Source organism: Cololabis saira, chromosome 18 (genome assembly GCF_033807715.1).
Source record: "Cololabis saira isolate AMF1-May2022 chromosome 18, fColSai1.1, whole genome shotgun sequence".
NCBI lineage: Eukaryota > Metazoa > Chordata > Actinopteri > Beloniformes > Belonidae > Cololabis > Cololabis saira.
In genome coordinates, this window is record NC_084604.1 from 13,441,113 (window position 1) to 13,683,848 (window position 242,736).

At 40.8% G+C, this 242,736-nt stretch overlaps 2 protein-coding genes across 4 annotated transcripts; both read left to right on the forward strand.

The window, feature by feature from the left end:
• Positions 1 to 21,950: 21,950 nt before the first annotated feature.
• On the forward strand, positions 21,951 to 229,428 carry fam184ab (family with sequence similarity 184 member Ab). 2 transcript variants are annotated; one of them, XM_061746559.1, is made up of 22 exons: positions 21,951 to 22,689; positions 117,949 to 118,068; positions 121,106 to 121,264; positions 123,459 to 123,698; positions 123,915 to 123,998; positions 124,898 to 125,149; positions 133,153 to 133,288; positions 137,150 to 137,331; positions 142,119 to 142,304; positions 157,520 to 157,642; positions 158,703 to 158,864; positions 159,244 to 159,365; positions 169,931 to 170,081; positions 172,344 to 172,556; positions 187,227 to 187,380; positions 189,060 to 189,187; positions 195,997 to 196,181; positions 200,492 to 200,638; positions 209,106 to 209,223; positions 211,259 to 211,363; positions 213,099 to 213,355; positions 228,466 to 229,428. In XM_061746559.1, the coding sequence occupies exons 1-22, from the start codon at positions 22,528 to 22,530 to the stop codon at positions 228,545 to 228,547; spliced, it is 3,468 nt and encodes a 1,155-aa protein (XP_061602543.1). In that variant the 5' UTR covers positions 21,951 to 22,527; the 3' UTR covers positions 228,548 to 229,428. The 2 variants fall into 2 exon arrangements, with proteins under 2 accessions (XP_061602543.1, XP_061602544.1); XM_061746560.1 differs by lacking the exon at positions 213,099 to 213,355.
• A 3,332-nt stretch (positions 229,429 to 232,760) lies between these two features.
• On the forward strand, positions 232,761 to 236,033 carry ptrhd1 (peptidyl-tRNA hydrolase domain containing 1). Of its 2 annotated transcripts, none has more exons than XM_061746622.1 (2): positions 232,761 to 233,010; positions 235,803 to 236,033. In XM_061746622.1, the coding sequence occupies exons 1-2, from the start codon at positions 232,789 to 232,791 to the stop codon at positions 235,971 to 235,973; spliced, it is 393 nt and encodes a 130-aa protein (XP_061602606.1). In that variant the 5' UTR covers positions 232,761 to 232,788; the 3' UTR covers positions 235,974 to 236,033. The 2 variants fall into 2 exon arrangements, with proteins under 2 accessions (XP_061602606.1, XP_061602607.1); XM_061746623.1 differs by having other exon boundaries at positions 232,761 to 232,998.
• The last annotated feature ends 6,703 nt before the right edge of the window (positions 236,034 to 242,736 follow it).

Here is a 242,736-nt window from a genome sequence, read left to right on the forward strand (position 1 = left end):
TTACGTATTTTATGGGCGACAGGCATGGGTCCACAAGAATGGGCTCTATAGCGCCACCTATTTTATGTTTTTCGACGAGCCCCATAATATGGTTTGACTTACAGCAATGTCCTTTATGTGTCTATTATATCAGACAAAGCCCTACAAAAAAGTCTCTTGGACCCATGGTCTAAGTTACACAGGAAGTCCGTCATTTTGAATAGAAAATGTCATTTTTTATGAATTCTGATCATTTCTAGGCCTCGTACTTTAACGAACTCCTCCTAGAGATTTCATCAGATTGGCTCACAACTTGGTTTGTACAATCTAGACACATGGCCGACGCTAAATTGCGAAGCTTTTAAGTTTTTAGCAGAGGGCTTGACCGTAGTGATTCGGCGAAGTTTGAGGTCATTTTTAAGCCTCGCCATCAAACATCAATTGGCTGTAATTCAGCAATACATGATTTGATGTGGTTGAAAACGTATGTGTATGATTGTAGGCTGAGCCTGAAGACTAGATGGTGGAATATTCAGGATCGGTTGTAGCGCCACCTGTTGGCACCAGGAATTGTCATGTCTTCTAGTATGCATCTGTGCTCCAAGCGAGATGAGATTAATGATCTCAAAGTTGGTCAGATAATAGGTAAGACATTGACGATGACTGACAGAGAAAACTGTACGTTCTTATCGAAGGGCGTGGCCGTTAGAGGTGGTCAAATTTCTGTGTCTCGCCATGAACATAAAAGTTGTTGTAACTTAAACATACTTGGTCCAAATTGACCCAAAATCAATACATGTAATCAGGCTTCCATTCTGAACAAGTGGATATGACAATCTTGGATTGAAATCCATAGCGCCACCTTTTGGTCAGGTATACATTTTTCATCAAATTATGTGCTGTCATTGCTGATTCATTCATCCAATCACAATGAAATCGACCCATATTATTGTCATAAGCGTCCTTATTAACTGTGTTGAGTATCGTGGTCATAACTTGAAGGGAACTGCCATTTTACGTCACTCTGAATTTTTTGGTAAAATAATAATTTAAAATCATAGGCTTGGTCTTAAGACAATAAAATGTCAGATTTAGATACATTTCGACATGACTAAAAAATCATACGCTGGTACATATCGCTTTTGAAGAACTTTGTAACTCTCTTTTTCCAAAAATGTATTCATATACAATTAAATCATATTTTTGTCATGCCATGTCCAATTAACTTCGTAAACTTCGTAAAAATATTGTTTACTGTGATGTGAAAATATATTTTTGGCATTAAGGTGCGTAAAACGCACGATTGGTAATGAATATTTATTTAAATCCATTGGATTTAAAGCAAGCTGGCTCTGTGTGCCGGCCAGCTGCAGCTGAGCGGAGGCCGAGGGGGAGGGAGGAGGGGGGGGGCGGGGGAACGTTGCGTGCGCACCGTATTGACGTTCCTCACACGACATGAATCCTCCAGTGTTTTCACACGAGTCCCAACCTAATCTGTAAGTATTTTTTTATTGTGTGCATAATTGTAGAGTCGTCTTAAGACATCTATGGTGAAATATTCCTGTGGAATAGTTTTCACCGATGTATTTCGGCGGCGCATGTCTGTAATGCAGCTCGATTTTTTCATGTCTTTCATGTCTCTGTCTTCTACCGAGACAGAGACCACTTAAATAAAACCACACTGATTTTGAGTCAAACCCGTCTTTTTACATTCAATTTTTATACAGAAAATAATTACAATGCATGTATTACACCTTTATTGCACAGCAGCTTTGCAATTTTATTATATTATTATCGGCTTTCAGCCGAGATCTGGTCGGGACCGCGCAGCGCCGCGGAGGAGGTGCATTCAGGGACCGGTCGGAATTCTAAAAAGCCGATTATCCTCCTGGTGCGTTCAGGGACAACTGGAATTTACTGTATTTGGCGAGAATTGCTTCATTTGCTTAAAAATTATTTAAAGGTGACCTATTATGGCATTTAATGTATATTTTAAACAGGCATTGAATGTCTTAAAAACAAGCTTTTGAATGTTTTTTCTACATAAATGAGAAATTCAGCCTCTGGGCCATGTCTTTATTTTTACCGTTTCTAACCTTCTCTATGAGGGATTCTGAGGGGAGGGGGGGCTATGTTAATTAGGGGTGGGACGATACGGGTAAGTCCCAATTCGATACTTTGGCGATATGTGGCCCAGGATATCGATAATATCACGATATTTTCGATATTCGATATATCGATATATCGATATATCGGTAAGAGCGATATATCACGATATATGGGACTGAAAAAGAAAAAATACCTATAAAAAGGAAAACGTCTGTAGTTATGCATTTATTCAATGCCAAAACTTCATACAATAAAGTGCATTTGTATATTTCCTCACTGCCTCCTAGGCTTGTAAATGTAAACACTGTACAGCTGGACAAATTAAAGTGCATGAACATTAATAACATGTTTTATATAAACCAGGACAGTGCACTGCTTTGTTTCTAATACTGAAAAGTCAGTAAGCAACTTAATTTTGCACAGTACCTCACTGCCTCCTAGGGCTGGGTATCTATTAAAATGTCAAGAATTGATCCGATTCTTAAGATTCAGAATCGATTATCACCATTTGATTCGATTTGATCCGATATTGATGTGGATTAGTGTTATTAAAAAAAATGTTTGCGCTGTTACCTGAATTATATGACTGTAAAATAACTAGTGAAATAATAATTTCACAAATAATTATTGTGAAATAACTAAGAAATAAATAACTCAAATAGGCTTTTCAATATCCCTTCTTTTCCAATATCCTTTTAGCCTGTCTAATTTATTCTGTCACCACACACACATATTGCCATGAAGCATCAGGCATGTTTGGCTTATGTCATGACAAACTGTATCTGATAACAGAAGAAACCAAACAAGCTATAATAAATATAAATAATATGAACTTCATTGAACTAATATAACATTTTGAAATTTAAGCTGAAATATCCAAAGCACTGAACACTGGTTTTGCACGGGTGGGCGTGTGTCTGTGTGTAAAGGCTGAATTATGGTTCCGCGTTACACCAACGCAGATTTACGCCGTAGGGTACGCGGCGATACGCACCGTACTGTACGCGTCGCCGCGTACCCTACGGCGTAGGCTCTGCGTTGGTGTAACGCGGAACCATAAATCAAGCTTAACGTGTCTGGTGATTCAATGATCTGCAAGTTTTCCCAGCACACGGTTGACTGGACACGGAAGGACACGAGCGAGGATCACTTACAGAGTGAAAAGCATGAACGTCATAACACAAAAAGACTGACGATTATTTACTTTAACGGCGTCTGTAATAGGTGGAATAATTTTGTATTACAGTACGACGCGCTCTCCTCACGTGGAGCGCAAGCGGAGCGGGGTCCGTTTACAACGCAGCTGGCTGTCTGTGCGAGCGGAGATTAACGCACATGGCAGTTTAAACACAGGCTGAAACAGCAGGTAATTTCCAGCATTAACAGTGCTGCTCAGCCCGCTGTCTGTACGGAGTAAACTGTGGTTCTGTATTTTCTGAGCTGGTTTCTGAGGCGGCCGTTTGTTTTGTTCACGAGGGCAGCGGGGGCAGGCGGGGCAGAGCTTGAACAATAGTGCAGTGACAACCGCGTAAACCATTATGCGTGTTGTAATAAAATATCGATATTAGCCGACAGTATATCGATTATTTATTGAAACAGAGAGCACAACAATATATTGAAATATCGATTTTTTTTCCCACCCCTAATGTTAATGAGGCTCTGTGCTGATTGGCTGCCTGAATGACGTGTAGCAGGGGAGCTTTAAGCCTGAATCACAGTTGTGTGTCAATAATGTATTAGGCCTTTGAGTTATTTATCTCAAAATTAATAGATTTCCTTAACAAAATTTATATTTTAATAAGTATCAGTAATTAAATTAACTTTTCAAGAAAGATAGACTCATATGTCCTTTACTTTTTGAAAACCATTTTGAAATAAATTTTATCTATAATGGAAGTGTCACCCTCATAAAGCCATTTTGCATACTATACCAATGATTTATATTTATTTTAGATTTATATTATACCAAAACTGATAGACATTAAATTTTGAATTTGGTACAAAATTGCGATTCGTTGGTTACCCCACATGACGGGTGGTCGGCCCAAATGATGAGAAACAGCAGACAGTTTGATTTGAGACAAATTTAAAGACAAATATTAAAGAATCAGCATAACTATGTCATTGTATGTTCCTATGTTTTTCATAATAGGTCTTCTTTAAAGAGGGATAACCTTCATTTATAGTTAGAAGGAGAACCATGAACATTTTCAATATTTTTTGCAAGACGTGGAACCACATTTATAAAGAAATCATGGAATTTATTAGCAATTTGTGTATGCTCTGTTATCTTATGCACCATCCTGAAATGTAGACTGGGCTGGAATAGATGATTTTTTTTTCTTGTTGAGTGATTCTTTCAATATTATCCATAGATCATTTATTTATTTCTAATAAGGTGGTTGTATTTATTCCTATAATTTTTGTATGTAGCACAATTTAAAGGACTAGGACTTTGTAAATGCCTTTTATGAAGCTTGTTTTTCTTTAAAGCAGATTTCCTAAGTTCTATAGTAAACCATGGTTTGTTAAGGTTTTCAGAGCTTCCTTTATCGGTACACACCTGTATCATAGCACAACTTAAAAAAAAGTCTCCTGGCGCCATGGCCGAAACCCAACAGGAAGTCGGCCAGTTTGAATTAATCATGTAATTTTGGCGCAATTTATGCCATCCCTTCAGCCGCTTCTTCGCCCGAACCGTAACGTGCACCCAGGTGTGTTATACATCAAAATGTGCGTCTCCATCCTGCAATAACGTGCATAACTTTTCTCAGTCAAAAGCGTTACAGTGGCGATGATAGACGCCAAAAAGCACGCCCCCACTTCATCTGATTGGTCCATACAGATAAAACTTTGTGCCTCAAGTCCCACAATACGGTTTGACGTACATGCACGAAAATCGGTACACACCTGTATCATGTCGCAACTTAAAGGAAAGTGTATTGGCACCATGGCCGAAACCGAACAGGAAGTCAGCCATTTTGAACATTTTGAATTAATCGTGTAATTTTGGCGCAATTTATGCCATTTCTTCGGTCATTAATACGGCCCGAACCGTAACGTGCACCCAGGTGTGTTATACATCAAAACGTGCGTCTCCATCCTCCGACACCACGCATTACTTTTCTCTTTCAAAAGCATTACCGTGGCGACGCTAGACGGCAAAAAGCGCGCCCACCCTTCATCTGATTGGTTCAGACAGAAAAAACTTTGCGCCTCAAGCCCCATAATACGGTTTGACGTACATGAACAAAAATCGGTACACACCTGTATCATGTCGCAACTTAAAGAAAAGCCAGGCCTGTCGATACATTTGATATTTCATGGTTTGCATTAATGAGCGTGGCCTAACGGCTCAACAGCGCCCACTAGAATACTTTTCTTTGCCATAACTTTTGAAAGGTTTGACATAAAGAGTCGTGGGTGGTGTCATGGGACTCGGTATTGAGTCCTTGACCATAATTGGCGAAGATTAGCCCCGCCCCTTCTTCTGATTGGTTGTCCCTATTTCCTTCTATAACTTTTGAATGTTTTGACATAGAGAGTCGTGGGTGGTGTCATGGGACTCTGTAATGAGTCCTTGAGCTTCTTTGGCCTTAATTAGCCCCGCCCCTTCTTCTGATTGGTTGTCCCTATTTCCTGCTATAACATTTGAATGTTTTGACATAGAGAGTCGTGGGTGGTGTCATCAGATTCTGTATGGAGTCCTTGACCTTCATTGGCCTGAATTAGCCCCGCCCCTTCTTCTGATTGGTTGTCCCTTTTTTCTGCTATAACTTTTGAATGGTTTTACATAGGAAGTCGTGGGTGGTGTCATTTCTGATATGCTTATGGGGGGCGGTGGCCGTGAGTGCGAGGGCCCGTTCATCGCTGCTTGCAGCTTTAATTTGTTGTTGTTTTTTTTAAACATACACCGCAGTCAGAGCAATCTAGTTGTTAAGCAAGAATTGTCTGTATGACCTTAACTTCACCTCTTTGCACTGCGTTAAGAACTGTTAAGAAGACCAAAATTAAATAAATAGAAGACTAATAAACAAAAAACACTAAAATATCTGCTTTTATAGAGGTCTGCACCCCTGCTGATGATCAGTTCATCAAGTATTGGGGATTAAAAGCACCTTGCAGCAACTTATCCTCAATCTATGGATAGATACTTAGTGTTTCCCAAATGATTTGTCCTTAGTGGATAAGTTTTTCTTATGTAAATAACAGTATAGTAGAAAAAGGTTATACTGTATGTTGTTCATCATCTTAGGTATTGAAAGAGGAGGTATTAACGTATGCACATGCCTGTATAAAGGGAGGCGTTGTGCACGTGCAGGTGTGCAGCAATCAGTAAATGTATTATGGTGTGAAACCAGAATAGGGGATACATAACAGATTGAAACTGAAAACAAAAGCCCAAAATGCGCAAATGATGAATCAATTACAAAACATTTCAAATTCTATTAAAACATAAAATTGTGAATTTTATGAAAACAATGAAATAAACCCAATGAAATGATGTTAAAAGTCAAATAAATTCTAAAAGTGTCCATCATACAAGAGATGAAAAAAACAAAAGAGTGGACCTGACTTGCCCAGCAGCACTTAAAGTTTGAATTCAGCCGGGCTTCTCTATATTTGTCCTGCGCGGTTTGACTAACAGGCTGTGACTAACACACGGTTCCTCAGGCTGGAGGCACATATGCAGAATGATTTCAGCCTTTCAGATGACAAAACTAAAAAAGACAGTTTAATAAATCAAAATGTCAATTATCTTCATTTCTGTTGCTTCATCTCCAATCTTTCAGACATTTTAATATTAGAGTAATAAATTAATCTCTTTACTCATGCAGGAGTAAACTGTTATTAAAATTGCTGTTGTTCCCTGAAACATCTTCTAATTCCTTTTCATTTCACAGCAGCACCTGTTTTCTGTGATTACCACAGCAGCTGCAGGGTTCAGGTGAAGACCTCGTTCGTAGCTCAGGGGAAGCGCTAATGTGCTGCATGTTTGCGGTTAAATTATCTCTGGTGAAAAATATTTTACTCAAAAAGAAGGGGGTCTACGGCATCTCTCTGTTTCCACACACACAAAGCATCCAAATGAGCATGAAATTAAATATGTGTCATTGTGTGCATGCAGTAGATGTTGGAGGCTGGAGTGCACCCCAGCTCTCATCTACAGTAGGAAGAGATGGGCTACACCAGGGGTTGGCAACCTGCGGCTCCACCTTTTTTTTTTTTCCTTTTCTTTTTTTCTTTTTTTTCTTTTCCTTTTTTCCTTTTTTTTTCCTTTTTTAATCTCGGCATTTCGACTTTTCTCTCGACATTTCAACTTTTTTCGACATTTCTACTTTTTTCTCGATATTGTACTTCAACATTAATCTCGACATTTCGACTTTTTTCTCGACATTTCGACTTTTGTCTCGAAGTGCATAATGAAAAAAACCTCTTCCCCCAGTTATAACTAATATAGAAACATGCAGCATGTGTTGTCTTCATTCTAAGGCTTATACAAGACACATTTGTTTTTTGTGTTTTTGGTCCAATATGGCTCTTTCAACATTTTGGGTTGCAGACCCCTGCGCTACACTATAGACATCTTATAAGTCCATCACAGGGCTACACGGACAAGAATATGCACAATTTTACTCATAAAAGATAAGAACTCCCTGCTTACCAAATGCACTAAAAGGTGTTTTCATCTTCATCTAAGTCGCAATAATGAACAAACTCATTGAGGTTAAGCTGATCGAGTTTATCGAACACAAACATTGCTGAAGGAATAATAAGTGAACCAATTGATTAATTTCATCAGTGAAAGCTAACTGGAGCCAGCACTTTGCACACATGGACTCAGTTAATGTCTAAGGTAGTGGTTCAGATCCATTTTGATTGACGCACCAACAAACATTTCAAGTTTTCTGTTCCTTAGCAGCTGCTGGGATGAAAGATGCTTTACAAAAAAGGAGATTTCTTAAGAGGAGTTGATCTGCATGCAGATGGAAAGGGATACAAAGTAATCTCTGAATGTTTAGACAGTTATAAGAGCTGTCAATAACTTGAGTACTGTGGAGACCCAGCCAGGTACAACAAAAATCCTTAGAGAGGTTAAAAAAAAAGAGAAGCACTGAGTCACAGCTGAAGGCTTTGAACCATCACAGGACCTGGTAAACATCTGTTCACGAGTCTACAATATGTTTCCCTTTCAACAGGCAAGATGTTTGTGATGGCAGAATACCGTGGAGGAATCTGCTATTCTCAAGAAGAACAAGAAGAAAAACATTGCTGCATGTGTGAGGTTTCCCACATTAGCAACCGGCAACGATGGACAGATGTTGAGTGGGCTCATGAAACCAAAGTTGAATTATTCATGAAGAATAATCGGCACACTACGGTGCAAACATGGCCAGTTTACCAACCCTTAAGCATGGTAGAGGGGGAATTATGTTTTGAAAACAAAAGCGACGTTTCAAGCCATCATCAAGTGTTCAGAATAATGGATCAAGCAGGAGGAAAATCACGCTGGCCAACATGGCGGTTATTTCTGGCTCCACTGCAGCAGCTTCCTGATGTAGTTTAACTGTGTATTGCCGACTGTACTTCTCAACACTATTTTTACAACACTTACACTTACATAAGTACATTATGTAACATACTTATGTTCTAATACTTATCAATAATACAATAATATAATCCCCAAAGGGAAGTTATATGCTGCAGTAATTGTCAGTACGGTATTTAAGTCTCTTTAAAGAGTCAGTGTAGATGGTTATTGCTGAGGGCAGGAGGGATATCCTGCAGCTGTCTGTGTTGTAACAAATCTGAAGAAGCTTGATATCTGCATATTCATGACACACACATAGGGAAAAATAATAATAATTGTGCCCCAGCCAGATCATAATTTCGCTGTGGCCCACTGCTGTGAGACTGGAGTGTACACTCAGATATGATGTCCGCACACTTAATGTTTTGCCTTGCCAACAAGAACCTTCTGAAGACATTGCAATGTGAGCAGCTGCTCATATTGTGCTGACTACTACACATACTGTACACAAGTATTTTTTATTAGCAGCATGCACTGGGGTCATGGATTTATATATATACACTATGCCCTTATATACAGTATCCTTGTATCAGCATTATTGTGTCAGTATTGTTGTTTTCTGCAGTGTTTCACTCTGTGAAGCCATATTCATTCCTACCAATGAATGTGAGTAAACGAAGGCTGGAGGCACATTTATTGAGATTCTTATCTTTGACATCTGATGCAACACTGATATTAACCGGCACATCTTTGTGAGGTACGATATCCCATACTGAAGCACATTTCTGATTTCTAACCTTCACTTCAAGTCATTGTTGTTACTAATCGTAGTAATTTGTTACTCCAACGGTAACTGGACGTGTGAAGAGTATCAGCTGCATATTTTGTAATCAAATAATGTTTTGTTGGATACTTAAGTGGAAAAAATGAAATATAAAATATTCTGCTGTTTCCATTATGTAACATTGTGGCAGTGGATGATTCTGCCTTTTTAATGCATGTGTCCAGATACTGTAATAAGCTTTTATGCCCCAAGGGCGGTTTTAAAAAAATGAAACGACATAAGGTTGATATTATTCTGTTCCTGTCACAACAAAAATGACTGAATCTTGTGAAACAATTGGAAAAAGAGCCAAGGATGCTGCTCCCTCTCAGTGTATGTTAGCTGTATTGATCCACTGATACGAGGAGAGAGGAATAAATGTCCCCTGGCCATCTCAGTGCCAGACACGCAATGTCAAGAAAAGTGAGGAGGGAAAAAAACAAAACAGGTGGCCCTTGGAGTTTCAGGGATCACAGAAAAATTGTCCTTTCTGCGATCCTTCCGGTTAAATGACAAGTCCTCTGGCATTTGTGGGTATAAATAACCAATCAATACATTTGTTCAGATCAGGTGACAAATAATTGATTGCAGAGGGAGTCAAAACTGCATTTCAAAGGGTGACCTTTGTTGTGCATCTTTCAACAGAAAATGTGTCATATTTGAAAAGTTTGCTCTCCCAGCATGCACTATGGGGGCTTTATAAACCTGACTGTCATGCAGGCCAGGGCAAAGCCAAGGGTCCCCAGAAAAATGCCATCTTATTATTTGGGATTGTCAGTAGGTTAAATATGTAACGTGTATAGATCAGATACAGCACCAGAGCAGATAAACACATAATGTAGTCAAGTGTTTGTAATTTAAAGGAATAAGCGTGCTTGCCTTAGAGGTACATGTGCAACTGATCTAACTCACCTTGCCGCCAGTCTTTATATATAAACAAGCTTAAATCTACTTTTTCATCAAACTCTTGATTAGAATGTGAATAAGCACTTTAATCAAACTGTCAGATTAGGCGAAACAAAAGTGAAGCAGGAGTTGCTCATTATGTACATGTTGGAAAGTTATCTTGATCAAAACAAGATTTGTTGGAGGCTGGTAAATTACGAGATGAAAAATATGGCTCACCAAGATATTATATAAATGTTATATTAGCCTGCATGACAGTCCAATTAATGGCAGTTGAAATTCAATCTCCAATGCACTGCAAAAGAAAATGTATGTCCCATGCTCTACTGCATGCTGGGACTGCAGCACCAATGAAATCATGTGCAGTACATAATATCATTGTGAAAATATATATTCTGACCAAAATCAATTTTAAGCTTAACGTTAGAGTGTGTGACAACTGGGAAATATTCCTTCTGACCTCAGTTCAAAAGCACGCCTTGTGAATTGTACAGGACTGTCTCAGAAAAATTGGAATATTGTGATAAAGTCCTTTATTTTCTGTAATGCAAAAATGTCATACATTCTGTATTTATTACAAATCATATGAAATATTGCAAGCCTTTTATTATTTTAACATAACATTGCTGATCATGGCTTACAGTTTAAGAAAACTCAAATATCCTATCTCAAAAAATTAGAATATTCTGGGAATCTTAATCTTAAACTGTAAGCCATAATCAGCAATATTAATATAATAAAAGGCTTGCAATATTTCAGTTGATTTGTAATGAATCCAGAATGTATGACATTTTTTGTTTTTTAATGGCATTACAGAAAATAAAGACCTTTATCACAATCTTCTAATTTTCTGAGACAGTCCTGTCTGGCAGAACACATGAACACATGGTAACTACCGTAGGCTACAGGTGTGATCCAAGCTATGCTCAGTGATGTCACCAACAGGTTTTCTGAAGAGTGCGTTTGAAGCCTCTTTTTACTCTTAAGACGTACAGTACTCACTCTAAACTACGAATGACTATCCTCTGTGTGGTCTTTAGTCTTCTGTGTGATCTTTATTCTGAGTTCAGAAGTCAATACAGTGCAGGGCGATAAGTAGCAAAGGTGAAATGTACTCTACTGGCCACAAAACATTTTTGAAATAGCCTGTAAACATGTTAATTTATGCTGTGAGGCTGGTTATTTTAACATGGGGGTGCAGATTGAACCCCCCAGTGGTCAGGCCATGAACTCCTTTCACTTCAACCAGGAGCTGGGATGTTGGCACTTGTCATCACATTAAATGTTTGGGGTCAATTTTTAAGAAAGAGAATCGTTCCTTTCATTGTTTTGCAATTATATCCAAATATCAAAAACTCAATCAAAACTAGAGGGTATGACTGTCTGCCGGCCTTCATGACCCGTCTGAATCGAAACCCAAGAAAGACATAAATTGTTGTATTTGGGTGTGGAGATCTGGGGCCTGTACTACGAAGCGGGATTTGGGGTTAGCGAGGTAACTTCAGGTTTAACCCTGGGTTTTCAGGACTACGACGGTGGTTCACTTCTTACCGGGGCACATCGCCATGGTAACTTATGCTGAACAGCTAACCTGCTCCGGAGCAGGTTATGTTCGAGATACAGATCGCCGGGTATAAAAGCACCGCCCACGGACCAATCAGCTCTCTTGGAAAATGGCATGCCCTTTCGAAGAGAATCCAGTGGAGCTCGGTGCGCGGATCGTGAGAGGAAAAAAAAAAGAGTGGGCTGACTTTCAACAAAAATTTAATTAGTCAAGAAACTAAGCAATTCCTTTCATACCCAAGTATCAATACTTTATCATTTCTTTTCTCCTGACAGAGAGGTATGCGAGTACGTTTGTCTTTGCTGTAGATACCCTCACTCCGTCTTTCTAAGAAAACTACTTTTGCAAATAAACCTTTATGTACAAACTGTAAATATACTGTAGAAACAAGGTATCCTATGAGTCATTTGAGAGAGGATGAAATGTCAGACCTCGTTTAATTTGAACACAACATGAACTTTTAATTTCAAGTCTAAATATTAAGTTAAATCACAGTGTAATTTATCCTTTGCTCTTCGCTACTGAAATAAGCGGCTCTGACAGCGGACTTCTCCATGCTTGCGATTGGTCATGCACTGAAAACACCACCCCTTTTATGTGCACGCGCTCATATCCAGATTGGAGAAACCTGGGTTGATATACCGAGTTGATAACCACCGTCGTGTGACCGCTTAGCGTGATTGCAATTGTCCGGGTTAGTGAATCTGGATAAGGAAAAGATATCCTGGGTATGTTGAACTTGCTTCGTAGTACAGGCCCCTGGTGGCAGACTATGATGCCACTCTTGGTTCTTTGGGGTTGTTTGTTCATCCGGTTGCTAAAAACATCATGATTTTTGACAGCACATTTACATTTGATAAGAGCAGTTCTTTTGTCAAAACTAACTCTAAAACTAAACTTTTCAAGATATATTTTAAGATTCTATTTTAGTTTTTAATGTTTTGGATGAGCTGATGTTATCATATTTGTGTGAACATCTACATCTTTTGTAGATCCCACGTCCAGACTTAGAAGTATAGGCGATGGGCTTATTCAGTAGCTGGCCCCATTCCCCTGAACCTTACAAATAAGAGCAGCTCAAATGTTTAAAGAGTTTTAGACATTTTGTCATTATACTTTATTTGTTTTGATGTGTATTCTTTTTATTGTTTGTTTGTTTTGCTTTTTATTAGTTCACCTTGGTCAGCCTAAAAAGTTATTAAATGCTCTATGTAAATGATTTGACCTTGACCACAACCTTGATGCAAGATTGTACAAGCTAAGAATGAACTGTTTTCCTCGTGTTTCATCAGAGTGACAAGGTATTAAACCATCTGATCCACAAACTGACGATAAACTCCCTCCTAGAGGGGAGTTTCTTGCCACTGGTTGGGTTCAGGTTTTTCTCCCACTAGGGGACTTTTTACCTGCCAGTGTTTATGTAATAATTGCTTGGGGGTCATGTTCTGGGTCTCTGGAAAAGCGCCTAGAGACAACTTGTGTTGTAATAGACGCTGTATAAATAAAACTGAATTGAATTGAAGCTGTCAAACAGAAATACGGCCACCATGGCATCACTCCCAAGTCCCTTCTGGTCCAAGCGGACACACAGCTGTCACCATTGCAGAAATCTTCTTGTAGCGCCCTGTCTTTCTTTTTTTTTTTTTCTAATTGTGATTATTTTTTGTCTCCTGTACACTCCCACTACAGAAACACACACTGTGTACTGTATGTATGAGGTGAATGCACATAACTACGACTAAAACAAGCAGAAAGTCCGGTTGATTGGCAAAAAGGGCCAAGAATCATCTCCCTTGGCACAGGTACGATCACTGGGTTTTATTTTTATAGTGGCCCCAGCCACCGCAGAAGATAGATGTTTTAAGTATTAATCCTTTTATTATTATTTTCTTTAGTATCAGAATGGGAAAAACAATGTTAACCAGTAAAATTATTGAAAATATTACCTATCCACCTTTAACCAAGTAGTTTTCAACCAGAAGTCTGTTCAGGAAACAAAGTGAAAGGGCGCGTGCCATCTGAAATCCACTGAGCCAGAAACGTTGCATCATGTCTGATCATCATTTACTTCGGGACTGAATCATTTATTCTGTTCATGTGGCGAAGGTTTTATGGCTTTTGGTTTGAAATGAATAGAGGTGAAGGGAATTTAGAGAGCTTATTGATGTCCCCAGACCCTGCCTGAGGTATCTGCGCACAGAATAACAGCTGAGGATGTGTGATAACCGTGGTGCTGTAACGCATCATTTCAGCACCTCCAAGCTTAATCCCTTCATTGATATACCTCAGGGCTAGTTCGTCTTTTGCATGACGCTGAAAACACTCCATCACATTCACTGTATGAAGCTCTAACAACAAAGTTTCACTCTCCTCACAGGTATAGAATTCATAACTTACAAGACAAAGACAAAACCTCACCGGCTTCTAGCTTCCGCAAACACATCTGGTTATAAAATCTGTTTGCGTGGGTATATAAAACTTGATTATTCATTATACTAGGCATCTGAGAAATAAAAGGGAATAGTAGAGTATTATTAGCTTTTATGTTGGGTCATTACAAGGGCTTGTTTTAATATAAACTGGAACTTATTGTTTCCGAAACATAATCTGATTACAAACCTATTTTGCACACCGAACGTAGGCTCTCTTTGCAGAAGATAAAGAGGAAAATTACATAACTCATAACTGACCTTCTGCTAAGCTCCTTTGTGATGCTGCAGCTTTCAGATTCTCTGCAGTGATACGAGAGCAGAAGCTCCGCTCAAAATCTTTAGCAATTCTTGCCACACTGGGTTCTTGTCTTATCTTATCTCCTGACTATGGACCTTGGTGGCTAAAGTGACTTTGCCTTCTAGCAGATTTGTTTTTGCCACAGCTATCTACTGTAATTAAGCTAATGTGAGTCCTTTGAAACACTGCTGGCTCACTTTAAAGTGGGGAACCAGTTGAATATACATGCATCACCATTTAACAGATACTATTATCTTAAGTGACAAGGGCTACTGCATAGTTTAAATATAAGGTAGGTAACGGAGCTGATGGGATTGAAAGCCACTAGATTGTTGCTACTGACTCGTATTCATCAACTAGATTTAGTCTTTTGTTCAGTCTGCCAGTGTTTCCTGTCAAACTTAGCCCATTAATTGATATCAGAGAAGGGATTTTGTCCGATAATCTTTTCCAGTATTACTGTGGTTCCTCCGTCTTGTCCAAATACTGGGTCAGTTACATTTGGTGGCACGGGGTAGCGTGTGACTTTGGCTACGTTCATACCGCAGGCAAAAGCGACCCAAATCTGATTTTTTTTTTTTTTTTTTTTGTCCTTCTGAGCAGCTCAAATTACACAACATCTGTTTTTTCACATGGGATAAATCACATAGATATCTGATGTTTTCCAGTGAAACCTCAGCCTGAACTCTCAGGTCACATTTCATCCATCCTTGACGTCACTTTTGTGTGATTAATGTCACAATTCTGCGCTGGCGGGATTTGTTCTAGATGTAATCTGCGTCAGTGAAGCCGCTCGTGTCACAGTCGCCCCCTCCCAGTTACGATTCCTCATCCACACAGGTCTCTGTACAGATATTGAAGCCATCGCTCCACACATGGCCATTGTAAAAACAGTTTTGCCTTCCTTTTCTCAGGTTTCTTCTCATTATAATTAGTTTATGAATTTGGCCACTTCCAATGCAAAAAAACATAAAATAAAATAATCATACAGGATCTTTGCTGGTGCATCTTTGTTTATATGTGCACACCTGTTGTACTACGTTAACGCCATGTTATCCTGCGCGGGGGAGTCACTTCTTAGCAGAAGCCTTTTCAAAACGAAGTCTGATACAAGACGCATGAAAATAATAATGTGAACAGGCCCAAAAGGAAAAAAAATATCTAATCTTGGATGGAATTGAGGATTAAGATTTGCAGTGTTAACATAGCCTTTGTTGTGCTTCAGCATGGTATTACCAAAAATAAAACACTTTCAAGGTTATTGCACCTTCAGGATGACTGTAAGTGCATCCCGATGTCAATTATAGCACAGCAGAGTCAGTACAAACTACATAAAATCAGTGGTTTTACATACTAAATAAATGTATTTACCCTAATAAAGAAAGGACTTCTACTGAATCATGGCCATGTTTGTTTGAGACGTGAAAGGTGTGAAATTGTGGAATTGCTGTGATGAGGATTTAAGAATGTGTACCTCAATTTATGTTTTCAAAAAAATGTTTAAATATAAAATGATAAACAGTTATAAAGAATTTTTTTAATTATGTTGGTATAGCTTATTATAGATTAACATGAAAATAGCACCACTATATACCCCTTTTTGCATTATTGGTTTTACTATTTCTATATAATATAATGCAATGACAGTTTCTCTTTGTTTTCTTTTTATATATTTCTTTTCTTATTTGTGTATTATCATCCACCGAATGATATACACTGCACAGGATAGGCTATAATAAGCCCTTGGCTTCAGCTTACTCCTTTTTCGGACATTTCTATTTACCTTTTATTTTATTTGTGAAACTAACATGTAAATGTTTCAATGTATTCTGTCCGAAATAAACCATTCATTCATTCATTCATTCATTCATTCATTCATTCATTCATTCATTCATTCATTCATTCATTCAGATGTAATCAAAGTTAAGATGTAAAAGAAAAAAACAAACACCTATAATGTGCTATTGTAAGCTTGAATCCAAAATAAACCCGAACTTGGAGCTCAAGAAGATAATTAGCTCATTCATTTACATAAATTTGTACGCACTCTGACGTATTAGTCTCATTTTTGGAGTCTTTTTGTTTACCGAGATATTCACTTGATGTGCAACAAGAGCAGATGTCTTGTTGCACAAAAAGCGGCATGTATGTGTCATTTATCTATTTTTTTTGGTCTTTGCCTTTATCTAATGCTTGTTCTTGTGTCCCTTAAACATTCCTGCTTTGTCTGGTTGTCTACAAAAATGTGGACATGTGATTTTTGTCTTTTAAATGCTGTGACTCTGCTCTCTTGATGACCTGGTTATTTTCACTCTTTTGTTCTGATGATAAACTTTGATTGTGGACTTTTATAACTACTGTATGTGTCTAGCATCAAGGTCATCACACTTTTCTGCATACAACCGAGAGATGTAGAAAAATTACAAGTGAAAAAAACATAAATGTGAGTGCTAAATACATAAAATAAAGATTAAATATCTCTCAGTTAAATAATAATATGTGTGAAAAATCACAAAAATGTTAACGAGAAAGTGGTCATCAAGGTACTGTTGCTTTGCCTCCGGAGGGACCTCGTAGTCTCTCATCATCTGAATATGTTTAGTAATGTGAACTTCTCCCATTACTCATTTCCTAAATGTTACATTCTTGACTGACCTCCTCCTCCTCCGTGGGCCCTTCCCACCAAAGATGTGAGCCTAGGATGTGAGAAGGAGGGACGGTAAAGTAAGGGAAAAGAAAGAAGAAAATGGACTTGTGAAACAGGAAACTGACTCAGAGCATGAACAGTGTTTGTGATGACGCTTGTGTTCACATATAATTTGATATGATGCTGAGAAAAACATCTGCAACGATTAAATCAGTCTCCTCTCATTTTTCAGTCCCTGGTTCCCTCTACTCCAGGTACGTTTTAAGATTTAAGACTTCCATTAAAAGGTTTGGCAGGAATTGAGTTTTGGATCACAAGCAGGAGGACAGAAGATGAATGTGAGCAAGAAGCTTAAATTGGAGACGTGAGATTAGTTATGTCACGCAATAAAATGAAATCATGATTAACACCTAAGTTTGACATCTACCAACATATATTCTGAGTGAGCCAATCTGCCTTTAAGTTTGCTTATTTTTGTCTTTTTGCTTTTTCCTGAAGATACGCTTATCATTTGAGTCCTAGCTTAACAGATAAATCAGAGTTAATTTTGCGGTTTGTAAAGTAGGCAGCTAGCTAGACAAACACAGCTCTTTTATCAGTGAACCATCATGCTTCATCATCTGGAAAGGTAATTTAAGTCCTGTAGGATGTCTTAAGTTCAGTCACTTAACATTTAGATAGAGGGGGGAAAAGGGTTGTTTTTTTGTTCTATCACTTTTGCCTCCTTTATGCACATTCGTATCTAAATCTAATGACAAATAGAAATGATATAAAATACCAGTGTCCTGTTAGAATCACATCAGTGGATACAGCATCAACAGCTCATTTTGGATCAACAGATATTAAATGATACTGTCAAGCGCAAATGTCATGCACTAACAATATTACAATTAAAGTTGTGACGATGAAACGTGCAGTAAAAATTGTTACAGCTCAGGTTGTACTCAAATTTCTACAACAGTAAAGCGTAGTTTCTTATTTTGAATCATATGTGTGTTAATGTTCAAACACAGGCAGTTTTTATATTCACGGTCCTGCAAAATAAAAGTCTTGAGGACCCATAAATAGGAAGACAAACCATTTGCGTCATTCCTGTGATTATGAATATGTAAGTTGCTGCCCGCAGCTGCCAGTCCAGTCACTTTGAATCTGATTCTATTTTTTCTTCCCTTGTGCTGCAATGGATGAAGTGGCATCATTACTGTTCAACAACTCAACTCTTAGCATTCATGTTCTGGGGAAGATCTAGTACTTCTGATCTCCTTGCCGGAATTAATATTGAAAATTTTCAAAGGGTATTGTAAAAATTTAGCAGCTTGTAGCAGGGTCAGAGGTAATATTCATTTGCAGAACAGATGGTGAGCCTGGTTTTAATCTTTTAAAGAACATACAACTCTACAAAATGAGGTGGATATTATGATAGATAGATAGATAGGTTATTCATCCATCCATCCATCCATCCATCCATCCATCCATCCATCCATCCATCCATCCATCCATCCATCCATCCATCCATCCATAAATGTGTGAGCATTTCATTTCACTATAGTCTCCTCATTATGCCGCAGAATGACACTTTTATCTGATGAAACCAGGATATTTTTTATCCAAGTCACCAACTATAAATCCATGATGGTTCACTACTTTAATAATAATGTTGGTCTGTCCACTATTGTTTAAAAGCAACATGGTGAATTTTAATTAAGTTATATATGTACAAAACCTGGATAAGAAGACGTGGATAAATAAAAGATAATGCTTTTCACAGGGGTTGAGGCCATATCATTATGAACTTTGTGTTACCTGAATTGGATATTGTGTACTAATTGAGAACATTAAAAAAAGTATTTTTTACAGTCAAGATAAATTAAAATACAGTCTGAGCGTTAATTGTGTACACATATAATCCTTTTTAAGTTATACCCTAATGGTGAAGGTAAAGTTGGCCATGGTGACACATCTGTCACTATGCATCTCCTGTTGGCCTCATTTTAAGAAGTGTGCTATTTTGTGGAAAATTAGTTTTGGTGACTCATCTTGCACCCAGGGGTGTATACTGGTTTTCTTACTAAAGGGAGAATTCCTTTTGAATTTTGGTTGTCCAATCAGCACACACTTGACTTTCCAGAGAGGACAAACCAAGCTGAGGTGGGAAGTAACAACATCCACTCACAATACTGTAAGTTACTTTTGCATGCTTGCATTTTCTATAGCTTTAAGTCAGTAGTTTTACTTGAGTAGGTTCTAGCAAAAGTATCTTACTTCACTGCACTTCACTTCACTCATCTCCTGCCCAAGTGATGGGCAGGAGATGATTTTCATCAAGATGATGTGAAAATCCCAAGAAAGAATTGAATGAATGAGGTGGACATTAGTCAAACAGACCAGATGAAAAACTGTTCAGTGGGTCATTTGAACGAAGCTGAAGAAGCTCAACTGATCTCAGATTTTTTGTACTTGTACTTGAGTAGAATGTTTCAGTTAATTTTCCAACTCTGCTTTCTACCTTCTGATGTTACAGCAAGTAGGCTACCAAAAATGCAGAAGCAAATGGCACCCCGCTATTTCATGCATAATTTAGTTCACTCAGCCATAAATATTGGTATCATTTATAATGTAGACATGAAGCAGATGCAATGATAAAACACATACAGAAAACATGCATGTGGCAAGGGAATAACTTTTACTTATATTTTTACACACACACTTGTTAGATTTAAATTCCACTGAGGACGAAAAGTCAATGTTTTATCTAGATTTAAAAATAAAATTTAAGGGGGGGGGCGCACATCACAGCCAGTTGGTGAAAATATAACTTTCTCTGAGCATTTTTTATTTAATTTTTTTCAAAGTCAGGCACTTCTTTAAAGCTATTACAGCATTGTGATAAATCTTTGAGTGCGCTTCTCGTCAACTATAAAATCTAATTTTGAGTTAAATCTTTTTTTATTGACAGGTAAGATACTTTTTTACCTGCCAATTTATGGATATGGATCTAGTTAAGTGCAACGGATTGACCTGAATGACTCTTGTATAGGCTACTCTAATAGGCCAAGCGTAACTACGTTATTTTACCTTAAAGATGCCAGCTTTTTTTTAAATATAAAAATATAAAGGGACAAACAGTTTTATTTGTTGTCTGTCTGATCCAAAATTAAATACGGTGTCAGAACAGGTGTTCTGCCAATCCTTGCTACTTGCCGAGAAATGCTACTTTGTGGTTCTGCGCATGCGCACAGTCAATTTTCAAAGTTTGCATCATTTCTTGCACGATGTGAAATGGATAATATGGGATGTTGAGTATTTGATTCTTCAAAATACACTACCCATGACATGAATTGCATTACAGTTTGTGAACATTATACGATAAAGAGGGAAAAAAACAACAATTATTTCGCTTTATTTGATATTCATTCATTCATTGGCCTTTATTTAACCAGGCAGGTCATTAAGAACATTCTTATTTACAAAGACGGCCTGGCAAGAGACAAGGACCACTTGTACGTGAGTGTATTGTCCCATTCAGAAAAAGTGCTTTTGGGCAGTCAGTGTTTTCATACCGAGCATCTCATACATGGAACACAGTACCAAATATCATGAGACACACCCACCCTCACCTCCTTCATTAAACACCTAAGAACATGGCTTCTAGACAATCAAGTCTGCACTCATATTACATCTTAGTGTATATCATTGTATGTTAGCTCCTCTATCTTAGTGTATTTTATTGTGTTTTCTTCTATTGTGTATTTATTAGTGTATTTTACTGCTGTGTGTCATAATTTCTTGGACTGTATGTAATGTATGTGTGTCTGGAACCTTCTATTACATCAACCTGTCCCAGGGACTAAAGATGCAAATTAGCCACTGGCTATAATCTAGCATATTTACATGAAAATGTTATTAATATGTACTGTCCCTGGTTATTTTCCTTTAAAAATCAAATACAAATACTTGAGGGGAAAGGAAGTGGACTAGGGAGTAAAACACAGTAAAATTGTAGCTCTACAAAGGTAAAAAACCATTAGGGAGCATTTTTTGGCAAAGCAGCAGAAATTGGCAGAACAACGGCTCATATTAAAAACGCCTCATTGGTTTACTTGTGATTCTCCGCCTGCTGCTCGGTCGTCGGCCGGTGTTCTGCCAGTTTCTGCTACCTGCCGAGAAATGCTACTTTGTGGCTCTGCGCATGCGCATAGTCGATTTTCGAAGTTTGATTGCCACGCCAATCCTTTCTTGCACGATGTAAAATTGATAATATGGGATATTGAGTATTTGATCCTTCAAAATACACTACCCATGACATGAATTGCATTACACTTTGTAAACATGATGCGATAAAGAGGGAAAAAAAACAATTCTATCGCTTTATTTGATATTCATTCAGTCATTCGCCTTTATTTAACCAGGCAGGTCATTAAGAACACATTCTTATTTACAATGACGGCCTGGCAAGCGACAAGGACCACTTGGGGGAAAAGGAAGTGGTTTAGGGAGTAAAACACAGTAAAAATGTAGCTCTACAAAGGTAGAAAACCATTAGGGAGCATTTTTTGGCAAAGCAGCAGAAATTGTCAGAACACCGGAGCTCATCGCTCCCAGGCCCCGTGAACGCACCCCCCAGTGTTGAGGTGATCCATGGCAACAGAGCAGCAGCAGCAGCAGCAGCAGCAGCAGCCAGTCCTGCACACTCCTCCTGTCCTCACTCTCCCAGCCTCCGCTCGCTGCCCGGCTATGTGCCCGGGACACGGCAGGAGGAACCACTCTTAACGGGTCCCGCTGACAGACTCGGGCATCAAGGTGACCGACCGGGAGCCCGCCAGCCCTCCATCCAGCCCGCACACGGCTCCAGGTGAGCCGCGCAAGAACGCACCACGGACCGCCGGACACGGACACGCTCGTCCCCGCCGGGGAAGAACATGGTAGTATCTGGCATTGGTGGGGCTGAAAATACCAGAATTCACCATTTGGTGTGTTATTGACCTGACCCGAGCAAAAAAAAAAAAAAAAAAAAATGAAACAATTTTTCAACAGTCTGGTTTCTTTTTTTTGATCAGACTCTGTCCGAGTATTTGTGAAAATCCGAGCCTGTCCCGGTCCCCCTGCAGCAGCTCACTACCAGCATCCTCAGCATCACTACCAGCATCTTCAGCATCCTCCTCATCACTACCAGCATCCTCCTCATACCAGCATCCTCCTCCTCATCACTCTTCAGCATCCGAGGCTTCATCGTGAAGATGGCGACCGGGTCGGGCTGGCAGCAGTACTACTGCCCTGCCGGTCAGGGGAAATTTACTTCATCCTCAACAACCAGCACGTCCTTCCAGACCGGCATCGCCATGGAATATACTCAAGACCTACACCTGAAGATGAGCAAGAAAATCGCCCAGCTAACAAAGGTAAGGAGTGTTTTTGAGAGGCCTGTTCACTCTGTGAGCATCGTTCCTGGGTTAGACCCCGAACACTGTACCGTCTCCTCGCGTGTACAAGCAGCGCGCCGAACTCCATAGGAATAATACCCTTTTTTAGAAAATATCACTTCTTAGTCAATTTACTTAACATGTGTAACAAAACTACGAGTTTGATATGGATTTTAAGAATGTTCTCGTATATTCGGGGTCCATTTAACATAGAAATGTATATCTCTGATAAAATAATGACGTCTAAGATAGTCATTACACACCAGTGTGCCACTGTTGATAGAACTTAGAATGATAGACCAATTTATGATTAATGATTAGGTTTTGAATTGGATTATTGCTGTGTGAATTAATTGTTTTATATCAGCAGCTGCATGTTAAGACTCGTGTATAATCAATTTCACCAATTTAACCAATTTTTAATTAATTTAAACATTCCTCAAAACTTGATCACTCATGGCAGGCATTACTTGACACAGTGAAGTTAAGTGCAGTCAATGGCCTTAATTATAATAATTATTTTCATCATCATTATGCCCTTGAGATAAGAAAAGATGTACCTATTTCTGGCCACATACCTAAGTTAAAACTCTTGACACAGGTCAAAGTATGGTCGTGGCACCACTATATCTTTTTAATTGTCTACCAGAGCCTCAGACACCTTTACCAGGTGACTTTTTGATGATCTAAGCTGGTTAAGAATTTGACACATCAATTCTTTTATAAACTTAAAGGAATTACTGTTAACTTCAGCCATAAAATGTGCACTCTTTTCTGAAGAGAAAAATTAAAAATAGAAAAAAAGAGACCTAATTAAGTAGCTTTGGGGTACTTTTTGTTTTTATTTACCGAGCCTTATTGTGGATTAGAGTGAAATAAAAAGATTTAAAAAATGTGCACCTTGTTAGACAATTTTCCATATCATAATGTAGAGTAAATGCATCTTACACACAGCATATTATCATACATTCTTATAAAAGCAATATTATATGTTTGGTTAATTTCAAAGCAGATAGACCCTGCTTTAATCCGACCACAGTCAGAACTCCCACATCTTATACATTTATAGTGCAGCAGCTGATTTTTCACAGTGGAAGAATACTCAGCAGTATGATGTAGAAAGGAAAACCTCTGTTTTACACGAGGAATCCGAATGTGAAAATACAGTATATAAGCTTGATTAAATTTAATTTACTGGATGTAGACAATATGTAAGACACCAATCGGGTTAAATCTGATACACCAGAAAATCTGAAGACATTTTGGGTGCTTTTATTATAATTATTGTTATGAAGCATTGCTATTGTTCTTAGCCATGTTTTTATCCAGATTTTCAGACATATTTAGGGCAAAAAAGAAAGAAAGAAAACACCTCTAGGGTAAATCTGAGATGACTGTGCATAATGGGGAAAAAATATAACGATAAAGGGAATTGACTCAGCAGCGACATTGAATTATTTTTATTGTTTTAATTTCATTTGTTTACGCAACGAGTACCATCATTGTTCATGGTCTGAACCAGGTGTACTCGTACATTAGTGCTGAGTGTTAAAGAGTTGTGCAGGATGTGGACAACCTTTTTGGGTTTGTACATGTAATTCCTCAAATTAAGCCCAGTTTTGAGGGTATTATTGTAGCTTTGGGATGATAGGGAGATTTGAATCACAGATTACTGCTCGGCACTACAGCGTACACACTTTACAAATGTAACACTTTTCTCCAATGTGTTGCATGTTGTTTACATTTTCTATTAAAGTTGTCTTTTTTAAGTTATCCATCTAATGCAATTAAAATAAACCACTACGATAGTGTGTATAAGATCATCTTTCTGCATAAGGGCATACAATTTAGAAAAACAACAGCATATAATCATAATTTGACTTAACACAGCTTTTTAGAGCTCAGATAAATAATATTTTCTGGTGAGCATGTACAAACTGAAACAACAAAAGTAGTTATTTTCATATGCAGGTCAAATGATGAATGATTCCCACACGTTCCCACAGGCAACACATCTGAGTCTCACATCTCCAGTGCCTTGTTGTATGAAGCTGTGACAAAGCCGGGGAATAAGCTGATCGCAGTTGGGCCATCTGCTCACGCTGACCGCTGTTCTCTGCAAAGTCGGAAATGTGGTCAGGAATAAATATCAAGCTGGAAATCTCTCCGAACAGCTCCCCTGACACATCCCAGGCCGAATGGCTTCCAGCTTTCAGCGTTTTGAGATTGAGTGACTTGAGGAAGCAGAATTTTTAATCTCCTATTCTGACCAGCCTGCTTTAATCCATACTGCTGTCCTGTCTCCTTGATTGCAATTTGTAATTCATCAAGATCTTTTTTTTTTTGTCCAAATGCATTTCTTTTTGTGACTTTTCCTTTTGCCTGTAATGATTTGAAAGTCAGGCAGCTGTCTGGTTGCAGTTTTACATCAGTACAGCAGTGTCATCATTTCTGTGCTCTTTGCTTCACAGGCATTTGCAGGAAATTAATCTGTACTCAGTAAGTTGGTCATTGATTGTACAGTAGCTCTCTGTTGGTGCTGAGTTTTATGATTTGTGATGGAGGACTTGTTGGCTGACACTCTTATTTAAGACTTCTTGCTGTAATTTTTAATCCCACAAAGCTTCTTTTCAGCCATTTGTGTAGTTCAGCCTCTGTAAGGATTTCATTGTTGTGTATTTTTGCGTAGGTTTTGTTTTTCAAAGCTCTATTTCACAATTTAAACCTTCTGATTGGTTCCGTTTTATATTGCTGAACTTGTCTCACCAGAGAGGTTTTGCTGCTATGGTAACAAGTTTTATATAAATTATAATTCTGGCCGATTGCATTTACTATAAGAAATGGGCTGATGCTTTTTCAAAAAGAAAATGCACGATTTTGCTCTCCGTCCTCAGTGAGTTAGGTCTGACTTTCAGCTCTCGTCAGAATTTGGGAAACAGAGATGGCAGTCCGTGGTTTTACTTCATCAGGAGAAGGATTTATTATAACAATGTATTACCTAACCCATCGTGCGTTTGTGTGTCTGTGTGCGTTTGTGTGTATGTTTTCATCAGCAATGTCTGGCTGATTTGAGTCTTGAAGTGAGTGAATCAGAAATAGACCTCTGAGCTTTGCATGTACTTCTAGACAAAGGGATTGAATAAGACAGAGTCAAATAGTGTGATGGTGTGTGTGCGCGCCTGTCTGTGTGTCTTTACGAATCGTATTGTCTCATACTGTAGCAACACAGGATCCTTATAAGTGCTCCAGCATCTGAGCATTTAAGTATACTGTAAATTTGAAAAAGAAATTGTTTTTGCCACTGTTTTATTGTCTGCTGTTTCTAAATAAGTATTTTACCAAAAGACCCAGCAGTATAATGATATTTTGCAGATGACATGAGATATTTTGAACGGGACATGTTTCCCCATATTCATTTTTAAAAGATGTATGTAGAAATTAAATTAGAGCCTTCATTTGTGACACGCTCACAAATATGTTGACCCCAGACAATGGTATCTACCCAAGCGCACATCATACAGACTGAAAACACATCATAGTACAGATATAGATTATGAGTCAATTTAAAGGGGAACTATTATGGCATCTAATACCTATTTTAAACAGGACCTGAATGTCTTAAAAACAAGCTTTCAGCCTCTGAGCCATGTCTTTATCTTCCCATTCTCTAACCTCATTATCTATGCGGGATTCTGAGTGGGCGGGGCTATGATAATGAGACTCTGTGCTTATTGGCTGCCTGAATGACGCGATACCCCGCTACGAAAAAATGGCGGAAGCTCCGGCCGGCGGAGTTAGTTGTGAGCGTGGTTTCACGCAGTGGAGGCCAACCTATGTAAATCGCATTTTGGTTACGTAACGACGGGAGCAGAGTCTGAACGGCTCGTAGATCCACATCACACTGGATGGCTCATCCGGGCGGCTGTACAGACACTGCAGAATTTGGTTGCTTTCCTCCTTCTCTGAGTTGACAGGCTGAGGGGAGACCACTTTATATTAAAGCAAGAAAAAAACTTGTTTTTCATAATAGGTCCCCTTTAAGTTTTATCCTACTATTTTGAATTCATTGATATTATGCTCAAACATGCTTACATACAGTAGTCACTACTTTATCACATTTTCATCTCCATTGTATTGCCAGAGACCTAAAACAAATGAAATTATTCCTAAAAACAATAATCTAACTTGCAATATTCCAACTGTTCCTAAAATGTAAAAATTTCGCAGGAAATAAGTGATCCTCCTTAAGGAAATATTAGGACACCTATTTTATGAAGACTAATGTGAAAGGAATGCTTCATTCCTCTCTTTTGTTTGTGACTGCATTGCTGAAATACAAAAATCCACTGTCATCACTTGGCAGCAACATGTGTTTGTTGATGCCATAATCCAGGGGTGCTAGCGCAGTGGTCCATGTGGCCCGGATGAGTGAGGTTACAGAGCAGATGGTCAGAGCAACACGGCTCCAGACTTACAGCACGGCTGATGGTGATTGGAATGTCTCAGAGTTCTTTGTTACATTATGTTTCATTTTGATATTTTTCATCAGACTGTAATACACAGTATCCATGCCAAAGCTATTTAGCCATAAAAAAAAAAAGTTAAATGTGCATATCTTCAGTTGTGTTACTGGCAGCGTGGCAAATACCGCAGAAACACTAGCATAATCATCAATGTTGCTTTTCTGGTAATATATTTAATGTAATAATTATGGATGCATGAAATCTATGGGGCTGATAAATTATTGGTTGATATGGGAAGAAAATTACATACATTTTAAACCTGATAAAAAGCTCAGATGAATGAAGTTGATAGTACCTTTAAAACAGTCCCTATTGTGATCATTAGGTCCATAGACTAGAAAGAAGTGGACAATGTATCTGTGACATCACCCTGGTTTTCTGTAGAGAGGTTTAGACACCCCTTTTTTCATTGTACTGTGCAACGCCATGTGGCCCGGTAATCTGACTGGACCACACTCCCCGCACCGGAGGAGCTGCAGATCTTTACAGTGGAATATCCCATTTCTGATCTTATTTTGGTGGAATGATTATTGTGTTTTGATGATGCTGGACTAGTATAAACTGCTGGATGCTTCAGTTAGCCAAGCTTAGCATGATTATGACTGATGAGTAGGGCTGGGCGATATGGACCAAAAGTCATATCTCGATATTTTCTAGCTGAATGGCGATACTCGATATATATCTCGATATTTTTTCTGTGCCATAATTGGGGTTTCCCCCAAAGCATTATAGCATAGCATCTCTGTTAGCTTCATTTTTTTCTGAGGCAAACCCTTTAAAAAACAGTCAGTTTTAATACAAAGCCTCGTGCCAAATGTCACACAGGTACCTTTATTAACAGAGGTCTGCACAATATCAAGATGTATAAAACAAATGAAATAAAAATAAACTGCCTGCATATATAGAATAAAAATGCTTCTTGAATAAAATAAAACAAATATCCCTTTCCTGCATAACAATTAAATTAAAATACACTGTGCAATTAATACAATGTAGACAGTAACAGGGAGACTTTTCCACTGAGGTTGACAGTTGTGCAAATAACAAAACATTTGTGCAAATCTCAAATAAAACATTCAAGTCAATTTGTCACAAAATAAGCTATATCAAAATCGTAAAAAAAAAAAAAAAAAAAAAAAATGTTTTTTTTTAATAATCGATATAAACGATATTGTCTCGTACCATATCGCGTTTGAAAATATATCGATATATATTAAAATCTCGATATATCGCCCAGCCCTACTGATGAGGAAGTGATAATCAATGATAAACGTTGCGTGAGCTCATATTAGAAGTAAATTTATTATTTTGTTCAAAATGACTTGAAGTGGTACAAAAGAAATTATCTGGCTTGAAATTTTTTTTTTTGGTCGGACTGTAAATATGTTTATTTCAGCCTTAAAGTTGGACATTTTAACATGGGAGTCAGTGGAGATCGACTTGCTTTTGGAGCCAGTCTACAGTGGGCATTTAAGGAACTGCCCTTTTTGTTACTTCCAGGTTGGCGTCAATATGGAAGTTTGTTGGTTGGTGCTTGATTATGTCATCTATCATGTCACTCCTTACTGGCAGGACCCGAGCTTGTCTCTGTGCCTGCCTGACAGGAAATGCGCAGTAACAGAGCAACACAGAAGCTAATGTGCCACGCTGGTTATTTTTCACCTTGGCAACTTCGCTGCTTTTGGCAAAAGATTTTCGTGTGGAGGAGAGAAGAGTTTTAATGCAACCAGTCTTTTTAAAAGATCATGAAGCAGTGGGTAGAAGCACTAAGGCTAAAGCAATAAGACAGAGCGTTTCCGTTCAGCAAACCTTTAAAACTGTAAAAGCTTCCTAGAGACAGAAAAATGCTGAAGCCATAAATGACAAAGTAATGTACTCATAGCACTTACAGTAGTAACCATTCTGTAAATACATTTTAGGAGAATTATTTTTGTTTTGTCATTTAGTAGTTAAGGTTGAGATACATACATTCATTACACACGTTTAATTGAAACTATACAAACACTGTCTCATCCTCATGCACTTAAAGTTAAATATATGCATTTATTTGTTATTCATAAAATACTACAATATGAATTTGCACATAAAGAAGTCATAAAGAAGATGCACAGGTTCACTGTATGGTATCACTTTAGATTTTTGTATCACATCCCAGGTTTATCCAAAAGTTCTTTACTATTTTACGGAGCCTTACAACACATAAATGAGCAACTATTTGAAGATCTGTCTCTGGTGTTTGCTCTTATACTTTGGCCAGATCCACTAAAATATTGGTTTTTCATCTCATCTTAGATTTTTTTATTCTCCTGGGAACCTGAACAACTTTGAATTTATCGGTTATCTTGTGATTCCCCTGTAGTTGGAACTCACCCTCCAGTTTCTCTTCTTAAAAAGAGGAGAAACCTCAGTCGGCCAATCCAGAGACAATACCCCTCGATGTTCATGCAGAGTTTCAGAGGCATCTAGAAAGCCCCACTACATCCAAAGCCTTAAAGGGGACCTATTATGAAAAACACGTTTTCTCTTGCTTTAACATATAAAGTGGTCTCCCCTCAGCCTGCCAACTCAGAGAAGGAGGAAAGCAACCAAATTCTGCAGTGTCTGTACAGCCGCCCGGATGAGCCGTCCAGTGTGATGTGACTTCTACCAGCCATTCAGATTCTGCTCGCTTTCGTTACGTAACGAAAATGCGGTTTACATCGGTTGGCCTCCGATGCGTGAAACTACGCCCTCAACTAACTCCGCCGGCCGGAGTTTCCGCCATTTTTTCGTAGCGGTGTATTGCGTCATTCAGGCAGCCAATCAGCACAGAGCCTCATTATCATAGCCCCGCCCACTCAGAAACTTAAAAAAGACTTAAAATAGGTATTAGATGCCATAATAGGTCCCCTTTAAAGACCTTAGGGTAGGCTTCATCAGTCATGTTGATGAGATTGAGAAGAAGTGTTCCCTCTTGATGACATCCCCTGTCATCCGCGGTCAAGGTCAACAGCACTCGTACACAGTGTTGATTAGTTTTCCCAATCAGTCTGTACGTGCTATATCGACTTAAAGAAGCCATTTGACTGTGCCCTTCAGGACATTTTGTGGGGGGTTTTATAGGAGCACGGGTCACTGGGTCCATTTAGCTTTGAGACATTAAGTCCCTATAAACGGAGAAAGTTTTGTTTGTATTCCCAGTAAGAAGTTGGATCTACATTCAAAGAGCTAATTATAAATGTTGGGATATCAACTCTCACCAAAAAGGGAATCATAGACATTATCCCACCAAAAGATATGACACGTTGATGGGATCGTTCATTTACTTTGACAGAGGCAGACTGAAAGGACAGTCCTCCTCACAATATCTGAAAAATGTCTTTATGTAAGGCTGGGAACATTGCTTGTCTTGACATTATGTAGTTATTTGCCTTACATGACTGATTATTTGGGCACCAAATAGCAATTAAGCAATGTTGTAGTCTTGTTTAATGTCTTTACAGAAGCAAACAACTCAAAAGTTGTATTTAATATCTTTCAAAAGGGGCCCGGGACATTGCGTGAAGGCGTCATATGTTTTGTTGTCATCTATGTGCTTAGCAACCTGACTTGACTCCACCTCCTTATACCAGTTGCCTGGAACCACATGACAACATTCTAACCTCTGGTTGGTGTATAATCAGGAAATAGGAAAAATTGTTTTTCCTTGACTGGCCACTGGGGGATGGCTCTAAAAGCGAATCTCTAATGTCCCACATGTCCAAAATGTCCAACTTTGAAGCAGAAATAAACATGTTGACAACATGCTCCAACCAGAGGCGGGGCTTCAGGGGGGGCTGGGTAGGGGGGGGCGGTACTCCTCCGGCCCGGGGCCCAATAGGGCCCTGAGGCAGCAGGCCCCGCCCATGAGATTTTTTTTTTTTGTGGCACCACTTGGTTCATATTAGGTATAAAGCATTGTATAATATGTTGTGCTGAGATTTTCACACTCACAGTTAACATTCAAACAAAAATTGCAAGTGAATCTCCAAATGTATTTTGGGTAAAATCGTTGGTCATACGTCATCATCGATCACTTGTCAACAGAGCGCAGTAATCCTACAGCCTAAACATGAGCGGGAGCTAGAAACACAAAAGTGGAGCCATAAAATGCAAAGAAAAAGAAAAAAAGGAGCAAGAAAAAGCCTGATTGCCCAAGCTAGACGCATATTTTGTTCGTCCTAATCCTCCTCCTGTGGGAGATGAACCTGGCGTTGTTAGCAGTGATTCATACCCGGGCCGCCAGAAGCTGCATCGTGGTCGGGGAGCAGGTTTACAGGTAGCTACAGTTAGAACAATCACAGACACACACTGTCAGCAAGAAAATGTGAGTTTGTAGTAAATTGTTGATATAGTAGCCCGACTGCCTAGCTTATTTACTTCTCTGTCTCTCAGCTGTAGCGATGATAATAGGGACTCAACAGCCGCAAACGGCCCGGTCATCTGCCCCCCGGCCCGGCTCTGATATGTTCTGCTACTGGCTCCAACAGATGGTTTTGGTCCATAACTAGATTTTACATCCATGACAACAGTATGCAGGATTTATTTATTTTTGTTCCACATCAGGCAACATTTTTTAAAGAAGTACATTTATGTATAATTATGGGTGTGGACTTCAGAGTGACAACAATAAACAGTGAGTGAATCCTGTTTAGCTACTAGTGGAGCTAACTGGTAAATTTAAATTATACTTTTTCCATAGCCTGTCGGCAAAACAGCAAATACGTCATCCTTCTAAAGGAATGATTTTAGTGCTGTCTTCTTCTCTTTTTTTTTTAAATGCTGAGTCCAAGTCTCTAGCTATCAATGCCAAAGCTTATTCAAAGGAGAGCTGTTCTTTATCTGCAGCCAACTTGTTGTTTACATCCAGATTACAACAATGCAGCTCCGTCATCATTGTGTTAAGCCCGCCAGCAGACTCTCTCTCCAGAACATTTGGGCATAATTAAGGACCTCCAACGGATGGTAACTAGACATAGTGTGTCTGCCAAGCAAATTAAAATTTGCTAGTGGTATGTCTAGATTTCATGTCACATTTACTGAAAATTGGCCAAAAAAAATTGCATCTCCACTGACTCTCAACAGTACATCTCTAGATAAGAATGAATGCAAATGAAAGTTAATTAGCATCCTAGCTAGTAAACTAAGTCAGCCGAGCAAAAATGGCCATGTTCCAGTGGACTATCTAGGCTTGTTCAGTCCACCCATTTGCAACATGGTCTTGTAATTTAATGGGCAAAAAAGCTTCCACAGAAAACTTTCCAGTTCTCCAGTAATCTAGTTCATGCTTGGAACAGAGTAGTAAAGACTTTGCTGAAAAGAAAGTTGTTGCACTATTTCTCTGTGGTACTTTGTCCAAAACATAATGTAGACATTATATGAATACTTAATGATCATGAATTATCAAAAATTCTGCCAATTTAAAAAAAAAAGAGACGCAGAAGAAACCGTCAATCTGTTAAAGTGTTCTTTTTTCCTAAATCATCCAAGATTAACAAGGTCCTGAGTATTTGAAGGTTTCTGTTACGTATCTGCAATAAAATGACTTGGTAAATGATGAAAATCAAGTTTTGTCTTAAAATGCAACCTTTCATAACCCTGCACATTGAGACCAAAGGTCAGGTAGTTGAGTTGAGAGTAAGACTAGGCTTTTTTCCATCAAAGAGATTACACTTATTTATAAACATAGTTTGTGGAATTGTGAAGTGCCAAAATCTTGGTGCTGACAAATTCAGTCGTTCCATGTTCCTCTACATATTTCGGTAGGAAAAGAATGGTGTGTTACATGTGTGTTGAATAAAAGACACTGGGTCAGAGACATGACAAAGCAACCATAGTTAAATGTTATAATCTACATTTTCACATAGAAAAGAGAAGTGTAAAGAGTATTGATGGCACTCTTTTGGTTTCTAGAGTGCTTTCTGGAGGTGACAGACAGGACAATTGCCACTCGCGAGATGATGAAGATACCAGGCACGCTTTTCAGCTCTGTAATCTCGAAATATAATTTCTGGGGAATGAAAACACAGGGGAGAATAATGTGTGTGTGTGTGTGTGTGTGTGTGTGTGTGTGTGTGTGTGTGTGTGTGTGGTGGCCTGCCACTGCTGCTGTGAGAAGTGCAGCTTATTAACCTCTGCAGGATGCTTCTTCACTGATTGTCAAAATTCTCTGTCAGATTTCATTAAGATACACCCTTATAGTCACCAGCACACACTCACACCGACACACACATACGGACAGACAAGGAGAGAAATGGGAAGTGAGAGAGCATGGTCTTGGCCTGAAGCAGTATCCACAACAAATAAACCATTGCTGACATGCCTGTTGATACACGCACACTTACTGTACACACACAGACACACACACATTCACAGTGGCTCATAAAGATGCGAGGTGCATATGTAGGATGATTTGATGAGTCACTCTTAATGTTGACCTTGAAGGTTTCTTCTGCCTCTGGACTGCCAGAGGCCACATTGCAGCTTCTTCTTTATTTGGCTGATGCTGCAGTAATTCACGTCCCAGCAAGAGTCAAGACATGGAGTGACACCGGCACACAATTAGCCGTTATATACGACCGACATGAGACAAATACTAAGCCGGTCAGTGTCTTCCTCCTGGCTGGAGGTGTGTCTGTAAACACAGCCTGTGTGCCTTTTCACGACCGTTATGAGATGTCTGACGTTAGCGCTCACTCCAGCATTGTCTGCTCGGATTGTACTCAGCAGACTTGAAAAGCCGCAATGAAACCTGCCACACCGGTCCACTGAATAACTAATGTGAGTTATGGAATTTATGAGGCTTTATTTTATCTGAATATATTAAATTCTTTACTGGGTTTAATGACAACTTATTCTTAATGACTTTGCATTATTCAAGTTCCATTGAATTAATCATGCCCACAATTAATGTCGAACATGTATTATATTCATTTTGAAGACCTTCCTTTTTACCCCGTCTGTTGCGTGATTATAGCCCCCCATGGCTCTGAACAGGATGAAGCTGATATGGAAAACAGTTATGGATATGTTTTACGGGGATAAGTATGTTTTGCTTCTTTGAGCGTACTTTCCAACTTAATTCAGTCAGAAATGTGGATCTGAACTCTCATTAATTGATGCCCTTTATTATGATGGGCATAAATAAAAAACCAAGCAACTTTTTTGCCATAAATCCTAAAATCCTTCTTTTTTCAGTCAATACTTGTCTTTTTCACTATTCTATGAATACTGCCTGTCTACCTACTTGCTAACGTCAGCGGAAGATTGCTAAAATTAGAGTGTATACGTTTCATGATCTCAAAAACGCTTTGGTGTACAGAGGAGTTCATGTTAAACTCTTGACAACATTCAGGGTCAGTGGCTTTGATGATTTAGTTTAATGTGTTTGTACTGATATGCTCCACTTTGGTCTCTGCAATATTTATGAAATAATATCCTTTGGGTAGAAGTTTCGTCAGATGCAACTTTCAAACCAAAGGGGTACTGCCACATGCTTTTTAGAGTAATGAGGCTTTCTCCTGGCAGCCCTTGAAAGAACTTGGGTATTTTATTCCAAATAGTACTTTCATTTTGCAGAACCATAGCTTTTTTTCTGATAATCTTATCAAAAGACTATCCTGTTTTCAAAATTGCGTCCTGGTGCATCTTCGAACTCAACAATATGACATAGACGTACAAATGCCTCCCTTTTGTTTTATGAATGTATCTGTGTATCGTTTATTTGGTCCAAAACAAATACATACTTTCAGATATTTCACTGATATAACGAGCTATAAAACATAACATGGCAGAGGCTAAATTCGATTCAAAAGTACCTTATTAATCCCAGAAGGGAAAATAATTGTTGCAGTAGTCATGATTTAACTCTCTTTATTCATTGAGGGATATTACTGTGGGCAGGAAGGAGCTCCTGTAGCGATCTGTGGATCTGAAGAAGCCTCTGGCTGAAGACACTTGCTGAATCACTGTGTTGTGCAGAGGAAGATCAGAGTTGGTCATGGTCTTATTCATTGTATGAAATATCCTCCTTCATACAATCAGCTCCAGAGACTCCAGAACAGTCCCCAGAACAGAGCCACCCTTTGATATCAATTGTTTTTCTGTATCTTTCCAGTCCTCCATTACAACTGCCCTGTATATTTTAAGTGTTCATTTGTGTCTACACACCTAATTCAAATGAACGGACCACCTCTTTCGCTTGAGATTAAGGTCTGCATAAGTCTGTGAATGACCTTTTAATTTGAGCCGAGTGTGCTGGATTAGGGAAACACCTTAAACCTACAGGGCAGTGACACTTGAGGGCTGGAACTGAGAAACACTGACCTAAATTATTAGCCCTCTGACAATGAATTATAGTGTATCCTTTGTGACGTAGCATTGACAGGAGTCTTTTATCAGTTCCTACCTCGGCAGATCTATTGAGGGGTCTTAGACCATTCTTTCTTGGCTCAGCTAAATTTCAGAGTTTCTGGACATTAGCTTCAGCTTTGAGCACCCTCCACAGATCTCCATTGGGCTGATGTATGTTTTTGCATCACCGTCTTTTGGAATATCCTACATGTGACCTACAATGTAAACTGGAAGCAGATTTCTTTACATTTCTCAGAAAAGCAACATAATCCTCGTTTCTCATGAGCCCGTGCACCCAAACAAAGTCCCCTGTCCCTGAAGCACCAAAGTAGCCTCAGATTTATGGTCCCACCACCTTGTACCTTGAGGCCCAATACCTTTTTCATTTATGGATGTTTTTTAAGAAGGGCAACCATCAACCAGTATGTTGATATGGATTCATGAATCTCGATAACGTGTGTCATATCATCAAAACTGCTATTTATTTTCAAAACTGAGAGTAAGTGTGGTATGTCTTTTCAAGGTAGTTTCATTTCAGCTTTTATTCACTGCAACAAACAAGGCAAAACACCATTTGGGCAAGTGGTCTGCTACGCTGGTCCTCGGGACCCCCTGTCCTGCAAGTTTTTAGATGTTGCCTTGCATCAAGACTCCTGACTCTAATTGATGGTCATCATCAGCTTGTCATCAAGGTCTGCACAAGTCTGTAAGTCATTTGGATCAGGATGTGCTAAAGCCGGGAAGCGTCTAAAACATGCAGTACAGGGGGTCCTGAGAACCAGGTTGTAAGACCACTGATTTGGGCGTTCGATGTACCAGGTTAATTAAAATGTATTATGTAAATTGGCTCTAAGAGATCTGGGGTAAGAGAAAAAATTGTTGCATATCTTTGAAAAATGTTTGCATTAGGGTTCCTGGAGAGTCCATACAATTTATCTTGAAGCCATTTTAACTTGTTTAGCAACTTACTATGAGGATTCCAGTTCTTTTACAGGCCGTACTCATTTTCTTTCTCATCAAACTTTTGTCTCCTGCGCCCTCCTGTTGCTGTGTATTTTAACTCATCTCCAAATGTGCACACAAGACAAAGAATAGATCAATAACGGTATAATCAAAATAAGAAAAATGGTAAAATATGGAATTTAGCAGTTTTGAAAGAAAGCCAATGTGAAGTCTAGACGTCCTTGCTTTAAACAAGCCCACGCATCTAAATAGAAGAGGGGGCTTTTTGGCAGACATTTGTCAGCACAGAGTAAGAAGGGATTTTAAAGGCTTTTCTTAGTAGTAGTATAGATTCAATACTATACATGACCACCTGGGACCCATTTCTGGTGGTCCCAACCACCAGAAACATCACCTTCAGCAGAGTTTATTGTATAAAGGTTTAACCTTTTATTGTATTAAGTTGATAAGATGATAATAACTGAGTTGGATTTAACTTCTGCTGATCCATCCTCTGTTTTTCTGAGTGTCATCTTCCAGTAGAAGTAATATACATTTATCTTAACATACCAAACTAAAAGGAAGAAACAAGTACCGGTAAGCATCATTACAGCATTTAACAAGTACATTAACTTCAAAATGATCAAGTCTGATTTCCAAAACCGTTGAAATGAGTAAGTATTTTATGAAAATAATTATTATAGATTGGTGGTGAAAATGTAAACATACATTTAACATTTAACAAAACTCACAAATAATGAATTCACAAAGAAATGACATTAATAACAATAGAAAAAAAGGATAAAAGTCTTGGTTGTCAGATTAAAGCCTCTTCCTACTAACCACCTGACCAGTCACCGGGTTGATCATGAAATCCCAATATGCCAATATATTCATATACAAGCCATCTGTCTGTTATCCCTGACATCAAAATCCATCAAAACCTCATCGCTATTGACATTTTTTCGTGGGAACATCTCACCAAGGACATGTGCACAAATTTATGCACGTAAATATCAATGTCTGAAATTACATTTAAAGGGAAGAGTGTATAAAACTTCTCAACCACAATTTGAGGGACTGATAATTTAACATAAAAAATATGAATTAAAAGTATTGCTTCTAAAGGTGGTTGAAGTAAGTGAATCAATCCAGCGTCTCTTAAATCCATAATAACCGTACAATTAATTGTATTGATACATTTTAAAACTCAAATGTATTTTTTATGCTCTGAGCCTCTGAGAAGATGGACTTTCTATTTCAAATGACTATAATTAATGACATTTTGCTGTATGCTGATAAGCACTGATATTATTTATACACTTACAATTACAGTAGATACCAATTAGCAGGGAGACATATAGTTTGGGTAACATGTAGTGACAGTCATCATCTGCAAATTGTGCCACTTTTTTATACATTGTGAACATCACTTGATCCGCAGGAATTATTTACTGCTTTTCACATCAAATCATTTCATAACCTCCCGCAGTACTTAGTGATAAACAGTCATTCATTTTGTTTTGTAAGGCCGTGAGTTTGTGGAAAATATATTTTAAGCGAGAAACTTTTCAAGTATGACACACAAATCCAGATTGCAGGATATATTGTGACTTCTGCTTCATTGTTTACCCTAAACTTTGACTTTGGCTTGAAGAGGGGAAGAAATGATTCAAGTTGACTAATGTGTTAACAAAATCTGGAAAAAAAGGTTTTTAATACTCACTGGGTATAATATATTTTACTCTTGACTGAGAGCTTGACTGATATACAACGCCATGACGCAGCACATCTTCCTCAGTCTATAATGTGAATTGTTGATTATGCCCGATCAATAGTGCCCATTCACCACAAATGCCTACCTTGCTTCTCTTTGCCTGGCAGTACGTTTTCTTTTAATGAACTGTATTTTCCCATCTTGTTTCTTTTATAGTGCAGATTGCAGGATGAGACAGTCTTATCTGGGTACGTGTACCGTCCAGTATAGTATTAAACATGACTTTTGTTAGGGAAAGACAAACAAAACAATGATGCTTGCCTATTTATTAAGAAAGAAAGCAACTTTAGATTGTAACTGAGCAGCCTGAGGAAATAATTTTATGTTTATATCTGATCAATGTAAACCAAAAAGATAGCTGTGTTGGAGGAAAATAGTGGTTAGTGAGCTGTAAAAGAGACATATTGTCTAAATTAAATCCTGTGCCCGAGGCAGCTGAAATGGTCAAAGATGAATCACACAGAGTTGAAATTTCTTCTTCTTCTCTGCTCTCCATGTTCTCAAAATGCTTGAACAACATTTCTTAAGTTATATACTATATACAGCTTTGCCATTGACTTTTGGGGGAAACAATTTTTTGTTCAATTATATGCTATTCAAGTTTCATGTGCAAGAAATTTGTCAAATGGTTAACATCAGTGGTGCAAATCTTACACAGTTTATTCAATACAGACTTGGCAAACAAGTGGAAGCTCACACTTACAGTAGGCTTCTGCCTTATTGATAAAGTTAATGAATGGCAGAATAAGACATCCCATCCTTGTTAGGCTATAAAGAGAAATCAAATATACTTTGTTTGTTTTAGGTTTTACCATAACTGCTCTTTTAAGGAGGATTACATTCATCTTTCTGTATCGACTTTCTCTCTAATACATAGATAACACTGGACTGTCTATATCTAAACCCATCTCCTCATATGTGCATAATGAAGTTCATATTTGTGCCTCCTTACGAAGACTGGAAAGAAAGTCTTCCCATCATGTGTACTATAGAAGCCCTTGATAACCTTAGATTGTATAAAGCTGGGCATACACTGTGCGATATTTTAAATCGTTTGATTCAGCCCCATCTCACACTGCACGACTAGATCCCTGAGTTCAAAAGTTCACAGCCCACGATTTATGGTCTCACACTGTACGACCCGATGCTCTGATGCTCCGTCTGCTCACACTATACGATCATAATCCTCCCGTCGGACTTCTGTGTACTGGAACTCAAGGCCGGTTTTAGGGGGGGGGGGCAGGGGTGGGCTGTGCCCACCCAAACGTGCGTCCTGCCCACCTGATCAAAGGTTATGGGGATCCTTTATTTTTTTATAATTAAATTTTTTTATATATATAAAAAAAATCACAAAATATCTGTACCGTTTCTGAACAATGAGCAATGAACGCATACCACAAAAGTTGTGTCTCGGCGGAGGGACCCGGCGTCCCAGCAAAATGAGCAGAACAGAGAAGTGTTCGAAACAGCACACAGAGCACACACTGAAGCCTGATTTATGGTTCTGCGTTAAATCGACAGCGTAGCCTACGGGGTAGGTTGCGCGGCGACGCGCCCCGTACGGGGCAGGACGCTGCGTACCCTACGCCGTAGGCTCTCCGTTGAATGCAATTTGTGCCATTCTGTATGTATGTATGTATGTATAAATGAAAAAAGATTAGACAACGTTGTGATTGGACAAGGAATTGGCAGTGCAGACGTGGGAAATACAGTCTTTTTTTTCTGCCATTAAAACATGATTTGTAATGTGAATTTGCAACATTTTAAACTACAAATAATAGTTTTTGACGTGACATCAGAGATTGCGCATGCTCTCTGCGAAAGGATGAGGCAAATCAGGTCGTAGCTGCTTCAACTGTGTGATTCCTTCACGAGGAGCGACCAGGATTTCAAACACGCTTGATTTTCTTGCGAGCACACGATTGGTGATCGGGAGCTCGTCGTGAGGTGTTAATCTCTCGTCGTTACCCCACGTATACTGCACGAGGCACGACCAACGATTGGGTCGAAATCCGGCCCGATCCAAAAAATAGGAAAATCGGTTCAAAACGAGCCGATAATCACACAGTGTATGCCCGGTTTAGGGAAACCTTACCAAACAGGCAGAAGAGTAGGAGCCCATTCTGGAGCTGGAGAGATGTGCTCTGAGCAGTGGTGAGAAAGGCAAAGAGTTGCTTTTATGTTGTACTAATTCAGAGAGAAAAGTGGGTCGTTAGAATTTACTACTAAGTCATGGCGTGTTGATGAATGCCTATTAATACATTTCTTTTCAATATTGAGATTATTACAAAAATAAATGGAAAAAAAGCAGGAACTATGCTTAAAATTATGTTATTTATTTCATTTTCCCTTAATCTTTTGTATGTTTTCATTTGTATAGTATTCCGCATAACGGACTTCTGGAAATGTGAGATTGTCTATGGAAAAACTTTGAACAGAAATTAAGCTACAGTAGCAATAAAAAGAAGAAAAAGATAAACGATGCAGCCAATAATTCTGAACTCTGCTTATCTGCAGGAAAGCATACAAAGTTTCCATCTTGGAAGTTAACAACTGTTTTGTTTATAATCCGAAGCTCATCCTGAGAAATGAAATACAAACACTTTCTCTCAGTCTCTAAATTTGAGAGTAATGAATGTTCAATAATGATAAATCCAAAAGCAAAGACAAGTCATCACAGCTTCAGCATTTTAATGTTTCTTTCTGTGATGAAACCATAGCAAGGAATCCTTTATTAAACAGTATTCTTGTGGTATAGTCAGGGGGAAAATTACTTTCGATTGCAAACATGTGCCGCTGTGAAATGGCTGTGAAAAATTGCTTAGGTAAGTTAATGTATTCAGTGGATTGATTGAAGTGTTACATGTCTAGTTGTTTGTATGGCATCAAAAACACAGGTGGGTTGAAAAAGAACCAGTACCTGTGGATGACAAAGCTTACATTTTTTTCTTCTTTGTGCTACATAAAGTGGAAGATTTTAAATATACTGCAGTCTGTCGTTGCCTATTGCCTTGTTTTGAAAACTGTGACCAGAAATGTTTCTTTATATGTCTGTAGAACCTTAACTGTCATAGTTAAAGGATTTAGATTAGTGAGTGTTAGTTTCCTTTTATCATTTTGAAGGCAACCTCTTATGTCTATTGTCATGTTCTGTTTGTGTCGTGTCATGTCGTTTTCTGTCTTTGTGGTTTCCCTGGTTTGTTTACCTGTGTCGCCTGAGTTTGTGAGTGAGTCTGTGTGTGTGTGCGTGCGTGCGTGCGTGCGTGCGTGCGTGCGTGCGTGCGTGCGTGCGTGCGTGCGTGCGTGCGTGCGTGCGTGCGTGCGTGCGTGCGTGCGTGTGAGCCGTAGGTTCCACCAGGCACCTTGGTCTGGCCGTGCGGTGATTGTGCTCCCACCTCATGTCTCACCGGGCTGGAGGTGTTTCACTGGTGGAGTTCTTGCGAGCACTGCTTGCTTGGGTGGATACGTCAGATTACGAGTTTGCCTGAAGGATCCTTTGACAAATGCTCAGACGTTTGCTTCTTTAAAGATGTGAATCTCGCCATATCTTGTTCTTTCTGGAATTATACATACGAAACAGTTGAGTGATGTGTTTTGAGTTCTTAACTGAACTTCCCCATGTATGTGGTTGAAAACTCTTCTAATTCTTCTCTAAAACCATCTGAATTGATTATCCTTAGCAGAGGTGGACAGAGTACTCGACCCCAGTACTTGAGTAAGAGTACAAATACTACTGGTCAAAATTTACTCCGTTACAAGTAAAAGTAGCTCAGTCAAAATATTACTCGAGTAAGAGTAGAAAAGTACTTGCTTTTAAAGGTACTTAAGTATCCAAAAGTAAATGCTTTTAAATTTACTTTAAGTAAAAGTAAGAGTAAGAGTAAATTTCTTATTTTCCACATCATTAAATTACTATATTTTTTCTAAATTAATTTAAGGATCTTTTAACTCTTGTTTCTGAGAATTAACTGTTTGAAACCAGCTGCACTGATGTGCTGCTTTTAGAACCACAATGTTTTATAAAACCTGCAGAAACACCAAAAACAAATCAAATGAATGGGATCATAAGAGGACAGCAGATGATGCAGAGTTTATTAACAATCATGAACTGAAACCAAATGAACCTGCACCATCCAACTAAGTCTGGATCCCCCTCAAAGACCACTGCTTTACAAAAAACTACATCTCTGCTTTCAATAACTCAATGTTGAAGTCACTTAACTTTACAGGAAGGACATGTACCAGTACAATATAGCAATATAGAGCATAACAAACTGTCTCCCAATGTCAGTCTCTGTGCCTGTCTCCCAATATCCGTCTCCTCATGTCTGTCTTATCCGTCTGTGTGCCTGTCTTGACTTGTTGCGGCTCTGTCTTGACAAACGCAGGCTACTTTGGCGGTATGGTTTTGAGGAGGCTTGACGTATTTCCGCTTTAAGTACATCCCAGTGGAGAGCGTGCAATGTGATAGGTCTCCTCCTTTGACAAAAACAGCTTGTGTCCAATAGGATTTTAGGGAAGAAGAAAAAAGAGCAGACCTGAAAGTAACGAGTACTTTTCAGCCTTCCTAGAAATGTACTCGAGTAAAACTAAAAATATTTGTCTTGGAAATGTATTCAAGTAAGAGTAATAAGTACCAAAGAAATCTAATACTCAAGTAAAGTACAAATCCTCTGATATGTACTTAAGTACAGTACTCAAGTAAATTTACTCCGTTACTGTCCACCACTGATCCTTAGCTTCCATAAGTTCATGTAATATTGATGTATGAGTCCACATTTTCCTGATTCTTTATGTCGTTCTCACGTCTGACTTCCTGCCTGAGTGATCTGTTGTGTATAAATTGGGATGGCTTAGTTGCGATCCAGCATCAACATAGGCTCAGCATGTAGTTTTAGCCGAGCAGAGCAAAAACTTAAAACTGTGGCGCCCGTTGGTGGGACCATAGTCATTGACTGGCCGAGGCTGCTGTGGATCAGCTGTTTCATGGCACTTCCACACTTTGTGGCACTGTGATGCTTTTATGCAAAATCTTAGCAGTTCTGGGAACTGCTAAGATCATTGATGTTCCTGTAATCTGCTGGAGCCACTCTTCCAGTTAGGGGCTCAGAGACCTTCACTTACACCAGCAATACTGGCTGTTACTTTTACTTTTACATCTACATCCTCTTTCAGCCCTTGGTATTTTTCAAATTTCTTATGTTCTTTCTTCTTGCCAGGCTGAACCTTTGGCAGTTTCCTGCATCTCAAATGTGGACAGTTTGTTGTATTTTTTAAGAAGTTCTTTCTTTCTTTATGTGTTGCCTTGATCTTTGCTTACAGCCTACTTGTCTGTAGAGTATTTCATTCCTCTTTCCTTTGGTTTTCATCTTCTATCTAACCATATCTTTGATCATTCTTATTGTGGTGTACATCTGCTAAGTGGTTTCTGTGAGGGTCAGTTTCTGAATTTAAGTTGTTGTGATAGCTCAAAGTATCCATTATGGTTATGATCTTTCATCTTAAGTCAACTGCCCTTGCTTTGAAGTTATTGAATCTTTGTAGCCATTCTTTCATGGTCAGAATGGGGAAGTATCTCTGCCGACCTTCCATCCTATCTCCTCCTTGCTGTAGCAGCTTTGTCATAATTCAGCATCCTCTAATTGTTATAGGAGATTTTGAATCGTCAGCTTAGACACTAGATTTAAAGGGCCCCTTTTCTCTGCATACAACCCATCTTGTTTCGGTTTTTTATGTAGTTGTTATAGTAGCGTTCCAGAAGTTTGATGTTCTCAGCTCCAGTCCATAAATGTCTTTTCAATCACCCACATCCCATTAGTGTGTCTTGGAGTGTTAATCAAGGCAGCACCCGAGCTGACATAGCTTCATGTTTGTCTCTCAATCTGTATCCTGGTGGTAGATGGAGGGTTGCCCTGCGCTGTTTGGAACTACTAATGTTTTGTATGAAGAGTGGTAACATTTCTCATTTCCCCTTTGGCTCTTATCAGTTATTCTGTTTTTTTCTGACCTTGTTCTGGTGCTTTCACTTTTGCCTTTTCTTGTCTTTTTGCCCCCCCAACTTACATAGCCTAAGTTGGGTAAGTTCAATTGTTTAACTTTTTTGGACCTAAGTTTTCCTGCATCAGCTACATAGTACTTTATATTTAGTCAAATCTCCTTAAGCTTCTAATAAAATAATTTTAAGTTATTTTCATTCAACCAGTTTTCTTGCAACTTACATCCTACCAATTATTTCACTATTTTAAACAACAGATATTAAAATAAAATAAACATTTTGATTATTTTTTCACTTGTTTCTGTTGAATTAGAGTTCATGATTTAATTGCTAAAAAGAAACCTCCCTGGAGAAATGCTGCACGGGTCAGAGCTGAAAAAACTGTTGAAAAGCTGAACGCAGGTGGCAGAAAAACTAAATTACAGATTCATTATGACATTTATAAAGAGAGATTAAGCATAATACAGAGCTGAGGGATGCAAGGCAATCATATTTTTCTGATATCATTGCCAAAAACAACAATAATGCATGCATTCTGTTCACTACTGTTGACTGCCTAACACACCGTTCTGAGTCAGTGGACCCTGAACTTCTATCCAACCGTGCCTGCACTGAGTTTGCCTCTTGCTTTACTGACAACATTCAGAAAATCAGTCAGTGCTCCTTCCATTCTGTCCATCATAAAATCCTGGATGACATCTTACATCACCTGAATTTCACCACTTTCTGCCTTTATAGTCTGCCAATTCTTTTAAAAGTGTTGCACATTGTGTGTCCTTAGAATTTATAGACATCAGATATCTTTCCTCAGTGGCTAAAAACAGCCGTCATTAAGCCACTTTGTAAAAAAGAACAGTCTAGACAGATCACTTTTGAACAGCTATAAGCCCTATATCAAACCTCCCCTTTCTTAGTAAAATCATAGAAAAAGCTGTTTTTCAACAGCTGCACAACCTCCTAACACTAAATGACTGTCTTGATGTCTTCCAGTCAGGTTTCCGATCACAGCACTGAGAAAGCTCTAGTAAAGGTCCTTCATGACATCCACTCCAATACGGATAGTGGCAACATTTCAGTCTTGGTCTTACTGGATCTAAGTGCTGCATTCGACACACTTGCCCTAACATCTTGATAGACGGGTTAAAGAACTGGGTGGGACTTCCTGGCGCAGCAATTGCCTGGTTGGAGTCTTATCTAAAAGACAGGGACTATTTTGTGGAGTTCCTCAAGGTTCAGTTCTGGGGCATCTTTTGTTTAACATCTATATGCTCCCACTTGCTCAAATTATGAAAAAGAACTAAATGTGTTACCATAACTAAGCAGGTGACACACAAATCTATATAACCATCTCGCCGGGAGATGGATTTTCTTGTAAAGCTAAAAATAAATAGCCAAGCCGGAAATTTGGGAGCCACATTAAAGTTATTCTATGCAACTTCCTAGAGCTAGCAAGAATTTTGAAAGAGGCACCTCTAAGCCCCGCCCATTCGGTCCGAATGATACGGATTGGTCCAGGTCCAGGAAGGGAAAGAACCAATCAGATGTCTTCATTTTAAACCACGCCCCCCCGCCCTGTCCCATGCGCGCACTCGCTTCCAGCCCCCCGTGTCCACTTCCCACGGGTCCTCCTGGGCTCACAGTGTCCCAGTGTAACCCCCCTCCCTCGGAGGGGCCACGGAGCCCAGCAGTTATTTCCAGAGCGGCTCGGTCCCGCTGTGTGAGAGCGGGGAGCAGAGCGTCGGTCCGGGCTGCTGCTGCTGCAGCTCCTGCAGCAGCAGCAGCCCGCGGGGACACGAAGCTGTATGGGGTCCCGAGCTGCCGGGACCCCATACAGCTCGGAAGCTGTATGGGGTCTGTGGGGATGTAGGCGTCTCCATCACGGCGAGAGCGGAGAGCGCCGGTGCATGGCACCGCAGCGGCTGGCGGAGCGCTGCGCCAGCCGGGGACGCGGCGGGAGCACACACACACACACACGTAGCCACAGCGACGCCGTAGGGTACGGCGTAGACGCCGTAGGGTACGGCGTAGACGCCGTAGGGTACGCCGTAGGGTACGCCGTAGGGTACGCCGTAGGGTACGCCGTAGGCTACGGCGTAGCCTTGGCTTTAGAGCCTGCAGCGCACCGCAGCGCTCCGCCACCCGCTCCGCCACCCGCTCCGGCGCTCTCTGGGATGGAGACGCCGGTGGGCAGGATGCACGTTTGGGTGGGCACAGCCCCCCCCCTGCCCCCCCTAAAACCGGCCTCGCCTACAGGTGAATGAGACATGGGGTAGTTTTGCTGTAAATGTGCAGTCCAAAATGTTTAATAATCGTATGCGCGTTCGTCTTTGTGGGGGCGTGGCTTTGGACGGAGCGCTCGTGGGTGGGGGCGGGGGGGGGCGGGGCTTAGAGGAAGCGCCACTTTCAAATCTTGCTAGCTCTAGGAAGTTGCATAGAATAACTTTAACACAGTATTATCAAATTATTATCAAATTAGAAATGTTAGCACTCTTTATACAAAACATCACCTAAAGGACATATCGAGGATGAAAGGACGGATGTCTCAGCAGGACTCAGGAAAATGTGTCCATGCTCTTCAGTAGACTGGACTACTGTAACTTTCTTCTCGCGGGTCTCCGAAAAAAAATCCATCAAACAGCTGCAGTTAGTCCAGAACGCTGCTGCCCGAGTCCTCACTGAGACCAAGAGTTCTTAAATCTTTACACTGGCTTCCTGTCCGTCACAGAATAGGTTTAAAAAACATCCTGTTGGTTTATAAATCTCTGAATGAACAAACTCCCAGAATGCATCAGGGCTGCAGAAACTCTCAGTTCCTTTAAGTCAAGGTTGAAAACATTTTTATTTACTGCTGCATTTAAGTAATCTCCCACAATGCACTGCAATCTTTATTTCTTAAAAAAGAAATTAAAAAAAATAACTGATGTCTGTCTTTTCTCTGAAAGATGTATGTTTCTTCCCTTGTCGTCTCTTGCTCTTAGAGTATCTACTGGAGTGATGGTTTGTATTTGCTCCTGTGAATGACCCCTGCAAGTCAAAGGCTGACAAACTCCATGATCTTTATCTAGAGGGATAGGGGGAATCCAGCGTTTCCTTCGAATTTGACAGCGAGTTTAGTCCAAGTTTCAACCACCATTCTGCCTGTGGCTTTGTGCAGATTTTTCTTGGTCAAACTTTTCAGTAAACACAATATGTGGACAGTTAGTGGTATATTTGCAGTTCATTCCTACTTTTGGATGGTTGCTGTTAACAGCATAATGTTGCTCTCCTTCAGCCCTATGATGATTTTTTTTGTCTGTTTGCTTTGATTTGTTTCTTTATTTCTTGACATCTCTATAGGCTAACATGTTATACACAGACTTGCATAGCATCTTTGTTGTAACACGCTAGCCAAGTGATAAGCACGCATTTCTTTGTGTCATTTTACGTGACAAAAAGATTTTTGGGATATTGTGTAAAATAGGCCATTTTTCTGTAAAGTCTGACACTCCTCTGCACTATTTAAATAAGGTTCATTCAGTCTTTTTTTTGTGCTTGTAAAATACTGCAAATGCCGAGATCCCAGAAATGTGTGCACCCCTACATGCACACACACAAATATACACCAGAAACAGAGAGGCTGCAGGCTACGAGTGCTATACACACTGAAACCACTGCTAATGAAACTCAGCATGCTGTAACTACGTGAGCAAAACAGAGAGCAAGAGAAAAGACATGGAGAGTGAGACAGATCGAGTCAAGTCATTCCCAGAGGAACCCAGGGCTGCATTATTCTTAACACTCTCTCCATAATGATTGCCCCATTCATACATCATGTCTTGTGCTGCTTCATAACAGCTTTTTATAATGAACTCCAAATCCAATATGGAGGATTTCATCCGGCGTATAATAGGACTAATATATTTCAGTTGTTGTCACATGAGGTAGTAGATGGTATGGTTATCCAGAATGACCCTTAGCTCTGTGGCTGTGATCCCAATTGTGGCTCAGGTGAAGGTGATCACTCTTTAAATTATTTTATTGTTCCGGGAGCTGGTCTGATGCTGTCAAAAGACAAGTGTGACACTATAAAAGGAGACAAGACATTGCTGAAGAGACAACCTTGTAAATGTGTTCATTCACACTTTTTCTTTAGATTGATAGATAGATAGGTAGGTAGATAGGTACTTTATTTATCCCGCAAGGAAAATAGTCTTCTTTCAGCAACATATCAATTTACATAGAAACAACTGGAAATTTGGTATATTGAATAATATACATATAGCCTATAGGCAAGTCAGATTTATTTGTATAGCAGAATACAATAAAAAGGTGATTCAAAGTGCTTTACAGAGACATTAAAACATCATAACATAGTAGAAAATAATGAGCATGATTTGAAATTTAAACAAAAAGAAAGAAAGAAAAAAGAACAATAGATAAAAACAATAGTCAAAACATGATCAAATTTAAAAGTGCAGATTTTAAAGTTAGTGGAAATGCAGCTGAAAATACAGTAGGTGTGTCTTCAATCTGGATTTAAATAAACTGAGTATTTCAGGTTATTTGTGGCTTTCTGGGAGTTTGTTCCAGATATGTGGAACATAGAAGCTGAATGCATAATCTTTGTCAATGGGAGCATGAAGATGTTAAACAGAAGAGGTCCCAGGATGGAACCTTGGGGAACTCCACATAATTCTTGTCTTCTCAGATGTAAAGTTTTTATTGACACAAAACACTATATACTATATACTATATACTCTAAGTATATTTTTAACCAGTTAGCAGTTCTCCCGTCAATTGTGGTCAACTGTATCAAATACAGGACTGAGGTCCAGTAAAACTAAAACAGACTTGCAGGATGCCATGACACCACAGTAATTCTGCTGAAACATCCCCTACTACATGTGATGATAACTTTTAAGCCAATATGAACAGAGAGCGAGATAAGGCCAGGATACAGGATACACTGAGGTAGAACAACAGCCAGTCCACATCTCATTGTATTGTGTTTGGAAATGTATTAATATAGTAATAGGATTATAGAATACAAGCTTGCTATGAATGATACCAGCAACACCTTTTTGGGGGACCAAAAGACCTCACTTGTAGAAAGTAAACTTTCTTTAAGAGTTTAGTTTTAACTTTCAGTTGTGATGGTTGAGTTTGAAGCGAGGAGGAAAGCAAAAACATTCAGACAAATAATCTTCACAATAATAGGAGTTCAAGGATGTACATGTTTTTGTGTGTGCCTGCATCTCCTGAGAGGACAGACATCCATTCATCCATTCACGGGTGGCTGACATAGAAGCTGGTGACGCAGTGCAGCTCATCATTCAACAGCTGTGGACACACATCCACACACAGACCAAACACCTCAAAGCAGCCACCTGAGGCGGAGGTCAGATTAGATCAAGCTGCCGTTGCCACCACTGACCACTGTGTGTGTACATGTGTGTGTACATGAATGTGTGTGCACACAGAAGAACGTCTATTAAAAACTGATATGCTGCGTTTAGCCTCCGGGCCAGGTCCGTGCCAGTCAGGGTTAGCCCATGCAGTGAGGGAGACAGCTGGAGAGACATGGTTGACTGGAGAAGCCGGCCACCACCTGGATACACACACAGACAAACACACTTACCTACACACACAGAATAGCGACAAGGAATCACTAAAAATGCCACTGTGTGTCTTGCAGAAGATGATTCTTTTGTTCACCTAGAATTTAAATGTTAATGGTATAGGTTGAAGGGCAGGGGAGTGTATTGTTGCATTCATAGGGAGTGAAGACATTTGCATTAAAAATATATCTTTTTTAATTACATGTTGTTGGATCATTCTGCCTTTCACATGTTACATCGTATGCTAATGTTCAGGCAGCTCAGCAGGATGTGCTGTTTTTGTAGTGAGGTAGAAAATCAGGGTATCTGGGGAAGGTGGAGAGGCATGCACCAACTGTGTAGTTTGTGGAGGACCCTCCCACAAAAGACCTGCAATAAACCTTCAATCTTATTTCCTCTAAAAATGCCATGAAGTAATAAATCATGTCCTTCAACATTTCAAACAACAGTCCATGAATTCGCGATCAAAAAACCAAGCCAGTTAATTTATGTCAGTAACTAGTTGTCTCAGCTCCACTCCCACTCCCCTGCCATTGAACGCCATTGTATTTAGGGAACATTAGAAGAGTCGACACTTGCTGAGCAACATAATCTGGGTTATGTCGGGAGTTATGGCTGTAGATCATTTTTCATTTTGCATGAAAATGGGATCCAGATATAACAAAGACGAACAGCTTTGAAACATTGCTGTGTCAGTGCAGAGCTTTGTTAAAGTCCTGCATCTTCATTTCAGCTGGATTAACATCTGCACTTTGGAAATATGGTAGTTAAGTAGAGATGATTGGCCATCATGCTGAGCAGCCGGCTTGGAGAAAACAAAATATAGTATATTGGCACTCGCAAGTCTTTCGGCTTGTCAAGCACATTGATGGAAATATGATTTGAGCTTTTTTTTCACAGCCACACAACCTGGGAACCTTGCAGTCTTAATTCCACCATGAACTCTATATATCAAATCATTTTAGAGGCAAATTTGAAGCCATTTATCTGACAGCTTAGGCTTCACACAAAAATTGGTCAAACGACAGAACAATTATCACACCAGCAAATCTATGCAGTTAATTGTATTAACAGACTGCCAGAGTGTGCACTTCGTTGGCCTTGAAGGGATTCAGGGAGAGAGCTGCTGAATGGGCTGAGGCAGCAGTCAAATCAGCCTTCTAATGATGTCGACACCCGAAAACCGACTGGCCCGTCGCCGAGCTGATCACTACTACGTCTTTTTACTGTCTTTAATATGCAGATGTTTTAAGTCCAGACCCGTGACAATTGATACCATTGATAATCACAAACAGCTACAGATAATCATGAGGATAACATTAGATTATGAAATATGGCAGTTCCCTCCGTGACAGATTCTATATCAAACAACCCTTTCACTTCTACATTAATGGCACTCTTGTAAAATCTCCATCAGTCAAACACTTCCTGAAACAATTGACAATGCAAAAGACACATTCAGGAAGTGAGACCTTAACCTGCAACAGAAAAGCAAAGCGTATGAGATCACATTTTCACGTCAGGATGAGAGTGGATTAGAGAGCGAGAGTTTGTAGCTGTAGGCCTGTTCTGGTGGTGACTCATCTGACCTGATTCCCAACAACAGGAGCAGCAGCAGAGGCAGCAAAATGGAATGAAACACATTTATCACTTACCTGTCATCACATATAGCACGCTATATAAGCTTTGCATGGTGTACAGTGATGGTAATTAAATACAAAGTTTATTTCTGGCATGTTTTGATTCATACTTGTTTGTTAAATGTCTGTTGTGATGGATTGCCTTCCATGGTGCAACCTGCACGTTAGCTGCCAATATGCACCAGCACCGTATGAGCCTGTCGATAAATGTATGTATTTGGTTTTTGTGAATAGAAAGGTGGAAAAGTGTGGGGTGCTACAACTTTGTGCTTATTCTTATGTAGATCGTTAATTTTGCAAATTATGAAATGCAGAGAGAAATTTCCATGTCCAGCTTGGTAAAGTTTAAGTTGCCAATAACGTACATGGATTGGCAAGAACCCAATTGGAGCAGACCACAAAAGCAGCTGTAATCAAACATAGATCTTTAATAATAAGCAAAAGCAAAATCCAAAAGACAGTTTGGAGATGAATAACACGGAGGATGGATGGAACAGAAGGAGCAGGACTGACAAAAGCGATCGAGCAGACAGTTCAGTTTATAGACACTGACAAACACTCAAGGGGTAATGAAAGATGAGTGTTAATGATTACAGATGAAGTCTCACCGCAGGGAAAGTGCTTTAATATTAAAACAGGAAATAAAGTTGAAAATGAAACAGAGGTCCACGATAGAAATAAAAAAACAAAACAAGAGCACATACGAATATAACACAAGAACACTCAGATAAGCTCATAATCAAATCCAAGACAGCTACATTTAATCTTTGAAGTTACTGAAATCATAAATAATACTGCAACAATTAATTTCCCTTCAGGAATGAATACAGTATTTCTTAATTGAATGTGATACAGTATTTTGGCAGGGGGCTGGTAGCCAAAGCTTTGATTGACATGTTTGGTGGACATGATCCTGTCGGCTTTCCAAGCTACATGTCAGAAGAAAAATGGGGTTCAAAACGGATGTCCAGAAACCAATGGGTCATGCAGCCAATGCTTTGTCCATTGTGTTGTACAGTCTATGCCTGAGATGTGAAAAAAAAAGTATGTGAAGGGGATCTGGTGTGAAATCACCCCTGAAGGAGCGGGGCCACGGGTGGCATGGCTTTATGTTAACAGCACAATAACACACAGAGGAAGCTCAAACCGTCAAAGCACTCACGGTAACAGCGTTTGAATAAATGCTTTTGACGCTGGTGGTGTGTCACCCAGTCGCCCTTATGAACAAACCACCTCTGGATTTTGTATGTAAAAACAGTAAAAACACAAAAAAAAAACGTACTGTCATTACACATTTTCTTTTTTACCCCAGGTGCAAATGACTTTGGGGGCTATTGATACCTAGCTGCTAACAGATTCAATAATGTGATAGTTTTTGCTGCAACATTTTTTTGTCCGTATAAAGTGATGGAAGTATAACACCATTCCCACCAGAAAGAGATATTAAGTTACATGTGTTTGTCTGTGTTTTGTAAATGGAGTTACTGTGTTTCGTTCTTTGATAGTTGGCGAGTAGGAAAGTCTGCTCAGAAGACCGCAGAGACCAACTGCAAGAGTACGGGCATAAGAGCTCAGAGATATATGGGGGTGCCTTACCATTGACAGCTTTAAAAGTTAAAAGAGAATTTAAAAATTGATCCTAAAAATAGAAGTCTTTAAAATCAGAGTAATATGGTCTTTTTTCCTGGAGTTGGTTAAAAGGCGTGAAGCGAAATTTTTAACAGGCTGCAGCTGATTCAGGGAGGTTTTGTTCAGACAGGTAAAAAGAGAATTATAGTAATCCACCCGTGAAGAAATAAAAGCATTAATAATCAATTTCATTTCTACCTTAGAGACCACATGTCTTAACTGAACATAAGAGTCTAAGGACCAAGAACTGCCCAGGGCGACCCTGGAGGGGGGTGGGGGGTGGGGCACAAATTTGATTTAACAATAGAACCAAGCCTCCATTTTTGGCTTGTGCTTGAGCTGTCAGAAGCAAAAACAATCATTTCAGTAGTAAGTATTTAACTCTGAGACTCAAGGGGTCATTCGAGTGGAAAGAGCAGAGACGCTCGATATCATCAGTGTGAAAATAGTAGGAAATATTGTTGAACTTTGTGTCACAACATGAACAAAACTAAACAAGATAGGTCCAACAACAGATCCCTGCTGAGCACCACTAGACAGGAGAGCCTTTTCCAATGACAATATTTGATGGATACATAAAAGCTCCCGTCAGTAAGGTTGGACGTTAACCAGTCATGGGCAGACCACAAACACTCACCATCTTGTGTAGCCTGTCTGACAAGATTCTGTTGTCACCAAAAGCTGTACCGTATTTTCCGCACTATAAGGCGCACCTAAAAGCCTTTAATTTTCTCAAAAACCGGCAGTGTGCCGTATAATGCAGTGCGCCTTATATATGATCATTACGGTAATTTCTGTTACTGTAGTCAGGGGGATTGTGGGTAATGTAGTTGGTGTCGCCGAAGTAATGGCGCTAAAAACGTCAGGAATCGTCACAGATGTTCAAGACAACATCAGCGACGCTGACTCGCATAATGGCGACTTTGACGAGACGGAGCAAAGCTGGTTTTTATTTTGTTAATAAAGTTTGACTTACGGTACTTTTCTTCTTGTTTTTTTTTTTTTTGCATTTGCTGTAGGATTTTGTAGCATTTCCTGTAGCGCAGCTCCATCAGGTAGATACGTAACTCAACCCCAGCCACTATAGTACGGTATTTTACCATATATTTAGTGCGCCTTATAATGCAGTGCGCCTTATATATGGAAAATGTTTTTAAATATGTCATTCATTGGAGGTGCACCTTATAATGCGGTGCGCCTTATAGTGCGGAAAATACAGTACTTAAAACCGGAATCAGCTGCAATTAAAGAATTAGCTTACATCAGTGAAGACATCTGCTTGCTCGTGGTCGTTATTGCACATAGGCTGACTCCTGTCATGCAGTAAAGCAAAGTTGCGGATGTTACTCTACTGGATAAGCTTCGTGTTAAATGCTGTTTTCAGGTTTGGCCCTGTTTGTTTTGAACTGAAAGTCTGCTGCTGCAGTTCAAGGCTTTGTGCTTTTTTGAGGTCACATAATAAGATGAAGTGTGTATGATTGACAAGATAGTTGATGCTTTTGACGCTATTCGCCTCACAGCTAGTAGGTTTCCAGTACAAATTACAGCTGGGGCCTTTTTGTGTGAAGTCAGCATGTCTGTGCTTGCATGGGTACCAGTGGGCATGCTGGTTTCCTTTCACAGTTCTATAGCATGTTAAGCTCATTGCTGGTTCTTAATTGACCAGATTAGGAGTGAATTTTAGTGTGCATTGGTTTCTGTGTTTCCCTGTGATGGACTGTCCGGGGTGTAGCCCACTTCTGGCCCGGTGACAGCTGAGATAAGCTCCATGCCTAAAACGTGACCTTAAGGTTTGACTGCATTTGGTTCACTGAAAACAAAAGATAGGGACAAAAACTGTTACCATCCAGTTTGTATGAATTGAAATTATTTAATGACTTATTGACTTTTATCTTAATTCCTTGACGATAGCTTTCCAACCAAGACAAGCGGAAGTTTGCTAAAAAAATTACATTTAATTATTGGGAGCCTTAATTAGTCATAATCACTTAGAATAGTGTAATCATCATCTGTCTGCAGTGTGTTCCCCTGCTTTAGTTCAGATTGCACCTGCCTGCCTCACTTGCTTAACTCAATCACCGCTTTTAGTACGTGCGTCATCAGTGGAAGGAAAATTACAGGGTTTGAATTGGAAATATTTTCTTCCTCATATCTCTCACTGCCTTTCTTTCCTTTTTTGCCCCTATCATTTGTTCACTCAAGCTCTGCCATCACCTCTTTCAGTCTTCTCTTTTTGTATGGCGGGGACTGTGTCTAGTTACCATGGCAACCCTTCCGATAAGCCTTGCCAAACAGACGTGTACAGTATGTGCGTACGTTTGTGTGTGGAAAAATGTGCGTGAAAAATCCAGTTTTTATGTTTTGCCCTCCCCCTCCTCCCCCCTCTCTCTGTCCTCACCTGTCTGTGGAGTGTGTAATTACCGTCTACCCACCTGTTTCTAAATATAGTTCAACCCCTCAACAGGCACCTATGGAAATCTCTGTGGTCTGAGGACAAAGTTAAATGTTTCAAACTTCACTTTCTTCCAACCCACTCTTGAGACACTTTCTCCACACTGCATGACTAGTTGCTGCAGGGAAGGGTACCTGACTTTTTATGCGGTGAAAAACTGAAAGAAACATTCACAACAACTTTTTTAGCTGCCACAACACACAGCTCCAACTGACATGGTGCTGGAACAAGCTGCTGCCCTACTTTTTTTTGCCTTTTCTTGTGCTCATTTTCTTTTGGCCATCCTTTAAATATTACTGTTCTGACAGGCTGTGAATCGGATGTCAGAACAGATTTAACTTCCACAACTCAATCACTGTAGAATCGCCAGTTAGACTGAAACACAATCACATGTTGTCACTGTCATTAAATGGTAACATGAACATTATAGAACTGATTAGGAATTTGATGTGAGACGTAAAAGTTTTAAATAATGCAATGTGTATAGAGATCCTAAAAGAAATTGTATCCCTTTGTTACATAAGGGCTTAAGGGACTAGAACAACAACGTCTGGCAACTGGCTCAGGCCAGACAGCTATGTCATAAAACCTAAAAAGCGGATTAAGCTGGAATTTACCAGTTTGTCTTCCTGAATTTATCCATGGCTCAATTTCATAAAAACACATGAGTGATGTTTAAGATTTTTTCTGTGCAGCTAGAATGCTGCGCACAGGTTTGACATTCAGGCTTCATTAATGGCATTAATGGCCTTATCTGTTCAGCCTCTCAGCCACTCAGATCACATTTTATTATAATTTTTTTTATTTATTTAATATACTGTATGTGTGTTGCATGATTTTTTTAAAAACAAAACACACATTAAATGAGTTCTTTTTTTTCATTTTTGTGTTTAAATTATTTGTTTACTTGAGTTTTACTGCAACTGTTTTTACTGCAACTGTTACATTGTGTTGTGAAGATTACCGGTACTTATTTTTCAGTGGTGCAGTTAAAATGCAGCTTGCAGGTTTAGTGATATAAAGCAACATGTTCTTAGGGTTTTTGAGAACTAAAAAATGTTTAAAAACAGTCTGACATTTCAGTGTAACATATAAATGTATAGATCCATACAAGAGATTTGTCTCTGAAGAGATCGTAAATGTAAATGTAGACAATTGACGGACTGTGATTACGAGCCTTAGGCTCAAAATCACAAGGTCCTAGTTTCAGGGTCTATCTGAGAGAGACCAGGAAATTCAAAAGATGAGGTGAAAGATTGAAGAGAAATTAATCCATGGCCTGAGGATAACCAGCAGAGAGTTGAGCTTTACATGGGTTGGCAATAGGGCTGAAACGATTCCTCGAATAATTCGAGTAATTCGATTACAAAAAATGATCAAGGAATTTTCTCTGCCTTGAGGAATCGTTTAATTTTGCCAGCTCAAAGCAGGGTATTTCCCCCGGACTACGTTTAATGCGGCAGAACGCACTGACGCCACGCACGTAAAGGAAGAAGAAAGAGGCAGCGGATATGTTTGGTTTTAACTTAAAGAAAAGGCGGAAAATGTCAAAGGTGTGGGAGCATTTCCAGCTGGACACCAAGGCGAACACTGTTGCATGTCTTCACTGTAAGACAGCGCTTGATACCACAACAGTACGTCCTCAATGCTGCAGCATCTCCACCCAACACCGTTTACTCCGAGAGCGGAGGACCGTCACCCGAGACAAGCTAAAATTAAATTAACGTAGCGCTAATTAATGAGATTAACGTTACGGTACCTTGCTAACATAACGTTAGCCCTGTGGAGGGCGAGGTTTCTATTAATTATGACGACTGTCGATGCGTGGCTAACGCATTTAATCTGTAAAAACACAGAGCTGTAGAGTGATGAGGATGAAAAATAAAAACATAATAAAGCTAACTGGGTAGTTTTCAGTTTTAGCTCTGTAGTCATTGATGGATAAAACATCAAGTAGCACTGGTGCCTAATGTGCTCCAATACAGCAGGGCTCAGAATTTTATTTGGAACATTGCCAAAACTCAAAATCTTATCAAGACTTTAAATTAAAACTGAGCTAGAACTTAAAATTTGCTTGACACAAATGAAAGTTCAATTAAAACACGTGGGAAAAACACCTAACCTTTTAAGTGATGTGTGTTATCAGGTGTAATGGCATTTTTAGGTTAGAGATAAGAACATTTCTTGGTAACATCCTTAGTTTTTTGAGTGAAGGCAGTGAATTTGGTCAACTGGTGTAAGTTCAGGGTTTTTAAATGTACAGCCATGAACCTACTGTATTATATAATTTAGTCTTAGTAATGTCAATTAACATCTAACATCTTATGTATATTTATAATTGATCTTTAACTAAACAAAAATATGTTTTATCCGATTACTCAATTAATCGGTGGAATTTTCAGTAGAATACTCGATTACTAAAATATTCGATAGCTGCAGCTCTAGTTGGCAAGTTACTGATGTTAGCTTAAAATTAGTTATGATGTTCCAACAGTAAAGTTTTCCATCACACATTAGACTACCGTTAATGAAAAGTAAAGATGATCATTTAATTCTGAAGTATCAAGCTGATGGGTAAGATTTAATTTATTGGCAAGTCCTGCCCTCCTTCCTTACTTTTGTTAACTCAGGCAAGCTATTGTTTGTAGTTTTACAATGGCAAACTATCTGTGTGACAATTAATGCGTACAGATGTCTTACCTTCAAGGAGTATTCACATGGGACTTAAATATCCCACGGAGGGATGAGTATAAAAAATGTAAGCAGATACAGGTGGTAGTACGTGAACTAAGGCTGTAATCTCCCAGCTGACTGGTCGATTTATTAGTCGATGAGGCCTGACTCAACCAAAATTCTGATTGGGAGGAAAGTACCAAGTTCTAAAGGGGGGGATTTCAGAGCACACTATATTCACAGGTAACGGTTTACAGTATCTTTGGACATCCCCTTGTTATTGCTATTTTGGATTAGCCCTACCCACTGACTAGAGACAGATCCGGTGATTTGTTGAACTCTATCATGTCAAAGACATCTGCAGTGTGGCAGAATCTCATAAAAAAAGAAAAATTGAGCCCCACCAAAATATGGGATAGTCCCACTGTAGTTGAACCAGAAGAACAATATTCGCCGCCACTGTGTACAGTGCAAAATGATAGTGTCGGTCAATTATCAAAACATGACAAAACAATTGTTTTATAGAAATAATAATAGAATAGAATAATATTCCTCCTATTAATTTTGACAGGCTGTAGTGTGTAATTAATTTCTGTGCAAAACGTTGGATCAAAAACGATTTGATATATATCAAATTGAAGACAGCGGTTAATTTTCCCCTTTTTGCTTGTGTACCACTCTGCATTCTGATTACACATCCTACACCCCAGCGCATCAGGTCGAAGCCTCCACACAAGGGCATCATCACAGTCTGTGCACACGTTCTTGACGTCTTACGCAAGATTAAGCTGATCCAAGTCATACACTTTGGGTTGCATTGATCTTATAGGACTGAAGGAATCATACTGCATAAACCCAGCCTTAAAGTACAAAAGACAAATTCTGTTTGACATTGGCTGACTTTTGGTTGTTTGGGTGTTTATCAGCTGAAAAATACTTTGTATTGTGCTTTTGATAGGAAAACTGCAATCCACTCTGAGACTTTTTAGGCTTCAAAGTGACATAGTTAAAAGTGGTCTTCTTCTTTTTAGGATTTTTTATGCATGAAAAATAATGAATTGCCTAATGATGAAGTTAAAAAAAATGTAATTGTCTTTACAGGCCAAGCATACATTTTTTTATCCAAGAATCCCTATTTAAACGGACACAGTCCAGCTATGCCAACATAGCAGATTCAAGTTTAGTAGTTGGCAGCAAACTGTCAAAAACACAGTGCGCTTCTCTTTTTAAAGGCATTGATAATATATGTGTGGCCATGTTTTTGTGTCAAAGTATTGGAAATCTTGCATCGTGCCCTTCTGACTTAATGCACCTGCACACATTTTATCCTTTCCTGCTATGGCTTACAAAGTTTGAAATTATCTCTCCACACAATCCTCAGTGGTTTTAGGAGAATCCGCTCTCTGGGGCGTTTGCTCGGCTGTATCTGTCTGCTCTTATCTAACATCAAATACATTTTCTTGCCTCTTTTACCTTCAAAGTGACAGGTGAAGGATTGGACATCCATAACCTTAGTACAATCCATTTTAACACTGTCCAGTTTACGCACATGCACACTTTTTTTAAGCCATTGAATGCTTTCCACAGCCATGCGGTGATATTTAAAACCTTTTAAAAAATGTCATTAAAAACAAAAATGCAAAGAAAGCACATAGCCTCTCATATCCAGTGCCGTATTTTACAACTATAGTGATAGTGATCTCAATCCAAGCCAGCATGTAATATTTTCCTTCTGTGTCCAAGCTGCAACTTCTCCAAGTTTCCAGAACTTGGCAATTTTGAAAATCATTTTATAATGTTGCCAAAAAATAAACAAACCAACAAACAGAGGGTACTCTTGTGAAACCTCTTGTGAAAATACAGAAATATAACTTATTAACAAGGTAAGTGGAAACTTGTGTTTTGTGCACATTTCCAGACTCCTTAATGCAGAAATGTTGGCTTATTCAGAGTACTTATCTTGCTAATTCAAAGAATTAACTTCAATAAAATCTCTTAAAAGGTAAATATCATCTTATACATTGTGGTTGCATTATTGGGGTGCTATGGGCGGTGGGGTACAATATGGGGAGGGGGCTGTGTTTTGGGCCTTCTGTTGAATATCCTGTGTATTCAGTTACTTGAAAATAACATTCCCAACTGTCAGGACTCAGTGATTTCCAATGAAAGGAAATGTAGTAATTCACTTTAGTCTTCTGGCTGATGTGTTTGTACTACATGCTTTCTGTGCTGTTCCTGAGTTTTTTTTTCTTTTAAATCTCAGTCATTGTCCAACTGTCGTTTCCCCGTGTTCCTCTTCAACCAACTGTGTACTTAAAGAAGTTGAGCTTATCTGTTCACTGCTTAATATAATAGAGACACTACCTTCCTCTTTAGTTTTATCTGGCCTTGGTTTTAGCACCTGTCGTCTGTTTCCAAGAGACATGCTACTTTAATCTGCTAGACTAATGAAAAAATGGAACAAACTGTAAGATTATGTTTGTTCTGAATTGTTAATCATGGTGGTTGGAGATATAGTGGCCTTGTTTCTGTGCACAGACAGTATTTTTTTTCTCATAAAAATGAACCTCCATGAAAGACCAACTCACCAAATGTTTAACTCTGTTGCTAATTGGGCTTTTGCAACTATACTTTTGCTCCTTGTATCTTAAAGGGGGAATTATGTACCACATGAGGTTAAATTCTATAAAAAAAACACCTGTATATATAATTGGGGGTGTGGTCTTTTCATTGGCGGCTAGCAGAGACAATGGCTAGCTCCCATCACTTTTGCCACTTAATGCCTATTGACATCTGAGCAAAGCTTATGAGGTGTGACTAAAGACGTAACAGAACATAGTGATTCATATTTTAAAGAAAATATGTTTAGTTGTGCTGATAATTTTACTAAGAGACTGTTATGAGCAAATGTGGGTTGGTCTGGAAGGTTCTGAGGACGAATCTTAGCTAAGAGCAGACAGATTGTACTACAGTATCTCAATTCAATTTGAATAAAAAAATCTTTAGGAATTCCTAAAGGGGAAAGTAGTTGTGCAGAAGTCATGATTTAAGTGTCTTCAAAGAGTCATTGCCGTGGGCAGGAAGAACCTCCTGTAGCGTCTGTGTTGCAGCAGATCTAAAGAAGCCTCTGACTGAAAACTCTCTGTTGCTGAATCACTGTGTCGTGAAAAGGATGCTCATGGTGTTTCATGATCTTCTTCAGTTTACGTATAAAGTATCGTCCTATGTACAATCATCTCCAGAGGCTCAAGAACTGTCCCCAGAACTGAGTCAGGCTTCTTTATCAGTTTGTTCAGTGTCTTTAAGTCACTGGCTCTAATGCTGCTCCCCCAATAGAGGATTGCAGATGTGATTGCACTCTCCACTTATAACTAGCATCAGTGTTGTATCTCCAGTCCAGAGTTCTGTCCTGGTGAACACACAGGTATTTATACTCCTCCACCACCTCCACTTTTCCTCCCATGATTCAAATGATTTGACTCAATCCTCGCTCTCCTAAATCACATTCAAAACAGTCCCCAGTTCTATGTATTCAGTCTCTTGTCCATCACTGATACACCCCACAACTGCAGAGAGATCTGAGTATTTCTGCAGATGACAGGACTCCAACTTGTACTGAAAGTTTGAGGAATACAGCGTGAAAAGCAATGGTGGGAGTACAGTCCCCTGTGGTGCTCCTCTGTTGCTAACCATCTGGTCAGACACAACATTAACTATTAGGTCTCATAAACGTTGGTCTTGTTTGTCAGGTAACCAGGAATCAAAGTGATTGTGGAGGGATCCACCTGTGTCCTCTGGAGTTTCTTACATAGTAATGCAGGCTGGATGATGTTGAATGCACTGGAGAAACTGAAGAACATCATCCTCACAGTGATGTCTGCTTTGTCCAGACGGCTGGCTTTGTTAAAGCAGGTGTATGATGGCATCTTCAACTCCAACCCTATGACCTTGAGCAGACTGCAGTGGGTTCTGGGAGGTATTTGCTTGTTTTTTCACGTGGGGCAGTAAAAGTTTCTCTAGGACTTTCCTGACGTGAGATGTTAGGGCTACAGGTCTGTGGTCATTAGGAGGAGATGGACTAGATATTTTTGGTACTGGAACAAGGCAGGATGTCTTCCACAGCACTGGAACCTTCTCCTGACTCCTGAGGTGCTGCAGAATCCAACATAGCTGGTCTGAATCAGCTTTCAGGAATCCGGGGCTTAAGGTATCCGGACTGGCAGCCTTGTTCCTGTTGGCAGCTCGTCCTAGATCAGCTGAAGGCTGGGAGCCATGGTGGATAATGTCCGGACCCTTCCAAAGGAAATGTTCGAAAAACCCACAGTCATTCCTCCTACAATGTGTGGCTCGCCCATAGTCTAACCCAACTGAGCCACTGTGGGTCCCAGTTGAGCTCTGGTAGTCCTCGTTTCAGCGCTGGCAGGGCTTGTTTTAAGTAAGTTTACAAGGTGACTAGGGTTGCAACGATTCCTAAATAAATGCACAATTATAAAGGAAACAAATTGGTTGTTTTTATTAAGTGATTTGTCTTGTTTTTTATTGTATATTTATAATTGGGCTTTAATTAAGCAAAAGTAAGTTTTATCAGATTACTCGATTAATCGATGGAATATTCAATAGACTAATTGATAGAGCTGGGTATCATCACTGACCTCCCGATACGATACGATTCCGATACACTAGGTCCCAAGACGATACGATACAATTCGATACGATATCGATATTCTGGTTACAATAAGGGAATAACATGATCCTTCCACGCGCCACGTCCGGCCAGAGAAACCCCACCCTGCCTGGTGAAAAGAAGCAGCCTGCTCACTCCTCAAGTAAGGAGGAGACTTGAGCTCAGTGCAGGGCCTCCCGGGGTTGGTAGATGGAGCAATGCCCAGGACTGACTTAGGTAGGAGCACTGGGTGATAAAATGGGGGAAAAAAATCGGGATAAAAAAGAGAAAAAAAAAAAACCCCTTTTTTTTTTTTTTTTTTTTAATCGATACTTGGATTTATGTATCGATAATCGTTTCTACACATGCATATCGATAAAATATCGATATATCGATATTTTTAACCCACCCCTACTAATTGATTACCAAAATATTTGATAGCTGCAGCCCTAATAGTGACACTTGAAATGAGGATGTTTGGACATGTTTTATTAAAATAAATATAAAGTAACATTAATTTGGATTGTAAGTTAGCATAAGCTAAGTCAGCCAAGCTAAAATAAGACTGACATAATCTTGGTGTGTTCCAGCCGGCTTCCCAAGTGTGGTCATTTTCATCCCTTAAAATAAAATAGGCTTCAAAAGTACTTTTTAGACAACCTATGGGTGACATCAAAGGGGGTTTGTCCAGTTCTTCCTAAACAGTTTATGATCGTAATAATTATCTTAAAAAAGTGAGGTGTGTGGAATTATCTTTTTCTTCCCTATCCTTCATGCAACTTCATATGATACAGCATTAACTGTACAATGAAATCTGGCAGCACAAAGATTTCAAGAAGCACAAAAACACTTTCTCTCACGTAAAAAAAGATCAATTTCATTTAAGGGAATATTTGCTAACTTTTAGGCAGAATCTTATAGGTGTTGCCATCTGATGTCCCTGCTATCAACAAAAACCAGCCAAAGTAACTTTGGACTCCCGTCACGGTGGTCTCTGTGGTCTCCGGTGGTCTCTGTGGTCTCACTTCACGGCACACATGAACAACAATTCAGCTAGCTCACAGAGTTACAGTTCACATTATGGTGGAGGCAATTAAGAGACCCAGGAAAGAGTTCATACTATTGATCATTTAAAAAACAACTTAACCCCTGACATGTCAAGATGTCAAGAAATTGTGTCAGATTTTGAAAGGGGGTCTTAATATGTCTCATTTAAACTACTTTTTTTCACATTTTGCACATTGTTCAGTTGACTCAGCCACTTGAATGAAGTCACATAGTTATTCATTTAACTGAAAGTAGCATTAAAAGACGGCGATAGCTTTCTTCTTGTTACAGAGTGACGTGAAAAACAAAATCAAGTCTCAAGGATACACCGTTGTGTCTCGTTAGCGTCTGTGTGCCATTGTTAAAAGCACTGCCACAACAGCGAGAGAAACCGTTCTGCTGTTCCCTCGTTTCCGTGAACATGGGCTGACTGCTGCGGTTTATTTTGAGTCGACTCAGGCTGCCAAAGAAGCCAGCCAAATGTGATTAAGACGCAGGTACAGTAAATGTAGTTCCTCTTAAAATGTGAGTTTTTCTCTGGTTTTAATCTTTTGCGCACAAAACTACACAACTTTTTTTTTTATTTTTAGCCTCACTTAGGGTCACTTTTAAAGATTGATGCTCTTTGTAAAACAAAAGGGAGAGTGCCTGAGACAAGGCTGAGGTGTCAGAGAGAGTAGGGGGGAGTTTTGTCATGATCACAACACCAGTTGTGTATTTTAAACAACAGGATATGATTATTTATTTTACTACTACAAAATAAAACTAAACTGAAATAAAGAAAGTACAGTTGCTTCTTTTTTTGGCTTTTTAAACTAACCCTAACCCTAAGTGAATAAGTCACATCATTTATTGCAGTTTGGTCTTTATTTTTTTCATGTTTATTCCCTTTTTATTTGTCTGGAGGTGCGTAGGTAGGGTTGCCACCCGTCCTGTAAAATACGGAATTGTCCTTTATTTGAGAAAAAAATGTTGCGTCCCGTATTGAACTAATACGGGACACGATTTGTACCGTATTTTCATTAACTTTTACACCATATTCTAGTTGAATTATTGAAATAAATGAACCTTTACACCATATTCTAGTTGAATTATTGAAATAAATGAACTTTTACACCATATTCTAGTTGAATTATTGAAATAAATTAACTTTTACACCATATTCTAGTTGAATTATTGAAATAAATTAACTTTTACACCATATTCTAGTTGAATTATTGAAATAAATTAACTTTTACACCATATTCTAGTTGAATTATTGAAATAAATTAACTTTTACACCATATTCTTCACCTGTAGGCTATATTATACATCTGGGCTGATGTGGACATACGTAGCATAGGAGGCTATTTCAGTTGCTAGTATGGTTGTCTGTCTGTATAGTCATGCAAGTTCAATGCTATTAAAGCACTTTAAACTTTAAATCAAAGCATTTAGTTTTTTCATATAAAATAAACACATTTTTATTCAGTTTAGAAGTTTTGGGGCTTTTTTTTTGGCTCCTGCGCTGCTGAAATCCGGGCGTCCCTTATTTCTATTTCTGAAAGGTGGCAACCCTATGCGTAGGAAGACATTGAGTAAAAGTTAAAAATCACAATGGTGAGATTGTGTTACCTTATAAATACTTCTGACAATAATGTGTGGGCTTTTTTTCTATTTCCACTTTCAGGACATGCTAAAATGAACTATTTATCATGATGTTTCTTTGTTGTTGAAATCATTTTCTGTCTCCAGTTTGGTTCATAAATCCTGGACAACAACGTCTTCTCCTTACGTCCAGTTGAACAACTTTCTCCACTTCCTTGCCAACTTTGCGCGTCACCTGCAGTCAACATGAAACAAAATGCACGCACTCGTAGAGACTGTTTTTATATTCTCCCGTTCCCACACGTGGCCAGTTGCAGCATGCTGGGACGACTGTGGGGAAAACATAAAAGGCTGACTAGCAGACCAAAGAGATTACAGGCCAACTGTGCATGGGTGTGCGCGTGGGCAGGCCTGCATGACGGGAATAACACAGAGAAGATGGTTGAAACAGAGCCTCATCCCGTTGCTCCCCTGTCAGCTGCTACGTGAACCTCCTGAGAGCAACCCATTTCCTCTACAAAAAGCTAAAAAAGTTCTCTTTTTCCCGCTCTGAGCTGAGATCTGCTGAGACAGGAAGAATGGCAGGATGAGAGTTGAGGAGAAATTACTTTTGAGTTATTCTCAGCTGGCGTTATCTGAAACTCCTCAGGGTAATGAGGTGCTAAAGATCTGTTCTGAAACTTTAAAAACTGTGTGGTCTTCAAAATATATGAGAAAGAGCCTTTTAAAAGCTTTACATTTTAAGGGACCATACTGGCCTCATATTTAAAATACAATGCTCCCGATTAAACAGACATAAGATAAACTCGTAATGGCTCAGAAGGAGATGTTTTTATTTTTTTCTTTCATCTTATTTCTGTGAATCTTCCCATTGCAGCAGTTTTGTTCAACACTTCTCAGCATACTAGTCTTTGACACAAATGACAGTGGAGATGTGAGGATGTTTAGCAAGTGTAATGTTTCATCACTTATCCAGCATAGGAATATTTCATATTTCACTCAAACAGCAAGGTACGCCTAAGATTTATGGTGACGTCGTCACTTTTGCTGGATGCGAGCAGCAAAAGTGGTGGTGGACGACAAATATGTGCATAACGAATTTAATGCCAGCAGCTGCGTTTTAGTCGGAGACATTTTAGGAACCGCTTTAAGGTACTTTAAGCAGTATATGATGTGATGTATAGCAACACCAGCTGCATGTTGCTACACAGAAAATACTTTCTGCCTCAATTTCCCCACACCAATGTACAGGAAATGCTGTGCAGAAATAAAAAACAAAAACACAAAAGGAGCCACTTATGTTGCCCCTGATGGGCTAATATATTGGCATTCCAAAGTAGTAGATGATGGGAGGAACTCTTTTCGAGTGTAGGATGAAGTTTAATCATTGATGTTTTCATGTAACTCTGACAGAACTCTGATTTTGCATGTTTGTCCATCAATGTTATTCATTTAAACGATACAAAAATGTAAACACAGATTAATAAAATATTTCTGTGATGCCAGAAATTGGATGTACGGCTTTACTTTGAGCCATAGATGAAGTAGATCAAGTCTTTTTAAACCCTATTTTATAGAAGCTATAATCAGATTTTATCAGACTTGAATGGAACATTTTAATGTTCTGTTGACGACTGTCATTGCAGTTATTGTTCTACCCATTTGTTCAAAATCAGACCCGGTCTTGATCTTAATAGTCATGATATCATTAAAGATCCCACGATTACCAAAGTGATATCACACCCACCTGAAGCTGATTTTATCTCCCTTAATGGCATAAAAACTGAATCATAGATGTGGCAATCTACCAATTATTATTTTGACAGAGCCATAGAATAAAAAACAGAGTACTACACCTTTACAGCCTTTACAGTGACACAAATAACACAAATAACTATATATTATCAAAAAAAACTCTAAAATTCCCTTTTTTTTAAATGTGTCTTTAGTGCAAAATCTGAAAATGCGAGTCCGTCAAGATTAAATGATCCAGGATAATTCTTTAACTTTGTAGAGATTTCAGAGGTCTGGGTACATAATTGCGACAAAGGAAAGCTGCAAAACTCAGGATATGAGAGATGCTCACTGCATGCACCTATGTGTCAACCGAGCCACCAACACACTGGTACACCAGCTGTTTTTAGGCGATTCAGACACCTGTAACGTCTAACTAGATCTGCAGCCACACAGCGAACCAGCTGTCAACACTGCTCAGCATGAAATGTCTTTTTGTGAAAGGTTTTAAATTGAACAAAAAAAGGAAACATGGCCTTTATACTCGGTGCTTTTTGTTCTCTCCGCCCAACAAGCCCCACATTTCATTTTTTCTCGTGTCAGGACCATTAAACGGAATGATGAATTGCGATGTTTCATTGCGAGACCTTAAGTAGTCTGTGGTGAGCAGCTGGCAGGCAGGCATTGTTGACTTGCTTTAACATTATTTTATATGATATGCCATCTGAAAACAACCCCAAACTGTAATCATTGCAGATCATTTCTAGAAAAATGTCATATTGATCCTGTCTCAGGACAACATTCACATTATGTTGTTTTTCTCCTGCAGCATGGCTCAAATTGTATCAACCTGCGTCATTGGTCTCCAGGGAAGCAGCACGTATCTGAATAGCATAGGAAAAATGCTACGTATAAAACGTTTATGTACAAGGCCTGAATGCGTGAATTATGCCCTTATTTTCCCATTTTCTATGGTTGGTCTTATGCTTTACTTGTTGACGGGTACTTTGAAGAAAATCACAGACAGCCATTTGTCTGTAAGGATGAGCAGTGAGCTTGCTGAACCACGTGGAACAGACTAGGGATGGGCAGTATGGACTAAAAAATGTATCATGATAATTTCTGGCATTTATCCCGATAACGATAAAAATGACGATAAAAAAAATGCCAATTCAACTCCATCTTTGTAACTATAAATCTATCTCGCTCTCAGATCCGCCATGTTTGTAACACAAAAACGTCATCAACGGGAATTTATCTTTCTTTCTTTCTTTCTTTCTTTCTTCCTTCTTCCTGCTCTCTCCTTCTTTCCTCCTTTCCTCGTTTGTCCCTTCCTTCCTTCCTTCCTTCCTTCCTTCCTTCCTTCCTTCCTTCCTTCCTTCCTTCCTTCCTTCCTTCCTTCCTTCCTTCCTTCCTTCCTTCCTTCCTTCCTTCCTTCCTTCCTCCCTCCCTTCCTTCCTTCCTCCTTTCCTTGTTTTCTTCCTTCCTTCCTTCCTTCCTTCCTTCCTTTCTTCCTTCCTTCCTTCCTTCCTTCCTTCCTTCCTTCCTTCCTTCCTTCCTTCCTCCTTTCCTTGTTTTCTCCCTTCCTTCCTTCCTTCCTTCCTTCCTTCCTTCCTTCCTTCCTTCCTTCCTCCCTCCCTTCCTTCCTTCCTCCTTTCCTTGTTTCCTTCCTTCCTTCCTTCCTTCCTTCCTTCCTTCCTTCCTTCCTTCCTTCCTTCCTTCCTCCTTTCCTTGTTTTCTCCCTTCCTCCCTTCCTTCCTTCCTCCTTTCCTCATTTCTCCCTTCCTTCCTTCCTTCCTTCCTTCCTTCCTTCCTTCCTTCCTTCCTTCCTTCCTTGCTCCCTTCCTTCCTTCCTTCCTTCCTTCCTTCCTTCCTTCCTTCCTTCCTTCCTTCCTTCCTTCCTTCCTTCCTCCTTTCCTTGTTTTCTTCCTCCCTCCCTCCAAATTCTTATCGTGAGGAATTTCTTTGACGGTATATCGTGAACGGTAAAATATCGCCCATTCCTAGAACAGACGTGTCCGTCGCTCATCACAGAAACAAAAGAGGAATGTTTGCACTTAGAGGCTTGATGTGAGATAATGATCAAGAAAGTATGCTTTTTTCTTTTTCAGTGTGTAGTTTGGCTTGTGTAGTGTAGGAGGTTGTTTTTGTCAGATTTTGTGTACTTACAGTACTTACATTTTTGATGACTATACTGCACCACATGTGGTCCATTTGCCTTTGTCTTGGCATCACTTGTGTTCTTTAGTACAGTTATTTGCACACAAAACAATCAGCTAGTTTTGTTCCCAAACTTCATACAGGTATACAGGACTGTCTCAGAAAATTAGAATATTGTGATAAAGTTCTTTATTTTCTGTAATGCAATTAAAAAAACAAAAATGTCATACATTCTGGATTCATTACTTTGTCACATGTCTTGGTGCAGTTTTTAGCCGAGACTATTTATGTGACTGGCGGAGAGTTAATTTATTAATCGGCACACGTTCTGGTTCACACATTTCTCCCGCTTGTCATTCCTCACATTTGCAGAAGGCCACTTGATCAGAATTGACACAGCCTGTGAAATGGGGCTACTGCCGTAGCCACATGGTGGCCTGATCTCCCCCTCCTCATTTCATTTTAACGGCATTAGTCAAACCCACACACACTCATCACCAGGGGGCAGCAGTGATGAGGGTGAGGTTTTCTCACACCTACGTTTCCCGCATTCGGCCTTGGGCGGGCGGACCAGGGGAGATACTGATTGCAGGGCCGGGTCTGGGCTCACTGTGTTACCTGGGGGGGTTCTGGGCCAGTGCTGGTGCTGGTTCACAAACAAACCATCTGAGAACCGGTTTGCTTTTTCATAGCTCTGGGTGCTAAAGGGAGCCACGTCATCACGTCACTGCAAACGTCAGTTACGTTGCTGCGTTTGCATTGGCGCGAAAGTTGAAGCTTGGTCCAGGTAGCATCCTCGGTGGACCATATGGCTAAAAGACGGGTTGTCTCCTCCTCAGACCACTGCTGCTTTGCTGCATCCATATTAATTTGTCGCTTATTTGAAAATGTCGCCGTCGCGCAGTCTTGCTATTACCGTTGGTCTTAACTCCGCCCCCCTCCGCTTACGTAAGAGGTTTTTTCCTCTAGCCCAGAAAAGGGTTGGTGCTACCTTGGAACCGGTTTTTCTGGCCCGTGGCCAGTTCTTTGTCAGTAGGAACAGAAAACCCGGTTCCAAACTCAGCACTGGCCCAGAACCAGCCCTGGAACCGGTTTGGTGGAGACGGGGTATGAGAGAATGATTGTCCGTGTCTTTGTCAGTGGGCGTATGTTGGTGTATCTGTGTGAATGGGTGTCCGTTGTCTGACTCTTTGCTGTTGGGCTTGCCTGGGCAGTTCCTTGTTGGGGGGTTTCTCGCGCTCTGTGCCCGTTTCCGCTTCCCCCCGCTGCTCTTACGTCTTTGGCTCTGAGGTTTCCACCTTGGTCGGCTATCGGGGGCGGCCCGTCTCTCTGGGCGGACGGGCCTTTCGCTGGGTGGGGGGTGGGGCCCGGAGGGCGTGGTCCTCTTGGCCCTGCGGTTAACCCGTCCTGGGGGGCTGATGCCCGGCGGGGACCTGGTCCGTCACCATAGGTCCCCTGGCTGCCTCCTTCCGCAGTCACCCTAACCCTAACCCATGAGTGCTTCTCTCTCTGGTTATTGTGGCGTGGTTGTGCCCTCCCTCCTCCACTCTAGTTGCAGTTCAGGTAAAGCCTTGCTTTCACCTTGCACACAAACATACACAGACATACATACCTGCTCACTCACTTACATGCTCACCCCACAGTTTTGGGGACAAATGACTGCAGTGGTCTTGATTCAGTCCATACAAGAGTACATGGATTTCATTGTGAATCCTTGCAGAGAAATCTTGGCAACGTAAAACAAAATTCAGATGTTCAAAACTGTGCATACGCCCAAATGAACGCACGTTTCATTTGAACCTCACAACCAAATGAAATTGAATGTCTCCCTGTCTCCTCCCTCAAGTAGATCAATTTGAATATGATGATGAGGATAAATATCCATGAAAAACTGCTCATCCAAACAAGGAACTGGTACTGTACCTCTGAGTTCAAACAAAAAAATAAAATGGACATAGCCAAGTCAAGTCAAGTTTATGTATCTCTTTTAAAACCAAACTGCTATAAGGAACAAATATTAAACATAATTCATAATAAACTAATATTGAAAGGTAGGAAGATTTAATGTAACAATGCCCCATAAATTAAAATGTTAAAACTCGTAAAATTAATAAAAACTGTTGGCACAAAAATTAAACCTGAGATAAAAACCAAGGAAAATGGATGTGTCTTACTTGTGATTTAAAATGTCTGAACGTGGGGATATAAATCATAAATCCTATCCTATCGCTGAGGGGGTGCTCTCTTTTTTGGGTTTCTCACATTCTTGTCCTTTCAGTGTACTTTGAACATCATTCTGGATTCAGATTGCTCACTCCAATTGCATATATTATTCTTAGAAACCTGTTTAGTGAGGAAAGGTTGACAATTTACAGATTTGTTGTAGACAAGCCTGATGTTTTAAAGACACGATCAGCAGGTGATGCAGGAACTGGCTTTGACATGAAACTAGGCCTTAAGCCATTAATTATTGTCTCCTTAAATGAAACAGCATAGCCGAAGAGAAGAAAGTGGATTTTCCAAAGCTTCTTTGTCACGAAACGTCAAAGCCGATGGTGATGAAAATTGTACTGATTGAAAAGTTGAATTATGCAGTGACAAATTTGAAACCAAAAATAAATGGAAGCATTTTGGTTGGTTTAAAATAGGTGTACACACGTCAGCTTATTATGTCAAATTCAATTAACAGTTTCCTCCTGTTTTTGTATTCCCACTTGGCACAAGGGAAAAATGACTCTTTTTATCTCTTCTAACTCTTTTCTTTACTCTTTTGCTGCTCTGTAAAATAGCAGTAATACTTTGTCATCAATACTGTCATATTAGTCAGCAAGGGAAATAATCAATATTTGATAAATTGCAGCCAGGCTATCTAGTTTTAAACATGTAGAATACAAATATCGTAAAATATAACCTGGCATTAATTTAAATTCTCATATGCATCTGAATAAAGCCTTCAGACTCGTCCCTGAATGGATACCGTTTATTTGGCCTAAATGAATGACAACCGGCAGAGCTGTGGTTTGTGATTAACACTGTCACCTCAAAACGAAGTGTTTTCTGTGTAGTCTACAATCTAAAAACATGCACGTCAGACTGATTGGTGATTCTAAAATTGTGCATAGGAGAGAGTATGCATTGTTGTTTTTTACCTCCTTTAAAAACTCATTTTTAAATGTGTGACAACCACAAACCAAAAGTCAATAGTTAAAAAAAACAATAGTAAAATGTGAATTAAGACCCAGCAATGCAGCCGGTTATAAGTTAACAGCAGAGTAATAATTAACCATAATCTTGAATGCTTCTTTCACTGGCGAATAAGAGTTTCAACATATGTAACCAATTATGAGCACAACGGGGAGTTCAGGTACAATGCAGGGTACATTTGGGCAGGGAAGCCCAAAATCCTCACATTAATTCATGCTATTGATCTTTAGGTTGAATGTGCAAGGCAGCGTGATTACATTTCAGTGTTGTAAGCCCTCTCGTCTGCTTTCAGGCAGCTCATATTATGACAGAAAATCTAGTCAAGGTGCTGTGCAAGCTCTGCTTCTGCTGCGGATCACGAAGGTGAGACACAAGGAGTCACTTCATACTTTTAGTGGATGATTAGTGCAAGATCCTCCGTGTGATGGCAGATGGAGGGCACCAGTGATTCAGATGCAATAAATCAGCCAAAAGTGGCCTTGACTTTCTCATCCTCCACACAAAACCCAATTTTGGATGCCTGAGACGCTCCGCTGTTGACAGAGACTGAAGAGATGGCTTTTACCTCACTTTTCTTGTCTAGATTTATGCGGCTTCCCACTCTTTCAGTGACATTATAGGGTCACTATAGAAACTCGTGTGTTCACTCAAGCTGTACATCAAGGATGGGTTAAACTTACATCCAACCCTTTTGTCTGTGTTTAAAGCACATATATACCGTACAGTATGTGTGGGTAAAGAGAACATCTGAGAACAAAGATGACACAACTGTAGGGGTGGGCAAAAATATCGATATGGCAATATATCGCAATATTTTTCCAGCTGATATCGTTTATTTTTTTTTTTTTTTTAGATATTTTTTATCCCGATTTTTTTCTCATTATATCACCCAGTGCTCGTGGGAGGGCCCTGCACTGAACTCAGGTTTTATTTCACGTTTTATTAGGGCCCGAGCACTTGCAGTGCGAAGGCCCTATTGTATCTGTAGGAATTTTTTTTTTTCTTTCTTTTTTCTTCTGACGAAAGGAGGGCCTTTTTGCCCCCCTAAACGTGCCCAAAAAGTCACCAAATTTTGCATGCAAGTCAGGCCTGGCGAAAAATTTGATATTTAATGGTTTACATTAATGGGCGTGGCAAAATGGCTCAACAGCGCCCCCTTGAAAACTTTGTGCCTCAAGCCCCACGATACGGTTTGACGTACATGCACGAAAATCGGTACACACCTGTATCATGGCACAACTGAAAGAAAAGTCTCTTGGCGTCATGCCCTAAACCGAACAGGAAGTCAGCCATTTTGAATTAGTCGTGTCATTTTGGCGAAATTTATGCCATTCCTTCGAAAGTTAATTCAGCCCGAACCGTAACGTGCCCCCAAGTGTGTTATACATCAAAATGTGCGTCTCCATCCTGCGACAACACGCATTACTTTTCTCTTTCAAAAGTGTTACCGTGGCGACGCTAGACGCCAAAAAGCGCGCCCACCCTTCATCTGGTTGGTTCAGACAGAAAAAACTTTGTGCCTCAAGCCCCATAATACGGTTTGACGTACATGAACGAAAATCGGTACACACCTGTATCATGTCGCAACTAAAAGAAAGGTCTCTTGGCGCCATGGCCGAAACCTAACAGGAAGTCGGCCATTTTGAACATTCTGAATTAATCGCGTAATTTTGGAGCAATATATGCCATTCCTTCGAGAATTAATTCAGCCCGAACCGTATCGTGAACCCAGATGTGTTATACATCAAAATGTGCGTCTCCATCCTGCGACTACACGCATTACTTTTCTCTTTCAAAAGTGTTACCGTGGCGACGCTAGACGCCAACAAGCGCACCCCCCCTTCATCTGATTGGTCCATATTTGATAGATCCCCAAAAGGCACCAAATTTGGCATGCAAGCCAGGCCTGGCGATAAATTTGATATTTCATGGTTTGCATTAATGGGCGTGGCAAAATGGCTCAACAGCGCCCCCCGGAAAACTTTGTGCCTCAAGCCCCACAATACGGTTTGACGTACATGCACGAAAATCGCTACACACGTGTAGCATGGCACAACTTAAAGAAAAGTCTCCTGGAGCCATGGCCGAAACCGAACAGGATGTCGGCCATTTTGAATACATTGTGTCATTTTGGCGAAATTTATGCCATTCCTTCGGCAGTTAATTCAGCCCGAACCGTAACGTGCCCCCAGGTGTGTTATACATCAAAATGTGCGTCTACATCCTGCGACACCACGCATTACTTTTCTCTTTCAAAAGTGTTACCGTGGCGACGCTAGACGCCAAAAGGCGCGCCCCCCCTTCATGTGATTGGTCCATATTTGATAGTTCTCCAAAAGTCACCAAATTTTGCATGCAAGCCAGACTTGGCGATACATTTGATATTTCATGGTTTGCATTAATGGGCGTGGCCTAACGGCTCAACAGCGCCCCCTAGAATACTTTTCTCTGCCATAACTTTTGAATGGTTTGACATAAAGAGTTGTGGGTGGTGTCATGGGATTCTGTAATGAGTCCTTAAGCTTCGTTGGCCTTAATTAGCCCCGCCCCTTCTTCTGATTGGTTGTCCCTTTTTTCTGCTATAACTTTTGAATGGTTTGACATAGGAAGTCATGGGTGGTATCATGGGACTCTGTAATGAGTTCTTAAGCTTCGTTGGCCTTAATTAGCCCCGCCCCTTCTTCTGATTCGTTGCCCCGATTTTCTGCTATAACTTTTGAATGGTTTGACATAGAGAGTCCTGGGTGGTGTCATAAGATTCTGTATGGAGTCCTTGACCTTCATTGGCCTGAATTAGCCCCGCCCCTTCTTCTGATTGGTTGTCCCTTTTTTCTGCTATAACTTTTGAATGGTTTGACATAGGAAGTCGTGGGTGGTGTCATGGGACTCTGTAATGAGTCCTTAAGCTTCGTTGGCCTGAATTAGCCCCGCCCCTTCTTCTGATTCGTTGCCCCGATTTTCTGCTATAACTTTTGAATGGTTTGACATAGAGTCGTGGGTGGTGTCATCAGATTCTGTATGGAGTCCTTGACCTTCATTGGCCTGAATTAGCCCCGCCCATTCTTCTGATTGGTTGTCCCTTTTTTCTGCTATAACTTCTGAATGGTTTGACATAGGAAGTCGTGGTTGGTGTCGTTTCTGATATGCTTAAGGGGGGCGGTGGCTGTGAGTGCGAGGGCCCGTTCATCGCTGCTTGCAGCTTTAATTTCATTTTATAATTTATTTTTTATATAACACAATTGCCTGTCCTTAAAAAATGAAAAATAATGGACAGAGGTTTATTTATTTATGGATTTATATCTATACTGACTGATCACTGTGCATGTCCTTGGTTTTAGTACCCATCTTTCTTGTGTTTATTATCATTTGCCACATAATTAAAGCAACCTCATACTAAATTTAATGTTAATTTCATATGATGTAAATAATATGAAAAACATATACAAATATGTTGTAACTTTAGCTTGTGTAGTTATAATAAAACATTGTTTTGACTCAGTTTGTCCCATGAATTGTCACTATAATCTGATGAACGTGCAACTCGGATTTTAAGATCCATCACTATCATCTGATGTACATATATACAACTTGGATTTTAAGATGTGTAATGCATTTTAAAATTTTTCGGTGAACTATGTAGAATATAATAATCGGGATATCGCATAATCGGGATATCGCAATGTGTATCGTATCGTGGCTCAAGTATCGTAATGCGTATCGTATCGTGAGGTCCTTCCCAATACCCACCCCATCACAACTGATCTCTTAGTCTATGCATATTGTGATGCAGGTTTTGATAGAGACACGTATTGTTGATTATGACTATGCATGTGCTGCTTTTTGAATATCTTTTATTGAATACTGTGCCCTGCCGTTTCTTTTATTCTGACCCTCTGCTTGGACAGTATTGACTGCTGGAGGAAACGGCCTTGGTCACCACCCAAGAGCAATCCTCTATAATTTGTTGCCAAACTTGAGCTGTTCCTTTAACAGCTACGTTGTCCTTTGCAGTATAAAAATCTACACTTTAATACAGTAAAAAAGCCACATTTCAACAGTCTGTCACATTGGCTTTAGGTAGAATTTAAGCCTTCATTACATCCTGTCTTTCCAGCATAGTGTCATGTAGTCTGTATTACACACACACACACACACACACACACACACACACACACACACACACACACACACACACACACACACACACACACACACACACACACACACACACACACACACACACACACACACACACACACACACACCGATATAGCTCTCTGAAATGCACATATTAACAAACATAATCACATGAGTGCTTCTCTCAGAGCATGTTGGTGACAGTGGGAGAGCGGAGTGGATGGGTGGTGGGATAAACGGTAAACTCTTTCCACTTATTTAATCCTCTGTTAGCATTTATCCAACTGGGATTCTTTCTCAGGAACAGGAGCAAAAAAAAGAGGACAGGGACTTGATATAAGCTCTACCTATAGTTAAAACTGTAAATTCTTGAGTGTCAGTGTTTCCATTCATCCCCGTTTGCCCTGCATCTATCAGAGCTGATGGAGCCTGTCAGATACCTGCTGTGTGGGTATCTGCCACAAGTTTATGGTCGTGAGATCTTGCTTTTGTTAGCCATTGTATAGCCTGATTTACATTTCTACTATAATTCATTAATATTAATTTTAATTGTCCCAGACAATGTGTAGACCAGAAGAAAGGGAGGATTAAGCTGTCGCACCAACGACAACGTTTCCCATTTAAGGTTGAACCGAATGACTTCTCATTGACGAGGCGCCAGCAGATCAGACTGAATGGAAAATAACACCCATGCAGACGTCCAAGTCGGAGCCTTTTCTGGCTCTGGGCTATTGGCAGCCGAATTCATCCGTTTGAAGCAGTTTCTGATTGAACAACAGATGCAGAGCTGGGTTGTTTTTTTTTGTCTGTTTGTTTTTTTGCTCATCGTGACAGTTATGTTGATGGTGAGCTTTTTAAAAGCTTTGTTTCCTAACAGTTGAGAGCCTCTAACACTAAAGGTCCATCATGCAGTGAGCATCTACATAAACATGACAACAAGATGAGCTTGTTTCTGGTTCATGGCAACCACATACCACTGGGTTTTCCTCTTGGTCACAAAGAATGATATGTTCATGGAAAGATTAAACTTGTATTTGGCAGCATATCACTTCACACAAAACTTATTTGAATCATGGCATACATTCATTTATTTCCTTTTACTCATTCATTCTGTCTTTTAAGACTAAAAACTGGCAAGCTTGTGTTTAGTCTGTTGGCATCGTCTGTATGCAGAACAAAGCTTTATCTCTGTGGAAAAGAAAAGAGGACAACTGTTCTGTAGCAAAAAAAGAGGCTGTGTACTTCACAATAGGACATACCTTGACACGTTTGATTCTAAACTGCGTAGATACCAAGCAGATGTCTGAGTTTAGTCAACCTGCAGTGTGCAGCAGGTCTGGACAGACGGACAGGAGTCACCTTCTCGGTAGAGTGGCACCAGACGGTCGATGTCACTCATGTAGGCTGAGTCATCTCCATCAGAGATGAGGTCGATGAGGGTGGTGTCATCTGCAAACTTCAGGAGTTTGACAGACGGGTGTCCAGATGTGCAGGTGTTGGTGTACAGGGAGAATAACAGAGGAGAAAGGATGCAGGCTTTGGAGGTTCCAGTGCTGATGGTCCTGGAGTCAGAAGGCATGCTGGCCAGCCTCACCAACTGCTGTCCATTAGGAATGGGCGATATTTTACTGTTCATGATAAACCATCGAAACAATTCCCCACAGTAAGAATTTGTCATCTCGCGGTAAAAACGATAAATTCCTCACACATAGGACACATAGGAAGGTTCTGCGTAAAATCCACGCACAACGTACGTGAAGGAAGGAAGGAAGGAAGGAAGGAAGGAAGGAAGGAAGGAAGGAAGGAAGGAAGGAAGGAAGGAAGGAAGGAAGGAAGGAAGGAAGGAAGGAAGGAAGGAAGGAAGGAAGGAAAGATATGAGCCTGAAGGAAGGAAGGAAGGAAGGAAGGAAGGAAGGAAGGAAGGAAGGAAGGAAGGAAGGAAGGAAGGAAGGAAGGAAGGAAGGAAGGAAGGAAGGAAGGAAGGAAAGAAAGATATGAGCCTGAAAGAAAGGAAGGAAGGAAGGAAGGAAGGAAGGAAGGAAGGAAGGAAGGAAGGAAGGAAGGAAAATAAACACGGGACAACTTCTGCGTGAGTTCCAGTGTACTTCAATGTCCGCTCAACAGCGTAGGATTTTAGATCATCAACACAGCACCTAGTGCTGTATCACTCCGCCCAATCTAAAACATACTAACAACTACAGATTAATTGACTAGTGTTATTATAGTCCCTGATTTACATCAGAATATAAAGAATATATTTATAAAATAATGAACCCTGAATTAACAAACTAGCCTTCTTAACAAAAATAAATCTCCTCTTACACTTATAAGGTGAGCATGAATCAATCTTTTTTATGATCTAAAATTGTATGTATTTATTTACTTTTATTTATTTATTTGATTTTAGTTGTTAAATTTCTGGAAAAGAAAAAAGTCAAATCATACATGAGAGAAACTATTCAGTTTGTGGCTAAATATTTGTACCGGTACTTGTATGAAACTGAAGATGCATAATGCAAACCTGACATTTACTTTTAGTTCAGTTTGTGGAAAATGGTCTGGCTTTCTCTTTAAAACTTAAACAGATAAAGAATTATAAACTGTAACAATAGGGCAAATGCACAGCATTGTTTTGTATTTTGTGTCTTTCAAATAAAAGACAAATTTTTCCAGTCATATGTTCCTCATTCAAGGTTGTTAAAAAAATACTGCTATAATATCGTATCGTTATCGTGACCTCAATATCGTGTATCGTACCGTATCGTGAGATTAGTGTATCGTTACACCCCTAACGTTTAGTAGTATTTAATATTCTTTTAGAGCAGTGTTTTGGGGGCTCCAAAGACTGAATGTGGTGATAGATGTATAGTTAAAAAGGTGGAGTTGAATTGGTATTTTTTTTATCGTCATTTTTATCGTTATCGGGATAAATGCCAGAAATGATCGTGATACATTTTTTAGTCCATACCGCCCATCCCTACTGTCCATCTGTTAGGAAGTCAGTAACCCACCTGCAAAGGTAGTCCGGGACATTCAGCTGGGAGACATTGTCTGCAGAGCTGGGATGATCGTGTTCAGTAAAGACCTTAAGTCCATCCGTATCCTGGCGTCGGATCTAGGGGAGTCCATAATGCTGAAAGATGAAGTGGAGCCGCATGTTTCTTCTTTTAGTGCTTTTCACAGTTGTTATGACGACAAGGAAGTTGGGTGAAGTAAAAAAAATAAATGTACTGTGGATGATAGGTTTGGAGCCACCTTCAACAGAAAAGTTAATCCTTTAAGAGGAAAAAAAAGAAAGGGCTGAGCCACCTCAGTCCTACTTAATCAAACCTTGGACAAAAGGCTGTTGTAGACGTCTGACATTACCAAGACCTGTGGAGAGATGAAAGGAGCAGAGGATAGGCAGCAATCAACTCAGGCTTTCTGCAATGCCACGTATACACACATCAATGGCCACTAACAGTACCCAGCCTTTTTTTTTTTTTTTTTTAATCATCGAGATCTGAAAACCAGAACAGTGTGAAAGGCCCAGAAGCTTCCTTTGTTCTTGTTGTGGCTCAAAGGCTTGCCTTGATGTGCTAACTCCCCTTTCCTGCTGCAGATAAACAAGAATATACTTTCGTACTCTAAACCATTTGACTCCTCTACTGTGAGGTTCACAACCTTTTTTTAGGCTTAATTAATTGGTCCCATTAGCTCACTCACTCTTGGTTTTCTCTGATTTTAATTCTTCTGTTTCTTCTAACGATTTTTCATAGCTTTCAGGTTTTTTCTAAATGTTTTTTCCTGTGTTTTTAAAATTGCGACGACCATTCGCATGTATCTGGATGTGTGCTTGTGTATCCTGTGCACAATGGTGATCTCATTCATATCCCCATCACTTGTAGAGTCTCTGCATCTGTCACAGATAAAACCAGCTTGATGCAAAAATCATCACTTCATCCATCACAGACATGATAGACATCTGTCCTTAAACCCACTGTGTGTATAAGGCTTTATTGGTGTGTATGTACACACATGCTGCATTTACAAGTTAAAATCTTGACGATATTCTGTATTTTGTCCTTTTTTACATTTCAATTTCCAGAATATGGACACATAACTCTCTCTCTGAGTCAACAAGGCTAAAAATGTGCACTCAGGACATACAGGACTATGGCATTCTGATGGTGTTTATTGTTTAGTACATATGCTAGTACTGATTAGGTCATGTCATACTGTAATTTCCACACTATAAGGCGCACTTAAAATCCTTAAATTTTCTCAAAAATCGTCAGTGCACTTTATAATCCAGGGCGCCTCATGTATGAATTTTGTTGTGCTGACTCGAACCAGTTTTATGTGGTACACTGCTCAAAAATCTGACAAAATATTTTAGTGCGACTTTGGTAGCAACAAAGCCGCTCATCGGACCATTCAGCTGACACATTAAAGTCGGTACTCGGTTGGATACTGGTTGCAATGTTAGACAACGTTAGACAACTAATATGTTTGATATGATATGATAATTAGACCTCAAGCCAACGTTAGGTTTTTAGTTTAAACCCAATTTTCAAATCTGCATCATAATTCAATTATAATCAAATGTTGGAATACTGGTTCCAACCTCACACTAACTTCAGGTGTCTGCTATCACTGGCAACAATGAACCAAACAGGATGTAGTACAAGGGTTACTTCCTCCACTTTTTATTGGTGGATTCGTGGGAGACGAATGACTTAAAAATGAGTGTATATTTCTGTATTGGTTACAACTGAACGATATTCTGCGTTATTTTGAATGAGTTGAATAAAGTTAGACTTACCAAACAGTTTTTTTTCCGCTTTATATATGTTTTATCATGCGCTTTATAACGTGGTGCGCCTCGTGTATGAAAATAGACCCGTTCATTGATATTGCGCCTTATAATGCGGTGCGCCTTATGGTCCTCAAAATACAGTACTATAACCACATATATGCACATACACACACTTTAATAAGGAGAGGCCTTGAGGTAACTTCTGTATTGACAGCACTGGCTAAAATAACAGGTTAATTTGCCATTAGTTTGGAGAATTCTGGTTTTCCTTGAAGTAACTTGTGAACTTGAAATACTACTTCTGTGACTTTTTGGATTTGTTTAAAGACCATCTGCTTGTATTCAGTACTTTTTCCTGCATGGGTTTGCTTGTACCTAGACAAGACTTTTCCGTTAAACAGGAACAGATTTCTTTTTGGAAAATGTGTTTTTTGTACTAAAAAGCACTGGCCTGCATTTTATGATCCTTCCTTCATATTAACTCACATCAGCGAGTACTGGAGATGGTAGCCGAACTCTTTCTCCTGTCCAGTGAGGCTGTTTGATGAATAACATACTTTTTTGGGAATAAAACACTTTCTTAGAATGAAATACAGATGCCCTAGTAAATCCAATTTTCTGTGTAATTTAGTGTGCTAATGCATCATACATCACTGCAAATTAAGCTATTAGGAGCAGAATTTGAGTGCTGATGGCATTTATTTAGTTTACTGATGATATCTTTTAAGTCATTCTCCTGCTATTCTTTTCTCTGCTTTTTGCAAAGAGCACAGAGGATGGCCCAGCACACAGCTAGTAGTGATTTGTCATTCATTTAAATTGCACGGTTGAGCTATGACTGAATATGTTGCGTCATTAAAATTTCATCAATACAGTATATTGACAACCGGTATTACAAAATTTGAGAATCCAGAATCAAGGAAGCAAAGCCCAGAACATTGGTGCGGGAATTTGTAGCTCACTGGCTACTTCACGAGTTGATTCTAACATGTGGAATGCAGTTTCCCATCATCATACTAGGGAGTGTATTTGTTACAGTGTACTTTTAAGATTATTGCTCATCACTGGTCATAATATGTCATCTGTTGCTGGCATTGATACTGTTATTTGTTATAAATTGTATTGTTTACTTTTTGCTGCAGACAATTTGATTGTAGACTAGTTAACTGTTTGGCATTAAGGATAAAAAAGGAGCAATTCTATGATTTCGGCATCGCAGATTTGGAGAATTTGTGCCGTCACTCATTGCTGACCTAAGTAGATTGAAGAGAATTGGTAAAAGCACTACAGCATACATAGATATTCACTTCACCCAGAATACAAAGCAAGGCACATTTATTTATAAAGCACATTTCATGTGCAAGACAAGGTACTTTAGATTAAAAAATGCATTAAAAAGTAAGAGTTTAAAAGAAGAAATTAAAGACACACAGACATACAGAATGTTAAAAAGAATTAAACAAATAAGATGCAATAAATAAAAGTTGCAGTGCATTGTGGGAGATTACTGAAATGCAACAGTAAATAAAAAGGTTTTTAACCGTGACTTGAAGCAACTGAGAGTTTCAGTAACCCTGATGCATTCTGGGAGTTTATTCCACAGGTGAGGAGCATCAAAGCTGATGCACCTCACCGTGATTGGTTCTAACTCTGGGTTTAGAAATCAGGCCTGACCTTGACGACCTGAGGGTTCTGGTTGGTTCATAATAAACCAGGTGATCAGAGATGTACAAAGAATTCTAATTCTAAGGTCATATGGTGAAGCACTCAAATATCTGATCCAAACATAAGAGATTCTGCATTAAATAAAGTAAAAACTTACAATTTATTCATGGGCTCAACGCTACAGTGCCACCACTTGTGCTACCACAGATCATCCCATAATTAGTTAGTGGATTAATGCAGAACTTACAGTCTGACAGAGCACAGCCTTGCATTATAATTTACGTAATTAACCTCCCTATCTCCCTCCATGCTGCAATAAATTATAACTCAGGAAACGCGTTATATTAGGGCAGTGGAAATGTGGAAATGAGATGCTGCACTGTCTCCATCTGGGCTTTTTAATCCTACATAGAAATGTAAAAAAAATGGAGTCTGGGCAGCACAGTGGCTTTGTGGTTAGCACTCACATCAAGAAGGTTCCTGGTTCAACTCCCAGCAGAGTGTGCAGACTTTCCTTGCTAGTGTGGGTTTTCTCCAGTTCTAAAACATGCATGTCAGATGAATTGCTTATTCCACATTGGCCATAAGAGAGAATGTGAACATGTGTGATTCTTGGTGTCTGTGTGGCCGTGCGAATGCCTGGCGACCTGTTCAAAAGGCAGGGAAACACATCTCCAGAGATTCAGGGTTCCTGAATTGGAATAAGTGGGTGTAGATGATGGATGGGTGGGAATGGGGCCTAAAAAGAAGCTCTCTCAAACATGTTTTTTCTTTTTTTCCAAAAAAAACACTGGTATTCACTATTCAGTATCTTCGGACTACTTCAAACTTAATATGATAAAAGTGTCATACTGAAATTGTGTTGTAATCAAGAATTCACTAAAAACAAGGCTATTTTACGCAAATGCTCCACGGTAATCATGCCAGTCACTACACTGAAAATGTCACAATGGCCATTATTCAGCCATCAGAGTTAAATGATTAAAAAAAAGAGTGGGTTGGGGGGGGGATCTTTTAAAGCCAAGACATCTCTTGTTCCATCTTTCTCACCTGTCAAGATTTGTTGGTCTTCTTGCCGTCTGAAAGAGTGAGCCAGCGGCTGCATTTTCCATTTAATTATAGAGAAAAGGGCGAAGGAAAAAAAGCAAATGGAATCCACTTTTCAAACTTTTTCAAACTATGTTAATTATATTCACTTCATGTGACGTCGATGTGAAGTAAATCCTTCAAGGTGCACAGGATTGTTGCAGGGTGAGAATAGTGTCATCAATATGGGATCCAACCATAGGCACATATTCAAAATTAGAAATTAAATTTCCTATTAGACAGTGATTAAATTTTAATGAGTAAAAAGAAAATGATAATTACCTACGTTGCAAACGTATGACACTACTGAGCAGGATTTTGCACTCTTGTCCTACACTCATCTTAGTACTATTCCAAGCTGGTGAAGCGAACAGACATTACAGTATGTGCAAAACACCAGCAGGAATTATCCTCTGAATGCCTCTTAGTGAACTAACCATTGATTTAGTTTACCTTTAATTCAAATGAACTTTTATAAACTATGACTCAATTGACAAGTGGTAGTCTCACCTTTGGAATCACCATTTTATTTTCAAGTATGTTCCTGTTTTTTTCCTGGATGGGTGAACAAATCCCTGCGCGCTGTGCACAGGACTGTGGGCCTTTGTGTGAATCTCTTTTTCCAGCTGGATTACTTAGTGGTCACAGTGACATGGTTTGGAAAGAAGGGGGGAAATGAAATTAAAGTCTTCCCTTCAACAGGGCAACAGTTTGGTATGCAGCTCTAATAATGAAGGTAATTGCTTGTTAAACAAGTTTTCCACTAAACTGATTTTGCAACAGCCTCATATTTAAAACAGAGCTCTGCCAGAAAAATGACAAGTTGAAAGTTGTTGCAGCAATTAAATGCTGAATCCCCGTGTGACCTTTTTCTACACAGTTAACAGTTTTATCTTCGAGTATGCAGAAATATGTTTACAGCTATACTCCTATTTAAAGCCTCAAGGCTGTCGAGTAAACCTGAATGAGACAGTTCAACACAAAAACCTTTGTATTTCTCTATTTAAAGTCTCAAAGATTTGCAGCCTGACATGCAGGATTTCAGTCAATTTCTTTTATGTTCAGGTTTACATAACGGATCGGTGTATGTTTTTAAAACAGGCAAAGGCCAATCTAGCCCTAGTGCCTTAATGCCATGCTGTTTGTGATTGCGTGATAGAAATGTATCTCCCTGAATTTAGGCTGCTAACTTAAACTTCAGAAGAGCAATGAATTGTACAAGAAATGACCATGTATGTGAGGAATGAAGTTCAAATATGGTACTGCGGATGTTGGAGAGGCCACCCACCTCTTGATGGGGTAAAGACGAGGTTAACAATTGCACTCGTACTTTTTTGACTGTATTTAATATGCAATGGCTTACTAGAGTAAGGCACACTGTGTGTGAGTGACACAGTATGCTACTTTTTAGAAAAGCTAACGCTACACTGTGGAGATTAGAGAGTTGTCGTGCACCTATGGGCGCTCGATGGATTGGGTTTGACGCCTGGTCATAGAAAGCAGAGCGCAGCCTCATTTTTCACTAAGCAGTTTTACAAACTTGCACCTGTACCAGCTGAGATTAACCTGTGCACTACTGCCACAGCTTATCGTAGCATGATTGACCGATAGCTCAGACTCATCATGGGAAACCATTGTTACTATTAAAAGTTTATGTTATGTAACTGAATAATGTTGTCCACTTAGTCTACAGCTGGAAGATGATCAAAAGTGTTAAATAGCACATTTTTCTCTGTTTTTCTATAGTTTGACAAACTCTAAGGGCCCGATTTATTAAGATCCTAAATAAAGAGTACTAAATTGCGTGTGCACTGAAAAAGTTTGCGCGTGCTGTTGTTGTGTGTTTTGCGGGTGATCAACTAAGATTGCGTGCACAATTGATAACAGGTGCAAACAGCAGTATTTAAATGAGGTGTTGTGTGTCTTACGGTTTGTGGCGCAAACTTTGCGCCATGGAGAGTCTGGATGGAAAGCAGGATATAGTCGCAAGCGCAAAATGAAATTTGACGAGTTGGAGTTAGAGATATTAGTGGAAGAGGCAAATTGTTGTGCCGTATTCAGCACCCCTGCCGTGAAAAGCACCCCCTCGTATATTCAATGATAAGTAGACCAAGAAAAAAAACAACACACTGACACTTCAATATATTTATATATACACACTCACACAAACACATACTTAGGAGTTTATATTATATATATTTACAAATATTATGGAAGACAACACAGTAAGCAGGCTATTAATTAATGACATCAATAACCATTTACCCGATTTTTTATTTGTTTTTACCCGAATCCATGAGCGCATTTAAACATGAATCATTAACACAAAACTGGACGCTAAACAGAACATGACACGGAATGAGAATATCATTTTTGTCAGACGAGGGGGTGCTTTTCACGGCAGGGGTGCTGAATACGGCACAACACCGGGGTATGACAACTGCAGAACAGGTATAGGCGCACAATAAGAAACACTTTTTTCTCCATGAAAACACGTGATTTATTTATTATCACAAATAAAAAAAATGAATGTGCCTCCTGTGGCAACCTTTTGCTGAATAATACTCGATTTAACATTCAAATAAAATATTTCTCCTTTTGCATGTGGAGATTAGCACCTTCCTTTCGAACGTATTAAATACAGACGCAATCACAATCCACACAATAACTTTCAGGCTTGGTAAATCTCATTGCGGGTGGTAAATGGACCAATTTGCATCTTCCCCTCCCAGTATTTAGCGATTTCTGGCAGGTACGCCCCATATTGATTATTCATCAGGGCAAAAGTACTAAATGGATTGCGTGTGCTATTTTGCGCATTTGAGAGGCGCAGTCCTATTTGCACGCTGTTAGTAGATCAGCTGGCACTTTGGTTTACAGGTGCTGTCAAGTTTGCACACGTTTTTACGCACGCAAACCTTTAGTAAATCAGGCCCTAAATGTATAGTTATTTCTGTTAGACGATATAAAAACCCAAATGTATCTATGCTGACCACTTACTTTCTGGATTATCGTAATTCCATCACATGAGGTGTGTGATAGATTTTTTTTTAAAAGGAGGAGGAGCTTAGTATACTCTTCTTCTAGTCAATAAACCAGATTGAGTTTGTTTTGTGCTAAATATTTGCCAAAATGTGAAAGTCATCAAAAAAAATCATCACAAAGGACATTTTTGTCCCTTTTAGATCAGTGGGCTCCTCTTTAGACGTGGAGGTTTAGCTGCTTTTATGATGCCGTCCCTTTTGTTTAGTTTCTTACTTGGTAAATCCCTCTTTCTCTTTTGTCATTACTTTCTTGAGTCTCTTAATCACCTCTGTCGTGATGTCTACGATGGGCCTGTGAGCTGGTTTCATCAATCATGATCTGTGCCATAGTGCCGGGCGTGATGTGCACTTTTCTGAAAGAGACAACCAGGACGGGAGTCCAAAGTTATTCTGGCTGATTATTGCTAATGGCTGGATTGGCAGGCAGTAACAGCTGAATGACCCGCCGTAAAAGTAAGCAAATATTCCCTGAAGTGAAATGAATATCTTCAAAATGAAGAAAATTCCTTTGTGCTTCTTTAACAAAAGGATGTAATCAAGATTATGTGACTTTATGATAAGAAATTAAATATACACAAGACACCAGCATTGTAGTTAACGTTACTTCCCTCAGTCATAAATGAGTTGTTTATAGTGTGCAGTCTTTCCTGTTTTGTGCCCACAACCCTGAACCCACAAGACAAAGCTCTGCTGCCACGAGATAGAAAATGACTGCTGGCTAGCATTAGGATGCTGAGACGGTGGTCATTAGACACCGCCATTATCATCAAAGTCCCTGATTGAAACTCAACATTAAGATGGTGTGTGTGTGTGTGTGTGTGTGTGTGTGTGTGTGTGTGTGTGTGTGTGTGTGTGTGTGTGTGTGTGTGTGTGTGTGTGTGTGTGTGTGTGTGTGTGTGTGTGTGTGTGTGTGTGTGTGTGTGTGTGTCTTTAGAGCTGTGAGCGTAAAGTAAAAAGAGATGACTAGTTCTTTTATTTTCTTGGTCATTAGATTCTCTGCTACATCTTTTTATCTTGTGTGTGTTGAATCTGTTTGAGGCTTTGTAAAGATCATTACACAAGGTGAACACAGATTTTAGACCTACTGTTGTTCTTGCCCTCCTGAAGTTTGGGTTCTCGTCTGCACGTTAACTCTAATTCTGTCAGATCAACTTTAGTAAAAGACTTTATATAAGCAGCTTTCATCCTACTACTTCAAAAATGTGTTAGTAGGTATAAAATGAGCGTGCACAGTTGTTTGTCTATATATGTGGCCCTGTGATAGACTGGCGACCTGTCCAGGGTGAACCCCTGCCTCTCGGATGGATGGATGGATGGATGGATGGATGGATGGATGGATGGATGGATGGATGGATGGATGGATGGATGGATGGATGGATGGATGGATGGATGGATGGATGGATGGATGGATGGATGGATGGATGGATGGATGGTATATAATGCAGGGATAGGTAGGCAGAAAAGATTTGAAAAAAGAAAAAGCAAGTATAACTTAAAAGGAACAGAGATTTTTATAAAACCAAGATGCAGGACTAAATTGATGGAACGTTGTGTTTCTGTGAAAGGAATCAATTTATGGAACAATCTGAACAAAGAAAACGAATCCAAATCAAACATTACATTCAAAAGAACAATTAAAACCTGTATGTTAAGGAAATATAACGAAAAATGTTGAGTTTGATTGACATACCCGTAGGCGGTGGTAATTTTATTTAATGTTATTTTAATTTTATTTTAGTTGTTTTTATTCACTTAGTTTTTTTTTTTTTTTTTTTAATTATTATTAATTTATGTTATTTGTGAAAGGGGCAGATCAGATAAGATTCTTCTTCTTTCTGCTCCCTTTTCATTCATAAGTTAGGAACATTTGTATTTGTGTTTGTATTAAATTGTTTTGTTTTTTGAATGAAATAAAGAATAAAATGAAATGAAAATGAGGTTGATTCAAATTATTATCTAGATTGTATCTGCTTCCCTTTCGGTGATTACAGACAGATCTACTTTGATGTTTCCTGTTGTACCTTTTGGCTGGACTATTCTACAGGAAACACCAATTTAAAGACAAATAGGGATTAAAAACAGATCCAAGAGTCTTTCCGTATATTTTATATACTATATACTGCACCATGGTCCACCTTTTGTGACTGGTTCTGGAAAAGAAGCAACATTATGAGGACCTTGCTTATCTCCTTTTGTTGGCAGTCGGAAAAGCAAAACCATTTAAAAAAATCACTCCCAGAGCAATTTAAAGTAACAGTTTCTGACGCGTGAGAGTGGAGAAGAAGTGGAGATGAAACAGCATATTTGTTTTGATCACCACATTATTATATTTTAAAAAGCATTAAAAAAGTTATGACTTGCGTATTTTCCCTGTCACAATCGTTCATAGTGACATTATCCAAATAAATGATGCTGCTTTTAATTATTTATTTTGGTAACTGTGGTACTGAGTTTTGAAATTACTACGGGAATCTTGATCATGAAATAGTAATTGAGTGACTAAAGTTTACTGAAGTGTCAGTTGACTCAAACTTTTGGGCTGTGAATCATTGTGAACCTTTAGGTATAACACGGTTTGAGTCACGATTTCAAGTCAGTCCAGAAGAGTACTACGGTAATTTTATTTCTTTCGTTGCAGAATGTCAACACATTTTTACTGGTTCACTGTTTTCTTCAGCACCTGTACCGCACGGAATATTTGAGTTAGAGTTTTCAGACATTTACTCAAAGTACCCACATTTATAGCTCCTATTCTTTTATGTCCTAATTGCTCGGGTTTATGTTCTGGGTCTCTGGAAAGTGCCTAGAGACAAATTGTATTGTAATAGACGCTATATAAATAGAATTGAATTGAACTGAGTTGAATTTATTGAGTACAAATTGCACCAATTCAAGCACCTGCAAGAGTATCACAGACATGAGATGATGTCAAATACACGGTGCTCCTTTGTTACAACCTACCTACTCCACTACCAGGGCAGGTTGTAACACTTGCTGGGGGAGTTGTACCAGCAGGTAAAAAAGAAAACATAGAATATTCTTTATTTGCTCAATTGCGATTGCTGAGCTAGATGAAGGATATAATCCAAAAGAAGCTCGGCACTGCGAGCTGCAGCGCTGCACATAGTAAGCCACATGGCCACCTAGTGGTCAGTGATGTAACTACAGAGCGACACAGACGACAACGAACAACTTAGCATAAAAATCAGCAACATCATTCCTATAGGTAGACTTCGTAGTTGTTACGCAGAACCACATATCATGTTTTACTGGTTGCACCTGGATGCATATGATGTTAAAACATCGGTTGTGTTCCTGACATACCCGACTTTAATCGCAAAAACCTTTCACATTAAATTAGTCATGTCAAGCTCCTACTTCCCTGGAACAAAAGCACATCTACACTTTTGTCTTCACAGAGGATTGGACAGACTCTGGTTCCTGCTGAATTACTATCTGCTCCGTATTGATTACCAGCTTTGAAAGATTATTCATCACCATCGCCTTCTGTATATATAGCAACTCTCAAAAATCAAAGGTTTCTTAACAGTCTTTGACCAACTTTACCAGCAACTAACTCACACACAGGAAACATTATTGTGGCATACAACCATTAAAAAAAAAAAAAAAATTAAAGCTGCAAGCAGCGATGAACGGGCCCTCGCACTCACGGCCACCGCCCCCCATAAGCATATCAGAAATGACACCACCCACGACTTCCTATGTCAAACCATTCAAAAGTTATAGCAGAAAAAAGGGACAACCAATCAGAAGAAGGGGCGGGGCTAATTCAGGCCAATGAATCTCAAGGACTCCATACAGAATCTGATGACACCACCCACGACTTCCTATGTCAAACCATTCAAAAGTTATAGCAGAAAAAAGGGACAACCAATCAGAAGAAGGGGCGGGGCTAATTAAGGCCAACGAAGCTTAAGAACTCATTACAGAGTCCCATGACACCACCCACGACTTCCTATGTCAAACCGTTAAAAAGTTATAACAGAAAAAAGGGACAACCAATCAGAAGAAGGGGCGGGGCTAATTAAGGCCAACGAAGCTTAAGGACTCATTACAGAGTCCCATGACACCACCCACGACTTCCTATGTCAAACCATTCAAAAGTTATGGCAGAGAAAAGTATTCTAGGGGGCGCTGTTGAGCCGTTAGGCCACGCCCATTAATGCAAACCATGAAATATCAAATTTATCGCCAAGTCTGTCTTGCATGCAAAATTTGGTGACTTTTGGAGAACTATCAAATATGGACCGATCAGATTTCAAAATGGCCGACTTCCTGTTTCGGCTTCGGCCATGGCTCCAAGAGACTTTTCTTTAAGTTGTGCCATGATACAGGTGTGTAGTGATTTTCGTGCATGTACGTCAAACCGTATTGTGGGGCTTGAGGCACAAAGTATTCTGGGGGGCGCTGTTGAGCCATTTTGCCACGCCCATTAACGCAAACCATGAAATATCACATTTATCGCCAGGCCTGGCTTGCATGCAAAATTTGGTGCCTTTTGGGGAACTATCAAATATGGACCAATCAGATGAAGGGGGGCGCGCTTTTTGCCGTCTAGCGTCGCCACGTTAACACTTTTGAAAGAGAAAAGTAATGCGCGTAGTCGCAGGATGGAGACGCACATTTTGATGTATAACACACCTGGGTGCACGTTACTATCAAATATGGACCAATCACATGAAGGGGGGGCGCGCCTTTTGGCGTCTAACGTCGCCACGGTAACACTTTTGAAAGAGAAAAGTAATGCGTGGTGTCGCAGGATGTAGACGCACATTTTGATGTATAACACACCTGGGTGCACGTTACGGTTCGGGCTGAATTAACTGCCGAAGGAATGGCATAAATTTCGCCAAAATGACACAATTTATTCAAAATGGCCGACATCCTGTTCGGTTTCGGCCATGGCTCCAAGAGACTTTTCTTTAAGTTGTGCCATGATACAGGTGTGTAGTGATTTTCGTGCATGTACGTCAAACCGTATTGTGGGGCTTGAGGCACAAAGTATTCTGGGGGGCGCTGTTGAGCCATTTTGCCACGCCCATTAACGCAAACCATGAAATATCACATTTATCGCCAGGCCTGGCTTGCATGCAAAATTTGGTGCCTTTTGGGGAACTATCAAATATGGACCAATCAGATGAAGGGGGGCGCGCTTTTTGCCGTCTAGCGTCGCCACGTTAACACTTTTGAAAGAGAAAAGTAATGCGCGTAGTCGCAGGATGGAGACGCACATTTTGATGTATAACACACCTGGGTGCACGTTACGGTTCGGGCCGTATTAAGTCTCGAAGGAATGGCTCATATTGCTCCAAAATTATGCGATTAATTCAGAATGTTTAAAATGGCCGACTTCCTGTTCGGTTTCGGCCATGGCGCCAAGAGACTTTTCTTTAAGTTGCGACATGATACAGGTGTGTACCGATTTTCGTTCATGTACGTCACACCGTATTCTGGGGCTTGAGGCGCAAAGTTTTTTCGGTCTGAACCAACCAGATGAAGGGGGGGCGCGCTTTTTGGCGTCTAGCGTCGCCACGGTAACGCTTTTGAAAGAGAAAAGTAATGCGTGTTGTCGCAGGATGGAGACGCACATTTTGATGTATAACACACTTGGGTGCACGTTACGGTTCAGGCCGTATTAACTGCCGAAGGAATGGCATAAATTGCGCCAAAGTGACACGATTAATTCAAAATGGCTGACTTCCTGTTCGGTTTCGGCCATGTCGCCAAGAGACTTTTCTTTAAGTTGTGTACTGATACAGGTGTGTAGCGATTTTCGTGCATGTACGTCAAACCGTATTGTGGGGCTTGAGTCACAAAGTTTTCCAGGGGGCGCTGTTGAGCCATTTTGCCACGCCCATTAATGTAAACCATTAAATATCAAATTTTTCGCCAGGCCTGACTTGCATGCAAAATTTGGTGACTTTTTGGGCACGTTTAGGGGGGCAAAAAGGCCCTCCTTTCGTCAGAAGAAAAAGAAAAAGAAAAATTAAAGCTGCAAGCAGCGATGAACGGGCCCTCGCACTCACGGCCACCGCCCCCCATAAGCATATCAGAAATGACACCACCCACGACTTCCTATGTTAAACCATTCAAAAGTTATAGCAGAAAATAGGGAGAACCAATCAGAAGAAGGGGCGGGGCTAATTAAGGCCAACGAAGCTCAAGGACTCCTTACAGAGTCCCATGACACGACCCACAACTTCCTATGTCAAACCATTCAAAAGTTATGGCAGAGAAAAGTATTCTAGGGGGCGCTGTTGAGCGGTTAGGGTATGCCCATTAATGCAAACCATGAAATATCCAATTTATCGCCAAGTCTGTCTTGCATGCAAAATTTGGTGACTTTTGGAGAACTATCAAATATGGACCAATCAGATTTCAAAATGGCCGACTTCCTGTTCGGTTTCGGCCATGGCTCCAAGAGACTTTTCTTTAAGTTGTGACATGATACAGGTGTGTAGCGATTTTCGTGCATGTACGTCAAACCGTATTGTGGGGCTTGAGGCACAAAGTTTTCCGGGGGGCGCTGCTGAGCCATTTTGCCACGCCCATTAATGCAAACCATGAAATATCCAATTTATCGCCAAGTCTGTCTTGCATGCAAAATTTGGTGCCTTTTGGGGAACTATCAAATATGGACCAATCAGATGAAGGGGGGGTGCGCTTGTTGGCGTCTAGCGTCGCCACGGTAACACTTTTGAAAGAGAAAAGTAATGCGCGTAGTCGCAGGATGGAGACGCACATTTTGATGTATAACACATCTGGGTTCACGATACGGTTCGGGCCGTATTAATTCTCGAAGGAATGGCATATATTGCTCCAAAATTACGTGATTAATTCAGAATGTTCAAAATGGCCGACTTCCTGTTTGGTTTCGGCCATGGCGCCAAGAGACTTTTCTTTAAGTTGCGACATGATACAGGTGTGTACCGATTTTCGTTCATGTACGTCAAACCGTATTGTGGGGCTTGAGGCGCAAAGTTTTTTCTATCTGAACCGATCAGATGAAGGGTGGGCGCACTTTTTGGCATCTAGCGTCGCCACGGTAACGCTTTTGAAAGAGAAAAGTAATGCGCGTAGTCGCAGGATGGAGACGCACATTTTGATGTATAACACACCTGGGTCCACGTTACGGTTCGGGCCGTATTAACTGCCGAAGGAAGGCATCAATTTCGCCAAAATGACGCGATTAATTCAAAATGGCCGACTTCCTGTTCGGTTTCTCGACATGACGCCCAGACACTTTTCTTTAAGTTGTGTACTGATACAGGTGTGTATCGATTTTCGTGCATGTACGACAAACCGTATTGTGGGGCTTGAGGCACAAAGTTTTCAAGGGGGCGCTGTTGAGCCATTTTACCACGCCCATTAATGCAAACCATTAAATATCAAATTTTTCGCCAGACCTGACTTGCATGCAAAATTTGGTGACTTTTTGGGCACGTTTAGGGGGGCAAAAAGGCCTTCCTTTTGTCAGAACAATAAGAAGAATAATTCCTGCAATTACAATAGGGCCTTCGCACTGCAAGTGCTCGGGCCCTAATAATAAAAATTCCTGCAAATACAATAGGGCCTTCGCACTGCAAGTGCTCGGGCCCTAATAATAAAAATTCCTGCAAATACAATAGGGCCTTCGCACTGCAAGTGCTCGGGCCCTAATAATAATAATTAAAGCTGCAAGCAGCGATGAACGGGCCCTCGCACTCACGGCAACCGCCCCCCATAAGCATATCAGAAATGACACCACCCACGACTTCCTATGTCAAACCATTCAAAAGTTATAGCATAAAAAAGGGACAACCAATCAGAAGAAGGGGCGGGGCTAATTCAGGCCAATGAAGCTTAAGAACTCATTACAGAGTCCCATGACACCACCCACGACTTCCTATGTCAAACCATTAAAAAGTTATAGCAGAAAAAAGGGACAACCAATCAGAAGAAGGGGCGGGGCTAATTCAGGCCAATGAAGGTCAAGGACTCCATAAAGAATCTGATGACACCAGACACGACTCTCTATGTCAAACCATTCCAAAGTTATAGCAGAAAATCGGGACAACCAATCAGAAGAAGGGGCGGGGCTAATTATGGCCAACGAAGCTCAAAGACTCCATACAGAGTCCCATGACACCACCCACAACTTCCTATGTCAAACCATTCAAAAGTTATGGCAGAGAAAAGTATTCTAGGGGGCGCTGTTGAGCCGTTAGGCCACGCCCATTAATGCAAACCATGAAATATCAAATTTATCGCCAAGTCTGTCTTGCATGCCAAATTTGGTGACTTTTGGAGAACTATCAAATATGGACCAATCAGATTTCAAAATGGCCGACTTCCTGTTCGGTTTCGGCCATGGCTCCAAGAGACTTTTCTTTAAGTTGTGCCATGATACAGGTGTGTAGCGATTTTCGTGCATGTACGTCAAACCGTATTGTAGGGCTTAAGGCACAAAGTTTTCCGGGGGGCGCTGTTGAGCCATTTCGCCACGCCCATTAATGTAAACCATGAAATATCAAATTTATCGCCAGGCCTGGCTTGCATGCCAATTTTGGTGCCTTTTGGGGAACTATCAAATATGGACCAATCAGATGAAGGGGGGGCACGCTTTTTGGCGTCTAGCGTCGCCACGGTAACACTTTTGAAAGAGAAAAGTAATGCGTGTAGTCGCAGGATGGAGACGCACATTTGTACGTATAACACATCTGGGTTCACGATACGGTTCGGGCCGTATTAATTCTCGAAGGAATGGCATATATTGCTCCAAAATTACGTGATTAATTCAGAATGTTCAAAATGGCCGACTTCCTGTTCGGTTTCGGCCATGGCGCCAAGAGACTTTTCTTTAAGTTGCGACATGATACAGGTGTGTACCGATTTTCGTTCATGTACGTCACACCGTATTCTGGGGCTTGAGGCGCAAAGTTTTTTCGGTCTGAACCAACCAGATGAAGGGTGGGCGCGCTTTTTGGCGTCTAGCGTCGCCACGGTAACGCTTTTGAAAGAGAAAAGTAATGCGTGTTGTCGCAGGATGAAGACGCACATTTTGATGTATAACACACTTGGGGGCACGTTATGGTTCGGGCCGTATTAACTGCCGAAGGAATGGCATAAATTGCGCCAAAGTGACACGATTAATTCAAAATGGCCGACTTCCTGTTCGGTTTCTCGACATGACGCCCAGAGACTTTTCTTTAAGTTGCCCCATGATACAGGTGTGTACCGATTTTCGTGCATGTACGACAAACCACATTGTGGGGCTTGAGGCACAAAGTTTTCAAGGGGGCGCTGTTGAGCCATTTTACCACGCCCATTAATGCAAACCCTTAAATATAAAATTTTTCGCCAGGCCTGACTTGCATGCAAAATTTGGTGACTTTTTGGGCACGTTTAGGGGGGCAAAAAGGCCTTCCTTTTGTCAGAACAATAAGAAGAAGAAGAATAATTCCTGCAATTACAATAGGGCCTTCGCACTGCAAGTGCTCGGGCCCTAATTAAAGCTGCAAGCAGCGATGAACGGGCCCTCGCACTCACGTCCACCGCCCCCCATAAGCATATCAGAAATGATACCACCCACGACTCTCTATGTCAAACCATTCAAAAGTTATAGCAGAAAAAAGGAACAACCAATCAGAAGAAGGGGCGGGGCTAATTCAGGCCAATGAAGGTCAAGGACTTAATACCGAGTCCCATGACACCACCCACGACTCTTTATGTCAAACCATTCAAAAGTTATGGCAGAGAAAAGTATTCTAGGGGGCGCTGTTGAGCCGTTAGGCCACGCCCATTAATGCAAACCATGAAATATTAAATTTATCACCAGGCCTGGCTTGCATGCAAATTTTGGTGACTTTTGGAGAACTATCAAATATGCACCAATCAGATGAAGGGGACGAGCGCTTTTTCGTGTCTAGCGTCGCCACGGTAACACTTTTGAAAGAGAAAAGTAATGTGCGTCCTCGCAGGACAGAGACGAAAATTTTGATGTAAAAAAAAAAATTTCAGCATTTAGCCGGTCTCGAACTCCAGACCTCCGGCACCATAGACTGTAATGCTCTGGTTGAGCTAAGACTCAACTATTACTTTCAGTTTGACTTACTGGCTTAGGAGAGACCCACATAGCGATATAATATCTGGAACTTTTTTTCCTCATTTTTTAAATATTTGTAAGGTATAAATATTAGTAAAACACTACTATTTTATTATTACTTTTTCTGTAACCATTCACCGAGGTTCTAACCGGGCTGAGCACGGGACTATTTCTGATGTCACCATATTACAGGGAGCTGATTGGTCGGGGGGCGGGGCCGTCATCACCCTACTCGCCACTGATTGGTCGGGGGCGGGGCCGTCATCACCCTACTCGCCACTGATTGGTCGGGGGGCGGGGCCGTCATCACCCTACTCGCCACTTATTGGTCGGGGGGCGGGGCCAGCAGACGTTTGAATCAGGAAGCGGGACACTATGTCAAACCATTCCAAAGTTATAGCAGAAAATCGGGACAACCAATCAGAAGAAGGGGCGGGGCTAATTAAGGCCAACTAAGCTTAAGGACTCATTACCGTATCCCATGACACCACCCACGACTTCCTATGTCAAACCATTAAAAAGTTATAACAGAATAAAGGGACAACCAATCAGAAGAAGGGGCGGGGCTAATTCAGGCCAATGAAGGTCAAGGAGTCCATAAATAATCTGATGACACCACCCACGACTCTCTATGTCAAACCATTCCAAAGTTATAGCAGAAAATCTGGACAACCAATCAGAAGAAGGGGCGGGGCTAATTAAGGCCAACGAAGCTTAAAGACTCATTACAGAGTCCCCTGACACCACCCACGACTCTCTATGTCAAACCATTCCAAAGTTATAGCAGAAAATCGGGACAACCAATCAGAAGAAGGGGCGGGGCTAATTAAGGCCAACTAAGCTTAAGGACTCATTACCGTATCCCATGACACCACCCACGACTTCCTATGTCAAACCATTAAAAAGTTATAACAGAATAAAGGGACAACCAATCAGAAGAAGGGGCGGGGCTAATTCAGGCCAATGAAGGTCAAGGAGTCCATAAATAATCTGATGACACCACCCACGACTCTCTATGTCAAACCATTCCAAAGTTATAGCAGAAAATCGGGACAACCAATCAGAAGAAGGGGCGGGGCTAATTAAGGCCAACGAAGCTTAAAGACTCATTACAGAGTCCCCTGACACCACCCACGACTTCCTATGTCAAACCATTCAAAAGTTATGGCAGAGAAAAGTATTCTAGGGGGCGCTGTTGAGCCGTTAGGCCACGCCCATTAATGCAAACCATGAAATATCAAATTTATCGCCAAGTCTGGCTTGCATGCAAAATTTGGTGACTTTTGGAGAACTATCAAATATGGACCAATCAGATGAAGGGGGGGTGCACTTGTTGGCGTCTAGCGTCGCCACGGTAACACTTTCGAAAGAGAAAAGTAATGCGTGTAGTCGCAGGATGGAGACACATATTTTGATGTATAACACATCTGTGTTCACATTACGGTTCGGGCTGAATTAATTCTCGAAGGAATGGCATAAATTTCGCCAAAATGACACAATTTATTCAAAATGGCCGACATCCTGTTTGGTTTCGGCCATGGCTCCAAGAGACTTTTCTTTAAGTTGTGCCATGATACAGGTGTGTACCGATTTTCGTGCATGTACGTCAAACCGTATTGTGGGGCTTGAGGCACAAACTTTTCCGGGGGGCGCTGTTGAGCCATTTTGCCACGCCCATTAATGCAAACCATTAAATATCAAATTTATCGCCAGGCCTGGCTTGCATGCCAAATTTGGTGCCTTTTGGAGAACTATCAAATATAGACCAATCAGATGAAGGGGGGGTGCGCTTGTTGGCGTCTAGCGTCGCCACGGTAACACTTTCGAAAGAGAAAAGTAATGCGTGTAGTCGCAGGATGGAGACGCACATTTGGATGTATAACACATCTGGGTTCACGATACGGTTCGGGCTGAATTAACTCTCGAAGGAATGGCATATATTGCTCCAAAATTACGCAATTAATTCAGAATGTTCAAAATGGCCGACTTCCTGTTCGGTTTCGGCCATGGCGCCAAGAGACTTTTCTTTTAGTTGCGACATGATACAGGTGTGTACCGATTTTCGTTCATGTACGTCAAACCGTATTATGGGGCTTGAGGCACAAAGTTTTTTCTGTCGAACCAATCAGATGAAGGGTGGGCGCGCTTTTTGGCGTCTAGCGCCGCCACGGTAACGCTTTTGAAAGAGAAAAGTAATGCGTGTTGTCGCAGAATGGAGACGCACATTTTGATGTATAACACACTTGGGGGCATGTTACGGTTCGGGCTGAATTAACTTTCGAAGGAATGGCATAAATTTCGCCAAAATGACACGACTAATTCAAAATGGCCGACTTCCTGTTCGGTTTCGGGCATGACCCCAAGAGACTTTTGTTTAAGTTGTCCCATGATACAGGTGTGTACCGATTTTCGTGCATGTACGTCAAACCGTATCGTGGGGCTTGAGGCACAAAGTTTTCAAGGGGGCGCTGTTGAGCCATTTTGCCACGCCCATTAATGCAAACCTTTAAATATCAAATTTTTCGCCAGGCCTGACTAGGGTGCAAAATTTGGTGACTTTTTGGGCATGTTAAGGGGGGCAAAAAGGCCTTCACTTTGTCAGGAAAATAATAATAATAATAATAATAATAATAATAATAAAAATTCCTGCAAATACAATAGGGCCTTCGCTCTGAAGGTGCTCGGGCCCTAATTAAAGCTGCAAGCAGCGATGAACGGGCCCTCGCACTCACGGCCACCGCCCCCATAAGCATATCAGAAATGACACCACCCACGACTCTCTATGTCAAACCATTCAAAAGTTATAGCAGAAAAAAGGAACAACCAATCAGAAGAAGGGGCGGGGCTAATTCAGGCCAATGAAGGTCAAGGACTCCATACAGAGTCTGATGACACCACCCACGACTCTCTATGTCAAACCATTCAAAAGTTATGGCAGAAAATCGGGACAACCAATCAGAAGAAGGGGCGGGGCTAATTCACGCCAATTATGGTCAAGGACTCAATACCGAGTCCCATGACACCACCCACGACTCTTTATGTCAAACCATTCAAAAGTTATGGCAGAGAAAAGTATTCTAGGGGGCGCTGTTGAGCCGTTAGGCCACGCCCATTAATGCAAACCATGACATATCAAATTTATCACCAGGCCTGGCTTGCATGCAAAATTTGGTGACTTTTGGAGAACTATCAAATATGGACCAATCACATGAAGGGGACGAGCGCTTTTTCGTGTCTAGCGTAGCCACGGTAACACTTTTGAAAGAGAAAAGTAATGTCCGTCGTCGCAGGACCGAGACGCATATTTTGATGTAAAAAAACACAAAAATTGCTGACAAAAATTTCTGCTCCATCTGGGCTTGAACTCATGATCTCTTGAACTAAAGTCCACAATGCCCTGGGTGAGCTATAACTCAGCTGTTCCTTATCATTTGACTTACTCCATTATCACAGACCAACATAGCGATGAAATGTACATGGGTCTGGAACTGTTTTTTCCTAATTTTTTAAATATTTGTAAGGTATACATATTAGTAAAACACTACTATTTTATATTATAACCACCACCCACGACTCTGTATGTCAAACCATTCAAAAGTTATAGTCAGAAAATATGGACAACCAATCAGAAGAAGGGGCGGGGCTAATTTTGGCCAATGAAGGTCAAGGACTCCATAAAGAATCTGATGACACCACCCACGACTCTCTGTGTCAAACAATTCCAAAGTTATAGCAGAAAATCGGGACAACCAATCAGAAGAAGGGGCGGGGCTAATTAAGGCCAACGAAGCTTAAGGACTCATTACAGAGTCCCATGACACCACCCACGACTTCCTATGTCAAACCATTCAAAAGTTATGGCAGAGAAAAGTATTCTAGGGGGCGCTGTTGAGTCGTTAGGCCACGCCCATTAATGCAAGCCATTAAATATCAAATTTATCACCAGGCCTGGCTTGCATGCAAAATTTGGTGACCTTTGGAGAACTATCAAATATGGACCAATCAAATGAAGGGGGGGTGCGCCTTTTGGCGTCTAGCGTCGCCACGGTAACACTTTTGAAAGAGAAAAGTAATGCGCGTAGTCGCAGGATGGAGACGCACATTTTGATGTATAACACACTTGGGGACACGTTACGGTTCGGGCTGAATTAACTGCCGAAGGAATGGCATAAATTTCGCCAAAATGACACGATTAATTCAAAATGGCCGACATCCTGTTCGGTTTCAGGCATGACCCCAAGAGACTTTTGTTTAAGTTGCCCCATGATACAGGTGTGTACCGATTTTCGTGCATGTACATCTAACAGTATTGTGGGGCTTGAGGCACAAAGTTTTCAAGGGGGCGCTGTTGAGCCATTTTGCCACGCCCATTAATGCAAACCATTAAATACCAAATTTTTTGCCAGGCCTGGCTTGGGAGCAAAATTTGGTGCCTTTTGGGGAACTATCAAATATGGACCAATCAGATGAAGGGGGGGTGCGCTTGTTGGCGTCTAGCGTCGCCACGGTAACACTTTGGAAAGAGAAAAGTAATGCGTGTAGTCGCAGGATGGAGACGCACATTTTGATGTATAACACATCTGGGTTCACGATACGGTTCGGGCTGAATTAATTCTCGAAGGAATGGCATATATTGCTCCAAAATTACGCGATTAATGCAGAATGTTCAAAATGGCTGACTTCCTGTTCGGTTTCGGCCATGGCGCCAAGAGACTTTTCTTTTAGTTGCGACATGATACAGGTGTGTACCGATTTTCGTTCATGTACGTCAAAGCGTATTATGGGGCTTGAGGCGCAAAGTTTTTTCTGTCTGAACCAATCAGATGAAGGGTGGGCACGCTTTTTGGCGTCTAGCGTCGCCACGGTAACGCTTTCGAAAGAGAAAAGTAATGCGTGGGGTCGGAGGATGGAGACGCACATTTTGATGTATAACACACTTGGGGGAACGTTACGGTTCGGGCTGAATTAACTTTCGAAGGAATGGTATAAATTTCGCCAAAATGACACAACTAATTCAAAATGGCCGACATCCTGTTCGGTTTCGGGCATGACCCCAAGAGACTTTTGTTTAAGTTGTCCCATGATACAGGTGTGTACCGATTTTCGTGCATGTATGTCAAACCGTATCGTGGGGCTTGAGGCACAAAGTTTTCAAGGGGGCGCTGTTGAGCCATTTTGCCACGCCCATTAATGCAAACCTTAAAATATCAAATTTTTCGCCAGGCCTGACTAGGGTGCAAAATTTGGTGACTTTTTGGGCATGTTAAGGGGGGCAAAAAGGCCTTCACTTTGTCAGGAAAATAATAATAATAATAATAATTAAAGCTGCAAGCAGCGATGAACGGGCCCTCGCACTCAAGGCCACCGCCCCCATAAGCATATCAGAAATGACACCACCCACGACTTCCTATGTCAAACCATTCAAAAGTTATAGCAGAAAAAAGGGACAACCAATCAGAAGAAGGGGCGGGGCTAATTCAGGCCAATGAAGGTCAAGGACTCCATACAGAATCTGATGACACCACCCACGACTCTCTATGTCAAACCATTCCAAAGTTATAGCAGAAAATCGGGACAACCAATCAGAAGAAGGGGCGGGGCTAATTAAGGCCAACGAAGCTTAAGAATTCATTACAGAGTCCCATGACACCATCCACGACTTCTTATGTCAAACCATTAAAAAGTTATAACAGAAAAAAGGGACAACCAATCAGAAGAAGGGGCGGGGCTAATTCAGGCCAATGAAGGTCATGGACTCCATAAAGAATCTGATGACACCAGACACGACTCTCTATGTCAAACCATTCCAAAGTTATAGCAGAAAATCGGGACAACCAATCAGAAGAAGGGGCGGGGTTAATTCTGGCCAATGAAGGTCAAGGACTCCATAAAGAATCTGATGACACCACCCACGACTCTCTATGTCAAACCATTCAAAAGTTATAGCAGAAAATCGGGACAACCAATCAGAAGAAGGGGCGGGGCTAATTAAGGCCAACGAAGCTCAAAGACTCCATACAGAGTCCCATGACACCACCCACAACTTCCTATGTCAAACCATTCAAAAGTTATGGCAGAGAAAAGTATTCTAGGGGGCGCTGTTGAGCCGTTAGGCCACGCCCATTAATGCAAACCATGAAATATCAAATTTATCGCCAAGTCTGTCTTGCATGCCAAATTTGGTGACTTTTGGAGAACTATCAAATATGGACCAATCAGATTTCAAAATGGCCGACTTCCTGTTTGGTTTCGGCCATGGCTCCAAGAGACTTTTCTTTAAGTTGTGCCATGATACAGGTGTGTAGCGATTTTCGTGCATGTACGTCAAACCGTATTGTAGGGCTTGAGGCACAAAGTTTTCCGGGGGGCGCTGTTGAGCCATTTTGCCACGCCCATTAATGCAAACCATGAAATATCAAATTTATCGCCAGGCCTGGCTTGCGTGCCAATTTTGGTGCCTTTTGGGAAACTATCAAATATGGACCAATCAGATGAAGGGGAGGCGTGCTTTTTGGCGTCTAGCGTCGCCACGGTAACACTTTTGAAAGAGAAAAGTAATGCGTGTAATCGCAGGATGGAGACGCACATTTTGATGTATAACACATCTGGGTTCACGATACGGTTCGGGCCGTATTAATTCTCGAAGGAATGGCATATATTGCTCCAAAATTACGTGATTAATTCAGAATGTTCAAAATGGCCGACTTCCTGTACGGTTTCGGCCATGGCGCCAAGAGACTTTTCTTTAAGTTGCGACATGATACAGGTGTGTACCGATTTCCGTGCATGTACGTCACACCGTATTCTGGGGCTTGAGGCGCAAAGTTTTTTCGGTCTGAACCAACCAGATGAAGGGTGGGCGCGCTTTTTGGCATCTAGCGTCGCCACGGTAACGCTTTTGAAAGAGAAAAGTAATGCGTGTTGTCGCAGGATGAAGACGCACATTTTGATGTATAACACACTTGGGGGCACGTTATGGTTTGGGCCGTATTAACTGCCGAAGGAATGGCATAAATTGCGCCAAAGTGACACGATTAATTCAAAATGGCCGACTTCCTGTTCGGTTTCTCGACATGACGCCCAGAGACTTTTCTTTAAGTTGTCCCATGATACAGGTGTGTACCGATTTTCGTGCATGTACGACAAACCGCATTGTGGGGCTTGAGGCACAAAGTTTTCAAGGGGGCGCTGTTGAGCCATTTTACCACGCCCATTAATGCAAACCCTTAAATATCAAATTTTTCGCCAGGCCTGACTTGCATGCAAAATTTGGTGACTTTTTGGGCACGTTTAGGGGGGCAAAAAGGCCTTCCTTTTGTCAGAACAATAAGAAGAAGAAGAAGAAGAAGAATTCCTGCAATTACAATAGGGCCTTCGCACTGCAAGTGCTCGGGCCCTAATAATAATAATAATAATAAAAATTCCTGCAAATACAATAGGGCCTTCGCACTGCAAGTGCTCGGGCCCTAAAAATTCCTACAGATACAATAGGGCCTTCGCACTGAAGGTGCTCGGGCCCTAATTAAAGAAAAAAAGGTAGATTAATTTTAAAACGTAGACAGTAATAACCCAGATATTCATACGCAGTCATTATTAACACTGCTGACAGGTTTCATCAACCTGTGAAGTAAAATCAGTAATTTTCAGCAACATTTGCTTAATTCTTGAAATAAATGTAAAAATGAATATCATTACAGTTTTGGGTATTAAAAAAAGTCATTTTGAATTTAACTAAATTGAAAATATCAGACACATAGTTCAACTGAAAAGAAGTCGAAACTTTCTCAAAGAAGCTTCAGAAAACCTTGAAATATGATATAAAAGAAAAATGAAATGTGACAGTGAGGGTTTATTTGGTTAGGTTTTAGTTTCCAGTACGGACGAGGGCTTTTGTCCTTTATTTGTTGGGGCTAGTTTGCTGTTTGCAAAATATTTGTAAATATTAAGATTTGACTGGTGTGTTTGAACATTAGTTTCAATTTGTTTCTTTTGTTCCGTTTCAAAACTTTATTTTGACACACAAATGGCAAGAAAGCTTATCAGAATAATCTATAGATGTTACTTGTCCCACTAGCAAAAACTAAATAACAAATGAAGAAGAAAGTAGTAAAATGTGCAGAAGAGTAGACCAACTTTAGTTTACCTCACTTCAGCATGGTTTTAAAGCTATAGTTAGCTTGTGAAAGAAGAGTAAGCATGGAATCAAGAAAGATGTTAAAAAACTAAGTAATTACAAGAAGTATGATTTCACAAAGTTGGGTTTTCCAGTTTCTGCTTGAGTTACGTTTCATTGAGCAGCAGCTGGCCTGGTGCGAGTGTTTGTCAGTTTCTCAGTTGTGACTGTCGCTCAGTTGACACACAAAATATGTTGTAGTTTTCTCACACTCTATCGATCTGACTGTTATCAAAGCTTTTAAGGCAAAGTGCTGCAAGAACTAGAAACAACTGACTCAGTTTGGAATGGATACGGAGACGGACGGGGTCTTCTGTCTGCATCCAGCATTGATTTCATCAGTCTTCTGGTACGAAGCATCGAAATTGCTTGCTATTCAATTCAATTCAATTTTATTTATATAGCGTCTAATACAACAAAAGTTGTCTCCAGACGCTTTCCAGAGACCCAGAACATGATCCCCGAGCAATTATTACATAAACAATGACAGGTAAAAACTCCCATAGTGGGAGAAAAGCCTTAAGCCAAACAGTGACAAGGAAAAACTCCCCTTTAGGAGGGAAGAAACCTTGAGCAGGACCAGGCTCATAAGGGGGGACCCTCCTGCCGAGGGCCAGACTCGGGGGTCGGGGACGTCAGCAGCAAAGCAGGCAGGTGGAAGCAGCAACGGGATGACCGGGGGTGGGGACCGCAGGCCAGCACGCAGCTCCCGAAGCTCCGGCCCAATCAGCAAGCCCCAGGTTGGGGTGCAGGGTCGGGGAAAGGCTGAGAAGGGGCAGGGCCAGGGCTATTATGGATGAAACCGAGAAATACCACCGGAAGTCATGGGGGCAGCATTAAGCATGTAGGGACATCTGAAAATAGTGATACGTTTCGTCATAAATTTGGGTAAAATTAAGATAAGATAAGACTGAATAAGTGTACTATAAACTGAATAAGTGTACTATAAACATAGTAAGTACAATATAATAAATAGTTGGTTATACTAATATAGTATAAATGAATAGTGTGCAGTTGTTGTTTCTTATTATAAATAGAATAGAGTCCAAGTCAATGGAAGAATTCAACATGTAGGTACTAACTTTGGTTAAGTGGTCTCACACACCACAGCTGTTCACACCCCAGATTTCGTTTCCTCCAACATTGTACAAATAAAACATTGTACATGAAGGAGTTTACTTTTCTCCAACGGCCTTCGCAGTCAACTCATCTCATTATATGGCTATATACTGTAAATATGTTTTACTTGTTCATAGAAAATGTTATGGACCAGGGCTCAGCCCCGGACAAATGCAGGCCCTGTATCGTTTATCAATGTCGTGAACCCAGATAGGTCACTGCACAATATCTTTAGCTAAGGTTGTTGACAGAGTTATTTTAACGTGCTGTTTTAAACTGCACGCGTAAGGAGCAACACTTTCAAACACTTCAGGCAATCATCCCGTCTTTGGCTTGTCTGGTGTTCGACATTTTAGCCACACATTTTTCATACATGGCTCTGATGTTTGGTTGCTTGGATTTTTACTTGTGAAGTAGCAACATTGTCACTGCTTGCTCTGAACACCTGACGTTGCGTGGCATCTTCCATTTGTAAAAACCCATTTAATCCTGAAGTATGGATGTGCTGTTCCTCTACTGGACAGAGTTTCAGCTGATTCAGTTTCAGACTGGTCCATGTAGCCCATCGACTGTATAAAACAGTCTCGCCAGAGCCCATTGCACAACAGAGTAAAGCGCAGCATGAAGAGTTGATGCATTGGAGTGGTTGTGCAGGTGAGCGGCCTTTGGGCAGCTTGTGCGGGGGACAGGGGTATGGGCCTTGGTCCTTGGCTACTAGGTTCTGCCCTGGGAAGCCCCTGGGTGGGGGTGCAGCGTTTGCTGGAGTGGTTGCATGGCTGGCAGTTGCATGCCGGTGGGGGATCCAGGGCAGCCTGGGTGGATGGTGGTGCCATCGGTGATGATGATGATAACTACCCTTTGTTAGTAGTGTCACTACCAATCAAGATACCAGGAATAATGATCCTATGATTGCTGATATTGTATTTGGCTTTATGATTTTTGTTGCTGTAGATGTCTTTATTGCCAGTACTATTATTATTATATTTATCCAGTACACCCCCCACCGCCAACCTCGACATAGACATTCAAAAATACTTACAGACCATAAACACATCACACATACACACACCCTCTTCTCTGTATGTTCTCTTCCTTTTATATCCATTTGTCTTACTATCCTTTTTATTGCAACACAATTCACCACACATTGAGGGTCATACATTACGACACATCATATAAACAGTACAATAATCATCACACCACACACACTGTGCCCATCACTATCTTATTTCTTTATCCATCTTTCCCTTTCATGTTTCATAATGGTGACTTTAGTTCTCACTGTAAGAATCAAGCATTTAATATGTTAGATCAGACTGTCAAAGAGAGACACACACCCACGCACCTTAGGAAAATGAAATATATGTTTTTCTTAATATGATTTTATGTTCCTTTCATTTGCCCAGTGGACTGATGAATGTTTGTCTCATGTGCAACACTATACTCTCAACGGTAGCTCCCATTGTTTGCTGCAGCTTTGTTGTGTTCGGCTTTGTATTCTCATCTTCCGTTGATCCAGCAGTTTCTCCTATAATGATGGCTCCCAAAGTTGAAATATTAAGGGGTTGGCTTGAAACAATAAAAAATTAAAATTAACTTGAGTTAATAAATGCACAACATTTGATAATGGACTTCTTGTCTACCAGATGGGTTGGCTCTGCTATGGCCTCAACATTCACGCATTTTCCTTACCTGTGGCAAGATCATGTCATTCCTTTAAAGGAGTGTGCAGAATTTGCTGATGGCATCAGACAAGACAAGGTTGAATCTTACATCATCCTCTCGATATGGAGGACATCGTCCAGATCTTAGTAATCTTTACGCGGATTACGCACACCAGTTACCATTAAACTTGAAAACTTGCTTGACTAGAGTGGCACAAATATATTATTATTGCACAATATCACACAAAAAAATCCTGCAGTAAATTGTACTGCAGGATTGATATATTTCAGAGTACCATTACTATAATTAGTAGAATTAGTATAGTATATAATGTCACCTCTCTTGGCTTGGAGGAAGGCAGTAACAGCTTCTGTCTATGCCATTTATGTCTTTTTTTTTATACACTTTTTGTACACATACAAAGTTAAGATTCCCTTGATTTTTCTGCAGGGTATCTATTCACACTATCACTTAAGAATTTGCTGCAAGCACACATTCTGTCCTAACTTACAACTGCTTGATTCACACTGCTTTGGTCCCTTAGAAAGCTTACACATACCATCTAATAATGGACCTTAGGTTGTTTTCACTGGAATGCTCCTTTAATATCTGACTCTGCAGTCGCCCTTACAGTAGCTTCAGTGATTTTGTATTGTCAAGCTCATTGTTGCGGTTTATAGCCTGCAACTTTTCTTTTTGGTTTGATAACAGCCCACTGCACACAGCAGTTTGCAGCAAATATTGTGGTGTAGTGGCTAAAAAGAGCCACCTTTACTGTTGTCTGATGTTCTTAACTTAAACACTGACATTTTTTGCGAGAACAATCGCCGCAGATTAAAATGTTCTGTTGTATCCATTACTTTCAGGAAACATCTTTTTCCAAGCTCTTACTTAGGTCATTTGACTGAGTTAGACGGAACCGCATGGAGCACCAGTTAGTAGAGTATTATCTAAGATCATCTCAGCTGTCAGACCCGACCTATTTCTGCTGCTCTAGCTTTGTCTGACCGGCTATAGTCTGACAACCACAGCTCTTTATTTAGATATAAGAAAGAAATGCAGAGTTGAGGAATAAGTTTGGTGTTAGAATAATAAAAAAAAAGCCTTGCAATAAATAATATTGCCTTTTGAAAACATGTATTCATTTATTCAACTATATCAACTAATCTGGATATATATTTATTTAAATTTAATAGCTCTGGATTTCTTTCTTAGTTTCTTAGTCATTATTAATGTTCACTGATTTAATATCTATTTAAATAGCTTTTCAAATGTTTGTCATCCTGTTGATATGGAAATGGGAACCCTGGTTCATGAATTGTCATGTCTCGATTGTGTTGCAGGTTTAAGGTGGAACATTGCTTATTCCCTCAGTTATATAGAGCTGCGTATTATTCAGTTCAATTCCATTCCGAAATAATTTATCAATCCCTGAAAGGAGATTATATTTTTGCTGTAGAAATGTTGTCAGTATAAAAAAAGAAATCCCCATAGTTGTCATAAAGAGTGTAGACAGTTATAACCGGTGGAAGGAGTGTTCTTCTGCACTGATATATATTTTAGGGAATCTGCGGAAGTATCTCTTTTAATCATTATGTTGTGCAGAGGATGTGCATTTTTGTCCATTATGTTTCACAAATAGTGCAACATTGTTTTGTAGACACAGTCTATTCAGTTTCTTTAAGTCACTCCCTCTCATGCTGCTGCTCCAACACATGAATGCAGAGAAAACTCTTCACACCCTTGGGGAAGGTGGGCAGCAGCTTCTTTCACAGACTGAGGTACTTAGCTTCTTCTAGAACTACAGTCTGCTCCGTTGCCCATTTTAGACAGTCCAGTTACTTATCCAACTGAACAGCCAGGTATCTGTGCTCCTCCAACATGTCCATCTGTACTCCTGGAAAAATCCCAGGAATAATTCAGATGGTGTTTGGCTTATTTTTGGTCTTCCTCAAATCGACAAAGATCTTTTTTTTGTCTCGTTCACAGTCAAGATAGAAAGACCACAAGAAACGGAACAGATTGGTCAGCTTTGTTTTTCCTTTTGAGTGTTATGTGGCTTATGATTTATAAAAGGAACTTAGTTTTTTATGTGATTTTCTAAGTCGATGAGGTAATGCAAATGCAGTCGGTTCTTGTACTGCACTGCACAAGTGTTTTGTGTTGCTGCAAGGGTTGAATCTTTAGCTGTACTCTGCAAGCACCTGCAGGGTGACCACACAACACCTCGACAGAGAATTATAGTTCAGCCTTACAGCAGCACTTTCTTTAAAGCTTTGTACTGCCTTAACAAGAACATTGTCTGGGAACAAGCACTAGCTTGGAGGATCACTTCAGGCAAAGAAAGTCCAATAAATTGTGTTCTACACACAGATTCCCACAAGGCAGGATGTGTCCTTAGCAAGTGTTGAGTATTTGTCACGTAACACTCACAACAGCCAAAATGTTGCATTTCACAGAAATCAGAAGATTCATGCACAAACATTTGTAAAAGAACATCAGTCACTGCCCTAATACAGGTTCTTAGTCTTCAATATATGTTGGTGAGCGTGACCTTTAACCTTTAACGTTCACGCTGCGTGTGTAATCATCCTGGAGTCTGTAAAAACACACATACATTCACAGACAATGATCACTGCCTCCTCATCACTGCCTCTGACCAGCTGTCAGGCAAATGACTCACGAGGTTTCAGTGGTTCACGAGGATCTTGATAGTCTGTGCTGGTCGTGCTCGTTGGCATCAACACTCATGAGCGCGTTCTTGTGTGTGAATGGATCAGTGGACACTACATCAATCACATTTGTGCATTTCATCAGCTGAAATGCAGGGCTGACTCTGAGAATGTGATGGAGATTTTATTTCCTAAGCGTCACGTCTGCTTTCTCCACCCCCATCCTAGGCTGATGAGAGACGGAGATGGGTGAATAATTCAGAAGTGATGAGGAAAAGATGTTTCATTTTGGAGCGAGCCAAATTTTCTCCGCTTTATTTGGCTCTTCGCAGTTTGCTCTTGATCTTGGTCATTTCATTGCACATTTTATTGAACACAAAACAGTGAAAGAGACTCAGCATTAAATCCCTAAATTAAAGCACAGAGTGCTTTCTGGGGTGAACTTGTGATTTCTGCCTTTGCGTGCATCATTGACATGAGAAACACGTTCTCAACTGTTAGATGCTTCCAGTTTCTGCAATTCAGAAAGTATGATGTTAATGCAGTAGGTTTGACCTGACCGGTGCTCGGATTGTTATTGTAAAAACCTTGTTACCTGCTTTCTTTGGCATCCACCAGAGTTCCTAATTGGGCCTTTCTCCTCAAGATTCTGTTTATTTTCATAGACCCAATTTTTAATGAAAGTCATTCATAATGTTTTTTAGTCTTTATTCATGAAAATAATCAATCTCTACAGTGTAGTTCAAAATGAAAGCTAAAAGGATGAAAAAATTGGGCAAAATATGGTGTCATGAAACAGTTCTACCCAAATTAATTAGTGTTATATTCTGTTCACAACCACCAGCACCTGCGGTGTCTCGTCATGCACTTACGCTTGGTAATTTGCAACCCCACTACACCATTTCGTTGCATTTTGGGACTACATTTTGAGACAATGCCATTAAAAAAGTACACCAGCACAACTAAATAGGTCTCCCTTTTTTTTAACTGTCATAGTTTAAAACAGCACTAATGGAGAGAAGATTTGGGCTAGTTGTACATGCATGATTTAGAGCATGTGTCATGTGTGAATGAAAGGATTAGCGTTAGACTCACCCTGCATCAGTGCAGTGACTAAAACAGAGCCAAAGGTAAGACATGGGTCATTGCATGTCACTACACACTCCAACATGAATATAAATTAGGAGGATTAATGTGTGCATGTTGTCATAACAAAAATACTTTATTATTGTTTTATTTTGATTGTTATATTTTGTGTCTAATTAAAAAAGAAAAATGTTTTTTTTTTATCATTTTTCCACTTTATTTTTCCTTTTAAAAATGTTAATTTTTGTGAGTTGTTTGTCGCCAGATGTGCAGTGAAAGACAAGAGTGCAAATTACACATTACAATTGAGTGCAGTTGAGCGAGCTAACATACTGTAAAGTGTGAAGCTTTCAATTCAGGTCAACGGTCAATGTCCAGACCCTGCTGTGGTGTTTGAGGTCAGTGTCCAGAGTTTGTGTGTGCAGGGGGCAAGGGGGGGTTTGGGGGGCAGGGGCAGATCATGGCTGGAAGAGTTCAGCTTCCTGGCAGCCTGGTGGATGAGGCTGTTCCTCAGTCTGTTGGTCCCGGCCTGCACACTCTGTAGTCTCCTCCCTGATGGCAGCAGACTGAAGAAGTTGTGTGACAGGTTGGTGGGATCGCCCGCAATGCAGATGGCTTTGTGTGTGAGGCAGCTGCTTTAGATATCCTGGAGGGAGGGGAGAGAGACACTGATGATCTTCTCCGCTGCTCTCACGGTGCACTGGAGGGTCTTGCGACAGGAAGCAGTGCTGGAGCCGGCGATGCAGCTGGAGAGGATGCTCTTGATGGTGCCTCTGTACGAGGTGGACATTATGAGGGCCGAGGCTCTGGCTCCTCTTAGCTTGTGCAGAAAGTAGAGATGCTGTTGTGCTTTCTCGACCAGCGATGAGACCCACCACAGTTGTGTTGTCCGCAAACTCGATGATGAGGTTAAAGCGGTGTGTTGGTGTGCAGCCATGGGTCAGGAGGGTGAAGAGTAGGGAGCTCAGCATGCGTCCTTGGGGAGCCCTCCGGTTCAGAATGATGGTGCTGGATATCTTGCTGCCGATCCGTACTGCCTGTGGCCTCCCTGTCAGGAAGTCTAGTAGCCAGTTGCACAGTGAGGTGTTAAGTCCAAGAGGGTCCAGTTTGTGGACAGGCTACTGGGGATGATGGTGTTAAATGCTGAACTAATGTCTATGAACAGCATCCTAACATAAGAGATGTGTGAGGGCTGAGTAGAGGGCAGTGGAGATTGCATCATCAGTTGAGCGGTTGGTCCTATATGCAAACTGGTATGGGTCCAGGGTGGGTGAGAGGAGGGATTTGATATGGTGCAACACTAGCCGCTCAAAGGATTTCAATAGGATGGGAATAAGTTCAACCAGGTGGTAATTGTTGAAAGAGGATGGAGACTTCTTTGGTACCATAATAATGGTGACAGTTTTGAGGCATGTGGGGACAACAGCCTGCCTCATGGACATGGACATGGACATGTTGAATATGTCTGAAGAAATCCATAAGCTCTCCAGCGCAGTCTCTCAGAACAAGACCGGGTATGTTGGCAGGACCTGGAGCTTTGCGTGCGTCGATCGTACTGAGGACTCTGCACACAGGCCCCCCTGTGTCAGCACCCGGTCGCTAGGAAGAGGTGTTATCTTCTATACATGGGTGCTATTGTTTGCATCAAAGCAGCCAAGAGGTCTGTATCCCCCAACACAGGCTCTGAGTGTCTCTGCTGTTGCTGAAGCGATGAGGTATTCTCCTGGAGTACTGCCTCTTGACCTCTCTGATGCCACTGGACAAGTTGGCACTAGATTTTGTCAGGCCCACCTCATCTCCAGCTCTGAAGGAGCTGTTCTGTACTTTCAAGAGCCTGTAGACCTTTCCTATCAGCCACGTCTTCCATGAGCACAAACAGTGATGGTTTTAGTGTCTGATACATCATCAATGCACTTGGTGATTTATGCAGTGACAGTCTCCTGGAGAGTGTTGTTGTGGGTGGCAGCTCGTTTGAATTCATCCCAGTCTGTGGTGTAAACAGACTTGAAAGTGCCTCTGAAGACCCTTTTGGCCACAATTGTAACTGTTTCCGAACTGGTTTGACGACTTCAAACAGTGGTCTGTACGCTGGAATTGGCAGGACACTGATGTTGTCCGAGGCACCGAGATGTGAGAGGGGAAAGGCCTTGTGTAAATTTAGGTTTCACCTCCATTCACCGCGACAAAGGCTTCACCTAGGTCAAAGGGTGTCCAAAGTTGGTCCTTAAGGGCGGTTGTCCTGCAGGTTTTAGATGTTTCCATGCTTTAACACACCCTGACAGACATGGCTGTGTCATTAACAGAGTTGTGTAGACCTTGATGACAAGCTGATGATGACCGTTAATTAGAATCAAGTCTGTGGAAACAGGGAAACATCTACAACATGCAGGACAGCGGCCCTCGAGGACCGACTTTGAACACCCCTGACCTAGGTTAATGATAGTCCTTGTTTGGGCTGCACTTCTAAAGGTTTTAGTTAGAAGCACCTTGTAGAAAATGATAGTCTGGAGTCCTGCTGTAAAGACTGCTGACTAGAGTGATGAAGAAATCAAGAATATCTTTACAAAGATATTACAAAGACACCAGAGACAATAAGATGCATAATAAGAGCTCTCCATAATTAGCACTCCAGGTGAGAGTTTTAAAGTTGAAATAGTTTTTGTCAAAAATAATTTTAAATTGATGTCTGGATTAGAGTTTTAATAGTTTTGAATTTGTGTTATTTAATTTTTCAGTTTGTTTTGATTATTTCAGTTTAGTTTTAGTTAGTTTAACAAGTGAATCAGTAGTTCCAGTTTAGCCTTAATTAGAAAAATTGTAATGACTTTCAGATATTGACTAAAAAATCAAAAACAATGCTATACCGTACAAAAATCCTTTATTCCTTATTTTGAGTAACTGGAATTATGCAAAAATGAGGCTGCAGACAAAAAAAACAAGGCACGAAATGAAAATAAAATTCTATTTACGTAGTTTCAGTTAGTTTTGGGTGGTTCATTTTAGTTTTTCCTTAGTTCGAGTTTTATGTCAGGTAATTTTTCACTATTTGTTTCAGTTTTAGTCTTGTTAGCTGTTTTTGTTAGCTGTAATAACCCGGGTCTGGATCTTTGAGACTAACCATTTCTCGTACGGACAACGAATAACAAACAGAGTTTGTTTACATGCTGTGCGGAGATCTTTCTTGTTTACCAGAGATTAAGTTGGGCTTCTATAGAAGCGCTTATGTTATCAAAGTAGTTCACAGCATTGTCTTTCTGCAAACATCTGAGATAAGAAATGAACCAGACAGCTGCTGAATTTGTGTTTTGCTTTTAATCAGGAACAGTTTATAGTCAGTAGAAGATAACAGATGTAGCAAGTTCCCACTTTTTCATCTTCATTTACATTCTGTTTCCATTTACATGTTTGTGTTTTTGTTTTGTTAAACATATCTGTATTCACGCCCTTCCTGCTCCTCTGGGTCAGGTTAATGGCTCCTGGGTGGAGGCGTGCACCGCACCGTGTGTGTTGGGTTACCTGAATGAGAGTAGGAGGTGCAGGCATAGTGGGTGGGGGGTGTAGTGCTGGGATAATGGTTTTAAGGTACATTTTTGGAAATAACAAACAAAACAGGGAAACTTATTGGATAGTGTATGTGTTGTAAATGTTCTATTTTGTGTTTCAGTTATATTCTTGTGGGGGTCTGATAATTGGTTCATGTTAATTTAGTTTGTTTGAAATCACTCTTTTGTGTTGGTTTTTACTACGTCGTTTAAGGTCGGCACTATTAAAGCGTGCCTGCACTCCAGTCTGGGGAGACATGAGGAGTTGGCCTGCAGAACCTGTTATTCTGTTTTTGGTTTGCTTTATTTTTTCCATCCCCAGTTTGGTGGAGTTATGGACTGTCTGGTTTGCAATAAAACTACATTTTTTTATGTAAAAACCATCAAACTGCCACTTCCTCCTTCCATCTCGTCTAAACAAACTCCAGGCTGATCACATCCTGAAACAAAGTGACTACTCGGTCGCTCACAAGTATATTAATAATATATATATATTTTTTTATCTAAAATGACACCAGTAATAAGTAGTCTTGCTTGCAGCAAACTATTTTCCTTATGATTTGAGACAAAAACAAATTCTAATGTTGCATTATTGTCCAAATGACAGTGAAAGCAGATAAGAATATGCGCAGCTGTAGAAATCACATTTAGGAGTCGACCAAATCAGATGAGGGACTTAAACTGTTGAAAAGTGACAAAGTTTCTCACTTGAGTAGAGCTCTGCAGGTGTCAGCAAAACTGAGAAATTCTTCACGGAATAAACAAACACTTATTTGATAAACGCCACCATTTGTCAAACTGCATGCTTTTATCTCTTAAGTCATTGCAAAGCATCAGAAGTTAAAGCCATAGCTTCACAGGAATCCCCCTCCCTCCTCCCTCCTCCTGTTCTTTTGGTCCCCCTATTTTAATTCTTTTGTAGCCTGGTCCAGTTCAATGTGTTGAATTATGGACTCAGTTTTTCAGAAATGTGCCACGTATCTTTGTTTCGCACAGCGGGGACAGGAGCTGGGGAAGAGTGTCTCCTGACTTTTCATGTGGAAATGTGAAACCCATTTCTGTCCTCCCTCTCCCTGCCTGTGAGCCGGGGGATCGCCGCGCTGTCAGATTATGGCTCTCTGGATGGCTGGGTGTATTTTTGGGACAGATTTAAAAGGTCAATCTCATGCACAACAGTTTGCTTGTGTTATTTTTATACCCGGCAATGCACAGCATCAACCCATTTCTAATTTATGACTGTGGGGCATCACTGATCTAATACTAGAATTGTCAGGGCCTGGACAGGGAGGGACTCTGCTGCATATACTGTACAGAGCAGAGTTCCTGGGTGCACAGAGCTGTGGCTCATTTTCATGGCATCTCCTCTCATTTATAATGCAGTAGCATTATAGGTCTTGTCCTTGAATTAATCCGTCCATATTCATATGATCTCTCAGATGGTTTGTGGAAGAATTATTAACTGTAACATTATAGTACAGATTATTTTACTTGCACACATGGATCATCTCATCAGAAGACTAGTTTAGCTGTCTGAAAAAAATGTGACTGTGTTCCTATTTGTGTATTTATTGAGAGGTGAAAGGCAACTTTTGGTCCCTTTAGAGAGAGAAAGAGTAGCTGTGAACAGTTTTGATGCTTAACTAGTGCAACATGCTTCAGACTGTAGTTTCGGACTTAACTGAAAGCTTGGAGATTGATTTTAAATCTTAACGCATTGGCAAAAGGTGTTAAAGGAAGTGTTTCTAAAATGAAGTATTTCGTTGACTTGATTTGTAACTTTTGGATATAATTCTTTGCCATTTCAAATATTCATCTAATGTATAGCATTGTGCTTTTCTGCATGTTTTCAAACATTTCGATGCTATAAAGTTATCCATACCTTTAAAAGTTATTGAGTTTTTACTTCAGCGTGAGTCATGCTCTCATCTTGCAGATTTATTATTCTACCCCCATATTTCCTTACTCTACTCTTGTGCAGGGATGTGTTTGCCCCCATTCATTATTTAGCAACTTACAGTTTATCCAACACAGCTCTTGATAGACCCTGACCCCGATCAGCACAGCATTCAATATTCTAAAACTATTAACACCTAAAAGAAGCCTAATAATGATCATGTATAACAACTAATGTAGGTCTTTCCTCCGTGTTGCAGGTTATCTATGCCCTTAACACAAAAAACGATGAACACGAAGCTGCCATCGCCACCCTGAAAGAGGCGCATGAAGAGGAGGTGCAGCAGATTCTTTCCGAGACCAGAGAGAAGATCCTGCAGGTTGTTACAATTAATTTTTTCCACGATTTCTTCAACAATTTCATGGGGCGAAATATTCCTGTTTCTTTAGATTCTATGCTGGAAAAATAGTGATTGATTGGTTGACAGTTGAGATCAGACAGGACTCCATGGACAAAGATGTTTGCAGATGACATCATGATATGTAATGAAAGCAGGAAGCAGGTGGAGATATGTGACAGAAAGACTTTTCTTTTTTGGAGACTATTGATTCTGTCGTAAGGACTCTGGAAATCAGGAGACTCAATAGCAGGATGAGTTAGAGGCCACATTTATTGCTAAAACTGAAAAAAACTAAACAAAAAAGCCAGGATTATAAATGTTCAGGGCAAACTCACCTGAAACGTGGGGCTTGGTGGATTCTGCCGAGGTTCCGGTAGGAGGTTCAACAAGCTGCTGCAGTGGAGAGAGCAGGACCTCACAGTTAAAGTGGATGGGTAGACAATGATGAGGATTAGGGTCAGGTGTGCGCCAGCAGCTTAACTGGACGCTCCACCTACCGACAGTAAAAAAAAAAAAAAAAGGGGGGGAGGGATGAAGTTAATAGAAGAAGAAATTTAAAAAAAATCGGGGGCAATGCAGCGCCGCAACAGTTATGACAAGATTTCTTTTTTTTGAGAGATTTTATATACACATATAACTAAAAATTCTCACCACGGTCAAGTAATATTCAGCGAGGCTTTAATTGTACAGTTGTGTTATACTAAACTACATCTGGAACTCCTCATCCTTGAGACAGACCCACTGAACCGCTCAGACCACAGTCAAACTGACGAAGAAATACTGTCACAATTTAGTGTTAATGTCAGTCTCAACTGCATATTCATTATTGCACATGTCATCAACTGCAATGAGAAAGATTTGCTTCCTTGTAAGTAATGTCAAAGAAAATGAAGCATAAGTTGAAGTTGACACTGAATGAAGATAATAAAGTTGGGGAGGCTGGATAATTGTGATAATTCTGAGCAGGCTGGCGTCGTGTCCATCCCCTACAAATCTTAACGCCTCTCCCACCAACATTAACTAAGCAACTAGGTAAAAGCCTGGCAATGAGATATTTAATCTTAACCAGTGTATCGAGTAGTATTTCTATCCTCATAGAACAATGTTGGAAGAGACATCCTGTAAGAAGGAAAGATGTTAATCTCTTTGTGTAAAATTACTTACCTGCATCAAGCAAACAAAAAATGACTGAGGAACTATCATCTTTAAATATGAAAAACCTGCTGGAAAAAAAGAGAGAAACAGAGATTACTTAAAGCTTGTAAAAATCTGGTCAAAGAAGTTCTGCAATAAAAACAACATAAAAAGATAATGTGGTCTTATTCTAAAATACCATTGCTACAATTCATTGGACTCAAATTGTGATGATTCCAGGGACATGACGTGATTTTTTAAGACATGGATTGTCCACACTTAAACCTCACTGAGAGTACTGGAGAATACTCCGTTCCAGAAAATGCACACCGTAATCTACACCAAAGGTGGTCCAACAAAACAAAGGGTTTTACTCTTTAGCCGAGCAGTCTATATGCTCTTGATCACAGAAAAAATTATTATTACATAATTTTGAGTCCTTTGAACTGAGGAAATTTGAAATTGGATAAAGAACAATGCATGATATGTTGCATTATTTATGAAAATCTAAGCTATGATGCAAGAGTGGACTACATGCTTACTGCTACCGCAGAGAAGGAGAAGGTAAGTAGCAGGTTCTGCAAGTACACTCGTTTAACTGGTCATCAACGAGTGTGAGCACCTCTGTAGAAAATGTATTTTATGCTTTTGGACTGGAGAAGGTGGATATGCATCTGCATTATGGAGACATGCCAAGGAGGAAAGACATCAGCAGTTATTGCTGCCCATTAGTCAGGGAAACAGTTTAAAAGCCATAGAGTGTGAAAGACTATTCGCGTGCGGAAAACATTGCAAATTGTTAAATTTCCCCAGGGAAATAAATAAAAAATAAACCTCTTACCTCTAAATAGAACAAGGAAACACAGCTTACTGTAGCTGTGCAAAGCTGCATCTGAACAAACTACAAGACTACTGGAACAACATCATTTAAGCAGATGAGACCAAACTGGAGTTGCTGAGATCATGTAACTGCAAAACAAGTCCAAATCATCCCTCCTCCAACACAGCTGCTTTTATGTGTGGTCATTGAGTGAACTATGAACTCAGTACACCATAGTACTCTGGAGTCATATATGAGGTCATCTGTGCAAATGCTAAAGTCTAAATTCTTGCAGCTAAGATGTACCTAATGTTTTAGCATGGCTTTTGTATTTAAGCTTAGCTATCTAAAAGAAAAGATGAAGAGAGGGAGTAAAACAGCAGGTGATGGTATCCATATGAGGTTGTTTTTACCTCATTTGAATACCTGGTGGGATCAGATGATTTTTTTTTAAATATGAGTGGGTACATAAATCATTGGAAATGACAAAAGGATGTTTTGGTTTTGTTTTTTCCTCGCAAGTGTGCAGTAATAATGCAGACATTTCCATGTTATGCTTCTCTGCAAAGTCGCTGAAGAAGGAACCTACTGATGTGCTTTGAATGTAGTATGATTAATTTATCTGAGCTGAATGTAGTTATTTAATCTTTTAATTCTCACTTTCAGCTGTTTTCCATAATGAGGAAATTTATGGCCAAATTTACAGTCTGTGCACATCAGCTAATTAACTGAAATGGAGTTTTAATTAAAACTGATATCCACAATGTTTTCATTCTTGATGGAGACAGCACTTTTTTTCTTTTTTTATGTGTATTTTAACATATTTTACCTTGTTTGTGAATATTAAGTCTAAAAAATGAATGTTTATATCATATATCCACCTCAAAGGTGCATTTTTTCTGTGATTGTAAGTGTAACTTGTTGCACATGTAGATATTGTTGTAATACATATTTTAAATATTATCATTGTCATTACAAATAATAGTTCCACATTTGCTGTCATTAAAATAACCAAACCAGAGGACGCAGTTTTCCTAACTGAACCTTGCCTGTTTGTCGCAGTATAAGAGTAAAATCAGTGATGAGCTGGATCTGAAGAGGCGGATCCAGTCTCTGGAGGAGTCCATGGAGCTCCATGAGAGGATGAAGAGGCAAGCGCTTGCTGAGTTTGAAAGCTATCGACAGAGGGTGGAGGACATGCAGCTCTGCACCGAGGCCCAGGTACTCCATATAGAGGAAGTCTGTCTCTCTGTAGGGCCATTTAAACAAGATCTATATGTCCTTTAATGCACTTTTATTTGCATTTAGCCACATACTAGAATATTTTGTGGCGAAATCACATTAATGATTTAAATCCATCTTGATTTCACCTGCATATGTGCATGCTGGCCTCAGAAATGGCAGCATTGTTGGAAAACTGCAGTCTTTTATCAAGATGTCATTTACACTGAAGCGTCCTACCGTGGCCTCGTGCACAGGCAATAAAAAGCATACGACTTTGTGGAAATCCATTTAAGAGGCAATAAATGATAAGTAAGATTACATGATGGAGAGTATTGGTTGATCACTAATGTGTCATAAATGTTAAGATTTTAAGTTGTTTTATATTACATATTACAGGGTTGTAGCATTCAAGGACCATCTAATGACTCATGAGCGCTCCATTTTTTTTATACATTCCCTAAAATGCTTTTCAAATATCAAAGTGGACCTATAAACCAAATATCCAAATGTGGACATCGTTTCAGTCTTATCAGAAGACTAGCACGGGCCGACTCTGGTCATGCAGGGACGGATGGCACTATCCGATCCTGACAGGCATCTGCAGGACGTCTGCAGGTCATATCAGGGTCCTGCAAACTAAGCAAGAGTGACAAAGATGACCAGTGCCCAAGTAGCTATTTGACAACTCCTGAGCTTCCACAAACAGAACAGCTATCTCTTCATGTCCATTCAGATTCAGATTCAGTTCATTAGGTCAGTTCAGAAAACTGTTTTTGGCTTCGGATACACCGGCGGCGGCACGATGGTATTGTGCGCCTGTTTTGTTTTTTTCAGATTTTTTTTCCCCATGCTGATTACAAATCAGATAAAAGTGCTGGCATACATTGGCACAAACTATTGGTTAATGGCATGGACAAGCATGATGCCAAGCAGCACTAGATTGCTAGTTTTCAAAGAGCCACAGGACAGAATCAGCCTGATGAATTTTGAAGTTCACAGAGGTGTAAGGGTGTAATGCCGCTCCTCACAGAGACTTCCACCCTAAAAATGCGGTGGACACATCCCACAAGTGTTTGATAGTGTTAATCAGAATAGTCCACCACTTTGAAGGTAATGTAGTGGAAAACTCTGAAGTGGGTCCATTAGTCACTTAATCTGAAACCAATCAAGTAGATTCTCGTTTGATTAAGAGTATACTTAAAGGTGTAAAACCCCAAAACTTTGAACTAACATCTGCAGTAACGGCCTGGCAAAGAATCAGAAAGGATGGAACTATTCACAGATTCCAGACAGGCTGCCATTCCTGGCAAAAAGTGTAACAACCATGTATAAGTAACAGTAGCAGTTACCTGGGTCTGGAGGACCCGGGTTCAGCCTGCTGGATGGCAACCAAGGTCAACCACTTTGGCAGCCCACTGTTCCTAGTCCGACTAGTGATGGGTTAAAAGCAGAGGACTCATTTCAGTGTGTTTCGTAAGATGTATACTGACAAATAAAAATGATTATTATTTGTTTGACCTCACAAACACAAGAACGCATATGCATTTGTCTATTCCATCCATCCATCCATTATCTATACCCGCTTTATCCTTTGCAGGGTCACGGGGGTCTGCTCAAATCCCAATGACGGAAAATTGAAAATTGAATAAAAATAATGGCATCTGTCTATCAATAGATGGAGTCAACTATCATTATACATTCTTGACAAGATTAACTGCATTCGTGGCTTAAAGGGCACACAGCGTTTTCTTTTTTGACAATCATTGTGGACCAGGCAGCTAGGCAAAGCACACCATGATATGAACATTCAGCTTACTACTGGAAGAAAGTGGGCTGGAATAAAAGAGGCAGGGTTGAGGAGTTTAAATTCTTCAATATTTATAATGATTACCACAACAAAGAACCGCATCAACAGATGATCTCCTTGTTGCAGCGCTCAACTGCTCGGGTGCAACCTCAGCTTTAATGCGTTTCTGCACGTCTGTTGAAGTACAAATTGCGACTCGTTTTTAGTGCAAGCCGTTGATTGTGTAATAATCTGCTGCCTAAGTAAACAAAATGCTAATTTCAGACTGTGCAGCTAAATGAAGTGACAAGCTTGGAAATGTATGTAAATCTAGCCATGGCGGGTATTTATGTGCCTCGTATCTACGATGTGTGCTGAGGCTCTCTTTCCTTTGGTGTCTGGCAGCACACACAGCGCGTGGTGTCCATGTCCAGGGAGGTGGAAGAGATGAGGAGATCCTTCGAGGAGAAGCTGCGTACCTTCAGCCAGGCCCAGGCTCAGTTTGAGCAGGAGAAGAGGGCTGCTCTTGAGGAGCTCAAAGCTCAGCACAGACAAGAGATCCAGGAGCTCCTCCGCAGCCACCAGAGTCAGAACGCAAACTACAGTAAAGACCAAGAGAAGCTCGGCCTGCTCCATAAAGCTGAGGTAGAACATCACCCTGTGCAAATGGCCTCCCTGAAAGCCACACAAACTATACCACAGCAACGGAGACCGCACAAAGAAGCATTGTGTCCCATCATACAGTGCTTCATGCAATGTCCTAAACTATGCAGAGTCTAAGTCACATAGACATTTCAAAACCAGTTTTTGAAGTCTGCCAGGCACGTGTTCTCCTTTACATGTTGAGCTTTTGTGCTGCAGGTGGATTCTCTGACAGAGAGGGTGGAGGAGCTGAAACAAGACAAGAAGAGGCTGGTGGACGAGTACGAGGCCAAACTCAGCAAGGTGAGGCGGACCAGAGAATAGTCCAAACAGTCTTATTTTGTGGATACTTTTATATTTATTTGAACAAAAAGTTACGTGGTGGTACCTGATAAATGAATTAATTTTGCATAGGGGATTAATAAGGTATTTAGGGCCTGAGCACTTACACTGCTCAGTAGGAGTATTGTATCTGTAGGAGTTTTTGTTTTTCTCGTTTTTCTCCCGACGAAAGGAGGGCCTTTTTGCCCCCCTAAACGTGCCCCAAAAGTCACCAAATTTGCACGCAAGCCAGGCCTGGCGAAAAATGTGATATTTCATGGTTTGCATTAATGGGCGTGGCCTAATGGCTCAACAGCGCCCCCTAGAAAACTTTGTGCCTCAAGCCCCACAATACGGTTTGACGTACATGCACGAAAATCGGTACACACCTGTATCATGTCGCAACTTAAAGAAAAGTCTCTTGGCGCCATGGCCGAAACCGAACAGGAAGTCAGCCATTTTGAATTAATCGTGTAATTTTGGCGCAATTTATACCATTTCTTCGGCCACTTCTTCGCCCAAACCGTAATGTGCACCCAAGTGTGCTATACATCAAAATGTGCGTCTCGATCCTGAGACGATGCGCATTACTTTTCTCAGTCAAAAGCGTTACTGTGACGACGATAGACGCCAAAAAGTGCGCCCCCCCCCTTCATCTGATTGGTCCATATTTGATAGTTCCTACTTTCTGCAATAACTTTTGAATGGTTTGACATAAAGAGTCATGGGTGGTGGACCTGGACTTAGTTTTGAGTCCTTGACCTTTATTGGTGAAAATTGCACGCGCGAGGGCCCGTTCATCGCTGATTGCAGCTTTAATTTGAATTTGAATTTGTTATACCACAACCATTCTATCATCACATCTGGTTATTTTTCTGCAGGCTCAAGCCTTTTATGAACGCGAGCTGGAGGCCATGAAAAGAACCCAGCAGCTGACCGCTGACAACTTGCTGGCGTGGAAACGCACCGAGGCCGAACTGCGGCGGGAGTTCCAGACTCAGGAGGCAGCCCTCCAGAAAACCCTGGGAAAACTGAGGACCGAGCTGGCCAGAGTAACAGACGAGGCCCGGGAAAACCGCGAGAAGTCCCACAAGCTGCAGGCGTCGCTTACTGCCGCGGACGGCAACATCAAGGTCAGTGTTCATGTCGATCCAGAAGAATTGAACATCACTTTGTTAACTGTCACATCCATCAGCAATAACTGGACTCAATGGAGCCATTCCAATATGGGCTTTATATAAACCAGCTCGGATGGTCTTATTGGGATTCAGTTTTTATAGAGAGCTACAAACCTTTACCTCTGTGATAGATGGTCAAGTAGATATCAAGTGATATATTATGGCATGAAGTACCATAAAATAAAAGGAGGTTTACGGTGTATGGAATATTTTTATACCAATGTCAACTCAAACTATAAACGTGAAGGCCGCATGCCTTTCCCTAAACGTGTTCAAATCTTCCCTTGGGGAGGATTTTAGCAGCTTTTTGTTTTGGTTTCAAAGCGTTCATGAAGGTGTCCTGGTCCCACTTGCTTTTAACAGTGCTATTTTAAGTTGCGGCAGAGCCGTTTTCTGTGGAAAATAATCCTATGAACTGGCAATTATTGGGACAGATTTAGCAACCAGGTTGCGAGCGTAGTGAAGTGTGTAGCTGCTGCAGTCAGGATCGGTGGAAGCCAAGGAGATTTAAAGTTTTGTATTTGTGTTTTACTTTACAAGTACTACTTTTTGAGTACCCTCAGGTATTTTGCAGTAGCAGACCTTTGATTGTCTTCACTATGGGAAACAAATCTGACACGTTCTCCAGGGGAGCTTGTCAAGAAGGCTTTATGAGTTTTTCTGGAAATTGTGTGAGAGTATCACTGATGGCACCACAGATGGGAAGGTTTATTATTTAGAGTAAAATCAAGGTCATCGGAAGTTGTTGTGTGCCTGCAGATATCAGTTTCATTAGTTATCAGTACAGTTAACTGTCTGTAACCCAGAAAAAGAAGTGATAACAGAGAGCTTGAATTTGACTTCACTTGACAGTATCCGTTTGCAACATTTAAGGTATTCAAATTGATATTATGATGGAAAAACTTGATTCTGGCACTACATGGCTGATATTATGTGTGGTTGCTAGGTTAATGTGCCAATAATCTCATAATAGCTGCCTGAATCTATACAAATATCCCTTAATTCTCCAGCTCCTGCTGTGAGTTCTTTGTGGAAAGATACTGGATTTTAATTTGTGACTGGCAGGCTCACAACAAAGGTTTTAATTGTGACTTGATTTACATGTTAGCACTGTTCACATCTCATAAGTTATCATCATCATCATCATCCCTGTCTATAATTAGTCAAGTAGAGTGACATTTTTTGACTCCCAGCAAAATGCAAAATGAAGAGATTGCACCAACACTGAAATGCTTCTGAGACTCAAGCGGTATAATGACATTACTAGCACACTTTGTGTGCCGTAAAAGTACCATCTGGTATCACCTTAACACCAACTCTAAAGCTCTTGTCCCGATGCTACCGCCTCTTCCTACTGTGTCATCCTTTTTCAGCGTATGATTAAATAGGGTAAGTCGCCAGAAAAGTGAAAGCGAATGATTCCTCGGGGTGACTGAGGCAGACATAATTAATGCCTGATTGTTCACAAGCTTCTGCAAGACTACGCATGCCAAAAATGATAAATGATACCCTGAGTTAAATACTTTTCTGATGCTGTGTCAGTTTGCTGCTGTCATTGTCTTTGGAATAACTATTAGACCAAAGAGTAAAGCTTATATGAAATGGCGGATGGAGGCTTTCAGAGAGCAAAAGGCATTTAATCGGGTCCAGTAGGGATTGTTAACAGATGTGTGGCTGTGTGTTAGAGCATCTATGAAAGAATATGATGAGAGGTGAACCTCTGTAACAGAGACCCAGATTATACAACCACGTTTGCCCTTACGGCAATATCATTCAGAGACACGGGTATGAGCTTAATGCCAGTGCATGTTCAAGATTCTTTGTCATTGAGCCATCGTCCCAGCACAACAAAATTACATTTCAGCACAGCCCGTCCACAAAACGAACAAACAACACAAGACATGGGCAGACAGGTGGCTGAAGCTGCAGCCGTGGGCCAGCGCTGCCCTTTCATTAGGTGAGAAAAGGATGGCACTAGGAAAGAGGAGGGAAAAAGACTCCCAACACTGTGTCCTTTGCAGGACATAGTGGGAGATCTCAATAAACTTACAGAGAAAAAATAAATAAATAAATAAAAAATTGAGAGACTAGCATTTGTGGATGGGGTGATGGATGGGGTGAGGGTGAGGGGAGGGTCCCGGCACAGGCCACCCAAGCTCATCTAATCTAGGCCCCGTACTCGGGGTGAGGCAGCGGAGACGATGAGTTTAAGGGGCGGGTGTGCCTGTTTGTGTGAGTAAGTAAGTCTGTGAACTCCAGATTCTTTTCCTCAGCCATTGTCCTTGATAGTGATGGAGTTCTATAAGCCGGCCTCATGGGGGGGGGTGTATGTGCTGTATAAAAGTTAAGAGGAAAAATGAGCGTAATTGACTTGATAAACAACACTTTAATGCTTCTAAACCTGAAAATGTCCCTCAAAAAATATGATAACTTTATTGCGTTGCATCCTTGTAGCACCCTATAATGTAATAATTTCCTGAAAATGTAATAAAATTTGCACTTAACTCAATCGAAAATGTAATAAAACCCAATAATGTAATAACTTCACCAATAATGTAATAAAATATCCTGACGGATATTGTAATAACATTTTTACCAATAATGTAATACCTTATTACGTTATTGGGAATTTATTACATGGTACTCAAAGTCTGCAATTTAACCCAATAGTCATTCTGGTGTTTCAAATCCAGTGTATATAAGATTCTTAAAACACAAATTGTAGAACTCTGGACTGAAAATGAAGATATATATTACATTATTTGTCAAGTATTACATTATCAGTTTTGGAAAAGAAAAAAAGACCCACCTGAAAATGTAATAAATTCCCAATAATGTAATAAGGTATTATCGGTAAAAATGTTATTACAATATCAGTCAGGATATTTTATTACATTATTGGTGAAGTTATTACATTATTGGGTTTTATTACATTTTTCGATTTAGTTAATTGCAAATTTTATTACATTTTCAGGCGTTATTACATTTTCAGGAAATTATTACATTATAGGGTACTACAATCCTTAACCTCAATTGTTATTAGATATTTAAAAAAAAATTATTTCTGCAAATCGGGATCAGGCCAAAATAAAACCTTTTTTTTCTAATATAAAAGAAAGAGATAGATGAAAAGATTATATGCGGGAGTAAACAAGAAAAGTATTTATTTAAGATAAAAGTTTTTCCATTGTAGGATAACCCACAAATCAGAAACAAATTGGCACAAGGAGAAAGACCTGGAGCACAAGAATAACAAGAGGGAGCACAAGAGAACGGAATAACAATGGACAGGCAAGGAAGAAAGGAAAAGAAGAAAAATATATAGACACAGGGGCTGATGAGACACGGGTGTGAATAATCAAGGCAATCAAGTCAGATCCACCCCAAGGAAAAACACCCTAGACAGGAAGACAGAAGTAATGCAAAGCAGTTAACACACAAGTGAGGAGATTCTGTAAAGATGAAGCTGAACTGAAGAACAGAGCCCGAAGGAGGACAACATAAGAAAAAACAAATACTAACCTTGAAAAACCTGGAGGATGAACAAAATAACCCCCGAAACCACAGCGGCAAAACAACGAAATGCAAAACAGATCAAGAAGAAAAAAGAAAAAAAACATAAACCTTAAATTTAATTTGTTTGTGAAACACATAAAGTCACAAATATGTGTATGTTTCACTGGCTGCAGAGATTCTGCATTTGCATCTGCATTTTATATAGAGGCAGTGACATTGACTTGTTACAACACTAAATAGTCACATAAGATCCCCATGTTTTTTACTTACGCTCTTGCATTTGGAAAACATGGAAATGAATGTGCAACGACTGAATTCATACAGAGTGGGAACATTTTAAATATATAACTTGTTCTCCACGTAATCACATGTTCCAACGGGAAAATAATTATGTGAACTTTTTTCTTAAAACTTGTTATAACATGCAACTTACATACTGTCTGATTCTTCTTCTTCATCTACTAGAGTCTAGTAACTAGACTACGTCATAATATGTACATAACATGTTTTCCACAACAGATCAAATTTACTGCTGGTGATTACATATGGTAAAACGTGAAATGAATGTTTTGTTTTTCTGATTAGACAAATTGAAACAGACTACTTAAAATCTTTTCATTATTAAAATTCAACATTTTCTTTACATCAGTGACAAGGCAATATCTTACCCTTTTACACGAGCGTCTCAAGGGTTTTTGAAATAGATCTTTGTTTTACTTGATATAATATACAACAATTATTCAGTCATCTCATGCAGTGTTGAATAAATATGTTTTGTTCCTGATATCACAACAAGTATCTAATTTGGCATCTAGGCATCTTTAGTCTTTGAGCCTACAGGTGGATGCTGGAGTGATGGCTGTGGCATTTTAGAGCAGCAGCAAACTTGACAGTTGCACGGCATCAGCTGACCAGAGAGAAACGTACACTGCTCTTTTCTCTTTGAATACATCAATGTACTTAGATGGTGTAATTGGAAAAGAAAATGTAGAAGAATGTTAATGAGTGATGCTCTTGTTGACTACCTGAACTAGCTGAAAATATGCAATTACCTCCTCTGTACCATTGTAGATTCGTGTACATATATATATATATATATATATATATATATATATATATATATATATATATATATATATATATATATATATATATATGGTATAGAGGAAATTAGTGTCAAGACTGGCAGCAAGTGGTTTAATTAAACCAGCAGCTGACATCAGCCTCCAACTAAATAAATTACTAAATTAGAACCCTCTTAAGTGTAGCATGACTGAAGAGCATAAAATGTGTGTTGATGTTCCCAAGATTCAGCTACCACGATCTAATACCACAGGATATTTATAGTACAGAGAAATGGGCAACTGAGACAAATCATATGCCAGTGGAGGCTTGTTGCAACCCCATTTCAACACCATGGACAGCCGTTTTTATTCTCCAACCCTGAAAAAGTCTGATGAATAAATGAGTACTGAGCAAGATATTCAGCAATGTATTTCACAATTTAAATTAAGCTCTAAAGTTAACTTTCTGATCTGTTTAAAAGTGAGGACTTTTAGTTCATTAAAAAATATTTCTCACTTTTGAACAGTACATCAAAAGCTTCCAAATGGTCTGAAAGTCAATTTAGTCTACAAATAGACATAACGCACAAAAATACCTTGTTGCAATACATTAGCAGAAATACAAGCTTAACCCTTATCATCACGGTGATAATTTACCAAGACCCCAAAACATATTCCCCAGTGTTAGTCTTGAACAGGCCTATTAGTAAATTAGATTAAAAATACAGAAGAAATGGAGCACCTGGCTACCAAACAGGTGAAGTGCATATGTAGCTTTAATCCAGTCATATCTCTCAACACAGCATCTTAAAAAACAAGAAAACATAAATATTTTGAAGACAGCTCTGTTATATCAAACGTCACAATCAAAGAGTGAAACTACTGTACCTGCCATAGGCTTATTCTGAAAGAAGCTACACTTCCTGTCATGCAGTTTAATGCACTGACACACATCAAATCTAATTGGTGGTTATCTTCATTTTGAGGTTTCATCATCTTAGCTGTAGCTCCAGTAATTAAGTTTGAGGCAGGCTGTTTGGTTGGATTGGAGAATGTGAAATTGCCTCTCATGAGTTCTTACAAAGAGCTAAACCACTGTGCTCTGTTTTGTGTGTGTGTGTGTGTGTGTGTGTGTGTGTGTGTGTGTGTGTGTGTGTGTGTGTGTGTGTGTGTGTGTGTGTGTGTGTGTCCTTATTAACTGAACACCAGACATGATTTAAATCCTTGATCGTCAGTATTAATGATGTGTTACCAATATGGTTAATTCTGTAACTTGACAAACGAGCTGCTGTCGTCTGAACCGTCTGAGAAAACAAATTGTTGGCTTCAAATTTTCGTGCTAGAAATTTTATTTCAAATTAAATTACAAATTGCAAATTTAATAGTAATATAATCATTAATAAACACTTGACTATTTTAAAACATTACCTGGTGTTTTATGACTTATTGTCACAGTTGTGACAATGTGGTGCTGTGCCTCTTTCAATAGCATTGATGCTCGTGTGCCTTCTTCCATTGAAGTTGTCATAAAAAAAAAAGGAAGAAAAAAAGGTCACCAACCTTTGCATTAATAATATCTTCTGAAGAGAGGAGGATTGGAGACAGAGCTGAAGGGCTTAAGAGACAAACTAGAAAATGTTTAACTTTGTACTCCAAATTCTCCTGAAGTAAAGTTTTGCTTTAATGTGTCCTGAAGGCCGATAAATTACACCAATATGAATACGGTGAGACTGGGTACAACCCAGATACAGGAGAGTGAGGAGGCAGGAGTTCCAAAAAATGTGATTTATTTTAAAACAAACAAGACCAAAGTGCCACTAAGCTGGATTTACAAAAAAACAATAGTGTACACTTGGCAAAAATCCCAAAAACCTGACACATGGAGGGTGGAAACAGTACAGACCTGCAGGGAATGACGAGGCAAGATATACACAGAAGGGTTGAAGAGACACAGGTGCAGACAATCAGGGTAGATGGGAACCAGGGAAGTGAAGACATACTGTAACTAAAGCTGGGCATACACTGTGCGATATTTTAAATCGTTTGATTCAGCCCCATCTCAAACTGCACGACTAGATCGCTGAGTTCAAAAGTTGGCAACCCACGAGTCTCACACTGTATGACCCGATGCTCTGATGCGACCCGTCTGCTCACACTTCTGTGTACTGGAACTGCAACGTCAAAAAGAAGTGGAAGAGGAGGAACCCCGAAGTGGGAGACACCAAAGATGCTCAGCAAAAACAAACGTGCTGCCATGGCAATTTGTGCCATTCTGTGTGGCAATAAATGAAAAAAGATTAGACAACGTCGTGATTGGACAAGGAATTGGCTGGGCAGATGTGGGAAATACAGTCTTTTTTTTCTGCTATTAAAACATAATTTGTAATGTGAATTTGCAACACTTTAAACTACAAATAATAGTTTTTGACGTAACATCAGAGATTGCGCATGCTCTCTGCGAAAGGATGAGTCCAATCGGGTCGCAGCTGCTTCAACTGTGCGATTCCTTCACGAGGAGCGACCAGGATTTCAAACACGTTTGATTTTCTTGCGAGCACACGATTTGTGATGGGGAGCTCGTCGTGAGGTGTTAATCTTCGTCGTTACCCCACGTATACTGCACGAGGCACAACCAACGATTGGGTCGAAATCCGGCCCGATCCAAAAAATAGTCGCACGAGTGGAAAATCGGTTCAAAACGAGCCGACAATCGCACAGTGTCTGCCCGGCTTTAAACACAAGGACATGGAGTTTCAAAATAAAACAGGAACCTATAGGCTTATATCAAAACTGTGAAAAGAAAGGGGGAAAAACCGTGACAAAATGGACTTAATACAGGTGTTTCAAATAGCATGACTGGTTTTAGCTTAATTCAGTCCAACATAACCTTGTCACCATACAGAAAAATAACTCGAACCGTTTCTTTGCTAGTTAATCCATGAAAATATGTGCACATGCTAAATGAATTGTCTTCACCTTTAAATTCATGCGTCTTTTCTCTCCACAGAGGATTCTTTTGATCATTTGGATGCAGAGGAATCATTTTATAAACACAACTTCGACATGATATTTGCACAGTAAAGGCTTTGAATTAGCATTATCATCTAGTCAGAAATCATGCGACTTGAGACTGAGAGCAGATTAACCACTTTGTCATTGCACTTAAAAGATGTTTGTAGGTGTTAGCATATTTATGTATTTATTTTATTGGACTAAAAAATGCTAGTAAAGTGAAGATGTATGGTTTGATTGACAGGAAGATATAACACTGGTTAAAGTGCAATAATGAATGTATCTTTTGTTTTCTGTTCATTTGCTCGCTTAAGTTCTCTGTGTCATAGCTTCCCCAGTAACTTTGTTTGTCCGTTTCTTCTCCAGGACCTAACCAAGCAGCTGGATGAGGTGACCCAGAACTCAGAGATTGTAGAGATTCGTCAGAAGGAGGCTGAGTGTGAACTAGAAGCAGCCAGAGACCGAGTTCAGCAGCAAGCAACTGAAATACTCCTCAAAGCCAGTAAGAACCTCTCCCTCATCCACAAAGAGCTTCCTCTGGCCCCTCTGAAGCATATTGTGATGGTATTGTGTATATGGAAGCATCCCTTGTCCCTGCAGGACAATGGTGGATTATGTAAAATGTATATATATATATATATATATATATATATATATATATATATATATATATATATATATATATATATATATATATATATATATATATATATATATATATATATACACACATGCTGGGGCTATCTGCTGAACCCCCCAGGTATGTGTGCACTACAATATGATGCAATAAACTGCAATGTCTTTCCGTCAGTACTTTCTGCAACAACAACATATTAACATTAACAGTCGATACATGTGAGCTTTCAGACCTACTTAGTGCAGAATACCATCTCATTACATCTACAAGCTTTCCACTGGAGCTTTTTCACATATTAGAAATACCAACGTGATCCAGCCAGTGACTGCAGCTATTAGGAACCACACTTATCTTCAGCACAGCATATGGAGCAAGGGTCACTTTGGAATGCAGCCAAACCCGATGATTGATTTGTTTGCCTTTCAAAACAGGCTTCTGTAAAGTATTAAAGTGTAAATAATAACATGGGTTAAAACGTAGGGTTTCAGGTTTTTGTTTTACAAGCTGACAAGGTTATTTGGTTGTTTTTGTAGAAGAAAGCAACAATACAATCCAGTACACTCAGCAAATCAAGTTTTTGCATTTTAAAAATTGATGAATGCTAATAAACATTTGCCTTGTGTTGCTTCTTGTTAAAAGGTATTATGTTAAAAGGTATTATGAATAATAGTAACATCAGCTTGTCAGAAGTATCCCAGTCTGACGCCCATATATAAATAACAAATAACTAAGGATTACTTTGGACCTGGCACAAACTGTGTTTTGGCTTCACATTGTTCCTCTTGGTTACTGAATGTTGAAGCACAGAAGTACAACAGGACAAGGAAACTTGAGTTATATATAATATTATTAAATATCCTCAAGCCTGCGGTGCATCGACTTTGACCATGTCCTTTACATATTCCATTATTTTATACAATTAGAGGTGGACACAAAACCACGATGATACTCTTAAAGGCTTTTGTGTTGAGGTGGAGGCTTCGGGTTCTGTGGGAATCATTGACACTTGAATCATGATTTGGGCTCTTCATCAGCCTTGTGTTGCTTCTGAAATACATAGGAGAGTCTGATGTGTGGGCTACGTTTGGTTGTGATGGTGTTTAATTAGGGCCCGAGCACTTACAGTGTGAAGGTCCTATTGTATCTGTAGGCATTTTTCTTTTTCTTTATTCTTATTCTTTTGACGAAAGGAGGGCCTTTTTGCCCCAAAAGTCACCAAATTTTGCACGCAAGTCAGGCCTGGCGAAAAATGTGATATTTAATGGTTTGCATTAATGGGCGTGGCAAAATGGCTCAACAGCGCCCCCTGGAAAACTTTGTGCCTCAAGCCCCACCATACGGTTTGACGTACATGCACGAAAATCGCTACACACCTGTATCATGTCGCAACTTAAAGAAAAGTCTCTTGGCGCCATGGCCGAAACCGAACAGGAAGTCGGCCATTTTGAATTAATCGTGTAATTTTGGCGCAATTTATGCCATTCCTTCGGCAGTTAATACGGCCCGACAGGTAACGTGCACCCAGGTGTGTTATACATCAAAATATGCGTCTCCATCCTCCGACAACGTTACTTTTCTCTTTCAAAGCGTTACCGTGGTGACACTAAACACCAAAAAGTGCGCCCCCCCTTCATCTGATTGGTCCATATTTGATAGTTCCCCAAAAGTCACCAAATTTTGCATGCAAGCCAGGCCTGGCGATAAATTTGATATTTCATGGTTTGCATTAAAGGTATTGTGACATCATTTTTAACATGCTTTTAACACTATTAAAAGTCTTGGCCAACATCCCTCAAATGTGTCTAAAAGAGTGTAACAAGAAAAACTTCACTCTTAGTACTCTTTTCCTGGCTTTTTATTACAGTGTTTTTTTGCGCCGTGAAAAATGCTTCCTTTCCCCCCTTTCCTGTCAATCATTGCTCCGCTCCTCCTCCAAACCTCCTCCAGCCCAACCATACGCTCACAGCGGCGTCGGAGCGACAGGCGAAGCATGCACGGAAGAGCAGCAGGGAGAACCACAGCAAACAATCATAAAAATAAAGGCATGCAAGCAGCACTGTCCCCTTATCTTAAGTCCAGTCAGTGGCCGCGGGTCTTCTTAGCAGTTTTCCTCCGGTGATTAGAACAAAAGACGCTCTAAACAGCTCCGTGTTAAGCCTCATTTATGGTTCCGCGTTAAATCGACGCAGAGCCTACGCCGTAGGGTTCAGCGTATGGTGCGCGTCGCAGTGTAACCCTACGCCGTAGGTTCTGCGTTGGTGTAACGCGGAACCATAAATCAGCCTTTATGGTGCGCTGGAGAGGAGGCAGGGAGCTGGGTGGAGGGGGCGGTGATTTAGCGGGCCGTTACGTAACGGCCCGCCACCAAACCACATGCGCCGTTTTTGCACAGTTATGCGGAAAATCCCAGAAAGCACACAATACACTGAATGTTAAAAGTTCGTTGTTTTTTGGGTGTAATTGATGTCAAGACACTCAACAAAACACAAAAAATCAAGAAAAATTTGTTTTTCATGTCACAATCCCTTTAATGGGCGTTGCAAAATGGCTCAACAGCGCCCCCTAGAAAACCTTTCTCTGCCATAACTTTTGAACGGGTTGTGATAAAGACATGCGGGTGGTGTCATCGGACTCGGTATTGAGTACTTGACCTTCATTGGCATGAATTAGCCCCGCCCCTTCTTCTAATTGGTCAATATTTGATAGTTTCTATTTTCTGCAATAACTTTTGAATGCTTTGACATAAAGAGTCGTGGGTGGTTCATCGGACTCGGTTTTGAGTCCTTGAACATAATTGCTGCAAATTAGCCCCGCCCCTTCATCTGATTGGTCGATATCTGATAGTTCCTACTTTCTGACAAAACTTTTGAATGGTTTGATATAGAGAGTCGTGGCTGGGTTCAGGCCTGAAGAATCTACATGCAAGTCATACAAGCGTTTCCACTGCAGCCTGAACTAGCACAAGGGTGCGAGGGCCCATTCATCCCTGCTTGCAGCTTTAATTATGTTTGCTCTGGTGTTGCAAAAGAGTTAGATCTGTTTGTTAGCATTGTTAGCATTGTTAATAGCTTTAAAATTGTTCATTGTAGTTATCAGCAATGTCTTTACTTCTGGCTGGATGAATGTTATAACATTATTGAAACAGTCATATTCAACTATGCCAGATGATATACAGTAAACAACCCAGAATGCATTGCATATGTAAGGTGACAACTGTGTGTGATGAACTTTAAGGATTTCTTGTGATTTTAAATATGATATTTTTCTCAAAAGATGGTAATTAGGCCTTATTATTGTGTTGGTTAGATGTAAATTAAACCAAAACATAACAAATTCACAAGTTACAAACAACGTTTGTATGAAAACAATAAATTGTGCCATGTTACCAAGGTACATAACTGTACTTGATCGAGGTGTATCCCAGATCCCAGAAATTTCTAAACATTACATGTTGTAACGTTGCAGGACAAAATCAGTTTTTGCTCCTAAATATGTGACAACCCTTTGCGTTTACTAAAAATAAAGTAGTGACCCATTTGTTCATGTCGGATAAAAACTGCTGATTATCATCTACGCACCCGTGAAGATTGGAAAGGAATTATTTAACATCAGCTGGGTGAAACAATGGCAAGATAGAAACTGAAATGGTTTGAAAATCAGTTGTTATTGTCTAGCAAGTGTGGTGTTTGATTCCAGAGATCATGTGTCTGCTGTGTCCCATCCCAGGTCAGATCAGCAGCCTGCAGGGCACCCAGATGACCCAGGAGGCAGCTATAAGGGACCTGGACAACGAGCGGAGCCGGCTCAAAGACAAGGTGCTGAGGCTGGAGGAGGAGAGCGAGTCTCTGCAAAACCAGAACCAAGCTCTGGATGAAAGACAGAAGCAGCAGATCCAATCCCTGGAGAAGGTGTGTGTCTATTTTATATTCATGCCAAGCTGGAAGTAACTTGTCATGAATAACTAATAAGTTATCAAGATGCTGTGCCTGAGCATTTCTGGAGAATATTAAAGCCTCAATCGATAATATTATGTAATGTAGTTCTCTGCTTACATGCTAGTTTAAAATAAGCAGCACCTGTGTTAGTAAGATTCATTTAAGCTTGAGTGATACATTTGAATGTTGGTCTCGTCCATCTGTCTAATATCTATGAAATTATCTTATGAAATGGAAAAAGTTCTGTGTTGTCCATGTGGAGGTAATAAATCTAGTCTGTATGATTAGTTTGCAACACTGTGATTTTACTGAGACACTAATCCCCTTGTCAGCTCGGTGTTTTGCCCAGTTCCAGCCTTTACAGATGTAAAACTAGTATTTGCTTTGAATTATTAATACAGTTGGAGAGTTCTCTGTAATGAATGCAACATATTTCTTTACAGCTGGCATAATGTCTCTCCATGCGTCCCTGTTCTTCTTTCTGCCAGTGTCTTTAAGTTTTGTGCTCTTTCTTTAAAGAGGTCTTTCATTTTTCATACAGTTTACAAAAAAATTAAAAAATCTGCAGAATATGGAGAAACTTTGAAAAGTGAGAAAATTGCCTTCCCTTTGAAATGGTCAAACCTGTCTATCTCACCACTTACAGACTCTGGGGAGGGGACTAAAAACAAAACAAAAATCGCTGCTCCTCTTTAAAGAAGAAAAAAGCTTAAAAGGTCAGATGATTTGCAGAAAAGTTTAGTCAGCAGACAGTAAATGTCAAATGTTGCTCCTTCATGTGTGTTTTCCCATCCTAATCTCTGACATTTGTGCAGTATAATCTTGTGGGAGCTTTGAGACTTCCTCACTGGCTGAAGCTGCTGTGAATTTCAATGTGTTCTTGAGGATAATAAAGAATCTCAGGTTGCCTAAACTTTACAGCACCGTTCTGTTAAAGCAGTTTCTTGGAGCTCCAATGGCTTTTGTTTTAAACCGTTTGTTCACAGTGATTTGGCTTGTCGTTTCCATGAAATACATTTCTCAAATCTGCTTCTATAAAGAGCTTTTTTTTTACTGTTACATACTGAATTTGAACCTGTCTGTCCTCCCTCTCTGTTGTCATTAATTACCTTATCATGAAGGTTTATATGCCTCAGTAACATTCACAACTGAAGGATATTTATTTTTCTTTTAATCAAATCAAAAGTAAGGGGGGCAGGGTTGGCCCTACTTGGGTATAGATGCATGATCTAGAGTGATCTGTATTCGGGGTTTGTAGAATGGTTTCAGACAATTTGACCTTTTGAAAATCAGGAAAAGTATTGTGAAAGTCATTAACTGGAAGTTTGGTTCTTCGACCATATTTGCTGACACAATTTTGTAAAACGTGGGAATTGGATAATTTACTTTTTATTGCATATTTATTTAAGTGTTAAAATATTTTTTTTCACTCAAACTGCCTTCTAGAAATAAATACATATATAATGTTGCACACACAAAAGAAAAACTGATGAGATAGGGATTTAATAAGCCATGTCAGTTTTTGTTTTCTTTACAAATAAGATATCTTGGAGGTCTGATTCAATTTATTAACACAATAGGAAGCCCCCTGCAGTAAGGGGATACTTGGTTTTTTTCCTTTTTTCCAAACACGATTCGATTTTTATAGTTTACATTTCTTTGATTCTGTGACAATCTGCAAAAGGGCGCGTAAAGCTCCGGAGACGTTCCTGTGCTGCTGTTAACGTCACACTGTGAAGACCTTTTCTTGTGCTTGGTCCTTAGATGATAACAGCAGCCACGCTCGTTTTTGATGTGCCTTACATGCGTTTCCACCACCCGCTGAGCAGTGAAACACGGATGCAATGTTATTTACATCTGACGCTTTCATCCGACCAATTTTGTGAATGTTGTGCAACCATTGTATTTATAAAAAAAAATTAGAAGACAAAGTGCAGACCATTCTGAAAGGTTACAAGTGTAGTACATTTAATAGAAAACATGAAACAAACCTGCTGGTTTTAAATCTAACCTGATTTATAGTCTCATACAAGATACATAGAGAGTTTGTAGCACGCTATATCCTGTCCCTCTTGTCAGCTAAACCAATGCATATCATATTTAATCAATGTCACAAATAATAATATACTTCCCTGACAAATTCTTCAGCCTTCACACTAAGAGGGATCCAGATATTCTTCCACCCAGAAACTTGTTTTCTTGTCTATTTGACTCTCTTTTAGACAGAATTGGTGTTTAGCAACGGCTCAAATAAAGGCTGTACTTATGACACTTAGAAACATATTTAAGCAGAACATTGGGCATAAGACAACATGTGAAAACAATGTTTATTGTTCCCTGAACCAATTTTTTATTTTTTTACAATTTGAGGCTGATGAATCCTGGCATTTCATCTTGAAACATGCCTGTGCCATCAGAGAAGAATAACATCTACCGATAGAAAAACCAGAGTTCTGGTGCATGAAAGTAGAAATCCAGGATGTCTGAGTAAATGGAGCTTAAAATAGCCTTCTGAGTCCATCCTGGCTTAAACTCTTGCATAAACACGGCGCCACATAAAGGTAGAAGTAACTACCGGTAATCCTGGTGCTTGAACATTTACATATTTCTTAAACGTACCCTATGCTTTGCTCAAGAATTACTGATGTAAAAATGTAGACAACATGTGCCTTTTAGGTTTCACCACATGAGCAACAGCTTATAATTGAAATGTCTGAGGTGGTGAAACATCTAATACATAAAACAGACAATAGAGCAGTCATTCATCAGCAGTCTGTCTGGTAGACACCAGCAGACAGATGGACTCTGGAGTAGCCTACAGGCTACATTTAAACAGCTCAGAATATCTTTTTTTTTTTATCTTTGCACATGAAATAACACTTTTTAATATTCCTCGATATATAGAATATGTTAAGGTGATTTTTATGCAGGTGAATTTGCCTTAACTTTATCCTTAGACATACAGCTCTGATGGTTCAGTGAACAGTGCCTTTATTGAGATTTTCTGCATCTCCAACTGAAAACACCAAAGAAACCAACCAAAACAGTTCATCTAAGGTTTGGTTACGATCTATAAAGACTATCATTGTTTCTTCATCTGGAACAAAGCATCTAATATCAGAAACCTTGTGTTGAGAGAAACTGTTTCTTTACCACATTTGTTTTTTTGGGTTCAACATCTTTAATAATAATAACTGGAAATGGTCTTGGTTGCTCTCAAGAACACATCTCATGTTCAATGAAGTATAAGGGAGGTCTCAATTCAAATCATTCATGATTGTTATCTAGTGAAAATGTTGAAAAAGTCTCCTTGACTGACAGATATGTTTTTATTAGTTTGGAGAAATGTTGTCTCAAAAATATGGAAATGCTTTAAATTGATTTTGTTTTTATAATTTGTGGGAAATACTGTATCCACATCCACAGTTCACTATTAGCCTCCTGTAACATTTACATTTTAAAAAGTCTGAAACTTCAGACTCTAAAGCTTCTGAACTTCTAAGTTTTAATGATATTCTTTTATATTCTTGATTAATAATGTAGTTTAATAACAGATACCATCACAGGAGAACCAATACCTTTCATAAAGGTAGTGAGGGGTCCTTCTCCAAACACTGTCCCCCATAGGAAAAAACCCTCTAATGAAAAGTTCATCTAACACATTGTTCAAAACAAGGCATGCCATGACATGAAGAGCACTTATGTGGTCTAGTCTATTCTCCTCATCATTGACCTCATTGAGGTCGCCTTTGCAACCTCAGCCATTTCTGATCTTCTCAGTCTCTGCAGTAACGTTGACAGGAAACATACGCTGGCTATTGATAAAGCATCTGACGGCAAAACAAATATCAACTTAAATAAGTCTGTCGCCTGTCTAGTCATAGCCTACACATACTAAACTTTGCACAAAAAGTGAGGAACTTTGTGTTTGTTAGTAACGATTCTTCTTGGAAATAAACCTTGTACCGATGGAAAGCCTGTTTATTCCCTTTTAAATGCTGCCACATTTGTAAGCAACATGCATTTGCAAAATGAGCAGTATGTGGGTTGCGAACATGACAAACATTTTTCGTCTCCCTTTATGCTGCTGGCCATTTGTAAACGGAATAAAATGCCAGTTCCTGCCATCACGTGGCAAGCAGTGTTAGTTGTATGGTCAACGGTTCTTGTGGACAGTGCTATTGAGAGATGCCAGCTGAGGGAGCTGACTTCTATGTATTTCAGAGGATTTTTCTGACAGATAATGCCTGCATCTCTTAGCATCATCATCTCTAGAGTGTTTAATATGTGTCAGCTGGAAATATCTAATGAACTCTTCAAGAGGCGCTGTTTATAATTTACTGATGGATCTGATAGATGATTATTTCAGATGTTTGTCAGCTGTATTTTTTTTCTTTCTTGATTATCTAAAATGTGCATTGTTTCAAAAATAACTTAAAAGAAAGTGAATAAATCTACAAGCAGTACCAACCTGACGGCGTGCCTCGGTTTCGGGATTAGATTTACACTTATTATTTAATTCATATCTCCATTCCCTACATACGTAGCTCATGTTTTAGGAAAATAAAGCTATGAAGTGAAGAAAGATTAACAAAATCTCTGTGACAGGCTGACAGAATGCTGGGTTTCTTGGCTGGCAGGAAGTAAACACACAATCTGGCTGAATGATCCGGCATATGTGTGGATTTCTCTCTGTTTATCATCTTACGCAGACCTCACCTCTAACCAGCATTAAAATGTGCACTTCCTGTGTTTGTCAGACACTGCATGAGGAGAAGGCATCCCATGAGAAGGATATGAACAATATGCAAGATAGATATGAAGAGGAGGGGAGCCAGATGAAGGAGAGCCAGGCTCGAGCTCTGGAGGAAGTCGCCAAGAAGCACAGAGTGACCCTGGAGACGGCTCTCACCAATGCAGAAAGGGATAAAAACCGCCTGGTGACTGTGAGTACGCACGCACACACACACACACACACACACACACACACACACACACACACACACACACACACACACACACACACACACACACACACACACACACACACACACACACACACAGGTCATTTTAAATGCAGTAAGTCAAGATGCAAGGCTGTGGAACTGTCCATGTTTTCCATCTCTGGTGTGATGGAGAGTCCCTCAGTATCCGCTTCAGTTTGTGATTACACATCGACACCTGACACACATTCATAAAAAACCTTTCTGCCCATTTGAATGAAAATAAAAAGATAAAAGAATGCTTAGTGGAATGAGCTTCAAATCAGCCTCAAGGTTGATTTTCAGATTGCTGCATCTTGAGTAATCAGCGTTCATCACTAATAATCAGAGGAAAATGAGAAGTGTCTGTTCAAGTGATGCTGCAGCACCGAAGTTGGAACTCAAATACAGCCATTAAAGATGCTTTTTTTCTTTGGGAAGCTTGATTTCTGCAACTTCGTAAAGAGACACCAGAGAAGAGCATATCCAGTTCATTTCTAATTACTTTCACATAAACATGTTTTCTTTTTATAAGTTATATGCTTCTACAGAAGTGCAGTGATGCTTTTCAACCAAATACTACTTAAAAAGAAAGGGGGGGAAAAAGATTTCCTCATACCTAGCCTGTCTACATTGCTGCTGAGGTCGAACGTACAACAAAGATGAGGCAAATGAGGACGCTGAAGTGTGAAACCTGCTGCTGTGTGGAGCGTGCAGGGCTGACTGCAGTATGTGCAGTACAGTGATGAGTGAAAGGCAGAGGTGCAGCCCAGCTGCAGTCATTCAAAATATGGGAGTACAGCAGCTTGGGGCATGATGATGCAAAAATGTGGCTATATTTATTTGGAATCCCAACACATTTTAGCATTTATGGTTTAGATTAAATATGAGACCACTGAGCTATAAAGTCCTGAGGTGCAGGAAATACAGTTAAAGATATTTAGCAGCGAAGCTTTACACATTAAATTAGAGGGGGGGGGTTCGGGGAATAGGTCCTCCAAGAGCAGTGGTGGACAGTAACGGAGTAAATTTACTTGAGTTTACTTAAGTACATTTCCAGAGGATTTGTACTTTACTTGAGTATTAGATTTCTTTGGTACTTATTACTCTTACTTGAATACATTTCCAAGACAAATATTTTTACTTTTACTCGAGTACATTTCTAGGAAGTCTGAAAAGTACTCGTTACTTTCAGGTCTGCTCTTTTTTCTTCTTCCCTAAAATCCTATTGGACACAAGCTGTTTTTGTCAAAGGAGGAGACCTATCACAGTGCACGCTCTCCACTGGGATGTACGTAAAGCGGAAATACGTCAAGCCTCCTCCTGAGGGGGATCCAGACTTAGTTGGATGGTGCAGGTTCATTTGGTTTCAGTTCATGATTGTTAATAAACTCTGCATCATCTGCTGTCCTCTTATGATCCCATTCATTTGATTTGTTTTTGGTGTTTCTGCAGGTTTTATATAACATTGTGGTTCTAAAAGCAGCACATCAGTGCAGCTGGTTTCAAAGAGTTAATTCTCAGAAACAAGAGTTAAAAGATACTTAAATTAATTTAGAAAAAATATAGTAATTTACTGATGTGGAAAATAAGAAATTTACTCTTACTCTTACTCTTACTTTTACTTAAAGTAAATTTAAAAGCATTTACTTTTGGATACTTAAGTACCTTTAAAAGCAAGTACTTTTCTACTCTTACTCGAGTAATATTTTGACTGAGCTACTTTTACTTGTAACGGAGTAAATTTTGACCAGTAGTATTTGTACTCTTACTCAAGTACTGGGGTCGAGTACTCTGTCCACCTCTGTCCAAGAGTCCTTAGTCACTGCAAAATGTAAACTTCACAGTAGACATGCAGCAGTAAACATAACCTTTTCCACTCTTCCACCATCCTATTGCTCTTCTTTTATACTTTTCTTTTCACCCTGATGTTTACAAAGCAGGTTGTGTGTTGCATGTTTGTCTGAGATATTTTCAGTGACAATAAACTGGAGCTAAAACTACACAATACCACTGGTTTGTCAATTTTCAGGCCAGACGATGAAATATTGAGCTGAAAGATAAAGCGTAAAGCCAAGGAGGACTGCAGACTGATCATTTTTAGGCTGCACCAAGCATGATTCATATTACACCTAATTCCAATTTCAACCACAGAAATCAACCACGACAACATAAATACCTGCCTAGTGTTGTTTAGCTCCTCTTCAAACCCTGATCAGATGTTTGTAATAGATCCCTTGGCCCTGGCGAATGCATCAGACCTCTTGTTGAACTGATTACCAGGCGGTTTTACGGAGCCAACAGCTGTTTCTTAAGGCTGCGTTGATTTGGGGGGCTAGCTTGATTACAGGTAAATAATAGCTGGTCTTAGTCCCTCATTCTGTTTCAATAATGAAACTCCTTTTTAAACACATCACAAGATGGCCAGACGACATCTGTCATACTTTTCCACACCACATCCCCACGAGCAGATCTTTCAGCCTCTATTCAATAGTCCTGTCAAACCAACTAATAACCCACTTCTGTTCATGCCAGATGTAAAGAAATGCACATTTCTCTAAGACTTGATTAATATGAATAATCTATGGTGACATATGAAATCTTTCATTGTACACTACAGATATACAGTATAGCTTACCTTATCTTGCTTACTTCTGAGAAAAAGCAATACTTTTCTTTGTAACAACAAAGCATATTTTACAGTCTCGCCACACAGCATGCGTTAGCAAGCTGTCATTTAGTCATATTTGAGATATTTCAAACCCCTTTAAAGGATGGCATTACTCTCAGATGCCGACACTTCACATGCCTGCAGCATTACAGTTATCCATTCAAACAGCTCCGATCATCTCAGCCCTGAATATATCTGATGCCAATGTTTGTGTTGTTGAGGGAAAATGGCATTAAATGTTTGAAACTGAATAGACGGGTATCAGAAATGTCTCAGTGAAAATACAAGCTGTCAGCTGACAGCTGCACTCTGGGGTTCCTGCCTGCCAGTAGACGTGGTCCTGTCACATGATTCAGTCTGTTGATGTAACTGCTCACGACTGACTGGTGATGATAAATGATCGCGTTCACAACACTGACCATGGTGTGTTTGTGTGAAGCTATGTGTGCATGCATGTGAGCATATTTACCCACCAATACCACGCTCAGATTTAACAACGTGTGACACATTACAGTGCTTCTGTTTAACAAAAACAAAACCTAAGTGCAGAGGTGGTGTGAGGAAAGTTAAGCACATTGTTACCGCTTCCATGATTCAATTTAAAAGGTAAGAAACAGTCAGGTGCTGCTAATAAAATAAAATGTATTTGATTCATTGATCCTCAGCAAGTGTGGCCATTTCGGTAAAAGCAGAAATAGGAAGACGGTAGTGTGAGCTGGGCTTGCTGTGTGTGCCCACAGCCTGAGTACTGTACGCGCTCTCGTGTGGCGTATAGAGTTCTCCAGTCTTAACGAATGCACTTTGTTTCCCTGGAAGTGCAAAGCTCATCACCAATCTCAAAAAGAGATAGGAGATGGGAAGTGAACCACTGACCCCACTCCACCCCTTAAAGCTAGCTGCTATGAACAGAGGTGTAAAAAAGAAGAAATTCTTGTATACTTGTGAAAAAAAGAGCTGGCAATGAGTTCACCCTCTATGGATTAATGTAAAAATACAGAATTTAAAAAAAGCACTTGATCCTTATGAGTCATTGAAATTGGGAAAATAAAACCTTACATGAACAACAGTACATAACATATTACACATTGCATTATTGAGAAAAACTAAGAACACTCTTGCTGGTTCCATAGGAAGTAAGTGGCAGTACGGTGCTGCTTATTGATTGTAGTGTTTTTCATTTCCTGGGTGTGTCATTACAGCAGCATGCAACACACAATATGCCTCGCCAAGGTGGACTTATTATTTTGGAGCTTAGTAACGTGCACTGAAGTACTTGGCAGCAGCCCTGGGTTCTGGTCCTCCTTGGTCCCAGCTTCTACCTCTTAATAAGGCAGGTGGTCACGAACAGAGGGAACGCAACTAATCTGGTCTCTGCTGTCGCAACCACCTAAACCGCTGTCCCACTGGGCCCCCTACAGCTGCGCCCAAACCACACAAACGCAAATTCAGCAAAGTGACTACAGGTTTAAATGTAAAAGGTTAAGTATTTTCCTAAAGATCAATCACCTGAGCAAAACAGTCAAAACAGTTGCCAGTCTTCCCAGAAGTGGACATCCCAGAACCCCAAGGTCCGACAGTGCAACGCTAAGACAAGCTGTGAAAACAAAGAAAGAAATGTACCTTATTTCAGTTCACCTTCATTTGTAGAACACCAGCTCACAACAAAAGTTATGTCAAGGCACTTTACACCAGAAGACAAGTCCAAAACAATTTGACCAAAGACCAGTGGTATTCCAGTGCAATCTGATTTATTGTATCTCTGTTAATCAAATTCAGTCTAATAGATTCCAGAGGATGCCCAGCTAAGGGACACCACAGAATGCATCACATCTTAATCTCAGTGCAATTCCATCACCCCCTGTATGCAGGGGTCGACAGAGAGGAGGGAGAAAGTGGTACGGCTAAAAAATCTCCAGCAGCCCCAGATTCAAGGACTTGTTTGGGGTCTGAGTGACAGGAAAACTTCAACATTTATTCCTCTCGCTGCAGCATGAAGCCCATCCAGACTAATGTCTTATCAAAAGGGAATTCCAGTAGTCCCAACTTGAAGTAACAAATGTATGGACTAGTTTTTCTGCATCGCTCTAAGATATATAATCTTCTTTACTTTTGCAATAGTCTGTTACCAAGGTGAAAGAATGCAGCTCTACATACTTGACCAAATCCCGGTCAAAAATAATTCCAGGATTCCCCACAGTGGTACTAGATGCAAAAGTAATGCCATTCAGAGTTAATAAATAAGTAGACGGTCTATTTTCAAAGCTCTAAGGCCCAAAGACAACGACCTCGGTCTTTTCTGAGTTATCTAAACACAAGACCTATTTTGATTCAGGTAAACTATTTTGAGGAAACCTTAAAAAGTGAAACTGTACTTTTTCACAGAATGTAGGAATTTCAATATTTTATTGTGTGCCATTATAAAGTGCAGTGTAAACCAAGTTCATATTCATAGTAGTTTTACTAACATAAAGCAAGGGTATTAGCCAGATTTCAACACATACAAGACTCTCAGATAAACTCTGGTTTGGCTGTTGAACGTTGGCATCTTCAATAATGCTCAGAGGCATTACCATCATTCTCTCTGAGGTTTTATCCATATTCATATTAACTTGACTGAATGATCACAAGAAGCAAAAGAACGAAGTATCAAATTGATGCATGGGCAGTAACAACATTTTGGGGTTATCTACTTTTCTATTATTTTTTTTAATCTGTGCTTTAAAAAATGGAATGAAGATCCATCATGGAAAAGCTTTTACCATTACTACACTCAGTGGCTGCTGGAGAGAAATGAATGTTGGGATATTTAGAAGCAGAGTCAGCAACAAGTTAAAGTGAAGTAGGTATTCAAAGGCTGTATGTTTATTTACTTTTTTCAAATAGGCCTACACCATTTGAGAAAGCAGGAGCAAAACAAAAGGTGACTCCCAAGCAGGAACCAGTCACTGCACCAGCCACTGCTTTCCTATACGGAGTAAAAGTGAGTTACAGGCTCGCTTTTTAATCTGGGTTGGTATAAGTTAGTGTATAACGGTCCAACATAAAAACAGGATCATTCACAGATATAACGGATGACAGGAGCCGGGTTTGCTGCAGAAAGTCTGAATTTAGCTTAGGTTCCCTATCGAGTAAAATATATCAACGGAGGCTATAGGAGTGACTAAGAAGCTGGCAAGGTAGGAAATGTAGCCTACTGATGTGGGTGCACATTTAAATGTATCATCTATAAATGTCATCTGGGACACCACTGCAATTTTATAATCTGCTTGACAGTGCACCCTGGAAGAGCTTCTGTCAGTGTTGTGTTACAACAGACATCCAACGAGGACAAATAAAAATAAATTCTCAATGGAAATGAAACCTGGAGACTTGACAGCTAATGGGAGCCACATGTGGAGACTTCATGCAGACTGGCTGATGAGTCACACAGGTGATAAGCGTGAGCGTCAGGTGCTATTTTAGGGAGATGCCAAAACTGCTACTCCTCCGATTCACCCATGAATGCGCACAGATGATGGTGCGTGTCGTTGTGCAGGAGGTGATAAGAAACAAATTAGATGAAAACAGGGCTGACAGATGAAGTAGCACCAAATGTCCTGGAAGAAGAAAGCGTCTTTTTTTTTTCTCCCGTTGCAGAACATTTTGACTTTACATACTTTTGATTTGTCACTTCCGGCTTTCATACAAATGCAGGACTTAATCTTTAAAGGCTTGGCATTTGAAAGGGTGCTGGACCAATACGATATTTAAATTTAAAGTCCTGCTTGAACACAGATGACATTTACCTCACATTTAACCGCAAGTGGAGACTATAAAATAAGTAATGAAAATTATGACAAAATTACTGATGAAAGAGATGGATGTTAGCTGAGCAATGTGACGCCAACCAACCAGTGTGTGTGTTTCTAAAAGCTGTGGCATTAATCATTTACTGCTACTTACTTAGTACAGAGTGTGGCATCCTAACAGGCCTGAAGCTCACACATAACAGTATACAGCCATTTCTTAGATGGTGCTTTTCCGCTGCTTGCCTACTGCATAATCTAGTGTGTGTGTGTGTGTGTGTGTGTGTGTGTGTGTGTGTGTGTGTGTGTGTGTGTATATGTATATATACATATATATACTCCATTACCTTTTATAACTCTTGAGAAGAACAGAGTTACTTTTGGAAATCATTTTTCACACTTTCTCTTCATGGGAGACAATTTTAGCAAAATAGGTTATCAGTAAGTGTGATTTTTTTTTTAAAACTCAAAAAGTATAAACATATAAAATCTTGAATATTTCAGGCATTTTTTTTCCAAGTTCAGCCAACAGATCTGGTCACCAAAGCAGACACTGAGAAGGTAGATCGCTTGAAGGAGTTTTACTGACATTTTTTTGAGCACTTCAGACTAAGACTATCCAGCCATTTAGTAACTTTGGATGGCATTCCTGTGGTATGGGGTGCTACTGTGAGAAAGAATTTGTTCTGTAAATCACTCAAAATATTGCAAACATAAGGACAGAGTTGAGCCAAAATTCTGCAGGAAGAGTTCTGATGAGGATTGACAAGAAAGCTTTTCCTGTTCAATTCAGAATAGACTTTAAAATCCTTATCATCACATAAAATCACTTTCATTTGACTTTAGTTCAATTCAGTACTGTTCAATTCAGTAACACTTCATTAATCCACCTACGGAGAGCTATGGGTGGAGGGAAGGTGGGGTGGTCTGTTCAGCCTGGGTACGGGGGGTGTTGCTTTCAGATATTCTTCATCTTCCTGTGACCTCCTCATAGTCCTTTTGTCCACAGTTAAACTCTGAACAGTGGTTATGTAAATGGTGTAAAGAGAAACATTGGAAGAGTAGAAGAGAGAGAGAGAGAGAGTGAGAGAGAGAGAACCACAAACGCACTGGGGTGTTGTATCTGTAACCTAGCAACAACTGATCTGCTGATGTCACATGCAGCGCCTGCACCAGCCTTTGCCGGAATGTGCACTGCTACTAGAATAAAGCTGGCCAACTCTCTCAGAAGAAAGCATGAATGAAAACTTACAGATGCCAGTTGAAAATTGAGGCTGCATGTTCTGCAACAGCATAGCCTGGATTGCACCATCTGTTGCTGACAAGCACTGCAATTCCATCGTACTTTTTCTGCTCCTCTTCATATCTCTGTCTGCTGTTAACGGCCCAGCTCCCTCTCGTCTTCAGGGACATAAAGTTCTGTATCATCTCAACAGAGCACTTCACTCTCAGACTCCAAGTTTACTTTCGGTCTCTAGAGTTTCCAAAAGTAGAATGGGAGACAGAACCTTTAGTTATCAGGCTCTGTCTATTGAACTGTATTTAACTTTGTAAAACGCTGAATAGCTTCTGCGAACGTGCCTTGAGGGGGTTTTGTTACGGATTGACACCACACATGTACAATGAGTTGAACTGGATCCTATTGATGGCTGGAGTAAAGATTGGGGCACAGTGATGAACTGGTGTGCACAGAGAAAGAAAAAACAACAATGGACAGCCACTTATGAAGAGAGTTTGAAACAAAAAAGAGAGAGAGGCCTCATAGCTTGCTGCAAACATTACATACAGCATGGTACGGAGCATCCATAAATGATGAATGATCAATCAAGGAGAAGGGTAAGCAGCAGTCACCAAATCCTGGTTCAGTTCAATTCAGTTCAACCATACTTTAATATGTGAAGAGAAATGTAATGTTGGAGGAACTTTCGTTATCCAAGTTTCTTCAAAGAGAATAGATGGTTATTGCTGTGGGCAGAAGGGATCCAGAAATGTCCCTAGAACAGATCCAGCCATCTTTATCAAGAGGGCACCAGCATCTCCTGATATGGTTGGCACAATGAGGGAGCAGCACCAAGACGATCATGACGTAGGTGGAGGATGAGGCCGTTGAGGTTTATCTTGTGACCCAGGGCTCTTCAAGTCCAGCCCTTGAAGGCTGCTGTCCTGCACGTTTTAGATACCTCCCTGCTTCAGCTCACCCTGATGCAAATGTCATTAACGGACTGTCAGTGGTTGACATTTCCCCCAGTTTGTGTTTCTGTTTTGCCCCACCTGTCTTCCATCTGCCCTGATTGTTCACACCTGTGTCTCGTTACCCCCTTGTGTATATCTGGTCTTGTCTTTCCCTTGCTCCTTGTGGTTCCGTACTGTGCTTTCCTCCATGTGTCCTGCCAAGTTTTTGCTCTAGTTTTTTATCCCTGTTTCCGTGTGACCTTTTGATCCTGCCATGCAGCGCTTTTGGTTTTTGGTTTTTGTAAATAAACACTTTTTTGTTACATGCAGGACAATCAGCCCTCGCGGTCACGAAGACCAGTTTCTTTATCCCCCTGGCCTCACCACTGCTTTGCAGCAGTGCAACTTGAGGAAATATACCTTTTTAAGACTTGAACATGAAGCTTTAGTTTCTGGGCTGCCTACCAGACCATTAAAACATAGCATTAAACCACTTAGTGTGTGTTGAAGATGCTACCCCGGTCAAGAGAAATGGGGGTCCTGTTTTCTACGTCACACCGGGACTTCATTATAATACCTGTTAACCATGTTGTTGCTTCACATCGGCATTAATGATGCTGGTCAAGGATCTTATCAGCGCAGATTAAACTGAGCCATAAACAGTGAATGTAAGCAGATCATATTTTTCTGCATAGTTACACCTCCTTGGGGGTTACAGTCTCCCTCACTCAGTGTGTGTGTGTGTGTGTGTGTGTGTGTGTGTGTGTGTGTGTGTGTGTGTGTGTGTGTGTGTGTCTAGGGGGGGATTGCCTTAGATACTAAGATGCCAAGCATTCAAAACTGCAGAACTTTAGCTTTTAGCTCCAGTTGTTAGTTCACAGAATGCTTCAGTCTCTCAAGCCTAAAGAGATGTTGCAACACTAAAGCTGTGGCTTCTAGAGATGAGTGTGGATATAGTAACAAAACGCAAGAGTTAGGAAACTCCGTTTTGAGCTGAAGGAAAGTGGTTTTACCTTTAGATTATTCTGTTGCTGGGGTCTGATTGTGGGAAGACGGGCACTGAGGTGAAATGCTTCCTTAATCTGTTGAAGGCCTGCTCCTCCTCAGGTGTGCACACAAAGGGAATCTCAGAGGAGGTAAAGTTAGTGACAGACACCAGGATCCCCATCAGCTGTTATTCTATAGAATCGATTGGCCATTTCTCTGCCACTGATCTGTTTTAGTTCTCACCTGCCCATCTTCAAAGAAACAAGAAGGGGATGGATATTGCTTTGAATTCACACTTTGGTTCATATTTTAAAAATGCTCTTTACATCCGCGGTAGAAAAGGTGATACAATAAACCTTGAGGATACCACTGACCAGAGTCTAAAAGACTACTGGGCCATCTGTGAGATCAAAAGGTATTACTAGATACTTAAGATGTCCACGCGGTGTCCTGAAGGCCATTTTCCTCTTGTTTCCACTTATTTATGATTTGAATGGTTCCATCAGAAACATGTAGCAGTACTTAAACAAGATACAGTGTCTAGGTGTTCTTAAAAAGAAATGTCTGCCCTGAGAGGACAGGATGATGGCTCAACTCTGTGAGTTGTCAGAGACTCACTTTGGTGTTTCGCAGAGATTGACTCTGTGGTTTTGATAGATTTTATACTCGGCTCCAGGGTAAAGGGACCTTAATGCTTTGTTACTGTATATAATCTCTCTCAAAGGTTAATGATACATCACTTTAGTGCAGTTAAAACATATATTGCCATTGATTTATGTGTGTGTGTGTGTGTTGGAAAGTTATGGAAATGACACCATGCAAAGAGCTATTGATTTGCGAAACACTCTATGGACTTTATGATTATACTTTGAAACCTCAAGAAAGAAAATCAACCATCTTCCCTCATCTTTGTATCCATTATAGTTAAACTCTAGAAAATGTCAGTAACTGCAAGATGCAATAATGACTCAACAATCCTTTGGAGTGCACGTTATTGACCCAAATGATACATTGGACTTATTGGAAAAACAGAAAACATATTTCACAACATAAAGCTGCTTTTAAAATGCTAAACCAGAAGTAAAACATTAACAGCCCCATGAGTTGTTGCACCACAGACTCAACAGGCATTTACAGTCCAGTGGCCTGTTCCTGCAGCCTTCAATGTCAGCTGAAGGTGCACATTTAACCACGGTGAAGTGAGGAGGGGACATTTGTGGACATTATTAAATGTTACCAGGTCACATTCAGTCTGCAATATAAAATATCAGAGAAGTACACGTTAAACATTAGCAGCCTTATTCATGATCATGTGACAGACGTCTTGGGAAAGAAGAACAATGCGTCAACCTCCAGTAAATCAACAGCACTGTACAGCCGCAGGTTGTTCCAGGAACTGCTATTTACCTGCTTTTACTGTTCAGAACGACTGTGGCGATGGACAAAAAAGTAAGCTTTGGAGGAGTCAGGCCTTCATTTCCACTTCTGAGGTTCAGTCCAGTGTGCACTATATCAAGATAACAGTTACTCTGGAAGCTGGAATCAGAGATGTTACTTATAATCCAGTAGCCTCTCGCCCTGCATTTGTCACTTCCTCCTCTCAGTTTTTACAAGCGAAGACATGGACAATTATTGGATGAAATAAAATGCATTTGCTAATCTATAATTTCTTCACATTTACATACACAATCAAGAGATTAACTGGAGTAAAAAAGTTATCACAGTTATCAAATAACAATAGTTAGCATTCTAGGTTTGAGTCCTGGCTTTCTTGGAGTTTGCAAGTTCTCCCAATTAGAAAGGAAAAAAATGTGATTTATTTTTGGAATTGTCTGTATGCATATGTGTGAGTTTCTCTCTGTTGTGGCCCGTGATGGTCTGGCCACCTCACCATTGGTCCCGGTCCTATTGAGAACCATCTGCCTTGAGATCTTTGTTATGACAGGACATGTACTAAACTTATATGAACTAACACTTGACTGACGGCTGGAGCTGCAGTTCAAAGGCTTTGCTTTGCTCAGTATGATTGATTATGTTGTTTCTAGCAGCAAGAACAGAACCAGTTTTCTGTCAGTTGAGATAAATGTTGTAATCCAAGCAACAGGCAGTTCAGTCAGTCATGCGTGATAAGTGTGCGTGCCTCTTGCAAAGCCAGACCAGGAAAATGTCCGTAGTTTCCTCGGCTTCCTTGTTTTAATTCCTATACTGCTGATCTAAAGTATGAAATCGTAAACAGCAAGGGGGTGTGCTATTTGCTCAACTACAGTAATAGTACAGGACATCCTGACATCACATTTTCAAATACAGGATAACGGTTGTTTACAAGAACATCTCCAACAAAACCCCTTGAGCCCGGCATGTCTTCGCCTGTGCCTGATATCAAGACGGTAACAAATACCCAAATTCAAGTGTCAGAATGACTTTCTGTCTGATACGAGACATTGAAATTGTCCTGCAGGATTACAAACAGGACCTGGGACCAGTTTAATGAGCCTGAGGTTGCTGTTCCAAACCGCAGCCCACCACTAATTTGACTGCTGCAGAGGCGTACAGTTCCACTAGTCTGAAATAGCCTTGTGATGATGCCTAATTTCCACAGAGTCCTTATTCCAGTCACACACTGCCATGTGATGGTGAATGATCAAGTATTCTCTTGCATCAAAGCTGCATAATGAGACCTGATAAGAGCTGACAGCTACATTAATAGAAGACCGTTGTGCATTTCTATGGCTATTCGATATGCATCCCATATGAAGGATTCCTCTCTGCTTGCCCTGTGCGATTTGTACGGCTCCACATCCCCTCCCACTGTGTTGTGAACTGCACATTTTGTTCATTCCTGTTCATGATTGTGATCTCAGTGTTGATGCAGAAATTGAAAAAGTGAAATGGAGCATTAAAATGAGGGCCAATAGCAGCATCCATTTGCTTCTCATTCAGTTTTATATCTTTTTTACGATATACTGAACCTGACAGATAAGAAGAGATGCGTCTCTCTCCCTCTTTTGTTCATCACCTGATTCAATTGTCTTATCGGAGTCTAATCTGGTTATTTTTTTTCTTTCATCACTTTCGGTTATAATGAGAGTTGTCTGTGAGAAGGCTGTGTTTTGAATTTAAATGACTCAGTCTGCTTTACTTTGGATTCTCTCTCCCCTTCTTTAAAGCGAACTGCAAGGCCCCACAGAAATCTTTATGTGTATTATATTTTTTTCTCCATCTGCTCTAATTCAGCATTCAGGAATGGCCAGTTATGTCCTTGATGCCGTCAGTCTGATAGGAGTAAAGTTTATGTTCATGCAAATATGTCTCTCCCTCACATTATAAAATATGATGCACTTGTTTGCAGTTCATCTAAGTTGCACTTAGAATATTAATCAGTGTGTCTTTTAGAGACCCGTCTCCTATTTCCATTGCAAATGCTGGTTACTTGAGTAAAAATAATAAACATGTCTCTCCAAACCATGAATGCAAGATAATGTATCTTGAAGTTTCTAAACCTTTTTTTAAATTGCTTCACTTGCTGTTTGGTTCAGATTTGGAAACAAAACAAATGTGTGAGGTTATGATCATCTTTAGGCATTTATCATAGGTTGTTTGGGTTTGGAAAAGATCAGGGGTTTAGCTTTAGATTGGCCTTCCACATCCATGGATACAAAACGTAATTATGTCCCGATTCTTTGGCTTCATAAAATTGTAATATTATATATTTTTGTGCTTTGTGCAGTAGTTTAAATACATTTCCTGCACTCATTCATATGCGTCGGCAGGCTTTCCAGACTTATTGCTTTCAGTAACAATCCCACAATTACAACCCAGCTGCACCAGCTCCATGGAGCACGTTGCCATATCTCAGCTCCATATTTCTGCTCTGACAGTCTCATCAGAGATAGCCATCTGGCAGCTTGTTTACACCAACAAAAAAAAGCGAGAAAAGTTAGCAACTAGTTTTTGAACATGGCAACTGTAAGCCAAATATTTTCCTCAGCAGTTGCTGGAGACCAAAACAGTGCTGATTATCTATATCACATCTGGCCATATTGCACCATGCCCAGATGTGTAAAGGAACAACCTTTTTTCATTAATTTGCCATTTTATTCAATGATAAATACATTTTTGTGTCATGGTTCAATTTACTATACCATACAATTTACTATAATTACTATTTATAGATAAAAGGCATTTAAAAAATGTATTCTCCATCTAATTTTTTTCTGAAACCCATTCCACCATACATTATGATCCAAGTCCAAGCAGTAGTCTTAAAAAGAGACTTTTCCTGGAGTATGTGTGTGAAAGCAGCTCCAGACAGACCCTGGAGGGACCATGCTGCAGTTTAGGGGTTTCATTTTTCAAGTTCCGGCTTATTTCATCGCATCTGACAGTTCTTTACAGATTTTGAACATGTTTGGAGGGTTCAAGTATCTTGGTGTTTGTGCAGCATGTTTAAGTGGCTTTTGGCTGAATTTCATAGTTAATCGTGCTGTTATTTCCACATTAATTTGAGATCAACAATCAATACCTGGATTAAACTGGCTGTCTGAATGGGTCTTATGGGTTTTCACATGGCCGATCTGCAGCGTTTATCTTCCAGTGGTTTTAGTGAAGTTATCATCAGGAAGTCAAAAAGAAGCACTGCGTTATCCTTAAGCGTGACGCGTGAATGCTCCGTCTTTAAATCAGATCAACTTTTGTTATGTGTATGTCACAATTTTTAGTACTACAGTATATTTCCATCATAAAATCCAGCCCCTGTGTAATGAATAACCCCAGACGTGTTCAACTGACGTTACAGCAGTTTCCTTCACCTCTGAGTGTCCTTGGGAAGTTGCCATTATTGCACAGTACGATAGAAATCTTTACCCATTCATCAGAAAATATGATAAGGTTTATTATGGTGACAATTCAAAAGCTATTTCTCTCTTCACTGCCAAGGACAGTTACATTCTTCATGCATTTTGGACGTTTATGCAGATGAATGTGGTAAATGTAATGTCACGCATACCTCTGGTTCTTTTTAAATGCTTCGCTTCTCAATGAGGCATCAAGGCCTCAGCCTTCACTGACAGATCCCTTCTCAGTAAAGTGCTGAAATGGAAGGTGAAATTTCAGTTTTAATTTTTTTATGACCAAACATTTTTAAAGCAGATAATATGCCAACCTTCAGCTGAACGGGTTCATGTTCAGTATCATCATGCTTTAATACAATAGCACAATAATAAGTCAGTACGCTTCAAAAAGTTAGATTTTTAAATTATTGTTTCTGAGATTTTGCCATTTTTGACACTTGAGCTTTTAGCACACTTTTTTAATATTCAAGAGCAACTTCAGCCTATATCACCTAAGGTGAGGGTCTTTTAAATGAATAAAACATATACAACCTGGAGTTTTATGCCTAAGTTACTGATTCAGAAAGAGGTCTTAGCCCACTTGACAATCAGTACGTTTACATGCAGCAAAGAGATGGGATTTCTGATCGTATCACATAAGGACATGCAGAAGACCAAATCACTTGTCTGAGTATGAACTCTTGTTTGAGCAGATCTGGATTTCTCTCTGCGCAGGAGTTGGAACAGCAGTTTGAGCGGGAGCGCCAATCGCTAGAAGAACAGAAGACGCTTCTGAAGCAACAGCTGGATGAGCTGAGGGAGGAGCTGACGTCCACGCTCAACGCAGCCAACGAGGAGGTAACACCTCAGATCAGGGATGGATGGATGGATGGATGGATGGATGGATGGATGGATGGATGGATGGATGGATGGATGGATGGATGGATGGATGGATGGATGGATGGATGGATGGATGGATGGATGGATGGATGGATGGATGGATGGATGGATGGATGGATGGATGGATGGATGGATGGATGGATGATATAGCTCAACACTGATACCAAGGCTTGCAGCTATTAAATAAACATAACTGTCTTTGAGCTTACTTTTACATAATGGATCACTGTTATCCCTTTAAAGCCTCAGCTCATAGTCTCTCATTATCTTTTAACTTGACACTAACCGAACCTGAACAAATCAGTTCAAGAGTACCTTGCAAGTACATAAAAACGGTTGTACTGTGAAGGTTAAAGCTGAAATGAAAAGAATAAAGATAAGAGTTTGGTCTGAATCATCATGAAAAGGTTTAACAGAAATATTACTTATACACATATCCACATACATATATACATGCAGAGTTATGTACATGCATATATATATATATATATATATATATATATATATATATATATATATATATCTATATATATATATATAGATATATATATATATAGATATATATATATATATATAGATATATAGATATAGATATATAGATATATATTTATTTTTTTTTTTTCTTGAAAATAAGGTTTTTTGATACAGTCCAATCTTTGGTCAAGTCCCACTGGTCGTGAGAAAAACATAGGTTTTACTTCACTGAAAACAAGTTTCTTGTACTCTAACCCAATCACCACTCCATGCACACATTATTAGTAGAACTATGCTTCAAACGTTGAAATAAATAAATAAATATCAGAAGTTCTGCAGAACTATGTTGCCACATCAGCAAAAGGTACATACCCCTTGCTTGTGTAAAAACAAGAAATGAAAGGAGTTATTAAATGAATTTTTGATAGAAATTCCACCTCACTGAGCATCAAATTGTGATGCAGTTTCAAGGTTGCCTGCCACGCTGAGATCCAGAGAAGAGCAGAGGAGCGGCGTCTGACTCCGTGTAACTGTGTGTGAGCAGGTGTCTCGGCTGCAGCAGGAGGTGCAGCAGGGGGAGCAGGACTTCACAGCAGCTGAGGGGCAGATCTCCACGCTGAAGGAGGCCCAGGACAAGCTGCTGGAGGAGCTGGATGCTACCAGGGCCCGGCTCAGAGAGACCAGCAACCTGCTGACTGCTCTGCAGGTCACCAGCATGCAAAACACATTCCTTCACTTTTACATCTGTTCGTAACCACAACAACAACCCACTTTTCCTTAAAACCATAACTAATTCTTCATATATTAACTCCTAAGAGATTTATTGGGCAAGTATGCAGTCTTGAGAATGTTTTCTTAAACTACAGTTTTCCTCCAACTCATTAAAATCCCAGGAATGTTCAGCTTCAATGTCATTATTGATTTTTGGCGGACTCTGCCAATGGCTGAGGTTCTGTATTTGCTATTAGCGAGGTTATTCCCAGACTGTCTTTTTAAAAGTCCTCTGACTAAAAGAACAACTGCATGAACCAACATTTACATTTTTGTGGCACTCTGAAAGATCAGCATGTTTTTCTGCCTCTCAGGGAGAACTGGAAACCCAAAAGCGTCAACATGATGCCAAACTCATTACTACCAAAGAAGAAGAGAAGCTCAAGATGGACAAGATGGCTCTGGAGCTGGAGCTCAAATGGACCGAAACTCTCAGGTCAGTGTGTGCACGTGTGTTTCCAATGTGAGGACTTTAAATAGGAGGCCCCTAACTACGCCTTTTCTTTCAACAAGCACCAAGCAAATGAAGTATGGATGAAAAGCAAAAGCTTTCTTCTGTTTCCCACACTGCCAGAGTACACGCACGCACACACGGGTCACCTGGTTCCCAGTACCGACCCCAACACAACATTAGCCCTGCTGGATTCTACAGCTCCTCACCTGGATCCAGTGTTAAAGCTCCCAGCTCAGTCTCTTAACGTTCTTAGACCTTTGAGGGGAGATTTGTCAAAGAAACCCAAAGAACCAAACTGTCTTTTTAAGGTGTAAACAGATGGACTTTTCACACTCAAAACTCCAAAGACACTTAATAATCATTGTGTGTGTTTTTTCGGTATTAAACATGTGAAACATGTGTGTTTTTACATTCGAGGAGAAAGCCAGACGCCAGCCAACCTAGATAGACTTTATAATGACAATTTTTCCCCAACATTCTCTGTGCTAACCCCCTGTTGCGCAGATATGCTCTACTCCTCCTCATATCAGTGTTTTTGCAGTCAAATATACCGTTGCTTGCTGTGAAGAAAAACGAGTGCTACTGCAACCTAACGGTAATGACCCCTGTGGTCAGCGTCGTATCTGGAACAGTCCTGGCCGAGGGAACTTTAAATGGGTTGTTTCACAGCAGTCCGAGAGAGAAAATCAATCCATGAAAAGTTTCAGCAGTGCTCAGAAGAAGCCTGAGTGATGGAGAAGATATTACACTGAAGAGTAGCACAAGGCAGGTTTTACACGGAGCAGAACATGTTTGCACGCTCGGAGAGAGCGCTTGAATGTGAAGGTGCTTAGTACCCGGAGCTTGAATGTGAAGGTGCTCAGTACCCGGAGCTTGAATGTTCCCCAGCTCCGCTTGTTTTTCTAATCAAGCTTAATCACATCAGTTTACTTCCAACATGTATTAACGTGGAACTTGTTCACTGTACATTGTGATGGCAGGGGAAGGATTCGACAAGATTAGTTCTTGGATGTATTTGAAACTATATATTTTTAATTTTTTTGTCTTTTCCTTCTGTTTGAAACATCATCCAAACAAACCTTTGACAAATAGCACCAAACTGAAGATGGGAAACTTTGGAGCCAATCGATTGTTGATGGAGCGATGACGGTCAGACACTGTTATCGACTTCTAATATTGAAATATTTTTAGATAGATTTTTTATTTTATTTCACCTATTAAAAGTTAGGCGACATTCTTTTGGACTACTCCTGATATCACTGCAAGCCTTTGAGGTTGTTGGTGCATTATTTCCAGCTTCAGCCTGAAGCCACACATATTTTTATGCCGGCAGTTTATTCTCTGTTTGCCCACTTCGTTTACTTCAATCCTTTGGTCTCCGCTGCACTTGTCAAACTTCATTCTCGTTACCGACAGACTTGTAGGAGATAAAATCAAGTCCTAAACTGGGTGGCAACTCTTCAAAATTAGCACATTGATCGCTTAAATCTCACAGAACATGTTTAATACAATTTGGTGTTCGATAAATGTGTTACATGGGTACTTTGCTCAGTAAGAAGCATCATACTTGCTAAATCTGTATTTTCTCCTTTAATATGAAAAAAACACGATAATAGAGGGTCAAAAGGTGCAAAATCTCAAATCCAATTTAATAGAATAGATGATATGGTAGGAAGCTGTTTTTTTCAGGAATCTTGAATTTCTTCTTTCTTTTGCGAATCATCACAACCTAAATCTGTCAGCTTCCTTTTTCCAAGCAGTTTTTATCGTCCCCCAGCCCATTTCTTTTTCAACCCCAAGTACTTGCAATGCAAACTTCCTTCGAAGTGAAATCCATTTCACTAAATGTCAGCCAGTTGGCCATACTTTCACCATTATTATACTTAATATTTCTGCAGCACTTACAGGGTGGAAGCACTGCAAATAAAAAGTGGAAAAAGCAAATGAAAGGAAAAACTGCTGTAATGTGACATCAATGACAAAAATTGGCTGCGCGGCGGAGAGATAAGGGAGCGTTTTCAGTTGGCAGCGCTGACAAACTGACACAGGCCACTTCATTTGAAGATGTAAGAAATCTCATTCTCACCGACAGCCGAAAAAGCAGAAGTTAACATCCTGCAGACATAACAGATAATAAGGAATACAATAGAGAATATTTGTTCAGAGCTCTTGTTCGGATTTCACACTTCCCCTCTGTTCAGCAATTTCATCATCAGCTGGTATTCACCTTCCACCGTCTGTCCGCGGGTCTTTGTTCTCTTGAAAACATTCATCTATTCGCTGGTTGCTTCTGTATCTGCTGCCAGTGAATCGCCTGAATTAGGAAAGCTGGATTTAACGCCTGTTTCAAAAGCATTAGGTTTGTCTTCGATAGTTTAATCACAGGGACAGCTTTCAGGGTTACCAGATAAACGGAGGAGCTTCAACACAAATGGTTGCCCCATGATACAGTAGTTTGTTCTGGTTAACGTCATTGCAGTCATCGAGTGACTGCAATGACGACGCTACAAAAGAAATATCTATGAAAGGCTTCATCTTTGAGGAGCAGAAAAGGACAGCGGAGCTTACTTCTGTTATCACATGCATATGGGAATTATTTAAAATAATTCAAATCAATGTTCCTCAAAGAAAGACCACAGTGGATTTGTATATTCCTCCTTCTTCAGAGCATAATACTATTAAACTATGCAAGAAAAATAGAGGAATATTAGTGCGGAAAGTAGGGATGTTAACAATTAATCGATTTTCGATTAATTGCCGTTATGAAATTACCCGATTAAAATTAACGATTACAATTAATCTATTTATTTATTTTTTTTTTTCGTTTAATTTCACCAGCTGGTATTACGCCCGGACCACATTTAATGCGACACAACGCGCTGCGCCGCGCACATAAAGTTAGAAGAAAGAGACGGCGGATATGTTTGGTTTTAGTAATATCATGCTCAGGCAATGAGTCTGCAATGGCCCAGACGGGAGACACATGTAGCTCAGTGCTTAACTTTTATTTTTAATCCACTCTATATTCTTCTGGTTGTTCTCCGATATGCTCCCCTAAAGCCTGAATTATGGTTCCGCCTTAAATCGACGCAGAGCCGCCGCCGTAGCCTACGGCGTAGGCTCTGCGTTGTTGTAACGCAGTACCATAAATCAGCCTTCACCCGGTACATACATAGGTTTCTCTAAACATCTGTCCCCGCTACAGTTTTAACTAAAAGAAAATGTGCTCCAATACAGCAGGTCTCATAATTTTATTTTGAACACTGCAGAAACTCTAACTTAAAACGTAACTAGAACTTAAAATTTGCTCGACACAAATGACACTATTATGGCTGCTGCTACTAATAGCCTTGAAGTGCACTTTATATTATATTCCTTGTGGTACAAAAATGTATTTTTGTTACTTTTGTATCAAATAAATATTTGATTAAGGAATACATTAAAATGTCCTTTGTATTTTATATAAGCAAAAAAAATTATGTTTGTATCTCAGATGGGGGAAAAACGCTGCTTATCAACTAATCGATGATCGATCGATAAGGTTATCAACTGTCAATTAATGAAATAATCGATAATTTGCATCCCCTCAGAATGACACACGATCAAGAACCATCGTTCATCAGTAACTGGTATAACTATATGTATAACTATACACTGTACCTTTGCTGGTGTAGAGCTTATATATATTGTCACAATTTCACTATCTACAGCAAAAAAAGGGGAATAAAGGAAATTTAAAAAAGGAAGTTTAACAGAGACTTATGGTCTCTGGTGATTCTAGGTTTGTTGCTGCACATTTTAGGCCACTTGTGGAAAAATAATCTAATTTCATTTTGTATAGAACCTCCGCATTCGACATCTACCGTCTGTAATGCTCGGCTCTACAAACGGAAGCAGCAAACTGGAAACCCTGCGAACCATGACGAGTAGAAATGAGCTTCTTGCCGTTCTGTTGAATTGCCGTGGTCCGAGAAACAAACAGCTATGTGATTATTTAGTGTGTGGGTTGAAATGCCAGTCCTCTCAGAAAGTTAGCTCCTGCGAGGTCAAGCACTGACCTTTCCTCTGGGTATCACTGAATCTTCTGATGTTTGAAATGAATAACAGAGTTTGTTTGCGATTCTGGTTTGTGTCCGGTGATGATTTCACTTGAGAATGTGTGCAAACTCTGTGTCTCTGACAAGGATTTGACATTAACACAGTAAATAACAGGAGGGCAGCTAATATTTAATGACCCTCATGTACAGCTACAGTAATCCCATCAGAAGGCTTATGACGAGCTGCATTGGAGATCGATGTCTTTCATAGCTGCTTTCAGAACCGTCTCTAAATGCTGTGACCAAGGTATCCTTATGTGTGGATATTTCTGATGCCTACAGCTACATCATTTTACCAAAACATATTTGTATCTAGTACATAAGGTAAAAAAATAAAAGACAACACTCTGTAGACCGTGGCCACATCTCATCGTCATAGATAAAGGTGTGTGTGTGTGTGTGTATGTGTGTGTGTATATACATTATACATATACTAGAAACCTAGACTTACTGTAGTATGTTGATGAGCTGATGCTAATGATGCTAATGTCTGCAGTATGTAGTATTTTTTGAGATAATGATGAACAGGAGGGCAACGCAAGTCATTTTAATTTCTTCAATGACCGGGAAAGAAACGTTTTCTCCATGGAACATATTCCAGAACACCTTTAGGTTTTCAGAAGCTTCTCAAATGAGGTCTGAGGTCTGAAGGGATTGAATGAGCTTGAGTGCCTTGTATCTCCCAGCACCGGAACTGGAGTCCATCCAATTATCCCACATTTTTCTGGATATTTCTGCCATCTTTGACAGCTTTGCCGACCCATCATTCTTCCACTCCATTGCTTCTTTCATTCTCACTGTCTGCCTTCATCTGTCTTCCTGCCCAGCAGATGTTATAGAACACGGCTTATTAGGAAGACCAGAGCCCTTAGAAAGCCTCAGGTGTGTGCGTGGGTGGGTGGTTGGGAGACAGAGGGACAGAGAGACAGAGGGACAGAGGCAGGAAGGTGATGATGTCTGTGACGACATGAATAGTGACACGTGTCAAGCGTGCCACATTACGAACGTGACGGTCTGTTGTGAGACTGCATGGGGGTGTGTGTGTGCGTGTGCGTGTGTGTGTGCGTGTGCGTGTGCCTGTGCGTGTGTGTGTGCGTATAATCCGGCTTTCAGTCTGACACTTTCAAGCTCTGAGTGGCAAAAAATGTGTTTGCCTGGATACTCCATTTAACAGCTGCCATTTCCACTCCCACACAGCTATTACGTTGGCGACGTGTAGACACACAAGCACACATGCAGCTTTGCAAGTAGCTGTTAGGAAAGCTTTGAAAGGAGTGATGGTCACAAAGATGACGTCTAATGGCGGTGTAATGGTGAAGGAGCATTTATTGCTGTCAGGAAGGGAACATTGAGCTCTCTGACGCACCTTTACTTTTGCATCCAACTTCTGAATGAGTTTGGTTTGACTTAATGTTGTTGTGCCTGTGAGAGTCGGTGCATGCAGCATTTTGGAAAAGCTTGTTGATTCGTTTTTTTAAACAGATCAGACAGATCTTGATTTATGATTTTAAAGCATGCGTTGATTCAGTGGTTCCCAGTTCAGGTCTCTGCACAGTCCTTTTGATGTTGTGTTTTTTTGTCCTTTAGTTGCATGTTATTTTAAAGGGAGACAATATGAGAATGTTTCCAAAACACCCCATGTTTTGGCACCGCATTGCTGCTGTTGGGCTACAGCACTGTGGCTATGTACACACGTAGCCGGGTATTTTTAAAACTGAATATTTCCCCCCTCCGTTTATGAAATAATTTTTAACCACATTACATCGTTTTTTAAAAAAAAAACCTTCCACACATAACCGAAGATCTGCGTTTTTGACCACATTCATAAGCATTCCAAACCTGTAGATCATCTGTTCTTCCGGCCTCCGGGCCGCCTCCGCGGCGCAGCTTCCCCGGGAGCCGCGTCTCCTTCTCGGTAACGAGCCCGAGTCCCCCCCAGGTGTCCCGCCACGGAGCTGCCGCGTTAAATTGACGCAGCCCTACGCCGCAGGGTACGGCGTACGGTGCGCGTCGCCGCGTACCCTACGGCGTAGGCTCTGTGTCAGTGTAACGCAGTAAACAGTGGTCAAGAGCAGAGACCATTTATTTAATAAGTAGCTTGGAGAACAGATGTTGGATCCTCTGTAGTTCTGTAGTAAACAAAGGTTGCACGTCAGAGCAGATTTGTTGTTGTTTTGGAGCATAATGTGACGTTCGAAAACGCAAAACTGCGGTTGTCTCTGTCTACACGCATCTACATAAACGGAGTTTTCAAAAATCTTCACTGAGTTTTTTTAAACATTCGTTTATTTGCGTTTTCATGTGGATGACAGGTCCAAACGTAGGAAAATATCTTCGGTTTAGCAGATACCCGGCTACGTGTGGACGGGGCCTGTGTTGAACAGTAGACTTTCTTAACGTTGACCGCATGGTTTGAAACAAATGAACCTCCATAATGACTCAAAGCCCCAGCAGGCTTTGCATTTACAACCCTTCGGTGATGAGGAATACCAACCCCATTGGGCATAGACCCCAAACACAGGAGGGGCCGCTGCCGATTTATGGCAGCCCAGGCCCGAATATAAAGAGCAGGCTCCCCCATTTCTCGCTCTCTTCTCCCCTCAGCCCTGTTCACTCTCCCATGGAGTTCTCTGTGAGCTATGAAGAAGGCTTAAGAAGGTTTATGCTTAAGGTTCATACTAGCTATGAGCTGGCCTTCTCCATTATCATGCCTGAAGAAGTGTTTGGTTGCCTTGAAATGGCATCCACAGTCTGCAGCGCTGCACCGGGTGACCCGCGAACGTTCCGAACCCCAGATGAGCTGAACAAGGGACCCCTGCATGCCTCAACGTGAACGCCTTCGGACTGACCTGGAACTGAAGGAGGCCCAGCTGCTGTGATGCATCCCCTCATCCACACGGAAATGAGGAGAGCAGGGGGGGGAGAGAGAGAGAGAGAGAGAGAGAGAGAGAGAGAGAGAGAGAGAGAGAGAGAGAGAGAGAGAGAGAGAGAGAGAGAGAGAGAGAGAGAGAGAGAGAGAGAGAGAGAGAGAGAGAGAGAGAGAGAGAGAGAGTGAGAGAGTGTGTGTGTGTGACATTATATTTTAACGCTCGTGTAAATACATTTTGATTCATTTGAATGAGAGAAGTTGTTTGTGTTTATTTTATAATGTATTTATATATTTATTTTATATTTTATTCTTAAATCGATTTTTTGAATTCTAAATCGATTCTCATATTAATTCCTAAAAATGGATTCGTATGTCTAAAGATCGTTTTTTTTCATTAATACATTTTCACCCGGTGAACTTTAATTCCAATAGTCAGGTCAGTTAATTCACGCATGCGCGTGGTATGAAACTATCAAACAATGAACATGGCGTTGAAGAGTAGAGGTAGTATTAACAAAGCGCTGGTTTTGAAAACTCCCGAAAGGCTTAAATCTCTTATCTGGTGCCATTTCAGGTTCAGAAATGACAGCAAGAAAGTTGAGCTGGACAAAAGCAAAGTGATTTGCAAGGCATGCCAAATGGAAGTGAAGTATTGCGGTAATACAATGAATCTCAGGAACCATATGTTGCGATATCGCCAAGATCTCCTTTCCAAGCCGTCACCGGACCACAAAGGATTACTACCAGCCAATTCTACATGTTCACAAATGTGTTTGAAATTCATGGAAACCTTACAACCTTTTAACGTTGTAAAACTTCGTTTGTAACCTTGTTGTAACACTATCATTACCTGTCTAGTCACACCGTGCATCTGTGGGTCATTGAGCCCGATGGCTGACGATCAGTTGTTTTGGTCTCGTGTTACTTTGAAACCCTCTTTTTCTTTTCCGAAATGAACGAAAGTGCGCAGTGATTCGTCAAAGTGCTCAAAGATGCACCTGTTGTCGATGTTGTGGTTTTTAATATGTTGTCAGTCAGGACTACTGAGTGCAGTTTAAAACGTGCACATAAACATGAAAAGAATACATCATTTTAGCTTGTGTCACCATAAATTTGGTCATTTGACCTCCAAGTGCCTCTCACATGAAATTAGGGGGAGTTCCAGCAGCTGGGAAGGTGGCAAGGATTCACCTGCTGCTTGAAGCTCCGCACCGTTGAGATAAACATCGAGTTGAAGTGTACGGAGAATTTGCAGAAGTGTTGACAAGATGTTCAAACGTGGATGGAGCTGAACTTCCTCCACTTAAATTAAAATAAGAGAGGCCTTTGTGTTTGAGAAAACTGTGCTGCTGACAGGATGCAGCAGTGCTGTTGCCCCTTTGGATTCCTCTAACTACTTTTAATGGGAATCTTGGTGTTATTTTGGGGAGTTTGATAGACAGGTCAGTGCAGTGGTCCAGTCTAGTTTTTATCATCTGAGGCTAATTAGTAATGTTACGCCTCATCTTCCCCATGATGCCCTGGAAAGGGTCATTCATGCTTTTATCTTTTCTAGACTGGACTACTGCAACTCCCTTTATAGTGGGATTGACCAGTCTCTCCTCCGCCGTCTCCAGCTGGTCCAAAGTGCTGCTACTAACAAAGACAGTGTGAGCATATTACCCCAATATTGCGCTCTCTTCACTGGCTGCCTGTGTCTTACAGAATTGTTTTTAAAATGTTACCCTTATTTTTCAAATGTTTATATGGTCTGAAACCTCCTTATCTTTCTGAGCTCCTACATAGTTATCGTCCCTGTAGAGCCCTGAGATCTGAAGATCTAATGTTGCTAGTATACCTGGGACGCACCGCGTGACACGTGGAGATGGAGCTTTTTCAGTTGCAGTTATTTCTTTGAGGTCTGCTGAACTCTGAATGAAATTAAATCCCCTTTAACTCATCTTTTTACACTGCTTTCAACCCCAGAAAACATGATCAGTAGGCCAGCCCAGTCTTAGGCCTTTTATTATTTATTTCATTCTCACTGCTTACTACTTTATGGTATATTTTGCTGTATTTTCATTCCCCTTTAGAGCACTCTGGTTGCCTTGAGGGATGTCAAAGTGCTTTATAAAGTTTTGATGCATTTTTTTCTCTTGATTATTATGATTAATGGGGTTCTTCGTGAGATTAAGTCTTTTTAAGAACAGCAGTAAACATATATATTTATGCAACAAAACTATCAACCATCGTCGACTTACTCTTGTTTTCTAAAACTCACCATTATTTATAACTACATGCAGTTTGTTGAGATACATGTGAACTTCCTTCGCCACCGACTGTGTCCTCTGTGATAAGTACAATCCAGGATTAGCTTGTAGAAACAGCTTTAGCAGGAATCATTTATTTCACTATCGAGGGATTTGACCCACTCTTCCTTAACCTTCTTAGAAGTTTGTCGGCATTTATTTATGCATTCTCCTGAAGTCTCATCAGCAGCATTTCAGTCAGGTTGATTTCGCTGCAAAACTGGGGTTTTTTGTCAAAAAGACTTACTGCTGTTCCTGGGGTCACGTTCTTAATGACACTTGGCCTCACGTTTGACTCATGCATGCTTTTAAGTTGATGTTTGACCCTGACTGCAAAGTGTCCAGGTTCTGCAGCTGTGAAAAAAGAAAAATCCCTCCACCTCGGTGTCATTTTGCCCATTGTTCTTGAGAGTATTGTGTTCACATTAGAGATGTAACGGTCCAGGGTGTTACAGTACGGTACGGTGTTAGTACAGTATACAACGGTATTTCACTGGGACAGTTTTTTTTTTTTCACAGATTTATTTTGGTACTAGGGGCCATGACATGACCAGCAAAACCAGCATGACCAGATCAGTATCAAATTAATATACCGTATTTTCCGCACTATAAGGCGCACCTAAAAGCCTTTAATTTTCTCAAAAACCGGCAGTGCGCCTTATAATGCAGTGCACCTTATATATGATCATTACGGTCATTTCTGTTACTGTAGTCAGGGGGATTGTGGGTAATGTAGTTGGTGTCGCCGAACAAATGGCGCTAAAAACGCCAAGAATCGTCACAGACGTTCAAGACAACAGCAGCGACGCTGACTCGCATAATGGCGACTTTGACGAGACGGAGCAAAGCTGGTTTTTATTTTGTTAATAAAGTTTGACATACGGTACTTTTCTTCTTGTTTTTTTTTTTTGCATTTGCTGTAGGATTTTGTAGCATTTTCTGTAGCGCAGCTCCATCAGGTAGATATGTACCTCAACCCCAGCCACTATAGTATGGTATTTTACCATATATTTAGTGCGCCTTATAATGCGGTGCGTCTTATAGTGCGGGAAATACGGTACTTGCTTTATGTAAAGTAATACAACCTATATTTGGTTTATGCTTAAGTGTCAGCTAAATGTAATTATTTATATTCAGTCACTAAAGTCTCTCTCTCTTTCTCTCTTTCTGATGATGTCAGAAGTGGGACCTCTTGCATTCCTCAGTTGTAAATTATAAGTCTTTTCTTCATAGATGTCATAATGAACTAAAGCACTGATGCAAATGTGTGTTGTTGTTTTTTTGGCACTGTAGGCAGGAATGTAAGAAGCTACGTGAGGAACTGAGAGAGGAGCATGAAGAAGACAAGGCTTCAGCACTTGCCCAGTTGGCGCAGAGCAAGGAGCATGAGCTGAGCAGCGCCAGGGAGAGCTGGCAGAGGAAAGTGGAGGACCTGCTGGAACAGGTGCGGCTGAGCAGCGGGAGCTCCTACATGCTGATCCATGCTGGCCGTGCCCTTCCCTTGTTTTTATCATCTTTCTTTCTTTTTTTAAGTATGTGGAACCCAGCAAAACAGCAGAAAGTTAGTTGAAGGAAGTCAAGAAAAACTAACTATTGGAAATGAAATTAAAGTTCCAAAGAAAGAAGGATGATGCTTATTAGTGCTGGATGTATTGAGGACCATTAACTGAGTAACATGTTAGGTTTATTAAAAAAATAAATTAGAGCTTATAATTTGGTCATCGATTTAAACACCCAGTGTACAGCTTGTAGTTTAATGTGTCTAATTATACTAGTAGAGAAAAAAATCAATAGCCTGGAGGAGCAGATACTTTGTGAGCTCATGTTTTGCCTGTAGGACTGTCTGTCTTTGCCAGACTGATTTATTTCTTCCTTACTTTGGCACACAAACTCGATCACACGCTCATTAACATGTGCTGTATAACACGTACCAGAGCGGCGGCTGTCGTTGATCACTGCGCAGCGATATTATTGATGCATGACCAATCTGCAGAGGGGACATCATACACAATCAATGGCCTTATTTAAGTTTACTTTTCTAGGTCCATCACCAACTTGATTTCAGCTTATTTGTGCTGTCAGTGATTGATGGGTCTGCCTCACACCCCACAGCCAGCTAAACCATGTTTTATTTAATTTAATGACAAATCAGATCAGCAGTCAGTCTCTGGATAGATACAGAACACACACACACACACACACTCAAACAGCCTGTATGTGAACGGCTGTCAGCGCCAGTGGTGTTAGTGATGCTTTGGTGCATGAGCTAATATGATTTAAAGAAGAAATCTAATTCTCACTTAGTGAGTAGAGCTTGGAGAGGGGTCAGCAGAGTCCGCGTTAGTAGATAAAAGCAATGGAGCAGAGCCCACGGAGAGCTTTCACGTCTTCAGAGGTCTGATAAGGACTCTGTAGTCTACCTGACAGCACCTGGGTTCACAGAGAAAAGACTAAGTAATAGACTCAGGTAGGTAATAACACAAGTGTAAAAAAAAACATTAAAAATTCCAGAGCAAGACTAAAGCCCTGTGGAAAATGTGCCGCTTCTGTGACGTAAAACTGCTGTTTTTGTTCGAGTAAGTAAGTAACGTTTTATTTATATAGCACTTTTCAAGATGCAAATCACAAAGTGCTTCACAATAAAACACAGGACAAGTCATAAAATATAAAAACTAAGCAAAAGCAAGTTTAGAAAGATGCAATTGAACTGCTTTTTACAAGAGATCAGAGTCTACAAATCTCAGGCTGAGAGGGCGGGAGCCACTATTGCAATCGTTTGCTTCCTAGTGAGTCCCCTGGTCCCCTGATCTCAGGTCCTGCTGGGGACGGAAGTCTGCAGAAGGTCTCTACTATACGCTGGTTCCTTATCATTCAAAGCTCTAAATGTTAAAACCAGAGTTTTAAAATGCACTCTGAAGTGAGTGGGGAGCCAGTGCCGCTGGATTAGTAACGGGTGACATGTGAAGATTTTATTATGTTGTTTCATGATTGTGTTATTCTTCAACAAAGAATCTTTCCTGTACTGTTCAAGTGTGAAGTTGCAAAAATGATCTGAAGATACTGCACAACATCTCGAGTGAGGTGTCAAAGTATTAATGAATGATTAATGAAGGACTCAGAGTTGGATAATGCACTTCTCGTTGCTCCCTGTTTATTGTTGCTCCAGCAAACTTTAACACTTGCCAAAGCAAGCAAGGTTAGTAGCCCAGGGCAAGAGCACGTTTACATCCTGCCAACAAGAGTCTCTGTCCCCAGACAGAGCCCATCTTTACGCTGGCACTTGTTGACCACTTGAAACCAAAGTGTGGTTTGCTAAATAGATGTAAGGGAACGTTCACTAAAGTAATATTTACATTTAATATTTGCAGTTTTTCCAAAGCAGGTATTACAAGGTTACTTCAGCATTACTGTCTAGACAGTCTGATTCGTGAGTCATACTGCTTCTTCCCCACATGTATTTTAGTGCTTCAATTATGGTATTCCAGCATTACTTTATTGTGTATTGCTGGTTATTTTAGTTAAACTGATTACCTCCTCTGCTTTGTACTTCAACAACCTGCTGCTCCCTGGAGAAAGCCTGAACTTAGACTTGTCATTCATCCTTTTTACCTTTGTGTTCTGCTCGTCTACCTGCAACACCTTCCAACCGCCCCACTGACAAATCATCAGTTTTCCCTTCGGTATTGTTTCCCCTGGCCCTGGTTAGATATCCCTGCTGAAGCAGAGTCTGGAGATGCAGCTGTCCCAGTCGCAGTCGTCCTTGCAGCAGCTACAACACCAGTTCAGCCAGGAGCGGGAACACCTGAGGATGCAGCTGGACGAGCTGCAGACGGAGCACCAGAGGCGACAGCAGCGCCTGCAGGACGCCCACTGCTGTGCCGTGCAGGACATGGAGCACGCCAGGCAACGTGACCTGAAGGTACAGTAGGTGCTGGCCACCTGCACAAACACACAAATATGCTTGCAAACATTGCAACCTAAAGATTATAAAAAAAAAATGTTTAATGCCCTAATGCCTTGTGGATAGTTGTTGCTCTGCAAATACAAGTAAATCCTAACCTGCAGGGTTTTTCATCAAAATGCATTATGTGTATCCTTGAGGCCAAATATTTCCCGCGTTATGAATTCACTGAAGTATTTTTAATCATGCATTCACGGCAGCATTCTTCTCCCTGAATATCTCATTAGTCATCACAGTGGCGTTGGTGTTAGGACTACTGTCACCTTTATTTTCCCATCCATCATGGTACACTGACTGTACCATGGTGTTGTGATCAAAAAACGATTTTCCTGTCCCATAACGGGCCGTTTTAAAGTTAGAAATAATTTACACATTTCCTAATCAGGCTGTGTCCACTTGAGTCCATTTTCATTTTGGAATAAAAATGATCTTCATTAGCATTTCCACACTGTGTTGGAACCATAAATGTGTATCGCAGAGCCATCCCTGCTGGCTGGGCCTGTGTGAATAAGTGAAATAAGGCCAACGACTCCCCTAGAACTCATCTATGTCCCAGATTGCTCTTATAATGCCTTTCCTGCATATGTAGGTAGGTGCTTTATTTTTAAATGCTGTCTCTGGCTGCAGATATCACAGAAATGGAGCAGCATCCCCATGTTGTACTTTGTTGTGACGGCGCATCTGTGTGTTTCTTCCAATCATGGTCACATGACATAGCCTTGGTGGATCGGGGACATGTATATTTAGTTCCCTAGAAAGGAAAATCATGAAATGAACTGCAGCTATGTCACTGCTTCCAAATGTTTTTGGTCACGTTCGTCCATGTCAGACCACAAACTGAAACACAAACATGTTCTGTTTTCCAGGGTGGATTTTGCAGTAGCAGCTTGGATGTAAACATGCTAATTTTTACTAAAAAGTTGAACACTTCAGCATATAGATCTATGAGGATCGACTTATTTTTGCTGCTGGGCTTTGAGCCAGGACTTGAAGCAGATTGTATTCGGTCCTACAGACATCAGAGGTCTGGTGTTAGTGGGTGTTAGTGGGTGTCAGTGGGGTGTTTAGTGATGAGCTGTAGGGAGCTGACTTTGGTACTTCAGACCCACATTTAGAAGAGTCAGTCCACAGAGAAGGGACTGCAGTCTTTGACAAACTGCCCTTTTCCAGATGGGACTGTGGCACTTTCATTTGCATCTCCTTTTTTCTAAGGATCCGAGGTGGAACGGGGTTAAAGTCGTTGTCAGTGGAGGTGGTCACAGTTGAATCCACTTCAGCGCATGAGGGGGAGCTGGCACACACAACGTTCTTGATCAAATCTCATCGTTCAGTCTACAGCACTTGGATGGCATTTTATTTTGCTGCCCACATTTTGCTCAGCAGGAATGAGCCAAGGTGCACAAACTAAGCAAGACAAGTGAGTAGAGGGCAATTTCTGTGTTAAAACGGGTTTGCGGCTCGGAGTACAAGTGAGCCCGAAGCTGATCTAGCCCCAGATGTATCGGGGTGTCTGTGTCAGCATTTAGTCGGATGCTAAAAGTTTTTAGGACTTGAGTTTAAACAAGCAGCACATGCTTTAAAAAAAAAAAGAGTTTATTTTTATAAAACATTCATATTTGTTAGGTCAAAGTATTATTTTCACACTTTTTTTTCTTTTAATTGTAAAAATACAAGTAGGTGCAACCCGTTTACAGGAAAATCATTTAAAAAGGAAACATTTTTTGAGTGTGTTTTCATCTCAGTATAAAAATGACAATTTGTCATCCTTGCCAATTAATCAAATTGATCAGTTCAATTTGATTAATGCATGAATCGGAATACATTTTGAACTTTTACCTCACTTTTTGAAGTGCAAAACAAATCACTTTTTTGAAAGTGCTGCGTTCAACCACTATAAAAAAGATTAATGAATAAAAAAAAAGTTTCAGTCGAAAAAACAAATTATTCACCAAATGGAAGCCATTTGTTGCTTTAAAGACCACGTGAGCAATGAGCGCTGGCATGTCTGTCATCTTCTCTGCCAGTTAGAAAACTCCTCAAGAGAACTTATCCTTGACATTTTCTTCCACTGGAGCGACGTCGGAGTCAAGGTTAGACGGGGGGTGACGCATCACCACTCCAGTCACTCCTCCTGACAGCAGACAGCTTCTGCATCAGGCAGCCTTAGCCATAGCTCTGCGTTTCCTCCGTATAATGTCGAAATATGCATGCGCAAACGCAAGATACCCTCTACTCAAGATGCCAAGAAAATGTTCTTCAATGCTAATCCTTCCATTTCACAGTCAAGGTCAATTTGGATCAACTATAAATCACAATTCCAAATCCCCTTTTGCTCTTGGATGATGTAATTGTATTAATGCTTCAGGGAGAGTGGATGTCAGAGAACAGTGTCCTTATTGTATTTTTCTTGAGTCGAAATATGAATAAGGCTGAGTGTGTGTTGAGAAAAGGATAGCTCCTCTGAGTCACGAGCTTTTATGGAATCGACAGTCTTTATTATTCTCACAAGAACTAAAGTGAATGCTATAAGAAACGTGCCGTCTGATAGGAGAACACACAGTAGATGGTGCATATTCACGTTGTACTTTTTACTGCTCAGAGTATTCTTTCTTCATCACAGTCTTAGTTAATACGCAGTGAAACCAAGTGTTAAAAGCTTTACTGAGAGCTTTTACGGTGAGGGGGTGTTTATATTTCAGTTAGCAGTGGAGGGAGAGAAAACTCAATTATCCAGAGTGGAGCTGTTTGAAGGATGATTTGTGTATGTGTGTTTGGATGGATGAGGGAGCTGCATTCATATTGTCTGCTGTTATCTCTTCACAGTTCACAGGAAGTTATTTCCAGGGAGTAATGAAATTGTCTCAAATTCCTGCAATACAAGCACACAAGCATTTGCATAACCAGATTTAGTTCCCACACTTTCTGCCACGAAAGGCTACAGATCGAAACGGCTGCCGTGCAAGAAACAAGTGAAAGCTAGCCTTTTATATTTTTTATTTTGACTGTTTTGCTGGTGTGTTTGTGACTATCAGCTTTGAATTTAAGCCTGGTTACCGCTTTAAGTTCAGACTGCTTTTCTCTGATATCAGCCTAGTTTCATACAAAAAAAACAACCATCCACACAAAAACAATCGAGAACTGTATTTCCAAAGAAAGTAAATAATTATTAGGCAAGACAATGTGAAGAAACTGAACAAAGTAAATCAAAAATGTCCAAACAAAATCTTCACAACTGAAATGATAAATCCATGTACATTTGTTTACCTCTTTTTCAAAGCCCTTTCCAATCCCTCTATAAAGTCCAAAAATAAAAGATTGTGTCCCTGAACTCAGTCCAATGAAAAGTAAACAGTGTACTGCGAAAAAAAATCAATTCCCAACCACAAAATAATATAACGCAAACTGGAAATCACTCACCGTGGTGAATGAGGAAACTTTGACTGGCATTGGTTACTTTCCAGTTCATCAAAAAATAATAACCAGAAAAAGATACAGGGTCATCCGCATTGGTCTTGAAAAATCTCTTTTTCAAACGGTGGTGGCTTTCCTGAAATGAAACTGCTCCTCCACAGGCTTCATCCCTGGCTTCTCCTCCAAAACAAACATTTTCCCAATTTCCTACATGTTTTTTAGCTCCTCACCTGTGTGGGAGGCCCATGTGACAGGAAAGAGGAACATGACGTCACCCTTCAACATAAAATTAATGTCATATCATATTATCACTTGCTGAAATAAAAGTATTTTTTTAATTATTTTGGAGCACACTTATATTGACACAGAATTATTGACATTTTTGTGGCTTTGCCATGTGTTAATGAGGAGTATTGTTCTACAAGGACAGAAACACAATATATTAGTATATTAAAACACGCTAATATGCTAAATGTACTCCACTTGGGTCCAGCTTGAAATACAGTCCTGCTCTGTGCTCTGTAGTTTTTGTATCTCCAACTTTTATTTGCTTTTCATTCACCAAAGTGTCATTTTGGTAAGCTTGTGCAGTGTCAAGGTATCTATTTAGGTGCAAATTTTTCTTCTCCAGAATAATAAAACCTTCTTAATGAGGTTTAAGTTTGGACTTTGGTGGCCAATTTATGTATAAAAATGATGTTCTCTCCGTCCTGTCACACAGCTCATTAAAGCTGGGACTGATGTGCCGTCATTACACATCGGTATCTTGTGTGTAAGTGCTGAGACCGATTGGAGGGGGGGGGTTAACACTGGTCACTGTTACACCTTTAAACCTGCCACAACAGTAGTCACACAGCTGGATCAACACATGTGTGTGAGGCTGAGCTGGCATGGCCAAACACACTACTCTGGCCAATGATGCTCCTATGAAGATGATGCTGCAAAACTGACATGCTGTGTGCAAAGTAGACATGTTGCAGGCCTGTCCTGCTTTATGTGGGTCCATGTGAATTATCAAAGAGGAGGAGTGGCAGCTGAACAAGGATGTCTTTTCCTACTGGGTAAAACGGGCCCAGTCCTGCAGCCTGGCATCTTCAGGTTCTGCGTTGCTCTTTTTAGCTACTTGGTTGTTTGCCTCACCATCTCTTCATGGACTCCATTTGCTTGCTAGACTGCAAGGTATTTTTAACTGTCCTTATTGCCTTCAGGTTCAGTCATCTTAGCTATGATTGTGTTGCTATACTTTGACTCCACTGAACCACATTCATGTAGTCCAATTGGCATTACATTGTTGTTTCTGTATATTTTATTAGGGTGGCTCAGTGAAACGATATCTTGCTTAGTTTTGGTATACAGCTCGACGTCATCCATGTAGAGGAGGTGGCTGATGGTTGTTTGTTGGAGCCGGTCTCTGTGGCGATTCGTCTGCAGCTGTCCAAGCCTACGCAGGACAGCAGTGGGACCAGACGAGCTCCTTGGTTGGGTATTTGTGAAATTGGCTTGGAAATAACCAACAGAATTGTCTTCCAAAGTCTAATTAGTTCTTGGTGAAGGCTTTTAATGCCAAATTGAAGTTATTCCCACCATTCAAGCAGTGCTGCATGAAGTTTTAGGCTGCCTTAGTTGATCCGGGACATTCACAGATCGTCTTTTGGATGCAGTCTTGTCAACTATTCTGTCAACCAGTAGATTTTGCTTGGCTCCTCTTGTGTTACTTCATTTAATTCTCTGCCTGGCCGTGTTTGTGTATTAAGCCATGTCCCTGCTGATCTTGGCGCATATCAACCGTGCTTCTCTCCTGAACCAACCCCTCCTGTTCTGAGACTAGAAATCCTCCGAAAGGTTTAAACAAACATGTTTTGAAAGATCTCACAACTAATCCAGTTAGTTCCCAAAGAGGCGAAGGAATTTAACTGCACAAGTGTCATGGTTTCCCAGTGTAGTTTTTTAGTTTTACTCACTCCCCTGTTTTTCCAGATCCTGCCACCCTAATCAGCCAGAGATCCACTCATTCCCTTCACCTGTGCTTCCCCACCCAGCTCCACACCTGGTTTCCCTCATCAGCAGTTCCCCTCATATACCGGCCTTTTTCCACCTTCTAGTTTGCCAGATTGTCGTGTGTTTTTGCCTCGCTTTCCAGCCTGCATATCCTGTTTTGTTTTCTGCCTGCCTGCCTGTCTTTGAGCCTGCCTGATTCTTGGGGTATGGATTTTTGCCTGTCCGTTTTTCGTTTTGTTTGCCTGATCTGCCTGACTGCCCGGTTTGACCCCTGCCTGCCTTTTGACAAAGATTAAAGCCTCTTGGACTCTGATCCTGCCTGGTGTTGTGCATTTGGGTTCTCTGTCCTGTCTGAGCCGTGACAGTACAATCTGGCCAAGACTGAACCCAGCCAACATGGACCTACCACGTAAGGAAGAGGATTTGTGGGATTTTTTTTATGGGGACCGAGTGGCGTTCTACCACCGTATGGTGAAGGGGACAGAGACATGCCCCCAGTTCCAGCCTGTTGCTGTTCCCGAGGTGGCCCCGGACACACCCCAGTCTCTTCCCCCTTTCTGGGGAACACGCCTGGCTCTGGGTGGGCCCAGGAGCCTGCAGGCTCAGGGGAGGCAACGACGGCGTCGGCCCCAGCCCCAGCTTGTTCCTGCTCCCCGAGAATCGGCTGATAACATGCGCTGGGCCAAGGAGGAGTATTGGGACCCCTTTTGGGGAACACGCCTGGCTCTGGGTGGGCCCAGGAGCCTTCAGGGCAGGCAACGACGACGGCGTCAGCGCCAGCCCCAGCTTGTTCCGGCTCCTGCTCCTGCTCCGGCTCCTGCTCCTGCTCCGGCTCCTGTTCCAGCTGCTGCTCCGGCTCCTGTTCCAGCTCCTGTTCCAGCTCCTGTTCCGGCCCCCCGCATCCTGTCTGCTCCTGTTCCGGCCCCCCGCATCCTGTCTGCTCCTGTTCCGGCCCCCCGCATCCTGTCTGCTCCTGTTCCGGCCCCCCGCATCCTGTCTGCTCCTGTTCCGGCTCCCCGCATCCTGTCTGCCCCTGTTCCGGCTCCCCGCATCCTGTCTGCCCCTGTTCCGGCTCCCCGCATCCTGTCTGCCCCTGTTCCGGCTCCCCGCATCCTGTTTGCCCCGGTTCCGGCTCCCCGCATCCTGTCTGCCCCGGTTCCGGCTCCCCGCATCCTGTCTGCCCCGGTTCCGGCTCCCCGCATCCTGTCTGCTCCGGTTCCGGCTCCCCGCATCCTGTCTGCCCCGGTTCCGGCTCCCCGCATCCTGTCTGCCCCGGTTCCGGCCCCCCGCATCCTGTCTGCCCCGGTTCCGGCCCCCCGCATCCTGTCTGCCCCGGTTCCGGCCCCCCGCATCCTGTCTGCCCCGACTCCGGCTCCCCGCCTCCTGTCAGCCCCGACTCTTGTTCCTGAGGCGATCCTGGATGGATCTGCCGCAGTCCCAGACCGACCCCCTGACCAGCCTGCCGCAGTCCCAGACCGACCCCCTGACCAGTCTGCCGCAGTCCCAGACCGACCCCCTGACCAGTCTGCCGCAGTCCCAGACCGACCCCCTGACCAGTCTGCCGCAGTCCCAGACCGACCCCCTGACCAGCCTGCCGCAATCCCAGACCGACCCCCTGACCAGCCTGCCGCAGTCCCAGACCGACCCCCTGACCAGCCTGCCGCAATCCCAGACCGACCCCCTGACCAGCCTGCCGCAGTCCCAGACCGACCCCCTGACCAGCCTGCCGCAGTCCCAGACCGACCCCCTGACCAGCCTGCCGCAGTCCCAGACCGACCCCCTGACCAGCCTGCCGCAGTCCCAGACCGACCCTCTGACCAGCCTGCCGCAGTCCCAGACCGACCCCCGGATCCGCCTGCCAAGCCCCGAGACCGACCCCCGGATCCGCCTGCCAAGCCCCGAGACCGACCCCCTGACCCGCCTGCCAAGCCCCGAGACCGACCCCCTGACCCGCCTGCCAAGCCCCGAGACCGACCCCCTGACCCGCCTGCCAAGCCCCGAGACCGACCCCCTGACCCGCCTGCCAAGCCCCGAGACCGACCCCCTGACCCGCCTGCCAAGCCCCGAGACCGACCCCCGGACCAGCCTGCCAAGCCCCGAGACCGACCCCCTGACCCGCCTGCCAAGCCCCCAGACCGACCCCCTGACCCGCCTGCCAAGCCCCCAGACCGACCCCCTGACCCGCCTGCCAAGCCCCCAGACCGACCCCCTGACCCGCCTGCCAAGCCCCCAGACCGACCCCCTGACCCGCCTGCCAAGCCCCGAGACCGACCCCCGGACCAGCCTGCCAAGCCCCGAGACCGACCCCCGGATCCGCCTGCCAAGCCCCGAGACCGACCCCCGGATCCGCCTGTTACGCCCCAAGGGCGACCCCCCGAACTGCCTCACCGGTCTGCCCGGCACCGAGGACGGGCCCCGGAGCTTTGGCCGTTTGTTGGCCGGGACCCTCCTCCGGACCCCCTACTCCCGCCCTGGGGGGGGGGGGTTTGGGACATCTGGAATCTGTCCCTTGAGGGGGGGGTTCTGTCATGGTTTCCCAGTGTAGTTTTTTAGTTTTACTCACTCCCCTGTTTTTCCAGATCCTGCCACCCTAATCAGCCAGAGATCCACTCATTCCCTTCACCTGTGCTTCCCCACCCAGCTCCACACCTGGTTTCCCTCATCAGCAGTTCCCCTCATATACCGGCCTTTTTCCACCTTCTAGTTTGCCAGATTGTCGTGTGTTTTTGCCTCGCTTTCCAGCCTGCATATCCTGTTTTGTTTTCTGCCTGCCTGCCTGTCTTTGAGCCTGCCTGATTCTTGGGGTATGGATTTTTGCCTGTCCGTTTTTCGTTTTGTTTGCCTGATCTGCCTGACTGCCCGGTTTGACCCCTGCCTGCCTTTTGACAAAGATTAAAGCCTCTTGGACTCTGATCCTGCCTGGTGTTGTGCATTTGGGTTCTCTGTCCTGTCTGAGCCGTGACAACAAGACTGTGTTGGCAAAGATATTTGGAGAATCTTATTAAATGCAAAAGATGACATTGAAAACCAATAATTAATATAGCATGTGGTCTTCAGGTCCTTTAAAAGTTCTGTTATGGAAATGACTTTTATGTATCTATTTATTCAGACTGTTCTGTACTGCCAGGATCAAATAAATGCTTAATGCATATTTCTCTTCCCTCCAGGATTATGACTTTTATGATCCTTCTAATTGAATTTTCATCTGATCACACATTCAGAAATTTGTGCATAATTTGGGTTTTGATCAAATACTTTCTAGTCTAATTGTTGAGTGTGTTTTTTGTTAATTTGCAAAGTTCTGAATGCCCACGTCAGGAGCACAGACAACCTATAAATCATAAGCTATGTGTGCATTTTTAGCAACTAACTCAACGCAGTGCTGGGATCGAGATCAGAACCGCAAAACTGTACTTAGTTGTAGCAAGCTTTGTTCATGCCGTCCTCTCTGCTCAGATTTATTCAAGAAAGAAAGAAATAGATACCATTTGAAAATCTAAATGTTACACTGCAGCTGCTGGAGACTGAGAGCAAAAGAAGGGGCTTTCTACTGTACACCAGTTTGAACCTATTTGTAATTACTTTGGGTTAGTTTAGGCATTAAGATTCTGCTCTTGGGCTCAGAGCCATTAGCCTGTCCACCACCTGCCTAAGCCTGAAACCACATCTGAATAAACATCAGACCTGCTCTCGGGCCACAACACTTCAGATACTTTATCACCTCAAACTTTGTTGTTAAGTTGTCCTTGGAGTCGGGATTAAAACCTGCGATGACGCTGCTGGATCGTCCTGAGAGGCGCTGAAGGCCGGAGTCTCAGCTCTGGTCTTTGTATTCCATCTCTTCCACGTGCTCATCAGTATTACTTAAGTAAATATAGCCATGCACTAATAAACAGATGCCAACTGAGGATTGAGAACCTGGCCGTCCCCCACACGAGGAAGAAAGAAGAGGCAGTGAGTGTAACAGCATTAAAGTCAACTTTCAATTATAGGATTCACTCTGATTACGAGTGATTATTGTCCTCTCTTTAATTAAAGGAATAAGAGTTGACATAAAAGAACCAATGATCAATACCAGTGAAACACTCTGTCTTGCAGCATGACAGCGTTTGAACACACGTCTGCGGTGGTTCAGTTAGGTTGAGGATCAGCTGTGAACTCCTCTCAGGCCCTAAACATTTTGATGGTGGTATTTAAAACTGGAAAACTATTGCTAAATGTTATGCTAAAGGGAAACAATGGCCACCAGATTGAAAAAAATAAGGGTGAAGGAATGTGAAGCTTCGCCCTGCTGGTCCGTTCAGTTCAGTTGACTTCAAGTAAATTCAGCTCTACTTGATGTAGGATCGTACTGGGATTGCACTAGACTAGACTAGACTTCCTTGTTTCTGTGATTTTCTGCATTCTTCATGTTATTTCATTTCATTTCATTTGATTTTATTTGTTATAGAGGGACAATGTACATTAATGAACATTTAAAAAAATGTAAATGCACCCAATTGTAGCCAAAAGGCTCATTTCCATTGGCAGTCCCCCTGCCAGAAGGAACACAAGGCGTAATAGTAAAAGCAACAAAAATGACAGTAAAAACAAAGACATGTCATAGATACAATGTTTAGAAAGCAACATTACACATAACTCCTCCCCTCCCACACACACTCTATCCGATCCACTAGCAGTGACACGCTCTCAGCGCTAATCCAGACAAGTGATGTATATTTCACTGTCTTACAGAGGTACTGTAGCTCGGGCTGATTGCAGCTACTAACATGGAAGCCGAGGCCAGCTATGTCTCTGCATAAGTCTAATTGCTGAGTTTGTTTATATCTCTTTATAAAAAAGGTGAATCCCTTGTGATAGTCTGGTTATTTTGTGATCATGAGGAAACACGATTTGACTGTCACATTCTGTTTATAGGTTTTCCCAACGTCTGACGCGTTCACATGATGGTGTCAGGTACACGCTTGGTATTTTGGCTCAGAATGTTTCCAACATGGCATCAAAGCAGAATCACACCAACGTTTGGTTATATTTCATGAAAAAGGACAATACTGGGGCCAGGTGCAAACCGTAGATGTGAACCATATATATCAATGGACGAAGCATTCGGTCACATGACACTTTGGTTTCTGAAGACCAGTTATGAAGCCCATTTTCCTTCGTACAGAGCGCAGCCATGTCACTCACCAAGCCCTCAGGATAAATCATACATAGCTTTGCTCCCAGCTCCTTCAGCCCAACCCGAAATATCTGCAGAGCTGCCCTCAGACTTTTACATTGGGATACGCCTTTCCATATGGACTCCACGGTGAAATCAAAAGTGACTGTCGCATTTAACCGACACTGGGTTTGTACAAACGGATTGTTGCTTCGCAAAGGGCGGTAGCTCGAAGATCACAAATAGGGAAGTGATAACAGCGATCGGCTGAGCCACTTGCCAAACAATCATATTAGAAATAAATTAGAAATTAGAAAAAAAAATGGTGGGAGGGTGGGTTTTTTCTGAAGTCCACCGTCATCTCCACAGTCTTGAGCGGGTTCAGCTCCAGGTAAATTAGTTCCTCTTTTGCATCAGCTTTTTATTGAGAATTTTAGACAGATACTGATCGTTTGTACACAGTGTGTGTGGGAGGAAACAGACATCGGGGTTAAAAAGTAAATCATGACATTTTTAGTTAAAGAGGAACTGAGAATTTCCATGTCTGGTGGACAGAAGTTTACAGTTTTAAAAATGACAATGGTCTTGAACAGCTGCACCAGGCTAACCTTTAGTTAACCTTACAGTACCAAAGAATTCAACCAGTGTCAGTCCCTCATTAATATGAGGGAAATAATCAATGTTACTTTTGATGAAGATTTTTTTTAAATCTGTCTCTTAGATAGTGTCTCAGAGTTCTCCGTCTAGATAAAGGAGACAGACCCTCAAGTTCAAGTCCGTGATTTTTCAGCTGGACCTGACAATCGTGGCACTTTTACTGACGGACTCATGTGGTCAAAAAAGATAAATAAATGTGCTGTCCTGCCAGAACAAATGTCTTTGCAGGAAAACAACTGTCTATAGTAATATAATACAAATGTCAAAATGCAAATATGAAACCAATACATAAAGCGAGTTTATGAAGTCTGTGAAAGTAAAAGAAACATTTCTTGTTGTGCCATAAGAGTCAAATCCAACCAGGAGGCACGTCAAAACCAAGGCAGTCTGAATTAATGAGACACGAACAAATCAAAAGGGAAATTTATGGAGGCAGACAGTTCTATAAATCAGAGGGGGAAAAGAAACACCAAACAAACAGCGTAATAACCACAGAAAAAAGCACAATGTATTTATTATTCAGGAGGGAAATGAACGCTTGGGCATGGAAATAAAAATCGTGGTGCCAGGCTCACAGTTCTGGGTTTGAGGAGAATGATTGGAGCTCTTGAAAGAGCAGAAAGTAGCTGTCAGAGTAACCCACGCAAGCAGTTTGTTGTGACCCTAATATTAAACCTTTAAGTTGATGAATAATTAAGCACAGAATAATAAGTTACAGCTTATTCATTTTTCTTATTACTTTTTCTTTTTTTCTATGGAGCTTTTCAAAGCCTTTTTTTTGTTGTTGTTGTTTTAAATAGCATACTCATCAATTCATCACTCAGAATGTGAACCTGCTGCCTGCTGACTCATGGATATTCAAGAAACTTTATTCCACAAATCGTTCTCCAATGGCATTACACATTGGTGAATTAGTACGCTACAGATGTTGCCTGTAACCTTTAATTCATTTGATCTTTTGATAATCACTTTTGTAATGTCATTACACATTGCTATACATGGATTTTGTCTATGGATCTGCTATACAGTGATCAGCCACAAAAGGAGTGCTGGTTCAGTTATTAGAGAGTTATCAATAATTGCGTGATGACTTATCAAAATGAATCAATCAAAACGGGGCACCACCTGACTTTATCAGGAAATAATAACTAAACAGCAAAATCAGTCTCAATGTAGCTGTTATTGATACGTGCCAGCCTGTTGCCAGGGGTTACAGAACAACAGTGAAGGAAGGAGTCTGAGCAAAGACCTTTGCAACCAGCAGCCCTGACAAATATGTATAAAATAAACACAAACAACTTCTCTCTTTCAAATGAATCAGAATGTATTTACACAAGTGTTAAAAGATAGTGAAACAACACTTGGGATAAATTCCGATGCCTAAACTACACATAAACTACACATAAACAGGTCATGTGCTCTACCAATGAACAGGACAATGGCATGTGCAGTAACGTCGACCAAAAGGAAAATGGCAGACAATGTCACGTGACCAAAGACCTCAAGAGAGATAGCGGACGCATGCTTTTCAAAACTGCGGGGGAACGTTTCTTTAGCCAGTGGTAACTGAAAGAATCGGAGGCCTGATGGCCAGGATACTAACTTGTCTGTGTGGGTTAGTAGGGAGGGAAGGAAACTGGAGTGATCTCTCACCACCGTAACAATATAATAAACGCGTGACGGACCGTCGGCGCATTACACAGTGATAAGCAAACAATCAACAATCAACAATCAGCAACAATCAACGCTAACCGCTTTAAACTAACTCTGCCCAGACACAAGCCTCTTACTCTGAGATACCCTGGAGGGTGTCGGTGGCGTCCTGGTGGTTGTGGAACTCGTGGTTCTGGTCCCGGTCCACAGGTTGCTGATTTTTATGCTCAGCTGGCCCAGCTGTGAGCAATTCCCTTTTTCCTCTCTCTCTCTTCCTGTGTCTCTCGGAGACGGAGAATGCAGCCTCACTGGTAGCCGGTCTGTCCCCCTTTTCCTGGTCGTCGTAGCTTGGTCACGTCGTCTCGTTGTGCACAGGTCCCGGTTCCGCTGGTCGAAGCGTTGGAACATTTGCAGGTCACTCCGTTGTAACGCCCCTGGACGAAGGATGGGCTTTCACGAGCTCAGCTGGCAGGATGGCTCCTCGGCTGAGGCTCGTCACGCTGATCGGAGATGAGGTGCAGTCCTTGCAGAACGTAAGGACCGTGGACCTTTCCCCTGCGGTGAAGAAAGTCGGAGAGAGATTCTCTCAGTTACAGACCAGTGTTCCTTGGTGAGCAGCTGGATGGTTACGCTCCGCAGGGGGTCCTGGGCAAGAGCGGCTCTTTTCCCTGCTCTCCTCGTCTCCGTGTGGACGAGCATGTAGAATTTGTAGCTCACAGAGAGCACCATGGAAGAGCTCGGAAGTTTGGAAGAAAAGAGGACGAGGTTGGGGAAGCCGCTGCTATTTAACCACTAGGGAGAGCTTTTCTCGTCAGCAGAGGGGGCTGCTGTAAATCCGGGTCACTGACCAATGCAATGTCTGCAGGTCACCTTCACACTACCCCTTTTGTTGCCCCAAAGGTCAGCTGGGCGTTGGAGCCATTCCTTAATTTCCTTTGTTTTAAGACAATTTGGTCTTAAAATCGAGGCTGGTCTCAGAGTTAGGCCTCAAAGTTGAAACTGAGGCCTCCCATATTCACATGGGACTGTGGCCCAACAACACCGCTGTGATGACTCAAAATAGAGAGAAAAAAAAAAGAAAAACATACGCTTGGTGGGAAGACCTGAAATGTTACAAATGAAATAAATAAAAGTAAAAGGAAATCATTACAATCTTACACCAATACAAACATCTCTTTTTAATCTGCCTCCTGCACAAGTAATTGGAGGTAAAAATTATTTCACCGTATCGTCATGTGTTACTTGTTGTGCCACATGAATATTGACGAGGTGAGATGAGGTATTAACGTCTGATGGAGAGCAGCTGCTTTAACTCCAGTTAAAGCCTCGGCTCAGACACTTGGAACGGGAACATCTGAGTATCTCATGGACTTGGTTTCAGAGCTCTTCATACTGTACGTGAGGAAATGGCCTCTTGTTTAATGCATTTTGATGAAATATTCACTCTATTTCTTTCAAATATTTAGAGATTTACTGATCGGTTTCATCTGAGAATATGAAGGAAAAAATAAGCTGTCTTGCTCGACCTCTCTTTTTCCTCTTCATTCTTATATCCATTTTACTCTTTACTTGTCCCTCTCGCCATCATCACTTCTCATTTACTCCCCCATAATCTTTCCACAAAATTTCCTCAAACTCTCTCCCTCTGGTCCTCCCGCACTCTCTCCTCCTCCTTCTCTCTATTTTCTTTCTCTCAATTTGTTCATCTCTCCCCATCTCCCGTTCATCCCCTCCCACCGTCTCTCCAACAGGACTTGGAGGAGCGTCTCCGCCACCATCACCATGCGGAGCTGCAGTCTCTGCGAGAGGCCCACCGGCAGAGCCTCGACACGCTCAAACAGCAGTCAGAGCAAGAGCTGCAGACGCTGCGCTTTGAACTGGAGGACGAAGGCAAAGCCATGCTGGGTGAGCGCTTTAGCAGCACACCCACAGTTTTATCCCAGTCCGCTTGTCAAAGCAGGTTTTTCACACTGATATGACTCAAATGCTTGTCCAAGAAAATAACAAGAATTGAAAACTGTAATGCATTTACAAGATATCTGTGACATCTAGATACAACAAAAACTGATATAGACTGACATGGTTTGTGGGAATCTTTTTAACTCACTAAGAAGTGCTTTTTAGAGAAAGCCAGAAGTATTTGATTTGTTTTGCAACAAAGAGCCTTGCATGCATGAATATACACATGCATTGCAAACAAAAAGGACTAGTGCAAGAAGTACAAGGCAAGCATAGCGAGAACAAACAAGTGATGGCATGAATACACCCAAACATCTTCTGATAGAACATGAATACACCCCAGTGTCTTTACAGAACAGCTTGTTATTTGCTGTTGTATGAAAAGGGCATTTATAATGAAAAAAAACTACTGCTTTTATAAACTACTGTTATTCTAAAGGTATTTGGCCAAAGACAAGTCATTTAAAAGCTCATGAGCTTGTGTAAACACTTGTATAAAAGGCATAATCCAGTACGTTCCATTCAAAGGTCGACGTATTGGATGCTCGAACTTTAAAGAAAAGATTCTCAGCTCTCATTTGTGGGTATTCAAGTTATGGGAAGAGCTTTAAAATGTAAATCACTTTTATAAAAGGTTAAATTAACATAGAAAAAATCTTAAGTTAAATGCATGCTCTGTGTTTTCTCTGTATTAATGATGTTAAAGAGATGTTATAGTTGATGTTATAGTTCTTTTAAAAAGAACTATAACATCTCAAAAGTCTTTCTTTAATTTTTTATCCTGCTTTTAAAATCGTACTTTTTAATCACTCGTCAATGTTTTTATGTAAACCACTTTGAATTGTCACGTGCATGAAACGTGCTCTACCATTGAACTGGCCTTATAGAGTCCACAGATGAGTCTATCCAGGAGCAGTAGTTTGTTGGATTAAATAAAGACATTCGGGGGAACCGAAGTTAGTCCAGAGATGTGAATAGGGTGTTATAATGTGAGCAGTACCCAGTTTGCAGCGCTAACGTGGTGTGCTGTGATGAATGGTCTTCCATTAACCTTCACGTCCTGGTCCCGACGCCACAGAGCTGCTTCCAATCTGTCTCTCACTTCACACATCCTCAGATCCTTTTATTAGCTTTTCTCCTTATCTCTTTCTCTGCTTCTTTTCTGTTCCCCATGTGTGACGTTGCGCATACATTCATTTGTGTGGTCAGGAGCAGAGTCTGTGTATATGTGTTTTTTTTTTTTATCTATATGTTTTGGCTTTTGAAAGAAATACAAAAATGTTCATGTCTACATTTCATTTTACACAACATTCAAGTAGAAAGGTAATAACTGTGTGATCATTCTCTGTGCTTCTCTGAACCATTAGACTCTTGCAATAAAAAGGTGTTTGAAGTGAGGATTAAAGGCCAGAGAGAAAAGACAGCGGAGGCACTTTTTTGTGGAGACCAAAATGTAACAGAATATAATGACTCAGCACCTAATGAGCTCTTTTTTGAAATCAGAATAAAGGCTGAAAGGACATCTCTGAACAAGTAATACGTAACCTTAAATATTTTGCTCCGTTTCATCATATGAAGTATGTTCTGTGCAACTAAATATCCTTATTTTTTTCCGGGCCCTTCAGCCTCTCTGCGATCAGAGTTGAACCACATCCACGCGTCAGCCATTGAACACCTGCGACAAACGCACCAACAGGAGTCAGCGGCTGCCAAGGCTGAGCTGGAGAAAACCCTGGAGTACAATCAGACACAGGTGGGACCTCATAAATGCAGAGCAGCTCATGACAGAAATACTTTATGGTCTGTCTCAGAACTATTTTCATCCATGCCTGTCTGCATTTTCACATTTTGTGTTATAATTATAAAGTAATCAATTGCAAATTGATGGTGGTGGTCAGAAATGTGTCTTAGTAGTTAATTGTAACTTTTGAGAGCGTGACTTGAATCCTTTTGTAGAAGCTGCTGTCTTTCTGTCATGGAAACGCTGCATGGCAACAGAACGGCAGGGCTTTCTAGTCACGTATGAATCCTGGCCAAACGCTTCAGCGCCCTCGCTCCCTCTCACCGCTAGATTGTGTGATTGGAGTGAATCGACACTGCAGACACCTTTGAGCATGCTGAAATCATCTTTCACACAATTACACACCTTTAATCACAGTTTTAAGTGAGAGGTATTTTCTACGGTGCTATTTCGAGTGAGTATAGACTGGCTTGTTGATTTTCATGTACCTTCACCTTTATTGTGAAAGATATTTGTAACAGTATGTTTGGATTGAAGCCGCAGAGACATTTTAACACTTAAAGGGGACCTATTATGAAAAACACGTTTTTTCTTGCTTTAACATATATAAAGTGGTCTCCCCTCAGCCTGCCAACTCAGAGAAGGAGGAAAGCAACCAAATTCTGCAGTGTCTGTACAGCCGCCCGGATGAGCCGTCCAGTGTGATGTGGATCTACGAGCCGTTCAGATTCTGCTCCCGTCGTTACGTAACGACGGGAGCAATGCGTGAAACCAAGCCCACAATTAACTCCGCCGGCCGGAGCTTCCGCCATTTTTTCGTAGCGGTGTATCGCGTCATTCAGGCAGCCAATCAGCACAGAGCCTCATTATCATAGCCCCGCCCACTCAGAATCCCGCATAGATAATGAGGTTAGAGAATGGGAAGATAAAGACATGGCTCAGAGGCTGAAATTCTAATTTATTTAGCAAAAACAATCAAAAGCTTGTTTTTAAGACATTCAAGGCCTGTTTAAAATAGATATTAGATGCCATAATAGGTCCCCTTTTAAATAAGGTAGGAATTGTCAGGGCTAGTGAGGTGAACCCCGGTGCGAAAGGGGAAGCGAGGCAGAGGCACAGAGTCAGCAAGTTCAGAACTTTAATCCGAGGAGCAAACAAAAGAAACCCGAGAGAGCTTAGCACACGGGAGGAAACAAAGACAGGTTGGCAAAGACATGGGGAATGAGACGCGGTTGAAATACGCAGGAAACAAGACACGGGTGAAAAACATTAGGGCGGAGACAGTAATCAAAAAAAGGGGGAAAAACCAGGAAGTAAAAGTAAACAGCAACACGACAGAACCAAGCCTACAAAATAAAACAGGAAATGACCACACTATGAAAACAGATCCTGACTAGTAATCCTAGACAGTTATTTGATTACTTTATTCTCACTTACCACTATGGGCCCTGCTACAGTGGTCAGTGGGTGTATCAGCCTGACATTTGAATGATCTGGATAGGGCTTGCGCCATGGGGAAACTTCAAGCTGGTGTTCTGCAAAACCAAGTCATTGTTTGGAGTGAGCACCAGTACCATCTCCAAACTGAAGGACAAGTTCCATATAAACTTGCTGCACCAATAGACGAACATCTTTTAGTGGAGATGGTGTGATGGTGTGTTGCAGCATCTGCCTCACTGGAAAAGCAAGGCTCATCATCATTGGAGGCTCTCTCAATCCTACTGTTAATTAGATAAATTGTTAAATTGCCAATATTTGTTGTTTCTTCAAACTCCATTCCACCAAACACTAAATGAGCCAATGGCAAAATAAGTCGTTTGGCATTGGCAATATTTCATGGACACAGCCCACATACTCAGGTCTGCTGCTCATCCCACAAATGCATGTTGCTTAGAAATGTGTTACTATTTCAAAGAGAAATAAACAGGCTTTCCAACGGTGTGAGATTTATTACCAACAAGCATTGTTACAATAAAGAAATAATCTGCCAAACACACTTTTTCTGCTTGAATTTATATGCTCTCAAGCACTCAAAAAACTAATTTATCGTAATATTGTGCCAAAGAAAAAGAAAAAAAGAAAGAGGGACAGGATGGGGTAATATTTGATGTTTGAGCCAGAATAACACCTGTCACAGGCTCTCACAGGCGAAGACTAGCGACGTCACCGCCACCCTGCAGGCAACCTCTTTACCACTGCTTGTAAATCATCTTAATGATCCCAAACACTCTGGGTTCCTGTCTCGCCCCCTTGTGATTCATACTTTCTGACAAGACTGCACGGCTGGTTGTCTTTAATTCCCCCGAAAAAAAAGCAATGTGTGGTTAATGAAGGCTAATTTGTAAAATGTTGCGGTCTCAACTGCTTGTCACTCAGAAGTAATGCAGCAAAAGCTTGACTCGGATGTCAGTTTCTCTTCACATTTATCAAAGAAGGTCCTGATTTGAGTGATTTATCAGTTCCAAAGCGGACCTCTTCATGAAGTGTACCTTAATAATAAACTCAGTCGGACGGTTGCCTTTGCAAGCTGTTTGGCCCACAAGGATTTGATCCTCACAAAGAGACGCAGCCAGCAACTTAATGTCTTTTTCCTGAGTCTCAGGAAATGAGACTCATCCACTCTGAACTCTTATAATAAATACAAACAGCTGGCTCTGTGGAGGACAAATAAAGGTTCGTTGGCCATTTCAGTTTGTCTTTATATTTTATTTTGCAATTCATTTTTTCTTGACTTTTTACACTTTTCTAGTGCCTTTAATTTTTTTATTAGCCCAAGAGACTAGGCACTAAGGCTTTAAGTATCATAATCGTGCAATGTTGAGCATGTTTATACCAGAACTGACTGACAGTTATACTTTTTGACTTAAAATTGAGAATACACTAAACCTAAACTTGACTGTCTGTCTATATTAAAACCTGTTTCTTAGCCATCCTTATCACTTCCCCTTTTATAGACATCAACTACACAGGTCCTCGTTCTCCACTGTATGAAAGAGTTGCTTGGTGTTCGTGTTTCTGACAGTCAGACATGTAAATGTGAAGTGTAAAGGGATGACACACAGCAAGGGAGTTGAAATGTGAACTGTAATGTGCAGCTGTATTATATGTCTCCTGCAAGAAGGTCACTATTTGATCATCCTGAATTGGAAGTAACTGTATCCTCTGCGTCCTTCTACCACCTACTGTTTAGTTTTGTTTCACTCGTGGTGAGAGAAGATATTTGAGACTGTTATCTGCCAAAATGTCACTTTGAAATAATGTTTAAAAAGTTGTGCATATTAGTTATTAATGTTGCATGTCTTCTTGATGATAAAACGCTGCATATAATTAAAATTCAGAGACAGTGAGGGTCTGTGTTTACTTTAGTTCTATCTTAAATTGCCAGAGCCCCATTAGCCCATAAATTGTAACTTTCTGTGTTGAGTCATCAGAGTGGAGGCACTCAGAGGCCTAGTCGTCATGCTCTGCTAAGTAATGGTTTTATACTTCCAATTACTTACCAGATGGGAAGGAAGGGACTAAAGTCCATGGTTGTGTGAGTGGTTTTGTGTGTGTAGTGTATGCTTGTTTGTTTGTTTTGCCGTCTGTTTTTGTGTATATATTTACAGTATTTGGTTAAACACACTTACTTGATCATTTCATTTCCATCATGTATTCACACCTGATAGATAGGTTTCACTCTTGGTGGTATAGCAGTGTTTGATGCACGCCATCCACGCAGTTGTGTGGCTGATTCATAACTAATTATCCAGTAAATGTGTAATGAGTTTGTACGACTTCCAACATCCTCTGTGCAGTGAGAAGCTGCCATGCCACAAACCTCAACTGTTACATAAAATCATCATTTTATTTCAGCTCTTCCAATAGGCATGCTTTGGGACTTTATTTAGCTTTTCTTCAGCTCTCCAGGAATCTGATGAGTAGAAATGAAGAGTGAGACCAATACATTTTTCATTGAAGACCTACGTATTTTACCCGTCCCTGTTTTGCCTGATTGCACAGCCAGGCATCAACAATGACATCAAAAATCAACCAGTTACATGAAGTTAAAGATGCTGAAGGGAACTTGTGAATACAAGGTGACAGCTTTCTTATACATTAATTCAGTGGACAATGATTTGACCACATTTAATGTAATTCTCAAGGAATTAAGTGGCATTCAAGTGTAAATTATCAGATTAGATCTCATCTTTTTTTTCATGTGCAAGTCTCTAATTAATTATGAACATCGATTTGGCAGACTAGGCCCAACTTTCCCTCCAGCATGAACTTGGCAGTTCGGGGTATAAATATCGGTGGATGTAACTTTAAATGGCAGCAAACTGTTTGACCTGTTTATATACAAGCAAAACAAACATGAATAAAATACTTTTTAGACTTTGAAAGGAAGATGGTTTCATAAAATGAATGTCTTAAAACATCAAACAGCCATATTTGACCCACTATAACATCTAACATAGAAATCCTTTTTTTTTCTATTAGCTTCGTTTCCCAGTTGTTCGGTTTGTTTGTTTGTTTGTTTTGTTGAAGGTAGAAAACATTTTCAGAGGAACAGCAGTGTTTTGCAGCAAATGCAGCACCTCCATACAATGATTGACAAAACAATGATCTGAGCGTAAACGGCAGAAAACTATTATGTTGCTAAGGTTACACATGATACATTTATACATTTACATATTTTTATTCCCAAGTAAAATCTGAGAAAAACTTTTGAAATTATCCTTATTTTTCTTTAGCCAAACTACAAACAGAGCTGCATGAAACTGTAAATGTTTTCTTTGTTTGCACTCTGTTGAAGTCATAGTTAACTCAGCCTCAAATGCAAAATGGTCTTTCTACAAAAAATAACAATGGAATAGTTATTAAAGCATCAGAAACCATTAGTTTTTCACTTAAATTAAATTTTAATGATTGACACTCTGACGTGTGAAGGCAGCACGTTGTCTTCATGTGGGTACTCCACTGAACCTGCTGACAAAACCAATGCTCATGTTCTCTTTCATACCGCCACAATAATGCCTTGTGTCAGCGGAGAGCTCAGATTTAGAGAGCGGTCGGTCGGTCGATCGGTCGATCGATCGATCGATTGATTGATTGATTGATTGATTGTATTATGCCTGAATTCTTGCATGACAGTGTTGGGTAAGAAACTTGAGAGTGACTAAAATGTTGATGTTATATTTAATGGTAGAATTAATCTTTTTTATTTTACTTTTTTACAGTTCTTTATTGATCAAAAGTAGGTTTAAAATGGAATATTTTGCCCCTCAGACCTTGACTATACTTAAAGGTTTGTTACTATTTGTATAGGCCAACACTACAGTTTAATAATGTTCCCTGAATGCCTCACATGCAGCAGCCTGGCACATATTTATCACTGACACCGTTTCTATTAGACCCCTGCAATTCGCTCATCAATCCTCCAGATGAGTGGAAGATGCGCACCTACGGACTTTTTTGTAGACTTCTCATTTCCTACCATTTTACCCTGAATGTTGGCAGTTAAACGAGAAACAGAATTCTCTTTCTCATTTATGAATAATTGGAGCAGGAACATCGCTGTCAGACACACTGACCACATCCACACGCTCCCCTCAAAGTAGTGTTTTACCTCCAATATCTTTTTTTTTCCACCATCTCCTGCAGCAGGCACTACTTTTTTCCGACCGGGATTTGATTAAGTAGCAGAAGACGCTGCTTTAGTGAGCCTTCTCCACGATGGAGAGGACGAGCACAGGCCAGTTACTAAATAAAACCTCGTTGTAACATCTGTTAGGTTTTTTTTTTTTAAGAAAAACTCCTTTCAGCCCATTTTTATTAAATTGTGTTGATAATTAAAAAAAAAATATTACTATTAAATGAAATTATGACTTGAATGAACCATTTAAATGAAACTATTCATTCTCAATATACCTTTTATTAAAACGTTTGAATGTGTAAATCAAGTGCAAGTGTATGACAGATGTATAGTCTTTATGTTTTGATGTGTAAATGTCCAGCAGCGTCTGCTGCCAGTCAGATAAACGTATGGTTGTGGTGGCGGGGGTGGAGGAAGCTGTGAAGCAGCGGTGCGGGGGAAGAGATGGGATCAGCTCCATGGAAACCAGGGCTGCTACCACAACAGCACGTGCATGGGCCTCTTGGCTTGGCTGGACATAGTGTGTGTTGTACAGTATTAGCTGGGGTTTACAGGAACCGTATAAAGTTGTGATAAAGTCACCGTATGATACACTCACCGTGTAACAACTTTGAAAGTCTGTGCTCACTGGACAGTGTGCACGTATGCCACTATTTCTACACACAAAATGCTTTAAATGATAAGAACTGATTAATGTAAAGTCCCCTTGTGTTAGTCATGTTTCCCAGATGTATTGATTAGGTGTAGTATGTTAAATAAGATTTCATGCAGTATATTCAACTAGTAAATCATTTATTGAACTTCTGTTTTTGTCTGTGCAACAAAATGCTTGGATGAATGAGTAAAAAGTTCAGTTATTCTTGTTAAACTGTCTAAAGATTTTAAAGATCTATAATTTAAACTACAACTTAAAAATGTGTTTATAGCGTTTATTCTTTGACGTAATATGTCTCAACATAAGACCATAATGCCAGTTTGCTTTTAGACACCCGTTATTACCCACCTTTACATTTCCAATGCTCTTTTTTTGCATATTCTTTCATTATAAAATGGAAAAAATGCACATAGACATGTAAAAGCCTAAGAGTTGTGTTATTTAAGAAAAAAAAGGAAAAGAAATGTGAACCTCAACTCTGCAACCACAGCTTTGATGAAACTGAATTTGACCTCCTCTCTTGGCCAGGAGTGTGAACTGCTGGGCCGCATCTCTGAGCTGCAGGAGGAGGTGTCCCGGAGGAAAAGCCACATCGCTCAGCTGGACCACCAGATCCACACACTTAACGAGAACATCAGCACTCTCACCAAAGAGCTGGAGCTGAAGGGCAAGGAGGTGCTCAAGATTCGCAGTGAAGCCAATCAGCAGATCCGGTACGAGCCAGTACTCACCTCATCAGTGACATTGCATACAGATTATTTCAACTCTCTTTTTCCTGTGTTTGAAATAAGGTATCCAGACTTATTTTTGCTGCATTTACATACAAAAGGGAAGTTCTGTTTTTTTAATTTCCTGCCAGTTTTGTAGTTTGCCGTATTGTGTGTGCTGAACTTCACATAAGGTGGGCATAGCCTTTTAGAAGTTACCAGGTCGACGTTTACCTACTGTAAGTGTGATGCAAGCTCTTTATTCCTTTACTTCTGTACTTCATCCAAATTCTGTGCTACCACAGTTCCATTTAATTTCACTGTTGCTTGGCAACCACTTTCCTTTTAATTTTCCCATGGAGTAATGAGAGATGTTCTTGTGTGCCTTATTGTTTTTTATGGTTTGATTGTGTTGTTGAGTTTCCAGTCTAACCTTTATTCTATAGTTGCTGGTATGTCGTCACATGGAGACAGTTTGACACCAATCAAGGCTCGTGCTTTTCTCATCAGTTAGAACATAGATGACTGTTATATTGCACTTATGCCACCATAAACGCTTGGACTAAATAGGATAAAAATGTATTTTTTATTTCGTACTTCTGAAAACACATTTACATGTGTATTTTTTTGTTTTCTTTCTTTTTCTTTTTAGTTTTTTTTATTTATCAGACACTAGGAACAGGGAGGCCGCGAGCCTGACACCACTGGACAGACAGCAACTTAGAGAATATATGCCTCAACAAAACTATCCATTTACCAGTCTCAATATCAACTTTGCTGTCAGTTATAATACCTCTGTTTGATTAGCAACATCATTAGCATATGAAATAAATGTGATCACACCCTCTTTTTCCCCCACACATCAGCAGTGACCCTGTCATTCATTGACTTTTCTCGTCTTCTTCTTTTAGTATTAAGGTTTACATATTAGGGCATAAAATGTATGATCTTTACCAGGTTTTAAAATAAGTGTAATACAACCTCAAATGAACATATTACTTTATTATCATTATTTATTTTATAAAACATGATTCTGGGAGTCCACCAATGGAGCACCTTTTTTTAATGTTATCTCCCATTTTTGTGGAGAACATATGACTGACTCTTTACAGCACTGCTTATTCAGTGAGGATGGTGGGCACTTGTTTATGAACGGCTCTTTTAAAGTTCCCACCACCGAGTTTCAGCTGGATTGAAGCCTGGAATGTAACTAGGCCATTGCAGCATCTTGTTTCTCTCTGTCGTAGGTCTGTGGTGGAGCTGCTCAACTGTTGCATCGTGTCATTTAGGCAAAACTCTCGCTGCTGGACATCACATGATAGCTACTCTGATCACAATGTAGCATCACAGTTTAATCTGGAGCACAGAGAACTCCATGGTGGACTCGGTGGTCGCGAGGAGCCCCAGTCCTTTTCCATTTAGCATGCTACCTGAGTCCCGTAGGGTCCGAGAGGAAGCATAGAGGTTTTTTTGGTATTTCAACCTGCTGAGACGTTTACCACTATTGGCAGTGTTTTACATCTTTCCCTCCATTGAATGATGGACTCCAACATTTTTTTGAAGGCCTTGTGAATGTTTGCAGGTTGATGGACAGTTTGTGAGGAGTGTATGAAGGTTTGTATGTGTGTGTAAGTGTTTGAAGGCTGCCCACACAGTTATTAATGCCTAATTTGTACGCTGGTCGCTTTTATCCTCCCTCTCTGCTGCCAGGTCCACGTACAGCCCATTTCTTCTTCTGTTACATAACTCCCCGTCTGAATTCTGGTCATGGGGACAAAAATAGACTAATAAATAAATAAAGAAGAAGCAGGGAGAGATAAGATGTGCACCCCTCAGGGAGAGTTGGCCCATGAATGAGAAGCAGACAGACGTGTTTCTCCTCTATCATCTCCTCACTCCCTCTGCGCTTTCATCAGCCTTTTTCTTCCCCTCATTTCATTATCATCTTCAATTCCCATTTTTCAACATCCAAGCATGCCTCTAGTTCTTTTCCCACTGCTCCAAAACCCTCAGTTAAACATGGTACTATCACTGACATATGAATTATTTAGTACATTTCTGTGCATTTGTTGTTTTTCATAAAGCTTTCAGACTTGGCATAGTTTCCAATTAATTGACGCCACATTTGCAATTAATTTTGGCGGATTTATTTATCAAATTGGATCTCCACCTTAATTTTCTCGCACGTTTTCATTGAATGATGTGTTTAGTCGTTACGTCAGTTCACTTTTCTGATCCAACCAACATTTCCTCGGAGGAGCTGTCGTGTATATTTTGTTGTGGAGCTTCCACAGATCCTGTTTCAGTCTGAAAGTGAAATATCAGCCAAGTGGCAAATCAAATGAAAAGAGTCATTTTTAAATCACAACAGGCGCTGGTCTGTGCTGAACCGTGAGCAGAAACATTTGTGACACAAACAATGTGACTCGCTGTGAGGTGATGTCACGGACCCGCGATTCACCGAATTCATCACTGAAAAAAACCCAGCCTGTCCATTGGTATTATTTCAGATAAGAATCAAATATTAATATTAAGTGAACTTGTCTATTGAGAGGGGCTCTTAATGTTCTCACTCAAATGAAATCTGTTACTATGACACGCTAGTAAAAGTAAGAGATAAATAATTTCACCTATGAAGATCTGGACACATACGTTGAATTGTGTGCAAATATGTGTATGAATATATATATTTATATATACGTTTTGAACAAACCAACCACTGGTTCCTCTTCTCAATGCTCAGTTTTAACATCTTCAGTTCCTCACCTTCTCTCCATCCACTGGTAATGTTTTTCTTTAAACCACCGTCAACTTAATATGACCTTTGACCGCCATCTGTTTGTCAATGTCATTCATGATCTGAGATTTGCATCATCTCACACCGATCAATACTAGGAGATTGGGCTGATAATCACACAGGGAGGATGTTACTCTAACTGCTGCATGCACATGCAGTCACATGTCAACGGCAGAGCAGGATGGTGAAGCTTCTCAGTCTACTAAGTCTCCATTTAGGTAAACAGCCGAGGTTCTGTAAGTACTGACATTCAGGGAAGATTTATTTCGGTGATGAAGGCATTTTAGTTCCCAAAGCTATTAATCAGATAGTGTCAAAGTACAATAATGTGCTCAAGTCTCTAAGAGAAACTTAAGAGCTATTTGTAATACAAAAAACATGCAGGGTCAGCTTCTGCATATATTAAAGACATACTCACCGCCTCATGAAACCCAGTTTTTAGGTCCATCCTAAACGTCCAGAACATTATATTAAAGGTCAAACAACTAAAAGGAAATAACTATATATATACGCTCTGTCTTTGTAACATCACAAGAAAAAGCTTTTGTCTTTGTTTCCAACACCCAAGCCTCTTACCTGTAAATGATCACCAGGTACATGAAATGAATGTCCACCAAGGACACTGACTTGGAGGTCTCTGGCTCTGCACAAATGCTCTCACTAGGTGAGGAGTCATCTGATCCCGGATCTTCCTAGAAGGAATGTACTACACCTGGTGCATGTTACTCCAGGGAATACATGCATGTGATAGTTTACCTAACCATTGATCCAGTTAGTAGAGACGGTGTGTCTCGCTTCAAACAGTAGCTCCACCATGCTCCAGCCTTGTGCTTAAAGGAGCATGAGGCTCCTTTTAAGAAATGAGACTCATTAGCGCCACCCTTCGCCACGACGGCCGTTGGGGGTACTGCAGCCAACAGCGGAGCCGGCACGGGAGAACGGGGAGAACGCGCATGCAGCGTCATGTGACGTCACATCCGCAGGACAGCGCGGGAAATTCCGGTCCGGAATTGCAGCACATTTTGCAGCACACAGCCTGTTCAAGGCAACGGAGAGATACACTAGAGGGCTCATTCTTTTTGGTTTGGAACGCTTCATCTGACATTATTACTAGAAAACTTAAAACGTATACGAATTTTTTTCAGAAATCCTGCCTCAATCCTGCCTCATGCTCCTTTAAAAAAATAAATAAACTCTTTATCGTCTCTTTAATTCGTGTCAGTTTTGAGTTCTGAAAATTCCCGCACCAGGGGAAGATGTAGGCCTGTTTATCCCCTCAAGGTGTTGTCAGCAGGGTTTGCATTAAAATCTAATGCAGCACTGATTTAAAAACCATCCTAAAAGCACTCTCAAGAGCTGTCTCATGCCCTTTCACCAACTCGTGTGTAACACATGACTTTTTTCTATGCAAATACATTTGTTTTAGTCAGACTTAAACATGTATTTTTTTTCCCTCTCTATTGTGTCTTAAACTTTGCTCATTTCATGAACTGAGTTGTCTCTTCTTCTGTCTCTTTAGGGCTCATGAGCAGGAGCTGATGAAGAGGCACGAACGGGAGCTCGCCGAGCTGAGTGCCGTCCACAGCAGGGAGACGCAAAACATGCTGTCAGACTTCAATAAAGCACAAGAAGTGCTCAAAGACAAGATCTCTGCCCTTCAGATACTGTACGTACATACCGTGTGCTTCTGGGACATGTTCAGGCCGCTGGAGGGCAAAAGAAGCCTGTAGTATTTCTAACTTGTGATCCATCATCAACAATATTACTGCACGTTGTCAGGTACTGAGTGAAAACATGAAAACAGACATGTTTTCTCTGAGTATCAGCACCACACCTGCATGAACACTACACGTTTCCTTTTTTGGGGGGCTTTTACAGGTTTCATTTTGTTAATATCCTATTGTTCCAGGATATGGCCACATTTGTCCACTGCCTCTATTATGGAGCTAATTAAGACACATTTATTATTCCTCACTCTGTGCTTCCGTAGTGAGCGCATCCATGACGGCATGTCTGCAATGCCGTACCTTATAAACGGGTGTCCTGTGCACAGCGGTGCATAACTGAAGCATCTCACTAAGACAGGTTTACAGCATATTGTAGTCTTATGTCTTCTGCTATACAGAAAGATGACAATCTGTGACAGAAGAAAAACGCCTGTAATGTAGGGATGCTGATTCTAAATGCAGGGAAATGTACTCCCTGTTTTATGTAAATTATGAAACAGTAAATCAGTTTGGCTTAAATAAGAACTGCACATATTGCCTGCAAAGTCTGTCAGCCACCAAGTTAATGGTGAGCAGATATAAAAAGTAGATGCTTTCTTCCATAAATTACGCTATCTGTTTATTCCGACAGAGAGCTCTCTTCACATTTGGCCTCGTTTCATTTGGGTTTAGGTCTGGACTTTGCATTTTCCGTTCTTTTTCAGCTGTTCTACTGTATTGTTGTACTGCTGTGAATGAAATCAGTGTGCTGTTGCATCAACCCAAACTAAGCTTTAACTATAGGGCCAGACTACAATACAGAGGAGTTCATCATGACTGCAAAGTGCTTAGATTCTGTGGCTGCAAAACAAGACCAAATCATCAGCCCTCTGTTCCGTTTGACAGTTGCTATGAGACATAGTTGCTGACATGCAGTGTTTGATCTCTGCCAAACGTGGCACTCTGCATTGTGGCCATATATTTGCATTTGTTGGAGAACTCTACAAATCTTGTGGTTTGTATGTCTGTAGCTATACTTCTGCGTTGTTTTTTCTCAGCTTTGTGAGTATTAACGTGTGACATTAGACCTGTACTGTCTAAAGGGAAATGAATTGTTGCTGTAGTTTCATGATCCCGGTCTTTTCAGAGACTCATTGCAGAAGTTAATTCCTGTGGGCAGGAAAGATCTCCTGTAGCGTCTGTGTTGCAGCAGACACTGTTGCTGAATCACTGTGCTGTGAAGAGCATGCTCAAGGTTGTCCATGATCTCCTTCATTTTATGAATTATGCTGAATTATGAATTTAGCTTGTTGAGTTTCTTGAAGTACCTGCCTCTGATTCTGCTCCCCAAGAGATGACTGTAAATGTGACTGCAATTTCCACATCAGATTTGGAGGACCCTGGAGGACCTAAGCTTCCTCGAGAAGTAGAGTCTGCTCTGTCCTGTCTTATAAACAGCATCAGTGTTGTATTTCCAGTCCAGTCTGTTCCAGGTTATGGAAAACTATCTAACTTAATCCTGGCTCTTCTAAATCCACAACCATGTCATTTGTCTTATTCACATTCAACAGGACCTGATTCCTCCCACTCCATGTCGCAAAATGATCCACTAGTTCTCCTAACTTAGTCTCTTGTCCATCACCGATACACCCCACAACTGCAGAGAGATCCGAGTATTTCTGCAGATGACAGGACTCCAACTTGTACTGAAAGTTTGAGGAATACAGCGTGAAAAGCAATGGTGGGAGTACAGTCCCCTGTGGTGCTCCTCTGTTGCTAACCATCTGGTCAGACACAACATTAACCATTAGTTCTCATAAACGTTGGTCTTGTTTGTCAGGTAACCAGGAATCAAAGTGATTGTGGAGGGATCCACCTGTGTCCTCTGGAGTTTCTTACATAGTAATGCAGGCTGGATGGTGTTGAATGCACTGGAGAAACTGAAGAACATCATCCTCACAGTGACCGCATTTACATGCAGTCAATAACCCTTTTAAAACCCAAATATTGGCAATAACCCGAATTTGCACGGCCGTGGAAACACCAATAACCCCTTTGAATAACCCAAATTTGCTCATATTCAGGTTTTTAAAAACCTGAATATGAGCCCTGGGTTACTCCTTTTAAAACCTGAATATTGGGTCATGTAAACGCCAAACGGGATATCCCCATCAAACGGAACATGAATCTGTTTTCTGCACATGCTCTGTTTGCAAGGAATCCTGGTCTTTTGAGTCCAGGAAGTTCTTATAAACACGGAGAAACGCAAGACCACGCCACACTTTTGGAGTGAGGAGGAGACTAATCACTTCATAAATGTAATGAAGGATATGAACATTTTTGCATTTGTAGACGCTAGAAAGTACCGGGATAGCCAGATTTACAAGAAGGTGAGCGAAAAGTTGCGCAAAGCAGCATTTGTTTTGAATTTGGATACAGGAAGAAGAAGCGGAAATGACGGTAATTGCGTCATCACGTTCTCCGCTCGTCGCTGGTTTGATCCAGATATCCCAAATGATTAATTACCATCTATACAGGGATAACCCTGTTTGCTCACGCATGTAAACGGAATATTCCAAATGTTTCAGTAACCGGAATATTAGCTATAACCCGAATTTTGACTGCATGTAAACGTAGTCAGTGATGTCTACTTTGCCCAGACGACTGTGGCTTTGTTAAAGCATGTATGATGGCGTCTTCAACTCCATCAGACTGCAGTGGGTTTTGGGAGGTATTTGCTTGTTTTTTTCACGTGGGGCAGTAAAGGTTTCTCCAGGACTCCAGGACGTGAGATGTTAGGGCTACAGGTCTGTGGTCATTAGGAGGAGATGGGTGAGATATTTTAAGAGGTGCTGCAGAATTGCTGGTCCAAACAGGCCTTCAGGACTCTGGGGCCCCGCCAACCTGTACCTGTTCAGTAGCCTCTTCACCCGACTGCTGGAGACAGACAGGCTGTTGTAAGGGGGAGGTCTTGGGGGGGGCAGCATTTACTGGTGTGGTAGGAAACAACAATGGAGCAGCAGCAACACCCATGACTGGGGTGGAAGATGAGACAGCTGAGGTGTGACGGGTTTATTTCTCGGGTTTGTTCAGTTCCTCTGAGCGTTGGGCGACCTGACCTTGGGGTGAACTGGACATCCACGCTGGGACAATTGGCAACGGTTTTGAATGTTTTCCACATGACTAATCTGTCTCACTGTAGAATAATTAGATATGGCCTCATGACCTTTCCCAAACTGATGAGCAGATAATTACCGATGACTTTCCCCCTTGAATAGGGTTTCGGTTAACGCACAAGTCTACGAGTTTCTGCACAACTACTTCCTACTTCCTACTTCCAATCTCCAAGGAAAGATAAAAGGTCTTAATGCAGTCGGGGCTCTTTTAAAATGTTTATTTATATAATTTACCAAAATTCAGGAACAATCACCATGCAAAGCCGTTTTCTTTAGACCTAAAACACAGGCACCATATTAATGTATCCGAAAGCTGCTGATGGAATGCATTTGTTTTTTTCTAAATTTAAAATGTTATTTATATAATTGAATTTACAGTCTCTGCAAAGTGGGTATGTCGCTTTTTATAGCAGTTTGAGGCGTTGAGTTGTTTTGTAAAGGCTTTCATTATTGTTAGTTCTAAGCTTAGATTTGGAGGAATAATGTGCCATCATCTTACTTCCTCAAAACATTGAGATAGATAATTAAGAATTTAAAAACTATAAGAACACTCAGGGAGGGATGCTTGAACTCTTCAATCTTGACTGTAAGTCTGAACTTCCTCATTAAACTTGAATGTGTGCTTTAAAAACCGATATCTTGGAAAGAGATGGTGAAAAGCTCTTGGCATCGGTGTGTTTTCCAGTGCAGATGTAGTAGGAGGTTTGTAATGTTGATAGAATACTGGGAGAACGCTGTCAGAGGTATTTTGGGAAGCCGGCTCTTGAATGGAAAATGAGAAAAGACTTGACATGTGAAATGTCACAAGACCAGAGTGAGAAGATTGATGCTGAAAGATACAAAAAATTACAGGGTTGAAAAGTGAATTAAAAAATGAGATAATTTCTGGGTTGCCAGAAACGGACTGAACCGAATCCATAAAGGACGTTAAAAAGAAATGCAGAAGAAGACTAAAGAGATAAAGATAAAGAGGAGTCAGAAAGTGACTGTGGAGTGTGTGAGTAAAGAGATGATGATGGAACATGCGGCGAGCTCGTCTCCTCTTCAGAGCTGGTGGCGCTGACCTCCTTTCAGGCGGATTCTGCAGAGAACACAGCGCCGCCTGATGGGCTACCCAGGAAAAGTGTTCATTAGATCATCCACCACTGACGTTTATTGTTGCATGTGGATACAAAGTGCCTCACTTCTAAAATATACTTTTACAATCTGCACCTAAATGATATTTTTAAATCTCTGAATCATCTGCATAATGTTGGCAGACGGCTGTTGTTGGTTCTGATGTATGACAGACGAGCAGATCAACATTTACGAGTGATGGCTTCATGCTGAGTGTAAGTTAAACATCCAGCTTTTGTCTTTTAGGGGTTTTCCAACATGTTTTAATAAATAAAACCAACTAAAATCAGACTACTACAGACTACCGCCTAACCCTCACAACCAAAGAGGTGACATTTTGTAGAAACTGTTACTTATCAACACTTTAATGACAAAGTAGAATTTATAGTCTGCACCATGAGGTTTGCAAGGAGAACACGTAGACACGCTTTTGAGTTTTTGTTGGGTTTTTTATTACTTTTCTCACTTTTTACTCTTAGAAAACAAACTTTAATGGTCAGCAGTTTTTATTTTCTGGCAGTTTCCTCATCTACTTCGCTCTCCAACGCTCTGATTTGCTGAAGCTTCGTGCAGAGATGAACCACTTTATCTCATGTAATTAAATACAACCCAGATTTATCTTAATAAGTTTGGTCCTGTACTACCTAATTAATCACTGTGATGGCTGGAGCTTCACCCTCCCTCCAAGTGTTTCTCACTAAACAGCCACTGAAAGTGCGGCACTGATTGTGTTTCATGAATATTTGAATGGTGTGTCCCGTCTGTGCGTCGCAGCCTTGTCCTCTGGGAGTTAGGAAGCGGGCCTGTCAGTTACGCGGTGGCTACCTATTCTGCCGTCACACCTGTTTTAATGTCAGTAACACGCCAGCTTGCAAGTGTCTGCTGATGCAACTATATGGTAAAGTTAGAAAAGGCTGAGCATATTTTAAGCAGTTCTCAAGTAAACATTTCTTTCATACCTTAAGATTATTTTCTTAGTATAAATAAATAAATAAATAACAGAAAATTTGCATGTGCCAAAAGTTTCCACAAACTGTATTACAGCTAGTAAACATTTATTTTGACACAATAAATGATTTGTCTTGTTTTAGACATCCTAAAGATTGCTTCACCTTTACCTTTTTGGCTTTTTCCGACGGGTTCGTGTTCTGCTCAAGTCACTATTGACAGTAGAAAGAATTTCGATTAAACATTTGCATATAACTTCCCATACAGATACTGGACGGATAAATGAAGTCAACACTTAAGCAACGTTTGTCAACTCAGTGCTTCAGATATATTTAACTGGAGGTAGCCATAGAAACAACGGTCCTGCTTCCAGCAAAATTAGCGATCAAATCCACATCTTTAGTATCTTGTGGTTCAAACATGAGTCTATAGATCCCAAACAACAGTTTCCATTTATTTTCAAAAGAATGCATTTGTTGGACATTTGTAAAATATTTAAAATGTATGGATCTCACACAGATAAAGTGAAGCACTATCAAAAAAAACCACACAGTCCTTTTAAAGACATGTATACCAGGGAGGTGGTGATACACTTGTGATGCTTTTTCAGACTCTAAAGTAAAGAAATGGGACTTACAGCCTGAAAAAACATCCTTTGTCTTTCAGCATTACTTACAGCCCTGGTTTAATTGTGTCAGTGCACTAAGGAGAGCAAAGGTGTGAACAAGAGTTCAAGCTGTTTAACGTATTAGATAATAGTCATAAGCTTCCTCTAAAAGGAGACCTGACAAAAAAAGACGGCAATTTCTTGTTTGAATATCAAGTCTGTTACATGCTGAGGAGCAGTACAGCTCGGGCACAAGCAGAACGTTTTAAAGTTAACAGAAACACATGTAAATCTTCATCCTGTCCACCATCCGTCGCTGGAATCTGGAAATCCCATCAAATCGGACATTTTAGAGCTCCAGTGACTGTTTCTCATAAGCTTATGCTCGCACAATGAGTTTTCTGTCGTTGAAGAAAAGCTGAAGACTTGGGAAGTTCATTTGTCCAGGATTTAGAAAGGAAAAGAGGCTGCACATGGAGACAGTCCAGCTGCAGGGACGCTCCTCCGGCTCAGTGGAGACCGGTGTGTGCTGAACATTAAACGCTTGGCCTCGGTGTGCTACTGCTTGGAAGAAATTGACCAGCAGTTGAGCCACCTGGACGGGGATGGAGCAGAAAGACTCTCTGAATATTGGGATTCCATCACAGGCAACGCAGCAGACAGTAACATTGAACATACCACTCCACAAAAGACTAGAGACGATGTGCTAGCACTGGTTCTTTTGAAGTGAGCTGGGTGGAACAGTTCACCTGATACATTTAACATAACGCAACAAAATATAGCTTGGCACCCATTATCAGCTTAGTCACAACAAGAACATTTTCACAAAATCAGCTTTAAATAGTCAAAGGTGTTCTGAACAGTTTCTAGACATCTCTGATTCATGTGTGTTCAATGTTTGTTTCAACAACTGCATCCAGTTTTATTGCAGATAAACAAATTATTCACAAATTATCTTTTTATCTATGGTTTATTATATGATAAGGTTTAAGTCATGCTAGTTTGCATCGACTATTTTTATGAGTCACTGAAGAGAAAAATGAAAAGAGTGTTAAACCTCAAAGAAAGAAATATGATCCTGAGAGTGAGAGTGTCAGGGTTTGGACTGGAGTGAGGAGCACCCAAAACGCAGGGGATGAGGACGACAGGAGTGCAAACAAAAAGTCCTTTTATTTATTTATTTATTTATTTATTTATTTATATATATATATATATATATATATATATATATATATATATATATATATATATATATATATATATATATATATATATATATATATATATATATATATTTTTTTTTTTTTTTTTTTTTTTTTTTTTTTTTTTTGTCTGCACACATATTAATGGTTAATACCATGCTGGTAAGAACCTAAGGCATATATATGTGCATTGTAAATATAAAATACATATGATATAAATATATCAAATATATGATACAAATAAAAAGTCCTTTATTTAAACAAAAAGGCATCCAACATAACACAGATTTGGTGGAACCATAGAACCAAAACCATGACATTGTAGTTTGCATCCAGAGAAGAATCATTAAAGTTCCTAAATGTTTTCATGCATGCAATCCAAAAAGACTAATGTAACAAATCTCTGAACATTTATTACTATTACTGTTGTTATTACTATTGCTTAATTTGCACCCAAAAATGAAAATCTTTATATTTATGAAGCAGTCTGGAAATAAAATAATTCTTACAGATCTGTTTATCGGATCATGAAGCTGTTATAAGGGTTTATCATACTTGGAGAAATGGATGATTTTCTACACATTGTATGTGTTTGTTTGCTTGTAAACGTAGAACTCCAAAGCAAAGAAAAACCTTTTCAAAGCATCGCATCTATGAGCGAACGGCCGCTGCTGGCACGCGTGCGTTTTGGGATGAGTTTGATGGATCCTTTATTTCCTGATTTATTTTGAAAGTCAAGTGTCTTAAATATCAACGTTTGGCTCGGCTGACGTCCAGACTGCACATCAGTCTTCAGGATTTCATGCATTTGAGAAAATCTCACTTTAAGTTAAATGTATAATTTCACCCAGATTGATTCCAAAGGCCAGTAAAAGTAAAATAGGAATAAATCCATCATGAAGTTTTAAAAGTTTTCCTTAACTCGACGTTAGAACGACCTCCAGAGGAATTAGACCGCTCTGCTTTAATTTCCACAGGCAGCCTCTAAATGGTTTTTGTGATGGAAGAAAGAATAGAAGAAAGAGAAGAGCAATAACTGTGGGGGATTACTGTTTTATTGATCAAAGCTAATGAAAAAGGAAAGGCTATGAATCAGTCATCGTATTACTCCTTGTACAACACAAATGTAATTCTTTCCACCATTTTATGTTGTAAAAACACAATAAAGGACTCTATTAGATATTATAAATAAATCTGCTCCTGCTCCTACCTTCTTGATCTTTGATCTACCGGGTCACGTTTAAAACTGAACATCTCAGTTATTTCAGAGGAAGACTGAGTATGACTGAAGGATTTTAAATGAGGACTATGTCTAAGCTTGAGCAGTTTACGGCCTAACGTTTACGTTTTTGTATGTTCTTGTCTCTTCATCCCAAAGATTGGAAGGAACAGAGGAGAAATTCAGGAACAGAGAGAGTCGTCCTGAGGACCTGCAAGTCATCGCTGAGCTGAAGGACATGGTGTCTGAGAGAGAATCTCTGGTGAAAAAGCTGGTGGTAAGTAGCCGCAGAGGGGATCCTCCCTCAGCTGAGGAAAACTGTCCCGAGAGGAATCAAATCTCCCATCACTCTGTTCATGAAGCCTCGATGTAAGGGCACAAATGTTTAGGGGGGGGTTTAGCTACGGACAAACTATGGATCATCCCAAACTGAATGGTTGCTCAGAATGTTCTTATAGGAAGATTCTCCTTTTGATAAGTGGAAATTAGAACGTTTAAAAAAAAATAATGATGGGGCAGAGGAACCTTTTTTTCCCCGGCCACGACACCTCAGAAGGTAAAGATGGGGCTGAGACAAAAGACGCTGGTGTTGTGGAAACGTGTAACAGATGTGTGAGGATGAAATGAGAGCGTGGTGGGAGGAGTGTGGGGACGTGGCTCTGCAGGGCGTCTGAGGTTCAGCTCCACCGTCAAAGCATCCCGCCAGAAAAAGGGGGTTTTTAGTCAATGACGTTTATGTGTCATTATGAATAATTGTATACACATAATAATGATATTCATTATGTATTACAAACATACCTACCGTGTGTGTACCGGGGGAACAATCAGGTGGAACATCAGCTTTTATTTTGGTTACTTTAGCGCCGTGTTGTGACCAGAGACATCTGTGACTCGTTCATTACCTTATGGTCCAGAGTGGAGGGAAGGGACTGTCCTCATGTTGCAGAGCGCCGTAATCCTTTGTATAAGCACAGCTGGAGAGGGAAGGCAGAGCGAAGACGGGATCTCAGGTTCATCTTTGTAACACAATGGGAGTGTGAGAATGGCTACTGGCACGTAGGTGCACCTGCAGAAGGGGATCGATGGAGTTAAATTGGAAACTCTTGGAGTATGGAGCCAAATCAAGGCCAAAAGTTTTGCTAATTTGAAAATAAAATTTGAACCTGAAAATTCTTTTTTACAGTTTCAATTTTTTTTATTTTTTTTTTCGGTATCAGATCTTTTTTTCAGTTTCAGAAGTTTTTATTTCAGTTTCAAATCTTTTTTTCAGTTTCAGATCTTTTTTTTTTCAGTTTCAATTTTTTTTTTTCAGTTTCAAATTTTTTTTTTTCAGTTTCAAATCTTTTTTTCAGTTTCAATTTTTTTTTTTTTTTCAGTTTCAAATTTTTTTTTTTTTTCAGTTTCAAATCTTTTTTTTCAGTTTCAAATTTTTTTTTCAGTTTCAGACTTTTGGCCCCCGATGTGGCGTAGGGGGCGTGGCATCATGAGTGACAGCATAAGAGAGAAGGCGGGGGACGTTCCTCAGTCATGTTGCCTTCAGGAAACAGGTTGCAGAAGTTAGCAGTAGAAGTATGATTCATAAGGAACATCCCCCGCCTTCTCTCTTATGCTCTCACTCATGATTCCACGCCCCTCTCAGTTTATGCCACGCCCCCTACGCCAGATCGGGGGCCAAAAGTCGGAAACTGAAAAAAAAAATTAAACTGAATAAAAAAGATTTGAAACTGAACAAAAGATTTGAAACTAAAATAAAAAGAAGTGGAACTGAAAAAAAAAGATGTGAAACTGAAAAAAAAAGTTCTGAAACTGAAAAAAAGATCTGATACCGAAAAAAAAAAATTGAAACTGTAAAAAAGAATTTTCAGGTTCAAATTTTATTTTCAAATTAGCAAAACTTTTGGCCTTGATTTGGCTCCATATTGCAGCAGCTGCTCCGACCTGGGCTAAGATGATGGTGCTGAAAAGGCCGCCCCTCTGACTGAAGCATGTCCCAGACCGTCCTCAAGTCTGTCACCTCTGAAAAAGAAGGTGTCATGCGTCACTTACTGGACTTACTTTTATTGCATGAAGGTGACTTTTGAAATCTGCTTATATTTTTGTGAAAAAGGGAAAAAAGTTTACACTAGCGGTAACTCGTAGGTCGATAAAAACAAACTGAGCAACTTTGTAAGTCATCACGAAGGCATAAGACTGCCAAGTGTGTGTCGCTACGTCCCCAGAAATGTGTCATTTTCAATCTTTTCACACTCCCTTGAGTCTCCCACAGTCTTCCTCAGCGTCACAGCGTCACCTAAAATGACTTTCTCCTCTAGGACGATAAGAAGTTCTACCAGCTGGAGCTTGTCAACAGGGAGACCAACTTCAACAAAGTGTTCAATGCTAGTCCTAACGTAGGAGTTATCAACCCACTAATTAAGGTAGGTCCTAAAATCCCGTGACACCTCACACACCGGGGCTCTGGCATGAGCCTCTCACTTTACTTTACTGCACAGCCAAGATGATACCAGCTGAAAATCATCTCATATCCATCAGTGCTGATTGATGAGGACGGCCAATGCAGGAGTCTTTGTGAAGGTCCCACAGCAATGTCATACCCATAAATCACCATCAGAGTCGTGTTTGACTACACTTATTACCGCCAGTAAAAACCAGTCCACTTTTGAGGAGATTGGTGTGTTTTGAGGTTAAACTGAGAAGGAAATCCGCTGCTTACATTTATAAGGCAACAATATACAGTACATCAAATGAAAAGAAGCATAACGTTTCTGTGAAAACAGGAAAGGTGAGTTTATAGCTGGCAACGAAAAGCCAAGAAAAACGTCCATTAAGTACATTTACTTGTTTCACTGAAACGGGAGCGTGGAGGAGGATGTGATTCACACGGGCTTATCATTAGTTAAATGGTGGGAGAGCTTCACTAAGAGGCTTTTACTGGCTTAAGTTGTTGTGCTTCAGTATATGCAACATATGCACAGCCGGGAAAATGTATAATAATTCATTTATGCTGGTTGTCAGTAAAAGCATTATTTTAAGAGCTTAGAATACTGAACAGTCACTTTAAAAAAAGTAATATCCACATCAGTAAACAGATAGATAGATAGATAGATAGATAGATAGATAGATAGATAGATAGATAGATAGATAGATAGATAGATAGATAGATAGATAGATAGATAGATAGATAGATAGATAGATAGATAGATAGATAGATAGATAGATAGATAGATAGATGCATGAACCAAACTCACATAAAAAAGAGAATAAAGAAATTATTTTTAAAGAAAAAGTGCACAATCTTATTAAACTTTAAAATATAAGGTGATCACAGGCATCACACTGCCTTCAAATATCCTGAAAACGTCCTTTCTCATATTGCCTGTGTTGTATGTTTTCCTCAAATAGAAATGGGTCTGGGTTCTTAATTGTGGGTTAAAGTTACTTGAAATAACTTTTTCTTTGCAGGGAAAAAAACAACTACAATTAACTAAACAGCAAAGGTCAAACAAAGGTCATTACATCACAACAGAGCTGTTCTTCCACCACAAGGTAGATTCAGAAATAAAAGCAGATGTGTCATATTTCACCTGTGACGGAGTTGAAAAGCTCCCGCTGCACAACCAGATCTAACTGTTGACGCCCTAGCAGGTTCTATAACTTCCAATGTTTGTCTCTGTTGTTACATTTACTTTCAGTATACGTGTTGTGTGTCTTTATTTGATCCGTCATATGTTTGTGTGTGTGTAAAAGTGCGAGTGAGTGTCCCACCCACCTCGGCTGGTCTTCCTCACTTCCTCCAGCTTTCGTTTGCTTTCCAAGCCATTTGTTGGAGTGAGATGTTTCCTGCTTTGACACATCTCTTCTCATCTGAACTGTCATTCTGCTCGGAGCGACTGCTGCTTCCAGACTGTGACTGAGTGATGCCAGTCTCCCGATTGATCCATTCTCTTTGCTTCGACCAGCATTTTAATGAGATCAAGTTGGCACGCTGCTCTTTTTGACTCTCATCGCATCGGCAGGACTGTTACAACCTTTAGAACAATCCCTGTACTGCATTTTCCCTTTTCTTTCCCTTGCGTTTTATTATCATTTTGCTTTAAACCTTCCCTTTTTGACCTCCGTGCCCCTCCTTTTTCTTTTTTTGTTTCTGTGTAGCAAAAGAAAAAGAATGAGAAAACAGCAGCCAGCAGATTCAGCAGCTCTCCCAATCTCAGGGCTCTGGAGGCCGCAGGCATGGGCGTGGGCGTGGTGGGCTCAGGGAGTGGGCACCCCCCACACCCACCACCCCCGCCCCCAGCCCCTCCCGGCCGCCTAGAGCCCATCCCCAACTCCCCCCTCCACCACCTTGAGCTCAACTCCAACAAACCTCTAGCCCCGCCGACCCCTCCCACCGAACCCAAGAAGTTCCTGAGGTGAGACCCTTTCAGCCGGCTGGCAGCCGCTCGTCCGCAAACGCATCAGTCATGCAGTCACATACCTCGCAAGCTGGATGTTCAAACACTTTTTCACTCATAGCCTGAGTCCCAACTTGAGTCTAGGCTGTGTTTTATATCACAAACTAATCCAAACGAACAGAACTCTGTTGGTTCTGGTTTTTAAATGAGGTAATCTCAGTGAGACAGTAAGAGGTATTTTTCAAACTTTCATCCTGTCCTGCCAAGCCGAGTCCTTTTATGAACCACCAAGAGCATGAAATCATTCTGATTATGACTCTACGTGGGGTCAAACTTCATCCTAAAACCCTCTGATGTGTCGGACTTGACAGTTGCTGATTTGTTGTGTGATTTGTCAAACGTCCCAGTCCCGTCAGAGGAATGCAGGTTCGGCTGGTCGCGGCTGAATTTACACAAACATCGTCAGCATTTCTGCCAATAATGAGGAAGGGAAGAAGGAGGGAGAGAGCCGGAAAAAGGAAGGAAGGAAGGAAGGAAGGAAGGAAGGAAGGAAGGAAGGAAGGAAGGAAGGAAGGAAGGAAGGAAGGAAGGAAGGAAGGAAGGAAGGAAGGAAGGAAGGAAGGAAGGAAGGAAGGAAGGAAGGGAGGAAGGAAGGAAGGAAGGAAGGAAGGAGGAATAGAAGAAGGAAAGAGAGAGCGGAAGGAAAAAGGAAGGAAGGAAGGAAGGAAGGAAGGAAGGAAGGAAGGAAGGAAGGAAGGAAGGAAGGAAGGAAGGAAGGAAGGAAGGAAGGAAGGAAGGAAGGAAGGGAGGGAGGGAGGGAGGGAGGGAGGGAGGGAGGGAGGGAGAAAAGAGGAATAGAAGAAGGAAGGAGAGAGCAGGAAAAAGGAAGGAAGGAAGGAAGGAAGGAAGGAAGGAAGGAAGGAAGGAAGGAAGGAAGGAAGGAAGGAAGGAAGGAAGGAAGGGAGGGAGGGAGGGAGGGAGGGAGAAAAGAGGAATAGAAGAAGGAAGGAGAGAGCAGGAAAAAGGAAGGAAGGAAGGAAGGAAGGAAGGAAGGAAGGAAGGAAGGAAGGAAGGAAGGAAGGAAGGAAGGAAGGAAGGAAGGAAGGAAGGAAGGAAGGAAGGAGGAATAGAAGAAGGAAAGAGAGAGCGGAAGGAAAAAGGAAGGAAGGAAGGAAGGAAGGAAGGAAGGAAGGAAGGAAGGAAGGAAGGAAGGAAGGAAGGAAGGAAGGAAGGAAGGAAGGAAGGAGGAATAGAAGAAGGAAAGAGAGAGCGGAAGGAAAAAGGAAGGAAGGAAGGAAGGAAGGAAGGAAGGAAGGAAGGAAGGAAGGAAGGAAGGAAGGGAGGGAGGGAGGGAGGTAGGGAGGGAGGGAGGGAGGGAGGGAGGGAGAAAAGAGGAATAGAAGAAGGAAGGAGAGAGCAGGAAAAAGGAAGGAAGGAAGGAAGGAAGGAAGGAAGGAAGGAAGGAAGGAAGGAAGGAAGGAAGGAAGGAAGGAAGGAAGGAAGGAAGGAAAGAGGAAGGAAGGAAGGAAGGAAGGAAGGAAGGAAGGAAGGAAGGAAGGAAGGAAGGAAGGATATATATATATGTATATACAACGTCAGATAGTTTTACCTGATAAGTGTTCTTTGTTTAAACAACTATCTCTAACCAAGTCTATAACAACCTTGTTAATCTAGCATTAAAACGCGGTGTATGTTCTAGCTGCCTAATTAAAACATAAAATGTAGAATCGCATCAAATCGTCAATCAGAGACTCTTCTTCTCCAGAGGAGTGCGTCTGTCTCGGTGAGACGGCAATGAAGGGCCACGTTGGAAGGTGGAGGGGATGATTGTGGCATAAATCTCTCTCAGGAAACGGCGCCTCCAGTCCTACAGGACACCGGGGGACTGTTATATGACTGGAGAAGGACTTTAGTTTTGCACATTATGCAGTCAGTCACTAAGTCTTTTACTCTCGTTTTAATCATATCCAGGTGTCTGGTCACACGCATACGCCTGTATCTAAGTTCCTTAACCTAAAAATGTATCCAGAATCCAGGATATGATTACATGCCACATGTAGTCTAGTATCGTTAGCTTTCTGGTGGGACTTGAGCAGTCCCGTTGGTTTGTGAGAGCAGAATAAGACGTTTCACATTGTTAATCCCATATCCATATCTGAGTATTGGTATTATACCAAGTGTGTGTGCTGTAGTTTCATCTATGTAAATATAAAATGCAAAAATACAGTGAGAGGAAACTGACAATGTTTTCAGTATCCTTTCTTCAACAAATTGCTAAAAGATTCTTCTAACAAACAGATGTGATGAAGAAAACCAGCAGAACCTCAGATCAGAGATGCTTTCACAAGCAAATGTGTTTGAACTTTTGTAAGAAAATGATTCAAAACAGTAGATAATAATTGATATGTCTACATAAAAAGGTATGAAGGTATTTGTGCTTCTTGCGGTTTGATGTAAGTAACACAAACCTGCAAATCTGGAGCAGTTCAACTCAGTAGTTGGGAGTCTGTATAGTAGCGTCCAGAACAGGCTCATGCGTGGAGGAAACACTGCACTCGTTTGTTTACTGCAACATGAACCAGAAAGTCCTTTTGGACCAAATTGCAAAAGAAAACTGATTTTATTCCAGCCCAAAGTGTTACTTCTGTAGAGCCCTTAGTAACACCATTAACTGCACATCTACTTCTGAAGTGAGCAGAAACAAAAACTATCACAATATGAGATCATCTCCAGAACAAAATCCACTTCATTCCCTAATTATGAATGCTAACCTGTGATTTGAGGATTATTTTTTAATGAGGCAAAAATGTGTCTTTGACCCAAATTAAACTTCATTTTTTACCCAGGAAAAAAAAAACCACACCGTTCTAGTCAGAATAATATTAATACTTTTTTTGAGTCAGGTGCAAATATAAGCTATAAAAATGCTCATTTTAGTTGATAAAAGTTGAACTGATGAAGAGAAGAGAAATGAAAGCACGAAGCGTTGAAGGCTGAGGCTGACAGGGCAGGATGAGAGGACGGAGGCTCCCTCGGGGTTCACCATGCTCTCCAGTTTACTGGAGTGTGCCAGATCTTGGGGGTTGCTGAGGACCGTGATGCTCAGGTTGCTCTGCTCTACATCCAAGGGGTTTAGCCAGCTGTCAATCAAAAAGAGTAGAAGGTGATTCTCTGCCTTGCAGCCCGAGGCTGTCCTGTAGATTATATATCACACCTGATCCTTTGTGAACTTTAAAGCACACAATTGCTGTTTTGCTGCAGTAAGTTTGAGTTCTGAGACATTAGCCCCAGTATGCCTGTTTTGATTAAAGAAGAAAAAAAGCAAAAGAGTCCCATATGCGACAAAGCTTCAAAGAATGGTCTTGGAATGCAAAAGGGGCATGTTTTTGTTTTTGACCTTTCCTTTCCTTAATTGTGCATCCATCAGTTTGAACATGTTGATAGTGTGCATGCTGGCAGGCTTCTTGTTCTGTGTTCAGGAAGTTATACAACTTGTCAGTAACTGTTGTGGCTTCATGTTGTTGCACAGTGTCATTTTGTGATTCTGTTTCTTCATCACATCTTCATCCAAAGCTGAGCATGTTGCTCTCTCCCTCAAACTCCAAACTGGTTTGAATATTCTTGTGCAAAGTAAATGAAGCATTTTTTTTTATGTTTAATTTATAATGATGTACACATTGACTATTGTTGTCATGGACAATCCTCTCTGAATGTGGTGGTCTCTTATTTCAACAACAACCTACCTCGACGGTCTAATAAAATCCCCCTCCTGTTTGCGTGCATCAGTGATCTGGTGAGAGATTATATAACATACCTCTCGTTAACACGTGCGGTGTACATTGTTGCATGGCAGGAGGTGTAATCTAATGCACAAGTACTTGTAGCATGTGTGTGAGTCTCAAATCGGCTGCATGTTTTACTGCTATTAGTGTCAAGAATGAGATGAAGTGGCTGCTTGCAAAAGCTTGGGACAAACTCCTGTTAGTATGGGATTCAGCGTCACACTAATGTTTTAACTAAAGACACACAAACACATGAAGAGGAATGTTTAGCTGTAAGCAGCGAGCACCCACACAGCCGTGAAATGTTTTCAGATTACATGAAACAGCTCCTCTTCCTGCACAATGTAGCATGTTTATTTAACTCCTTTCTCCTAAATGGTCCGCATTCGTGGTCTTTAACTCTGGGAAGGATCTTGAAGTATTTAAACTTTGCAACAGAAAGAAAAAACACTTTCAATGGATCCAATTAATTCTGACCAGAGCACTAGATTTCCCCGACACCTGCGTGCTGAGGCAACCAGCAGGCCAGAGTTTGCACTTAAGACTAATGATTAATTGCTTTTTCTCTGTATAAATTATTCAGGATAGACAGACAGACCCTGACTGACTCTAAACTGAGCAAAAGCAATACTTCACAAAGGAGACTTAAAACGCCACAAAATCACGGATTAGTTAGAAATCCCCTCGGCCTCATTCAAAGCATACGGGAGTTGCAGTTGGAACAAGAAATAACAGAATTTGCTCAGTGATGTAGTTAATATTCATACACTCTGTAACCGGTTAGACAAAATATAGATTGGGAGAAACTTGGATAACTCCCCACCACCCAGATAAAAAGAAAGAACACTTTGCAATAGTCTTACATCCGTCCATCATCTATACGTGCTTTTTCCCGTCCGTGCTGGAGTCTATCCCAGCTCTCCTCGGACAAAACCCAGGGGTCCACCCTGGACAGGTGCCAGTCTATCACAGGGCCACGTGTAGACAAGAAAAAAACCCACAAACGCTCTCTCTTATGAGCAATTTAGAATCACCGATCAATCCGCCTCATATGTTTTGGAGGAAGCCGTTGTTCCCAGGCAAAACTGGGGCAAACACAAAAGGAACCTGGCTGGTAGTTGAACTAGGAACCCTGTTGCTGTGAGTCAACAGAGGTAACAACCAGGCCACCGGTTCTGGTGGTTTATTAATATTAATATCATACATCCCGCCAAACAGCCCGTGGCGCGGAGACGACAGAAATCCAGCATGTTATTGTTTCTCTATAAATGAGGTAGCAGTAAATATAAAGTAAAAAATACGTTTGTCTTCTTTAATCTGACGGTACAAACGCCTGGAGCTCCTGTTGTGATGCAACAATGTAAATTCAGCCTTGTGTTTCCTACTGTATCACAAGTAGCAGGGATATTTCACATCTACCCACATCACATGCTCACTCGAAAATGCAGTGAAAAGTTATGAGGATTAAAGTAAATTTTGAAAAAAATAACGTATTTTATTTTGAGTACTTTGATTGGTCAATCTTTTGTCTTGCAGTTACAATGGCCTGCCAGTAGGGGTGCTGCAGCTCCCTCAGCACACTATTTGTTGTTAAAGAGCACATCAATTGCTCCTCCTTTACTCTTACCACTGTCTGCATTCCCCTTCTATACTCTTTGTGGGGCGTTGCAGTCTGCAGCATACTGTATAATCCTGCAGCCGTGTCTCCAGGGAGTAAACAAACTCTGGCGTGGTGACGGGTGGGAGAGGCTCCAGCCCTCATTTACCCTGAACAGGAGAAAGCAGGTAGCTTTTACTACTTATCATTCTTTAGATAAAATAGCCTTAATTGTCACTGTACAACCAGTACAAAAACAACATAAGTGCCAAACATGACAAGTCACACATGATTTAAAAAACACAAGCAGATGTCAATGAATAAAGTACTGAAATATGTTCAATAGTGCATGGTGTATAAACATTTTATGCATACGTTTTTAATGTCCACTAAAAGACACTGACTCACATTGTCTACTAGTCCTGCAGTTGATGTTTTTCTGCCACTTTTCTGAGGGCAGCAGACCGGCGGCCAGGGTGGGAGCAATCACCGTGAACTGTGGGCACCAACTTCACAGACTGTGGGCGGTAGAGAGAGAGTTTTCATTCATTCACAGGAGGCAGTGGGAAGTCTAGTGCGGCCAGTTTGTCCATAAGGATGTCAGAGGTGACGGTATTAAAGACCAAACGTTGATGAAGAGCATCCTTAAATGTGTATGTTTCAGGCGGTTGAGAGGAATATGGAGGCTGTGGAGATTGGGATCATCTCTGGATCTCTCTATATCTCTTCATAAGCAAACTGATAAAAGTCGAAGTTGGAAGGGGGGGGTGAGTCTTTCATATGAAGGCGGTATTATGGGTTTTGTTCTCCACCTGAGGGGACAGCGAGCCGGGAGTGGAGATGGTCAGACAGCTCAGATGTGGAAGAGGGACTGCTCTGTAAAAATGCTTCAGATTAGCACCCACGTGGTCTAGTATGTCAAAGCTTCTGCTGGAACCTTTCACATATCGTACAACTTTGAGCAGAAACAGTCTTCAGGCATGCTTTATAAAAGTCAGTGTGTGTGCAGTAACGTGTACATGATCAGAACGAGCATGCTGTTGTCTGTTGACTGTCATGTCGACAAGCTCTGACATTTGCTCCTTGTAGAGCGTAAACCACATTTACGATCACTACTGTCAGTCCTGTGAGGAGGTAGAACCAGTAGAACGGTCTGCGTACATCACCATCACTGATGACGGAGGCCTATGAGTTAGTTTGCTGTTTGAACAGCAGCTGCTGTGTGAAGCCCCACAGTTCCCCTCCTCTCCTCGCAGGTGGAGCGACACCACATTAAATGATTCATAGCAAGTGTCTCGTTAGGGGCGCCACCTCCGTTAAGGAGGAACAATTAAGCAATACTAATAATTAATCAGTATATCATCAAAGTGATGAATTCTCACTGAGGGGATCTTAGCATTAGGGAACAACACGCATGAAAAACCCACTCCGTTGTGAACTTTTATTAACAGCACACAATAATAATGAAATGTACAAATAAAAGTATATTATTCATTTAATGGTCTAAAAATGATGGCATGATGGCAATAAACATAAGTGGAAGAACTAGGAGGAAACTGAAGAAAAACAGAAACCAACAAAATTTGAATATATACAATATATACAATGATATATACAAAATAATGAACGACGTAATAATGGCCCAAATAACCTTTCGTCTTTCTCTGTATTCTGCAGAGAAAGACGAGAATCAGCTGGATGTCAGAAGTGAGGAGTTTGGTCAAATCTCCAAAGAACATTTTTTGGGGGGATCCGAGCTAGTTTCCAGATAAAAGAAAAGATTCTTCAACTTTACTGATAGCTGAAGAAAAGCTCTCTTGAAAACTGAGAGAAAAACATGTGGCCACTCTGAACGGAAAACTGGAAAACTCTGAACTAAAGCAGAGTTTTTTTAGGCTGGCTCCTCCCTCTATTCTGACGTTTCACTTTTTATCAGGATTGTAATAACAACAGCATGAGATCAAACTTAAAGAGTAACATTTAGTTTTTTTCATAAAAATGAAGAGGTTCACTCTATGTAAAAGGATGCTGATTCACATGTCAAGAATCTTCACTCAGCTTAAATGATACCGATTAAACAAGCTTATAATTAACCTCATGAAAAATAAAGAAAGTTGACCAATATTGACCAACTCGTGAGTCACAGAATACAGCCATGTTTTCAAGTGTTTTCATGGATAACTGTTAAATGCAATTGAAATCACTCCTACCTCTGGTTCATATTGTGACTAATAATAATAATGAATTGTCATTGTAATTGTCATACTGACTTTAAGTGCAGTCACAAACTTTTATCCAACTTAAAGGTATTCTATGCAACAAATCCCTGATCCCTGATCAGCTAGCAAGATTTGAAAGAGGCACCTCTAAGCCCCACCCATTCGGTCCGAATGATACGAATGATTGGTCCAGGTCCAGGAAGGGAAAGAACCAATCAGATGTCTTCATTTTAAACCACGCCCCCCCGCCCTGTCCCATGCGCGCACTCGCTTCCAGCCCCCCCGTGTCCACTTCTCACGGGTCCTCCTGGGCTCACAGTGTCCCAATGTAACCCCCTCCCTGCCACGGACCCCAGTATATAGATATTATGTAGTTATTTCCAGAGCAGCTCGGTCCCCGCTGTGTGTGACCGGGGAGCAGGAGCCGTTAGTCCGCTGCTGCTGCTGCTGCTGCAGCCTGCAGGACTCTCTGCCCAGCAGCAGCCTCTGCAGCAGCAGCCCGCGGGGACACGTGAACAGCCGCAGCCGTGAAAAGCTGCAGCAGCTCCGGCTCGGAAGCTGTATGGGGTCCGTGGGGATGTAGGCGTCTCACGGCGAGAGCGGCGAGAGCGGCGAGAGCGGCGAGAGCGGCACGGCAGCTCTGTTGCCGCAGCTACGGCGTAGACGCCGTAGGCTACGCCGTAGGCTACGCCGTAGCCGTGGCTTTAGAGCCTGCAGCGCGCCGCAGCGCTGCCGTGCACCGGCGCTCTCCGGGATGGAGACAGGCAGGATGCACGTTTGGGTGGGCACAGCCCCCCCCTGCCCCCCCTAAAACCGGCCTCGCTTACAGGTGAATGAGACATGGGGTAGTTTTGCTGTAAATGTGCTGTCCAAAATGTTTAATAATCGTATGCGCGTTCGTGTTTGTGGGGGCGTGGCTTTGGACGGAGCGCTCGTGGGTGGGGGCGGGGGGGGCGGGGCTTAGAGGAAGCGCCACTTTCAAATCTTGCTAGCTCTAGGAAGTTGCATAGAATAACTTTAAACCAAGAAGTTCTTTTCCAGCAGAATGTTGCAACAAAAGAAATGTGGCAAAAGTTTATAATTGTGTTTCTTTACAGCCTTCTAATGCTAGGTTGCCACGGCGACGCTTCTTCTTGCTTCCATGCATCCTTTGTTGAGCAGACGGTGATAGTCAGAGCTACTGAAAAACACAGAATTGTGAACACCTGGATCTCGCTGTTAAAATGTTGATTAAAAACTATAAATATAAATGTTCACTTCACAGGTTCACTTCACAGGAGTTGGTTCCTGTCACAGGGGTGTATGTCGTATCCTGCTACCTGCACTGAAGCATCCAGGATTAGCTTGTGTTGCCACGTCTCCGTGGTGAACTGCAGGCCCGCAAGATTTTTAATTTTTTTTGTGGCACCACTTGGTTCATATTAGGTATAAAGCATTGTATAATATGTTGTGCTGAGATTTTCACACTCACAGTTAAAATGAAAACAAAAATTGCAAGTGAATCTCCAAATGTATTTTGGGTAAAATCGTTGGTCATCAACAGCCGTCTATCAACAATACATCATCAATCACTTGTCAACAGAGCGCAGTAACCTACGGCCTAAACATGAGCAGGAGTTATAAATACAAAAGTGGAGCGATAAAACGCAAAGCAAAAGAAAAAAGGGAGCAAGAAAAAGCCAAATTGCCCAAGCTAGACGCATATTTTGTTCACCTTAATCCTCCTCCTGTGGGAAATGGACCTTACGTTGTTAGCAGCGATTCAGCCCCGGGGATGAATGACGAGAGGCCCCAGGCTGCAAAGGTCCGGTCATCTGCCCCGCCCCCCCCGGCCCGGCTCTGATTGGTTCCGCCAGAGACGTTCAATAAACGAGACAGCCCACTACGGTTGTGTTTCCTGTATCTGTGTCACGTGTGTTTCCCCACTGCCCCGCCCCTTTAGGAGACAGGAAGCAGGTCCTGAGTCTATTGAGTCCTATGGGAACATTTTTCAAAAGCCACAAACCTTCTGAACATTCTGACACCAAAATGGCGATTTTCAGACCGACAGATTAGGAGAAAATGAACTTTGTTTGAGACCTGTCTCTGTCTGAGCAACACACTCTCGCGAGATTTGGCTCTCACAGCTCTGCTCAGAGTCGTCAGTCACTGCAGAACTGCCAAAGTCGTTTTCCCATTGGATTAAATTAAGTTTAAAACTAAAATAAAACTTGCTTCTTTGCTTAATAATACTGTTATTGTTATTATTTAAGTCTTTTTGGAAGAAAGTTGTACTGTATCTAGTGTTGTATGTTCCAAAATGATGTGGGGAGAGGGGCGACCACGCCCACTTTGGAGACAGGAAGTGGATACCATTTCATACCATTGGCAGTAACGGTAATGCGCTATCTTCTGTATAGAGTATCTTCCGCTACTGGCTGCAAGACTTATGTTACATTAGCCAGGAGGATGCTGGGTAGTGGGAATGGCTTCTTCCTTAGACTCCATTACCCTTCTGCTCGGGATACCTGGATACCTGTATTTCAAGTACCCCGGACACACTGATGAGAGTTCAGGATTCTCCAACGTTTTATGGACTTGAATGGTACAGATGTATGAACTCTGGCTCCTGCGCAGTAGCATGATGATTACGGAGGAGGAAGTGATCGTGGCTAGCCATTGGCTGAACCCACTGTCAATCAATCATATTAGAAATAAATTGAATGCTTTATATAAACTCTCCTGACCTGATACAAAACAGTTCCACCCCACCTCAAAGTTGCCTTGGGTGTGAATTTAAGTCATTCAGACCAAAAACTTTTTTTTTTACCAAGCTGTAAATATGTTTATTTCTTCTGCAAAATGTAACATTTTAACAAGGGAATCGATGGAGATTGACTCACAACTGCAGCCAGCCACCAGTGGCCAGGCGAGGAACTGCAGCCAATCTTGGTCGCGTTCCACAACCTGGAGATTAGGTTGGTTCTTTTCTTTTTGTGTCTTCCCAGATATGTGGAACCGTGAGGTTGAAAGAGAGGGTGTTTTATGGGGCACGGTGGTGCAGCTGGTAGTGCAGCCATCTCACAGCAAGAAGGTCCTGGGTTCAATTCCTGCCGGGGACGCTGTGGGTGCTGAGTGCGTGTTAAGTTCCCCCCACACCCTGGTGTGGTTGGCGAAAGGGCCTTTCTGTGTGGAGTTTGTATGTTCTCCCCGTGTTCCCTTGGCTAGCTAACGGGAGCTACCCTCACAAAAACATGCACCAGTCCTGGGCTATACTGCCCCCTTGTGGACAGCAAAGTCCCTTCAGGTCCCTTCTTCACACGGTCATGAACGTATTCAGTACAGAACAGTTCATTGCTGCTTTTGGACTGTTCATGGTTTGTTTTGAAAATAAAGGACAGTATACCAATAAGCCTCTAAATCTTTTTCTTTTCTTTTTTAGGCATTTTAGGCATGATTGAACAGTTATTACGTCTCCAGGCTGCATAAACGTGATGATCAGTGTGGAGTCAGAGCTCAGCCTGTTCAGCTGCTGTGGACCTGAAGGGACTTTGCTGCCCCCTTGTGGACAGAAAAGTCCCTTCAGGTCTCTTCTTCAGACGGTCATGAACGTATTCACTGGTCATTTCTGTGCTCCTCAATATTCATCACATACATGAACTGGATTTGTGCTGCAGTTAATTCACAAATGTTCTATAAAGTGTAGTAAAAAACAAAAGTATCCTGAGGTTTGATAAATGGCCTAGATACAGAACAATGGGAACAATGTCCTGAAGGTCAAAAAATCTACTCTAATTACATCACACATACAAAGACAATTCAAAGAAGACACTGGTAGTAGAAGAGGTTAGCAAATAATTTACTGAACTAAAATTGAACCATTAAGATAAATAAAATAGTCCTTAAAACATCCACATTCAAAAACTCACTGACTGCATTTTCTTCCATCTTTTACAGACTTTTCTGTATAATAGTCATGCAGAAAACTACTTGTTCACACTTAAACAAATGAATAAACATCTGTCAGGGTTTTCCAGATGTTTTTCTTAGAATATGTATGTTAGATGAGCAGCTGTTAGTCAGAAAAAGAGCTCTCTGTAACAAAGAGGTTTGCAGCATTTACACTGTTACCATCACTCTGAAAATAGAAATGTTACAGTGAAGCTGAACTTTGACACATTTGAGCTGAAACAACATACTGCCCCCTCTGGCCAGCCGGGGCGTCAGATGGGGTGGGGAGGATCTGGCCGGAATAACTTGATCCTTCCAAGAGCTACGTCCGGCCGGAGAATCCCCACCCTGTCTGGTGAAAAGATGCGGCCTGCTCACTCCTCAGGTTAAAGCTGAGCTCAGTGCAGGGCCCTCCGGGGTTGGTAGAGGGAGCAATGCCCAGGGGCCTCATTTATAAAAGAGTGTGTAGGATTCATACTAAAAGTGCACGGAAACCCAAAAGCCGAAAATGGCGGGCGCCAATAAAAATCCGGATTTATAAAACCGCGTGCACGCACACTTGCACGCAATGTTCGCTTTATAAATCACAGTCCAGCTGGAAGGTTGCGCAGGTGAATTCGGCTCATATCCTGCCCTCTACATGCCCACTTTTTACCATAAATGGGCAATGCAAAGTAGTATTTGCATATGAATAAGCCTGCTGAGCATGCGCAGCGGCATCCTGCAGCCTGTTTGGGCGTCACGATGAATGAGACGTGTCGAGTCATCGTGCCACTGAATTTCACGGAGACTGAGATTGAGATATTGTGGATGAGGTGGAGGACAGGAAAACCACATTATTTGGTGGTCACAGTAAAAGTATAAATAGTATATAAATAGGATAAAATAAAGCGAGTGAAAATAAAACGCTGTGAGGTGCAAGAGCGCAATTTCCACTGGGAACAGGGGGGACATGTCCCCCCCACTTTTCAAACTCATGCTTTTGCCCCCCCCCATTTTTTACAGTTTAAGAACTAACGGTAGGCTCAGCCTGTAATTGCAAATCATCAAGACACTGTGCGAAGACGAGACGGGAGCCCGCTCCCCCTCCTCCCCTCCCCTCTGTGCTGCTCAAGGCTGATTTATGGTTCCGTGTTAAATCGACGCAGAGCCAATGGCGTAGGTTACGCTGCCACGTGCACCGTACAGGGCGTGCCGCCGCGTAACCTACGGCGTATTCCTACGGCATAGGCTCTGCGTTGATTTAACGTGGAACCATAATTTAGGCATAATTAGGCTTAACTAGTGTGTGCGTGTGTGACAGACGTGCATGGGACGATTGTGAAATACGGAATAAACTTTTTTTTAATTCCCAATTATGTAACAATTCCGTATTTCAAGGGACGGGTGGCGAGCCCACTCACCGCGGCTGCAGCTCCAGCAGCAGCTGAGTGTCCTGACTGACGCTGAGCTTCAAACACAGAGGGACACGATCAGCGCTATTATATTATAAGTCTGATATGTGATGACATTAAGAGTATGACATGAATCTGGCTTCATTTCACCACCTCACCGCCTGCGTCGCCAGTTCCCCATATCTTAAGTAAGTTCCTACGGGAGGGTCAGGGTTGGCGTAGGGATACGCAGATTTTTTGGTTAGTTTTTTCTTTTTAATGTGTCTGTTCACGTGTTTTGTGTTTTCCATTTTATTTGGTTGTTGACTTTGATCATCTCGTCTTTCTTCTTCAATCCCTCTCACTTGTTCCAATATTTCAATTTCAATTTTTACCGATATTTATTGATATTTACACTTGTGTCCTACTGCCTCTCACTATTGTGGATTGCATACGCCCCTTCTCCTGTACCAGTTTTTCTTTGTTCTTACTAACAACTTCTCCATCATTCAGTCTTGAGTGTTTTTTCGTTCTCTGTTGCTCCTCTCCTCTTAATCTCCAATTGCAGTAATGGTATGGATTGGGATGTCTATGCCAGTCTGTGATGTCTATACCAGTCTGGGATTACTATACCAGTCTGGGATGCCTATACCAGTCTGATCTTGCGTGTATCAACAATTTAGGGGGGAAACGGTTCATTGTACCTGTTAGTTCACAGTTACAGTAAAGAGTCCCTCGTGGTAAACATTATTCACGCACGGTCACTCTATCAGGTACGCCAGGGCTACCTGTTTAAGAATTAGTCCATTTGGAAAGCAGACCCAGTTCCCGTTGGTATTTATTTTTGTAACAGATGCAAGCACTCAACCTAATTAGCTCAGATTTTGAGGAACAGCGTGTTTTTATCCAAAGCAGATGGGGTCAGAAAATAACTGATAGTCATGTAAATACCAGTAATAATTGACATTTTCCTTTAAAAAAAATAAATAAATACTTGAGTAAGAGTTGCTGGAAGAAACGAGAAAGGGGATCTGATATGTATATATATACAGTACAGACCAAAGGTTTGGACATACCTTCTCATTCAAACAAATGGAGAAGTGTGTCTAAACTTTATATATATATATATATATATATATATATATATATATATATATATATATATATATATATATATATATATATATATATATATATATATATATATATATATATATATGTCATTATAGTCATTAGTAGTTTTTTTTTTTCTTTTCTTTTAACAGAACAGTTCATTGCTGATTTTGGCCTGTTCATGGTTTGTTTTGAAAATAAAGGCAGACAGTATACCAATAAGCCTCTAAATCTTTTTCTTTTCTTTTTCAATAAACCTGGTGGTGTGATTCCAAATCTTTTAGGCATGATTGAACAGTTATTACGTCTCCAGGCTGCATAAACGTGATGATCAGTGTGGAGTCAGAGCTCAGCCTGTTCAGCTGCTGTGGACCTGAAGGGACTTTGCTGCCCCCTTGTGGACAGAAAAGTCCCTTCAGGTCTCTTCTTCAGACGGTCATGAACGTATTCACTGGTCATTTCTGTGCTCCTCAATATTCATCACATACATGAACTGGATTTGTGCTGCAGACGTTAATTCACAAAGGTTCAATAAAGTGTAGTAAAAAACAAAAGTATCCTGAGGTTTGATAAATGGCCTAGATACAGAACAATGGGAACAATGTCCTGAAGGTCAAAAAATCTACTCTAATTACATCACACATACAAAGACAATTCAAAGAAGACACTGGTAGTAGAAGAGGTTAGCAAATAATTTACTGAACTAAAATTGAACCATTAAGATAAATAAAATAGTCCTTAAAACATCCACATTGAAAAACTCACTGACTGCATTTTCTTCCATCTTTTACAGACATTTCTGTATAATAGTCATGCAGAAAACTACTTGTTCACACTCAAACAAATGAATAAACATCCGTCAGGGTTTTCCAGATGTTTTTCTTAGAATATGTATGTTAGATGAGCAGCTGTTAGTCAGAAAAAGAGCTCTCTGTAACAAAGAGGTTTGCAGCATTTACACTGTTACCATCACTCTGAAAGTAGAAATGTTACAGTGAAGCTGAACTTTGACACATTTGAGCTGAAACAACAACATGATCCCCTGAGTTCCTCCCTGACATGTTTCTCTGTGTGTTTGACTCTGTTGTTGTTGTTGTTGTTCTCCGCCCCGAAGCCCTCCTGAAACGAAGGACTCCGCCATCGACTCCGCCGACGCCCAGCGCCAGGAGTGTTTCGCCCAGTACTTTTCCTTTTGACTGACCATAAACCTGCAAACACGAGGATTCAGCATGTCAACTAAACTTTAAAAAGAAAAAAAGAAAAAAACTGAGGAAAAAAAAAAAAAAGAAAAACAATGTTAAAGCAATTTGTTATTTATTGTTATTGATCAGTTTTGGGGTCGTTTCACTTTCACTCTGTCAACTGAAGCTGCGATCGGTGGTCTGAGAATCAGCCCTGGTGGACCTGTCAGTGAAAGACGGCGATGATGATCTGTTGACTGACGGACTGAAACTGGACGGAACCCAATCCTGCCGTCCGATGTCATCACTCTGATCTGATCCGATTGATCGTCTGATGGTCTCACCGTGGACGAGTTTCTGTCTAAGTACAGTGACATCAGTATGTTTGATGTTTATTTCATTTCATTACTTCGTAACTTATTTTGCAGTTTCTTGGAACTAGAAAATAATGAGTGGTGCGTTATCATGCTGCTAAATGCCATTGTTGGACTAAAGTAAGAAATATATACATATAAAGAACTATATGGTAGGTTATTGTGCTCTCTCTGTAAGCGGGCCGCTGCATCCAGCATCTTAGACTAGGAGGGCTGATCTAAGACCAGTTGGCCTCCTCATTTATGGTGACATTCACATGGACCTGATCCCAGATCAGTGAGGCGTCTCTGATATGCTCCATGAATCCAGGCTCTGATTTTAGGATGGCACCATCATGTGGAGTTTGTTACAGCTGCATAGGAGTTTCAGCAGATTTTGGTAGAATATTAATACCTGTTTGTATGGATGTCTGTCTCAACACAGATATAATGATGTCTCACCAATTTTAAGAACAAAAATAGCATATTTTATATTTATATTATAAAGTGTATGCTTAATAAATAATTATTGTGACATTTACTTTTGGTGGCTTCTCAATTTTTTTGTTTTTCTTTTATAGACAGAAGTTCATTTATCTGAATGTTTTTTTTTTTTGTTGATGTTGTTTTTTACTTTTTCAACACTGATCATGTTAGGTCCAAAAGTATTTGGATAATGAGAGAGTTTTATGATTTTGCCTCTTCACACCACCAACAATGGATCTGAAATAAAACAATCAACATGTGATCAAAGTGCAATCTTTCTGACTGAGTTCAACGTGGTCGTTCACCGTTTAGGACTTACAGGCACTTGAGGTAAACTTCCTTCATTGTTAGGGGCTTAGACGTATTTGGACAATTGACTGAAAAGAAGTTAAAAGGCCTGATGTGGTTGGTCGTCATCGCACGAAGACGGATTAAGCAGGTAAAAGGTCAGGAGTTGATGACGACGACTGAGTCGGCAGCTGCTGGAGTGGAGCTACCGATCTGAAGTCCAAGGAGATCTCCGGGATAGTGAAGCTGACTGAAGAAATAACATCAGTCTGTGAGAGGAAGAGCACATCTTAGGTGTGGAGAAGGTACATGAATGTAAATGCAGAGGGTCGACAGCAACATTCACACTCACAGACGCTGACACACATCCCAAATTCTGATCTGGACTCTTTCCACAAATGAGAGCAAGATATAGTTGTGTCAGAAGGACAGTTGTACTTACAGTTACGTCTCCTCTTCCAAATACTTTTGAGTCCTTGAAACTGCACTTGGTTGTACATTCTAATTGATAAATGCCACATTTGTGTGAAACCTCTTTACATTAAAGCAGAAAGTCTGCATGTTGGTGATATCTTGATTGTTTTATTTTGAATCCATGTGGAGAGGCAAAATCATAACTTTCCAAATACGTGTGGGCTTACCTGTATAGGCTGTAGTTGATTCATTTAGTTGATTCCAAAAGTTAAAATGCCCACACTTAATTTTATAACAAATAAAGAGAGTTTTAAGGGAGAACTTGAATCTCTGAAAAACATTCAGGAATTTCAGGCCTTGTCGTCCAGCTCCACTTTATTCAAATATGATTACCCAGCAGCACCAGCTGCTTCTGACACCCACAATGCTTGATGTTCTCCCACCTTAAAATCCAGGTTACATGTATTCAGGCCCAGGCGTCTAAGGAGCGTTCAAACCGAACTGATCTCCCTGGACGTCATGGGGTCGACCTTCCAGACGTCGAGGCGAGTTTGTGCTCAGTTTTCTGCAGCAGCAGAGTTTTTCTCTGCTCAAGTGGAAAACAGAGGCTGGAGTTTGTTCTACTTCCCACTGCCTGTTAGATTAGGGGGAAAAAGTTCATCAAACAACATTTAAAAGCAGTTTTAACTCTTTATACAATCAAGCCACAAGAGATAAATATGGCAAATATAGATTTCCACAAGAGAAAGTTGGCATTTTATTAACACAAATAAAATAAAACCAGTGCAAGTATTTTTAAATCATCTAAAGATAAAGAACAAGAAAATCTATTTAAAAATCATGGTGCTAACATGAAAACAAGAAAACTGCATGGCCATCAAAGAAAGGGGACAAAAGCAACACAAGCAAGAAAGCAGAGAAATCAGGGCGCACATTTAAAAGAGATTTTTAAATTTAGAAAAAAAGAAAAACTGAAAATCAAACTTTACAACCAATGATTGAATGACCACTCAGACAAAACTGTGGTGAAACGTCTGAAAAGTTCTGAAAACCCCCGTCGCTCCATCCATATAAGCGACTGAAACATCTATGATGCAAAGAGTAAATCACAGAAACAAGACATAAAGTGAAATCGACAACTTTTCTATTGTCTTGTTCATCAATATTCAAAATCACGTTGGTGCTGTGTCCTCCAAGCAAGAGAGAGACCATCACCATCTCATGAGGTCCCAGTTTGCAGCCCAGCTCTTGTGATGTGATGGAGGTGCAGTGGAGCAGCTGGCACTGACAACCTGCACGTCTGCAGCAGCTACTGATGGCTCATGGTGTATTCTTTCAGTACGTAGCTGTAAAACCAAAGTAAACACACATAGAGCATGATTCTAGTCAAAGAATGTGGACGTCAAACTGTCCTTTCTGCAACGAAAGCGGCTTGTCTGCAGCTCAGAAAGGTTTAGTGCTTTTAAAGCGTCAGCTGATACAACAGGGTGGTAAACACGCCACTACCTGCCCCTTTTGTTCGTGTTGGCATCAAATTGATTGATGGAAATCTTTATTTCGAGCATACAGAAAAAAAAAAAACAGTCATTAAACAAAATCAAAGGGAAATAAACCTTCATGCCTGAAAAGGAGTAGGAGGAAGTAAAAGATATAAAATAAATGATATACCAGAGCAATTATAAATAATATACATATACAACATCTCTATCTCTATCACTCTATCAGGTACGCCAGGTCTCCCTGTTTAAGAATTAGTCCATTTGGAAAGCAGACCCAGTTCCCGTTGGTATTTATTTTTCTAACGGATTCAAGCACTCAACCTAATCAGCTCAGATTTTGAGGAACAGCGTGTTTTTATCCAAAGCAGATGGGGTCAGAAAATAACTGCAGATAATCATGTAAATACCAGTAATAATTGACATTTTTCTTTAAAAAAATAAATAAATACTTGAATAAGAGTTGCTGGAAGAAACTAGAAAGGGGATATATATAGTACAGACCAAAGGTTTGGACATACCTTCTCATTCAAACAAATGGGGAAGTGTGTCCAAACTTTATATATATATATTATATATATATATATATATATATATATATATATATATATATATATATATATATATACACATCTTATCATAAAGAATATAATCATTATTATATATACCATTTTATATATTATGCTGAATCCCACACAATCACTACCTCATGTCTCCTCTTCCCTGTATTTGGCAAAAAATCTTTTCCTTGTATTTGCTTTTGAACCTGAAGATGGTTGGACAATTTCAAATTGACCTCTTTTTTTTAAAACTATATTTATTGGGCAGCATCGATGTGTGCCGGTATGTTTGTTTGTTTGTTTTCTTTTGCTTTGTACTTTCCAAAAGCATGTCTGTTAGGTTGACTGGTGATTCTAATCACCAATCAATCAACATCATCAACCCAGTTCTACCAGACACCATGCAACAGACTCCAGTCTGCAAAGATAAAAGGTGAAGCTCATATCATAAAGTGAGGTGGTTAAAAATATTTTCTGTAAGCCCATAAATACAAAAATAATGTTTTGATTTAATCTGATTAAAGATATAAATGTTATTATTTATAAATGGTTCCGCGTGTGTTTCTGAAGCCCGCCGCCAGAGGGCGCTGTTGCGGCCGTGAGCGGCTCCACTCTGACCCGGACGGAAACAGCTGATCCCGCTGCGGTGCGAGGCGACGATGGCGGCTCCGGGAGCCGCGTCCATAGTCGGGTCCCCGGTTCGGCTGGTCCAGTACGTGGTGGTCCGCTCCGACCTGCTGCACCAGCTGGCGTGGCCCGTGGGCGCCGTGATGACGCAGGCCTGCCACGCCGCCACGGCCGCCATTCACCTGAGCTACGAGGACCCGCACACGCAGCAGTACCTGGCGGAGCTGGACGCCATGCACAAGGTGCTGCTGGGGGTGAGACTGACAGCCGCCTCCGCATCATCTACTACAGTGGTAGTAAAACAGAGCACTGTGCCATCAGTAACTGATTTATTAAACATAAACATATTGCTGCTACGCTTCAACCACGACTCCATCGTTGGTCCAAGTGATTGACAGGTGAAGCCAGGTGGCATTTGACAGGTTAGGTGGAACCATCCTGATGTGGGGAATACTCTGGGGTTTTAGGATAATAAGTTGAGTAGCCTACTCCTGAAGATAAAATTCATTTTATGAATTTAGACTTATATTTTCCTCAATTATTTATGAAATAATTATTTTTAAAGGATTTTTGCATGGATGCTACTTTTTAAATATATGTATATTTTAAAATCTCACGTACCCCCTGGAGTGCCTTCGCATATCCCCAGGGGTACGCGTACCCCCATTTGAGAACCACTGATCTACTACACTGATACACAAGGTGCTGCTGGGGGTGAGACAGCCGCCTCCGCAGCAGCACTACTGCACTCAGGGCCGGTTCTAGAAAATGATGACTTGGGCTGCATCTCAGATCAGAGGGGGTGCACATGCCTGGCACGTTATTCAACACTAAATTAAATCTAAACAAGACATGGAAAAACTTATTCATGCATTCATTTTCAGTAGGTTGGATTATTGCAATAGCATCTTTACAGGCCTGAACAAGAAATCAATCAGGCAGCTGCAGCTGATCCAGAACGCTGCCGCCAGAGTCCTTACAAACACCAGGAAACTGGACCACATTACACCGGTCATGAAATCACTACACTGGCTTCCAGTGAGTCAAAGTACAGAGTTTAAAATCTTGCTGGTCTACTGCTGGTCTACAAAGACCTGAATGGTCTTGGACTAAAATACATGCTTGATCTGTTAGTTCCTATGAAGCTCCCAGACCCCTGAGGTTCATCTGGATCTGGTTTGTTGTGGTTCCCAAGAACCAGAACCAAGCAAGGTGAGGCAGCGTTCAGTTATTCTGCTCCTCACCGGTGGAACAAACTTCCAGTAGACCTGAGGTCTGCTCCAACTGTCAGCTCCTTTAAATCAGGGTTAAAAACATTACTGTTTACTGAAGCGTACTCCTAAATTAAACCTGCCGTACTCTACTGCCCTTATTTTTAACAGCTGGTGCTTTTTATTATTTTACTCACTTCATCTTATTCTTAATGTTTTCAATCTTATTTGTTATTTACTGTCTAAGTATGTCTTGCCGCTTTTAATGTCAACGTAAAGCACTTTGAATTACCGTGTGATGAATTGTGCTATATAAATAAACTTGCCTTGCCTAAATTATGCATTTTCCCATAATTTCAAGCGGAATGATAATAGCAAAACAAGAATATTTAAAGTGTATTTCAAATGTTTTATTGCAGCAATATTGCTGCAGAACAAAGAAAATGCTACATTTAGTCTGGGCTACCTCACCCATCAGACAATCTAGCAACAGAAAACAAAACATACGCCGTCGATTTAACGCAGAACCATAAATCAGGCTTAACGCGCGCGCATTTGTCAGTTTTCTTTTCGTCTTTTCAACTGAGCATGCAAACACATAAACTGAGGGTGCAATGCTTATGCATCCTCGTAGAACCGGGCCTGGCTGCACTCATACAAGTACTGTGCTTGATCTACTTAGAAAAAACAAGTCAACTTTTTGTTTATTATGTAGATCAAGAAAGACTAGTCTTTGTTTAAACTACTTAATTTTTTGTATGTAAATAATACATTTTGCAAGTACAGTCAACATAATTGTGTTAAGTTTACTTTATCAAAATTAAGTTGACTTTACTTGCAAAAATTAAGTTGACTTTACTTGTAAATACATTTTGTACATACTAAAAATTAAAGGGGACCTATTATGGCATCTAATAACTATTTTAAACAGGCCTTGAATGTCTTAAAAACAAGCTTTTGATTGTTTTTTCTAAATAAATTAGAAATTCAGCCTCTGAGCCATGTCTTTATCTTCCCATTCTCTAACTTCATTATCTATGTGGGATTCTGAGTGGGCGGGGCTATGATAATGAGGCTCTGTGCTGATTGGCTGCCTGAATGACACGATACACCGCTACGAAAAAATGGCGGAAGCTCCGGCCGGCGGAGTTAGTTGTGGGCGTGGTTTCACGCATCGGAGGCCAACCGATGTAGATCACATTTTGATTACATAACGACGGGTGCAGAATCTGAACGGCTCGTAGATCCACATCACATTGGATGGATCATCCGGGCGGTTGTACAGACACTGCAGAACTTGGTTGCTTTCCTCCTTCTCTGAGTTAGCAGGCTGAGGGGAGACCACTTTATATATGTTAAAGCAAGAGAAAACATGTTTTTCATAATAGGTCCCCTTTAAGTAGTTTATACTAGTCTTTCTTGATCTACATAAAAATCTCATGCGAAAAAGTCGTCTTAATTTTTTTAAAGTAGATCAAGCAAGATTTTTTTTACTGTGGTGTTCTACTTAAACAAATAAAGCATGTTTCATCTAAACGTTTCATCTTAATGTTTGCGTGTAAATGAAAAGATTGCCTGGGATTACATAAATACTGCTTGTTAAGGAAAAAATGCACAATGTCTTGTTTTTTGAACAAATGCACATTAAGTTCAAAACTAGATGTATTCATGTAAAGCAACAAACTTCATTTTTAATTGTTGATATCACAGATTTAAATATGTTATATTTACATGCGCTTCGATTAATTTTTTTCAGTGTAGTGTCAGGGCTTGGTTGGTTGGTTGGTTGGTTGGTTGATTGGTTGATTGATTGATTGTCTGTGTGTCGTCTGCAGGCTCCAGATGAGGCGGCCCTCTCCGGTCTCTCGGACAGCCTCACCCAGGCCGGGGTTTCCCACAAGCTGTGGATCGAGCAGCCCGAGAACATCCCCACGTGTTTGGCATTGAAGCCTTATCCCAAAGAGACGGTGCAGCCGCTGCTGCGGAAGTTCAAGCTCTTCAAATGACCTCTGGTGCTGGTGCTGGTGCTGATGCTGATGCTGATGCTGAGGATGAGGATGAGGATGATGCTGCTGATGATGAGGATGATGCTGCTGATGATGAGGATGCATGGACATTTTTGTATAGCTGTCTTTTTTGTTTCAGTGAACAGCTTCAACATGCTTATGCATCTAAACTTCTCATCTAAACCAGATTAAAAGCAGGACAGCCTTCATTTGCAACTATACACAACAAAAATCTGCTTTTCATCTGCTTTTGTTGATAACTATTCAGACACAAGTTAACAGCCACACGAGGCTGGAGAAGTGATGTGCAGGAAATCCTCCCATTTGAAGAAGAGATTAAAAAAAAATGATGATATGATAAAGAGACGCTGATGCGAAAGCTCAAACTCTTCAAATGTCCTATGATGATGATGATGATGATGATGCATAGACATTTTTGTATAGCTGTATTTTTTGTTTCAGTGAATAGCTTCAACATGTTTATGCATCTAAACCAGATTAAAAGCAGGACAGCCTTCATTTGCAACTATACACAACAAAAATCATCCTATTTTCATTGTTTACATAAATAAACTTCTTATTAAGTGCAGTATAGGTCAAGTGGGTTATATCCAACTGGATCATCTAATGAATATTCGCCTCCATGAGTTCGTAGGCATCAGGATTTAGACTCCCTTCATTTACACGCCTGCACCGTATCACAACAGTCGGAGAAAATACACCATCAGCATGCATCTTCAGTACAACCTCTGACAACAGCGTTTGGAGGATGTAGAATAATTCATTAGTTTCTTTAAAACGCACTTTCCCAGCAGTTTAAATATGCAGCACACTGATACAGCAGCTCTGTGATCTTTATGGTGCTTATTCTGCAAGAACCAGAATTATAAAGCATCCTACTTAAAACGCCACTGAAGTGGGACACTAGTTGTCTCCAGCAAAAGAATTTACTCTGTGGTTTTAAAGTGCCGTTGAGTTGGAGGCTTTCGCTCGTTTAGTCTTCACGTGAACTCGCTCAGAAGCAGCGATCCTGAGCTCGTTTTGTTGATACGGTCTGAGCTCACCGGAGAAAAAAAAAGCATCATTTGCTTTTTCAAATTGGAAACTACAACCACATGAGGAAACAACACTCAACGTCACACTTCTATACATGATTCTGAACTCATATGTTGCTATTTCACCATATAACTGACTCTTTTCCCAGAAGCAGAAACTCTTTACTTTTTCTAACATTATTTATAAATCTTATGTGCAATAGTTCAAATAACTGCCCTGATACCAACTGTTCTTGAGGCTTGTACCATCGTGATAGTTTCAAAGCCAACCTTGCTGTTCCACCTAATTATCAGCGGGCCTCTCTGACCGTCTGACTGATAAATAACCTCTAGTCCTGCTCTTCGTGTGCTTTGTTAAAAGCAGATCCATCTCATGGACAGGGAAAAGGAAACAAAATAAAAACCTCTGCGTGAAAGACAAAAAAAGCCCAAACTCTGTCAGCCGTCTGGTGGCGGCCTAGAAAAGCAGACATGAACACTCACCTTGATGATCATGATCACCTTGACTCGGGAGATAATTATGTCCTTGGCTAAATGAAGCAGTTCAGTTCTGATGTGTTTCCTGGAACATTTTTCCATTTTACCACGTAAAAGAGTTCAGATAACGTCGGTGGTCATTTAGTAGCCTCTTTGGGGGTCCAAACTTTGTCTCAATTAAAAGCTCGGGAAAGTGAACGTACTTTGAAAAGAAGAAAAAATGGCATGTAGTGTATGTACACGTGTATAAGCATCATATTAGCAGCGAATGATCCCACTTTCTAGTGGGATCAAACGAGCTCCTGGAAGTCCAGAAAACGTCTTGCACAATCAGGTCGCAGATGCTTTTGGACCCAAATATAGATGTGCCGTTAATAAATCGAAGATCTGCTTTCATACGTCGTTATTGCTGCTGCAGACTGTCGTCATAACAGGAGGTGTTCATGTGTGTGAGCTCAAACGTGTGTTCTTTGTTGATGCCTACAAAATAAGCAATATGCTGATGTTGAATATTTTTTACTATTTCTACAAGGTTTTTTCCCTCAAAAAGAAAAGTGCAGCATCTTGTGTGTTGATAACTATTCAGACACAAGTTAACAGCCACACAAGGCTGGAGAAGTGATGTGCAGGAAATCCTCCCATTTGAAAAATAAAGGACTGTCTCAGAAAATTAGAATATTGTGATTTTCTGTAATGCAATTACAAAAACAAACATGTCATACATTCTGGATTCATTACAAATCAACTGAGATATTGCAAGCCTTTTATTATTTTAATATTGCTGATCATGGCTCACATCTTAAGATAACTCAAATATCCTATCTCAAAAAATTAGAATATTCTGGGAATCTTAATCTTAAACTGTAAACCATAATCAGCAATATTAAAATAATAAAAGGCTTGCAATATTTCAGTTGATTTGTAATGAATCCAGAATGTATGAAATTTTTGTTTTTTTAATTGCATTACAGAAAATAAAGAACTTTATCACAATATTCAAATTTTCTGAGACAGTCCTGTAGATATGATGATGTGATACAGAGATGGAAAGCTTTGGTGTGTTAGTTTAGAAAACAACTTCCCAGATACGTCTTGTCTGACTCGTCCTGTTTACGACTTACCTGTTGAAGCCCTGCAGGGGCAACCAGTTAGACGTGTCTACACCCCGAACCTCTTCGTACATACTTCTACTTACTTCAGCACAGGCATTCCAGCTGTCCAGGAACAAGACGGCTGCTTCCAGACTTCGCCGACAACTTTCTAGACTGTAAATCATGTTAAAAGCTACTTTTACATCATTTTGTTCCCTGGCAGGGCGACACATTAGGCCTCGGACGTAACCGATCTGCTCCAGTGAGACGGATCTCATCAAATCATCTGTGAGCACGATGGCAGCGACTCCTCCTGAGATTCAGCATTGTGAATGTGGGCTGAACGTGTATGATAATGCTGTTTTTAGATCATTATTACAGGGTAGACCACATGTCATATTTACAGTCCAAAAACGGCATTGATCATCCAAACTTAAATCTGAATCCCAGGGATACAGAGACGTAAGAATGTCATTGACAGATCACAGTGTTGACGTCCTGGAGCCACAGCCAGCACATGTAAGTAAGTAAGTAAGTAAAGTTTATTTATATGGCACCTTTCACAGAAAACGGAATGTCACAAGGTGCTTCACAAAAAAAAAACAACATCAATAATAACACAATTAAAACACTACAATAAAAGTAGAAATATGATAAAAACAAGACAAAACTCCTAGAATAAAAGTACATAAAATCAATATGGTGGTCATAAGACAACCCTCTTACTACTAACTACTCACTACAGGCATGTTCATATGTGTGTAAGTATTGTTTTAAGGGGGAAATGTCCTGACACAGCAGGTAGAGCTTAGTAAACCCACCACACGGCATCGTCCAGACCATGAACCTGTGCCAGGTGAGCACTAAGGACATGGGACGGCCGTCCGGGAGACGGTGGAGAACACAGCAGCGCTGAAAGACCAGGAAATCAGTTCTAGTTGATCAAAAGTGTTGTTCCCAACAGAATGTCAGCTGGACTCGTTGACGGGAAACTATTTCCTAACACAAATGCCATTGAAGCTGTTTCACGTCAAGAAACCACGGTTGGGAATTATGTTCCTATTTTGTCCAAAATCCAAAAGAAATGCTGCACATTTTTAGCACTTGTGGCATTTTTTTTGCTACTCAATGCGATTCAGTACACTCCACCATGATGACCTCAGAGTGTTTTCATCCCTCATGTGTACCCTGCTCCAAACTGCAAGAGATAAAACATGTGAAGAAACACTGAGTCCTGGTGGGACATCAGTACAGGTGAGGCGCTGTGGGCATTCCATCATTATTTACAACATCATTTCCTTTGCTCCTTGCAGTTGAGACTTTTTATTGCCCTTTTTAAGGGGCATACCCAAGGCAAGGATAAAAGATATTGCTCGGAGTCGGCCCCCTCAGGACAAAAACTTCAGATTCCCCAGGAATAGCAGTAATTATAACAATTGTAACAATGCACCTTCCGGCAATAATCATGTCTGCCTCATTCTGCTGCACCTTTCACTTTTTAAAAATTGTATATAATGTATGTTATTTTATTTAGAGCCGTCATTTTTCTACCTCATACTGCTGCACCTTCAGTTCTTTAATTGTATATATGTCAATAAGTGCCACATTTGTTTATTTACTGTTTGCTATTTTTAAATCTGGGTACAGCGAGCGAAATAACCGGAGTCAAATTCCTTGTTGGACAATGTTCAAACCTGGCCAATAAAGATGATTCTGATTCTGAATATACAGGAGACAGTGACCTTGGTGGTGCAAAAGACATAACTTTGCAAAGAAATGAATGAACTAAATCAAATGTTTGAATCGAATGTTTCTTTTTGTGCTTAAATGAAACCAGACAGTGCAAAGGCCACTGCACACTTGTCCACTGTAGTGGGTCTGCAGATGTTCCTCTAAAGAGGGAAAAGAACATGGAAATCTAGCTGTGGTCGGACAGGTTGTTGGTCTTGAATTCAGCTGAACACCTTGGGGCAAATTTGATAAAGATTAAAACAAAAAAACCCCTTGCAAAGAGCAAATGGGAGAGAAGAAAGCAAACCTCTTGAGGAACAGCAGACCAACAGATATTTGTGCAACACTTGTAGTTTCGGCTGTTAGGAGACATATTTCCTCAGACATGCACGTGCAGAGGGGAGGGGTGGAGGGAGCTCAAGCACCCGTCCCCTTTGCTCAGATGCCCAAAGTGCCCTTCTGTCAAAGGCCTTTAAAAATAATATTTCCATTTTCAAGTGTGGACCTATCGTGCCACTCATTCACCAATATCATTTAACAATTAATTCAGCCCTCATCACGTGCCCTGGCTTTTATTTTATTCATCAGTATATTTAATTGTGCAGACATGCCTTGTAAGGAGAGGAGGTTGAGAGAGGGAAGAGGAGTGGAGTGAGGTGCTAAAGGCCGTGGATCCATCACCAGCTGGATAACAAAGAGCACAGCAGGAAGCACATGTACCACTTATTTATGTTGTATGTATATGTATGTTGTAATTTCTTTAGTTTTGATTAGTGGATATCCAGACTTATTATAGTTTTGTATTTTTCCATTAGTTCAGTATTAGTTTCAGTTTGTTATTATAATACAGGGTATTTGTCGTGGGTAAGGTTTAAAAAGTTCAGAGCCGGTAACACAATACAAAACACAACAGAGTTTTGTATTGTAATGTAACAAAGTAACAAATTTAACAAATGTATTGTCGGAAAGTGTTAAAGTCGTGTTCCATGTGTCCCTTTTTAAATTTCAGCACCTGCCCCTCCAAAGGTCTCTGCACGTCCCTGTCCTCAGACATCACTCACTCTTTTATTATGTGCATAATGATCAGAGGGAACGGTTCCCTAGAGTCGTGTAGCTGCAGTGCATCAATGGGGATGCATCAGGGGTGCAGATCCAATGTCAGGACTGGGGGGGACACCAACGTGATTTTAATTTTTAATTTTTTGCCAATATGCAACTCATACCATGCCATAAATTGGTAAAGGCTTGCCAAAAAATACTGCACAGGGAATCATTTATTGTGCTTACCTTTCTTGTTTTTTTTTCCTAAACAGCCAACAGTGTGTGTCACTGCTTACTTAAAGGAGCTTGAGGCCGGATTGTGGCAAGATTTATGAAAAAAATCCGTATACATTTTAAGTTTTCTAGTAATAATGTCAGATGAAGTGTTCCAAACCCAAAAGAATGATTCCTCTAGTGTATCTCTCCTTTGCCTTGAACAGGCTGTGTGCTGCAAAATGTGCTGCAATTCGGTCCCGAATTTCCCGCGCTGCGCTGCGGATGTGACGTCACATGACGCTGCATGCACGTTCTGCCCGTTCTCCCGTGCCGGCTTCACTGTTGGCTGCAGTACCCCCAACGGCCGTCGTGGTGAAGGGTGGCGCTAGAGAGTCTCATTTCTTAAAAGGAGCCTCAAGCTCCTTTAACTGTTATATTCGTAAATCATAATTTTAAGGGTTTTGGGCATGTATTGTCTACTCATCTCAAATTCTTCTCACCATCTTCCTTTTATCCTATGGGACTACTTTATGCACGATCAATTGATATATGGATGAAATATGGAGCCCTAAACAAGTTGTTTAAACTAAGTGATCATGTTTTAACACAGTTATGGTGGTAAACAGTTCTAAAAAAAAACTTGGATGTATTATTTTTTTAGAAATATATTTTTAATAAATATTCTACATATTCAACCTTTAAGTCTGAAAATAAATGTGTTCAATTTTGAATAATTTAGGGTATTTTTATTGGGGGGGGGGGGTTCATGTTTTTCAGAAATTGGGGGGGACATGTCCCCCCCAACATCAGTGGGGATGCATGCATGCATTCACACTGATGCATGCATGCATCAGTGGGGATGCATCAGTGTAGATTCATGCATGCATCAGTGTAGATTCATGCATGCATCAGTGTAGATTCATGCGTGCATCAGTGTAGATTCATGCATGCATCAGTGTAGATTCATGCGTGCATCAGTGTAGATTCATGCATCAATCAGTTTAGATTCATGCATGCATCAGTGTAGATTCATGCATCAATCAGTGTGGATGCATCAGTGTAGATTCATGCATGCATCAGCGTAGATTCATGCATGCATCAGTGTAGATTCATGCATGCATCAGTGTAGATTCATGCATGCATCCGTGTAGA

Coding starts and splice junctions, on each gene's coding strand:
- fam184ab (XM_061746559.1), top strand. CDS start 22,528: ATGGCGACCGGGTCGGGCTGGCAGCAGTACTACTGCCCTGCCGGTCAG. Junction 125,150..133,152: donor CCGCGGACGGCAACATCAAG/GTCAGTGTTCAT, acceptor TTTCTTCTCCAG/GACCTAACCAAGCAGCTGGA. Junction 157,643..158,702: donor TCAACGCAGCCAACGAGGAG/GTAACACCTCAG, acceptor GTGTGTGAGCAG/GTGTCTCGGCTGCAGCAGGA.
- ptrhd1 (XM_061746622.1), top strand. CDS start 232,789: ATGGCGGCTCCGGGAGCCGCGTCCATAGTCGGGTCCCCGGTTCGGCTG. Junction 233,011..235,802: donor TGCACAAGGTGCTGCTGGGG/GTGAGACTGACA, acceptor TGTCGTCTGCAG/GCTCCAGATGAGGCGGCCCT.